Raw genomic sequence first — 288,358 nt, forward strand, 5'->3', positions numbered from 1 at the left:
ACACAAAGTGAAATCTCTTTACAGTTGACTGTGTGTGTGTGTCGCTGGATTGTCATGACGTCAGAAGTGTTTATGTCCAAGAACTCGGGTAACATCCAGCTGGCCTGGGGAATGACAGGTGAATGACCGGTGAATGACCGCGACGTCGCATTTTTCCATGATGGAGGTCAGGGTTGTTGGTTTTTTTCAGATTCCGACTGTAATGGATTGCAACATGATTCACTGTTTTGATTAACAATTTAATTTGTGTTTAAAATGACAATCAAAAATAAATCAATGTTCAAATCACACAATCAAACCTCATGCCGTTTCCTGACCATTTTAATGAGTAAATTATCAGGTGTGAGTGAATCATGGGCGTAAAAATGCGTATGGACGCGTCCATACCAATATTCAGCCGAGTTTAAAATGTCCATACCATTTTTGAATGGAGAAGCCGCGATGCGGGAAACGCTGAATAAAAACACCAAACGCGGCGTCGCTTCCAGCTGATTTTCAGTTGTGAACAGACCTCTCAAAGACGGCTGACTATTGGTGGGGACAGCAGGTAAAAAAGCTTTATGAAGCTTTGATTGGCCCACCTCCCGTTGCCGTGACGTTGCTATGGTTTTTGATTGGCCCACCTCCCGTTGCCTTGACGTTGCTATGGTTTTTGATTGGCCCACCTCCCGTTGCCTTGACGTTGCTATGGTTTTTGATTGGCCCACCTCCCGTTGCCTTGACGTTGCTATGGTTTTTGATTGGCCCACCTCCCGTTGCCTTGACGTTGCTATGGTTTTTGATTGGCCCACCTCCCGTTGCCTTGACGTTGCTATGGTTTTTGATTGGCCCACCTCCCGTTGCCTTGACGTTGCTATGGTTTTTTGTTGTCATTGGCTGTAAGCAGTAGCACGCGGTAAAATCAGCATCCAGCTCGCTGCTACAGCAAAACAGCACACAGGCAGTGATGTCGGGCAATAAAAGAAAACGTAAGGAGGACATAAGACATTATTTTACCCAGTCAACGGTAAGCTATTCAAAACAAAATAGCCTTGTTAGAGAACCTCTTCAGACAGTGACGCTCTCTCTCTCTCTCTCTCTCTCTCTCTCACACACACACACACACACACACTAATAAATGCTTGTAGGTAATGCTAAATGGTTACTTATATTTACTTTTTTCTTGCTCATTGTTTGCATGTATATGCGTATGTATGTAACCTCTGCAATAAAATGTGAAAATGTAAAAATGTGAAACAATTGTCACTTAACCCTTTCAACTTAATGAATAAACATTTTTGCAAAATGCACTACAACTACCAAAACTCTTCACACTTCTACCACCCATACCTACATTACTTCCAGATTCTGAAATTGCAGTAACTCAAAAGGAAGCACATGGTGTTTCAAATGTGTGAAAATAGTAAAAGTTGTGTGAAAATGAAGCAGCAGCACATAATTTTTGGGTAGGTCATCCACTACAGCGAAATTCACAGCAACTTCAATGTCCACTTTCTCTGTGTGATAATGTATTGCCCGTATACATGCAGATGTTAGCCTAAGTCTAAGTGTACCTGGTGCTAAAAATCAAAATAACACAAAGGAATGGACAACCAATCATTTGTACAGTGTAGGCCACATTTCGTGCGACAACCATGGCGCACTGGGGTGCTTGGCCAAATTATGTCCCCACCAATATCAACACCATTTTTACGCCCTTGGAGTGAATTAACGAGTTCCAACATCCTGATGACTCTGACATCCTGAAACGAGACAGAAAAAAAAGATTTTCAGTTAAAATGAAAGCAGGGTGTAAAGATTCTGATCCAGAATGAAACCCAGCTCTCGAGAAACAGTCAGAACCTGGTGCATAAAATTAAATTAGTTCACTACTTTCCACTAATGATAAAATCACTCTATTAGGGAGAATTTATAATGTAACGCTGCTCGATCTCGTCTCTTCTCCTTCAGTTTACGGCCCGTTGGTTCTCCGGCTCAGCAGAACCCACTGATCTCACACAGAATGTTCCGTGCTTTGAGTTTGTGATCAGGAGAAAATGAGTATTGACTTTCCATTCACACGAGAGCACTGGAGTGGGACTTCACCATTACACTCGAACACAGCGCTCGTTTCCCACCGCAGCTCACTCGGGTTCGAAGAGAACTGGGAGGATGGAGAGATTTACTTCTGCATCAGGAATTACAGGGACAGTCAGGAGGATGGGATGAACTTTCACGCACACCGTGTTTAATCTGTTTGAATCGAAACCTGGTGCGCTGAAATCCTTCTTGCATCAGACTGAAGTCTGGATTTAACTCGGGTGAAAACACAGCAGGTAATCTGATGCATAATTTGGATGAGGAAAAAAAAACCCTCACCCAGGAACACGTCCTGTGTAAATGTATTCGTGTCCTAATAAGAATGATCTCTATTCTGATGAGATGATGTGTGACAGAACTGTTGAGAAATGTCATTTAGACTGATAGACACTTTTCTTTTGCACCCAGACCTTATACCTTGCTCTACATCCTGAAAAGGGGCGGAGCTATCAAAAACCACTACGGTTTGAAAATCCTGAAAATAGCCGACAGACAGTACCAATCACAAACAGAGCGACACTGCAGGTGCAGATTAGGAGGAAACAAATCTGGAGGAGGATTTAACTTCATGCACAGATTAGAAGTTAGTCTGACATGTTTAATGATCAGTGGGCGTGGTCAGGGCACAACCAGAGGAAGTGTAAAGCAAGAAGGAGAAAAATGAGTCGATTCGTGCCACTGCTAAATTATCCAAAATGCTTCATGACGATCACATCAACATACACACTTTCTCCCAATATTTAGATCTGATTCCAGTCTAAACACGAATATGACACATTTAAATCATGAAAATATTAAATATATGCATTATTAAACATTAGTGAGTGAGCAGGGTAAAATAAGGATCTATTTCCATCAGGACTGTTTACTTTAAAGCCTGTACTGCTATAAAGAAGGAGACAACCTTGAGCGAGGGAACACAACACTGCTAAGAAGTGCACACTACTTTTATTCAACAGAATGCCCTTCTGGTTAAAGCTCAGAGCCGCGACACTCGAGTCCGTCCTTCAGCTTTACAGCACAGACACCGACCGACATGTTCTCACACACGACCCGGTGTATGAAGTCTGTCTTCCAGGCTGTGTTCCAATACGGTAGTTAACATTTCCATCGTCTTCATCATCGTCCCTTTCATTGAGTCGTCTTGCTCATTTGGACCCTTACAGCTGCAGTGAACAACCCTTTAGTGAACAACGTTATCAGAACACAACCACAGTGAACCAGAGTTATTCAAATGTAGCTGTAATGCTATCAAAACACAGCCACAGTGAAAAATGTTATCAGGACACAGCCATAGTGAACAGCTCTGTTGGAACACAGCCAAAGTGAACAGTGATTGTGTTTCACAGGTTTTCAGTGAAAGTGGTAACGTGTGAGTCATTAATTAACAGCCATCACTGAGCTCATTTTATCACTCATAAATCAGGTTCTAAATCAGCCCCTGTGTGTGTGTGTGTGTGTGTGTGTGTGTGTGTGTGTGTTGTTATGAGCCCTACGTGCACTCAGTTCAAATTAAAACAAGAGTGTAATTACTTTCGCACTCAGGAAGCTGAAATTGTTTTATTAACACAAAGTGACGTGAAGATGAAACGGAGATAAATTTCTCCCTGCGCTGGCGGAATGTGAGCTGCAGCATGTCGACTTCTTTATTTCAGTTTGTCTGACAGGGTCAGGGTTCGGATCAGAACCCAAACAGGTAACGACACCGACCCACTTCCACTAGAGCTCCATCAGAACTAACCAGGCTGAGCATATCAACATTTTCATCAGATCCTGGAAACATTTCCAAATTCTGAAAAATATTCCTGAGATTCTGGGCTCCTCCATGAGTTCCTCTGTTCCTGAGAAAGGTTCCTCAATTCCTGAAGGAGTTCCTATGATTCCAAAAGTATTTCTTGAGTTTCTAAAAAAGTTTCAAAGTAACTGAAAAGCTTTCTGAAGTTCCACTCAACGGTTCATGAGTTTCCTGAGTACATGAACAACTTCCTAAGTTTGTAAAAAGGAAGGAAAGAAATAAGAAGCTCCTTAGATCCTGAATAGTTTCCTAAGTTCTGGAAGAATTTCAGAATTTTTCAAAAAGGTTAATGAGCTCCCGAAAAAGGTGTTTGAGTTCCTAAGTTCCTGAAAAAGTTCCTAAGTCTCTAAAAAGGTTCTTTTTGGTGGAAACATTTAAAAATACTTTTAAAACATTAAAAAAGGAAACACAATATAGAGCTGTACCTGTAGGACTTCATGGAGGGAAAGTAAGAAAACAGGCAGTTCACTGAGATCCAGTCGAGGAACACATTTTAACCACACAAAGTCTTCATTTAAAGCTGTACTGCCTTTCAGATTCTTCAAGTGTAGGTCATAAAAAGGATTTTCCCAACACCCAATTATTTTTGTTTAGTGACTGAAAGCGCCTGAATTTGAATCACAGACTTCCAATTTTATTAGTTTTTTTTAAATAGAACAATTAATGAATTTATCTCCACATGGCTCTAAATTCCCCACTATTTTTTCCTGCTTCACCATGACCCAATTCAAGATACTACATCATGCATCACATGGTGGGCTTTCCCCGTTCACGCAAGGCATTGTGGGATACAAATTTGAAACAGGAGAGAAAAATGGAGGACGTGAGTGTGCGAATGAAATGTGAAAGACCGACTACGGTAACAGAAAGTGAGAAGAAAAGATGTTACATTATATACGAAGGAAAGGAAACGCAGGACCAAACTAATAAATATGGGCGCTCAGCGAGCACCTCGGTGTGATCAGCTGTTCGTTTAGCGACAGAATGATGGAACTGTCAGTGCACGCTCAAAGGGAAACCTGTAGATGGCAGTAATGCAACACTGTGGATGCCAGCTGCTGTAAAACACAAAAGAAGAAGAAGAAGGTAAATCTGCGCATGCGCACACGGACTTCCTCTGTCTGCTTGACTGCGCCAAGCGAGCGATTTCATGCACATTATTTGCTTTAATCCCCTCAAATTAAATAACTTCCCAGCCACAGAATGGCCTGATATTTTTGAGATATTACAGAAATAAACAGATATCACAATCACCACATTTCAGAGGGAACTAAGTTTCACCGATTTTATGAAATCAAAAGGCCGCCTCGCTTTAATAATTTGGATATAATCCATACAGAGCAAATGGACCTACCCAGAGTTTTCGCACCTCAGCCTGAAAAATAAATTCCCCTGTACGTATTAAAGACGTTAACAAGTTTTCTGCCACATGTGACTACATGATTATTTTAGTAAGAATGCCTAAGATACAAGAACCGAACTTCTGAATGTAATAAAAACATAACGTTTCTGAAAAGGTTCCTGAATTTCTGAAGAAGTTTCTGATCTTCTGAAAAGTTTCTTGGGTTCATGAATAATTTCATAGGTTCTTCATTCTGATGTTAGTAAACCCACTGAGAAAGAACAAACTACAAACATGGACACTCTGAACTACAGCTCCCAAGACACACAGCGCCCTCTGTCTCCAGCCTACTGAAACTCAGCTGTCTCTCATTTCCTTAATCACCTGTCCCTCTATTTAAGCTCCCCAAACAAACACACTAGTGTGAAATATTGTTCTGCCTGCTCAGTACATAACAAGCCTTGTTTCTTCTGACTGCTTCTTGTATTTCTGACCCTTTTGCTTTCTCTCTCATGTTTTCGCGCTTTGCCTTATCTTCCCTGTGTTGTTTGCCGATTGCCCAACCCTCGCTTGTTTACCGACTCTGATTCTAGTCTCTTGTCTTGGTTTTGTTGTCAGTCTGTATCCCGCTCTCCTCTGTGCATACATCTGTAAGTGCCTGTATTCTAACAGGATACTTCGCCGAACATGGATGTAGCGGAGGATACTAGGAAGACTGCTCTTTGCCAGAGACACCACTGCATGTAAAGGTTTTTTATTTCAATGTTCTATGTATTTCGCCACCATGCCGAATCTATCTGATGAGCACAAAATCACTAAGTTTCTATCTTTTCTCTCTGGCAAAGCGCTCCGCTGGGCGACTGCCATTTGGAACCAGGGCAGTGAGCAAACTAAGTCATATGAGCAGTTCCTCTCCCTATTCAGGAGAGTTTTTGACCATGAACCAGAGGGGATTGAGGTTGGGGAGAGTCTACTCGCCAGCTCTCAAGGTTCTTGAAGTGTTGCTGAGTATGCCTTGGACTTCAGGATGCTAGCAGCTGTCAGTGGATGGAACGATCCAGCCCTGAAAGCAGTCTTTCACCAAGGTTTACACCCTGAGATCATCAGTTAACTGGCCTGTAGAGATGAGAACCTCACTCTGGACTCCCTCATTGACTTAGCTATTCGTCTCGACCATCTGTTAAAGCACCGACCATCTGTCCACGAAAGTACCAGGTCTGTTCAGCTGTCAGAGGACAGCTCACCCATGGAGGTTTCACGCACTAGGTTAACCCGCGCTGAGTGTGCTAGACAATGCAAGGAGGGGTTATGCTTCTACGGTACTGCAGGAGCCCTGAACATAACATCTGGCACTGTGCGACCCCAGCAGAAACACAAGCAAGATCTATGAGTCTGGTGAGAGAATTCAATTCAAAATCCTTTAAGATACCAGTTTTACTAAGGGTGGCGTCCTCCACATACGTCCTCTCTCTGCTTTTGTTGATTCAGGGGCAGAGGGGAACTTTATCAGCAGTACCATCATGCAGAAGTTCAATCTGCCTACCACCCCTCTGCACAGTGAACTCAGCATTAGGACCATCAATGGAGGACCCATAGGTGACAGGCTTGTCACCACACGCACCCAACCAGTTCAGATTCAAGTAGGAGCATTGCACAAAGAACTCATTTCACTGTACATGACCACAACTGTTGATCATGACATTATCTTTGGATATCCCTGGCTACAGCTGCACGACCCTCTGATCTCATGGCAAAGTAAAGAAATTCTTCAATGGTCACCCACTTGCTTCCAGAGCTGTCTCTCTCGTCCTCAGGTCAAAGTATCTTCCACCTCAGTGGAAAGTCCTCAACCAGACTCCATGGACAACATTCCTGACTGTTATCGGGACCTTTTGGAGGCCTTCAGTAAGGGGAAGGCCTGCGGGCTACCACCACACCAGCCATATGACTGCGCAATTGACCTTGTAACAAACTCTGCTTGAGATGTCACCAACTTAACGTTATTGGTTCATAAAAACACACATTGATCAATATCAAGTGCTTAGGTTTATTCAAGTGCTGTTAGTGAGATGAAAAGAAGGGGATAGAGAGAGAAATAGAAGCCCACAGGCCAGTCTTTTAGTCCAAACACCGCGGAAGTGGCATAACCAAAACGCACCCCAACCAATGTGCTTCAGTCCATTGAATAATACAAAAAAACAAAAAAAAAAACCCCTCTGATCATTATCAAAATCTCAAAAAAACAGTAATCCACAGCACAAGTCCAAGAACAGGGCAAGACAGTCTTTCTAAAAAAACCTTCCGCAATCACAAAAAGGGGGGGGGGAGGGAGGCTTGAGCTCCCCTCCTTGGAACTTTGTTCAGCCCGCAAAATCTGCCAAAATTCCAACACTGGGCGTGATGAGTAAAGGATGATCCACAGTTCTTTGGGCGACCAGCAGAACAATAAATTGATCCGGAGATTGAAGAGATCAGGAGGATGTCAGGAAGTGCAGTACTGACACCATCTACCCTCATCCATTTATTCATTCATCCTTTTCCACATCCCATTTAAAAAGTAAACATGTGACTCTAAAGGGGCACAGTCATAGGACAGAGACAGAGAAGGTGTGTGCAGGTGACGGTGAGAAGGTGAGTGACAGTGAACGACCCTATTGTCTCCCTTGGCTCATACTACCCTGAATCAGTGACCTACGCCCATAATAATCAAGATAGATAGAGAATTAGAGATCTCAGTAATAATACCTGGCCAGGCTTTTTATAATAAATTGCATATAAAGTTATATCCAACTTCTTAAGTTATAAACTTCTTAAATAACACTATCTTTGATAATCTTGCATGTCCTGCTATAAATAATATTTATTTCATTAAACTAGCAGGAACATATGTGGCTGATGCTACAACCTACTGCCAGGTATGTCACCTCCACATGGTCGTATTTATCCTCTATCCCAGAAGGAACACATTGCCATGGAGGAGTATATTCAGGAGGCCCTCAAACAGGTATATATCTGCCCTTCCAAGGCTCCCACATCTGCTGGTTTCTTTTTTGTGAAAAAACAAGGAGGTGGACTAAGGCCATGCATCGATTAGAGGTTTAAACCAGGTCACTGTAAAATACCCTTATCCGCTTCCCCTTGTTCCAGCAGCTCTGGAGCAACTCAGATCCGCAAGGATCTTTTCTAAGCTTGAACTGTGCAGCGCATATAATCTGATCATTATAAAGAAGGGCGATGAATGGAAAACAGCCTTCAGCACTACCGCTGGACACTTTGAGTACCGGGTCATGCCTTATGGCCTTTCTTCGGCGCCCAGTGTGTTCCAATGTCTTATCCATGACGTGCTACGGAACATGCTGGGCAAATATGCCATCGCTTATATTGACGACATCCTGATATACTCCTCAGATGTCCAAAGTCACCAGGAACATGTCAGAGCAGTTCTCAAGCGTCTACTGGAGAACAATCTCTATGTAAAGGCTGAAAAATGTGAGTTTCATCAAAGTAAGATCTCGTTCCTTGGCTATATCATCAGCGCAGAAGGAGTAAGCATGGACTCATCTAAGGTATCAGCTATCACTTCCTGGCCAACACCCAAATCCATAAAGGATCTTCAACGGTTCTTCGGCTTTGTGAACTTCTACTGCCGGTTCATTCAAGGTTTCAGTACTCAGGCAGCTCCCTTAACCACATTGCTGAAGAAGGGTCCCAAATGCCGACAGTGGAACCCAGCGGCAGAAGAAGCCTTTAGTCAGCTCAAGCTTGCCTTCACTTCGGCCCCCATACTCCAGCATCCCGACCCTACTAAGCCGTTCATCGTAGAAGTAGATGCGTCGGACACTGGAGTAGGGGCCATCCTTTCCCAACATTTTGGGGAAAAACAAAAGCTACACCCAGTAGCTTTCTTTTCAAAGAAACTAACTTCAGCAGAAAGGAATTATGACGTGGAGAACAGAGAACTGCTCACCATTAAACTAGCCCTCGAGGAGTGGCAGCAATGGTTAGAGGGAGCTACTCACCCCTTCGTAATTCTCACAGATCACAAGAACCTAGAATATCTCAGGAAAGCCAAAAGGTTAAATCCACATCAGGCCAGGTGGGCATTATTCTTCACCCGATTCGACTTCACAATTTCGTTCTGTCCAGGTTCCAAAAATACCAAAGCAGATGCTCTATCCAGGGTTGTCCATCCCACCAAGACTCAGTTTCTCATCCTATCCTCCCACCACAGTGTTTCATACAATCCATCACCTGGGAACTGGGCAAGGAAATAAGAGTCACAGCCTCGAACCCATCCCATTCATCTCCCACCTGGTCTTCTCTATGTACCCAAGCATCTTCACAGCAGACTCGTCACCTGGGCGTACACATCTCCCGCCACTGGACATCCAGGCAGTTGACGCATACACCAAATGTTAAGGAACAAGTACTGTGGGAGAACATGCTCATGGAAATCAACCAGTTCATTGCTTCATGTTCTGAACGTGCTCAAGCGAAGGTTCCAAGAACCCCCGCCCCCGCAAATTATGCCCTCTACCAATTCCTTAAAGACCCTGGTCACACCTAGCAATTGACTTTATCACGGATCTCCCTCCCTCTCAAGGCAACACCACTATAATGGTAACCATCGACCAATTTTCAAAGGCATTGAAACTCATCCCGTTGCCAGGCCTCCCCACAGCCTCTCAGACCGCAGAGCTGTTATTTCAACAAATCTTCAGGTACTATGGCATCTCTGAGGATATAATTAGTGACCGGGGATCCCAATTCATTTCACATTTTTGGACAAGCTTCTTGGAGAGGTTGGAAGTATCCGTAAGTCTCACATCTAGCGATCACCCCTAGTCAAATCGCCAAGTAGAGAGAGCAAATCAGGAGATCAGGTGTTTCTTGAGGATCTACTGCATGCATAACCAGGGGGACTGGGCGCGCTTCCTTTCTTGGTCTGAGTATGCACAAAACACGCTTAAACACTCAGCTACCCAACTAACGCCGTTTTCAGTGCATACTTGGCTACCAACCGCCTTTGTTTCCCTGGGACGGCACACCCAGCCAGGTACAAGCCGTCGATGACTGACTGGTTCAGACGCGGTCAAACCATCTGGGAGGTGGTCCATCAACATCTAGAATCAGTCTGCGCCAAGTACAAAGAATATGCAGATAAGCATAGAGGAGAGACTCCTAACTTTTTCCCTGGCGACAGAGTATGGGTGGCCACGAAGAATCTGAGAGAACCCAACACCTGTAGAAAACTCCAGCCATGCTACGTTGGGCCATTTAAGGTTTTGCACCGTGTTAATGCAGTATCATACCGTCTTGAACTTCTCCCTCGCAGCCGAGTATCTCCTACATTCTATGTATCACACCTGAAACCTGCTATCCCAGGGCCCCTTGCCAGCAACACACCAGTCCAGGAACACCCTACACTCAATCTAGAGGGAGAGCCCATCTACCAAGTAAATAAGATCCTCGACTCAAGACGAAGAGGAGGCCAAGTCGAGTACTTGGTAGATTGGGAAGGATATGGACCCAAGGAACAAAGATGGGTCAAGTCCAGGGACATTCCTGACCCACTTCTGAAACAAAAGTTTCAGGCCCAATATCCTAACAAACCAGCACCCAGAGGTAGGGGTCATCCAAGAAATTATGTAGCTCCCAGAGGTAGCTGCTCGGGAGGTGGGTGGGTTCTGTCAGTAAACCCAGTGAGAAAGAACAAACTACAAACATGGACACTCTGAACTACAGCTCCCAAGACACACAATGCCCTCTGTCTCCAGCCTACTGAAACTCAGCAGTCTCTCATTTCCTTAATCACCTGTCCCTCTACAACCCCGATTCCAAAAAAGTTGGGACAAAGTACAAATTGTAAATAAAAACGGAATGCAATGATGTGGAAGTTTCAAAATTCCATATTTTATTCGGAATAGAACATAGATGACATATCAAATGTTTAAACTGAGAAAATGTTTCATTTAAAGAGAAAAATTAGGTGATTTTAAATTTCATGACCACACATCTCAAAGTTGGGACAAGGCCATGTTTACCACTGTGAGACATCCCCTTTTCTCTTTACAACAGTCTGTAAACGTCTGGGGACTGAGGAGACAAGTTGCTCAAGTTTAGGGATAGGAATGTTAACCCATTCTTGTCTAATGTAGGATTCGAGTTGCTCAACTGTCTCAGGTCTTTTTTGTCGTATCTTCTGTTTTATGATGCGCCAAATGTTTTCTATGGGTGAAAGATCTGGACTGCAGGCTGGCCAGTTCAGTACCCGGACCCTTCTTCTACGCAGCCATGATGCTGTAATTGATGCAGTATGTGGTTTGGCATTGTCATGTTGGAAAATGCAAGGTCTTCCCTGAAAGAGACGTCGTCTGGATGGGAGCATATGTTGCTCTAGAACCTGGATATACCTTTCAGCATTGATGGTGTCTTTCCAGATGTGTAAGCTGCCCATGCCACACGCACTAATGCAACCCCATACCATCAGAGATGCAGGCTTCTGAACTGAGCGCTGATAACAACTTGGGTCGTCCTTCTCCTCTTTAGTCCGAATGACACGGCGTCCCTGATTTCCATAAAGAACTTCAAATTTTGATTTGTCTGACCACAGAACAGTTTTCCACTTTGCCACAGTCCATTTTAAATGAGCCTTGGCCCAGAGAAGACGTCTGCGCTTCTGGATCATGTTTAGATACGGCTTCTTCTTTGAACTATAGAGTTTTAGCTGGCAACGGCGGATGGCACGGTGAATTGTGTTCACAGATAATGTTCTCTGGAAATATTCCTGAGCCCATTTTGTGATTTCCAGTACAGAAGCATGCCTGTATGTGATGCAGTGCCGTCTAAGGGCCCGAAGATCACGGGCACCCAGTATGGTTTTCCGGCCTTGACCCTTACGCACAGAGATTCTTCCAGATTCTCTGAATCTTTTGATGATATTATGCACTGTAGATGATGATATGTTCAAACTCTTTGCAATTTTACACTGTCGAACTCCTTTCTGATATTGCTCCACTATTTGTCGGTGCAGAATTAGGGGGATTGGTGATCCTCTTCCCATCTTTACTTCTGAGAGCCGCTGCCACTCCAAGATGCTCTTTTTATACCCAGTCATGTTAATGACCTATTGCCAATTGACCTAATGAGTTGCAATTTGGTCCTCCAGCTGTTCCTTTTTTGTACCTTTAACTTTTCCAGCCTCTTATTGCCCCTGTCCCAACTTTTTTGAGATGTGTTGCGCTCATGAAATTTCAAATGAGCCAATATTTGGCATGAAATTTCAAAATGTCTCACTTTTGACATTTGATATGTTGTCTATGTTCTATTGTGAATACAATATCAGTTTTTGAGATTTGTAAATTATTGCATTCCGTTTTTATTTACAATTTGTACTTTGTCCCAACTTTTTTGGAATCGGGGTTGTATTTAAGCTCCCCAAACACTCCAGTGTGAAGTATCGTTCTGCCTGCTCAGTACATACCAAGCCTTGTTTCTTCTGACTGCTTCTTGTATTTCTGACCCTTTCTCTTTCATGTTTTTGCTCTTTGCCTTATCTTCCCTGTGTTGTTCGCTGATCGCTCGACCCTCGCTTGTTTACCGACTCTGATTCTAGTCTCTTGTCTTGGCTTTGATTGTCAGTCTGCATCCTGCTCTCCTCTTTGCATGCATCTGTAAGTTCCTGCATTCTAACATCTGAAAAGTTCCCTGAGCAGCTGCGATGCTGTGTGCATCATACATTATGAAAGCATTACATCATGTTGTATGTTTACAGCTCATTAAAAATACACCCTTCCTAGAAAGCATTAATTAAACCATTATGATGTAAGAAAGTGTTTAAGTCTACAACACTGCTGTTGGTTCTTGATTCTCTCTCTCTCTCTCTCTCTCTCTCTCTCTCTCTCTCTCGTTCAGATTCTGATCGATGAAAAGCCTAAATTGCAACATCACACAATTAATCACAATCACACAAACTGCAGTAGAAGATAAAAACTATTTTGAGCAGCTGCTGTAATCAATGACCTCGGTGCGGGTCGTTTTGTTCTACACCTGTGGTTTTAATGATTTATCAATGCTCTGCTATTCATCTTCAACTCGTCCTTTTATTATTTATTACACTCCTAATAATAATCTCCCATCGGGAACCAGACATCACTGCCATCTTTCTGGCCTGAGAAAGAACACAGTTTGTATTTTTGTACCAAAATTCATACAAACCTGTAGTCCTGATGTTATGGTTCTGTAACACCACATGGTTGTGTTCAAATCCCAGGAGAGCCACAGGTTTTCCTTAAATTTCTGAAAAGTTTTCTGAGATCCTGAAGAAGTTCCTTAGTTTCTTGTTTCCTGTATATTAATGAGTTTATATTTTATTTTTTTATGTTAAAGTGGAGCCTTCTTTGTACACACCCCTGTGAATAGAACATTAATCAACACCTTCTGACCAATCAGAGTCCAGGATTTAGAATTAGCGCTCATATTTGTAAGCTGTTCTACAAATTAGTTACACCGCCACTTTATTCATGGATTCATACTTTATTCAGGAAATTATTCATGTGCAGATATATTACAGAGCATCATTTCCTCAGAGGTGTAAAGGTGTACGAGGAACATCTACATCACTGATGCCCTGTATGAGGAACAGCACCTACAGTACTGGTATGAGGAACAGGACCTTGTTCTCCATGTGAGGAACAGCAGATCGATTACTGGTCCTCTATGTGAAGAACAGCACCTACATTACTGGTGCCCCATGTTGATCCCATTGATGTGTCCTGGAGCTTGAAAGTTCTCAACAGGTTTTTAATATTCTATAGATTTCACCTTCGCTAACTTTGTTCCATGCCTTTACGCTCAATACTACAGGAACACAGTAAAACAGTCTATAGTTTGTAAAGCACTGAGGTTGAAATTGTCTATTATGGCATTTTGCACGTCGTCTTTCTCGGTCTTCTTTTCTTTTGATGTCAATCCTGTGACAGATGTTGAGGGTCAGAGCTCTCCACTTGCTGAGATCATTAACCACAGAACTCCAATCTGCCATCGCCCCCCCAAGGCCTGAGAGCACTTTTGCAAGTGCCTTTGTAACGAAGTAGTGGCCAACCAACTTTTCTTGTTCCATCAGCCAACGCACCGTGCAGTAAGGCCTGGGCTGGTCTCCCTTACAAAAAAGTTTATTCAAGTGTGCGTCTAGTAAACTTCTTTTAAACTAAAAATAAGAGATTATGTTTTCAGTTTACTTTTTATTTACTTATCAGAGATATACTTAATAAAGTTATACATAAGTATACTTGGCTTATACTGAAGAGTTTATAGAAAAGTCTAAGTATATTAAACTTAAACTTTTGATCAAGATATACTGAACAAAAGTGTAATAAAGTATTAAAATATTTGTGCCTTATGTTTAAGTACTCGCCCTGTAGTTGTGCTTCAGCATTGTTGACTCTGAGGTATGTCTGTGGTTTCATATAAGGTTTTTTTTTTTTTAAATTTCTCCTGAGTGGGATAATTAAAAATTTTTATTTATTTCTTTTTCTTTAGAGGTTGGATGTCAATTTCAGTTGTTGTTGCCATGTTTTTATACTTTGGCATTTAATACAATGTTGCTTTAAATTTTCATTTTTAAAGAAAATGAATATGTTCTTAATCCTGAGTATCTGTTATTTTGTGAATTCTTGCCTTTATAACTTCATTGTAATTTAAGGTACAAAACACTTAAGTTGTCTCCTGGTAGTGTGCATGAGGTAAGGGTTAGGGCTCCAAAACTAATAGTATACTGAGAAGGGTAATTGCAGTAAATTTCAAAACTAAAAAGTGGACTAGATGTATATAACCAGTAACTAACAGTATATTTCCAATATGCTATAAAGTATACTTTTATAAACTAAAAAGTGGACTAGAAGTATAAAACAAGTAAACTCATAGTATATTTCCAGTACACTATGAAGTATGCTTTTGTAAACTAGAGTGGACTATAAGTATGGAACTAGTAAACTATTAGTATTTAAGTTTACTTGTGGTATACTTGCAGTACAAAATAAAAAATACTTGTTGTATACTCAAAGTTTACTTCTCTTAGACTTAAAGTATACTTTTTATAAACTAAAAGTGGGCCAATTTAGTCCCAAGAAGTATTAGATTAGTTTACTTACAAGTATACTGTAAGTACATCGATATCAGTATACTTGGTACACAAAAGTATACTTAAAGCAGGTACGCAGAGCCATGGCCTCACTTTCGTTTATAAACGCCTTGAGACCTCAAGAATGGCACAGGAATAGTTTTAAGCATTAACAATAAATCTAATATAGTAATTTTTACGATTAAAGAGATTTATATAGGTAGCGGTCTGAGTGAATGATCTTGACGTCTGTAATGTCACAGCAGGAAGTCTATCGGTCTCATCGCCATTTCCGCTATACTAAAACACAGAGCTGACTGCAACTCCGATCCTCCATCTTGAGAATTTATCGCCATGCCACGCAGATGTGTTGCTGGCTGGTGCAGCAACACGACAGAAGGTGGATTTACGTTGCATTCATGGCCCAAGAATGTTCAAACTGCAAAGATTTGGACGCGTTTTGTGAGAAATTCATGGGCACGTTGGGCGCCTACGAAGTGGTCTCTCCTCTGCTCTGCACATTTTACTGAAGACTCGTATGACACCTCTGATCTATTGAGGAGTGTTGGCTATAAGCCTGTATTGAAAGAGGGTGCAGTACCAGCAATTAAATAAAACTACAAGAAAAGGAAATTATTTATTTTATTTTATTTTTTTAAAAGTGAGTTCAGTTGCACCAGTCCTCCTGGAGTGTGAGCCGAGGGTTGTTGGTAAAACCCGGGACGGAATGGGGCGGGACATATCACTCAGGCAGTGACCTTCCCGCGGTTGTTGCTAAAACCGGTGATGTCCCGGGTTTTAGTAATTGCCTGAACCGAGCAGTAATGGCGGAGTACTCAGTATGAAGAGAATGAGTGGAGCAGCCGTCTTATTTCTAAACTGGATATTGCTGCCATCTCACCCTTACGTGGAAGAAGCGAATGAACGGAGAACTGAACAAACAACTGAAAGTCATATTGTTTCAAAACGATCAGCCACAAGATTGGCCTTCAAGAAGCGAGAACAGACGGGTAAGCTCTGACTCTCATTTGGATAAAAACAACAACAACAAAAAAACATTGTTTCCCTGCATTTAGATTAATCCATGTAACTTGTATTGTGTGTTTAAGTTAGCGGTATAAGATTATTTAATTTGCTTCAGAATGTGATTGTCTCAGTTCATCTGATTATTTAATGAGCCTTTTACGTTTTATCAGTGAAAATGCATGCATGTACATGTATGTTGCATAAGTTATAGCACCCGTCCTGTTTTAATGAGATTCACATGAGACTGCCAGTTCAGTTCCATCCAATTCTCCAGACGGCTTTGTTCTCTGGCTTTATTTAGTAAGGCGGGGGCCTCTGTGGCCGATGTGTTACTATCGGATTCACGTTCCAATGGTTCAAACTGATACGGATCTACGTGTATAGCAGTAGCATGTACACACACTCCAATTTCAGGACTATCACAGTCAGATGTATTACTACCTGAGAAATCCGAAGAATCTCCAATAAATCTGAACGAAGAGGCCACTGCACCCGCCGAGTCTGGCTTTGGTCTATAGCACCGGTTCCCGCTGTGACGTCACGCGCTCAGGGCTGGCTGGCTCAGTGGGGCGGTTCCAATGCCAACTTTGAGGTCGATTTTAACTCTCAAAAAAAAAAAAATTTTTTATTGCCAATTATGCAGCGTACAAGAGTGAAGGATGGCGATACTATCCACTCAGAAATTCATTTAAAAATAAAGGTTTTGCGTATCTGCTTTAACTGCTTCACATGGTTTTGGTGAAGGGTCCATGTTTCGTTCCCATAAAAAATGGCCTTCTCACTGGGACATAAATCCATAATTGCAGGCAAACAAACGTGTGCATGATTCGAGTTTTACCGATCACCTTTTCAGTGATGTTGATTTACAGAAATAAATTCCATTTACACAGCAGTTTGTAAACAACTGCAAGTTTTAATACATTTGTAATCATTTTACAAGCCCAAGATCTTTATTTTAATGTCTTACAACTTCTCTTTCCAACATTTAAAAAAAAAAAAATTACAAGCTTAAATATTTGTTGCATTTACAATTTCAAATTCTATTCACAACCTCAAAATATTTTACAAGGTCAAATTCCTTTATTGTAATGATCACAGTCTTTAATCTGTTCACAAGGTCGAAACATTTTGGTAGAAAATAAAACATTGAACGCGTTCACGCTTGAACCTGTGAATTCTCCGTCATTCAGTCAAATCTATTGCAGTGTGAAATTAATGTTGTGTCTTTTATGAAGCTTTATGAGCTGTTTTTTTTTTTGTTATAGTTGGGTTTAATCTGAGATGATAAAAGTTGAACACAGGTGTGAATGTTTTGTCACAGATGAACACTTCAAGGCAGTAAATGTCTGTTTCGTTTATAACTTATTACATAATTATCACCTGAAACGATCTTTCAGCCACCACAGTACACTAACACACTGCTGTTTCATTTTCCTTTCCATAATCACTAATCGTGATGTGACAGCTCACAGACGTTCCGTCAGGATAATTTATCAATTCCCCGGGAATAGACCACGCAGCGTGCCCACCCTGTCACAGACCCACACCTACTGCAGGGTGGACACAGAGAGCAGGACACAGAAGGAATGACAAAATAAGAAAACGATTTAATTTATTTCGAGTGCTTTTGAGTTCACAGTATTGAAGAGGAAATAAAACCGTATACAGACACACCTACAGCTCGAACAAAAACGACATGTGGAGTCCGTCCTGTGACGGCGTCTCTACACCTTAACACTCGTGTGGCCGCATGAGTGCATGATGACGGCGTGGACGTGCTGGTGTAATGCCTGCGTCTCGCTTGGTGGTTGAAGGGGAGTTTACTTTAACGAGAACGTTTATGACTTTAATGTAGTGTTTATTTTCGACTGGATGATTCTGGTGCATCAGCAGGAGACCGATTTCTTGTCACGTCAGAGGGATGTTGTGATGTCACTAAGGAAGGCGGTGTTTTCTTAAACAATACCCAAGACCTTAATATTACGTGTTACCTTGGATAATGATGAAATGGTTTATATGATGAAATAGGCATGTAACGATACATCGTATGATAATAAATCACTTAACAAATTTATGACGATTTGAATCGTCAATGAAATAAAAAACGAATCATGATTATTACCAGGCTGCTGTAATTGTGTTGTTTAGACAGCAGAGGGCGCAATAGTGGGAATACACGTGACTTTACTGGAGGTGGAAGTAACACAGCTCTAATGCCATAAAAAACAGATGTAAAATGTGAAAGAGCTGCTGTGTGATTGACTAGAAATAGATTTAACAAGAAATCAGAGCTCTGTCTCTCTTTTTACAGACTGCTGAAAGATGAAAAAGACGATGCAAATGGCAGCAGAACAGGTTTATAAAAGTCTATTAAGAAAAAGAATATCTGTTATTAACATTTGTTGTTTTTAATAAAATTAATCTTTTAGGTAATAGGTGATTTTATTTTTTTCACAGTCCAAATCCTGCGCTCTGATTGGCTGGCGAGCGGGTCGGTATCCTACGATATGGACCCCAGTTACAGACCCCAGTTACAGACCTCTGGCGACTCAACAACAACAAACATAGAAGAATTTTTTGTCAACATATTTATCTTTTTTTACAAGATTTATTTATAAGATTATCAAAAATCTTATAAATGTTTGCCAGCATTTCTCAGGAGAATGGCATTAATTTTACAGCATGGATAGCGATAACGACAGTGTTCACAGCGAAAGCAAGTTTTACTACCCTGAGGAAGAAGAAATAAAAGAAAACATTTCAGGAGAAAGCTAAATGGCTGAATCCTAAATGACTCCTATTTGTATAAATAGGGGACGACATAGGCGGCAAAATGTAGTTTTTTTCCTGCCATGGAAGTGCACTTGTATACCGAGGAGGAAGCCATTTGCATTACAGCCATGAATGAGGATTCAAAATGGCGGCTCGGCTCGGTTTCCCCTTTCGGGCGCTCTCGTTTTCTGTTAGAATTTGGTAAAGAAAAAAATAAATATATTATTTATCAGCTTAAGGTCGGTCCGTATGGTGAAATACCGTGACCTCGGCCTTGAATACTGACCTCGGCCCAGAGGGGCTCGCTCAGTACTTTCAAGACCTCGGTCACGGTATTTCACCATACGGACCTCCCAGCTGGGAAATAATATATATATTTTACTCCAACCTTTACAGGTAAATTATTGTTGGTTCTTAAGAAAATGAACTGTAAGTTTTTTTTTTATTTAAAAAAAGGAATATTTAAGTTGATTAAAAAATAGGAAAGTAAGGTTTTTTGGTAATAAAGTTTTCTTCATTTAAATTTTTTTCAAAAATATTTTAGGAAAACTGAATCATGAATTGAGTGAATCGTTACATGCCTATGATGAAACGATCCATTAAAAACATTTAGAAGAATAATTTTAATGTCTGCCTGGACCACAAATGTAATCGATGGGACAAAACATTTCGGCTTCGTAGCTTGTGCTAGAGCTATATGGCTTTAGCTAGTAGCTAATGAGTAAGACATATAAGCCTCCAGTTTATCATGTTGCAAACCGCTCAGCTAATTCGCAGAGCAAAACTAACGACGCAAACAGAACCAGTCTGGCTGATTGACTGCATCTGGGTGAAGATATGAACAGATATGAATGAGAAGTGCATGAGAGAAGAGCAGACACACTCTTTAACCGTCCTCTCAAACAATGTAGAAAATATATCTCAAGGCCCGAGTGTAAATATAAACACAGCCCAAAGCGAGCAGGGTTTTGCTGATGAATGTGTAATTAAAATCATGACTCAGTGGCATACGAACCGGACACTTAAACGCCCTAAGAGTCCTAAACGTGTTCACAGGAAGCGAAACTAATCCCAGTGTTGATGGCAGGTGTAACGTGCTTTAGACTCGGCTGAGTTTTATTCCTTTTCCTCGTCAGATTTAAAAGGATTGAGGTGTAAAAAAACAAATCTTTGTGTTTCGTTTTTTTCTTCTTCTTCACATCTGTAGGTTCAGCTGGTGATAACGATGAAGCTGTTTACACTCTGATTGCTGTTACAGTGATGCAGTGTGTGTGTGTGTGTTAGACTGTTTACCGTGTGTTAATGTATGCTAGTGTTTCAGTGTTAGTGTGTGTTTGAGTATTCTCAGCCTTAAAAAGTTACACCAGCTTCAAAGACCTTCACATCTGGAAATCAGCACACAGTGTGAACGACCCTTAATGCTAGCGCTAATCACACTGAGGACAGTTTGACGCATGTGGGAAAGGAGTTGCCACTAATAATAAAAAAACCATCCACGGTAGATTAGTCATCTTTTCCATAATTCCAGCTACACTGATGAAGGATATCACTATGTTTCGTTTGTTTTATTAATGCAGGTAAACAGCTGGATTAGCGGGAATTTGCAGCAGGAGTGTTTGAGGTTGAGATAATTAGCACGGCACATCTGATGCCGACAGTATCTCACTCACTATGTAGTGTTCACTATACAGAACAGTGACTTGGCGATAAGGGCAGAGAGCTGCTGATACGTTTCAGACGCGATGCTGTTACACGATGTTATGCTGCTACATAATTATGCACCAGATATTCGTAATTATTATCTCTGTCGCATAAATAAACACCAGAACATGGACACCAACGCTGCTATTTTTGGGATAAGTACACAGTGTGATTGATATACAGTGCTGTGCAAAAGTCAGGCATATGTAAAGACCAAAAATAGCTTAAAAATAATGAAATGAAATGTTTCAACATTAAAAAATATTTTAAACAGTAATCAGTGAGCCATAATAAATTACACAGAGTCAGTATTTGGTGTGAGACGACGCTTTGCTTTAAAACAGTAGTCTGAGGTCCAGTGAGTGCAGGTTTATGCGGAAATGATCTGTAGGTTTTCCTGAGCATCTTACAGAACCAGCCGCAGTTCTTCTGCACACTTTGACTGTCACACTCACTTCTTCATTTTACACCAAAACCCAGCAGCCTTCATTATGCTTTCTTTTTTAATCTGAAAAGTGCTCTCTTATGGAATATGCTGCTCAGATACAGCCTTTTTTTTTGGTAACATTTAATTTTGTGCTGAAAAAAAAGTTTGGAACTCTGTATTGACTAATTCTGATAATACAGAAGTCATAAAATAGAAATCTCATCTCATCTCGTTATCTGTAGCTGCTTTATCCTGTTCTACAGGGTCGCAGGTGAGCTGGAGCCTATCCCAGCTGACTACGGGCGAAAGGCGGGGTTCACCCTGGACAAGTCGCCAGGTCATCACAGGGCGACACATAGACACAGACAACCATTCACACTCACATTCACACCTACGCTCAATTTAGAGTCACCAGTTAACCTAACCTGCATGTCTTTGGACTGTGGGGGAAACCGGAGCACCCGGAGGAAACCCACGCGGACACGGGGAGAACATGCAAACTCCGCACAGAAAGGCCCTCGCCGGCCACGGGGCTCGAACCTGGACCTTCTTGCTGTGAGGCGACAGCGCTAACCACTACACCACCGTGCCGCCCTAAATAGAAATCTATAAGTTTGTATTAAAAAAACAATAGGGGGCTAAGACCTTTGCACAGTACTGTATGTCTTCACAGCATTGAAATAAAACTGTTAATGAAACTTTACAACTCGTGAGACAGACGGCGCTGTAAGTTGATGGGTGTCGGCCGGGCATGGCTCCTGTACACTACATTTTGTTGTGCGTTGTGACGATTGTATCGTGCGCTATACAGTGAATTCGAACAGCACTGCGGAATGGCCAACATGCCGTATAGTGTTCGAGTGGGTGTTCCGAACACAGCGACAGTCTCACACACACACCACTCCACTTCATACGAAAGTGATAATCTTCTGTTAAAACAAAAGAAAAGAAATAAAAAGACCTTTCTCAGGGTGGTATGATAAAAAGTACATTTGCTCCTGATTCACAAATGGCAACTTTTTGTGGGCGTGGCCTACTGTTTTTTAGGCTCTGATATGAAACACAATAAGTTCATAAACATCAGCAGGTTTTGTTTGTTTGTTGAAAATGTCATTGATATCACAAACAAGTCCAGGAAAATACACGACTGTGGCTTTTCTGCTTTCGACTGACGAATGCTGCCGAGTTGGAGCTCAGCACAGATTCAGTTCAGTTTTATTTATATAGTGATTTCAACAACGGACACTCACAAAGCAGTTCTACACATACCGTACAGATAGAACTAAAGTGTAAAGAGTAGAAGTTTAGGAGGAAATCGGACACCCTGGGCAGGAGGATCAATCGCTCCTGTCTGACAGCCAATCACATGGACCTGTCACTTCACCACGTCGTGGCTAATGCTCATACAGTTTCTATACGACTGCCTCTGCGTGCGTAAATTAAATTGTTGCTCGTCGGCAGAATCATGGCTCTGGGTCACACACTTACACAAAACATGACTTTATTGCTTTGTCGCTTGCGAGTGTGAACGCAGGGTTACACTGAGAGTGAGTGTTAGCCCAGTTCTGCCTAGCGTTGGTGTGCTTTTGTGGTTTTTGTGTGTGTGTGTGTGTGTGTGTGTTAGCTGGTTAGCATGTGCGTTAGCTGGTTAGAGTGTGTGCTAGCTGGTGTTTGTATGTGATGGGACTCGATCCCTCACCAAACAGCTGATGAAGTCATGAAACGAGGTTGAAGGCGGCGAGGAGAAGTCGACACGTCGAGAACAGAACTGGAACGGTTTGAAAAGCGTTGCATTTTCATAATTACTTTAAAATGTTGTATGTGTGAGTTGATCAGTCTGTAACCGTGGTTACTCTGTCCGTAACTCCAGCAGCCGTCTGTCTGTGCAAACGGTGTGCGTCCCTCAGAGCTTCCTCTTCAAACATTAACTCCTCAAGATCACCGTTTTCACGTCTTCGCCATCTTGTCTAACAGCCTGCTGAGGAAAAAGTGTCTCCGGGCCGAGCGCACGTGTACACACACACACACACACACACACACACACAGACAGAGCGCCGTGAGCAGGCTGACCGTGGAGGCAGAGAGGAGGCAGTGTGGTGTTCCTCAGCTCCTCAGTGTTTGGGGTGTTTAATCCAGTTCCGAATCATCCACTTCTGACCCGAGCAGCGCTGCATCACCAACCGCAGCCCAAAACTCGCCTCCTTCGACATCTCCACCTCCAGACAGCGCCCAGTGTCTCTGTTTATAATCGGCCCATTCTGGAAAACCAGTGACGATAAACAGTGTGAAACATTTAGTTTATCTGATCGGTTTCTATTTTTCTATTTATTTGGCTGTCTGTGTTTTTTTCCGTCTTTCTCCCTGAGTTTCTGTCTGTGTGTCTGCATCCTGTTCTGTCTGCTTCTGTCGCTTTACATTTCTGTCTGTCTGGTTCGCTGTCTGTCTCTTTTTCTGTCCACACGCATCTGTCTGATTTTCTGTCTTTCTGCCTGTATCTGGGTCTGTCTGTCCACGACTTGGTCTGTCTGATTCTGTCTGTCACTTCCTGCTTTCTTGTATTTCTATCTGTCTGTCTGCATCTGTGTCGGTAGTTCTGTCTGTCTCTCTGCATCTGTCTGTCTGTGATTCTGTCTTTCTGTGTTCAATTCTGTCTGTCTGCATTCGTTTCTGTCTGTGTTATATTTTCTGGTAGTACATAAAATTGGACAATATGGAAACATATCAATATCACAGTATAATAATATCATGGTTCACTGGTGATAATGTGGTTATCGTCGGCTGTCCTGAAATTCATATCTAACACTGTAATCATTTAATTTTTGCTCATCATTAAATAATGATTCTTTGTAACTTTGTAAATGCTTTATAAATACAATATTTTAACAAGCTTTTCTGCATAATACTGCTCCACTAAATATTGCGATACATAATCACATAAACACGTATGAATGAAAATTATTCAGTGTGATATTTTTGCCGTATCACACACCCTTTACATTAAACCCAGCTGTAGACTGAACTGTGCAGGACATTAAAGGCTGTAAATAATTCACTGTACCTGTGTGAAATCCCAAAGTCTCTGCGAGGATCGCGACACTACGTCACATTTCTTTAAGCTGGGTATTCGACCCCGCCCATCATCAATCAGACATTTAGTGTCTGGTAAAAACGTGGTGGAGCCCAGGGGTCCTAACTGCAGCAGGCCCTCTGTGGAGTACCGAGCTAACTGAAAGAGAACATCAGAGAAAATCAAATGTATGAACTTCACACTGGTTAACAAAAGTAAAAAAACACCATGATTTGACCTGAGGCGATTTCTTTTACAAACAACCAAAGAAGAACAAAACAGCGTTCCACTGTGAAGCTCATGAAGCCACAACGCTCTGAGCTCTTCACATTCATTACTGAACTGAATAAACATTTATTTATCCCCAAGGAGGCAATTAGTGGCTGCACATATTGATTCTCATCATCTAAACAGCAGAATAGACGCAACATCCATCACATTAACAACCATCTAGTGGACACTTTATCCTGAGAAGTGCACAGAGAATCTGAAAGGTCCTGAATCAGTTCTTTTCCAAATCATCTTTTGGCCAATCAGGTCAGAGCTCAGGGGCAAGAGAAAATAACCAACACAGAGTGAAACATTACAGAACCCAATGCAACCTGCTGAGAGGTAAATGTTTCCATGGTGATAGAAACATGTTGCACAGATAACACACAACCTTTACACTCACTGGCCACTTTATTAGGAACACCCCTACATCCACCTGCTGTCAGTTTCCTGCAGTTCTGTAATCAGCCGATCCCTCCACAGCAGCTCGATGCATCAAATCCCACAGATACAAATCAAGAGCTTCAGTTAATGTTCACAATGTTCAAACATCAGAACGGGAAAAACTGTGATCTCACAGTGTGACTTTCTCTCACTGTGGTCTGGGTGTTGGTTTGAGCCAGATGGACTGGTTTGAGTGTTTCAGAAGCTGCTGATCTCCTGGGGTTTTCACACACAACAGTCTCTAGAGTTTACACAGAATGGTGCAGAAAACAAAAAACACTGAGTGAGTGAGCGACAGTTCTGTGGGTGGAAACAAACGCCTTGTTGATAAGAGAGGGTCAGAGGGAAATGGACAGATTGGTTCGAGGTTTTTAGCCAGGATGGATATAGTAACTCATATAATCACTCTTTACAACCGTGGTGAGCAGAAAAGCATCTCAGCATGAAACAGAAAACAGAAGAACACATTGGGTTCCACTCCTGCAGCCAAGAACAGGGATCTGAGAACCAACAACAAGTTCCTATTAAAGTGGCCGGGGAGTGTGTGTTCGGTGTTACTTACATTGAGTTTGTTGACTCAAATCAGATGATTTGTTAAGAATCATTCCCTGTGGCTGTCCAGCTGAATAAATTGCTTACCTGAGTCAGTGTAATTTAACCACGCCCCTCTCTATCACTACGCCATTTACATACCCTCTGATTCGAATAGCAGAGCAGTAGAAGTGAGACTGGTTCAGCTCTGATTAGTTTCTTGTAAAGCCTCTAGACTTATTGTACAATCTTGTTATTAAGCGCAAGCTGTTTTCCTTTTTTCCCCTCAAATTTCTTGTTTTCTAGTTCTGTGAACGTCCTGATTTAATCTCTCACCTGTTTTCCAGTGTTAGGGTTATGGATCACTCTGGGTTAATGTCGCCTGCCTGTGTTCTGACCCCTGCTATGGACTCTGAGAATGATTCCAAAATACACAACATGCTGATTGATTATTAGCTTGCACCACTCTTTTTTAAATTGCACCATCTGTTTCACATGTGAAACACAGACGTGGCCCGACTGTTTGTAAGAACATTTCTATTTTTATATATCCATTCATCCATCCATCCGTTATCTGTAGCCGCTTTATCCTTCTACAGGGTCGCAGGCGAGCTGGATCCTATCCCAGCTGACTACGGGCGAAAGGCGGGGTTCACCCTGGACAAGTCGCCAGGTCATCACAGGGCTGACACATAGACACAGACAACCATTCACACTCACATTCACACCTACGCTCAATTTAGAGTCACCAGTTAACCTAACCTGCATGTCTTTGGACTGTGGGGGAAACCGGAGCACCCGGAGGAAACCCACGCGGACACGGGGAGAACATGCAAACTCCACACAGAAAGGCCCTCGCCGGCCACGGGGCTCGAACCCAGGACCTTCTTGCTGTGGGGCAACAGCGCTAACCACTACACCACCGTGCATATATATATATATATATATAAAACTAGTCATCATTAATTCGCTTGACTGAACACTAGATTATCTTGAGGCTCACTCACAACCTGCCGTATGCGCTACTATGGGCGGTCTATGGTAAAAAATTTGGCAAACCCGTGCTTGAGACTGGCGCGACACTCGCGTGTGTTCAGTGCCATAGAAGGTCGCAGACTGGCTGTGCAGACTTTTGGTCCTGCACATGCAAATTCTACGGGTCTTGCGAAAAATCAAGAAAGCGTACACTACGTACGGGACCCGTACTCCTTTTGTACGCCTGAACCAAGTCAGCAGCGCGGCTAGTAGGGGCTTTGCGATGACAGTAAGACGCACGAGTGATGCACGGTCATTGTACGAGTGACGTGCCTCAGAAGTACTACACAAGTTTTCCACATTTGCTATTTGTGTGGCCCCCAAGACAGAAGTACATCTCACTTTCTACCCCTATGTATGGCGTGCATGCAGCGCATGCGACCCGCACGTGACATGAGGGGCAAGACTCTGGGTATGTATATTGGGGAGGAACCAAGGAACCGATCATGTAATGTGTAGCATTGTAGAAGGGAAGAAGATGGCTGTCGCCATCCTGCTGCAGCGACTGAGGGAGTTGGACCCTTATAGGCAGATGATAGAAGCTGAGGAGCAGCATGAAGCGATATTGTTCTTCAGCCAAAAGACAGATGCAGAATACTGCAGACACGCTGGTTTTATACCCACTCCTGGCTTGTGTCACACGCAAGTCATGAGTGATTGTCACGTGCTAATCACGTGCACCACACATGCTTCACAAGTGCGGCCCGTACTCCTAGCGCAGGAAACTGGTAAAATGCATGTCACACGCACTCCACACTCACGTGCGTCAGATATACGCTTTCCATGGGCTAATGGCACAATTCTTCCCACGCCTCGAGGAAGTCAGGCGTGCAACCTGTACTTGACAAGTACTTTGCCCGTACTCCTCCCCCAAACTTTCCCCCGGGTTCACCGCGACCCTGCGGCACGGCTGTGAGCTACTAAACCCTGCGACCTGTGCGTGTCCAAAACACTTACAGCGGGTTGTGAGTGTGGCATTACAAGAATCAGGAATTGGAAGAGATTTGGACACAGTGACAAGACAAAGCAAAATATAAAAAAGTGTTAAATAAAACACTCCAGTGCTCGCACTAAACTGAGCTGAGTGAAAATGAAGACACTAGCCAGACTCGAGTAACGTCTTTACATGTGACAAGAGAACAAAGCTCAGCGCTGAATGGTAGCCAAACACTTATCCTTTTTTTTATCAATGGTGCAAACACAATACTTCATCAACAGAGACATCACGGGAGACTGTCATAGTTTGGAACTGAACCGTGCAAGTTTCCTCTTTTTAACCACATTAATCAGACTTCTGTTTACGAATAACATGGGAATGCGGAAGCAGATTGGATCTTTGACCTTCTTGATGAGCTAGCTAATGAATTTATGATTCGTTCACGCTTGGATTAGCGAGTGCATTAAGTCACTGAGCTAACTTTAGTCTAGTTATGGAAAAATGTGTTTTATAAAAAAAAAGGAATATGATTTAGCACAACACTGATGGCCTTTCACACATCATACCTGCTCATATTTATTATATTATATGCATGATTGGCTTTGAATAAAAACAATTTAAAATAAATCATCACCAATGCGACATGTTTTTTTTTGTTATTAAACTTTTTATCGAAGAAAAGAAATGGAAAAAAACAGGTTATACATGTTGCTCTTGATTTTGTATACATATCATCATGTCTTATCATCAAACAGAATAAGAAGAGAGAAATAAATTAAAAAAAATAAGTAAAGGGAAAAAAGAGGAAAGGCTCACATCTTTACAAAAGCACCCTCCTCTCTATCACAGTAATCCTGGACTTCTATGAATTAGTCGGCAGTTTTGGGATTCAGATAGTGAGAAATAATAAATGATAACTTGAAAAACAAAAACAAATGAAAATAAAATAGATAAACATAAACAATAGCCGCTGAAATGTAAATGAATACAGTGGTGCTTGAAAGTTTGTGAACCCTTTAGAATTTTCTATATTTCTGCATAAATATGACCTAAAACATCATCAGATTTTCACACAAGTCCTAAAAGTAGATAAAGAGAACCCAGTTAAACAAATGAGACAAAAATATTATACTTGGTCATTTATTTATTGAGGAAAATGATCCAATATTGCATATCTGTGAGTGGCAAAAGTATGTGACCCTCTAGGATTCGCAGTTAATTTGAAGGTGAAATTAGAGTCAGGTGTTTTCAATCAATGGGATGACAATCAGGTGTGAGTGGGCACCCTGTTTTATTTAAAGAACAGGGATCTATCAAAGTCTGATCTTCACAACACATGTTTGTGGAAGTGTATCATGGCACGAACAAAGGAGATTTCTGAGGACCTCAGAAAAAGCGTTGTTGATGCTCATCAGGCTGGAAAAGGTTACAAAACCATCTCTAAAGAGTTTGGACTCCACCAATCCACAGTCAGACAGATTGTGTACAAATGGAGGAAATTCAGGGCCATTGTTACCCTCCCCAGGAGTGGTCGACCAACAAAGATCACTCCAAGAGTAAGGTGTGTAATAGTTAGCGAGGTTGCAAAGGACCCCAGGGTAACTTCTAAGCAACTGAAGGCCTCTCTCACATTGGCTAATGTTAATGTTCATGAGTCCACCATCAGGAGAACACTGAACAACAATGGTGTGCATGGCAGGGTTGCAAGGAGAAAGCCACTGCTCTCCAAAAAGAACATTGCTGCTCGTCTGCAGTTTGCTAAAGATCATGTGGACAAGCCAGAAGGCTATTGGAAAAATGCTTTGTGGACGGACGAGACCAAAATAGAACTTTTTGGTTTAAATGCGAAGCGTCACGTTTGGAGAAAGGAAAACACTGCATTCCAGGATAAGAACCTTATCCCATCTGTGAAACATGGTGGTGGTAGTATCATGGTTTGGGCCTGTTTTGCTGCATCTGGGCCAGGACGGCTTGCCATCATTGATGGAACAATGAATTCTGAATTATACCAGCGAATTCTAAAGGAAAATGTCAGGACATCTGTCCATGAACTGAATCTCAAGAGAAGGTGGGTCATGCAGCAAGACAACAACCCTAAGCACACAAGTCGTTCTACCAAAGAATGGTTAAAGAAGAATAAAGTGAATGTTTTGGAATGGCCAAGTCAAAGTCCTGACCTTAATCCAATGGAAATGTTGTGGAAGGACCTGAAGCAAGCAGTTCATGTGAGGAAACCCACCAACATCCCAGAGTTGAAGCTGTTCTGTATGGAGGAACGGGCTAAAATTCCTCCAAGCCGGTGTGCAGGGCTGATCAACAGTTACCGCAAACGTTTAGTTGCAGTTATTGCTGCACAAGGGGGTCACACCAGATACTGAAAGCAAAGGTTCACATACTTTTGCCACTCGTAATACTGGATCATTTTCCTCAATAAATAAATGACCAAGTATAATATTTTTGTCTCATTTGTTTAACTGGGTTCTCTTTATCTACTTTTAGGACTTGTGTGAAAATCTGATGATGTTTTAGGTCATATTTATACAGAAATATAGAAAATACTAAAGGGTTCACAAACTTTCAAGCACCACTGTATATAGTATTCATATATAGTATGACTATATAGAAGTAGAAATATCTTCACTATACCCAAATTAATCTGTCACATCTCTTCATTTCTCATTATTTTCTCTAAGTAATGTCTAAGTTGCAAAAATCTATAGAAATCCTGATTGGTTAAATCGAATCGATTTTTAAGATCTTGGAATTGTAGCAGTGTGCCCCCTCATAGAGGTCACTGTGTTTTGTTAACCCTTTATCGGCCCACTGTTTAAATCTTGCGTCCATTCTGTTTGGTAAGAAATCGGAGTCCTATCCTATCCATCTCATAATCCAATATGGTTCTTTGGCCTTGTTTTCACTGACTACCCTGTGCCAAATCCTAAGTGATATTTTTATCCACGGATTTGTGTCTTTTAGGCAAGTAACCAACCCACTGTCCCCTATAATTGCTTGTAATGGAATATCACTAGATATCTGACATTCTATCCCTTTCCACTTGGCTTTATAGGAAAGATTGCAAATGTTAACCAAAATTTTTATCCGCACCGCTTGGTAATAATTTTGAATATTCGGGAGGGAGAGGCCTCCTTTGCCTCTTGTTAGTTGAAGAGTCTTATAGCGGATGCTTGCCCTCGTCCCCTGCCAAATGAATTGTGATATTAATTTGTCTAATTCTTGAAATGTTCCCTTTGGAAGTTCTGTTGGTATATTTTGGAACAGATGTAATAGTCTGGGTAACACATTCATTTTTATTGCTTCCACCCTCTGTCCAATCCTAGAAAGGGCACTAGAGTCCATCTAGTCAAATCAGATTTAATTTTGGAAAGTAGGGGGTCGTAGTTCTCTGATTTAATCCTGCTCAGGTCTTTTGGAATATTCACACCTAAGTATTTAATTGATTTTGATTCCCAACTCACTTTAAATTCCTCTCTAATCAATTGGCTAGGAGAATAATTAAATGTCAGGATTTGGGATTTGTGGGTGTTTAGTTTGTAGCCTGATAATAGACTGTATTCCCTCAGGGTTGCGAGCCATTCTGGAAGAGAAGTGGATGTCCCAAGTATATCAAGATATCATCTGCGAACAGGGCAATTTTATGTTCTTCTTGTGACACCATGATCCCCTTTATCTTCTCATTCTGTCTTATCCACTGACTCAGAGGCTCTATAAAGATGGCGAATAAGAACGGAGAGACAGGACAGCCCTGTCGACATCCCCTTTCCAAATCAGAATTATTTGATGATCCTCCATTAATCCGAATTTTGGCTGTTGGTTTATAGTGTAAAGCTCATATTGTCCTAACGAAATCATCGTGGAACTGGAATCTCTCTAGTATCTTATATAAGAGAGACCAATCAACAGAGTCGAATGCCTTCTCTGCATCTAACCCTAACAAGACAGCCTCTAAATTGTTGTTGTTTATATGGTTAATTACATGCAATGTCCTAACGTTGTCCTGTGTTTGCCTGTCTAATGAAACCTGTTTGATCCAACTGTATAATATCTGGGAGTATTGTTTCTAAACGTTTTGCTAGAATTGATGTGAAGAGTTTGTAATCCTGATTCAACAGACTAACTGGGCGGTAATTGGAGCAATCTGCCCTATCTTTCCCCTCTTTTGGTATAACAGTTATGATCGTTTCTCTCCAAGATGGAGGGATCTCTCCTTTCTTAAGGACCCAGTTGAATGTTCTCAGTAACAATGGAGATAGAGAATCACTAAAAGTCTTATACCACTCTGCTGTAAATCCATCGGAACCTGGAGACTTATCAGGCTTGAGTCTACAGATCGCCTTTTGCAGTTCCCCTATAGTCACATTGGCCAATAGGACTTTATTCTGGTCTTCTGTAATTGTTGGGAGGTTACGGTAAGTGGTGCAAGCAGAGATTCAGGTGATTTGTCCCCCTTATGGGCCATCCGGGCATATAGGCTTTTGTAGTATCTTTCAAAACAACTATGAATGTCCTGAAAGTCATATTTCATTTGTTTAGTTACTGGGTGTGGCAGCGGGGGCGTGGTCAAGCGCCGGTCTGTGACAGGAGGGCGGAGTTGGGGAAGGTAAGTGGCAGAATCGCTACACCTGAGTGTGATTAACCTATGTTTTGTGGGTGTTCTCCCCAGTAAACCGCGCCCTACTTAAGGAGGGAGAGTGAGAGCGGAGGGGAGTGATTGAGAGGAGACTACAGTCTGCGTGTGCGCGAGTCAGTCTCCGAATGTTTAAGTTAAATGTTAGACTGAAAAGTTTGGCAATAAAAAGTCGTTTTGCATCCTGATCTCTGTCCTGCCGTCTTCTGTGCTCCACCCACACATTGAACTCGCTACACTGGGTTTTTAATTTTATGTACTACTCTCTCTGCTTGTTGTTTTCTTAATTTGTATGCCAAGATTTTAGCTGATTTACTGCCTACTTCATAATACCTTTGTTTCAAAAAGGTTAGTTTTTTCTGAATGTCTGCCTCATAAATTTCTTTTATCTGATTTTTAATTCCCCTAATTTTCTGAGTAATGTCCAACTGGGTATCTTTTTATGTTTTTTTCTAACTTTCCTAACTCTTTTTCTATCTAGTTTATCCATTTTTCCCTGTCTGAGCTTCTTTTGTAATGCCACTTTCGCAATGATTTTCCCTCTCAAAACAGCCTTGCCTGCATCCCATACCATAAGTGGGGACACGTCCCCATTATCGTTTTCTGACAGGTATAACTGAATTTCCTCTTGAAGTTCCTCCTTTGTTTTGCCCTTAAGTGCATTGAAGTTAAGCCTCCAGGAGAAAGTGTTTTTGCTATTTTTTAGATTTAAATCTAGGTAAACCGGACTGTGGTCCGACAAGTCCATTATTCCAATTTTGCATGACCTTACCAAACTGATATCTTTACTGTACATAAAAAATAATCAATCCTTGAGTAAGTTTTGTGCAGTGAGGAATAAAAAGTATAGTCTCTGTAGGATTGAACTCCCTCCATACATCACAAATACCCATCTCTCTTATCATCCTTCTCACCTTTTTGCCTACTGCGTTATTCTGAGTCTGGGTTAATCTTGACACATCCCACTTTGGATTCAGTCTCAGATTAAAGTCACCACCACAAATCACCATTCCCTGGGCTTCTGTAATCATTAGATCAAAAATGTGTCTATAGAACCCCCACGTCGCACCTGGAGGTGCATATACATTTAAGAGAGTGACTTCTGATCCTTCTACTTTTCCTACAACCATATTGTACCTTCCTTCCTTGTCCGTGATTTCTGTTATCTTTTCAAAAATGACCCTTGTTGATCTCAGTGTTGCCACCCCCTTCTGTGTCCCGTTTTATAGGATGCTGAATAAACCTGATTAATGCCCTGCCTTTTCAGTTTAGCATGCTCGGAGTCAGTTAAGTGGGTCTCTTGCAGAAATATTACATCTACCTTGTCTTTTTTCATTTTGCCCAGAATTTTACTTCTTTTTACCGGGTTAAGTACACCCTTCACATTATAAGAAGCCAACCTAAGTGGAACTTTATAGCTTTCCATTGTAGATCCAAGTGCTGCCTTTAATCCTAATGCCCCCCCTCCACTCAAACTCTGTAAAAACATAAACACAATAAAGAACAGGAATAGAACAGTCCCGTGAAAACGTGAACTTAGTACATTTTACCAATGTCTCAGGTTGAACTTCCTGTTTTGAGGTCTTGTTTGTAACCCTGAAGGAGCCGAGATCTTTTGCCGGCTCGGAGGGAAAGCCTTCATATATCCTTAGGTGTGGAGGGCCCTCCTTAAAGTTTTCAAAGTGATCCATGCTTTTAGCTTAGTCAGACCTTCCCCGATCAGACAAATTATATTATTAATGTCATTAACGTAGCCCGAACGCCTTCCGTAGTGGTGGTTTATTAATAGTTTGTTCCATAGTCATTACTATTATGCCTCCTTACCGTGGAGAATCCGCGCCAAGACAAAACAAGTTCACTGGTCAGCCCGTCTGAAAACGTCCAGTCTCCTTTTGAAACCATCCCGCTGCGCCTCTGGCTGCTGCTCTCCTCCTCTCGGGGACCGGATTTTGTGCCACATCAGATTCTTAATTCTGTCAGCCCAGCTTGTCGGTGGTTTGTATACCGTCACGGACAGACCTCTCTTCACCACGTCCTTGGTAGCCTCCTCTGCCGAGTTGTAGAGGCATGTCTCTCCCTCGTAAAACACTCTCATTCTGGCTGGGAAAGGAGTTTGGAACCGTATGTCTCAGCACCTTCTTCGCCTCCGCATATTCCCGGCGCTTCCTGAGGGTCTCTGGTGCGTAGTCGTGATCCACAAAAACTCTTCTCTCCTGATAGAAAACCCCTTTTTTCGCCATACCAGTTTCAGATTAGATTAGATAAAACTTTATTGAGCCCTTTTGGGGGGGCACGGTGGTGTAGTGGTTAGCGCTGTCGCCTCACAGCAAGAAGGTCCGGGTTCGAGCCCCGGGGCCGGCGAGGGCCTTTCTGTGCAGAGTTTGCATGTTCTCCCCGTGTCTGCGTGGGTTTCCTCCGGGTGCTCCGGTTTCCCCCACAGTCCAAAGACATGCAGGTTAGGTTAACTGGTGACTCTAAATTGAGCGTAGGTGTGAATGTGAGTGTGAATGGTTGTCTGTGTCTATGTGTCAGCCCTGTGATGACCTGGCGACTTGTCCAGGGTGAACCCCGCCTTTCACCCGTAGTCAGCTGGGATAGGCTCCAGCTCGCCTGCGACCCTGTAGAACAGGATAAAGCGGCTACAGATAATGAGATGAGATGAGATTGTCTGGAACCACATAATACCACACTGTACAAGAGAAACATGTTAACCCAGATAAAGCTGCTGCAATTTCTCTCATGTCCTATTGATATTTTATTGCTCCTCACTGCGACGCTCTTCTCTTACACCTTTCCACATCAAATATCACCGAGTACACCGAGTCCATTACTGTAAAGCCACTGTATTGTGCTCAATAATTCAGCTGAAAGATAATATTGCACTTGAGATGCTGAGATCAGGTGGCACGCCGTGGGAAATGTAGCTCATCCTATTGTGCGCTGTAGAGAAAGAAACAATCACTCAAAGCGAATCGACATAAACGCTGAAACAAAAAGCGTCTGTGGGGAATCGATTAGCTCTGAAACCCATCTGCTGGCACGTGCGTGGTATAACGAGGAGCCGCGACGGGATCAGCGGTCACTGTGCTTTCGTGACAAGATGTCATTATAACAATGGGAACGTATCAGGTGTGTAAAGGTATGGAGGGGATAACTGTAGTGGCTAATGGTTTATCATGACCTCCACATAATCCCCACTCATTACACTCCTAATTCCCAAACCAACATTAATCTGAGACCCGATACTGAGTTAAAATTATTTCATTTCACTCCTGATAACAAACTTTAGTGAAATAAAACACCCCCAGAATAACTACCATCACGAGGTAACTACACTTCAAAACTGGTTGTGTGATTTACGTGTTACGTCCTCGACTTCATACTTGCTTCATTCGCTGATTATATTAGAAAAGCAAGCTAACTGTAAAACGATGTCTACAGGCTTTTCATCATTTTTTTTTTTTTTGGTGGGAACTAACTGCAGGTAGGAACTAAAGTTGTGAGTAGGGAACTGAAGAAATGTCACACCACAGGAACTTACCAACACAATTTATAGGAGTTTTCCATAGAACCAAACAGTTCTAAGGACTCATTGAGAGGAACTACCTACTGGAGATCTCCCCTGAGAACAACACACCTTCAAGAACTTTTTTTCTGCTTGCACTCGCACCACCAGTAGGAACACTGAAGCGACGTAAGACGGTTTGCTAGCTAGTCTGGTTAACACCAGACCATATCACAAGTGAAATATGGTCTGGAATCCGCCTATTGAATTTCTCGTAGGGGAGGTGTGGTTTACGATTGTCAACGGCTGTTTATTGGACATTGTGAATGTCTATCATTTGGCGTATACGTAGCCCATGGCCAATCATGGCAGTTGTACCCGGTGACGTAGTTAGAGCAACGAAGAAGACGAAGAGGCGAAGAAGAGAAGGAAAGAGAAAGAGAAGGCAAAACAAAAATAGGAAAACAATGGCACTGAACGATTACTGCTGTTTGTGCAAGACAAATATGAGAGAAGCTGGTTTGGTTAGTTTGGTTCGTATCGCTCGCCGCCATGTTAAATGTGATCCGTAAACAGTCCCAAATAAACTACAAGCTTCCATTTGTCGAGTAGTACGCGTCACCGTCTTTCCACCCCTCCCCACTCTCTGATTGGCTCCCTAACTCAGGCGAGCCTTTAGACCATAGTTTCCATGCTGTCTTTTCAGATCGGAACGATTGTGCAAAGCAGCATGGGATTTCCCATGCTATTTGCTAGCACGGTATCAGCAAGAAAATGCTAGTGAAGATTTTTATATTTTGATTAGATGTGTCCAAATTGTGCTGTATCTCCTCCGTCATATATAATAAAGCCTGGACGTCACCGTCGGTCCGTTTGTCCGTGTTTTTTCCCCCCATTTTAAACACTAACATTAAGAGCTGCTGTTTACACGGCTAACGTTTTATGGGGATTATTGTGCTGGGAGAGAACCTATCCTGAAGTAGGAGCTAAAAACATCCCTCAAAATGGTGTTATAAGAACTTTGATAGTCCTCAGTTCCTGCAGTGCAGACACACGAAAAGGGAGGAACTTCCTCTAACAGTTCTAAGAACTATGAAAAAGTTCCTCCAGTCTGAAAGTTTCTTATATATGTTTTTTCTTAAATTTTTGTTTGTTTGTACGTACTGTATACACACACCACAGAGGACTGGAGGGTGTTAATGCCATCTACACTTTTTATGCTTCTACTCTCATTTGTTCAGCCGAGAGAGAGAGAGAGAGAGAGAAATGAAATGACGCTGTATCGTGTAACACAGGTCATTATTGTAATGTAATGTGCTGATACAAAGGGAATACACTTTAGCTGGAGTATTCCCCCCGGGGCAGGATTACACACTTCCATTACTGAGAGAGAGAGAGAGAGAGAGAGAGATTGACAGGCAGAGAGAAGGAGACAAACTGAGATAAAGACAGATGGAGAGAAAGGTGAAAAGAAAAGGACAGAGAGAGAAAGACAGCATGAGTGACAGACAGAGAGAAGGAAAGAGAAAAAGAGAGACAAACAAAGAGTTACAAAAAGAGATAGACAGGGACACAGACAGATATAAGAAGAGACGGACAAGAGGAAAAACAAACAGACAGATAGACAGACAAAACAAGAAAGACAATCTGACAGACAGAATGAGAGACGGGCAGACTGAGAAGGACACAGCGAAGCAGAAAGATGACAAGAGATATTTCTGTGCGTGTGTGTGTGTGTGTGTGTTCAGTGAATCGTGTCCCTAATGAATCAGCAGCAGTGTAAGAGCACAGTAAAGAGGAAATCAATGGTGCGAGTGCGACTCCAGCTCGTGTGCAGTGGAGTGATAAACACACTGAGGCCGTCTCATTCAGAGTAACGCTGACCTCAGACACACACTCAGCTCCGAGTCTCGGTTAGAGGTGTGTGTCGATACATCACTGGGACTACACAGCACTCTGAAACAGCGTAAACACAAACAAGTGTAAACTCCTTGGTCCTGAAGATGTCGCAAAACTTAAAGTTCCAGCTTCCCCTCTGACTGTTACACAGCGCTCACACTGACACTGGAGACTCCTTACAGAAACGTCACACACACATTTCTCCTTCACTGCAGAAAACTTCACACACATTTTTAATCCAGTTATTATCAGTAGAGCTTCTGCTGTACACGCCCCTGTGAATAAGCTGTTACTATAGAAACGATAACGTATCAGAATGAGCGTGTTAATGATATATAAACCTGCGCTACTGTCAGGGCTGCTGTTATAGAGAATTAATCAACACCTTCAACACTGACCAATCAGAGTCCAGAACTCTTACCTGAGACGACATGCCGTGACAGGGGTAAAGTATCGCTCTGTTATCATCCTCTGAGCCTTGATCCAGACAATAACCGCTCGCTTTACTGTTCCTCACCTGCACACACACACACACACACACACACACACGACGTACAGACAATCCATAATTCTCTTCTCCAAACTATAGAACTATAGCCATCATGAAAGTTTCTTCAAACATCACAGATGAAACTCCCTCATTGATCAAGGACTCATCAAACAATCATTCTGGAGCTAAAAATTATATTATTGTTTATAATTTTGTTTAAATTGTTCTGTGATTATTAAATTAACCAGCTAACATCATGATGCCACCTCACTTTTTTTTGTAAATTAAGCTCCACTTGCCAGAATTCATTGGCATGTGGAGGCCATATTGTTTACAAATCAACATGTTTTTGACGATTATTGACTCTGAGACTCTACTGAGTAATTTGACCACATTTATAAAAATTTGCTAATAATCTTTGAATTAGTTAAAAAATTAAGTTTAGCATATGATGCAAATCAGTCCAACATCTTCACATTGCAAATTAGTTTGCTACGAGCGTCTTAACTAGGAGAGTGTTCATTGTGCTGCTTGCTCTACCATTTAACGATGATCTCTGTGCTGATGCTTTTGGGAAACCCACCCCAGATTATTTTTTCTGTAGGACTCATAGTTCATGTGTGAGAGGTTAAAATGAAAAATGCTGCACAATAGTGCCACCATCAGACCAATTATATGGAATCAATTTTGTGCCAAAATGTTCATACGATACTTTTGAAATATCAAACAAAAACGACAAACCAAAATACAAAAAAAGAAAAAAAAGTCAATTTTTTTTAGACTGGCAAACAAATTATCCGTGTAATCGTGCAAAAATATCAGTCTATTACTCTTCAGAAACCTTTTATTTTTGTTCCGCGTCTTTCTCAGTTTTGTTTGACGTAATTTATTTTGGTTGCGATTCCAGCTTTCTCGTTTGCGCTCCCTGACTTTCTGCTGCAGTTTTGGCATAAACTTCACGTGTGGGCGGGCTGTCCAGGAATGCATTCCCATTGGCTAACTTGTGTTTGACTGACAGCTACGCTCAGCCATTCCCCCGGAGGCTGTTGCGGCCATTTGCTACTCGGATTCTGGCGGACTGTTTGACGAGTGGCCGATCCATTGACGGTAAACAAGGATGGAGTGGACTTCAGTGGCGACTATGATACTGAATTAATTCAACAAAGTGTAAATTCAATATCATAGTCGCCACTGAAGTCCACTCCATCCTTGTTTACCATCAATGGATCGCTCACTCATCAAACAGTCCGCCAGAATCCGAGTAGGGAATGGCTGAGCGTAGCTGTCAGTCAAACACAAGTTAGCCAATGGGAATGCATTCCTGGACAGCCCGCCCACACGGGAAGTTTGTGCCAAAACTGCGAGCAAAAAGTCAGGGAGCGCAAACGAGAAAGCTGGAATCGCAACCAAAATAAATTACAGCAAACAAAACTGAGAAAGACGCGGAACAAAAATAAAAGGTTTCTGAAGAGTAATAGACTGATATTTTGCATGATTACACGAATAATTTGTTTGCCAGTCTAAAAAAATTGACCTTTTTTTCTTTTTTTGTATTTTGATTTGTCGTTTTTGTTTGATATTTCAAAAGTATTGTATGAACATTTTGGCACAAAATTGATTCCATACAATTAGGCTCATCTCTCATACCTGAGTAGCAAGACGGGGGAGTAACTAAATCTTGTGTTTCTATGACTAAGTTTAGTTGAGAAGAAGAAGAAGCAGTTAATCTGATTGAAAACACTTAGCGTTTGGCCCCCTAATAATACTTATACATTATCTGTACCACATAACGCTGTTTTTCAGTCGCAGCAGTCATAATGTACATATATCAAAACAAACAAACAAACAAATAGAAAAGATGAGGCAAATACATGCAAATACTTCTTAGTGATTCTTACTAATACAAAGCTAGCAAAAAAATACTGTAAATGTCAAGTGGTTTCTGAGTACAGTATGGAGCGCATGCAATCAGACCTCTCTCTCACACACACACACACACACACACACACACACACACACACACACACGCTTTAAGTGAATAAGCGTGTCATTAAATGTGATTAGCGGGAAACTGGAGCAGACTGTGTTTCTATGGAAACCAGTGAGCTGTACTGTATGTTTCAGTGATGTACAGAAACAAAGCATCTGATACACTCAGTAATACACACACACACACACACACACACACACACACTGTGTGTGATGTGAATGCTAAACAGTATATACACAAATCATTCACGCAGATGGCTGTGGACAGGCGTTTATACCCTCGCGTATGAATAATGTTATTATGTTATTATAACGCAGGCATTAGACAGGCATCGGTGATCAGGTACACACTCTGCTCTGCTTCTAACTCATTTTTAAACCCTCACTTCTGTGATGGAGAGCAGCTGTGAGCCTGATCTCCCTCCACATCGCGGATATTGATTAAGAGTCAGAATGAAAGACAGCAGGGATTTGAGATAAATGTGATGGTTTATGTAAAGTGACAGTTTTTTTTCCACTCTCATTGTGCACAGTGTGGTGTGTTAACGCTCGCACCTCGCCGTACGTGATGGTGTTGTTGTAGATCCTCATCTCCGGGTAAACGTGCTGCAGGTACCAGCGGAAGCTCTTACACTTCAGTCTGTTCCTCAGTGCCACTCGCTCTGACACATCTCCGAAATCCACCCCGGGATTCTGTAGGACATGAAGAAGTCTACATCCTCACGCACTCTTTATAAACTCTGAAATCATGTGTGTTATTACTACAGAATTGTCTCTGTCACATTTTATACAAATATTACATTATAAAATATATTTTAATGATTTTTAATGGTACTTTCTCCAAGATGTCGTGGTTTTGCAAATGTCCATGCGACTGAAAATGTTTATTTCCGTCTGAGGCCACACCCCTTCACTGAAACTGACACTGATGGATACAGACAGCCAACCTCCTCCACTGAGACTGACAGAACAAAGGTCACGTCTCCTTCATTAGTAATGACACACAGAGGCCACACCTCCATCACTACAGCTCACGGGTATATAAAGGATATATAAAGAAGCCACACCCATATTCCTGGGACTGACAGAAACTACAACCCCAAATCAGAAAAAGTCGGGATGGTTTGTTGAAATTGAAATTAAAGCTGAAAACAGTGATTTGTAAATAATCTTTGCCCCGTATTACACTCACACCAATATAACAGCACATTATCTGATGTTTTACTTCATGAATTTTATTGTTTTTTTTCCATCCCAAAAATAAACCCTTATTTCAAAGTTGTTACACTAAAGCATTTCCCACTTTATAATGTGTATAATGTTCCCGTTCCTTCTCCCGACACTTAAAAGCTGTTTATGGACTGAAGACTCCGAGTGATGAAGTGTCTCAGGTGTTATTTTTGTCCCATTCTTCCTGTAAACAGGTCTGAAGGTGTGGAACAGTTCAGGGTCGTCACGGTCATATTTTTCATTTCTAAATTCTCCACACATTCTCTATTGGGGACAGAGGGGACACGCCCTCTTCTCCCACAGCCACGCCTTTGTAACGAGAGCAGAATGTGGTTTTGTGTCGTCTTGTTGAAATCTCCCTGGAAAAGACGTCGTCTTGAAGGCAGCAGATGTTGCTCCAAAATCTCAGTGGACTTTTCTGCATTAATGCTCCATCACAGAAGTGTAAGTTACCTTCACCAAGGGCACTGACCCAACGCCATACCATGACACACCCTGGCCTTTGGACTTGTTCCTGCTAACAGTCTGGATGGTCCTTTTTCTCTTTGGTCCAGAGCACACGGCGTCCATTTCTTCCAAAAAAGACCTGGAATACTGATTCGTCTGACCACAATACCCGTTCCCACTGTGTGATGGTCCATCCCAGGTGCGTCAGAGCCCAGAGAAGTCGACGGTGTTTCTGGACACAGTTAACATAAGGCTTCCTTTTTACACAGTAAAGTTTTAACTGGTGTTTGTGGATGTAACTCCGTATTGTAGCTTGATAAAGGTTTTCCAAAGTAATCCCGAGCCCATGTGGTTCTATCAGCTGTAGATGAATGACGGTTCTTGATGCCGTCTGAGGGATCGGAGATCACGGGGGTTCCGATTCGGCTTGAGCCCTTTACTCACCAAAATTCCTCCAGATTCCTTGAATTGTTTAATGATATTCTGCACCGTAGAAGGTGAAATATCCAAATCCCTTCCTCTCTTTCTTTGAGGAACATTGTTTTTAAACATTTCAATAATTTTCTCACACATTTGCTGATAAACTGGAGATCCTCGGCCCGTCTTTACTCTTCAAACACTCGGCCTTTCCTGGAGACTGATTTTGGACCAAATCATGATTACAGTCACGTGTTGACATCACCTGCTTCACATCATTATTTAATTGTTTTACTTCATCACTCGCCCTAAATTACCCCGTCACAACTTGTTTTGGAATGTGTTGCAGGTCTGAAATGCAGGAATGGATGGATATTAACAAATGAAATGAAGTCGACCAACAAACCATGAAATATCTCGGGTTCATTCTGTCTGCAATAAAATATAAGTCAAAGTACATTTAGTACATTCACTGCTTTCTTTAATTTGCTTTTTCCACACTGTCCCAACTTTTTCTGATTTGGGGTTGTAAATAGACCACAACTCCTTTATTGGGCTTGACAGGAAACATTAAGAGGCTCCACCCCTTCAATGTAACTGACAGTAAACATAAAGAGGCTCCACCCCTTCAATGTAACTGACAGTAAACATAAAGAGGCTCCACCCCTTCAATGTAACTGACAGTAAACATAAAGAGGCTCCACCCCTTCAATGTAACTGACAGTAAACATAAAGAGGCTCCACCCCTTCAGTGTAACTGACAGTAAACATAAAGAGGCTCCACCCCCTTCAATGTAACTGACAGTAAACATAAAGAGGCTCCACCCTTTCAATGTAACTGACAGTAAACATAAAGAGGCTCCACCCCTTCAATGTAACTGACAGTAAACATAAAGAGGCTCCACCCCCTTCAGTGTAACTGACAGTAAACATAAAGAGGCTCCACCCCCTTCAATGTGTAGGTACAACACAGTCCCTTTAAGAAACTACATTTCCCATCAGCCAACTTCCGCGTTGGCCTGGGCGGGGTCACCTACATCACGTCCTCCATGACGTCACTTCCTCCCTGAAGGCATAAGTAACGGAACAACGCTTCCATCTCTCGCTCTCTCGTCTTGGATGTCAAGCCATCTGGACACAAAGAGATACCCCGCACCAGAAAACCCAAGAAAAGACGTCTTTCTCCCGAGAATACGATTCAACACGTTTTTTGTTTACCCTTGGCCACGGTAGAACCACTTAAATCGTGCTATCTCTCTCTCGGTTGAGCTACAGCCGGTTTGTTTGTCTATTATAGTAACGTTATGAACTGCAGCCCGGAACAGTTCATTTAAAGTTTAGAAGCGACTGGATCCTTCTAATTAAAGCGCTGTGCACATTGTCTGATCAGAGAATTTCTTTTCATCACGAGCGACCATGCGTCGGACCAAGAAATCCTCTGCCTTCCACGGAAGTGACTCACGTGCTCCACAACGGTGAAACTCCAAAAGTCTCGGAACATCTTCTCATAATCTCGCGTAGAGACGAGATACTGAAATAAGACTTGGCATTTTGGGCATAAAACTAGTCTTAGGAATTAGCTTTATTGAAGTAGTGTGAATTTAAACTCAGGAACAGTTTAATTGTTTACACTGTAGACACGCAGCGTGTCGAATGAATGATTGTTCTATTTTGTTAATCTCTCAGTTGTTTTAATAGATAGGCTGTTGCATGCTTTCTTCTATTCCTTCCTAACACTCTTAATTTCATTCTTACACATATTTTGACCTCATCAAGGTTTCAGTGGATTTAGTAATGTTATAAGCTAGTGAAATTAGCCTACGGCTAATTCTTTTGTCTCATTAGCATCCAGGGCTAATTGTATTGTCTCAAGGGAACACGTGGCAGCCCTCCTCCACACTCACATACACACCTTTTGTCTTAACTCCACGAGGTAGGATTCTTGGGCCTTAGCTAGCCACTAGCAACCAAAGCTAACTCCCTTGTTTTACTTAGAAACACGTGGTCACAGGGCCTCACACCCACAAACACATCTTAATTAGCAACCAGAGCGAATTCCTTTGTTCTCCTCAAATCCCATGTGGTGACCCCTACACCACGTGGACACACACAAACATACCTAGCTAGCATCCCACGCTAGCCTTCTGCTTAAGCCATAAGGCCTCTCACACACACACACACCATGTCATATTTGTATATAATGATTCCAACTGCTATTATCCATTTTTATCTTTGTTATAATAAATTAAATTATTCTGTTAAACTGTGTCTGTTGTTCCGATATTTTTGAAGCCATCCAATCTCAAAGAATTCCAAGGTGCATATGAGTTGTGTAATACGGTAAGTGATCATAATAATTTGGAATATACCATAATTTAGCTGTTTGGTAATTTATTATTAAGCACCAAAATTAATGGTATTATTTAATGAAACTGATTCAATGAGACTGATTTAATGAGATTAATTAATGAGACTGATTTAACGATTTAATGAGACTGATTCAATGAGATTGATCACTTAATTACCAATTGCACCTACAAATGTAACTGACAGTAAACATAAAGAGGCTCCACCCCTTCAATGTAACTGACAGTAAACATAAAGAGGCTCCACCCCTTCAATGTAACTGACAGTAAACATAAAGAGACGAGTGTGTTGGATAAAAACACAAGCCACATCTCCTTTACTCTGTGTGTGTGTGTGTGTGTGTGTTGTCAGTCATCTGAGACCCTTCATTAGCCTTGATGCTCTGCAGCTCATCAGTAGTTTAATTACAGCTGTTCGCATCAGAAGACAGTGTTAGTGCAGTGGAGGATTATGGGATTGATGTGGAGTCACGACTGTGCTGTGCTGCTCTGTTTACTTCCCTGGACGTTATAAGTTTTTATTAATGAGCAGTCCTTGTTTATGATTTTTTTTTTTGGACACACAGCTCCTCTGCACCTGCCTGCAGGAAGTAAGGTTTTAAAAACATGCCTCCTTCACTGGGACTGACAGACACAGAGGCCACACCTCCTTCACTGGCACTGACAAAATATATGCATAGGCCACACCTCCTTCACTGGCACTGACAAAATATACGCATAGGCCACACCTCCTTCACTGGCACTGACAAAATATACGCATAGGCCACACCTCCTTCACTGGCACTGACAAAATATATGCATAAGCCACACCTCCTTCACTGGCACTGACAAAATATATGCATAGGCCACACCTCCTTCACTGGCACTGACAAAATATGCGCATAGGCCACACCTCCTTCACTGGGACTGACAAAATATACGCATAGGCCACACCTCCTTCACTGGGACTGACAAAATATATGCATAGGCCACACCTCCTTCACTGGGACTGACAAAATATATGCATAGGCCACACCTCCTTCACTGGGACTGACAAAATATACGCATAGGCCACACCTCCTTCACTGGCACTGACAAAATATATGCATAGGCCACACCTCCTTCACTGGCACTGACAAAATATATGCATAGGCCACACCTCCTTCACTGGGACTGACAAAATATACGCATAGGCCACACCTCCTTCACTGGGACTGACAAAATATACGCATAGGCCACACCTCCTTCACTGGGACTGATAGGACACACCCAGAAGCCACATCTCCTTTACTGGGAGAAACAGGTCACAACTCTGCACCATCCTACCTGGCTGATCTTTTAAAAATTCACACTCCCGCCAGAGCACTGAGGTCAGCTGACCAACTACTACTAGATGTGCCCCCCTCCAGACTAAAGAGTAGAGGGGACAGGGCCTTTGCTGTCATTGGCCCTAAACTCTGGAATGAGCTCCCTCTTCACATCCGCCTGGCCCCCTCCTTGTCTGATTTTAAAACCTACCTTAAAACACATTTCTATGCACAGGCTTTTAATTCTATAAGACCTTAGTCTCGTCTGTTTTAATATACCTAGGGCTTTTGAGGTTTTATTTTATCTATCTGTCTGAAATCCCGCTTTTAACCCATCTTTTTAACCCATCTTTGCCATCTTTTATTGGCAAAATTGTCATTTTGTTTTATTCTTTTAATATATTTATATTCCATCTACTGTAAATTGCCCCCCTCTTGTGCTGGTATTTTATTATTGTTCTCCTATGTGTTCTATGGTTGTTCTCAAGTCCTGTGTGTCCTTCAAGTCTTGCATGTTTAGGGCCTTTTGTCAGCACTTTGGTCAACTGCCCTGTTGTTGTTTTTTAAAGTGCTTTATAAATAAACTTTGACTTGACTTGACTTGACTCTTACAGTGGCACTACCTGATACAGAGGCCAGGCCTCCTTCAATAGGACTGACACAGAAGCCACGCCTCCTTCACTCCTCTTTACTGTTTCCCAGGTGTCCTTATTACCTTTGCCAAGGAGGTTATGTTTTCGGTAGCGTTGGTTTGTTTGTTTGTCTGTAAGCAGCATTACGGAAAACGTTATGAACGGATTGCTCTGAAATTTTTTCCATAGGTGTGACTGGGCACAAGTAACAATCCATTAAATTTTGGCGGTGATCCGGATCACCTTCTGGATCCTGGATTTTTTTAAAGGATTCTTGGCGGAGGTCTGCGCTCTCCGAGTGCTTTTCTAGTTTGCATTCTGGCTTCATCCTGCCTGTTCCCCTTAATCTCTTCATAATTCTTCTGCTTCTAGTTCTTCCAGTTTATTCAGATTTTGTTCTTGATGGTGGCTATTTCATGTTTGAGTCTCTTTATGGAGTGTATTCTCAGTGTGTGAGGGAGTGTGTGTATTACCCATAATGCAGTGCAAGTGGCATGTTGGTTTATAAATATGCATAATGCGTAGCTATACAGATGAGTGTGTAATGAAATAACAGTTAAATTAAAGTGGAACATAGAGCTGGAAGGCAGATGTGTGCAGTGTCTCTGAGTCCTCAGTCAGGATTGGGCTGCTTTGTGAAGAACACTAATCTCATATGCTAACTGCTAATTGACTAGCAGGATAGATTAGCACTGAGTTATAATATTCTATTATACTGAATTTCTCTGTTATCAGTGTACTAGCTGTACAAATAAAACTCTCAGTCAGGCAGAGAGAAAGCAAAGGAGACGTGTGTGTGTGTGTGTGTGTGTGTGTGTGTGTGTGTGTGTGTGTGTGTGTGTGTGTGTGTGCGTGTGTGTGTGCATGCATGTTGTCAGTCATCTGAGACCCTCACTGTTCCTTCATTAGACTTGATGATACACGACTCATCAGAAGTTTAATTACTGCCGTTAGTGTCAGTGGCTTTTGTTTGCGCAGTGGAGAATTATGGGCCTGATGCATAGAAATTCTAGTCACTGTGATGTTCTGATGAAGAAAAAAAAAGAACAACAGTGTATTATTATTATTATTATTATTAATAATAATAATAATAATAGGTGGCACAGTGGCGTAGTGGTTAGCGCTGTCGCCTCACAGCAAGAAGGTCCTGGGTTCGAGCCCCGGGGCCGGCGAGGGCCTTTCTGTGTGGAGTTTGCATGTTCTCCCCGTGTCCGCGTGGGTTTCCTCCGGGTGCTCCGGTTTCCCCCACAGTCCAAAGACATGCAGGTTAGGTTAACTGGTGACTCTAAATTGAGCGTAGGTGTGAATGTGAGTGTGAATGGTTGTCTGTGTCTATGTGTCAGCCCTGTGATGACCTGGCGACTTGTCCAGGGTGAACCCCGCCTTTCGCCCGTAGTCAGCTGGGATAGGCTCCAGCTTGCCTGCGACCCTGTAGAAGGATAAAGCGGCTACAGATAATGAGATGAGATAATAATAATAAGTATTGTACTCCTTATTCATACCATACTGCTTCTCCTCCTATTAGATTTTATCCATCATTGTTAGTATAGTTAGCAGAATGCTCATGATTAGCAGTGTTTGCAGCATTAGCATTGCCAGCAGGGTTCATATGGTAAGCATTAGCACTTACATTCATGGGGATGTTCCATGCCATGTAGACATGGGACCTGAACTCATCCATCCAGACTTCAGCAGCCCTCAGGGCATTCCGCTTGGCGTAGTAGTCAATGTCGTTGTTGTATGGTTTCTTAGTGCGTTCAATGTGAGCAACTCGGGCACAGGGCAAAACCTCCATACTGCCCCCACACTGCCACACCTACACAAAACACCATACATAGAAATTACATGCTTGAATTATTTCAGTCAGGATTTAGGTCCCATCATAGTACTGATACACCACTGGTTAAAGTAGTAAATGCCCAAATACAGGCCTCCGTTTAGAGTTGTGTCTCCTTGCTTGTGATGATCAATCTCAATGCGCCTTTTGATACCTTAGCTCATAATATTCTCTCAGACAGATTAGAACATTTAGTTGGAGTTAAGGGAACGGCTCTTTTCTGGCTCTGATCCTATCTGACTGATTGTTATCAGTTTGGAGATGTAAATGGAGCCGTTGCTATGCATACAAAAGTAAAGTATGGTGTTCCAAAATGCTCTGTTACAACACCTTGACACATACAGTACAGGTGTTAGGATGTTGAGGGTCAGAGCACAGAGTCAGCTGTGATACAGCAACATTCTTAAAGGTGCAGAGATGGTTAAAGGCCTTGCCCAAGAGCTTGACAGTAGGCAGGTTTCTATTAACCTGCTTAATGTTCAATTTGAAATTCTGAACTGAAAAATGAGCAATGGAAACACATGAATTTTGGGAAAAAATTGCAAAGAGTTTTATACACTCACATGAGGTAGTTTTTCAGATGATTCACAAAATTGAAATAGAAACACGTTGTTCGCATTCAATTAAACACTACCATGGGTACTGCAGTGGATACAATCAAAATCCCATGCCAAATATCAGGTCTTGGAGAGCCGATTGACCACTGAGAGAGGAGAAAACCCAGCTTTAATCGCATAACTTCACTCAGTAGAAACACAGACCATTCAAATTGTGTTTTGTCGACTTAAAAAAGCTTCTATTTTGCACTAAACTGCCATGGAAACCCACCTAGTGGCAGCTTGGTGATGCCAGGGCTTGGACCTTCAGATCAGTAGCCCAGAGTCAAAACCACTGAGCTACAGCTGCCCCTGTTCCAGGCCCACCGTTCTTTTCCCTATTTAGTTACTGGGTACAGTGATTCAGAAGAATGGTTTTATCTTTCACTGCAATGCTGATGACACACAGCTGTATTTTTCAGCAAAGTCAGTTGACAGACAACAACTGAAGTTGAGCAATATGTAAAGGACATTAGACACTGGATGCTGAGTAACCTCCTCCAACTTAATTCCAATAAGCAGAAGTATTTTAGCCACAACAGGGATGGGTTAGTACATTTGGGGTCCCTGAGCAGGAACCTAAGCAGGAACCCCCTCTCCGCCCTGCTACACATGAACCATTGCATGGAGCCCTGACCATATTGATAAACTCTCTCTCTGTCCGTTTATCATTCTGTCTCTCTCTTGCTCTCTCTCTCCCTTTTTACACAAATGTTCTGCAATATTACCTTAAAGAAGATCCCTCAATATTCCAGCTTTGGTTGTCAGCGTAAAGCCACACCAGTGTCTGTTTTATGCAGCATGCTGGCGTTCCGCAACCAGAGGTGTGACATGTGACACAGTGCTGTATCTACATCTAGGGTGACATATTACAAACTAAACATCAGAAATTCTAAAACCCTGAGCATACTGATGTTGCTTTCAAAACAATAACGCCAGGTGATCCGAGTGTTGAGGTGCTTTTGTTCGCCGTGCACATTTCTTCCACTCCTCAAACACAAGCAGAGTTGCTGTGTGATCAGAATTATGCTGGAGGAGAAAGTGAAGAGAAGTAGGAAGGGGTTTGATGCAGAAAGGCACATGGACGTTAGACGCTGTAGACGGAGACGTTTGAATTCATGCTGGTTTCGGAAGGAAGAATGTCAAAAACAAACGTCAATGTCAAAAACGTCATACGTCTGTCCTGTAATTCCACCTGTCCCTTTGACACAGACATGGATCCTGCCTGTGTTACTGTCAATCGTTCTGACTCAGAGGCGGAACAACACACCCCTCGGATATTTCACACAGAAAACGAGAAATAAAGGCATAAGATGAACAGGCTGTGTAAAAGGGGATTCTCTCTCTCTCGTTGGGTGTGTGCTATTTTAGCGTTAATTGAACGAGGCAGTTTTATGTGATGTACTCTGCAGATTAAACAGTAGTTAATTTAATTGGATTTTCTCCAATTTCACTGATCAGGTGCTAAAACTGATGATGTATAAGAGTTATAAAACCCATAACCACTAGTGTTCAAGAACAGAGAGAGAAAGAGAAATAGATACGGTCTTAACCACACCACCCAATTACACTGTTCCATTAACCTTTATCACTCTTCATCTACAACTGTTACACCACACACACACACACACACACACACACACACACGTTTGTCTCAGTATCATTGTGAGGACCTTCCACTGACATCATTATTATTGCAGTTAATTAATGCTGTGCTGCACCTAAACCCAACCCTAACCTCAGTAACGAAAAGGAAACTTTTTGGCTCTTTTATTCATTTTTTTTTATTTTTGTTTAAAAAACACAGCAACAGTAATTTCCTTGTGGGGACCATCCAAATGTCCCCACAAGGTCGAAATTGTCAGATTTTACTATCCTTGTGGGGACATTTGGTCCTCAGTAGTATATAAACACACACACACACACACACACACACACACACACACACACACACACACACACACACACACAGAACCAGGTCTCTGAGTACAGTGAGTCTTCTGCAAGGAATGAGTCATGATTGAGGTTCATTCTGCAGCACTCAGCTGTTTGTCTGTCTTTTTTCAGTGGGAATTATAACTTACTCATAAATAAACAACAGTGAGGTAAATGTAGTGAATCTCCATCTAATTACAGAAAAAAATATCAATATAATGTAAAGAAAGGTGCATCAACTCAAAAGTGCACTTGACCGTCTGCCAATAACATCCACTGTGTGTGTGTGTGTGTGTACTTGGTGGTATAAGTGGTAACACACAATGTTAAAGAGTTCATACAGCTAATTCACGTCACTAAAGAAATCCAGCAAGTAATTTGTTTAAAAGTGTTGATCAAGTCTGTGTGATCTGCTGAATTACATTTCTACTGAATTTCTGGTAATCATGTTTAAAATGTCAGTTTTCTAAAGACACCACACTTTACAACCGTGGTGAGCAGAAAAGCATCTCGGAATTGCCAAACCATGAGGCGACTTGGTGACAAAAGCCGAAGACGACACCAGAAACAGGAGTCTGAGGCTACAGCGGGCACAGACTGTTCCGCACACACAGCCGAAGACTGGAAAAATAACAGATAATATTTAAACAAACAAATAAAAAACAATTTTTTTGGAAATGTGGTGAACTGATGTTCAATATGTACTTATCTAATATTGTGGAACACACGGTGACAGATTTTATTTCACATTAATGAACTCAAAACATTCTCCATTTACCACGACAGAAAGCCACGATGCTGCATCAGCACGGGGGCGGCGGCTTCCAGGGTGTCAGTTAATATCAGAGAGTTCAAATCATTCAAATGCGTTCCTCCGTAAAGTGAATCATATCTCATCATTTGCACTATTCTATTGTATATTTATACAGAATTCTATACATCTCTATATTTCTATCCACTTGCTGCAGAAACTCAGTTTCCCACCAGAGATCTATAAAATCTTTTAATATTTTAACCACAGAATCAATTACTGATTCATTGCCTGTGCTGTGTGTTAGGATGTGGTTATTTATGAGGTTGAATAATTTATCAGCACTCGCTCTGACCCTGTGATGATGTGATTAGAGAGAAAAACACATGCATGGATCGATGGGATAAATACCTCCTGCTTCATTAAGCATGACTAATGGATTTATATGTCCAGTGAGAGACTCATGCTTCATCGGTATTGACTGAGTGTGTGTTGTCGGTTTTACAGGGTGAATAATGATGAAGGAAAAAAATACCAGAATGACAATGAGCTGGACTTGAAGACGTGCAGAGGCTGGGCTCGTGGTTTAGTGCTGCACCGTGATCCGTTCCATAATTCCACTTCCAGAAAGTGTTTTTATCATATTTCATGTAAGAACGCAGTGTGTAGTGTGATTTGAGACACACAGAGCCAGCGCTTCTGTTCAGTAATCATACACACAGGTTCGAAATGAGCAGCTAGAGTCACACCATCAAACAGCTCAGAGCTTTGATTTTGATTTTATTGGATTTTATTATCAAACACTACGGCTGGGCGGCACGGTGGTGTAGTGGTTAGCGCTGTCGCCTCACAGCAAGAAGGTCCGGGTTCGAGCCCCGGGGCCGGCGAGGGCCTTTCTGTGCGGAGTTTGCATGTTCTCCCCGTGTCCGCGTGGGTTTCCTCCGGGTGCTCCGGTTTCCCCCACAGTCCAAAGACATGCAGGTTAGGTTAACTGGTGACTCTAAATTGAGCGTAGGTGTGAATGTGAGTGTGAATGGTTGTCTGTGTCTATGTGTCAGCCCTGTGATGACCTGGCGACTTGTCCAGGGTGAACCCCGCCTTTCGCCCGTAGTCAGCTGGGATAGGCTCCAGCTTGCCTGCGACCCTGTAGAAGGATAAAGCGGCTACAGATAATGAGATGAGATGAGAACACTACGGCTGCTTTTACACTCGGTGTTTGTTCCTCAGGCTCCAGAGCACATGCAGTCCTACAGGGTGTGGCTCATCAAAACCTTTGCCACTGGTGCTTCTTCTTCACCCCAGAGCTTCCAAAAGGTGAAAAAGAGTTCAGTACATATTTCAGAAAAGCACAGAGTCATCCCAAGCACTTTTTTAAAATCTCCGTTTGTAAGACAAGGGGAAAAAACAAACACGCAGGTCCGAATGCAGGTAAAACAAATCTTATTAGTGAGTAATTAGAAGGATTTTAACGATCTGCTTCATTGGAGATGTTTAAACATTAATATTTTCATGTTGCAGTCTAACTACAGGGAATAAATGTGTTAGTTTTTGATGATGTTCTGAGGATCTGACATCATGGAGTGGTCTCAAATTAAGGCCTAAATGCTGTCTAGTGGCGGCACGGTGGTGTAGTGGTTAGCGCTGTCGCCTCACAGCAAGAAGGTCCGGGTTCGAGCCCCGTGGCCGGCGAGGGCCTTTCTGTGTGCAGTTTGCATGTTCTCCCCGTGTCCGCGTGGGTTTCCTCCGGGTGCTCCGGTTTCCCCCACAGTCCAAAGACATGCAGGTTAGGTTAACTGGTGACTCTAAATTGAGCGTAGGTGTGAATGTGAGTGTGAATGGTTGTCTGTGTCTATGTGTCAGCCCTGTGATGACCTGGCGACTTGTCCAGGGTGAACCCCGCCTTTCGCCCGTAGTCAGCTGGGATAGGCTCCAGCTCGCCCGCGACCCTGTAGAACAGGATAAAGCGGCTACAGGTAATGAGATGAGATGAGATGCTGTCTAGTCACGTCTGTGTGGCCAGCAAATGATAGTAAACAATTAACAGATAACAACAACAGCAACAATAAAATATTTTTGACAAAACACTGAATATACCTTCATGTGCATCATTAGATCCCAAAAAACATCCACTTAGATAAGATATACAGTGAATGAAAGAAGCAAGCTGTTAAATTAATTTCCTTTCTACATGAAGTGGCGTCATTGTGATGCGTGAACACACACACACACACACACACACTACAAATAAACCAGCGTCCTTGATGGATATATTCCTCGACAGGGAGAATGTTTAGCTGAAAGGCTCTTGGAGAGGATTCTGTCCCGTACAGAAGAATGCTAGATGCTGTAATGAATCTCCTGAGTGCAATAATAATAACATCTCTGTACAGAAACCTCTTCAACCTTCCTTTAGTTCAGCTCTGAGTCTGTGCAGTCATCAGGGTGTGGATCGTGTAAACTGGAGGAATCATGAGTTATATTCAGCACGTGCAGCAAAGGTTCAAAACTTTGAATATTCATGAGTATATTTCAGTCTGACTTAAAAATGTGATAAGTAATAAACACTGTGTGTGTGTGCTCCTTTTATACCACAGCGATTTGTCCAGTTACAATTTGTATTTATTAAAGAATGACATGTTGTACATTTTATCTGTCCATAGTTTCATTTATCTCCCTCATCAAAAAACTCCTGTGCAGGGATTGGCCAAGGACGGCTCCATCCATCCATCCATTATCCATAACCACTTATCCTGTACATGGTTGCGGGCGAGCTGGAGCCTATCCCAGCTGACTACGGGTGAAAGGCGGGGTTCACCCTGGACAAGTCGCCAGGTCATCACAGGGCTGACACATAGACACAGACAACCATTCACACTCACATTCACACCTACGCTCAATTTAGAGTCACCAGTTAACCTAACCTGCATGTCTTTGGACTGTGGGGGAAACCGGAGCACCCGGAGGAAACCCACGCGGACACGGGGAGAACATGCAAACTCCGCACAGAAAGGCCCTCGCCGGACCCGGGGCTCGAACCCGGACCTTCTTGCTGTGAGGCGACAGCACTAACCACTACACCACCGTGCCGCCCAAGGATGGCTTACATGACATAAAATAGTTCCACCATTGATTAAGCAAGTTATCTCATGACATCAAAAATAAAAAAATGGATTTGGTGCAAGTCAGTCATGATATATTCTGAATATACCATGAACTAATGTCACAATTTCAAGCCACACGGCCGACTCGAGTCACAGCTGTGGCTCCACAAGGATTTCTGTGTATGTAGATCTACGTATCATGCTCATGCCTAGCGAGACGATAGCATGGTACACTGCACATGCGCAGGTCAAAGGTCGCTCCAACATAAACAACAAACATGGCTGCCTCCAGTGAGTTTATGCCGAGATTCAATCTTAACACTTTTAGTTTGGAATTTTTTGATGAGGGATATAAATCTAATATACCATGCACTGAGAGGCTCCAGGAATTATGGATTCTCTTTGGTGACTGGTGTAGTACTGCGCCCCTCACAAAACAGTACTCTACCAGTCACCTAAGAGAATCCATCATTTCAACCGGACCCTCTCAGTGCATGGGATATTTGATATTTAATGTTACACTGAATAAATGTAATCTACTAATTATAGTTGATTTAACAAGTTAGTTCCTGTTGTCACTGATGTTATAGCAGCTGTAAAGAGTCGTTCCTTTACCAGACTCTTTTTTTTCTCTCTCAACATTAATAAGACAAAATAAAAACCAAACACAGCTTGTTCCATCACGTTACTGAGAAACCGTAAAGAAGCGTAAACTTCTCTGTCCTGAAGATGTCGGAAAACTCAAAGCTACAGCTTCACCTCTGACTGATACACAGCACTGACACTGGAGACTCCTTCCAGAAATGTTCATGGAAAATAAATGTCTCTTTACAGAAAATTTCACTGTATCAACATTTATTCAAATCCAGTTATGTGGAATGTTTGATGAACACATCACGTCCCTGTGAACGAGCTATAAAGATGAAAATAAAGATGCATGACTCTCTCTCTCTCTCTCTATATATATATATATATAAAGTCTCCATACACATTGAAATCTGCGTCATAGTAGTTATTTTGTGGTGTCATGATGATTACTTTAAGCAGTGATCATCAGGGTCCAAGCTCCACTTTCCATCCCAAGTGCCTGTAGTGTTATAATCATGTTACCCTGTCGAGTTATGTGTCCCCTGTTTCAGCATGATGTGTTGAACCATGAACCTCCAGCTCATAATTAATTTGTGTTTGCCTAAATAACGGGAAGTCGTTACTCCACCATTCCACCAAATCCGCTTCCAGGCCTTAACTGTCTCTTTTGCTCATACAATCATTTCAGCAGTGAACCCCCCCCACACACACACACAAAGTCATTACAGTTCTGGTACCATCTGCTTAAACCCCTAAAATAAGCCAGCGTGCAATCATTGTCGAAATTAAGCAAATGTTGTGGGAGTTTTAATCTCCCTCTCTGATATTTAACACAAATTAAACTTCACACATGCTGCCTGGTGAACTTTCTGTCTGTCATTTGTTTCCAATTAACATCCATCACCTTCTGTCTTTCCTGCCGTGTCAGTGCACGGCTCCATCCCACACGCTGGAGTTCACGTCAACTCAGCGCTCTTACAAGAAGGTCAGCTTTAAGAAGCCACACCAGAACATCCTCATTAGCAATCCATCCTTGTTAGATGTTAGTTGTATGATGTGTACTGTATTTGTATGACGTATTACCCACAATGCACCGAGTTTTTACACTGAGCTGCTTTAAACAAAACAATCAAACGAGCTATAAAATACCAAATGGTATTTTATGCTTAATGCAAATTTGGAAAACTCAATTTTATATCTATCTTTTAACTGATGGAACTGATTTACAACTAATTTAACACTGGGCCAGTGTTAAATTAGTTGCATTTACCAGAGGTGGGAAGTAATAAAGTACAAATACTTTGTTATTAACCCCGCCGACAGTAGTCGGAGGGGTTATTATTTTCACCTGCGTCAGTCTGTGTGTGTGTATCTGTCTGTCTGTCTGTCTGTGTGTCTGCAAGATATCTCAAGAACCAATGGATCGATTTGGACCAAATTTTGTACATGTGTTGCCAATCACCCAGGAAGGAAACCATTAAATTTTGGAGGTCAAAGGTCAAAGGTCAAGGTCATGGCAGAACTTCGAAATTTTCGCCCAATGTATTTTAATAGGGAAAAGGCAGGGTTTGCACTCGTTAGAGTGTCCCTGTCTAGTTGTACTTAAGACTAGAATTCTGGAGGGCTGCGACAACTTTCATCCCAAGCCAAAGGGGGTGTCCCTCCTCTTCCCCCCCCCCCCCCCCCCCCCCACACAAGTACACCCTTCCCTCTTCAGTGCAATTAACACTGATGCAACTTTTCATGGTTCTGCAAATTTTGAGTGCTTGTCAGTTTGAGCAAAGCAGCACCTGACAAAAAGAAATAAATAAAAACCGTGCATGCACGCGCATTTGATACACACATTAATGTAGAATGTGTAATGTTCAAGAGAGACAGTATGAGATGGTTTAAAAATGAGTGTGCATTTATGCAAGAATAAAACTGAATATAAAATTGATTGTGTTGCTGTGAATACATTCATTTTGCTCAACACCGATGTACGTGCTTTAGTTTGTTTAGTGTGGTGTGGATGACGGAAAATAAGACGAAAAATAAACATCCTAAAACGTCCATCAGTCCCGAACAAAATAAATGCATTCACAGCAACATTTGAATAAATTTTATATTCAGTTTTATTCTTGCATAAAAGCACACTCATTATTGTCAGTGTGGTGTGAGTTCACACTTAACAAGAGCGAGCTCAAAATAAACTTGTTGACGCTCAGAGTTCAGTCCCTAAAACCAACTAGTTCATGTTCATTTCTTCTGAATTTTTGAATGAGCTGCTCTGAAGCCAAAGTAAAATTTTTTGATCAGCAATTAAAATATCAAATTTCACCTCCCATTAGAAACCTCCTGGAGTTTACTAATATTAGCAAATCAGTAGTGTCATGAACAACACTGCTCAAGACAAGGAACGTGTAAGAAAATCGAAATGGTCGTGTAAAAATTTCCCACGCTTGATCCTGAGACATCTTAATACATAATATTTCATATCACAATATCAAAGTTAATTTTTTGCCTATTATCCCTGCTTCTGTTGAGTGAACATTGGTCACTCTCGCCTCCACTCACACTCACTAGCTCTAAACTGAGTCGTTCATTTCACCGCTCACCATAAATATAAGCATGTTCAGTGAACAGTGCTCATTTAGCATGTTCATGCACAACACTGCATATTTTCACACCGTCTGATACTGTCTCTCTTGAATGTTACACATTCGGTGCTAATGCATGTATCGTGTTTATGTCAAACGCACACATACACAGTTTCTTCTCCTTCTCACGTACTGCTTCACTCAACATTTAATGCATAACAATGTAAAGTTGCACACGTGATAACTGCACTGAAGAGGGAGGGGTGAGTGTGCGTGGGTTATTTCATAGTCTGTTAACCCAGTTTTCAGGAAGTTAAGACAAAAATAATAATTACAACCATTGGGATTCCTTTAGAACTCAGTGTTTGGTTTTGGAACGTGTTAACAGTTAGGCATCTGGGTCAGTTTTGCTCCTGCAATGTCAGTAGACAGAACAAAACCACTGACAATTCTTAACTGACAGGCAGAGGTGGACAGTAACGAAGTACATTTACTCGAGTACTGTACTTAAGTACACTTTTTGAGTACTTTACCTGAGTATTATTTTTTTTGGAAACTCATGACTTTAACTTCACTACACTTGAAAGACAAATATCGTACTTTTCACTCCACTACATTTCTATCAAGGTCCTCGTTACTATGAAGCAGCTTTGAAAATGGATGTTTTTTTCTTTTCTAAAACATAACTGTTTTTTTCACAGCCGATCAGTAATCACTATCGGAAGTCCTTTCAGAAATGTTTTAGCATAATCTTGCCAAATAAACAGAATGTAGAAATCTTTCTTTTCTAGTAACGTTGGCTACCCAATATGATTTTGAGTTTGAAAAGAGTTTGCTAGCATGTCAGGTGGAGTTTCACTGACTGGCTAGCTAATGTTAAACCACCATGATGCACAGCATGCGTTCATTTTTGTGAATTCACATTTCTCTCTTTGGCAACGTTAACATTGTAGCTTTAGTGACCTTGCATAATTACTATCGCTACTACGTATTTTTTACCATTATTTTTTGTTTCAATGTCAGATGATGGTCCTGCATTTTTTTTTTGTCTTGCCTAAAGCAGTGTTGCTGTTGGTCAGTTATTAAGCTCGATGTGCGTACCTAAGTTTAAAGCAGGTTGGATTGTCATTTTTATTTTCTGAGCAAGCTGCATTTACAGCTACTCCACTGTCTTCCTGATTAACATACACATACGGTACATGTGTGCACACACTGCCACAGCTGGCTCAGAACACAACCATGCTGCTTTGTGGGGGTGGGGCGGAGTGTTTAAAAAAGAAAATGACAATGGCTCTTTTTTGTCAATTCAGTTGTGTTTCCTTTTGTAACCTTCCACCAGGTGTTTATTCTACAAGCTCGTCAGTAAATCCAGTTGGTTGCTTCAGATGCATTAGGTTTTGTAAGTGTTGTGGCAATAATACAACAATCCGTTGGCAGAAAATGTACTTTTAAAACTTAAGTATTTTTAAAAGTAAGTACTTCAGTACTTAAGTAAAAATTTGACTGGACAACTTTCATTTGTATCGGAGTAACATTTGACCAGTGGGATCTGGACTTTGACTTAAGTGATGAAGTTGGGTACTTTGTCCACCTCTGCTGACAGGTGAGAGGTGAAGTGAACAGCAGAGAAAAATATCCCGAGATAAACTTCTCATTTTAATTTGTGTAATTTTTTTTGTATTTAAAATGTACTGTATTAGATTATTAATACATGCCTTGTAGCAAATACAGTCATTGCAAATAACTAAATACATTGACTTTGGGAGGTCCAGACCAAAGTCACGACCAGTTCTGATCGAGGGAGTCGAGGTGGAGGCTGTGGATTCCTACAAGTACCTCGGGCTGTGGCTGGACAGCAAGCTGGACTGGACTTGCAACACCAACCACTTATACAGGAAGGAACAGAGCAGGCTATACTTCCTGAGGAGGCTGCGGTCCTTTAACATCTGCAGGAAACTCCTGTGGATGTTCTATCAGTCTGTGGTCGCCAGTGTCCTGTTTTACAGCGTGGTGTGCTGGGGGGGGCAGCACATCCAAGAAGGACACATCCAGGCTGGACAAACTGATCAGACGGGCCGGCTCTGTGGTCGGCATGAAGCTGGACTCTCTGGTGACGGTGGCGGAGAAGAGGTCTATGGACAAACTATTGAACATCATGGATGATGCCAGTCACCCTCTCCACACCGTCATCAGCAACCAGAGGAGCCTGTTCAGTGACAGAATGCTCCTTCCCAAGTGCAGGACGAACAGACTCAAAAACTCCTTTGTCCCTCACGCCATCAGACTGTACAACTCCTCTCTGGGGGGAGGAGGGGGAACAGGAGGACAGAGGATGGGAAGGAGCAGTAGCCTAGCCTGACAATAAGCAATACCGGACAATGTGCAATATAATGTGCAATCTCTCTCCTGCTGGCCCCTCCCCCCTTCCCCATATCTTATTCTTTTTATATTTGTATATGTAAATACTTAATTTAATTTATCTAGAAGTTTTTTCTCTATTTTCTATTCTCTGTTTATCCTGTAATGTTGCTGCTGGAATCTTAATTTCCCTGAGGGAACCCACCCAAAGGGATCAATAAAGTTCTATCTATCTATCTATCTATCTATCTATCTATCTATCTATCTATCTATCTATCTATCTATCTATCTAGACAAATGCCATTGTCTAAATAAAATGTAATTAAAATCCCCTTTCTGGATGACACATAATCATGAAGATGCTGAATATAACAAAGTGGCCTGTGGGTAGTCATGATGAACCGGTCTTTGGGTCATTAAAATGTCTCATCATATTGGATTCTACACATAACCCACAAGTGTATGCTGGTTATATTCTGTCCTAGCACTGGGTTCGAGAATGTAAATATGCAGTCCTAGTCTAAATCTGCATCAGTATTGGTTTAGTGCTCCAAATGTCCAGATCTGTAGCTGTATTCATATTTAAACCCGGAGTGGGTGTGGCCTAAACTGGATGATAGATAATGAAATGTCAGCAGTGTCAGCATGGCGTGTTTCAGAGCATCAACCTCAGCTACATCACTCCAGTTCAGAACTGTTTTCTTTTAAATGTCACTCACGCAGTTGTTATAGTACCTGTCCACAATATTTTCCAACAAATTTAGTTGGTTCAGTTTCCCATAATACTGTATAAACAAAATAGTAGCCTAATTTAAAGCACTGTGACCCTGACCAGGCAGTTACTAAAGATGAATAAATGCTATAAATACATCACGCAGCACCGTGTGCTCATGTTCATATCAGCTTCATATCTGACTGCTTGCCCACATCAACATGTAGTAAAAACCTTTTATTCTTTGCTTCATCCAGTCCTGAAGCATAGTTCTAGTCTCACCTAGAAGTCCTGTGAACTTTTCTAGCAGGGTTTCTAAAAGAAATGTGTCTCTTCCTCATATCGGTTTATGTTCATTCTGAATAAGGTTCACATTAGGTTACAGCCACAGAGTGTATAATATCACATGGATCAGGACTTATGACATGAATTTGCTGCTCTCCAAATACTGTAAGATGAAACCAGGCTGAATCACAGTGAGTAGTGCAGCACAACTCATCATTTGAATTTCACGTGTGTGCTGTTTCATTAGCTCCACAGTTTACTGAGATCACAATGTTTCTTTTAAATGATGTTTCAGTCGGCATATCAGGTAAAAATTCAAATTCAATCCAGATTGTTTGAAACTGCTCTCATTGAATTCAAAACTGAATGCAGAACAGCAGACTTTTTACAGAATTAAAATATGTTTATCCGTTCTTGAGATATTACAAATCAAAGATTGAAACACGGCTTAATTTTTAGAAAACTGCTGTAATATTCTGTATGAGGATTACATGGTCCAAATGGGTCTCATTAACCAATGAAATAAAAAGGTTATTTTCTTAACAACTTTTATTTTTCAAGATATTTACATGTGGGCGGCACGGTGGTGTAGTGGTTAGCGCTGTCGCCTCACAGCAAGAAGGTTCTGGGTTCGAGCCCCGTGGCCGGCGAGGGCCTTTCTGTGCGGAGTTTGCATGTTCTCCCCGTGTCCGCGTGGGTTTCCTCCGGGTGCTCCGGTTTCCCCCACAGTCCAAAGACATGCAGGTTAGGTTAACTGGTGACTCTAAATTGAGCGTAGGTGTGAATGTGAGTGTGAATGGTTGTCTGTGTCTATGTGTCAGCCCTGTGATGACCTGGCGACTTGTCCAGGGTGAACCCCGCCTTTCGCCCATAGTCAGCTGGGATAGGATCCAGTTTGTCTGCAACCCTGCACAGGATAAGCAGCTACATCTAATGGATAGATATTTGTATGGAAATTGGCAGCACATAGATGGTTGTACACTGAATACAAAGTTTAAAAACTTAGTAAAAACAAATTATGCAAAATAGTATTTAATTAGTATTAATTATGCTAATTAGGTAAAATGCTGTAAATGGCTGTGTGATGTGTCTAGTGTGGAGGCTTCCAACCCTCACCGCTGGCTAGCGGACTACAGTGCCATGAAAAGAGAGCCGAGTGCGTAAGTCTCTCCTGCCAGTACATAGCCTCTCCACAGCAAATCCTATGCAGTGCCTCCTCGTGGCTACAGACGGAAACTGGGCACCACAAGGCCCCAGGCTAAACTGCAAGGAGCTCAGAGGAGATCTGACCCCCAGACATGTGGAATGCATGACCCACCGGTGTGTGGACACGCCCTGATGCCCATGAACCAGAACCCCAGCTATGGGTAAATAGCACGGGTAGATGGAGCTCGTTAGCCTTGGTAGGCAGTCCATCTAGGGGAAGAAAAAACCCCAAATCAAACCTGCAGCCAACCTGGTGCCAAATGTTGTGCACTGCACTCCTTTGGACCCCACCAGCAAGGCAAAGAGGGATGTCCTGACATACATTTGGGCAACCCAGGACCTCCATACCTTGTACCAACTGCTTCTGCCCAAGTCTGCACTCTGGAGAGGCCACTCCAGCCTCACCCCACACTGTGAGAAAACAACATGGAAGCTGGCAGTCTATGGGTGATAAGCCTATTCCCGATTGACATAGGGAACGGGTGCCATGGGTCAGCTTCGATGGTGGGAGGGCCATTGAGTCCCAATGGTCAGCTACTGCCCGCCTCAAGCCAGGTAGCCCCCGGCCAATAAGGTGCTGACCCGTCACAGTCTGCCTGCTTCAGTGGGTGCCTGGAGCTTACAGCACATTGCTTAACAAGCAGATTGTTAAATGTGTACCAGACAAGTAGCAAAAGAGTAAAACAAAGACACCAGCTCTTCGCATTGGCAGCTGGAACATGCAAACCATGCACACAGGATTGTCCGATGACCTCCAAGAAATAGACGATATCCGAAAAACTGCAGTGATTGATTGTGAGCTGCACAGATTTGACATTGACATAGAAGCCCTACAAGAAACCCGACTTCCAGACAGCGGATCTCTAAAGGAGGAGCACTACACCTTCTTCTGGCAGGGGAAAGGCACAGAGGAAACAAGGGAACATGGGGTTGGCTTCACTGTTAAAACATCCTGCTCGGCTCAATCGAACATCCATTGGGCAGCATGGACAGAATCCTCACCCTCCGGCTCTCTACATTGGAAGGCCCTGTAAACCTTGTGTGTATCCATGCACCAACACTACAAGCCACGCCAGAGGTGAAAGATTGGTTCTATGATCAACTTGATAGCATCGTCAACAAAGTTCCAACACGAGAGCATATTTACCTCCTGGAAGATTTTAATGCCAGGGTGGGCGGAGACAGAGAGTCTTGGCCAAGTGTGCTAGGTCACCATGGCATAGGAAAAATTAACGAGAACGGTCAGTGGCTCTTGGAGTTTTGCTGCTACCACAAGTTTTGCATGACAAACACCTACTTCCAGAACAAGGCATGCCACAAAGCATCCTGGAGACACCCAAGGTCAAAACATTGGCATCAGTTGGACTTGGTCATCACCAGACGTGACTCCCTGAACAACATGTGCAATACCAGAGCCTACCACAACGCGAACTGTGACACCGACCACTCCCTTATCGTCTCAAAGCTAAAGCTAAATGTCAACCAAGAATCAACATCAGCAAGACTACCAACCCAACCAAAAACCAAGAGTTTATAGAGCAATTGGAGGGGACACTGACTAGTAACCAAGCACAGTGTGCCGAGGACAGATGGAACTTCCTGCGAAATGCCATTTACAATCCCGCAGTTTGTACCTATGGAAAGAAAGAACGCAAGAATACAGACTGGTTTGAAGCCAACATCCCAGTGTTAGAGCCGGTCATTGATGCCAAACGTAGTGCGCTAATTAGCTACAAGTGTGACCCAAGCCAGCAAAACCTACAAGCACTGAAAGCCGCCCGCAGAAAGGCCCAACAAGCTGCCCATTGCTGCGCAAACGACTACTGGATCCAACTGTCAGCCAAAATTCAGCAGGCATCGGACACTGGAAACATCAGGAGCATGTACGAGGGCATAAAACAAGCAACAGGCAAACCAATAAAGAAGTCTATGCCATCAAAGTCTGGAGATCTGATACCAGACAAAGACAAGCAAATGGAGCGTTGGGTTAAGTACTACCTGGACCTTTACTCCAGAGAAAACGCCATCACTCAAGAAGCTCTGGACACCATCGAGGACTTACCTGTTCTGAAAGAACTGGACTTGGAACCCAGTGTGGAAGAGCTTGGTATAGCTATTGATGCCCTCAAATGCGCAAAAGCCCCCGGTGAGGACAACATCCCACCTGAGATTATCAAATGCGGAAAGCCAGCTCTGCTAAAACCACTTTTTGCACTCTTGTCTCTTTGCTGTAAAGAAGGCAAAGTACCTCAAGACATGCGCAACGCCAAGATAGTCACTTTATACAAAAACAAAGACGACCGTAGTGACTGTAACAACTACTGAGTGGTGTGGGCAAAGTCTTCGCTCGGGTGGTCCTAACTCAACTACAAGTCCTAGCTGACCGCATCTACCCAGAATCCCAGTGTGGATTCAGGTCCAAGAGGTCTACAGTTGCCATGATCTTCTTCATATGCCAGTTACAGGAGAAATGCCGCAAACAACAGATGCCACTATACATTGCCTTTATCGATCTTACCAAGGCTTTTGATCTCGTGAGCAGAAAAGGTCTGTTTCAACTGTTGAGGAAGATCGGCTGCCCCCCACTACTACTCAGCATCATCATCTCCTTCCACGAGGACATGCAGGGTGTGCTCAGCTATGATGGGGAAACCTTAGCTCCATTTCCAATCTGAAGCGGTGTGAAACAAGGATGTGTCCTTGCTCCAACTCTGTTTGGCATCTTTTTCTCACTACTGCTGAACCTTGCATTCAAACATTCCGCACAAGGCATACATCTGCACATGAGAAGTGACGGAAAGCTGTTCAACCTAGCTCGCCTGAGGGCCAAGACCAAGATCCTCACAGTTCTTATAAGAGAGCTACTGTTTGCTGATGACGCAGCCTTGACCTCTCACACTGAGCAGGGACTACAGCACCGTACCACCATCAACAATGAAGTGTTTGAAGTTGCCGATCAGTTTACCTACTTAGGCTCCACAGTCACCAGCAACCTGCAGCTGGACAAGGAAATTGACACTCCCATTGCCAAAGCCACCAGTGTGATGTCCAGATTGAGTAAAAGAGTGTGGGACAACAACAAGCTGACCTCGAACACCAAACTCAAGGTTTACCAGGCATGAGTCCTCAGTACCCTACTCTATGGCTGTGAATCCTGGACGACTTACACCAGGCAGGAAAACCATCTGGAAAGCTTCCATCTTCACTGCCTATGATGGATCCTTAACATTACATGGCAAGACAAAGTCACCAACACCACTGTTCTGGATCCTATGGGACTGACGGATGCCGAAGAAGAAGGTAAAATGTTAAATCGGTACACTCTCTGTTTCAAAGTTTCACCAAAAGGCTTTATTTGTGTGATATAAAGCTGATCTTAACTGTCATTTATACATCACAAAGAAGGAGAAATCAACTTTAATTATAAAATCTGCATAAATAAGCACTGTCATTCACATCTACCATTCTCTACCAAAATAAAAAAGTAATAAAAGATTATTTCTAATCCCCTCTTTATGCTCTGTAGACCTTTGTATTTCTCAGTAGGGTCTACTAGTGTTTATATGAAAGAATATAAATGACTATTTCGATTAATATTTACAGCTTTGAAGGCGAACCTCGAAAAAACTGTGAGAGCCACATCCAATAAACAATTCACATTAACTCAACTGAAATTGACACTCGCGTTTCTGACTTCCATTTTTTTTTAAATCTCATTCTGACCACTAAGATCTCAATATTTACATTAGATCAGATTAGATAGAACTTTATTGAGGGCGGCACAGTGGTGTAGTGGTTAGCGCTGTCGCCTCACAGCAAGAAGGTCCGGGTTCGAGCCCCGTGGCCGGCGAGGGCCTTTCTGTGCGGAGTTTGCATGTTCTCCCCGTAGGTTTCCTCCGGGTGCTCCGGTTTCCCCCACAGTCCAAAGACATGCAGGTTAGGTTAACTCATCTCATCTCATTATCTCTAGCCGCTTTATCCTGTTCTACAGGGTCGCAGGCAAGCTGGAGCCTATCCCAGCTGACTACGGGCGAAAGGCGGGGTACACCCTGGACAAGTCGCCAGGTCATCACAGGGCTGACACATAGACACAGATAACCATTCACACCCACATTCACACCTACGGTCAATTTAGAGTCACCAGTTAACCTAACCTGCATGTCTTTGGACTGTGGGGGAAACCGGAGCACCCGGAGGAAACCCACGCGGACACGGGGAGAACATGCAAACTCCGCACAGAAAGGCCCTCGCCGGCCACTGGGCTCGAACCCGGACCTTCTTGCTGTGAGGCGACAGCGCTAACCACTACACCACCGTGCCACCCCGGTTAGGTTAACTGGTGACTCTAAATTGACCGTAGGTATGAGTGTGAATGGTTGTCTGTGTCTATGTGTCAGCCCTGTGATGACCTGGCGACTTGTCCAGGGTGTACCCCGCCTTTCGCCCGTAGTTTACGGTGTTTACAGATCCCAGCGTGCTCGCGGGGCATGTGTGGGCATGTGAGGACACTCCTCCTCAATAATCAGTTCACAGGGGAGTGTCTCCTCACACCCCTAGCCTCACTCAGCTCGGTTTGGCTCGCTTCAGTCCCACTCCAAAACCGTGCGAGTTTTGGGGGCTGAGCAGGGCTGAAGCGAGCTGAGTCGTGCTGTTCTGAGGTAGTCGAAACGCGAGCCGTGTCGGGCTGAAGTGAGCTGAAGCGAGCTGAAGTGAGCTGAAAAAGGGTAGTGGAAAAGGGCCATAAGTGATTGGTGTTGCAAGTCCAGTCCAGCTTGCTGTCCAGCCACAGCCCAAGATACTTGTAGAAATCCACAGCCTCCATCTCGACTCCCTCGATCAGAACTGGTCGTGACCTTGGTCTGGACCTCCCAAAGTCCATGACCAGCTCCTTGGTCTTCAAGGTGTTGAGCTGCAGATGGTTCCTGTTGCACCACACAGCAAAGTCCCTCACCAGGCTCCTATACTCCTCCTCTCTGTCGTCACTGATACACCCAACGATGGCTGTGTCATCAGCGAACTTCTGAATGTGACTCAGCTCCGAGTTGTAGCAGAAGTCCATGGTGTACAGGGTGAAGAGAAGAGGGGCCAGCACCGTTTTTCATCTAAAACTCCAGTTATATTCTAAAATAGTTATTTATTTACAGGAATCAGTTTGATTTGAAAAAATAAGTGGGTAAAGCTCTGAAAACTCACTTCAAAGTCTCCCGTGAATCATAACATCAAAACTAGCAGAGGGAAAATTTTGCTGAATCCTTCATCAGAAACAGTGAGAGCGAGAGAACATCCCTATAAAAGTGATCTGATTGATATTCACGAGTGGGAAACCGATCAGAAGAGAGAGAGAGAGAGAGAGAGAGCCTGACCGCTTTCCCGTGACTCAAAAAGCACTGTCAGTTTCCCGACATCCCGCAAGCAGAGTTTTTACTCTGTTGTACCGACTTCAACCTGCCATTTCTCCCAAAGTACTGAACAGATCTTAACCAGATACATTTCATTGAAAAGCAGAGATTATAAGCTTTTTAATGATAGTATTCATGATCGAAAATATTCAAGAGTTAAGCAATGACAGGTTTGGAAACTCAGATGAGTGTCTGCATGCATAATTTTCACACCACGGCCAGCAAGCATCTGATACGACTAGTTTCAGTGTTTGTGCAGCAATAATGGCACCACACATTTGCAGTTATCCTTATTTGAATGATTTGAGAGAACCAGCCCTAAAATATCTTTAATACAATATAAAGAAGGAGAACGAATTACTTATTACCTACTAACACAATCCTGATTTTAAAAAAGTCTGTGTAAAATGTCAATAAAAACAGAATGTAATGATTTGCAAATCCTTTTCGACCTATATTCAATTGAAGACAATACAAAGACAAGATATTTAATATTCAAACTGATAAACTTTTTTTTGTAAATATACACTCATTCTGAATTTGATGCCTGCAACAGGTTCCAAAAAAGTTGGGACAGGGGCGTGTTTACCGTTGTGTTACATTGCATTTTCTTTTAACAACACTCAGTAAGCATTTGGGAACTGAGAACACTAATTGTTGAAGATTAGAACATGAAATTCTTTCCCATTCTTGCTTGATATATGAGTTCAGTTGCTCAACAGTCCAGGGTCTCTGCTTATTTTGCTTATTTTCATATTTTGGGTTTCATAATGCACCATCCATTTTCAATAAGAGGCAGGCAGAGCAATTTAGCCCCTGCACTCTTTTACTACAACACCACAGTATTGTAACACCAGGTTTATACAGTGTTCCAACTTTTTTGGAACTGGGGTTGTATATGTATATCCTGGCACAGTGATTGGTCAGAAAGTGTTGATTAATATTCTATATCAGCAGCTCTGACAGTAGTGCAGGTTTATATTAATGTGCTAATTCTGATACGTTATCGTTTCTATAGTAACAGCTCATTCACAGTGACTCATACTGTCATGCTCCGCCCCAGACATTTTATGTAACATTTATGGAAGGAGTCTCTAGTGTCAGCACTTTGTAACCATCAGAGGTAAAGCTGTAACTTTAAGTTTTCCGACATCTTCAGGACAGAGGAGTTTACACATTGCACCTGTCAGTCACAGTGAAGTGGGCGTGGCCTCCTATGTCCTAAAGCTCATTAGTAGAGTGCTGAATTACTCTGTGGCATTTTAAATATTTTATTAATTAGAAAAAAGAACAATCTTCCTGAAGCCTGCTACAAAGATATGACGTTTCTTTAAGTTCTTGCAGGTCAAATAAAAAAATGTTTTGCAGAGAAATTTTTGTAATGTGAAATCCCTCACAGCACGTAATGAGGTAAATTTGAGAGAAAAAAAACCCACAGGAGAATGTTAATATCCACCGACACAGGCCTGAATATTTATGTATGTACGTATTTCCATCCATCTATCCATTATCTGTAGCCACTTATCCTGTGCAGGGTCGCAGGTGGGCTGGAGCCTATCCCAGCTGACTATGAGCGAGAGGAGGGGTTCACCCTGGACAAGTCGCCAGGTCATCACAGGGCAACACACAGAGACAACCATTCACATTCACACCTACGGTCAATTTACAGTAGAGCCACCAATTATCCTAACCTGCATGTCTTTGGACTGTGGAGGAAACCGGAGCACCCAGAGGAAACCCACACGGACACGGGGAGAACATGCAAACTCCACAAAGAAAGGCCCTCGCCAGCCTGTGGTAAAACAGGCCAAATCGCCAGGTCCAGGTCCACAAAAAAAAACTGGCTCCGCCACAAATAGCACTTTAGTGCAAGGTGTTTTATTTACAGTGCACCCAACATACAGGCAAACATGCAAAAGTTGCCAAGAGCGGTGAAAAGGTATATTGTAGATTATGTAATACAAAAAAACTTAATAAATTACAAATAATAATAATAATAATAATTAAAGACGTAGGAGAAATAGCACTTTTACAGCCACAGTCTACATTACCCTTGCTGTCCCCTCTCACTCCCCCATACACTGAATGAGGATCCCCTTTTAGGCCCTAAGCCCCTCCCCTGGGCCATACCAACCCTGCACATTAATCAATTATTGTCACAAAAGGCATAATGGATTACATGTGCAGCAATAATCACACATTCATATAAACACTGCACATTACCATAAAAACTATTGCACTTTTGCCCATCTAGCATGTATAAATAACACATTCACTGAAACGGGGGGGTTCAGTGAATGTGTTATTTATACATGCTAGATGGGCAAAAGTGCAATAGTTTTTATGGTAATGTGCAGTGTTTATATGAATGTGTGATTAAACTTGGGGCTACTTTAGTAGCGTCTGGCCTGCGCAATGCATCGTGGGATTGGACTATACTACGGGAAAGGGGGGGGGGCTTTTCCCGTAGTATAGTCCAATCCCACGATGCACTGTGCAGGCCAGACGCTACTAAAGTAGCCCCAAGTTTGAACCGCTCGGTTTGGCTCTCATTTCCCTGCATTGGAATTACGCGGACCATTCAAACAACCCACCAAACACAGAAACGCCACCCACAAACACGCCCAACACAAAATACAAGACAGAGTGCTCAAAGATAAGTACAAACACAACATTCAACAATGACCATTTTATCGTGTGTGGCATAGCAAATTGCTTAAAAGTACGAATCACTAAAGATGAAGGCAATATGTGTGTGTGTGCATGCGTGTGTGCGTGTATGTTACTCTCTGCTACAAACTTTAGGTGTGCACCCCCGCTGTCGTAGCCGTAATATTATTGTTTAATGAAAGTAGCGTGTAAACGGGAAAACAACAAGCGTGCTTTACGTGCTTAATGAAACAATAGGCAGCACTACAGGTGCCGCTCGTGAACGGAGACAGAGGCCTCTGTCACATTACCTTCCCCCTCTCCTAGATTGCTGAGTGTCGGCAATCTGGATAGATAGTCAGCCAACAGATTGTGTTTACCTGATTTATGGCGGATGGTAAACCTGTAAGGCTGTAATGCAAGGTACCATCTCGTCACCCGGGCATTATGGTCCTTCATGGTCTGGATCCACGTCAGGGCATGATGGTCCGTATCAAGCTCAAACTCCCTCCCAAGCAGGTAGTACCGCAAGCTGTCCAGCGCCCATTTGATTGCTAGGCACTCCTTTTCTATTGTGGAGTACCTTTGCTCTCTGGGCAACAGTTTCCGACTCAGATACAGGACTGGTTGTTCTTCTCCCTGTTTCCCTTGGGAGAGCACGGCTCCAATGCCTACAGAGGAAGCATCCACCTGCACTAGGAACCGTTGTGTGAAGTCTGGGCTTTGGAGAACTGGGGATGAACACAGGCATTTTTTAAGAGTGGTAAATGCATACTCACATTCCTCTGTCCACACAACTGGGTTTCTGGCTGCTTTACTGGTGAGGTCAGTCAGAGGGGCCGCGATGGTGGAAAAGTTGGGAATAAACCGTTGATACCATCCAACAAGGCCCAAGAATGAACGGACTTGTTTCCTTGTGCGTGGATGAGCGCTACTGGATATAGCCTCCACCTTATCCACCTGTGGCCGGATCTCCCCGTTGCCAACCAGATATCCAAGGTACTTTGCTTCCTTTTTGGCCCACTCGCATTTCTGGACATTTAACGTCAGCCCTGCCTCTTGGATTTGGCACAGTACCCTCTGGAGATGCTGAAGCTGTTCAAACCAGGTCCGGCTGTAAATGACCACATCGTACAGGTATGCTGCACAGCAGTCATCGCAGCCTTGCAGGACGCGGTCCATCAGCCGCTGGAACGTTGCAGGGGCCCCATGGAGCCCAAACGGCATAACGGTGAACTGAAAGAGGTCGGCTGGCGTCCGGAAGGCTGTGTACTCTCTGGACCGCTTCTCCAGTGGCACTTGCCAGTAACCTTTACATAGGTCCAGGGTTGTGATGTAACATGCCTGGCCTATTCTCTCCAGCAAGTCATCGATGCGGGGCATAGGATAGGCGTCAAACCTGGACACTGCATTCAGCTTCCGAAAGTCTATGCATACTCTAAGGGAGCCTTTTTTTTCAGGACCACCACAATCGGGCTGTGCCACTCACTGGTGGAGGGCTCAATGACCCCCAGTCCATTCATGGTTTGGATCTCAGCCTTCAATCCTGACACCAGACACTCAGGCACCCGATATGGGTGCTGCCGAATTGGGGTGTCATCCTTGAGATGAATTTGGTGTTCCAGTACCCCTGTACGGCCAGGCCTGGGCTGAAACAAGAATGGGAAGTTGCCAAAGATCTCTAGGACCTGAGTCCTTTGCTCCACATTCAGATGTTCCAGGCTTACCCGCCCCTCATGCTGCCAGGTCTCCAAGTCATCTCCATTCTCCTCATCTATGTCCACTTTCCACACCATCATCACTTTAGCCTCTGAAACTCGATCCTCTTTCCACTCTTTTAATAGGTTCACATGATACACCTGGGTAGACTTTCCTTTTTCTGGGTGGTGAACTTCATATGTGACCGGGCCCATTTTCCTTGTAATGATATATGGGCCCTGCCACTTTGCTAGGAGCTTGCTGGTGCTTGAGGGGAGCAGCAGGAGAACCTTCTGACCAGGCTTGCACTCACGATGCCTGGCATACTGGTCATACCACAGCTTCTGGGCCTTCTCCAAATTCTCCGCAGCCTCCTCTCTGTACCTCTGCAGGCGGTCCCTCATCTGCAGGGCATACTGTACAATGCCCCCCTTGGGGGAGGTTGACTTTGGCCCCTCCCAGATCTTCTTTAAGAGGTCTAAGGGGCCCTGGACTTGCCACCCGTAGACCAACTCAAATGGGGAAAACCCGGTAGATGCCTGGGGCACCTCCCTGTAAGCGAATAGGAGAAAAGGCAGCCATTTGTCCCAGTCTTTTCCTGTGTCAGAGACGAACTTCCTCAGCATATTCTTGAGGGTCTGATTAAATCTCTCCACAAGCCCGTCTGTCTGTGGATGGCAGGGACTAGTCTGAATCACCTGGATGCCTAGTTGTCGCTGTAGTTGCCGCATCAGCCCTGATGTGAAGTTTGTGCCTTGGTCCGTCAACACCTCTTCTGGAAACCCTACCCTGGAAAACAGCTGGACCAGCGCACTGATGACCTTTGGGGTGGTGATCGAACGAAGTGGGAAGGCCTAAGGGTACCTAGTCGCATAATCACAGATGACTAGAATGTACTGGTAACCAGTGCCGCTCTTCTCCAAGGGGCCCACAATGTCCATGGCAATACGCTTGAAGGGCGTGGAGATCACAGGCAATGGATTCAGAGGCACTCTGTCACGCCTACGAACGGCACCTGTTTTCTGACAGACAGGACATGAAGCACAATAGGCACGTACATCTGTTTACATAGCGGGCCAATAAAATCTTGACGCTAACCTGAGGTAGGTCTTTTGCAGAGTCAGGTGTCCAGCCCAGGGAATGGTGTGTGCAAGGTGGAGAGCTAGAGGTCGGCATGTGGTAGGTAGCACTAAACGTTTCATTTTCTCATCCTCAACATATAAAAGGCCATTCTCTATCAACACCCTTTCCCCATCTGGCCCCTCAGACCTTCCTTCTGCTTCCTCCATTAATGCTTTTAGTGACACATCAGCATGTTGTAAGGCCCCCAAATTATCTGGAACCACCCAATCCCCAGCATCAAGCCCCGACACATCAGTTTTGACTACAGGAGAACAAGCATATTTTTCCAAATGCCGTTGTCGGCGTGTCTTTCTGGGGCCTTTAGTCCCACCCTGGCACAGACTACTACACAAGTCTGGTAGAGGCTGAAGATCAGCTTGTGTTTGGGCCCTTGTCATCACTGGACAGGAAATCTGGACATCAGACAGTTCTTCATTTTTCGTTACCCTTAAAAGATCAGACAACACTGGCAAATCCCTTCCTAAGACCATATCAGCAGGCAGATCCTCTACCACCCCAGCACTTATCAAATATCTTTGTCCACTCACCATTACTGTTACCTCCATTGTGGGGTACTCTTTCTTGTCACCATGCACACACTGTACAATAGTTTTTCTCTCATAGTTGACAGCATCAAAGGGGACAAGACATTTCTTTATGAGAGTCATGGAACTCCCAGTGTCAACTAATGCTTGGACTACTTGACCATTCACAACAATTTCACATTTCATTTCAGTAACATCTTCCTCCCCACAAGGACTGTCCCCCTCCCTTGGTATGTAGCAAAACCCATTGAACTTAGGTTTACGCACCAGACAAACAACAGCCTTATGACCTGGTTGCTGACAGTAAAAACAAACCAGCCCTTGACCAACATTATGGATACTGTCCCCTTTTACAGGCCCACTTCCAACAGAAGTACCTTTATTGTCCTGAAAGTCTTTGGGGTCTCTGACTGCAGTAGCCACTCTGTATGCTTGAGGACCAGTGGGTGGACGGTGTGCTTGAGATCATAGTTGGCCCCTCCGATGAGCATTCAGATACTGCATGGCAAGTTTTGCTGCTGCCAGTCCATTCTCTGGCTCGTGCTCCCTGACCCAGGTTCTGACGTCGTAAGGCAGTACTTGTAGCAGCTGCTCCAGGATAATCAGCTCACCGACCTCCTCCTTTGAGCGTTGCTCTGGCCGAAGCCACCGGCGGTAAAGACACTTCAAGCGATTGTAGGTCTCTGTAGGGGTCTCTCCCGGCGGTGCAGTGAGCTCCCTAAAGCGCTGTCGATATGTCTCTGGGGTAATGTCGAACTTCTCCAGCAACGCCTCCCTCAGGTCTTCATAGGTGTTAGACTTTTCCTTGTCCATGGCTGTATATGCCTCCAACGCCTTCCCTGTCAGCAATGGCACCAAGCGACACGCCCAAGTTTTGGCCATACGCTCGAACCTCAGCAGGTAGTTCTCTACGTCCTCACCATGCTGATACAGAGGCATCTTCGGCTCCTTCCGCCTCACTCTTTCCGGTGGGACAGGTGCAGGCATGGACTCAGCAATTGAGTCCGGCGAAGAATCTCTGGCAGTAGGACGCCGAGGAAGTGGTGTAGGAAGGCCCATCCGTGGATGCTCTGACACTGAAGTTACAGCCCCCGGGGTCATCTGTGGTTGTGGTTGTTGCTCAGGTTGCTCTTGGACGAGGTGTGTGGCCAAGCCTCGGATCGCCGCCAAAAACCGATCCTCTCTCTGTTGCTGGGTGGTGAGAAAGTCTTTTACAGTACCAGCCCCGCCAGATCTACTTCATGTAAGGCTGCTGCTCCTGCTGCTGCTGCAGGGCTCTGTGCCATAGAATGATGGTTCTCAGGAGTGCTGGCAGTGATCTTTCGGCGTACCACCGGCTGCTCTTCCTCTTCTTCCTCCTCAATGTAGTCCTCCTCAGACTTCATCTGGCCCAACTTCCCCCTCTGGGTGTCTTGCTCTCCGTGTGCACTGTCCATTGTGGCTGGCCAATCCCACTTCTGACACCACTTGTGGTAAAACAGACCAAATCGCCAGGTCCAGGTCCACAAAAAAAAAAACTGGCTCCGCCACAAATACCACTTTAGTGCAAGGTGTTTTATTTACAGTGCACCCAACATACAGGCAAACATGCAAAAGTTGCCAAGAGCGGTGAAAAGGTATATTGTAGGTTATATAATACTGTAGAAGTCAGAGTGGGTAGGTGGAGCACAGAAGTACGGCAGGCCAGAACTGAGTTCCAAAACTCTTTTATTTTAGCTTTTCAGCTTTAACTTCAAACTCTCCCAGTCGCTCGCGCACACACACACACACACACACACACAAGTCTTCTGGTGCGGGAGAGAGCTCCCTTCCTCTGCCCTCTCACTCCTTATATAGGGCGTGGTTGCTGGGAAGACACACAAACAGGTTAATTCACATCAGGTGTAGTGATTCTGCCACTTACCTTCCCTGACTCCGCCCTCCAGTCACAGACCGACGCTTGACCACGCCCCCACTGCCACATACCCCCACCGCCCGACTCAGGCCGGGCAGCCGTCCGGCCTGCAGCTGACTCCCCCCCCTTGACGGGAGAGAAAGTCCGCCACGACCATCTGCGCCCCCAGCCTGTGGACCACCTTGAAGTTAAAGGGTTGGAGTGCCAGATACTAACGGGTGATATGCCCGTTGGCATCCTTCATGCGGTGGAGCCACTGGAGGGGCACGTGGTCCGAACAGAGGGTGAAAGGGTGTCCCAGAAGGTAGTAACGGAGGGCGAGGACCGCCCACTTGATGGCCAGGCACTCCTTCTCTATGGTGCTGTAGCGCCCCTCACGCACTGACAGCTTCCAACTAATGTACAGCACTGGGCGATCCTCCACCTCCTGGGACAAAACAGCCCCCAGCCCTCTGTCCGACGCGTCCGTCTGCAATATAAAAGGGAGAGAAAAGTCAGGGGAGTGTAACAGTGGCCCCCCACACAGTGCAGCCTTTACCTCAGAAAAAGCCCGCTGGCATTGCTCCGTCCACTGGACCGGATCTGGTGCCCCCTTTTTAGTGAGATCAGTCAGCGGGCTGGTGACGTCTGAATAATTAGGTATAAACCTACGATAATAGCCAGCCAGTCCCAAGAACTGTCTCACCCCCTTTTTGGTCTTGGGCCTCGGGCAGGCCGCAATCGCTGCAGTCTTGTTAATTTGGGGATGCACCTGCCCATTGCCCAAGTGGAAGCCCAGATACCGTACTTCCACCCGCCCAATTGCACACTTCTTCGGGTTGGCTGTGAGACCCGCCCGCCTCAGCGACCTAAGGACGGCCCTCAGGTGTTGTAGGTGCTGCAGCCAGTCATTACTATAAATAATGATGTCGTCAAGGTACGCGGCAGCATAGGTGGCATGGGGGCGGAGGACCCTATCCATCAGCCGCTGAAACGTAGCGGGCGCCCCAAACAGCCCAAAAGGAAGTGTGACAAACTGGTGTAAGCCGAACGGTGTGGAAAAGGCCGTTTTTTCTCGGGATAATGGAGTCAAGGGGATCTGCCAATAACCCTTTGTCAAATCCAGTGTCGAGTAAAAGCGAGCCGTGCCTAGTCGATCGAGCAACTCATCAATACGAGGCATTGGGTACGCGTCAAATTTAGACACCGCGTTGACTTTTCTATAGTCTATACAGAACCGGACCAACCCGTCGGCCTTGGGTACCAAGACCACCGGGCTGCTCCAGTCGCTGTGGGACTCCTCGACGATGCCCATTTCGAGCATGGTCTCGAGTTCTTCCCGAACCACTTTTTTCTTGTGTTCGGGTAGCCTGTAGGGGCGGCTACACACTACCACCCCCAGGGGCGTCTCAATGTGGTGTTCTATGAGGTTGGTACGGCCGAGCAGGGGCGAGAAAATGTCCGAAAATTCGGTCTGCAACTGGGCAACCTCCACGAGTTGTGTCGGGGAGAGGTGGTCTCCACAGGGGACCGGAGAGGTACGCGATGCCAATACTCCCTTTTGAACCTCCGGCCCCAGCTCCGCCTTCTCCGGAACCACCGACACCAACGCTACGGAGACCTCCTCATTCCAGAATTTGAGTAGATTGAGGTGGTAAATCTGTAGCGCCCCACCCCTGTCCGTTCGCCTCACCTTGTAGTCGACGTCCCCGACTGGCTGTGTGACCTCAAAGGGTCCTTGCCACTTGGCAATTAATTTGGAGCTCGATGTGGGTAACAGTACGAGTACTTTATCTCCCGGTGCGAACTCCCTAAGGCGCGTACCCTTGTCATACAGGCGGGTTTGCCGTTCTTGGGCCTGCCGCAAATTCTCCTGGGTTAGGTGCGTGAGTGTGTGGAGTTTTGCGCACAGGTCAATAACGTATTGAATTTCATTTTTACTTGGTGAAGGTCCCTCCTCCCAATTTTCTCACAGCACGTCTAAAATGCCGCGCGGCTTACGCCCATATAACAATTCGAACGGGGAGAACCCCGTGGAGGCTTGTGGGACCTCTCGCACCGCAAACAAGGGTTAGAGCCATTTATCCCAATTACGTGCGTTCTCGCTTACGAATTTCTTAATTATATTTTTGAGGGTGCGATTGAATCGTTCAACTAAACCGTCCGTTTGTGGGTGATACACGCTGGTGCGGATCGGCTTAATACCTAATAACCCATACAGTTCGTTCAGTGTTCGTGACATAAACGAGGTGCCTTGATCAGTCAGAATCTCTTTCGGGATTCCAACTCGGGAGATGACGCGGAAGAGTGCTTCCGCAATACTGCGTGCTGAGATATTGCGAAGAGGCACTGCTTCCAGGTATCGCATTGCACAGTCCACCAGAACTAATATAAAGTGGTACCCTCGTGCTGACCGATCTAATGGCCCGACGAGATCCATCCCAATTCTTTCGAACAGGGTCTCGATTAACGGTAGAGGGCGCAAAGGCGCTTTTGGAATGGCTGCTGGATTTACTAACTGGCATTAGCGGCATGCCATACACCACCTACGGACATCGCCGCGAATTCCTGGCCAATAGAACCGGGCCATTATTCGGGCTAGTGTTTTATCCTGCCCTAAGTGTCCAGCCATGGGATTAAAGTGAGCCGCCTGGAATACCAATTCCCGGCGGCTTTTTGGAATCAAGAACTGCGTGATTTGTTCTTTAGTCTGAGTGTCCTGCGTCACTCGGTATAATCTATCCTTCATAATAGAAAAATAAGGGAAGGACTGGGTGGCGTTTGGCTGGAGCGTTTGACCATCGATTACTCTCACTTAGTCAAATGCATGCCACAGAGTCTCGTCTCGCGACTGCTCTAACGGGAAATCCGCGAGGGATTCCCTGAAAGAGGGAGGAGGAGCCGGTGGCTCCTCACTCTGACGTGGAGATGACGTAGACGGCTCTGTGACAGCTGCTCCCGCCAAAGCGACACTGGGACCTCCCCTAGCTGAACTACGGCAGGACCCACTCTTTACTAAATGACTCATTAATGCCCTGAATCCCGGCCAATCAGTCCCCAAAATTATCGAGTAGGTGAGGCGAGGATTAACCACCGCCTTTACTATAAATTTTTCCCCTCTGAAAAAAATGTGGACTGACACTAAAGGGTAGCTGTGAACATCCCCGTGCACACACAACACCTTCACCCCCTGTGCTCCCCCCAATGCCTCGTCTTGCACCAGGCTTTGGTGAATTGAGGTCTGATTGCAGCCAGAGTCCACCAAAGCCTGATATGTATCCCCTTGGATACTCACCGGTATGCGATACGCTCCGGCCCGATTGAGGGCGGCCCCTGGCGCGTCAGGGATCCGAACCACCGTGCCCACTTCCATCACTGAGCATTGCTGTTGGAGGTGGCCCGGCTCCCCGCAGCGCCAGCAAACCGGCCCGGGCTTTCTCTCTGCACCGGTACTCTGGGGCTCACTCACCTGAGGGGGGTGGGAGAGACAGACACGGAAGTGGGAAACGGGAGGACACCGTGGGTGCGGCGGACCGGCTGTGAGGGAGCTGGCCCCCACCTCCGCGGTGGGGGAACGGGGCGAGGACGAGACACAGAAGGGGCAGGGGAGAGAGGAGAGAAGCAAAGAAGGGATCTGTGATCCTGCTGCGGGAACAGCTGCCAAATGATCCTCCGCCAACTCGATGGCCCGATCCAGCGACGCCGGGCGATGGCACTGGACCCACTCCGCCGTTCCTTTGGGAAGTTGTGCGATGAACTGCTCCAGTGCCACCAGGTCGACGACTCCCTCGGCGTCGCGGTTGTCGGCCCTCAGCCACTGCCTGCAGGCGTCCCGGAGTTGCTGGCCAAACGCGAACGGGTGGCCGACCTCCTCTAGGCGCAGAGTGCGGAAGCGCTGACGATATTGTTCGGGGGTGCGCCCCACACGCTGGAGGATGGCCCAGCGCAGGTCCGCGTAGACCAGCCGGCTGTCGGCGGGGAGCTGTAGTGCGGCCAGCTGCGCCTCACCCGTTAGCAGGGAGAGGAGGCGCGCCGCGCCGCGCGCTGTTCCACCGGTCACCCCGAGGCTTCTGCTGCTTGTTTGAATAGCGTGAGGAAGGCCTCGGGGTCGTCGTGCGGGCCCATCTTCGTCGGGGTGAGGTGGAGTGGACCCGCAGCGGTGGAGATGGTGGCCCCCGCCGACGCGAGGAGGTGCCGGAACGCCTGATGATCTTCCTGTTGCGCCAGCACTAGGGCCTCGAACCGTTGTTCTTGCTCCTTTCGGAGGGCGAGCAGCGCCTGGTGCTGGCTCTGTTGGGCCGTGGATCAGGTCTGTGAAGGGGGAGGACTCCATGGGGCTGTTCTCTTCTGTGCTCGGTTCCAGGTTTCAGCACCACTGTAGAAGTCAGAGTGGGTGGGTGGAGCACAGAAGTACGACAGGCCAGAACTGAGTTCCAAAACTCTTTTATTTTAGCTTTTCAGCTTTAACTTCAAACTCTCCCAGTCGCTCGCGCACACACACACACACACACACACACACACACACACACAAGTCTTCTGGTGCGGGACAGAGCTCCCTTCCTCTGCCCTCCCACTCCTTATATAGGGCGTGGTTGCTGGGAAGACACACAAACAGGTTAATTCACATCAGGTGTAGTGATTCTGCCACTTACCTTCCCTGACTCCGCCCTCCGGTCACAGACCGATGCTTGACCACGCCCCCACCACCACAAATACAAAAAAACTTAATAAATTACAAATAATAATAATAATAATAATAATAAAAGACGTAGGAGAAATAGCACTTCCACAAAATATGGAACTTTTACAGCCACAGTCTACATTACCCTTGCTGTCCCCTCTCACTCTCCCATACACTGAATGAGGATCCCCTTTTAGGCCCTAAGCCCCTCCCCTGCCCTCCCCATACCAGCCTGCACATTAATCAATCATTGTCACAAAAGGCATAATGGATTACATGTGCAGCAATAATCACACATTCATATAAACACTGCACATTACCATAAAAACTATCGCACTTTTGCCCATCTAGCATGTATAAATAACACATTCACTGAACCCCCCCCCCCCTTTTCGCGTAGTATAGTCCAATCCCACGATGCATTGCGCAGGCCAGATGCTACTAAAGTAGCCCCAAGTTTGAACCGCTCGGTTTGGCTCTCATTTCCCTGCATTGGAATTACGCGGACCATTCAAACAACCCACCAAACATAGAAATGCCACCCACAAACACGCCCAACACAAAATACAAGACAGAGCGCTCAAAGATAAGTACAAACACAACATTCAACAATGACCATTTTATCGTGTGTGGCATAGCAAATTGTTTAAAAGTACGAACCACTAAAGATGAAGGCAATATGTGTAGTGTGTATGTTACTCTCTGCTACTAACTTTAGGTGTGCACCCCCGCTGTTGTAGCCGTAATATTATTGTTTAATGAAAGTAGCGTGTAAACAAGCAGTGTGCTTTACGTGCTTAATGAAACAACAGGCAGCGCTACAGGTGCCGCTCGTGAACGGAGACAGAGGCCTCTGTCACACAGCCGCTGGGCTCGAACCCTGAGCCTTCTTGCTGTGAGGCGACAGTGCTAACCACTACACCACCGTGCCGCCCTATGTACGCATTTATTTACTTAAAAATAAATATAATATTAATGAGGGCGGCACGGTGGTGTAGTGGTTAGCGCTGTCGCCTCACAGTAAGAAGGTCCGGGTTCGAGTCCCGTGGCCGGCGAGGGGCTTTCTGTGCGGAGTTTGCATGTTCTCCCCGTGTCCGCATGGGTTTCATCTGGGTGCTCCGGTTTCCCCCACAGTCCAAAGACATGCAGGTTAGGTTAACTGGTGACTCTAAATTGAGCGTAGGTGTGAATGTGAGTGTGAACGGTTGTCTGTGTCTATGTGTCAGCCCTGTGATGACCTGGCGACTTGTCCAGGGTGAACCCCGCCTTTCGCCTGTAGTCAGCTGGGATAGGCTCCAGTTTGCCTGCGACCCTGTAGAACAGGATAAAGCGGCTAGAGATGATGAGATGAGATGAGATAATATTAATGACACACTGGTCTACTGATCTACTGGTTCCATTCTGTACACCAAGCCCAAACTTTGTACATTAGCATTTGTGCAGTGTTCTGGATCTCATTTTAATTCCTCTGCAATCATTTTTTAACCAAGTCTATCACTCACCTCCTGCAGCCTTCATTACACTCCTGCAGCCTTCATTACACTCCTGCAGCAGTAATCAATATGAAATTTGAGAGAAAAATGAGTTTTGCAGTGTGTTATGTTGATGGATAATAAAACATACTTTAGGTGACATCTACTTACTTTGCACATCGCCATGTTCAGTAAGAGGAATTATTTATGACCCTGTGCTATAATGGCTAATTTCACATCACATCTGAGTATGTTTCTGTGTTTCTTTCTAATCAACAGCTCACTGGTGTCTCGTTGCTTAAAAAAAAAAGAATGAATATGCCGAGATGGGGCGGCACGGTGGTGTAGTGGTTAATGCTGTCACTTCACAGCAAGAAGGTCCGGGTTTGAGCCCCGTGGCTGGCGAGGGCCTTTCTGTGTGGAGTTTGCATGTTCTCCCCGTGTCCGTGTGGGTTTCCTCCGGGTGCTCCGGTTTCCCCCACAGTCCAAAGACATGCAGGTTAGGTTAACTGGTGACTCTAAATTGAGCGTAGGTGTGAATGTGAGTGTGAATGGTTGTCTGTGTCTATGTGTCAGCCCTGTGATGACCTGGCGACTTGTCCAGGGTGAACCCCGCCTTTCGCCCGTAGTCAGCTGGGATAGGATCCAGCTCGCCTGCGACCCTGTAGAACAGGATAAAGCGGCTACAGATAATGAGATGAGATGAGATGCCGAGATGGCATCGCAGCCCAGACTGAGTGGAGCTGAGTTTATGGATGTAAGGGTCAGTTATTGTAATAGTGAATGTCAGCAGCTACGTTTAAGGCTTTTATGAGTTCCAGCTGTGTCCTGTCTGAAAACCACATGCCAGTGGGCATGTCTTAGAGCAGGAGAGATGAGTGTGTCTCCATCCATCCACCAATTACATCCATCTGTTCATCCATCCATCCCTCCATCCATATGTCCATCCATGCATCCATACACTAATCACATCTATCCCTCCATCCATCCATACACCAATCGCATCCATCCATTGACCAATCACACCGGAGCTTTTTTATTTTATTTTCTCTCCTTTTTTATTTTTACTTTTTTTTCTTTGTGTTTGTGTAGTTTGATGTTTGAGTGTTTTTGTCTGCCGGTGGTGGTCTAGCTCCGGACCCAGTTTTGGGCGTCGGTTCCCTCCAGGCCTTGGTTCGCTGTGGGTGGTGCCTGTGCTCCCAGCTATGGACTGCAGTGAGCTCGTTGCTCATTTTAACATCATGGTTGTCCAGCACTCTGTGCTTTAATGCTTGGAGTGATGTTCCGAGCGATGTTGCTCGGTGGCGTCGTGGCGGCCGTGCAGGTGGTTTGGGACACACCAGCGCTCTGCGTGGCGGTGCTTCTGTGCTTGCTTTGTGGATCCATGGTGTGGTGTTCGAACGATGTTGCTGGCGGCGGCTGTGCTGGTGGTGTGGGACTTGTTTTCATGCGCCTTTTGGTGGGACTGTCGCTGCTACACCATTGGAATGACATCCTGACCCCTATTTGGTGGAATTTTTTCTTTTTTTTTCTTCTTTTTATTTATTTATTTTTTCTTCTGTCTATATTAAATTGTAAAGCGACCTTGGGATTTTAGAAAGGCGCTATATAAATTGAAATTATTATTATTATCTATCCCTCCATCCATCCATCCCTCCACCCATACACCAATCCATCCACCCCTTCAGCAAATAAATTCCATTCCTCCATCCATCCCTTCAGCAAATAAATTCCATCCATCTATCATATCCATCCACTGTCCTTCTATTTACCTGCGTCCAGCCATTTGTGCTTCTTTCATCCATCCATCCATCCATCCATCCATCCATCCATCCACCAAACACATCCATCTCTCCATCCATCCACCCATAACATCTACTGATATAGAGGGATTTTATTTTATTGGATGGATGGAGCTGTCCATCTATACTTTTACCCATTTATCTGTCCATCCATCCATGCATCCTCCTTCTATCCTTTCACCTATAAATCCATCACCATCATGTACATGCTCCATTTCACCCACATCTACAGAGCGTTTTCTTCGTCACACTGTGGCTACACCACACATTTCCTGATATGAATTTAGAAAACGTGTCGCCCCTCGAGGCAGCTTCAGATTTAAACCCCTGAAAAAAGACGAGTGCAGGAATGTGATTAAATATTTGGCTGAATATTGCATGTGTGTAGATTAAACAAATGGCAGTTTGATGCGAGCGAGGCCACGGTGTTGATTTGTAATTACAATGAGGATCATGTGTGCCAATGTGTCCCTGCTCTGCTCGGAGTGAATTTTAATTACAGGAATATATTTGACTATAAACCTCCAACAAGATTCACAGGTGAAGGAGCCGTACAAACTTTCTGTGTGTTATACTGGATATGTGACATGAAAAGGAACAGGTTATAAATTTGATAAGGGAAGTGAGCCTAACACCACTCACCCTCATCCCCAGTTCAATATTCTCTCCTCCATAAACCTCCATGCCTGGATCCAGGAGGCCGATTTCTCCAAAATACTCACGATCCACCACGAACGAGCAGCCAATCATGGCAGGAGTCCTAATTAACACAGAGAGAGAGAGAGAGAGAGAGAGAGAGAGAGAGATATTAATCAGCTTCTTTATCAAAGAGTGGCTGTTTGGAACACTGGGATGATAAAACTAAAATAAATTGGAGTCCCATCAAAAGAGAGGCAACTGGAAGAGAATCTCAACATCATCAGATCTCAAGCAGACAGAATGATCATCAAGAAAAACAAATAGAAACATGAAAAAAAGCAATAAAAACAATAACATGATGTCACACAGTTTTTGTCCCTGGGTAGTATTATTTTTGTCCATCAAATGTGCCTCTTTTCATTCACATAAAGTCAGAAAAAAACAACATATGAATCAAAATTAACATGTATTTATATTAAAGTTATATAAAAATGACCACAAAAGAATTAGAAGTGAGTAGTTTTCTGAGATTTAGGATTATGTTGTAAATAATTTCCATGAGCTGTCCCTAAATGTCGTCTCCCATTACGTTCTCGTTATATCGTCCTTGGTAGTGGCGCTGAAAGTCCAGTATATCCTGGTGAAGATAAGATAAGATAAGATAAGATAAGATAAGATAAGATAAGATAAGATAAGATAAGATAAGATAAGATAAGATAAGATAGCCTTTTATTATCCCACAAGGGGAAATTTACATTGTTACAGCAGCAAAATATATAAAGAGAAAAAGATAAGGCAGTGAAGGAGTAGTGCAAAAGTACTAGATTAGATTAGATTAGATTAGATTAGATTAGATTAGATTAGATTAGATTAGATTAGATTAGATTAGATTAGATTAGATAAAACTTCATTGAGCCCTTTGGGAGGGTTCCCTCAGGGAAATTAAAATTCCAGCAGCATCATTACAGATAAACAGAGAAAATAAATGAAGAAAACTTCTAGATAAATTAAAATAAATTATTTACATATACAAATATAAAAAGAATAAGATATGGGGAAGAGCGGAAGGGGGGAAGGTGGGGAGAAGGGGGGCGGCGGCAGGAGAGATATTGCACTTTATATTGCACATTGAAATGAAATGTATCTGGTTAAGATCTGTTCAGTACTTTGGGAGAAATGGCAGGTTGAAGTCGGTACAACAGAGTAAAAACTCTGCTTGCGGGATGTCGGGAAACTGACAGTGCTTTTTGAGTCACGGGAAAGCGGTCAGGCTCTCTCTCTCTCTCTCTCTCTCTTCTGATCGGTTTCCCACTCGTGAATATCAATCAGATCACTTTTATAGGGATGTTCTCTCGCTCTCACTGTTTCTGATGAAGGATTCAGCAAAATTTTCCCTCTGCTAGTTTTGATGTTATGATTCACGGGAGACTTTGAAGTGAGTTTTCAGAGCTTTACCCACTTATTTTTTCAAATCAAACTGATTCCTGTAAATAAATAACTATTTTAGAATATAACTGGAGTTTTAGATGAAAAACGGTGCTGGCCCCTCTTCTCTTCACCCTGTACACCATGGACTTCTGCTACAACTCGGAGCTGAGTCACATTCAGAAGTTCGCTGATGACACAGCCATCGTTGGGTGTATCAGTGACGACAGAGAGGAGGAGTATAGGAGCCTGGTGAGGGACTTTGCTGTGTGGTGCAACAGGAACCATCTGCAGCTCAACACCTTGAAGACCAAGGAGCTGGTCATGGACTTTGGGAGGTCCAGACCAAGGTCACGACCAGTTCTGATCGAGGGAGTCGAGATGGAGGCTGTGGATTTCTACAAGTATCTTGGGCTGTGGCTGGACAGCAAGCTGGACTGGACTTGCAACACCAATCACTTATGGCCCTTTTCCACTACCCTTTTTCAGCTCACTTCAGCTCGCTTCAGCTCACTTCAGCCCGACACGGCTCGCGTTTCGACTACCTCAGAACAGCACGACTCAGCTCGCTTCAGCCCTGCTCAGCCCCCAAAACTCGCACTTTGGACCTCCCAAAGTCAATGACCAGCTCCTTGGTCTTCGAGGTGTTGAGCTGCAGATGGTTCCTGTTGCACCACACAGCTCCTATACTCCTCCTCTCTGTCGTCACTGATACACCCAACGATGGCTGTGTCATCGGCAAACTTCTGAATGTGACACAGCTCAGAGTTGTAGCAGAAGTCCGCGGTGTACAGGGTGAAGAGAAGAGGGGCCAGCACCGTGCCCTGGGGTGCTCCGGTGCTGCTAAATCACAGTGTCAGACGTGATGACCTTCAGCCTGACGTACTGTGGCCTGTCGGTGAGGTAGCTGGAGATCCAGGTGACCAGGCCAGGGGTGGGTGTCACCTGGGACTCTTTTTTATTTATTTTTTATTCTAAGTATACAAAAAAGGATATATAAAAATAAATAAAGTACAAATTTAGAGATAAAAAATTAACAAATTTGCATAAATTCACAGGTTTGCAGATAAGTGTATTATACAGTTAACATAAGTGTATTACAAAAGTGGAATTGCACTTGTAAGTATTGCACAGGAAGTATTACCAGTATTACTCAGGTAGTATTGCACAAGTAAGTAGGTGTATTGCACAAGAGCCATTTTAACCATGTGTAGCTAGCAGTTCGCTGTAAAGTACTGATGCTGATAGTCAGTGCACACAGGATACGTTCAGAGGGGTTTCTATGGATGTAGAAGTGATCTGGACAGTATTGTTGATTATTATGAGGAGCGTCTGGTGCTGTGCTTGGTGAGGTGCCGGTTGTACAGTCTCACAGCAGTAAGGAGGAAGGAGCTGCTGTATCTCTCCTTAACACACTGCAGATGGAGGAGCCGGTCACTGAAGGAGCTGCCCAGTGCTGCTACTGTCTCCTGCAGTGGATGGGAGGTGTTCGCCATTAAGGATGACAACTTGGCCAACATCCTCCTCTCCCCCACTACGTCCACTGAGTCCAGTGCACAGCCCAGGACAGATCCTGCCTTCCTAATCAGCTTGTTAAGTTTTTTCCTCTCTGCTGTTGTGATTTGATGTTGTGTGTTGTAGGGATGTTAACCGATGACCGTTTGACCGGTGGTTGACCGAATCAACGTCAACCGGTTAATTTTTTTTGGTTGTCGGTGAAAAAAAAAAAAAAATCAATCGTTTTGAAGCTGCCGATTTTGGAGCGGAGAACCTGGAATTCTGTGTTTGTAAACGCTTGGGGCATGCCATGTGGTGTAAGGACGACAGCTGACAAATCAGAAACACCCATTCAGTCATGTCCCGCCCCCCCCGCCCCAGTTAAAGACAGCTGACAAATCAGAAACACCCATTCAGTCATGTCCCGCCCCCCCACCCCAGTTAAAGACAGCTGACAAATCAGAAACACCCATTCAGTCATGTCCCGCCCCAGTTGAAGACAGCTGCCACTCGGCGAGAGAAAAGTGTAGACACAGGCTTTTTAGCTTACAAATTACTATTCTGTTTTTTTTTTTTTAATTATTATTAGAAGGCACATGGAGTTTAGTCCTGCCTTGGCCAGTGCATTCTGAAAGTATGTTTCGGTCTGTAGCCAACAATGCATGTTATTGCAGATCATATCTCTCCACACAAACTAAAGGCGCAGATGCCGACTTTTTCACGGCTTTTTCATGGACTGTAACGGCATTTGCTTATGTAGTAATTTTAATACAGAATTTACTCTGATGAAATTATTCAGACACTCCAACGCCCCCCCTAAAAAAAAAAAATCGGATCTGCGCGAGCCGTGAAAAAGGCGCGCCGTTTGCATCCCTGTTTAAACTCATAGGTTAACCGACTTTAACCGGCTAATGAGGCTCGGTGGTCGGTCAAGATTTTTTTTAGTTTTTGCCATCCCTAGTGTGTTGTGGTGTGTGCTTCCCCAACAGACAACTCCATAGAATATGGCTGATGCCACCACAGAGTCATAAAAAGAGTCCAGAAGTGGACCCTGTACTCCAAAGGCCCTGAGCCTCCTCAGCAGGTGGAGTCTGCTCTGGCCTTTCTTGTACAGGGCGTGTGTGTGATCAGTCCAATCCAGTTTATTGTTCAGATGAACACCCAGGTACTTGTAGCTCCTAACGATCTCAATGTCCTTACCCTGAATGTTCACTGGGGTAGGTGAAGAGAACCTTGTCCTGCGGAAATCCACCACCAGTTCCTTGGTTTTACTTGTATTGATCTGGAGGGAGTTCCGTTGGCACCGGTCCACAAAGTTCCTTGTCAGTTCTTTGTACTCGCCATCCTTGTCATCTAAGATATAACCCACAATAGCAGAGTCATCAGAGAACTTCTGTAGATGATAGGTAGTTGTATTGTATCTAAAGTCCTCAGTGTAAAGTGTGAACAGAAATGGGGCCAGGACTGTCCCCTGTGGAGCCCCTGTGCTGCAAAGAATGGTGTCTGACACACAGTCCTTCAGTCTCACATACTGTGGTCTGTTTGTGAGATAGTCCATAGTCCATGAGGTAAGATGATGGTCCACCCCGCGCTCTCCATCTTACTCCTCAGAAGAGTCGGCTGGATGGTGCTGAAGGCACTGGATAGATCAAAGAACATGATTCTAACAGTGCTTCCTGCCTTTTCAAGATGAGAGAGCTCTATGAAGCAGGTAGATGACTGCATCTTCCACCCCGATGCCTGGCTGGTAGGCAAACTGCGGGGGATCCATAGTTGGCCCCACCAGTGTGCGGGGATATGCCAGAACAAGTCTTTCCAGAGCCTTCATCAGGTGAGAGGTCAGCGCCACTGGTCTATATCCGTTTAAATCAGTGGGGTGTGCAGTTTTTGGTATCGGAACTACACATGATGTCTTCCAAAGGACCGGCACTCTTTCCTGTTCCAGGCTCAAGTTGAAAATGTCCCGCGCTATTCCACACAGCTGGTCAGCACAATGCCTCAGGAGCCCAGGGTTGATGCCATCAGGACCTGCAGCCTTTCTTGCCTTCATCTTACTCAGTTCCCTCTTGACTTGTTCTCTGTCAAAGGACAAAGAAGAGCACAGCTGAGTGCTTGGTGTTACGCATGGAGGTGTGAAGCTCTGAGCTGGAGGTATGATAGTTGAGGGGTGCTGAGAGGGTGAGAAGGAGGTTTGTGAGCTGGGTGACGATGACCAGGAAGAGACAGTAGCAGTAACAGTGGGCTGATTTGGGGTGTGTGTGTATGTTGTGCCTGATCAAATCTGTTAAAGAAATTCTTCAGGTCATTTGCCCATTGCAACTCTCCACTAAGCTGCCTATTGGACTCCTTAAGCCCTGAGATGGTTTTAAGGCCCCTCCAGACTCCACTCACGTTGTTCTGCTGCAGCTGATCCTCCATCCTCCTGTAGCAGTCTTTGCCTTCCCTGATCTTTCTTCTCAGCTCCTTCTGTACCCTCCTCAATTCCTCTCTGTTTCCTGATCTGAATACTCTCTCCTTCTCATTCAGGAGAGCCTTCAGCTCAGGAGTGACCCAGGGTTTGTTGTTTGAGAAGCACCATACTGTTTTAGTGGGCACAGTGTTCTCCACACAGAAGTTTATGTAGTCCGTGATGCAGCTCGTGAGGCTGTCTATGTCCTCATGGGGCTCACGAAGAAGATCCCAGTCTGTGATGCCAAAGCAGTCCTTCAAAGCCTCATAAGCCTCATCAGTCCAGCTTCTCACCTGTTGTGTATTGACTGGATGTCTGTGAACAATAGGTCTGTAGACTGGCTGGAGATGCACCAAGTTGTGATCAGATTTGCCTGGGGGGGTGATGTACTATATGCTTCCTTGGCGTTGGCATAAAAAGCTCTTGCTTTCCTGCAGCCCACTGTGCTGTAGTTCTTTACCAGAATCTCAACCAGCTCCACTTGCCTTTCGGCTTTACTTTTTGATACCACTGTGACAAAGCTGTTCCAAGCCACTGTCTCGCTCCTAGTGAGCTTCTTAGGGAATTCCTTGCACTCCGGGATCTTCTTTCCGATGAAGACACTGGCTTTGACTTTTGCTTCAACCAACTTAGGAAAGAAGTCTTGAAGGTACTTGACCTTATCTAGAGCTGTAATAAACTGTTTCAGAAGACCCAATTTGATGAGCAGTGGTGACGACAGCACTTTCCGGGGGTCAACCAACGGATACGGTGAACTCGATCCACTGTGGTCAGTCCCACATTTAGTAGTGTGCCTTGATGCCCCTGCTGTCCCAAAGACAGAGACAGCAGGGAAACTCAGTAAAACCTCCTTGGAGACCCAGCAGGGTTGCCACCATTTTGAAGTCTCCAGTGACGTCTTTGAACTCAGAAAAAAACAACATATTTTGAAAATGAAAACTAACTCTAACTGTACAGAAGCTAGGCACATGTTGTTGAATTTGGGTCAGAGTGTGTGTTTGTGTGTTTTACTGATCAATTGTGGTGTGAATCTGTGGGAGACTTGAGATCTGAGCCCCTGCAGAGCCTCTGTACATTTCAGCTGCATTGCTACAGCCCAGCTTTCACTTCCTGTACTGCTGTGATCAAAACTAATCTACAGAGCAAGATGAGACACGGGAGTCACCCTGAGAAATGTTTCCCTGACTCTAACTCTGTCTCACTGACTTTAACTCTGTCTTACTGACTAACTCTGGCTTTAACTCTGTCTCCCTGACTCTAACTCTGTATCTCTGTCTCATTGACTGTATATTAGGGTTGGGCGGTATTACGGTAAGAAGGTATCCCGAGGTATCCAAAAGTACCAACGGTATCGGTCTCATTACCGTCATTTTAAAAAAATATATAATATCTAAATAAATATGGAGTACATGAGGTCATAATATAAAATAATAAATTGAAGATCATCCCGAATAACTGTGTGATCGTATTTTCACTAATTCTATCAATTTCCTAAAGAAGTTCTCATCGCGTGCAGGGTTGTTTATGTCGTTACCATGGCAACCCTGCGTGACATTTGGAGTCTGACAGAAAGCTTCGCAAGAGACTGAGACCAGGGGTGTCATGGCTCAGATGGCTAAGGCACCGTACCATAAATCCGGGGACCCGGGTTCGATTCCGACCCGAGGTTATTTCCCGATCCCGTCTCTCTCTCCCCCGCTCATTTCCTGTCTCTCTATACTGTCCTATCTAAAAAAAAAAAAAAGAGACTGAGACCGTGGTTGAAAGATGGCAAGTCAAGATAACGAGTTAGTGGCAAAAAAAAATACAACATCAGCAGTGTGGCAGTATCTTGGTTTCAAACCAAACGAAAAATCTAATATGTCCCCTAAGGCACACCATAGCCTGGGGTACTCCACTTCCACGAGATCTCTCCAATGAGTTGTGTTTTCAGTAGGTTACATGAGTAACAACAAGGTAAAATAATATAACGTATGACATTTGGGATGTGGGTAATAAACGTTTGAAATGTCATCTACTGAAGAAACGGAAGAAAACATCGTAGCGTAAACTGTTAGGTTTCTGGTGGGAATTAGCAATGCGCTTGCTATCTTTGTTGGGTGTGTTAAACCGTATGGATTTAAGTGGAATAATTGTAAGGAGTTATGTGATCAAGACAACGTTTTAAGCAAGGTAAGGCCATTTGATTATTAATTTCCCCGCCATGGCATGACGTGGGCCCATATGATTTTGCCTTGTGCAGCTATCACGCATTTGAATTAGGTTCGCCTCATTTGCGCTGAAGAATATGGTTTATCGCGCAGTCTAAACGGACTTGGGTGTTGGTTGATTCTTTTTCTTTTTTTTATTTCCCATGCTTGAAAGGGTATGATCCTGCTCATCGTGTACTTTTTTTTGATGGAGTAGGTGAAATAGTGCTGCAAATGGCGTTTCAACGCAGACATGTGTAAACGACAGTTGAATGCTATTTTCAAGATGAAGGAAGAGTTTTGAAATATCTCTTAATCCATTCATCAATGCACAAAATTTGCTTTGCTGCTTAATCCATACCACAATGCACACAATTCGCTATGCTGCTTTTAAATAGTACATTTGAGGCATAGGCGCACGTTACACAGTAGGCCGAAACAAAATATTATTTTTTTCTCGGTAATACCGTATACCCCGGGAAAACACAGAGACAGTTTAAAGGTATCAAAATTTGGATACCGCCCAACCCTACTGTATATCTGTCTTACGGACTCTAACTGTCTCTAACTCTGTCTCATTGGCTCTAACTCTGTCTCTATCTCTGTCTCAGTGACTAACTCCATCTTTAACTCTGTCTCCCTGACTCTAACTCTGTATTTCTGTCTCACTGACTCTCTAACGCTTTCTCATTGACTCTAGCTCTGTCTCTAACTATGTTTTACTGACTCTAACACTGTCTCTATCTCTATTTCACGGACTCTAACTCTGCTTCACTGACTCCAACTCTCTCTCTGACTTTAGCTCACTCTCTGGCATTTTATTTAAGACTGAGTCTCAGTCGATACTGACAGTGAGCTCAAACTGGTCTGTATTATTGATTAATCAGGGAAGTGATGGGACATTTTATTTGGCTCTATTTATGTTGGTTGCTGCTGTGCGCTGTTTGCACGCTTCTTTCCTCGTGCTGAGTTAAATGTTTAAGGTGTTATTTTGTTTCAAGAGTGTGTTTAAACAGAGTGAGATTGCGAAGACGGCTAACCGGAGAGCACAGTGCAGTGTCAACAAGTGTGTTCATTTAAAAAGCACTGTGAATTTCACCTCGACTCTTGAACAAAGTATAAAGGAAGTCCTCACATCTCAGTGCTCAGTATTCGCAGATGTGAACTGCTCTGATATGCTATAATCAGTTCACTGCTCACCTTGTGCTCATTTTTAATCTCATGCAAAGATGATATTAACAATCAGGAGAAAAGACGGAAGTGCATGGCTGTTTTTGACCTTTAGGTCAGGGTCACGGTGATGGGCGATGTTCTTAATAAAATAAGTGGTACATGAGTTCCTCTGTGGCTATGTTAATGATTTGATCTATCTACATACAGAGCAGAAATGTTTTTATTTATCCAAAAATACCTGTGTCCATCACTCTTCCACGTCAGCTAGGTATTTATGAAATTCGGCTATGAATTTACATTATAGGCAAACACGAGGGTGGAACTGACAAACCGCTGCTGCAAAATCAACTGCGCTGTAAAGTCCTGGGACTGAAAACTACAAAGTACACAGCATGCAATAAAAAGTGAGGAAGTGACGGATACACTCGAGGCATCGACCATCTCCAAACACACCACAACAACTGCATAACACACTTTAAGTCCAGCAGACACACACTGAGTGTGTAACAGCAGCAAGGAGGAAGCGGAGAAATAAATAAATAAATAAATGATAAAAATGCAATCAGCAGATTTAATGCCAAGGGAGTCAGAGACAAACAGGAACAACCAGTGGGACATCAAAACATTAGCCACATAATCACCAACATCATGCTCAAACCACACACACACACACACACACACACACACACACACTCCAAAAAGAGCTGTCATACAATTACAGTGTTTTCATAATCATGTACACAGAAATATTTTATTCATCAGTAAAAAAAAAAACAAGAAATCTGTGTTGACATTTCACACAATGTCTCTAAGAAACTTCAAAAATAATTTTAATACATGTGGATAATATCACTTTTAAATGTTTATTTATTTGATCAGTTTTAGTTCTTTAAACACACTGCATTTGATAGTGTAATAGTGAAAGTGATTTTTTTTCCATGGAGATGTTGTTTATGCAGTATAAACGAGCTCATTGGCGGGTTGGGTTTTACCTGATGGGGGCGGTCTCGTCTCCTTTATCCAGCCAATCCTGAGGAGGAATGATGTACATGCACCACAGGCCCCAGTTGTAGCCGTGAGCGGCGTTAGCGTACTGCTGCACCTCAAAGGTGTTGTATTTGATGTTATCTATCGCAGGCAGGATGATCCGAGTGTGCTCTTCTTTTATCCGGGACAGGATCGGCTCAGCCCTGAGGAAGAGCAGGGAAAAAACAAACATCACCTTCTCAAGAAGATTTCTGACTGTACATGTGTCTGAAATGAACACCTGTCTAAAGCTGAACACGTGTCTTTGCTACCTCTGTAAAGAGGTTACGTGTGTAAGAACGTATTGGGGCTGATACTGATGATCAGCTCTTACCTGTGAGGGAGCTACATTAGCCTTGTTTACATACAAGAGGGAGTCAAATGGACACCATCAACTCTTAGATTTGTATTTTTTAGTGCAAACAGGAACCATAAAACTAAAAAAGGGATTTATGGTCAAAGTAAAAGGAGCTAAGAAAGGAAGAAAGGAATGAATAAAGTAAATATTTTTATGTAAATGACATAAAAACAACCAATGGTGTTTGACTTTCACACTTAAATTCTTTCTACTACTATACACACACACACACACACACACACACACACACACACACACACACACATTATGTATGTCTCTATGTTGTCCTTGGGCTGTGAGTTAAATAACCCGGTGTGTGTGTGTGTGTGTGTTTCCCCCAGGAATTCTCAGCAGGTTATTAATAACTGAGTAAGGAGCTACAGGACAGTGTGTGTGTGTGTGTGTGTGTGTGTGTGTGTGTGTGTGTGTGATGTATGATGCTGCAATTATAAATACATTCATGTACACTGAGGTATAAGTGTATATAAAATAATCATACACTCACCCCACCCTCACCACCCTCACCCTCATCACCCTCACCCTCATCACCCTCACCTCACCCCTGTAGGTAACACAGTCCGTCTAAGAACTACAACACAGTCCCTTTAAGGACTACAACTCCCATCACCAGCTTCCGCGTTGACCTACGTCATGCCTGGGCGGGATGACCAACGTCACATCTTCCAGAAAGGCATAAGTAACCCGGAAACTCCTAGCTCCTCCTCTTTTGGCTCCGCGTGAACTCAGCACACGGACATAAGGAGGACCCTGCACCAGAAAACCCAAGAAAAGACGTCTTTCTTGCAAGATCTACGATTCAGCACGATTTCTTTGTTTACCCCTGGCCACGGTAAAAATCCAAAATCGCGCAATCTAACTCAGATGAGTTACAACCGGTTTGTTTGTCTATCAGTAACGTTACCAAACTGCTGCCCAAAACAGTTTAATTAAAAGTTAGGAGCGACCGGAATTCCTCCTAATTAAAGCGCTGTGCACATTATTTTGATCAGAGACTTTCTTTTCATCACAAGCGACCACGCGTCGGACCAAGAAATTCTCTGCGCTTCATAGAAGCGACTCACGTGCTCCACAACGGTGAAACTCCAAAAATCTCGGAACATCTCATAATCTCGCGTAGAGGCGAGATACTGAAGTAAGACTGGCATTTGGGCAAAACTAGCCTTAGGAATTAGTTTTATTGAAGTAGTGTGAATTTAAACTCAGGAACGGTTTAAATGTGTACACTGTAAACACGCAGCGTGTTGAATTGATGATTGTTCTCTTTTGTTTTAATCTCTCAATTGTTTAATAGATGGGCTTTGCATGCTCTCTCTCTATTCCTGGCTAACACTTTAATTTCATTATTTACACATATTTTGACCGCATCAAGATTTCAGTGGATTCAGTACTGTTATAAGCTAGTGATATTAGCCTACGGCTAATTCTTTTGTCTCATTAGCATCCAGGGCTAAGGGTATTACCTCAAGGGAACACGTGGTGGTCCTCCCCCACACTCACATACACACCTTTTGTTTTAACTCCACGAGGTAGGATCCTTGGGCCTTAGCTAGCCACATACGGCTAATTCTTTTGTCTTAGCAACCAAAGCTAATTCTTTTGTCTTAGCAACCAAAGCTAACTCCTTTGTTTTACTTAGAAACACGTGGTTAACCCCCCCCCCACACACACTTAGCTAGCAATCCAAGCTAACTCCTTTGTGGTAGGCCAGAAGGCCTTACACACACACTACATGTTTCATGTTTAATTTCCTTTTAATACACACACACAAACACACACACACACAAATACACACATATACATACCTCACTGTTTGCTGAAGATTTCAACCTTTTATGCTTACTTATATGTATATATCTGCTGACATTATTCATTTTTATCTTTGTTATAATAAATTCAATTATTATTGAAACTGTGTGTTTCATTTGTTGTTCCAACACTTTTGAAGTCGCCCAAATCTCAAAGAATTCCAAGGTGCATATGAGTTATGTAATATGGTAAGTGATCATAATAATTTGGAATATACCATAATTTAGCTGTTTGGTAATTTATTATTAAGCACCAAAATTAATGGTATGATTCAATGAGACTGATTCAATGAAAACGATTCAATGAGACTGATTCAATGAAAACGATTCAATGAGACTGATTCAATGAGAATGATTCAATTTAATTATTAACCTTCAGATTTAATGAGATTGATCACTCAATTACCAATTGCACCTACACCCCACCCTCACACTCATCACCCTCACCTCACACTCACCCCACCCTCACTCCGCCCTTACCCCACTCTCACCCCGCTCTCACTCCACCCTCACCCCGCCCTTACCCCACCCTCACTCCACTTTCACCCCATTCTCACTCCACCTTCACTCCACTTTCACCCCACCTTCACTCCACTCTCACTCCACTTTCACCCCACCCTCACTCCACTCTCACTCCACCTTCACTCCACTTTCACCCCACCCTCACTCCACTCTCACCCCTCACTTATTCACAGCATTTTCAATCCACCCTCACTCCATCCTCATCCCACACTCTTTCCACTCATTTTCAATCCACCCTCACTCCATCCTCATCCCACACTCTTTCCACTTTCACCCCACTCTCACTCCACCCTCATTCAACTTTCACCCCACCCTCACGCCACTCTCACTCCACCTTCACTCCACTTTCACCCCACCCTCACTCCACTCTCACTCCAACCTCACCCCACTCTCACTCCACCCTCACTCCACTTTCACCCCACCCTCACTCCACTCTCACTCCACTTTCACCCCACTCTCACTCCACCTTCACTCCACTTTCACCCCACCTTCACCCCACCCTCACTCCACTCCACTCTCACTCCACCTTCACTCCACCTTCACTCCACTTTCACCCCACCCTCACTCCACTTTCACCCCACCCTCACCCCACTCTCACTCCACCTTCACTCCACTCTCACCCCACCTTCACTCCACTTTCACCCCACTCTCACTCCACCTTCACTCCACTCTCACTCCACCTTCACTCCACTCTCACTCCACTTTCACCCCACTCTCACTCCACCTTCACTCCACTTTCACCCCACCTTCACCCCACCTTCACCCCACTCTCACTCCACTTTCACCCCACCCTCACTCCACTCTCACCCCACCTTCACTCCACTCTCACTCTACTTTCACCCCACTCTCACTCCACTTTCACCCCACCTTCACCCCACCCTCACTCCACTCCACTCTCACTCCACTTTCACTCCACTTTCACTCCACCTTCACCCCACCTTCACTCCACTTTCACCGCACCCTCACTCCACTTTCACCCCACCCTCACCCCACTCTCACTCCACCTTCACTCCACTCTCACCCCACCTTCACTCCACTTTCACCCCACTCTCACTCCACCTTCACTCCACTCTCACTCCACCTTCACTCCACTCTCACTCCACTTTCACCCCACTCTCACTCCACCTTCACTCCACTTTCACCCCACCTTCACCCCACTCTCACTCCACTTTCACCCCACCCTCACTCCACTCCACTCTCACTCCACTTTCACTCCACCTTCACTCCACTTTCACCGCACCCTCACTCCACTTTCACCCCACCCTCACCCCACTCTCACTCCACCTTCACTCCACTCTCACCCCACCTTCACTCCACTTTCACCCCACTCTCACTCCACCTTCACTCCACCTTCACTCCACTCTCACTCCACTTTCACCCCACTCTCACTCCACCTTCACTCCACTTTCACCCCACCTTCACCCCACTCTCACTCCACTTTCACCCCACCCTCACTCCACTCTCACCCCACCTTCACTCCACTCTCACTCCACTTTCACCCCACTCTCACTCCACTTTCACCCCACCCTCACTCCACTCTCACCCCACCTTCACTCCACTCTCACTCTACTTTCACCCCACTCTCACTCCACTTTCACCCCACCCTCACTCCACTCTCACTCCACCTTCACTCCACTTTCACCCCACCTTCACTCCATTCTCACTCCACTTTCACCCCACTCTCACTCCACCTTCACTCCACTTTCACCCCACCCTCACTCCACTTTCACCCCACCCTCACCCCACCTTCACTCCACTCTCACTCCACCTTCACTCCACTTTCACCCCACTCTCACTCCACCTTCACTCCACTTTCACCCCACCTTCACCCCACTCTCACTCCACTTTCACCCCACCCTCACTCCACTCTCACCCCACCTTCACTCCACTCTCACTCCACTTTCACCCCACTCTCACTCCACTTTCACCCCACCCTCACTCCACTTTCACCCCACCCTCACCCCACCTTCACTCCACTCTCACCCCACCTTCACTCCACTTTCACCCCACTCTCACTCCACCTTCAGTCCACTTTCACCCCACCTTCACTCCACTCTCACTCCACTTTCACCCCACCCTCACTCCACTCTCACCCCACCTTCACCCCACTCTCACTCCACCTTCACCCCACCCTCACTCCACTCTCATTCCACCTTCACCCCACCTTCATTCCACTTTCACCCCACCCTCACTCCACTCTCACTCCACCTTCACTCCACTTTCACCCCACCTTCACTCCACTCTCACTCCACTTTCACCCCACTCTCACTCCACCTTCACTCCACTTTCACCCCACCTTCACTCCACTCTCACTCCACTTTCACCCCACCCTCACTCCACTCTCACTCCACCTTCACTCCACTTTCACCCCACCCTCACTCCACTCTCACTCCACTCTCACCCCACCATCACTCCACTCTCACCCCTCACTCACTCCACCCTCACCCCACACTCATTCCATCCTTACCCCACACTAACTCTATGCTCCAGTGATGTAGCAGATGATGATGATATCATGTTATAGGTCACTGTCTTATTTTATGAAATTGCACTGTGATGTGCAGGAGTCGGACAGCGTGACGTTTTGATAGGGCTGATGTTTGGTGTTTCTTAACCTCTGTGTAAACCCTCAGTAGTAAAGTATGGAGCTCTCTGTTCTGCTAAGTAAACCCGAGATCTTTATCTCCCATTGCGCTCGACGTTATGTGTCATCCCCCCCCCATCTCCTCAAAGACTCTCCTCTGATGAAATTCCTGAATGACAGATCTACAATGATGAAACGTTCTTTCATACAGCTCTATCAGATAATAGGATCTTGCCTTTATTTACTCTTGGGGCTCTGAGGTGCTCCTGGACTCTCCCTGTTTTAAAAAAACGACAGGCTAAAATGAACATTCCGGCAAACTCTCTCTGCAGGAAGGACACATTCATCTGTTCTCCACTGTTTTCTTTCTTAAGTGCATTATAGATCACCAGAGCTGCTCTAACAACAGAGAGAGAGAGAAAGAGAGAGAGAGAGATTAATCACCTTTAGACATGTTATAGAGTGTGAGAGTAAAGCTGGAGCTCATCCTGTTAAACACCAGCCTCTCTGTGAGCGATAAACACTGAGGAAAGTTTTACTTTTCTATTAAATCTACACACGTTTATGTGGAGTGTCTGCTGTACACGCCCCTCTGAATGAGCCGTTACTATAGAAACGATAACTTATCAGAACGAGCACATTAATATAAACCTGCACTACTGTCAGAGCTGCTGTTATAGAACATTAATCAACACCTTCTGACCAATTAGAGTCCAGAACTCTACAGCGCTATGGTGTAAAACTTTAAACAGTGTTTTACTTGGAATCTTTAGATCATATTATAATTTAGAGACTATGTAATAAAGGACAGGAACGTTATAAACACGAGCACACGCAACACTCATGACATCATCACACAGTCTAAATTCATCACCAACATCAATAATCAGCATTAATGCAACTGTAATTACACATTAATAATCAGGAGAGCTTTTAAATGCACAGCTTGTAATGATAATTATGTTGTAAGAATATAAATATACTACAGTGGAGTTTTAAGCTGGACTGCTTCTAACAGTTAGATTATTATACATGTTATAACACATGTACTGACAGACTGTTGGTTTGAAAGAGGAGTTTAAAAAATCCAGAATAAAATGTGCTACTCCATATTACAGCTGTCCAATGAGGAAAAATCTAATTCCAAAACACAGATTTCCTACTTGGCAATTTGGGAAGGTGATGTTTTATGTTAACAATTACAAACATGCTAATATTGGGTACTTTTTAATGCACAAATTTTTACATTCGGAGTGAATTCATTCCAACTGGTGATTCCGAATACACGGTTTATACAACCCCGATTCCAAAAAAGTTGGGACAAAGTACAAATTATAAATAAAAACGGAATGCAATGATGTGGAAGTTTCAGAATTCCATATTTTATTCAGAATAGAACATAGATGACATATCAAATGTTTAAACTGAGAAAATGTATCATTTAAAGAGAAAAATTAGGTGATTTTAAATTTCATGACAACAACACATCTCAAAAAAGTTGGGACAAGGCCATGTTTCCCACTGTGAGACATCCCCTTTTCTCTTTACAACAGTCTGTAAACGTCTGGGGACTGAGGAGACAAGTTGCTCAAGTTTAGGGATAGGAATGTTAACCCATTCTTGTCTAATGTAGGATTCTAGTTGCTCAACTGTCTTAGGTCTTTTTTGTCGTATCTTCCGTTTTATGATGCGCCAAATGTTTTCTATGGGTGAAAGATCTGGACTGCAGGCTTGCCAGTTCAGTACCTGGACCCTTCTTCTACGCAGCCATGATGCTGTAATTGATGCAGTATGTGGTTTGGCATTGTCATGTTGGAAAATGCAAGGTCTTCCCTGAAAGAGACGTCGTCTGGATGGGAGCATATGTTGCTCTAGAACCTGGATATACCTTTCAGCATTGATGGTGTCTTTCCAGATGTGTAAGCTGCCCATGCCACACGCACTAATGCAACCCCATACCATCAGAGATGCAGGCTTCTGAACTGAGCGCCGATAACAACTCGGGTCGTCCTTCTCCTCTTTAGTCCGAATGACACGGCGTCCCTGATTTCCATAAAGAACTTCAAATTTTGATTCGTCTGACCACAGAACAGTTTTCCACTTTGCCACAGTCCATTTTAAATGAGCCTTGGCCCAGAGAAGACGTCTGCGCTTCTGGATCGTGTTTAGATACGGCTTCTTCTTTGAACTATAGAGTTTTAGCTGGCAACGGCGGATGGCACGGTGAATTGTGCTCACAGATAATGTTCTCTGGAAATATTCCTGAGCCCATTTTGTGATTTCCAATACAGAAGCATGCCTGTATGTGATGCAGTGCCGTCTAAGGGCCCGAAGATCACGGGCACCCAGTATGGTTTTCCGGCCTTGACCCTTACGCACAGAGATTCTTCCAGATTCTCTGAATCTTTTGATGATATTATGCACTGTAGATGATGATATGTTCAAACTCTTTGCAATTTTACACTGTCGAACTCCTTTCTGATATTGCTCCACTATTTGTCGGCGCAGAATTAGGGGGATTGGTGATCCTCTTCCCATCTTTACTTCTGAGAGCCGCTGCCACTCCAAGATGCTCTTTTTATACCCACACTGTAAACCCGAATAAGTTGAGTTTACTTAAAAAAATTGAGGAAAGTGGTTGCCTTAAAAAAAAAAATAATTATTAATGATTGAATTGAGTACCTTAAACTTACCAGAAGATTGTAAGTTTAAGGTACTCAATTCAATCATTAATAATTATTTATTTTTTTTAAGGCAACCACTTTCCTCAATTTTTTTAAGTAAACTCAACTTATTCGGGTTTACAGTGCAGTCATGTTAATGACCTATTGCCAATTGACCTAATGAGTTGCAATTTGGTCCTCTAGCTGTTCCTTTTTTGTACCTTTAACTTTTCCAGCCTCTTATTGCCCCTGTCCCAACTTTTTTGAGATGTGTTGCTGTCATGAAATTTCAAATGAGCCAATATTTGGCATGAAATTTCAAAATGTCTCACTTTCGACATTTGATATGTTGTCTATGTTCTATTGTGAATACAATATCAGTTTTTGAGATTTGTAAATTATTGCATTCCGTTTTTATTTACAATTTGTACTTTGTCCCAACTTTTTTGGAATCGGGGTTGTATGAAAATGAGCTGATAGATGCACATGTTTATATGTCCCAAGCATACAATTGGAATAGAATTCCTGACACGCACACAATCCTGCATAGCTAGCGTACTCTGCTCCGACGTCACAACATGAAAATATTACATTGATGTCGTTTAGCAGATGCTCTTATCCAGAACGACGTACAACAGACCCAGAGCAGCCTGGGGAGCAGTTGGGGGTTCGGTGCCTTGCTCAAGGGCACTTCAGCCATTCCTGCTGGTCCAGGGAATCAAACCAGCAACCTTATGGTCCCAAAGCTGCTTCTCTAACCTTTAGGCCATGGCTTCCTTTGCTTTATTTTTTTTTGTGGACTTGTTTGAAATTGTTTGTTTGTTATTTCTTACTTTTCTTCCGTCTAGTCATCTAATCATGTTAATTTCTTTCAGAGTTCATATTAAACACAAGCTCTCCACAGAGGTCCAGATGAGCTTGGAAGCCGCCATTTTGAGAAACGCACATCACTATGCATCAGATTAAATCATTTACATGGTACAATTTTTCTTTTGATCGGTTTATGAAATGGTTTAAACTGCCCCTTATGTATCCGATTGAAATTTCGAACAGTTTGTGCTTTTTTGTTCTGCCTGAGGTATTTGTTCTGTTTGGGCTTTTAACCCAATTATAATTGGAATATCAGGTTCCATGTAAACCCAGCCAGGTCTCTCTGTTAGCCCTTAAAAACAAACACTATATACAAAAACTGAGCGACAGCAGAGACTCACTAAGCTAGTTAGCAATGTACGAGGTGACAAGTTGCGATGGCTTTGATGGAGATCATATCGTGAAAGTTAAAGCTGTAGAAGCTGATCTGTTTGAGGAGAGTCTACAGATGAGGAAGTGAGACAGCTGGAGGAACGGAGAGCAGACAGAGATGAAGAGATGGATGAGGTAGAGGTGAAGCGAGAGTTAAATCCCACTGCACCACTCTACCATCAGCAAATGTAGGAAAGTGTTAACCAAAGTGAAAACAGACCAACGTGTCCATGAAAGAAGTTAAAGTAATACGGTGAAATGATTACAACATGGCTGTCGTTGAAGGTCATATATTAATTCTAAATATTTTTTTCCTTTAATGTCCCAGTAAGAACCGTGTTAGATAAGTGCACTAGATTCAAAAGTGTGACAAAAGAACTAAAATATCTCTCACAAATCCCCACAGAGTGATAAACGCCCAGGATGATTCAGCGTAGTGTGTGTGTGTGCTGTAAGCCACTCTTTCAGATCACTTTATAACCTGCTACCAAATATCATAAACCCTTTATCACAGCTGAGTCTTTATCTGATCTCTCACCACACACACCTCGCTTTCCTTTTATTACGCTTTAATCGCGCTTCTGTTCCTCATAAATATCACGGTTATCTGTGTTCCACCTTCACATACAGGAAGATGCTTTATAATTCAGTGCTTTATAATTGTCTATGTTTTACAATAAACAAACAAAATCAGACCTCAAAATGTCAAAATCTGGAAAGGAAAGGAATGAAACAGGTACAAAATCTCTAATATTAATGTTAACAAAGGATTCTCAGGAAATTCAGAAAGTTTTTTATTTAAGAATCCATTATTCAAAACCAAGACTGAAAATATAACCATGTGAGAAATCCTCAAGGTTCGTGTTTAAACGTGAAAAAACTTTGTTTGGGCAAAATATACAAATACAGGTTTATTTTATTGTTTTTCTGAACTGTCAAAACAACAAACCCCATTTTCAAAACCAAACTATCAACTGCCAAAACAACTTTATCGAATCAATCACACAGCTGGCAAAACTCTAAACACTGTTCATCTGGTCAAACACAATTCACAAATCTGAATCAGCCATTTTGCAAAACTCTAAACACAGTGAGCAGCGTGGTGCACTTTGACCCAGAATGACACACACAGGCCCCGAAGGTTAAACACAACTAACACCCTGCTGTCATCGTTAACGCACCACCACTCAGAACTGAGCACGCATGCGTCCCGTCAGTGATGTGAGGAAGCCAATCAGTAAACAGGAGATACAGGAAGCAGGTCAAATCCAAGTGGCACATGTGAGCTGGACTGTGATTTCAACAACAGAAGAGGAAGAGGAGTGTGTGTCAGAGGTGGTGGATGAGGAGGAAGAGGAGAAGGATGAGGAAGACCAAGAGCTGTAATTTCAGATGAAATTAGAGCAATGATCAGAGATCATATTCTGGTTCGTGGTATGACTGTGGAGAGCAGGACGACATGTGCAACCGAACTGAAGCAGGTTCTCAGTGTCCTCCACAGGCAGGACATTCAGAGCAGAAAACAGGGAAAATTACTGTGATTTCTGTTCCCTGAAAGTTACAGTCCAGTAAAAGTGTTCAGCAGGACGTCTCAGTAAATCATTCCACCAACAAAACTCCAGAAAGGGGACAGAGGGAAAAAAATCTTCCTCACAGAACTATAATGGTATCTGTCTTGCACAGTGTTATGGTGATGATACACGGGGCAACTTTTTGGGCAATGTTGCCGAGCAATGTTGCTGGGCAATTGCGTTTTGACTCTTTTCTATTGAGATTGGGCAACATTGTTTCTTTCTGAATGGTTTTGATAATCTCTGGCAACTTTTTGAGATAAGCCAATCAGAACGCGAGTATCGAGTCATGTGACCTCCGGTGAGGTTCGGATCAGAAATTTCAAACAAATATGGCAGCCGTTCAGTGTCAGTGGAGTGAAGAGATGGAGAGACTCCTCATCTGTTTTTACACCGGTAAGTTGTTATTTTAATATTCTATATGGAGGAATTTACCTCACCATAGCTCTAAAAAACAACAGACAGCTTGATTAAATGGTCACAGCAAAAATTAAGACATCGATTTTTTTTAGCTAACTGTAAACTGCCGTTGCTAACTGTTGTTGCCCATTGTTAGTTGCCCTGAAAAGTTGCCCTGTGTCTCACCTAGTTGCCCGTTGCCAGCAACATTGCTCGGCAACATTGCCCAAAAAGTTGCCCCGTGTATCATCACCATTAGGAGAAGCTCACCAATACAGTATTACAGCAGGGACAGCGCTAACACAGCGATCCTTCTGGAGAACTGAAAGACAGACACGTGACGGTGTAAGGACACACACTGTCGATTCTCACTACAACAGGAGACTCTCACTGCTCATGTGTTAGGGGTTGTGGAGGTGTGGTGAGATAAGGATCCACAAGCAGAACACAGACAGTAATCAAATCAATAGGGAGATTTAATCCAGGGAAAAGGGCGTGGCACAAGGGTAAACAAACAGGGAAAAAACAAAAACAAGAAAAAAAAAGCCCTTAGTGCAAAAACCATGAACTAGAAAAATGAGCTTGAGCAAAAATCCATGAAACATAACAGAGGCACAGAAACGGCTAGAAGCAAAGCGAGACGTTCTGGAAAAGTTGCTGTCTGAGAACGGCGTTTTTATAACAGCAGAGAAAACCAGGAAGTGAATGCAGGCATGAAGGAATTCCCGTTCTGGATTTGGATCGGCGCTGGCGTGAGAGATTCGTAATCTCCGGAGTGGATGTCCGGAGCGGAGCATGACAATATGGTCCTTCAAAATAATGCAGTCTGACTGTGTGAAATCCAACAGCGGAGTACTGAAGACACCGCGCCTTCTGAAGGAATAAACAGAGTGAGTCTTTCCACAGAGGACTGAGTCCTGGAACACGAACAGATAAGACAGGGATGAAACAAGCCTACAGAGTACCATCTGAGAGAAACTCAGAAAGAGTGAAACACACACACACACACACTCAATATATGCAAATAAACCGGGCTCTAACGAAACATGTGGCACAGAGCATGTTGATTTTCTTTATCTGAAATACAAAGAGAAGAGAAGAGAAGAGAAGAGAAGAGAAGAGAAAGAAACTGTGTTAACCCGATGAACTCCAGGCTATTTCCAGGGTAATTTCACCACCTTTATGTTTTAACTTGTGGTCATTATGAAGCCCGACATACTGTATGTTGCTTTTTCCAGAACAGTCTCAACCATCCAGGCAGAGGTGGAAAAACTGGATTGACAAAGTAAAAGTCCTGCTTAGGTTTTCCTTCTGCCTGTGCTCTCAACACAAGTGATTTCACCAATTAGCTCATCAACCTGGCTTAGGGGATGTGGTAATTAGGATCAGCTGGTTCATTGAATTGGCTGGAGCAAAAATGTGGCAGGGTTTTTACTTTCTGCACCCGGGTTTTTCCACCTCTGCATCCAGGTCTTACATCATTTGAGATGATAATATTTACACACTTTTATATTCACCTTTATACCAAGGAAAATAACACAGGGATCCCAGCAGTAATTGAAAAAAATAGAGGAATGTAAGAAACTATCAGCAGGGGTCAAGGGCGCTGCAAGCCCCCTGAAGCTGTTGAGATTTTAACATTTAAAGATGCTATAGAACACATTTTTTACATAGATTTAACATAGAAAAGCAACAGAATTTAACAATAATGTGTATCTATTTGATGCCATATTTTGTAATCAATGACATAAGTGGCAAAAAAAAATTGTTATTTATAAAAATTAGATGAAAATGTAGCTTTGAAGAATATACTTCTTCTAACCTGGACACTGTTCCGCTATCTCTTTTATGGACGATATCTTTTTTCCACGACATATTGAATTAAGTTCAACGCATTAGGCAGCTGGGCCATAGAAGGTTCACGCTGCACGCTGCACACTACACGCGTGTAAAGAAAAGTGGACAAACGTAGCATGACTTGCTCTGGGCCATAGAACGGCGTTCACGTTGCACGCTTCACGCGTGAAGCGAGAAATGAACATGCACACTTTTTTCTAGGCGTGAAGATGGAAATTCCAGTCAATGCATGCGGTCACCGCCGCGCCAGCCAATCAGAACGGGTCTAGGGAGATAACTCTATGCTTTCAGGGGAAAACTTCAGAAAAAATATAATTGAATGGTATAATTGAAAAATAGTTCTTCATCGGGATTGTCAAGCAGATTATAGAATGTTCGGTGAAATTCACCACGGGTTTCTCTCAGAAGGAAGTGTTCTCGGCTCCAAATTCTGTTCCTTTTTCCTCTTCCTCTGTCTCAGTAAAAGCAGAATGAGGCAATCGTCGTCATCCGAAGAGTCCGTATTGTTGGTTACTCGGTCAAAGTAGAACAGACGCAACACGTGAACATCCAAGCATGAAGTTTAATGGCCCAGGGTCCGGTTCTTCACGTGAACGTGCAGCGTGAACCTTCTATGGCCCAGCTGCCTTAGAAACAAAAGCACGAACGGAGTTAAAACACATTTTCTAGCAAATGGGCGCAGCCATATTGTTTTCTCGTTCTATCGCGTACAGTCTCGCGGTATTTACATCAATTTAACTTCCGAGTGTTCCCGAATGTCAACGAGAACAAACGAAGCTGACAAAAACATCGCTAAACAAGCAAACCAAATCAGAATGTATTCTGCTGGTCATTTTACTTAAACAAACATATTTTTAACGGATATACAAGAGATTTAAAAAAAAAAACCCACCACTGGCTAGAAAAATAGCGGAATTCCGCTAAACAGCGGACGTCTGGGATCCCTGATAACAGTCATGTCTTATGAAACTGATGTTTTTCCATGATTCTCACCACTAAATGCTGACAGTAGAGATTCTGTGCATAACGGTGTAGAGGAGATTATCTGGAGTCTGGAAGTATCAGAACCATGATGATGGGAAATTCTATGACTTAGAAATCTGTAAAAATATGTGTTTAATATGTGTTTAGAGCCAAATGGAAATAAATATTATTGTTTTATTTGCTGTGAATTAAAATCCAGATTCCTGGACACTGCTTTGTGATACGGACTTTGTGATGTGTTCCGTGGAGGAGCAGGAGAGTGAAAATGGACACAGAGATGAACGCAGATCGTAACGATGATTACATTTGATGTAAACTCGATATGATTTTTCTCTCTAACACTTAATCTCACAGACAAGTAGCTCGCCTCGTCGGAAAGGTCATGATGTGATCCACCTCACTGTGATAAAGAGTTCATGAACAATTTAAATGGAAAGGATGCAGTTTGCATCAGTCGGGTTCTAAGGGTGAAGAAATGAAGGTAAACAGGAAGAGAAGAAACAGGAAAAAGAAATGAAATCAGAGACAAAAAAGAACACATTTAAAAATAGAGAAAACAGAGAAATAAGATAAACTAGAATTGAGAAAGAACAATATTTAATGTGTCACGCACACAGACACACACACAGCTGGGATAAAAGGGCACCATGGAGAGATGAATTGACTACATTACGCAGGCGTCATCCTCTCTCTCTATAAAAATCACTCAATCACACACACTGCTGCTCAGAAAAGGTCAAACGTGATAAATATCACACACACACAGATATTTATGTTTATTCTGATATTAGATCGAACCCCTGTCAGTTTCACATTAACACTCATTAACACCACAGTGTTCTCTTCTGGATGCTGATTGGTTAAAAATAAAGCTGTGTACTCGCTGATATTTTTTCTGTAACTAGCATTTATGGAAGGAGTCTCCAGTGTCAGTGTTCGCTTGGCTCTATGGCTATCATCATGTGGCCTTATATAAACACACACACACACACACACACACACACACAGTATCCATGCTCCACACCCTGACTGACAGGATCACAGCTATAACAGGTTGTGATGTTGTGTGTGTAGCGTGTTGTTAGTGATCACCGACGACACTCACTGAGTCATTCTGTAGCCTCGAGTCTCACCCCAAACACTCTATATGTTCCTCCTGTGTGTATTTATTATTTGTGAAAATCTGAGATTTTTGCAAGTATGCTGATCTGTCTGTTTGCCTGTTGGTGCTCTAGCGTCATCATTTCTTGACCAATCTTCACCAAAATGCACAGGACAACTCACTAGGGTCACACAAAGACATCATTAGTTTTTGATGGGTCAAGATCAAAGGTCAAGGTCACCAAGGTCAAATCTTGTAAAAACACCTAATCGGCCATAACTTCCATTTCTTTGTGATTTTTGCAAGTATCGTGCTCTGCACGACCTTTCATTTATTTGTTTATTTATTCACTCTCTCTACACCTCCTTTCCGTGCTCATTGATCTCCTGTCCTGTAGGTGTGGGCTGATATTCACCACAATAACATGTTGTGATATTTATAATGATATCTCACTCCCTCTCTCAGAACGTGGCGTGACTCCGAGCACCATTTCATGAGAACTGATGCCATATCATGGTGTGTGCTTGTCTGTATCTACACACTGCTATGTGATCATTTTTGTTACTAAGTCTTATGGTGCATTCGCAGTCCGAGTTTTGTTTTCAACGGTTCTGTATTTCCTGGATTCGACCCTCACGCTGCTGACTGTGTACTGGTACAACTGTTAGAGTAACAACACTACATCGAATGGACGCATCCTGTACGGTGCTGTTACTGACAAACACAACTGAAAAAGGGAAATGACTCACCAGGCTGTGTTAAATTCCACGTGAGCGTCGAAGAAGCCGACTACAGGAGCCGTAGCGGCGTTCCAGCCGTGAATCCGAGCACGGATCAGTCCTTCCCTCTTTGAGTTCCTCACGATCTTCACTAATCCTGGATAACGTTTATTGACGTACTGATCCAGATTATACTTCAGCTCCACTGAGAGAGAACACAAAACGCAAAGAGGAGGAGTCACACATCAAACACAGACAGGAGGAGTCACACGTCAAAGACAGACAGGAGGAGTCACACATCAAACACAGACAGGAGGAGTTACACATCAAACACAGAGAGGAGGAGTCACACGCCAAACACAGACAGGAGGAGTCACACGTCAAACACAGACAGGAGGAGTCATACGCCAAACACAGACAGGAGGAGTCACAAGCCAAACACAGACAGGAGGAGTCACACTCCAAACACAGACAGGAGGAGTCACACTCCAAACACAGACAGGAGGAGTCACACGCCAGACACAGACAGGAGGATTCACACGCCAGACACAGACAGGAGGAGTCACACACCAAACACAGACAGGAGGAGTCACACGCCAGATACAGACAGGAGGATTCACACGCCAGACACAGACAGGAGGATTCACACGCCAGACACAGACAGGAGGAGTCACACGCCAAACACAGACAGGAGGAGTCACACGCCAGACACAGACAGGAAGAGTCACACGCCAGACACAGACAGGAGGAGTCACACGCCAGACACAGACAGGAGGATTCACACGCCAGACACAGACAGGAGGAGTCACACACCAAACACAGACAGGAGGAGTCACATACCAAACACAGACAGGAGGAGTCACACTCCAAACACAGACAGGAGGAGTCACACACCAAACACAGACAGGAGGAGTCACACACCAAACACAGACAGGAGGAGTCACATTCCAAACACAGACAGGAGGAGTCACATACCAAACACAGACAGGAGGAGTCACACTCCAAACACAGACAGGAGGAGTCACACACCAAACACAGACAGGAGGAGTCACACTCCAAACACAGGAGTCACACGCCAAACACAGACAGGAGGAGTCACATGTCAAACACAGGAGGAGTCACACACCAAACACAGACAGGAGTCACACGTCAAAGACAGACAGGAGGAGTCAGACGTCAAACACAGACAGGAGTCACACGCCAAACACAGAGAGGAGGAGTCACACGCCAAACACAGACAGGAGGAGTCACACGTCAAACACAGACAGGAGGAGTCACACGCCAAACACAGACAGGAGGAATCAGACGTCAAACACAGACAGGAGGAGTCACATGCCAAACACAGACAGGAGGAATCAGACGTCAAACACAGACAGGAGTCACATGCCAAACACAGACAGGAGGAGTCACACGCCAAACACAGACAGGAGGAGTCACACGCCAAACACAGACAGGAGGAATCAGACGTCAAACACAGACAGGAGGAGTCACATGCCAAACACAGACAGGAGGAGTCACACGTCAAACACAGACAGGAGGAGTCACACGCCAAACACAGACAGGAGGAGTCACACGTCAAACACATACAGGAGGAGTCACACGTCAAACACAGACAGGAGTCACACGCCAAACACAGACAGGAGGAGTCACACGCCAAACACAGACAGGAGGAGTCACACGCCAAACACAGACAGGAGGAGTCACACGCCAAACACAGGAGGAGTCACACGTCAAACACAGACAGGAGGATTCACACGCCAAACACAGGCGGAGTCACACACCAAACACAGACAGGAGGAGTCACACGTCAAAGACAGACAGGAGGAGTCACACGCCAAACACAGACAGGAGGAGTCACACGCCAAACACAGGAGGAGTCACACACCAAACACAGACAGGAGGAGTCACACATCAAAGACAGACAGGAGGAGTCACACGCCAAACACAGACAGGAGGAGTCACACACCAAACACAGGAGGAGTCACACACCAAACACAGACAGGAGGAGTCACACGCCAAACACAGACAGGAGGAGTCACATGTCAAAGACAGACAGGAGGAGTCACACGTCAAAGACAGACAGGAGGAGTCACACAATTTACATTACACAAGTTAAATAATTTTTATCCATTTATAGTTCCACTTAATGCTGTGGAACATCAGTGAGACAGTACAGCAGCAGTTGTTCCCTCTCCAGCCTCTCTTTAAATTAATAAGATCAGAAACATGGTTTGTCATTTTACTGAGAAACTGCAGAGTGTAAACTCTGACTGTTACAAAGTGCTGACACTGAAGACTCCTTCCATCAACATTAAATCCACAAAAACTGACCACCACAACAATCTTTTAAATCCATTTATGATCAGTGGAGCGTCTGCTGGACACGCCCCTGCGAATGAGCTGTTACTGCGGAAACGATAACGCATCAGAACGAGCATGTTAATTATATATAAACCTGCACTACTGTCAGTGCTGCTGTTACAGAGAAGTAATCAACACCTTCTGACCAATCAGAGTCCAGAACTCAAAGTGGACTTAAAAAAGGAAATGTACAAATGGGCACATTACTTTTAGACATAAATACCCCGCTGTGGGGTAAAATCAGCTCTTTCTGACACAGAACTGCCCCAGTCTTGAGATTTCTCTACTTTTTAACTGAGAGTTTACAAAAAACAAACAAACAAAAAACCCAGAAAGCTTTTAGTTCACCTACTGAGCCGACAAATAGGACGCGGTGTGAGTATTTGGGACGCGACCTATTTCTCCACCGTGTAAAAAGAAAATCTAGTTAATACATAACCCCAACCTGGAACAGATGTAGTGTTGTGTAAAAAAAACGTTATTACACTCCGTCTGAGCTGGAGGAGGAGGGAGAGGAGGAAGAATAAGGAGTGCTGAATACAGCTACAGAAAAATTTATACCAGTGTGAGTGAAATTATTATTATTATTATTTTATTATATTGCTCCATATCAGTTGCCAATCTCCATTTATGCACAAATTTACGCAAGCAGCTCGTGACATACAGGGCCCTATTTTAATGATCTAAGAGCCCGGTATGAAGCATGCGGCACAGGTACATTTGGGGCGTGTCCAAATCCACTTCTGCGTGTGCAAGAGTGGAAAAATGGTCACCACAGCAGGCACATGGTTCAAAATGGTTGTACTTAGCCTCTTAATTAATCATGGGTGTCTTTTGGGCGTATCATGCAATAAACCAATCACAGCTCGTCTCCCATTCCTTTTAAAACCTCGGCGGATTGTTATTACAACAACAGATTTGCCAAGCAGTAGGAAAGAACTGCAGAGTAAACATGTCTGCTCGTGTGCTTTTACTTCGACCACCTACACAACAGCAGGATTCCACCGAAGCTCCCGAAGGTGACGCGGGCGTGGGAGCAGGTAGCGATGACTAATAATAAATATTACAACTAACCATTATGACATATCTATTTTGATGGACACAATAATATCTTTTCACATTGTAATCATTTTATTTTTAATTTTTTAAAAGTAAAATTACTGTCATGATAATGTACCCTTAAAATATCAGTGGATTCCTACACCACTGACTTCAGGTCAGGTTTTCGTTGGTCCAGAATGCAATCACTTTCCGCTGCCTCATGATAGCGACGCGCCAACAGTGCACCTGACCACACCTCATTTTAAGACCAACACGCCCACGGGCGCTCAGATAGGTGAAGGTGAATTTGCTATTTAAATAACGTGGGCACTGGATGGACCGGGTGTAAGTTTGGGCCCTTATTGTCAGGGTTGCCATAGCAACTGGAAGTGTCTCATTCATCTCATCTCATTATCTCTAGCCGCTTTATCCTGTTCTACAGGGTCGCAGGCGAGCTGGATCCTATCCCAGCTGACTACGGGCGAAAGGCGGGGTACACCCTGGACAAGTCGCCAGGTCATCACAGGGCTGACACATAGACACAGACAACCATTCACACTCACATTCACACCTACGCTCAATTTAGAGTCACCAGTTAACCTAACCTGCATGTCTTTGGACTGTGGGGGAAACCGGAGCACCCGGAGGAAACCCACGCGGACACGGGGAGAACATGCAAACTCCGCACAGAAAGGCCCTCGCCGGCCCCGGGGCTCGAACCCGGACCTTCTTGCTGTGAGGCGACAGCGCTAACCACTACACCACCGTGCCGCCCCACCTGGAAGTGTGTATATCTGAAATGATGTCCATCTCAGTAAAACAGAGAGAAGAAGAAATTACATTCTGCATCTTTTTATTTCAAAATAGTTCACTTTCATGGTCACCTTCATCTGACATCACGATTATTTTTACATTTTATCTGTAACATGATCACATCTGATCGATACACATGCATAATTATATTATTATTGATTATGTAAATAATCTATGTAATATTTTTAGTTCTTTTTAAATTCATGATTTTTAAAAATAAAATATTTAAATGTTGACTAAGTTACTGATTTAATTATTTTAGAAGTTATTTTATTTTTAATTATTTATTTAGTTTAATTATTAATCAGAAATCAAAAATGTACTTAACAATTAACATTATTCACGTTTTAATTAAATATTAAATTACATAATAATTGATTTAATAATTATTTATTTATTTTTTTCCATGAATTTAATGTTACATAATAATATACAACACATTTATAATTCATAAATAAGAATTTATTTATTCTTTTTCTGTTTATTTTTACATATATATCAATAAAATTTATCTCAGTTTTTCAAATTTATGTTTTATTATCAGATTGTGCATAAACATTACTCCTGTTTCAGATGCTCCAGTCTGACCTGAAGGCCTGGGTGGAGTATGTTTGGGCGGGGCAGGGTGTTGGTACTCTGTACTCTCAGGGGGCTGAGCGTCAGAGTGAAAAGAATAAAGAATTATGAGGCAGAAATAATTCATGCAGCCTCAACAATGCGTAACAGGGAAGAAAGCAAACATCCATCCATCACACCGCGACTACAGCGGCTCCGAGCGCTCGGGTACAGACAAACGGAGCAGCGGTGTGGCTGAGGATCACACTGGGGATTGTGGGAATATTTGAGATGCTGATTGTGATTGATGAGTGACTGAAGGAGAAACCCGGTGTGTGTTTCGTTTAAAGTGTTGAATTTAACACCTGCAGTATTACAATAACTGCGCTGAAAACATGCTTAATGCCTGTGTGTGATTTTTAATGTTATATTAACTCTGGATATATTTAGTCAAGTTAGCCTATATTCTTTACTAACACCAGGTTCGACTCACACCGATTCCTGTCGCGAACATAAATTGTGAGGCAGTGAGGTGAATTCTAGCTCAGGGTAAAAATCAAGTGATCAGATAAAATTGTCATCGCTTTAAAACAAATCTCAAGCAGTTTAAAATAAATAAAAGCTTCTTTTCAGATTAAACCATGACATTAAACTAAACCCATCAGTTAGTTAATAGTCGAGTACATTTAAAGGTGCAATACTGTTTTTTTTATTCCTTACTTCTATAAATAACCTGGAAGATACGTAGAACATGATGAAAAACAATGTGCCATTAACAAAACTGTATGAAGTGGCTGAGAAACTGCATTTGTTAAAAATAAATTTCCAGACCGGAATGTTTGTTTTTGTCAGTCAGTTTATAGCCAATGTGCTCTGTACTATACTCAGGCCACTGTAGATCTTGGAGGCGGAGCTTTGAGAAAATGGGCGGGAATGAGCTCATTGAGTTAAAAAAAATTGAATCTACCTACATAGACTGGTACCAAAATTCAAAAAAGTGCTTATTTAAGGAGTTAAAGGCATTTTTGAGACAAAGTCGGCAAACAGTCTTATTTTGTCAATTTGGGTGTGCCGAATTCAAATCTGCAATATGCCGAGCTCTATCTGACCTCTGTTGACCTCTAGAGGTCATTGAACTTTGGGCCTGTAAACGTCTCAGCTGAACCCAGTTTCTCAGCTTTCTAAGGAATGAAATGTACTAAAATGATTAATGAAGTTAGCAAATGGCCTTGTTTGTTAAATGTTTGGGTGCTGAATTCATTTTTCATTTGTAAAACGACATATGACCTCTGATAACCTCAAGGTCATTAAACTTGGCCTATAGGCCTATGCATTTAACGGCATTTTTAAACTGACTTTACTCCCCCAAAAGAATATGAACAGACAAAAAACAAATAGAAAGGAACAAATACAACATTAAATGCCAGTCCATGTACATGTGACTTACTTTTCACAATGAGAATGCCTCGGCGATCACCTTACATAACATTGCATTACATTTAGCGGTTATTGTTTATACAAAGCTACTGAAAAAAGGACAGATTCAGCAGCATACAAAATGTGGGGGCATACAGGGTATACAGGTTCATCAGGGTTAGTATAGATGAGAGTTTTTTTCTTTGTTGTTTGTTTTTTGTAAAGGCTTTACCCCGTTTAAAACAAAACAAAACAAAAAACAAACAACAAAGAAAAAAACTCTCATCTATACTAACCCTGATGAACCTGTATACCCTGTTTGCCCCCACATTTTGTATGCTGCTGAATCTGTCCTTTTTTCAGTAGCTTTGTATAAACAATAACCGCTAAATGTAATGCAATGTTATGTAAGGTGATCGCCGAGGCATTCTCATTGTGAAAAGTAAGTCACATGTACATGGACTGGCATTTAATGTTGTATTTGTTCCTTTCTATTTGTTTTTTGTCTGTTCATATTCTTTTTGGGGGAGTAAAGTCAGTTTAAAAATGCCGTTAAATGCATAGGCCTATAGGCCAAGTTTAATGACCTTGAGGTTATCAGAGGTCATATGTCGTTTTACAAATGAAAAATGAATTCAGCACCCAAACATTTAACAAACAAGGCCATTTGCTAACTTCATTAATCATTTTAGTACATTTCATTCCTTAGAAAGCTGAGAAACTGGGTTCAGCTGAGACGTTTACAGGCCCAAAGTTCAATGACCTCTAGAGGTCAACAGAGGTCAGATAGAGCTCAGCATATTGCAGATTTGAATTCGGCACACCCAAATTGACAAAATAAGACTGTTTGCCGACTTTGTCTCAAAAATGCCTTTGGGCGTCACAATTCTGGATTTTGGTACCAGTCTAACACATTAGAGAACTTTAAAAACAAACAAACAAACAAACAAATACATGTAAATCTTACCGAACGCATCTTTAAAATTAGCAACGTTTTTACTTCCATGAGTGCATTTTTTTTTAAACAAAGATTTTGGTTCATTATCTGTACGTTCAGTTGAGTATAAATAAATCATCAGCACTGCGTCCAGGCCTGAGTACATGTAAATGAGCATGGTGTCAGTTCTGATGAAGTAAAACTACTTAAGAATTAATCTGAGTGATCTTAAAACGAGGACATGAAGAGTGAAGAGTGAAGAGACGTTGCAGCTGCGGCAGCTGCTAGGAGGAACAAAACCACGTCTCAGAGTCAGGAGAATTTACATTTTGATAAACAAGTTATTTCAGTATGAGGAATGAAGAGAGATGATCTGTTGGACGGAGGTAACGGTTTCCGTATGTGTACATCTGCAGCTGAAACGTGATCTACGACGCTTCAAAAACAGCCCTGAAGGCAACATATGGCCCTGTAATAGCAACTGATGCAACTGCTGAGTGCCTGTGTCCTCAAGGGTGCGTGTGCGTGCGGGCGCACGCGCGTGTGTGTGCATGTGTTTCAGAAAAGATGAAAACCAGAGTCCTTCCTCTAATCTCATTACAACCTCCTGTTCCTGCTCGGTTACAGAGTGGTTCTTCGCTTTACGCCTGGAAAACTTTACAGATAAACTCCAGGCCGTAATTCGCCTCTTCATCTGATTCCAAATCTATTATCATCTTTTACAGCCGCTGTTCCTCATATCAATTCCATTTCAAGGACATGTATTATTCAGACAAACCAAGTAAGATGCTCTTCACTGCGCACTGTGTGTGTGTGTGTGTGTGTGTGTGTGTGTGTGTGTGTGTGTGTGTGTGTGTGTGTGTGTGTGCCTCTTTAAAGCAATCAAATGCCCCCATAATGACACAAATACGTGAGAATTTTGACCTTGCTGTGCTTAATCTCTGTGAGGAAACAGAAACATGGTGCAGATCTTATTAAAAAAAAAAGTGTATATTTTTGGTTACTGTGGTTGGGGTGTAGACACACTGTACAGACCCTTATTAAGCCTCAGTTACACACACACACACACACACACACACACACACACACACACACACACACACACACACACACACATCTCTGAGAAGCACCACAGAGCTGAGTCTGTATTTTGAGCACAGCTTTACCTCTGATTACTGACTGACTTTCTGATCTGACTTGTAAAAACGATGAAGGAAAAAAGTACAAAAAGAAAGAAAGAAAAGCAGTTGGTATGCATTCTTAGAATTTATTTCGATTAGCAATCTCTGAGTCATTTCACGGAAGCTGGATGGGTCAAATCTCAGCACAAAGAAAATGTCAAGCCAGCAAGGCTGAATATGAACAGCGATGTGGAGCCGAAACATCCGTCAGCAGAAACTGAAATCTCTCAGGAGGCTGGGGCGCGTGCCAACGTGCCGATGTGTCCCAGACTACGTAAATATTCCAAAAGTTGAGTCGTAAATTTTAGTAATGAGTTTTAATTTTTTTTATTTTTGTTTTCTAAAACGTCATGTTGTTCTGCTGAGTGTCGGAATTGTAAAAGTGTTCATGAACACGTCGGATTCTAACTGCACGCTGTCGAATCGGACACCTTTCCTATCTGATAGAAGACGGTTGTGGATAATTCTGATCTGAGGAGCTCTGATATTCCGTGTGGCGTCTGTTTCATCTCAGCTACTGCATCAGTGAACTCACTAGGAATTTAACATCCTTTATTTTATCACTTATCTAAAATCTGCATCAAGAAACTAGCTCGCTAATGCTCGGTAGATATTCATGTCACGTTCTTACTGAGGAGTCAATAACTTTATTCGGATTATAAATGAGTCTGTTTGTAGCACCTCGACTTTCAGCGGCACGGCAACATCCTCTGTGTTGTAATCATAAAGCACTGAAACATCCAGAACGTTTCTAAACAACAAATGTTTTTATTATCTTCTTAAAATTATATAATATACTGTTATTTGTAACAGTCAGTGTTTGCACTTTCTTGGTAACGATGAGGTTTTATTTTTGTTGTCTGATTAATTCTGAGAGAGAGAATAAAGAGAGGTGGTGAGGGAACGACTGTTTATAGCTGCTATAATGTAAGTGACAACTGTAAGTAACTGGTTTCACTGAAAAGTAAACGGATAAAAATGATAAGGTGTTGTTCTTTAATAAATATAAAACAATTGTTGACAAACTGCTGTGGTGTAGGAGTGATCGTGGGTGGAGGTGTTTGAGTCGAGCGCTGTGTTAGTGCTGTAGTGTGCGTGAGGGTGAGTGAGAGGCCGTGGTGTACACTAAACACAAACTGTGATTCTCTGCATGACAAAAGACTGACCTGTTTTATTTTTTGCCTTGTTTTTTAATGTTTTGGTGCATTAGTGTTGGAGGGTTCTGCCCTATGGGTTTGCATTTTCTCTTCCGCACTACTCTCTCTCTCTCTCTCTCTCTCTCTCTCTCTCTCTCTCCACTGTGAGGATATACAGTAAAGTGCTGATGTGGATGTGTTATTGTGTAGATAAATGTGTGAGGTGTGGTTTAAAGCTCTAAGTTTCTAATACAGTAATAAGACGCCTCGGGGCTCCGACTGCACATCAGCAAAAACAACACTGCATTTATCTGCATTCATTACAGGAACGGCCGCAGGGGGGATAACGGATTTATACAACGCAGTCAGAGGAGGGTCTCGGGTGCGCACTTGAAACTGGTTTATCTGGGAAAATCCAGGGGTTTTTAATCACAGGCTGGCAAAAGGAGAGCATTAAAAAAAAAAATAAACAATCAGAAAATAAACAGGCTGGCCAAGGTCAGGGAGGACACAAACACACCAGGAACTAAAGGAACTGGGACTAACGAGGAGCTTAACACTGCAGGAGCAGGAACACCACTTATAAAAATTACAAATAAATATGTAGACATCAAATAAAGTACAGTGATTGAGCTGATGAAGTTGATGATGATGATGATGAAGGTGATTAATGTGATGAGGGTAATGAAGATGATTAAGATGAAGGTGTTGAAGGTGATTAAGGTGATTATGGTTATGAAGGTGATTAATGTGACGAGGATAATAAGGGTGAAGAAGGTGATGAAGATGAAGGTGTTGAAGGTGATGAAGATGATTAAGGTGATGATGAAGGTATTGAAGGTGATTAATGTGACTAGGGTAATGAGGATGATTAAAGTGATGATGATTAAGGTGATGATGGTGATGAAGGTGATAAATGTGATGATGGTGATTAAGATGATGAACATGTTAAGATGAGGTTGATGAAGATGATTAAAGTGATGAAGGTGATGAGGGTCATGATTGTGATTAAGATGAAGGTGTTGAAGGTGATTAAGGTGATGAGGGTGAAAGGGTGATTAAGATGAAGGTGTCGAAGGTGATTAAGGTGATGAATGTGTCGAAGGTAATGAGGGTGATGAAGGTGATGATGGTGATGAAGGTCATGAGGCTGATTAAGGTGTTGAAGGTGATTAAGGTGATGAGGGTGAAAAGGGTGATTAAGATGAAGGTGTCGAAGGTGATTAAGGTGTTGAGGGTAATGGGGGTGATGCAGGTGAAGAAATCCATGAGTGTTTGACGTGTTTACAGTGAATTATGATTTTAACAACAGAAACTTAGCGATCAAACTAACATGGCTCATGAATTCTAGGAGACGGGGCTTCATGTGCATGGGGGCATAGATGGAAAGTGAGGTCATAAAGTAAACACATTTTTCCTAAAAACAGCTCTAGACCCACGCTAACATTGCTGACTGGAGCTCATGGTTTGAGCAGAAGGCTGTGGTGGCATCTCACCGCTGTCGCTGTTGTCGTCCACCAGGATGATCTCCTTGAGCAGGTGAGCTGGAGTGTGATTGACCACGCTGTGTACAGAGCGCAGGATCACCGACAGAGCTTCATTCACAAAGATAAACACCACTGAGATCTGTGGCAGGTCGTTAGGATATGTCAGCTGTTTACACCTGCATGCACACACACACAATTATTCATTCACACTGAGCAGTGAAACAGTAGAGGAACATACAGCATGAGAGAGAGAGAGAGAGAGAGAGAGAGAGAGAGAGATTCAATTAACTATTTATTTTTATCACAGATATCTGTTTACAGTGGCATGCAAAAGTTTGAGCACCCTTACTGAAAATGTCTGTTACTGTGAATAGTTAAGTGAGCAGAAGATGAACTGATCACCAAAAGGCATAAAGGTAAAGATGAGACATTTCTCTTCAGTGTTTTCTGCAAGATTTGTTTTGTACAACTGGAGAGTGAAAAAAGAAAAGGAACACCATGTGAAAGTTTGGGCACCCCAATACATTTGAGTTCTCAGGTAACTTTTCCCAAGGTTCCAGACCTTAATTAGCTTATTGAGCTGTGGCTTGTTCAAATTCTTCGTCAGGAAAGGTCAGATGATGCAGATTTCAAAGCTGTATAAATTCTCTGACTCCTCAAACTTGTCCCTAAAATCAACAGCCATGGGCTCCTCTAAGCAACTCCCTCGCATTCTGAATAATAAAATAATTGATGCTCACAAAGCAGGAGAAGGCTACAAGAACATAGCAAAGTGTTTTCAGGTAGCTGTTTCCTCAGATCGTAATGTTACTAAGAAATGGCAGTTAACAGAAACAGTGGAGATCAAGGTGAGGTCTGGAAGATGAAGAAAACTTTCTGAAAGAACTGCTCGTTGGATTGCTAGAAAGGCAAATAAAAACCCTGTTTGACTGCAAAAGACCTTCAGAAAGATTTAGCAGACCCTAGAGTGGTGGTGCACTGTTCTACTATGCAGCGACACCTGAACAAATATGACCTTCATGGGAGAGTCATCAGAAGAAAACCGTTCCTGCGTCCTAGCCACAACATTTGCAAACTTCAGACGCTGAATTAACATCTAAATAAGCCTGATGCATTTTGGAAATGAGTCCTGTGGACTGATGAAATCAAAATAGAACTTTTTGGCCACAATGTGCAAAGGTATGTTTGGAGAAAAAAGGGTGCCAAATTCCAGGAAAGAACACCTCTCCAACTCTGAAGCATGGGTGTGGATCGATCATGCTTTGGGGTTGTGTTGCAGCCAGTGGCACAGGGCACATTTCACTGGTCGAGGGAAGCATGGATTCGAATAAATACCAGCAAATTCTGGAAGCAAACATCACATCATCTGTAAAAAAGTTGAAGTTATAAAGAGGACGGGTCCTACAATAAGACGATGATCCAAAACACACCTCAAAATCTACAATGGAATACCTCAAGAGACGCAAGCTGAAGGTTTTGCCCGGGCCCTCACAGTCCCCTGACCTAAACATCATTGAAAATCTGTGGATAGATCTCAAAAGAGCAGTGCATGCAAGACCGCCCAAGAAACTTGTAGAACTGGAAGCTTTTTGCAAGGACGAATGTGTGAAAATCCCCCAGGTAAGAACTGAAAGATTATTAGCCGGCTACAAAAAGTGTTTACAAGCTGTGATACTTGCCAAAGGGGGTGTTACTAGGTACTAACCATGCAGGGTGCCCAAACTTTTGCTTCGGGTCCTTTTCCTTTTTTGCCATTTTGAAAATGTAAAAGATGAAAATAAAAAATGTTTTTGCTTAAAATATAAAGGGAATGAGTCGTCTTTAACTTTATGCCTTTTGGAGATCATTTCATCTTCAACTTGCTGAACTGTTCACAGTAACAGCAATTTTGACCAGGGGTGCCCAAACTTTTGTACCACTGTACATCTGAACCAGAGAATAAATTGATTTATGATGCACATTTAAAGCACATTAATAAAGTCAAAGTCTTCAACAAATACACAAGAAGCAGAAGTCTGAATAATCAGTACATTAATATATTTAATTAAGAGATAAAAACAAAATATAAATATAGATTAAATTAACTGCCATTTTAAAAGTCCCTGTAGTTTAGCTTTTTGTGGGAAAATAAGAAACTCTAGGTAAGAAGTGAAGCAATAGGTGTAGCGGGGTTGATTGTGGTTCCCTAAATTTCCCCACTAAAGAAGGTTTTTCCGCCCCCAAATCTGTTTTTTTTTTAATTTATTTATTTAAATTTTCCCATGCCTCTGGTGTGCAGAGTAGAGGGCAGGGGGTGTGGCACAGGTCCACCCCCATGGTGGACCTCCTTAAGTTGTGTGATTGCCCCCCCCCAACTCTGTCTCTTTTACTACTGGCCAGCGTTAGAGGTATGTGGTGTCTTATTTAGTGTTATATTCACATTCTTTTATCCTCACTCTTGCAGTTGTCGTGTTGTGCATTTTTAAGTGTCATCTTGGATTATGCATATGCTGCAAGAGCCATTTGATTTGTTAAATGATATTGATGTACATTAAAGTTAATTTGTGCACATTGGTAATCCCACGCGGCAACCTGTGGCATGCTAGCTATACGTGTGTGGTACATGTAGGTCACCAATACACTGGTGGTTGTCTGTACATTAACTGAATCCATGTTGAATACAATCAATATTGTTTGAAGCAAGAAAACTGTTACAGTATTATGAAGGGGTTTACTTGTTTTATTTGGCAGGAGCTGTAACGCAGCTTGCTCGCGCCGTCTGATTTTGTGTTTTGTTTTCTTTAACATATCAGAGAGGAATAAAGTACAACAGACCCAGACTGGTTGTGGCGTTTCTGTACGTCACACAATGCATAGAGAGAGGGAGAAGAGCGGAGTGAACCTAAACCGTTACATAAGTAAATAGAGAAATGTTTATTGGAAATAATTTGTACTTCATTAGAAAAGGTGTCAAGATCCTGATCACTCTAATTACAGTTTAGTCTCCAAGTGCACCTGTGTTTAATAAAGCATCAATTAGATCACTTTCACATTTATTATTCTGTTTGTTGAGTCCAAATCAGAGCGAAATTTATAGTTTGGGTTCATTTGCACTTGGTCTGGTTTCACACTGCAGATAATTAAACAAACTACAAATCAAAAAATATCATCTGAGGTATGTTTTGGACTGAAAGTGCACTCTAAAATAAAACTCTTATTCAATGATCAGAAATACGACAACACAAAAATCTATAAACTTTTACCAAGTGTGTACAGAACTATTAAAAATCACCCGAACACAGAGAACACAGAGCCGGTGCTAAATCTCCAGAGCACATGACGTTTTTCTGAGGTGCCACAGCTCTGTGCTTTGGGGCTTAGTTTAGCAGCACACATCTACCAAAAAATGTCATCCACAGCTCAAAACTCAGGGCATGTCTGATTCACATACTGGAGTTGAGTCAATTCAGAGATGAATCACTTTCTTACTGCAAGTCGATTCAGAAACAAAAAGCTTTGTCACTGCAAACAAGATGATTCAGAGTCAAATCGCTTTCTCACTGGAATACATTTGATTCAAAGCCAAATGGTTTTCTTACTGCAATCATGTTGATTCAGAGTCAAATGGCTTTCTCATGGGAATCATGTTGATTCAGAATCAAATGGCTTTCTCACTGCAATCATTTTGATTCAGAGTCAAATGGCTTTTTACTCCAATCATTTTGATTCAGAGCCAAATGGCTTTCTCATGGGAATCATGTTGATTCAGAATCAAATGGCTTTCTCACTGTAATAATTTTGATTCAGAGCCAAATGGCTTTCTTAATGCAATCATTTTGATTCAGAGTCAAATGGCTTTCTCACTGGAATCGATTTGATTCAGAGCAAATGGCTTTCTTACTGTACTCATTTTGATTCAGAGTCAAATGGCTTTCTCACTGCAATCGATTTGATTCAGAGCCCAATGACTTTCTTACTGCAATCTTTTTGATTCAGAGTCAAATGGCTTTCTCATGGGAATCATGTTGATTCAAAGCCAAATGGCTTTCTGACTGCAATCAATTTGATTCAAAGCCAAATGGCTTTCTCACTGGAATCATGTTGATTCAGAATCAAATGGCTTTCTTACTGCAATCATGTTGATTCAGAGTCAAATGGCTTTCTCACTGGAATCGATTTGATTCAGAGTCAAATGGCTTTCTGACTGCAATCAATTTGATTCAAAGCCAAATGGCTTTCTCACTGGAATCATGTTGATTCAGAATCAAATGGCTTTCTTACTGCAATCATGTTAATTCAGAGTCAAATGGCTTTCTCACTGGAATCAACTTGATTCAAAGCCAAATGGCTTTCTTACTGCAATCATGTTGATTCAGAGTCAAATGGCTCTCACTGGAATCAATTTGATTCAAAGCCAAATGGCTTTCTCACTGGAATCGATTTGATTCAGAGCCAAATGGCTTTCTTACTGCAATCATTTTGATTCAGAGCCAAATGGCTTTCTTACTGCAATCATTTTGATTCAGAGTCAAATGTCTTTCTCACTGGAATCGATTTGATTCAAAGCCAAATGGCTTTCTCACTGGAATCAATTTGATTCAAAGCCAAATGGCTTTCTCACTGGAATCGATTTGATTCAAAGCCAAATGGCTTTCTTACTGCAATCATTTTGATTCAGAGTCAAATGGCTTTCTCACTGGAATCGATTTGATTCAAAGCCAAATGGCTTTCTCACTGGAATCGATTTGATTCAAAGCCAAATGGCTTTCTTACTGCAATCATTTTGATTCAGAGTCAAATGGCTTTCTCACTGGAATCAATCTGATTCAAAGCCAAATGACTTTCTCACTGGAATCGATTTGATTCAGAGCCAAATGGCTTTCTTACTGCAATCATTTTGATTCAGAGTCAAATGGCTTTCTCACTGGAATCGATTTGATTCAGAGCCAAATGCATGGGTGCAAGTATAAAATTTTCAAAAACCTGAAAAGTCTAACAAAGTCAGACGTGCATGGCGCAGCCATGCAGGGGGGGTTACAAAGGGGGGTGAGCCCCTCTTTGGGCTTGAAAAAAATTTAAATTGCAATCATGTTGATTCAGAGTCAAATCGCTTTCTCACTGGAATACATTTGATTCAAAGCCAAATGGTTTTCTTACTGCAATCATGTTGATTCAGAGTCAAATGGCTTTCTCATGGGAATCATGTTGATTCAGAATCAAATGGCTTTCTCACTGCAATCATTTTGATTCAGAGTCAAATGGCTTTTTACTCCAATCATTTTGATTCAGAGCCAAATGGCTTTCTCATGGGAATCATGTTGATTCAGAATCAAATGGCTTTCTCACTGTAATAATTTTGATTCAGAGCCAAATGGCTTTCTTAATGCAATCATTTTGATTCAGAGTCAAATGGCTTTCTCACTGGAATCGATTTGATTCAGAGCAAATGGCTTTCTTACTGTACTCATTTTGATTCAGAGTCAAATGGCTTTCTCACTGCAATCGATTTGATTCAGAGCCCAATGACTTTCTTACTGCAATCTTTTTGATTCAGAGTCAAATGGCTTTCTCATGGGAATCATGTTGATTCAAAGCCAAATGGCTTTCTGACTGCAATCAATTTGATTCAAAGCCAAATGGCTTTCTCACTGGAATCATGTTGATTCAGAATCAAATGGCTTTCTTACTGCAATCATGTTGATTCAGAGTCAAATGGCTTTCTCACTGGAATCGATTTGATTCAGAGTCAAATGGCTTTCTGACTGCAATCAATTTGATTCAAAGCCAAATGGCTTTCTCACTGGAATCATGTTGATTCAGAATCAAATGGCTTTCTTACTGCAATCATGTTAATTCAGAGTCAAATGGCTTTCTCACTGGAATCAACTTGATTCAAAGCCAAATGGCTTTCTTACTGCAATCATGTTGATTCAGAGTCAAATGGCTCTCACTGGAATCAATTTGATTCAAAGCCAAATGGCTTTCTCACTGGAATCGATTTGATTCAGAGCCAAATGGCTTTCTTACTGCAATCATTTTGATTCAGAGCCAAATGGCTTTCTTACTGCAATCATTTTGATTCAGAGTCAAATGTCTTTCTCACTGGAATCGATTTGATTCAAAGCCAAATGGCTTTCTCACTGGAATCAATTTGATTCAAAGCCAAATGGCTTTCTCACTGGAATCGATTTGATTCAAAGCCAAATGGCTTTCTTACTGCAATCATTTTGATTCAGAGTCAAATGGCTTTCTCACTGGAATCGATTTGATTCAAAGCCAAATGGCTTTCTCACTGGAATCGATTTGATTCAAAGCCAAATGGCTTTCTTACTGCAATCATTTTGATTCAGAGTCAAATGGCTTTCTCACTGGAATCAATCTGATTCAAAGCCAAATGACTTTCTCACTGGAATCGATTTGATTCAGAGCCAAATGGCTTTCTTACTGCAATCATTTTGATTCAGAGTCAAATGGCTTTCTCACTGGAATCGATTTGATTCAGAGCCAAATGCATGGGTGCAAGTATAAAATTTTCAAAAACCTGAAAAGTCTAACAAAGTCAGACGTGCATGGCGCAGCCATGCAGGGGGGGTTACAAAGGGGGGTGAGCCCCTCTTTGGGCTTGAAAAAAATTTAAATTACAATCATGTTGATTCAGAGTCAAATGGCTTTCTCATGGGAATCATGTTGATTCAGAATCAAATGGCTTTCTCACTGCAATCATTTTGATTCAGAGTCAAATGGCTTTTTACTCCAATCATTTTGATTCAGAGCCAAATGGCTTTCTCATGGGAATCATGTTGATTCAGAATCAAATGGCTTTCTCACTGTAATAATTTTGATTCAGAGCCAAATGGCTTTCTTAATGCAATCATTTTGATTCAGAGTCAAATGGCTTTCTCACTGGAATCGATTTGATTCAGAGCAAATGGCTTTCTTACTGTACTCATTTTGATTCAGAGTCAAATGGCTTTCTCACTGGAATCAATTTGATTCAAAGCCAAATGGCTTTCTCACTGGAATCGATTTGATTCAAAGCCAAATGGCTTTCTTACTGCAATCATTTTGATTCAGAGTCAAATGGCTTTCTCACTGGAATCGATTTGATTCAAAGCCAAATGGCTTTCTCACTGGAATCGATTTGATTCAAAGCCAAATGGCTTTCTTACTGCAATCATTTTGATTCAGAGTCAAATGGCTTTCTCACTGGAATCAATCTGATTCAAAGCCAAATGACTTTCTCACTGGAATCGATTTGATTCAGAGCCAAATGGCTTTCTTACTGCAATCATTTTGATTCAGAGTCAAATGGCTTTCTCACTGGAATCGATTTGATTCAGAGCCAAATGCATGGGTGCAAGTATAAAATTTTCAAAAACCTGAAAAGTCTAACAAAGTCAGACGTGCATGGCGCAGCCATGCAGGGGGGGTTACAAAGGGGGGTGAGCCCCTCTTTGGGCTTGAAAAAAATTTAAATTACAATCATGTTGATTCAGAGTCAAATGGCTTTCTCATGGGAATCATGTTGATTCAGAATCAAATGGCTTTCTCACTGCAATCATTTTGATTCAGAGTCAAATGGCTTTTTACTGCAATCATTTTGATTCAGAGCCAAATGGCTTTCTCATGGGAATCATGTTGATTCAGAATCAAATGGCTTTCTCACTGTAATAATTTTGATTCGGAGCCAAATGGCTTTCTTAATGCAATCATTTTGATTCAGAGTCAAATGGCTTTCTCACTGGAATCGATTTGATTCAGAGCAAATGGCTTTCTTACTGTACTCATTTTGATTCAGAGTCAAATGGCTTTCTCACTGCAATCGATTTGATTCAGAGCCCAATGACTTTCTTACTGCAATCTTTTTGATTCAGAGTCAAATGGCTTTCTCATGGGAATCATGTTGATTCAAAGCCAAATGGCTTTCTGACTGCAATCAATTTGATTCAAAGCCAAATGGCTTTCTCACTGGAATCATGTTGATTCAGAATCAAATGGCTTTCTGACTGTAATCATGTTGATTCAGAGTCAAATGGCTTTCTCACTGGAATCGATTTGATTCAGAGTCAAATGGCTTTCTGACTGCAATCATGTTGATTCAGAGTCAAATGGCTCTCACTGGAATCGATTTGATTCAGAGTCAAATGGCTTTCTGACTGTAATCATGTTGATTCAGAGTCAAATGGCTTTCTCACTGGAATCGATTTGATTCAGAGCCAAATGACTTTCTCACTGCAATCATTTTGATTCAGAGTCAAATGGCTTTCTCACTGGAATCGATTTGATTCAGAGTCAAATGGCTTTCTGACTGTAATCATGTTGATTCAGAGTCAAATGGCTTTCTCACTGGAATCAATTTGATTCAGAGCCAAATGGCTTTCTTACTGCAATCATTTTGATTCAGAGTCAAATGGATTTGTGACTGGATTCGAGACGATTCAGAGTCAAATTGCGTTCTCGCTGGAATCAATTTGATTCAAAGCCAAATGGCTTTCTTACTGCAATCATTTTGATTCAGAGTCAAATGGCTTTCTCACTGGAATCAATCTGATTCAAAGCCAAATGACTTTCTCACTGGAATCGATTTGATTCAGAGCCAAATGGCTTTCTTACTGCAATCATTTTGATTCAGAGTCAAATGGCTTTCTCACTGGAATCGATTTGATTCAGAGCCAAATGCATGGGTGCAAGTATAAAATTTTCAAAAACCTGAAAAGTCTAACAAAGTCAGACGTGCATGGTGCAGCCATGCAGGGGGGGTTACAAAGGGGGGTGAGCCCCTCTTTGGGCTTGAAAAAAAATTTAAATTACAATTTAAAATGGTTGTCTCTCATGCAATCTCATGCAAACATTTATAATATTAATAGTTACATGATTTGCATATTCACATCAAATGTTTAATACATTTCATCAATTCATCTGAAATAACAATATTTCAAGTACAAGGGATATTTCAAAACATCTAGCAACTACTAATTTAAATGTTAAAACAACCATTTTTAATATGCTTTTGCTGTGATACCTTTTTTACAATATATACACAGCTTGAGTTAAAATAAGGGGCCACATGTCTTGATGTCCTCAGAAACTCCTGGATTTTAGCAAATAACAAGATTCAGCTTTTTCCATATCCAAAAATATCTATATTTTATAATCCATTACTGACTACAAATGAGTTTTCAACCCAACAACCACATTAGAAAAGATGAAAGGTAATCAAATTTAAAAAAATGTTTATAAAAGCAGATACTTGTGATGAATAATTTTAAATTCCAGAAGAAAGCACATTGCATTTGCACATCACACAATATCAGATGACAATTTAAATCACCAACAAATGTTTTGAATTCACTTATTACTACATAGCACAAAAATCAGAATAGTGCACGGCCAATATCATTAATTTCAAAATTCTTTCCTTAGGAGCAATACTTGCAGAAAACACCTGGGCCAAAATTATCCATGACTTTGCATTGTGACCATGCGAAAGTTAGTTATTTTGTTTTGATACGTTTCCACTGATGGGAATTGCCAGCAGAGCTCTCACTCTTTCTCTTCTGGTTTTTACTGTTGCCTTTCTCTAAAATTCTCTTTTTCAGCCTCATCAACTTTGCAGCTCTCTTTGCCTTCTTTTAAGTCCCTTCTTCCCGCTGGAGCTGTACTTGATAGTCTTTGAACAGCAGTCACAATACGCAACTCCCGGGACGTCCGGTTTTCTCGGCCATATTCCCCATTTGTCACCGTTTTTGTCACACTCGCTTAACCATTCCCATCTCCATTTATTTCTAGACGTTTTTTCTAATTCTTCTGTATTGGAGCCTTCTGATAAAAACTTTATTTTGACATATTTTGATTAGCAACCAGAGGCAAAGCACGTGAATCTGTCGCAAGGGAGGGAAGCAAAATAAGGCTTATTATAAAAGCTGAAGTTTCATTGGACGACAGTTAACAGTGAGCCAATCAAAAGCACCGTTCTAACTTGCACCAAAAGAAACGGCGACTCATGGGAATAGCTGTGTTGATTTGGTCGAACAACGTGCTACATGTGTGAAACATGATATCACACATGTATAACACCGTGAAACAACGGGCTAGTCAGGACCGCTCGTCGGTGAGCAGCGTATAAATTGAATGAGGTTTGTGGCGAAGACGAGATGAAAAGATTTGTCTCGTGCAGAGACTGTACCGCGGTAACCCGGTAATACGCTGACAATGAGAGGGCCACCCCCGGAAATCTTAATGGATTTACACGATTTGGAAAAATGACTTTTTCAGAACCGAAAAAACCGGAGCGTCCGGCACATGCCGGAAAACTTGCGCCCATGCAAATGACTTTCTGATTGTAGTCATGTTGATTCAGAGTCAAATGGCTTTCTTACTGCAATCATTTTGATTCAGAGTCAAATGGCTTTCTCACGGGAATCGATTTGATTCAGAGTCAAATGGCTTCAAGACGATTCAGAGTTGAATCACTCTGAAGCCGACAGGGACCTCCTCGTTCAGTTGCTTTCTGAACCACACCGAGGAGGAGAGCACATCAGGGTTCTGTTCAAACCCACTAAACACTGTTTATGTGAATAAACAGCTCATCCTCAGAAACACATGAAGTCATTAAACAGATTTGTTGAATTTTTATGGTTTAATATTCTTCCTCATTTTGTCACCCTTTTGTCTGTTGTGCAATAATGATTCCCCTGAGATAAAAAAAAACAACTCTACATATCAAAAATGGATTCATTCAGACAAATCCACTGCCAGTCAAAAGCTTTTGCACCCCTGCAGTTTCTTCTGTTTTATACAGTTTAATCACTAGTATTTTTCACAGCCCCACAAAATGATACAGAATATTATTAATTAAAACAAATAATTTAAATCTGTAGGGAACTTATTAACAGCTTGCTCTCAGACTCTGATGCAACTCTGAAGGAGTGTTTTATTAATGGCAGGCACATTCAGAGCATAAAGTTGTTAAGGCTGTGGATAAAAGACTTTTACAGAGACATAGATAAAAGAAATGCTCGTATTAAGTGTAAAACAGAAATATATGGTGTGTGTGATGTGTTTAAAAAATTTAGGAAGATTTTGACCTTACTTCACTGCAAAAAAATGATATCTGAGCAAGTTAGAATATCTTGAATATAGTTGAAACAATCTAGCATTTCCTATTAGAAGAAAAAAAGACACCAACTGAGATTATTAAAACTAGTTCTAGATTGAAACCAACTTATTCCAAGATGTCTTGTCAAGTAAAATGATCTGTCCATGCAGCAAGATAATTTCACTAGTATTAAGTAATTTTCTTCTCAAATTCAGTTTTCAATCTTTTAGCACTTAGATTACTTGCTTTAGATTAGACCTAGAATGTTCCAGTTAGATAAAGTGATTTCTAACATTCCTCAGTTAAAAGTTCTTGAACTACGTCACATTAATGCACTCTTTCTAATCCGTTATTGTTTCTATCGTAACAGCTCGTTCACAGGGACGTGTACAGTGGCAGTGAAGTACTGAAGTCTTCTGTAATTTATGTACCGTTCCTGGAAGGAGTCTCCAGTGTCAGCGCTTTGTAACAATCAGAGGTGAAGCTGTAACTAAGTTTTCTGACATCTTCAGGACAGGGGAGTTTACACTCATTTGCGTTTTCTCTGTAACAACGACGTCAAGCTGCAATTTTTTTGTCTTTTTAACTTCAAACACAACAAAAAAGAGTGACTGGTGAGGGAACGACTGTTTATAGCTGCTATAACATTGTAAGACATTCCACAAAAGTAAATGTAAATATAAATGTATAAAAAGTATGATGAGTTGTTCTTTAACTGGATGAACCCCAGGCTATTTTCAGGGTAATTTCACAGCCTTTACTTTTTAGCTCTTGGTCATTATAAGGCTCTACACAGAACAGTCTAGACTTTCCAGATCTTACATCATTTGAGATGATAATATTTACACACTTTTATATTCACCTTTATACCAAGGAAAATAACAGTCATGTCTTATGAAACTGATGTTTTTCCATGATTCTCATCACTAAATGCTGACAGTAGAGATTCTGTGCATAACGGTGTAGAGGAGATTATCTGGAGTCTGGAAATATCAGAACCGTGATGATGGGAAATTCTATGACTTAGAAATCTGTAAAAATTGTTTAATATGTGTTTAGAGCCAAATAGAAATAAATATTATTGTTTTACTTGCTGTGAATTCAAAACCAGGTTACCTGACACACAGATGAAGGTGATGTCACACATTTAAACATCTAGTGTCACTGAAAAGAGTAAGTTCTGCTGTTTATTTTGATATGTGGTTCATTGTGATGCAACAGGCAGGGCCGTCGACAGGGGGGGACAACCGGGTATTTTGTCCCGGGCCCAGGCATGAGGGGGGGCCCAGAACTGGTCCCTCATGAAGATGCCATTAATCATTCTGTTTCATTTCAAAATGTGTTGATTTGGGGGAGAAAAATGTGCTATATTTGCATTCAATGAATGATTTCTGGTTCTTTTGCCTTTATTGTCTTCGAAAATAGATTCAAGAACCCACGTACCACCCCTAATGCAGAAATGGTTTGGTCTTTGATTAAGGCGACAAATAACACGGCACTATAGAGATCTTGCAGTCACGTGACCGGAAAGTACACAACCGCCATCTTGTCGGTCAAAAACACCGCTGAATACTGCTGCACTCGTGTACAGAATGGATCAATTTCAACCGACGGACTACACGGCTCATTTTTCTAATGAACAGATAACTAGATATATGTCTAAAATAAACGATCTACAGATTTGTGACCCTTATGGCTTACCGGGCGGAGTTTTCACGACCGGATTTTGAACTGCCAGCGGAATACCCGGACGTGTATAATTACCTCATTAACTTTCCCTCGCTGTTCAGTGGTGAAGCACTGCGTGCTTATAAATCTCTGCACAGTTATCTTTACAGAAATTCAGGATTTGTCAGCGACTCAGATGTGGCATCTTGTAAACAAAATAATCCTCACTGGATGGGTAAGTCACTTAAGTATTGAGTACAGCACTGACCAGCCGATTATAGAATAGAATAAGGTAATTCCAAATCGTCCGTGTTGTTTACATGGATCTGGCGTTGGCGAGGTAGAGGCTTGGCAGTGGAGGTTTGAGTGGCTGTTTGTATGTGTATATGTATGTGGCAATCATATCCAAATGTTTTAGGCATGCTTGCTGAGCTGCGCTGAGCTGGACTCCGGTTAGCTGAAAGCCCGTGGAACGCTGCCTCTTGTTAATTAAACCTTATTTTGTTGGAAATCATCCCGCGTAGATACGACGGCATGTGAAATTGCCAGCTAGATAGAGTTTAATGTAACGAATGGGCTATAAATGGGGTGTTTTGAGGTTAGTCTGTTGCAAAACATTAAACTTTCGCTTACACTGGATACTCTTCAAACAATTCCCTTGCTCAAGTGAAAAATGATAGGCCTGTATGAAAAGCGCAATTAATGAAAGTAGCCTAATAAGCCCTAAATGAATAAAACAACCTCTGTTTTATTGTTGTTGCTTACACGTTAAGATTTTGAAATCTTCTCGGTCCAGTTCTATATCCAGGGAACGTTGTAATCCTTTTGGTTTATCCGTAATAAACGTGTCAGCCCCCAGGTCAGATAGGCTAATGTTACGTGGTTGGGAGGGTGTCAATTTTTTTTGTAACAGTCTAAATCGAGTACGGAAAGGACGTTTATGAAAAACAAGACAAAAAAATACACTGAAAAACTCACTGTACACATCACTAGTGGTGATGCTTCTATGTTCAGATTTTGGGAAAGCCATAACTCCGTTCTCATTGAGGCCCAGTTCCATCCCGTAAACAATCATTTTGGTTTATCAACTACCTGCGCTCAAACATGTCACAGGAGAGGCTCAATGGGCTGGCTATGCTCTCTAAAGAGCGCGAACTTGCAAAGAAGCTGGACTTCAATGACCTTATTGACGACTTTGCCACAGCAAAAGTCCGGCGCATTGCATTTCGCACCTGAATAGTTGCAGACTAAGGAAATGTTCAAACTGTAAATATGTTGAAATGCTGAAATAAAATGGTTGACTGTTATAATGGGCTTGGAATACCTGTTATTTAAGGGTTGGAGTGAATGGAGACTGTGAAAAGAGGGGTTGGGTGTGGGTGGTTGCTGTGTGGCGATGTGCGTGCGCGCGTATGTGTGTGTGTGTGGGGGGGGGGGGGGGGGGCACTCAGATTATTTGGGGGGGGCCCACTCAGATTATTTTGTCCCGGGCCCAGCCAAAGCTGTCAACGGCCCTGGCAACAGGGACTTTGCACAAACGTGACTCACATCATTACAAAGCTCCAGTTCTGATCTTTCTTGTGCTGTGCGTTTCATATCTACGCAGTGACGAGTTCATGAGGAATTCAAACAAGAGCAGTGTGTGTGGAGATGGACGCAGAGATGAATGTAGATTGTAACTATGATTATATTTGATGTAAATTCAATATTGTTTTTCTCGCTAACACTTCATCACACAGACAAGCAGCTCGCCTCATCGGACAGGTCACGGTGTGATCCACCTCGCTGGGATAAAGAATTCATGAGTAATTCAAATGGAAAGAAGGGATGTGTGTATATGGGTGGAATATGCATCAACAAACAAAATATATATTGTAATTATTGGTAAATTGCTGTGGTGTAAGAGGAATAAAACACTCAGGGACATGCTGTTAGAGGAAACTAATCAACTTCAATATGGTAGCAGTAACTGCTTCATCACACCACCTGTGGTTGATTATTTTCCTGTAACAGCACAACACACTCAGAACACACTCATCTGGATATATTGAGAAATAATATTTTTGAGAAATGAAATTCAGGATTAAAAGTGTTTGATTTGTGGACTCCGATGCTTTTGATCCCGAATCTTTATTTTTCTCTAACTTCTGATGGTCAGTAAACAAATTAATTTTTTTACAGTAATTGAAGCTGTGGATCATGTTTGTGTTTTGCTAATTAAAGGAATAAACTGGAGGCAGTATTTCAGTTTGGAGAGAGTTTCAGAAATACAGTGAATACAGCCAAACAGAGTGATGCTGATAAGCCTGGTGATGAATGAGGCTTCTTTATCTCAGTCCCACACTAACTTTAATTGATCAGCAGCAGTGTGAAAAGCCAGAGGACCATAGAATAACCGTGTAAAAATGAAATGGTAAATAAACGTCCTGTTGTGTTCCTATTGTCTGCTGCTTTAGAGTAATGTACAATATAATGTCCTCACGCTGGAATTACGCCAATTACAGGACTCTCAGGTTCCAATCAGATTTGGAAAGGAGTCATTTATATGGCAGATAAATTTGTGTGATATTGATTTTTTCCCCCACTCAGGATTTACTATTTTAACAAGAGCGCTCTGAGAGCACAATATCCCCCGCTGGCAACTCGGCCATAATTCTGGTAAAATGCGACTGAATCAGGGATGAGAGTGGGTGGTCACCAAAAAAGCAGAAAACAAGATGGCGCCCAAAGCCGGGGGTCTGGGAGGGATACCCCCCCAGGAAAATTTTGAAAAATAAGGCCTTACAAACCACTTTTCCTGCAATCTGAGCTGTAGTAGATAAAAAATCTGTTGTCTTTTTTATATATTTACATGAAAATATGTTTCAAATCAATAGGAGTATTGTTTGAATTCAAAATAAAATCACATTCTACATTCAAGGGTATGGTTATAATTTATGATCAACAAAAATGACAAACTAAATTCACATTAAACGTAAGTTTTATTAATTAACAAAATGTTCATATATTAAATAAAATGTCTTAGGGAGAAAAGGTCAGTCTCCCTATGTCCTCATTAGTTGCATATGATTTCAAAGTCTTTTGAAATATTTAAGTTTTCAAAACTGTCAGCATTAATTCAGATTTACTGACCATCATATACATGTTCAATGTATTAAATCAAACGAATGCTAAGTTTATGGGATAATGTGTATGTACACTTTATACAATTATTTATAGTTCACGGTCACTTCTCATTTTCATTTAATCATTTCGACTTCTTCTTCAGCTTTTTGGCCAAAGACAAGAGCTTGTCAGTCCTCTCTCTGTTTTTTATACCAGCATCGATTTCACGCACCTTCGCTTCGTCTCGCTTGTCAATTGTATTCGGCATTTTGAGTAAAAAAGCCGATACGAAAGAGAAACGTATTTTTGAAGCGCAGCGACGATGAACATGTGCAAGTTTCGATAAAATAGAACAGATGCGGGTACTTTTGTAAGAACTGTTATGATTGGCTTTTGTTCTCTCCCACACTCTTGTAAGAACTGTTATGATTGGCTATCATGCTCTCGCCAGCGATGTTTTGGCCAATTACATTGTAGATAACACATATTCTACCGCGAGACTTAGCGAGACTAAAGATGGCGAAAATGTAAACATGTAACATCGTCGTACGCTTGAGTATCACGAAGGAACATACCCCAACCCCCCCCTCAATGAAAAAAACATCTCAACGGATTTGGCATAATAACGATTTTCGCTCAGAAAAAGCGGAAATCCGCCGAAAAGCGGAAAACTCTCATCCCTGTGAATTGAACGAAATTGCAATATGCGCATTACTGACATATAACAAAGAATCCTGCCAAGTTTCATGAAGTTCCTCCAAAAATTGTGAGAGGAGTTGATTTCAGAAGGTGAGCACCCTTCCTGGGATGGATGGATGGATGGATGGACGGATGGACATCGCCACGGTATCATCCCCCTTCGGGCCTTTTGGCCAGTGGGGGATAAAAACCTTTTGCCAAATTACATGAAATTCCTCCAAAAATTGTGAGGGAAGTTGAGTTCAGAAAGCAAGCACACCTTGAAGAAACTGCCAAAGTACAAGTTTGTTAATAATCAATGGCATAACTCTGGTAAAATTTGCCCAAATTAAACGAAATTTCAATATGCATATAACTGTCATATAACAAAGCCTACTGCCAAGTTTGGTGAAATTCCTCCACAAATTGTGATCTATCTATCTATCTATCTATCTATCTATCTATCTATCTATCTATCTATCTATCTATCTATCTATCTATCTGGCATTAGACACACGTAAAGCTAACATCATGTAGTTGTAGTTACAGTTCGTCAAAAATGAAACAACCCTACAAAATAAAGTTAACTGATGTTAAATATCTGCAGTGTGTAGTACGCGTCTAATGTTAGCAAAGTCGAGCACACGCTGATGTATTTTATTTCATGTTATACCACAGTGTGGTTTATATATATACTTCATAGTCTTTAATGCTTTTAGGAACAGCATTTTCTTTTATCTTGTGTAATTCTTCCTCACTTACGGTGACGAAGTGATTAGCTGCCATTTTGTGGCGTCGCTTGAGGTGATTATTGAGAAACAGTCCGAATCGCTTGACCAATCTGCGTGTGTGATTTTCTATAATCACCTCTGTATTTATACTAAAACACAAACAATTTAAGTTAAAATAAATATTTCCTGTTTAATACGTATTAAACTTGTTTACTAGAAAACTAATAAACATGTTTCAGGCTGCTTTTTCACTGCACAGCTCTGTCTTCTGATAAAGTTCAGAGACACTCGAGGCATTCTAATATACCGTAACACACAATAACGCACAGCATTACCCACAGCTCTCATACGACACACTCGGCTCTAAAACATCCCATTTTTCAGGATTTTCTAGATAATATGATGATACTGCTGTGCAGTCGAGTGTGCACAACAGTAATTACACGTGATATGCAGTAAAAAGAGCAGAAGAGAGAGAGAGAGAGAAAGAATTTATTCATGCTCATTCGATTCATTATGAGCCGTCATCGCTTGGCTGAATTATTTTGTGCAGAACAATACCAGGAGCTGATTGCATCCAAATTGCAGGCAGTCAACGCACTTACACATCCTCTGACCTTTTTATTATTACTGTCCAAAACAGTGTGTTCTTCCTGACTGACAGCAATGAGGAGCAGGAATAATGATACATCTGCTCCTGTGGATCATCATCTGCTCATCTTCAGTTCTCGTACAGCACTGATGGCTTACCGTAGGGTTATGGGATTGTTGCTTTATGACGACGACATGACGCACCTTCAGTCTCATCTGAAACAGGGATCTGTTTGTTCAGCTACAGTTTTTCATGATGAACACGGAACGATTCCTGTATTCCAGTTAGAGTCTGAATTTAAAGAAATAAACCCAAACTAACATGATGCAGATCATGACAACAATCATGACAATGGTGGAAGAGAAAAGCTATGACAGCTCATCCATGTCTGACATCTTCATGTTGTAGTGTCCCAGGATAGTTCACATGAAATCACTCAACATTTTACCTACGGTGGAAGCCTATGGTGACAGGGATGTTTCTGCTTGGACCTGCCCTCCACTAAGGGTGGATGTGACTGCAGGTCCCGCCTACCAGCCAGCTCTCTCCTACCATAAGACAGCTACAACAGTGAACAAGTGCTTCCTCTGAATCACGTAAACCACATCCTTTCCTCAAACTGCAAACTGATTGGCAAGTGTAAAACAAAATGACTGACAGGGTAGTCAGCGTAGCCCCTCCCATCCAGAGAGAACAGACTATTTTGCTCTCTATCTCTGGGAGATACTTCATCATCTTGGCCTCCAACACTGATAAAATAATTCATGAATCAACATCTTTCAATTAAGGGCAGAATTTCAACGTAATTATAATATGTAGATTTACATATCAATATAATGTCCATGTTACTACAGTTAATTAAGCTTGCAAGTGTACATATTTCTATTTAATGAGTTTAACGTAAACATGCCATTATCTACTTTTTTTGCTTTTTTGAACTTAAGGTCTCACACAGCTGGAATCACTTCATGGTATCTGCTGGAAGATGATTTTGAGCCGCCCAGAGGTCAACCGTCACGCGTTTTGGGCCCTTCCGTCGGAATGCATGAGAGCCAGGGAACTACCTTAACAACCGGGAGGGCGTGGCTTCCATCCCCGGAAAATTTTGTCGTGTTGAAAATTGCCGTGGGTCAAGTGCTGGATGAATTCATCCGTCGCAACCGTGAAGGTATCCGTGAACATCCTTGAGGCTTACGTGGGCTACCGGGGATTACTGTAGCATTCCACCACAACCATCAAGCTCAAACTGTTCACAGAGCAACATTCTGCAGAAATCAAAAGTTTGCCTAAGGACATGGATTAGTTCATCTTGTCGTGGTTATGCCGTACTGCAGTCATGAAAACCGTACACACTGCTGTCATTACCATACGTCACTACACGTCACTGCCGCCATTGGTTTTACCAATGTCTTCCGTTGCAGCTGCCGTGGCTTCATTTCCATATTTACTCTGCCCACATTTATGAGATGGATCACCTCCAAAATCTGCCAGGATGGCCCCGTTCGCCCCAGCCACGGTTCTCAAGGATCAACCGGCTATGTGTGACCTTAGCATAACATATTTTACATAAGAAATGGAAATTTTGCCCTTAATTTAAATACAATATATTGTTCCAAGATTTTTTAATGAATTGAAGAACAGCAAGTAAAATGTTGATTCAAGAGCTAGCACTGCATTCACACTAGCGAGTGACAAAGTGTCCAGAGGTCTAGAGACCAACATAAATTAGGTATGACGCTAAAGAAGTGACAAATTCAATCAACGGGATCAAATGATTCTTCAGTTCCTCACTCACAACACACATTTAGTTAAACATCTTTTCGTGTCATATACAGCCTTTCGTTAAATGCATAGAGACATTACGAAGAAAAATAAAGCTTATAAGGATGTGTCAGAGATCGCTGGTGCATCTGGTGAGTGCACGTACAGTGGTGCTTGAAAGTTTGTGAACCCTTTAGAATTTTCTATATTTCTGCATAAATATGACCTACAACATCATCAGATTTTCACACAAGTCCTAAAAGTAGATAAAGAGAACCCAGTTAAACAAGTGAGATAAAAATATTATACTTGGTCATTTATTTATTGAGGAAAATGATCCAATATCACATATCTGTGAGTGGCAAAAGTATGTGAACCTCTAGGATTAGCAGTTAATTTGAAGGTGAAATTAGAGTCAGGTGTTTTCAATCAATGGGATGACAATCAGGTGTGAGTGGGCACCCTGTTTTATTTAAAGAACAGGGATCTGTCAAAGTCTGATCTTCACAACACGTTTGTGGAAGTGTGTCATGGCACGAACAAAGGAGATTTCTGAGGACCTCAGAAAAAGCGTTGCTGATGCTCATCAGGCTGGAAAAGGTTACAAAACCATCTCTAAAGAGTTTGGACTCCACCAATCCACAGTCAGACAGATTGTGTACAAATGGAGGAAATTCAAGACCATTGTTACCCTCCCCAGGAGTGGTCGACCAGCAAAGATCACTCCAAGAGCAAGGCGTGTAATAGTCGGCAAGGTCACAAAGGACCCCAGGGTAACTTCTAAACAACTGAAGGCCTCTCTCACATTGGCTAATGTTAATGTTCATGAGTCCACTGTCAGGAGAACACTGAACAACAATGGTGTGCATGGCAGGGTTGCAAGGAGAAAGCCACTGCTCTCCAAAAAGAACATTGCTGCTCATCTGCAGTTTGCGAAAGATCACGTGGACAAGCCAGAAGCCTATTGGACAAATGTTTTGTGGATGGATGAGACCAAAATAGAACTTTTTGGTTTAAATGAGAAGCGTTATGTTTGGAGAAAGGAAAACACTGCATTCCAGCATAAGAACCTTATCCCATCTGTGAAACATGGTGGTGGTAGTATCATGGTTTGGGCCTGTTTTGCTGCATCTGGGCCAGGACGGCTTGCCATCATTGATGGAACAATGAATTCTGAATTATACCAGCGAATTCTAAAGGAAAATGTCAGGACATCTGTCCATGAACTGAATCTCAAGAGAAGGTGGGTCATGCAGCAAGACAACGACCCTAAGCACACAAGTCGTTCTACCAAAGAATGGTTAAAGAAGAATAAAGTTAATGTTTTGGAATGGCCAAGTCAAAGTCCTGACCTTAATCCAATGGAAATGTTGTGGAAGGACCTGAAGTGAGCAGTTCATGTGAGGAAACCCACCAACATCCCAGAGTTGAAGCTGTTCTGTACGGAGGAACGGGCTAAAATTCCTCCAAGCCGGTGTGCAGGACTGATCAACAGTTACCGCAAACGTTTAGTTGCAGTTATTGCTGCACAAGGGGGTCACACCAGATACTGAAAGCAAAGGTTCACATACTTTTGCCACTCACAGATATGTAATATTGGATCATTTTCCTCAATAAATAAATGACCAAATATGATATTTTTGTCTCATTTGTTTAACTGGGTTCTCTTTATCTACTTTTAGGACTTGTGTGAAAATCTGATGATGTTTTAGGCCATATTTATGCAGAAATATAGAAAATTCTAAAGGGTTCACAAACTTTCAAGCACCACTGTAGCTAGCAGTATGTAGCTCGCTTTGCTAATCTTCTAATTGGATTAATCTGCTTATTTGCATTGTTGGATAGCGCACATTCAGATGGGTGAACAACAACAAGTGACATGAGTGGCTTGTGTGAACGCAGAGTGTTGTCTTTATTTTACCAGTTCATGACATTCACTAAGTTTCTTTGGTTGTCACAGTAACGAGTCATTTTATAGCTTTATTCAGTATTTTATAAACAGCTTTAAAGCTCACATGTAGCTCTCAATAACTGCAATGGGCTTTGATGTGCTTTTGGACTTTAATACTATTTGTGTAGGAATGCAGCAGATTAACTGACCCCCACCACACACACACACACACACACACACACACACACACACACACACACACAGCATCAGGATGCCGTTGGTGTGAAATAGAAATAGCGCCAGAAGAGCTAAAGTCGGTAAGAATCCATGCTGTGTACCATCTGCTGTGTGTGTGTCTGAGAGAGACAGAGAGAGAGAGAAAGGGGGAGAGAGAGAGAGAGAGAGAGAGAGAGAGCGAGAGAGTATATATAGCGGAGGTGGCTGACAGTGAAAAGGCAGTGAGTGAAGGACGGTACTAATCATAGGAGCACAAGAACACACTCAGCACTCCATCAGTTGAAGCTAGTGTGTGTGTGTGTGTGTGTGTGTTCAGATAACAGCACATTCACCACCAATACTGTCATATACACACATCAGATCCATTATGATCTTAAGACGCGATGGTGAAGTGTAAACGTGGATATGAAGCAGTGTAGATGGGTGTGGCCATGATGTCATGTGATGTTCTCATCTAAAACAAGGAATACAAGAAGCACCAGGGGAATGAGAGAGAAACGAGAGACGACAGGAGGGTAAAGACAAGGTCGTTCTGCAGGGCTACAGCAACTCCACTGATATCACAAGAAGAAAGAAGAAGGGATTTAATACGATAAAATACAAATACTTGCAGTGAATTGAAAACACTTCTAATTATCTTCTAAAGAAATTCATCAGAAGTGATCACAAGTTCCTCTTTTAGGCAAATGATCAAAAAAATTATGGAAGATTAATGTACCATGGTGCAATAATAATAATAATAATAATAATAATAATAATAATAATAAACCTGATCTAAGTAGGAGCTCAAAGTTAAAACAGAGGAAGGAAAAAATATCAGCAAACAAAATATATTACTAACCAAAAAAAATATTAACAATATAAAATATATATCATAAAAATGTGTAAGGACTACAGTATATCTTTATATAACACTAAAGTGTGCACTGTATATTTATGATATATTTTACTCTCCACAAAGCAAAAACTCCGTCCTTAAGATGCTTAATGTTAAACATCTTCAAGAAAATAGCTGAATCAGCTGTTGCTATAGAAACAATAACATATCAGAATGAGTGCATTCATATAATCAATTAATCAACACCTTCTGACCAATCAGGATCCAGAGTTCAACAGCACTGTGGTGTACAATGTCAATATGGTTAATAATCGGTGAATAAATATTAAAGTCAGAGTTGCACTGCAGAGCACTATGTATTATTATTAATGTTGTTGTTGTTAATAAATATTAAAGGTCATCATGATTCACTACACCACATGGCATTACAATGAACTGTGCTGCTTTCATTACAGTATAATTAATATGAAGTCGAGGAGGAATTAGTGTGCTGTGGCGGAGCTTTATGAGGAATGAGTGAGTGTTAGATACGGGTAGTTGTGTCTCTACATTACCTGAACCGCTCACATGTGAGGATTTATAATGATTCATGAATATTAAAGCTGCTTTAAGCTCATTATGAGACCATCAGAACAGGAGTGAAGAAGCATGTGGCAGAAAGATCACATTTTTAATAAATATTTAAAGAGCTTTAAGATCATCTTCAGGCCGTTGAAAGCTTTATAAATATTACGATCATTAATAAATATTATAATCATTATGAGTGACAGCAGGAGAGCAGTACACCTCTTGAATATTTCTCATCTCATCTCATTATCTGTAGCCGCTTTATCCTGTTCTACAGGGTCGCAGGCGAGCTGGATCCTATCCCAGCTGACTACGGGTGAAAGGCGGGGTTCACCCTGGACAAGTCGCCAGGTCATCACAGGGCTGACACATAGACACAGACAACCATTCACACTCACATTCACACCTACGCTCAATTTAGAGTCACCAGTTAACCTAACCTGCATGTCTTTGGACTGTGGGGGAAACCGGAGCACCCGGAGGAAACCCACGCGGACACGGGGAGAACATGCAAACTCCGCACAGAAAGGCCCTCGCCGGCCACGGGGCTCGATCCCGGACCTTCTTGCTGTGAAGTGACAGTGATAACCACTACACCACTGTGCCGCCCTCTTGAACATTTATTAAATAATTATCATAAAAGTGCAGGGAATTATGTTCAACAGTCACACTGTGCTATAACACATTTATTATATAAAATATTGCATGCTGATTGGTCAGCAGATGTTGATTAATTCTCTATAACAGCAGCTCTGACAGTAGCACAGGTTTATATTAAAGTGCTCATTCTGATACATTAGAGTTTCTATAGTGACAGTATGGCGAACAGACTGCGTTCAGCTAAACCTCACAATAATTTCTCAAATTTTCTACTACGACCTCCGACGAGGAAAAACCCGAAAAATGCCTCCTCAACTCAGAAACCCTACTTCAGAACACAGCAAGCGACAGTTCAGCTAGTGACATCAGATCAACATGGCGGCTCACAGCATCAGAGCATCATTAAATACGGTCAGGGCTCGAAATTCGTGGTGGTCCGGTCGCCCAAGGCGACTTAATTTGTCATTTGGCGGGTAATTCCTGTCCCTAGGCAGCCCGGCTGGCTAGTTGAAAATAAAAAATATATATGAAGCGAAGATTCAGACACACCGTCAACTAAAGCCGCCACATATTAAGCGCGTGCCATGTCTGTGTTAATCGATGTGTTTATCGGCAGGACGGAAAATACCGAAGAATTCCGAATCATATCGTGTACGAGTCAGACTGTCGGTTTTTCACTACTGCGCATGCATATAACGCAGCTCGTTGAATATCGTGGTAATCACGTGTAGTATTGGACCAGGTGGGTGGAGCATAGAAGCACGGCAGGCCAGAACTGAGTTCTCAATGAACAATTTATTGCTAGCTTTTCACCCTTTTATCACTTCCCAGCCGCGCGCGCACACACACACACACACACACACACACACACACACACACACACACACACACACACACACACACGTGTTCTGGTTGGGGAGAGAGAGCTCCCTTTCTCTGCTCTCCTCTCCTTTTAAAGGGCGCGGTCACTGGGGAAGACACACAAACACAGGTCAATCCCCATCAGGTGCAATGATTCCACCACTTACCTTCCCTGACTCCGCCCTCCATTCACAGACCGACGCTTGGCCACGCCCCCGCTGCCACATCACGTTATCAAATTCAATAGCTGTGGCCACATTATCGCCCATTTAAAGACGTGTGTTTTTTTGTTGTTTACATCTACATCTGCCAAAGCTACGCTGCGATGTGGAATTTTCTGAAAGGTGTACAGAAACCGCCAGAGACGGGGACAAAGCGACCTCGGTCTGAAGAAGAGAAAAAGGCCGCCGATAAAGCGTACGAGAAGGAGAAACGACAAAGGACTTATAAGCAAACGTGGGAGCAGGGTAGGCCTTGGCTGCGATACGATTTTTATGGAATAATTAATTTTTTTCAAGTTGATTCCTAGTCAGTATGAAGCTCCTCATGCTTTCTCTCTCATAAATGGTGAAATACAGAAAGCATGTTGGACATATTTTGGGTGCTATAGTCATGATAGTCAGTATATTTGTTTTCAATACTCATACACCAAGTTGCCAAGTTTTCCAATATATTATTATTTGTTGATATTATATTATGGTGCTCTGTGTTGTTCTCATTTATGTATTTAACAGCAGTATCAAAATACTCGGGTCTTGAAATAAATGCACATTAGTCATGAACAATGGTAACGACTCTCTTTTGCGTTATTTTTGACAGAAGTAAAATTCAGACATGAACAAATTTTGGCGAGTTGATTTTCTGTTTGGTGAGTTACTTTGGAAGGGAACTAGTCCGGCTGGCTGGTGAAGAAAATATATGAATTTCTAGGCCTGACGGTACAGTGTACTGTATGTAGAGAAGGATGAGAGCAACGAGGTCATATAACATCATGAAACATGACTAATTTAGCTTTTATTCATGTTTTGTGTGGGGGGGGAGGCTGAAAGAAAGAAACAGACAGAATGAAAGAAAGAGCGAAAGAGGGAGAGAGAGACAGAGGGGGCAGAGAGAGACGGGGCAGAGAGAGAGAGATGGAGCAGAGAGGGGGAGGGGCAGAGGGGGCAGAGAGAGAGAGAGGGGGCAGAGAGAGACAGAGGGGGCAGAGAGAGAGAGAGGGGCAGAGAGGGGGAGGGGCAGAAAGGGGCAGAGAGAGACGGGGCAGAGAGAGAGAGAGAGAGAGAGAGAGAGAGAGAGAGGGGCAGTGAGACAGAGAGAGGGCAGAGAGAGAGGGCAGAGAGAGAGAGAGAGAGAGGGGGCAGAGAGAGACGGGGGCAGAGAGAGAGAGAGAGAGAGAGAGAGAGAGGGGCTGAGAGCCAGAAAGAAAGAAACAGACAGAATGAAAGAGAGAGACAGACAGAGACAGAGACACAGGGAGAGACAGAGACAGACAGAACGAGAGCGAGACAGAAAAAGACAGAGACAGAGAGAGGCACAGAGGTCATAAGGTGCTTTTATACGTTTAAATTGAACTAAACTCATTAAGTAATAAACACTATTCAGACCCAGAGGATCGTGTGTGTGTGTGTGTGTGTGTGTGTGTGTGTGTGAGAGAGAGAGACGTACTGTATTTTCTGGCAAAAAAAGTACTGCTTGTATTCCAGATAAACACATAATTGTTTACGTCTCTGTGCACAAACATACGCTCCTCAAGATCTCACCTTTTTATTCCAAATTATTTCACAAGTGATTTCTCTCTCATTCTTTCCCTGCCTCTCTCTCTCTCTGTCTCTTTTTCTCTCTCTCTCATTCTCTCTCATTCTTTCCCTGCCTCTCTCTCTCTGTCTCTTTTTCTCTCTCTCTCATTCTCTCTCTTTCTTTCCCTGCCTCTCTCTCTGTCTCTTTTTCTCTCTCTCTCATTCTCTCTCTTTCTTTCCCTGCCTCTCTCTCTCTCTCTGTCTCTTTTTCTCTCTCTCTCATTCTCTCTCTCTCTCTTTCCCTGCCTCTTTCTCTCTCTCTCTCTCTCTCTCTCTCTCTCTTTCACTGCCTCTACCCCCCCGCCCCGCTGTGAGTACTGATAATGAGTATCCATGAGCCCATCTGGATCTGCCAGAACTGAGAGAAGACGGAGAAAGAAGAAAAAGAACACAAAGAAAGTAAAAACCAGAGAGAGAATTTGAGATGAATGATGAGGTTCTGTCAGTATTCAGCTAGTGTTCAGAAATAATTTATAACTGTCTCGAGTTTGAAGTTTTGTGTGTCGCTGGTACGTTCCTGACGTAACCGTGGTAACCCTCAGTGTAACACAATAACTGTCACTGATAGATAAGAGACAGAATTTCTTTATCTCACATATCGCCATGGGGCAGAAAACTGGTGGGACGAATTTACTGCTCATATCGTGTATCACAATATTTGTGCTTCACACTCATTATGAAATTAACTCTTCTAACACATGAGATGGCAGCAGCAGAATTTGACAGAACATATTAATAATGTCAAACGTTACCATTTTACATTTTTAAAGAATTAAAACTTTACAAAAAAGTTTTTTTTAAATAAACATTTTTTCCACTTTGCAAGAGTCAAAGATTTCCGAAACTTTTATTTAAAAGGCAATTTTTAAAAATAATTTTCTATTTTTAAAATTCAAAATTTTCCAAAACTATAAGTTTGCAATTCTATATTTTAAAGATTCAAAATGTTACCAAATGTAAAAAACAAATAATTAATTTTAAAGACTGCAGTGTCTCCTGTGTGTTGGTGTGCTGATGAAATATTTAACAGCCGGACATCACCAGTCACACAGTGAGTGTGTGTGCTCTCATACCCCTTTTCCACCAAATCAGTTCCAGGGCTGGTTCAGGGCCAGTGCCAGTGCTGGTTCACAACTCGTTCAACTTGCGAGCCAGCTGAGAACCAGTTTGCTTTTCCATAGCTCGCGGTGCTAAGGGAAGCCACGTCATTACGTCGCTGTATACGTCATTACGTCACTGTATACGTCAGTTACGTCGCTGTATACGTCATTACGTCGCTGTATACGTCAGTTACGTTGCTGCGTTTGCATAAACCTTGGCGCGAATATCGAAGCAACAACAACACGGAGAAGAAGAAGCAGCAACAACAACAACACCAACAATAATGGATGACTTCGCGTTTGTACAGCTGCGGCTTCTCGGCGCTTAAAAATGGCGACCTTTCGCGGTCTTGCGATTGTTGTTGGTCTTAACAAACCCCCCACACGTAAGCGATTCTTTCCTCTGGCCCAGCAAAGAGCTGGTGCTAGCCTGGAACCGGTTTTTCTGGCCCCAGAGCCAGTTCTTTGTCAGTGGAAACAGAAAACCCAGTTCCAAACTAAGCACTGGCCGCGAACCAGCCCTGGAACTGATTTGGTGGAAAAGGGGCATCAGAGGCGTGGTGTCGAGGCTGATAATCTCAGAACTGCTGCAGTTCTAACGTAGGCCTGTAACCCAGCGTGAAGAAGGGACAAAGATAAAACACTCACTTCTTAGGCCTGTAGTCGGGAATGTTCCTGTCGAGGGAGATGCGCTCGCTCAGCTGGGCGTTGTAGCCGTACTCTTCATATTTGCCCCCGCCTTCTGGACTTTCACCCCCAAGTGTGGCTGCAGCTCCTCCCTGACCGAGACCTCCAGGACCCTCCAACAGCCCCATCGCCTTCGACACTCCTGCAGCCAGAAAACAACACACATCACACTCAGGGCCAATGTTCTTCACCCTCTCACATCACAGTGCTGATGAGTTCTCGACTCTTGATTGGTCAGAAAGTGTGGATTAATGTTCTCTAACAGCAGCTCTGACAGCAGTGCAGGTTTATATTAAAGGCCTCATTCTAATACATTATCATTTCTGTAGCAACAGCTCATTCACAGGGACTCGTAAGAGTTTTTAAATATCGTTGAGATGATGACATTTTCTGAAATTTATGTAACGTTTCTGGAAGGAGTCTCCAGTGTCAGTGCTGTGTAAGAGTCAGAAGTGAAGATGTAACTAAGTTTTCCGACATCTTTAGGACAGAGGAGTTTACACTTCTTTGTGGTAACATGACAAGCTGCGTTTTTTAATTAATTCTGATTTACCGGTAATTATAATTATAATTCTCATTCTGACAGTTCTTATTTTGACAAGTCTGAGTCTAACTGTGATTATTATGATTCAGAATTTGATGATTTTTATTTGTGATTCTGATTCTTGTTGATTCTTATTTTAATGATTCTGATTGTGACTGATTCTTACTGTGATGATTCTGATTCTGTGGCTTGTTACTTCAGCTCTGTATTTATATCTTCATGATGAATTCAGCGTGATTTCTGCACTATGATGAGTCCTTCAGCTTCACATTCACACCGCTGCAGCATTTCTGTCTCTTCTGTAATTAGGATTTGATTAAAGGAAAATGAGTTTCAGCCACCAGACAGGACAGTTTCACACAAATCTGAGAGTTTCATGAGTACCGGGTTTAGTTATGGCTTGAATCTGGGCATTTGAAAGAAAAATGTAATAAAAAAACAAATAATAATAATAAAGATGATAGGAGAACAAAAGGAATAAAGAAGAAAGCACAAACACAAAAACTCAATTAAATAAATTAGTGTTTAAATTAGATTCTTAGTATTCTATTTTTTATACATTCATACTTCTATTACACTGCAATTTTGTATTTCTTGTAAACATTTCTATTATTATTATTATTATTATTATTATTATTACTTCTTGAGCATCTGTTTTTTTGAAGTGAGCTGAGCCATGACAGATTCTCTTTTATTTTGTCATGTAAATCACAAAGTCTTATTCTCACACAGGCTTATTACAGATGGAGGATAAAAACATTATCACTCGCTATGCAAAATACGGTAACAGTGATAAGGAGAACCGGCTTCAGACGAGTCATTTTTCTGATTAAAAGTGTTCTACATTTTGTGCATCATCACTCTGCCTCATTTTCACACTCAGGGTAATGGCTGGAGCTCGTTCAGGATTCATGTAAGATTACATCCTTACCTTATACACTTATTATTATTATTAATAAACAATCCAATGTTGCAGAACTTAACCACAAAACCCTCATATTGCTTCAGGTTTCTGTTTTACTGTTTAAACATGATGATCTGTTTGACATAAAATGATTCATTTTAATAGTTTTGCTGAAAGCGTGTTACAGTAGAATACTGAGAGACGGGTGGTGTGATGTTGCTACTCAGAGAAAACGTAATGGTTCTGATACCGACCACTCAAATTCTGATGGTTCTCACAAACCTCATTCTGACTATTCTGGTAATTCTGATTCTGAACAGTCTGATTCACACGCTCATTCTGACGATTCTGATTCAGATTCATTCGGACTACGATGATTCTTCTCATATCATTATCTCTAGCCACTTTATCCCACAATTTTGATTCAGGATTCTGACGACTCTGATTCAGATCCTCATCTCATCTCATTATCTGTAGCCGCTTTATCCTGTTCTACAGGGTCGCAGGCAAGCTGGAGCCTATCCCAGCTGACTACGGACGAAAGGCGGGGTTCACCCTGGACAAGTCGCCAGGTCATCACAGGGCTGACACATAGACACAGACAACCATTCACACTCACATTCACACCTACGCTCAATTTAGAGTCACCAGTTAACCTAACCTGCATGTCTTTGGACTGTGGGGGAAACCGGAGCACCCGGAGGAAACCCACGCGGACACGGGGAGAACATGCAAACTCCACACAGAAAGGCCCTCGCCGGCCACGGGGCTCGAACCCGGACCTTCTTGCTGTGAGGCAACAGCGCTAACCACTACACCACCGTGCCGCCCTGATTCAGATCCTGATGAATCCAATTCAAGATCCTGACGATTCTGATTCAGATCCTGACAATTCTGATTCAGATACTGATGATTCTGATTCAGGATTATGACGATTCTGATTCAGATCCTGACGATTCTTTTTATGACCATCCCAATTCTAATTCTTCTTCTTCTGATTCTTCCCCTACATGCCATTCACTTGTCCATTTTCTAAGCCATTTATTTATTTATTTTCATTTTGTCTTTTGCTTGTTTACAGTTATTTTCGCTACTCACCTGTTTACTGACCTTTGCTTGTTTGTATCACGGTATGGTTTTGCCTGAGGCAGCCTGATTATGTGTGTTATAGCCATGACGTTGTCTTGCTGGAATGTGGCTGAGGTAAAACCTCGCTCCATCTGTATTGCTGTGAAATGTACAGAGACAGCCCGAGTCTACAGCACACAGCATCACTAAGCAGTGAAGACCTGAAGACTGCAGCAGCAGGGATTAAGAAACCCTGGCAGACTGAAAGGGGCTGAAAGGTGAGTGGTGCATTGCGAAAGCACACAGAATTCTGGCCTCATCTCGATTCTCAAGACACACAGCAGCAAATCTGCAGGAAACATTCCACAGCCGTCACTCAGTCCACATGAGATAGCCTTCAGCTTCCTGCGTGTTTCTTAAACAGCAACAAATCAGATGTTTCTCATCTCATCACAACGAAGTGAAATTTCATATTTGCTCTAAATCGACACAGCTTAGCCGTTTCTGGATTATCTGTACCATCAGTGTGTATTTCATTATGTGTCCACTCACGTCCTATTCACAACACAGTGCACCGTTCTTTGACATTAAATGTAACTATAAATGGATAAAAAAGTATGATATGATGTGCCATTCTTTAACAAATGAAATATTGTAATTGTTAGAAAGTTGCTGTGGTGTAAGAGGAATAAAACACTCAGGGACACGCTGTTATTGGAAAAATAACACTGGAAAATGAATTAGTTTCCATATAAACTGCATAATAGCTGTTAGAACAGTAAAACTTCTCATCATTTTATCTGTAATGGCCTCTAAAGTGATTATGAATCATAATTTACTGAACAGTTCTCTCAGTGATATTGTACACTTCCACACTTAAGAGTTGTTTCACCGTCTGTAATATTTTCTCATAAAGTAATAAAATAATCTCCTTTCTCCACATATAACTGAGTTTTGCATAAACAGCCATTCATTTCTGCAACCGCATCCATTCAATTAACGTGTCTGAAATGATTATTCCTAAAGCCACGCTGATCACGTCTCCATAGCGATGCGTATAGTTGTAGGCTCAGCGAAACGAAATGACCCATACGCCTCTGCGTTGTGCTGAATCAGCCACTTTTCACCATCCAGAGGAAAATGAGTTTGTTTTAGTGTTGACTAATAAACTTACTGCAAGGGAAATTCTGCTCGATACTCCAGAGTCACTGGTCATGAAGCTCGAAGCTGCTGATTCACCTATTTGTTTCCATTTGTGTGTGTGTGTGTGTGTGTGTGTGTGTGTGTGTGTGTGTGTGTGTGTGTTTTAATTTGCATTTATAGCTGAAAAAAGAGAACACACTGCAGGACATCTTTAAAATCGACAGGCTGAAAAAACGAGAATTTGTTTCTGTTATTAATTCAGTTTATTAATCAGCGCTTTAAATATATTTAAGAGCTTCCTGCTCCTCGGACCTGCCTGATCCATCCTGATGCCCTATTTCCAGCTGAGGTTCTCATCACATCATTCCTGTGGAGGATGGCCCCACATGGACAGTCTAAAGACACACTTAGAAGACGCTCTGGACACTTACAGTGTTGCTCCGATGTTCAGGACGACAATCGCCATGATAACTTTAGGACTGCAGGTGTCATGAACAGTTTTACACTCAAGTCTCCATCAGTGAACACTCGATAACTTCAACAAAGCAGACTTCCTGTTAAACTATAATGAGTTTCCTGGTTCCACAGTTGTACTCTGTGACTCTATAGGACACCATTATAGAAGTGAGTTATTTATAATCACGTTGTCTGTTATCACCCAGATGAGGATGGGTTCCCTTTAGAGTCTGGTTCCTCTCAAGGTTTCTTCCTCGTGTCATCTGAGGGAGTTTTTCCTCAACACTGTCACCTCAAAGTTGATCGTCAGGGGGCAGCCATGCTAACAGCGCCTGGGAAGCAGTTGGGAATTAGGGGCCTCGCTCAAGGGCACCTCAGCCCGAGACTGTCCCATATTAACCTAACCTGCATGTCTTTGGACTGTGGGGGAAACCGGAGCACCCGGAGGAAACCCACGCGGACACGGGGAGAACATGCAAACTCCGCACAGAATGGCCCTCGCCGGCCACGGGGCTCGAACCCGGACCTTCTTGCTGTGAGGCGACAGCGCTAACCACTACACCACTGTGCCGCCCAATATAATTGGGCATTAATAAATAATGTTAAAGGTCCCATGGCATGGTGGTTTGTTGATGCTTTAAATGGGCTCGTGGAGGCTTCCGGATGTTACCGTATATCTGCAGCCTTTCTCGAAATGAACCCTCGGCACGTAAATATAGCCTCCTGGGAGAAAGCCCCGTTTCAGTGCTTTTCCCAGTGAGTCGTTTTGCTAACGAGAAGCAGGAGGCGGGGAAGGGTAGAGGGTGGGGGCGGGCCATGGGGGGAGGGGGAGGGGCTTGACCAAGCTGTGGCCATGCTAGCTGTGTGTGAACAGTAGCAATGGCAGGTCAAGCAACAGTCCAAGCTTTCGCTTTTGACCCGGAGTCCGACTTCACAAGTCTAAATAAGGGAGTGGGAAAATGTGTGTACAACACTAGTAGTATAGTATAGTAGTATAGTGTTTGCGTGCACACACATACTCGCTGCTATCAGCGCCTGTAGCCACGCTGCTAAGACAAAACCCCGTTCTCCCTCGGACTCCTTTCGTAAACTCAACGTGACACAGAGAACAGAGAGTGAGAGTGATCGGAGTGGTAGTTTACGAACGTATAATACCCTAGGCTTGAACACGCACTCCATAACCAAAGAGGATAGAAGCAGCAACTACAGCAACATATCGCTTATCCAACAGAAGACATGCATTGCGGAGCAATAGTCAAACATAAGCTCATAAGTTACAGTCAATTTCCAGACTAAACTCAGTTTAACAGAGCATGCTGCATGCTCTTTAGTTTTGTAGCGCAGATTACCTGGCTAACTGCAGGAAGCAATTAGCTGCACAGCTAATGTAGCCATTGCTAGGCTAACGCACCGATTTTAAAACACGGCAAAACGACCAGTTATACACTTACTTGTTCGGTGTTTGTGGCTGATGCGGCAGGGATGCTTGGTACGGACCCAGGCTTCAGTGACAGTTGATGTGCAAAACCTGCCCTGTACTGTCCCAAGTTGTGGAAACATTCATCAGGAAAATGCTTCCGACAAACATACATCGTCTTAGGTAGACTCGACGGCGTATTATTGAAGTAAATAAAATTAAGCCACTGCGTCTTCAGGGGCTCTCCCGTCGGCAGTAAAAACAGACTCTTTTCTGTGTTGTCACATCCATGTACAGCGCAATTTCCATGTTTCGCTCGCTTAGGTGATGCCATGTTGTTGTGTCCTCTATGGTCTCCTCACTACAACTGGGCGGGCAATCCATACAGTGGGTGGGAATCCAGAGGGGGGGCATGGGGATCATCTCCCTTGCTGACGTAGTAAAGGGAAGAGCTTATCAACGCGCCATTTTGACGCGCCATTCTCAAATGTTGGGCATAGTTTGGTTTACACATTATGAAATTTCTAGCCACTGGGGTGCCTTAAGAAGGTCAGAGGAACTCATTTTAACGTTAAAAAACCTCAGAAAGTGAAAATTTCATGCCATGGGACCTTTAATTATTTACAAGATTAATAAATAATGTTTATTATTTACAACCCCGATTCCAAAAAAGTTGGGACAAAGTACAAATTGTAAATAAAAACGGAATGCAATAATGTGGAAGTTTCAAAATTCCATATTTTATTCAGAATAGAACATAGATGACATATCAAATGTTTAAACTGAGAAAATGTATCATTTAAAGAGAAAAATTAGGTGATTTTAAATTTCATGACAACAACACATCTCAGAAAAGTTGGGACAAGGCCATGTTTCCCACTGTGAGACATCCCCTTTTCTCTTTACAACAGTCTGTAAACGTCTGGGGACTGAGGAGACAAGTTGCTCAAGTTTAGGGATAGGAATGTTAACCCATTCTTGTCTAATGTAGGATTCTAGTTGCTCAACTGTCTTAGGTCTTTTTTATTGTATCTTCCGTTTTATGATGCGCCAAATGTTTTCTATGGGTGAAAGATCTGGACTGCAGGCTGGCCAGTTCAGTACCCGGACCCTTCTTCTACGCAGCCATGATGCTGTAATTGATGCAGTATGTGGTTTGGCATTGTCATGTTGGAAAATGCAAGGTCTTCCCTGAAAGAGACGTCGTCTGGATGGGAGCATATGTTGCTCTAGAACCTGGATATACCTTTCAGCATTGATGGTGTCTTTCCAGATGTGTAAGCTGCCCGTGCCACACGCACTAATGCAACCCCATACCATCAGAGATGCAGGCTTCTGAACTGAGCACCGATAACAACTCGGGTCGTCCTTCTCCTCTTTAGTCCGAATGACACGGCGTCCCTGATTTCCATAAAGAACTTCAAATTTTGATTCGTCTGACCACAGAACAGTTTTCCACTTTGCCACAGTCCATTTTAAATGAGCCTTGGCCCAGAGAAGACGTCTGCGCTTCTGGATCATGTTTAGATACGGCTTCTTCTTTGAACTATAGAGTTTTAGCTGGCAACGGCGGATGGCACGGTGAATTGTGTTCACAGATAATGTTCTCTGGAAATATTCCTGAGCCCATTTTGTGATTTCCAATACAGAAGCATGCCTGTATGTGATGCAGTGCCGTCTAAGGGCCCAAAGATCACAGGTACCCAGTATGGTTTTCTGGCCTTGACCCTTACGCACAGAGATTCTTCCAGATTCTCTGAATCTTTTGATGATATTATGCACTGTAGATGATGATATGTTCAAACTCTTTGCAATTTTACACTGTCGAACTCCTTTCTGATATTGCTCCACTATTTGCCGGCGCAGAATTAGGGGGATTGGTGATCCTCTTCCCATCTTTACTTCTGAGAGCCGCTGCCACTCCAAGATGCTCTTTTTATACCCAGTCATGTTAATGACCTATTGACAATTGACCTAATGAGTTGCAATTTGGTCCTCCAGCTGTTCCTTTTTTGTACCTTTAACTTTTCCAGCCTCTTATTGCCCCTGTCCCAACTTTTTTGAGATGTGTTGCTGTCATGAAATTTCAAATGAGCCAATATTTGGCATGAAATTTCAAAATGTCTCACTTTCGACATTTGATATGTTGTCTGTGTTCTATTGTGAATACTATATCAGTTTTTGAGATTTGTAAATTATTGGATTCCGTTTTTATTTACAATTTGTACTTTGTCCCAACTTTTTTGGAATCGGGGTTGTATTAATAATACATCAAAATAACAGTGAACAAATTAAATATACAATATAGGCAAATTTATCTATTATTTTTTCTTACAGTGTCTTGCAAAAGTATTCACCCCCCTTGGTGTTTGTCCTGTTTTGTCGCATTACAAGCTGGAATTAAAACGGATTTTTGGGGGGTTAGCACCATTTAATTTACGCAACATGCCGACCACTTTAAAGGTGAAAATTGCTGTTTTATTGTGACACAAACAATAATTAAGATGAAAAAAAAAAAACAACTCTGGAGTGTGCATAAGTATTCACCCCCTTTCGTATGAAACCCCTAAATAAGAGCTGCTCCAACCAATTCACTTCATAAGTCACATAATTAGTTGATTAAGATCCATTTGTGTGCAATCAAAGTGTCACATGATCTGTCACATGATGTCTGTATAAATCAACCTGTTCTGGAAGGACCCTGACTCTGCAACACTACTAAACAAGCAACATGAAAACCAAGGAGTAGGGCTGGGCGAGAAAACGATAACGATAGCTATCAAGGAATAACTTTTCCTCGATAGAGATATAAAACATGGTCGATATACTTTTCGATAGATTACATTCGTCCATCTTTTGACAGACAATACGAATAGCCAATGACAACGAGAGTTGCGCCACGCTGAACCAATCACGTGGCTGGAATAGAGCCGTGGCAGCAGCTAGTCGTGGCGTGCTTGTTTGTGCTGCTGCAGCCGTATAAAAAAAGAAAATGAGTGCTCCCTTGGAAGAAACGATGAAAGACACAGCCCAAGGCGTAAGGGATGACATTGTTGATAAGAAGGGCCCGAAAAGTTCGGTGGTGTGGAGGTATTTTGGTTTTTTGAAGTCCGACACGAAACAGAATAGTGTGCACTGCAAATTATGTCGAGCACATGTTCCGACAAAGACAGGGAATACCACTAATGTTTTTCATCACCTGAAGCAGCGCTACCCGTTTGAGCACGGAGAATGCAAACTTTTACAAACACAGACCAGAACAAGTGCTAATCTTCCCCCAATAACAACGCCTGTGCAGCAGCAACAGAAGACCATAGAGTCTGCTTTATCCAGCGCCATGCCGTACGACAAAAAATCTAAGAGACACCGTGATATTACGCAGTAGCTTATTGTATTGCAAAAGACATGCTACCAATAAGCACAGTGGAAAATAAGGGGTTCAAGTGGATGCTAAAAGTTATGGACCCTCATTACAAACTGCCTGGGCGTAAACATTTCTCCCAGACTGCACTCCCACAGATGTATAATGAGTGTAGAGAGAGAGTCGAGAAAGAACTGCAAAATGTAGCACACTTTGCTACCACGTCAGATATATGGTCCAGTCGCACATCTGAGCCATACATGAGCCTCACTGCCCACTTCACAGACAAAGACTGGAATCTGATAAGCAAATGCCTTCAAACGGTGTACTTTCTGGAAGACCATACAGGTAAAATAATTGCTGCAGGACTGTCAGAAGCACTTGCATCCTGGGGCTTGAGTGAAGACAAACAAGTCTGCATCACAACAGACAGCGGGACGAATATAGTCAAGGCCACATCCCTCAACAACTGGACTCGGCTGCAATGCTTTGGGCATCGACTTCACTCAGCTGTTGGTAAGCCCCCCCTCTGCTGTATATATCCCTGCTTCTGCTGAAATAATTTGTATCCCTGGTGAGGACAAAATTTATCTCCCCCTCAGAGATTAATGAAGTTTGAAGTACAGCTATGCAGGTTTATGATTTCGTCAATATCATATAAAAAGTGTTTTTAAAATGTATGTACAGTGTTGCAATATGCAAACAATAACAAAATCTGGACAGGGTGATTAAATTCTGGCATGTTAAATTAGCATTTAACTTACTGTACTGTTGGATGTTTTCACATTACTTATTTGTCCGCCAAGAGTGAAAAAATACCGCCCGAGAGGGTATTTAGCATAGGGGGTAATATTGTGACCTGCAACTGGGCAGCTTTAAAACCGGAAGCAGTGTATAGACTTGTCTTCCTCACCCACAATCTAGTGTAGACTTATGTCTGTCTGACCCAAAACATTGAGAGCACTGAGAGACAGTACTGCACTAATTGGGATTTCTTGTGCCTTTTTTCTGAGCATAAGCTGATAACAGTTGAGCCAATGTCTATTTTATTTATGTTGTCTTTGAAAGCTGCTTGAAACTGCACTGACATGGGTGCAAGTATACAATTTTCAAAAACCTGAAAAGTCTAACAAAGTCAGACGTGCATGGCACAGCCATGCAGGGGGGGTTACAAAGGGAGGTGAACCCCCCTTATGGCTCGAAAAAAATTTAAATTACAAGTTAAAATGGTTGTCTCTCATGCAAACATTTATAATAATATTAATAGTTATATGATTTGCATATTCACATCAAATGTTTAATACATTTCATCAATTCATCTGAAATAATATTTCAAGTACAAGGCTTGATATTTCAAAACATCTAGCAACTACTAATTTAAATGGTGAAACAACCATTTTTAATATGCTTTTGCTGTGATACCTTTTTTACAATATATACACTGGAATAGCTGTGTTGATTTGGTCGAACAACGTGCTACGTGCGTGAAACATGATATCACACGTATAACACCGTGAAACAACGGGCTAGTCAGGACCGCTCGTCGGTGAGCAGCGTATAAATTGAATGAGGTTTGTGGCGAAGACGAGATGAAAAGATTTGTCTCGTGCAGAGACTGTACCGCGGTAACCCGGTAATACGCTGAGAGTAGAGCCAATGATTTTCCGTTTCAAAATCTGTCTTTTTCCGTTTCGGACAATGAAAAATTCCGTTTCACAATTTCAGTTCAAAATTGTTCTGTTTGGATCCAATTTAGTAATTCTGGCTGGCATAATTTTACTTGGGTTTCAAAGTATTGCATCTCTAGACACAAATGGTCCTTTGCATGATGAAGTCATTCATGAAAAAATATATAATAAAACAATTACACCGACAGTAAGCTGATAAATTGCATTAATAAAAAAAATTAAAGTGGGATCACAGATTGAGACAACTCAAAATATTTTACTTGACATACTGATAACAGATAAATCAAGAAACTAGGATCACTGTTAACTAAAAACCCATCTCATATATAATATATGCAATATAATAGCATATATAATATCTCAATATAATATTGAGAGTACTGATAAATTAATAGGGATAAATTAATATTCAGTAATACTTACTGAGCCTGTAATGACAATACTCATAACTGACTGTTTAAAAATATTACTCTATATACATCTTTTTTAGTCCACCACAAACTCATGAAACAATGTTTCCTAACAAAACACAGAACGCACTCTCAAACAGACGAGAATAGTTTAACTTTGATTGTAATGACAGTCCTGAATATTCCTTGCAGATCAATCACTGCACGCTCTCAGAGTTCCTAGAAACGCTGCTCGATATCACCATTATGATCAAGCATCATAAGTTGTTTAGCGTTGGTCTCCGTGAGACTGAATCTTCTGTCATTTAGAAGAGGTTTATACATGGAAAAGGAGCGCTCAACGTCCACACTCACCACTGGAAACCATATGGCGTCCTTGGCCACCAGAGCATTTGTTTCTTTTAAGCGGTCGCCATTCTGGTTGCGACGCGGGGAGCGAATCTGTAAAGAAGCAGCTCATTGGCTGGCTGGGTGTGCCACAAGCCAATCACAATCACCGACAAAGCTACCTTGACCGGAAAGGCATGTCTGCTTGGGCGTTAGCGGCAGTTACGCAGAAGCCTTCTGCGGCAGTTACACTTTGACATGCGAGCAATGTTTCACTATAAAAATTCCATAATTTCCGTCCGTTTTCTGCGATCGTGGAAAATCATTGGCCCTATGAGAGTGAGACTGTGAGAGGGCCACCCCTATACCCCCCCAAAAAAAAAATCTTAACGGATTTACATGATTTGGAAAAATGACTTTTTCAGAACCGAAAAAAACGGAGCTTCCGGCACATGCCGGAAAACTTGCACCCATGCACTGAGAGTATAGCACATTTTTTTGGCTATTTATTGTTCTATTTTATTCTTTGTTCTTAAAAAAAAACAATATTTAAAACAATCTATACGAAGTAGAGATTTTGAAAATTTAATTATATTTTGATACTATTTTAATCATTTGACATTGACAAAATAATGTCTGTTTTGTTTATGTTCTCCTGTTAAACTTGAAAGCTTTAAGATTTAAGTTTTAGAATTTTTTATTTATTTGGAGTTGACCAACAAATTTAATTGTCTGTTTTGTTTGTGTTCTCCTGTTAAACTTGAAAGCTTTAAAATTTAAGTTTTAGAACGTTTTATTTATTTGGAGTTGACCGGTCAGATATAAGATTTTAATTTAAAATACCTGTTCTGTATTTATCTGAAACAGTTGTATAGTGTTACATGTCATGTTCAACTTTGACACAAAATAAATATTTAATTAAAAATTAACCTTCTGATATCTTCAAATCTCAATTAAGAGTAAAAGGGAACATTTAAAATTCACAAAATAGTGATTTGTTTTATATTGTGATATATATCGATATCGACTGATATAAAAAAAAATATCGTGATATGACTTTTTCCCATATCGCCCAGCCCTACCAAGGAGCCTCCAAACAGGTCAGAGACAAAGTTGTGGAGAAGTATAGATCAGGGTTGGGTTATAAAAAATATCCCAAACTTTGAATATCCCACGGAGCTCCATTAAATCCATTATAGCAAAATGGAAAGAATATGGCACCACTACAAACCTGACAAGGCCCCGCCCACCAAAACTCACAGACCGGGCAAGGAGGGCATTAATCAGAGCTGCAACAAAGACACCAAAGATAATACTGAAGGAGCTGCAAAGATCCACAGTGGAGATGGGAGTATCTGTCCATAGGACCACTTTAAGCCATACACTCCACAGAATGGGCGGGGCTTTATGGAAGAATGGCCAGAAAAAAGTCATTGTTTAAGAAAACGCGTTTGGAGTTTGCCCAACAGCATGTGGCAGACTCCCCAAACACATGGAAGAAGATTCTCTGGTCAAATGAGACTAAAATTGATCTTTTTGGCCATCATGGTTAACGCCATGTGTGGCGCAAACCCAACACCCTGAGAACACCATTCCTACAGTAAAGCATGGTGGTGGCAGCATCATGCTGTGGGGATGTTTTTCATCTGCAGGGACAGGAAAGCTGGTCAGGACTGAAGGAAAGATGGATGGCACTAAATACAGGGCAATTCTGGAGGAAAACCTGTTTGAGTTGGCCAGAGGTTTGAGACTGGGATGGAGGTTCACGGTTCAGCAGGACAATGACCCTAAACATACTGCTAAAGCTACACTGGAGTGGTTTTAAAGGAAACATTTAAATGTCTTGGAATGGCCTAATCAAAGCCCAGACCCCAATCTAATTGAGAATCTGTGGCATAACTTGAAGATTGCTGTACACCAACGCAACCCATCTAACTTGAAGGAGTTGGAGCAGTTTTGCCTTGAGGAATGGGCAAAAATCCCAGTGGCTAGATGTGCTAAGCTAATAGAGACATACCCCAAGAGACTTGCAGCTGTAAGTGCAGCAAAAGGTGACTCTACAAAGTATTGACTTGGGGGGTGAATACCTCTGCACACTCCAGATTTCTGGGTTTTTTTTTTTCATTTTAATTATTGTTTGTGTCACAATAAAACAACAATTTTCGCCTTTACAGTGGTAGGCATGTTGTGTAAATCAAATGGTGCTAACCCTCCAAAAATCCATTTTAATTGCAACTTGTAATGCGACAAAACAAGACAAACACTAAGGGGGATGAATACTTTTGCAAGGCACTGTATGTGTTCCTCTGAGAGAGAGAGAGAGAGAGAGAGAGAGAGAGATGGGGAGAGAGAAAGACAGTAGGACAGAGCAAGAGAGAGAGAAAGAAAGACAGAGAGAGTGAAAATAGGACAGAGAGACAAATACAGAGACTAGGAGAGAGAGACAGAGAGAGACAGAGAGAGAGAGAAAGCAAGAGAGACAGGAGAGAGAAAGACAGTAGGACAGAGCAAGAGAGAGTGGGACAGAGAGAGAGAGAGAGAGAGAGAATAAATAAAGAAGTGATTTATAGGTGACAGTGTGATGTGTGTATAAAGCCACAGTAACTCACTGACCGATTATACAAGGTGAAGTGGATCAGCGGAGGTTCGCATTACTGATTCTCTTTATACACACATTTACACAAATTCAATGTGGCATATGAATGATTTTTTCACTAACTGGATTTTCATGAACATATTTCCTGTGTAAATGCTCCTATAAACCATTTATGAATAAATGTGTTTATATCGGCTGTGATAAATCAGTTCCCATATCTCATCTCATCTCATTATCTCTAACCGCTTTATCCTTCTACAGGGTCGCAGGCAAGCTGGAGCCTATCCCAGCTGACTACGGGCGAAGGCGGGGTACACCCTGGACAAGTCGCCAGGTCATCACAGGGCTGACACATAGACACAGACAACCATTCACACTCACATTCACACCTACGGTCAATTTAGAGTCACCAGTTAACCTAACCTGCATGTCTTTGGACTGTGGGGGAAACCGGAGCACCCGGAGGAAACCCACGCGGACACGGGGAGAACATGCAAACTCCACACAGAAAGGCCCTCGCCGGCCCCGGGGCTCGAACCCAGGACCTTCTTGCTGTGAGGCGACAGCGCTAACCACTACACCACCGTGCCGCCCCCAGTTCCCATATAGTTATCATAAACACTTTAATTCTGCAGCACAATAAACAATATCAAGTGAAAATATCTGCATTATAGTGAAATATTATGTAATAATCCTCATTATGAGCTTATCATATACATTTACACAGCATTTATATCCATAACAAAGCAAAACAAGACTTTTTAAAACTTTCTACAAAGAGGCCTAATCATTTTCAGTTTGTTTTATCATAATTTCATAATGGAGAATATTCCGTCATTTCTATGACACTCGAGATACTCGGGATGATGTTTTTCCCCCAGGGGCCGTTTGGGAGTCGGTATAAAGAAATCGTGTCTGCATCTCATTGATTTAGATGTGCACGAGCCTACTGTATGTTAAAATCCTTACAGTGATAACAGAGAGAGGAAATTTCTGTGCTGTTTCTGTGAATTTACGCGATGCCATATTTATACCTCAATCAAACCATCTGCTGTATTCACTCAATATTTCACATGAGCGCTGCCCTAAATGACATGCCAAGCATCTGCGCTGCATTTATTTTGCCTCTGGACTGAGATATACCCTTGCTGATAAAGATTTAAAACCATAATTAAAACACACACACACACACACAGTTCAGCTGCTTCAGCTAACATCATGCACTCTGACCTATCAGTGCACTCTGGGCATGTCATAAATCTTTCTGACCCTGTTCACTATCAACAGTGCACTGTGGACATGTCACAAATCACACCAACCCTGTTCACTATCATCAGCCCACTGTGGGCGTGTCCCAAATCACGCCGACACTGTTCACTATCACCAGCCGACTGTGGGCATGTCACAAATCTCTCTGACCCTGTTCACTATCACCAGCCGACTGTGGGCATGTCACAAATCTCTCTGACCCTCTTCACTATCACCAGCCCACTGTGGATGTGTCCCAAATCACTGTGGCCCTGTTCACTGTAATCAGTCCACTGTTGCTGTGTCCCAAATCACTGTGACCCTGTTTACTGCACAGCTCAGAATCAGCAATACACAGAGGGCATGTCTCAAACCACACACAGTATTTACTATATCACCATTCGTCCTATGGACATGTCACCAACCACACAGCCTGTTCACTATTATCAGTCCATAGTGGGAGTGTTCAAAACCACACATTTCGTTCACTCTTCACTATACACGGAGTGCAGAATTATTAGGCAAGTTGTATTTTTGAGGATTAGTTTTATTATTGAACAACAACTATGTTCTCAATCAAACAAAAAGACTCATAAATATCAAAGCTGAATATGTATGGAAGTTAGAGTGGGGTGTTTTTAGTTTTGGCCATTTTAGGAGAATATGTATGTGTTCAGGTAACTTTCACTGTGCAGAATTATTAGGCAACTTAATAAAAACCAAATATGTAGCCATTTCACTTATTTATTTTCACCAGGTACACTGATATGACAACTCCAGATTTGCAAATAAACATATCTGACATTCAAACACAAAACAAAAACAAATCAGTGACCAATATAGCCACCCTTCTTCATGAGGACACTCAAAAGCCTTCCATCCATAGATTCTGTCAATTTCTTCATCTGTTCACGACCAACATTGTGTGCAGCAGCAACCACAGCCTCCCAGACGCTGTTCAGAGAGGTGTACTGTTTTCCCTCTTTGTAGACCTCACGTTTTATAATGGACCACAGGTTCTCTATGGGGTTTAGGTCAGGTGAACAAGGGGGCCATGTCATTATTTTTTTCGCCTTTCAGACCTTTACTGGCTAGCCACGCAGTGGAGTATTTGGACGCATGAGATGGAGCGTTATCCTGCATGAAAATCATGTTCTTCTTGAAAGATGCTGACTTTTTCCTATACCACTGCTTGAAGAAGGTTTCTTCCAGGAACTGGCAGTAGGTCTGGGAGTTGAGTTTGAGTCCATCCTCAACTCGAAAAGGTCCAACAAGCTCGTCTTTGATGATACCAGCCCATAGCAGTACTCCACCTCCACCTTGCTGGTGTCTGAGTCGGAGTGGAGCTCTGTGCCCATTACTGATCCAGCCACAGGCCCATCCATCTGGCCCATCAAGAGTCACTCTCATCTCATCAGACCACAGCACCTTAGAAAAATCAGTCTTAAGATATTTCTTGGCCCAGTCTTGACGTTTTATCTTGTGTGCCTTACTCAGTGGTGGTTGTTTTTCAGCCTTCCTTACCTTGGCCATGTCCCTCAGTATTGCACACCTTTTACTCTTTGACACTCCAGGAATGTTGCAACTCTGGAATATGGCAGAACTGGATGCTAATGGCTGCTTGTTAGCTTCACGCTTGATTTTCCGCAGATCATGTGCAGTTATTTTGCGCCTTTTTTTTCCCCACATGCTTCTTTCGACCCTGTTGACTATTTGCAATGAAACGCTTGATTGTTCGGTGATCACGTTTCAACATCTTCGCAATTTCAAGAGTGCTGCATCCGTCTGCAAGACATCTCACAATTTTATACTTTTCAAAGTCTGTCAGATCTCTCTTCTGACCCATTTTGCCAGAGGAAAAGAGGTTGCCTAATAATTATGCACACCTGATATAGGGTGTTGATGTCATTAGACCACACCCCCTCTCATTACACAGATGCACAGCACCTGATATACTTAATTGGTAGTAGGCTTTCAAGCCTAAACAGCTTGGAGTGGGACAACATGCATTAAAAGGATGTTGTGGTCAAAATACTCACTTGCCTAATAATTCTGCACTCAGTGTATAGACCACACCTATATAGTGACATCATCAGTTCACCACATCCGCTTGACCTATAGTGACCCTCTTAGAGAGCACATTCTAGGGAAATTCATAGAATTGATATCCCCAACAGAGGTATTCGACCCCAGAGAGCCACTTCTTCAGGAGCTGCAGCATGTGGTGAAAAAATCCACTGTTCCTTTATGAGGTTTCCATCTCCACCACTGCAGAACTTGAGAGGAGATTCAGTCGCTTCTTGAGGAAATGGCTGGGTTTGCCAAGGAGCTTGAGTAGCATTGCCCTCTATGGAAACACCAGTAAGCTAAGACTCCCTTTGAAGTCCATCAAGGAGGACTTTAAAGGGGCTTTTCCACTACCAACGCGGCTGAGTTGGGCTGAGCCGTGCAGTGCTGAGCTGGGCTGAGTCGAGCTGAGTGGGGCTGTTGGAGTTGCATTTCGACTACAACCGCGCTGAACCATGCTGGCTGGAAGTGGGCGGACACATTGGGTGGAGTTAGTGAAAGTGGGTGGACGTCACGTGATGTCATTAGGCGGCGCAAACAGTGACATCAGTGACCTTTTAAGCGGTAGTCTCACGACCCAGATAGTAAACAATAAACATGGAGGACATGGAGTCGTTAGTGTTGCTGGTCTTGGTGCTGTGGCTTGTCGTCACCGACAACGCCAACAGATACTGGCAAGAGCGTATAGATGAGGCGAGGCGCATAAGGCTTCAGAAAGAGAATTCTTCTTCTTCCGGGTTTACGGTGTTTACAGATCCCAGCGTGCTCGCGGGGCGTGTGTGGGCATGTGAGGACACTCCTCCTCACCAATCAGTGCACAGGAGAGTGTCTCCTCAAGCCCCTAGCCCCACTCGGCTCGGTTGGGCTCGCTTCAGCCCCACTCCAAAACCGTGCGAGTTTTGGGTGCTGAGTAAGGCTGAAGTGAGCTCAGTTGTGCTGCTCTGAGGTAGTCGAAACGCGAGCCGTGTTGGGCTGAAGTGAGCTGAAATGAGCTGAAAAAGGGTAGTGGAAAAGGCCCATAAAGTAATGAGAGAAGGGAGGTGTTACAGTACCAAGACTTGAGTGACTTTAATGTTTCTGAGGCAGGAGTAAAGACTGGCAGAAAGTGGAGAGCAGAGATGGCTGTTTCACGAGCAGAGTGAAGACTGCGCTATAGGGACCACTTGAGAACAGTAAGAGCTGGGCCAGGAACCAGCCAAACTCTGTGTTATGACAAGGTCCATGGGAAGGAACATCAGCAGCTAGTTCAGTTTAGGATGATATCAGGTTTCAATGAATGATCAAAATTATTAGGCTGTAGATTTCAGAAGGTGCTGTGGTAATGATAGAAATCAGTCAAAATAAAACGAACATGTTCCAGAGTTTCAATAACTGTGCATGACTGTTAGTAATCAATTTTTTAAAAATGTCAAAATGTACCAATTTTGCTAATGGCGTGATGTTTTCACTCTGTTGCAGTAATGAGATTTTTAAGGACTTGTTTTGGAAAATATGCTCAAAAAAGTGTTAAATTGTCAGTTTTTTCATTAATGCTCAAACACTTCAGAGTCTGTTATTAATTGTGGCTGATAGATAACCATCTGAAGAGAACGATCACGCTCTAAACACACTGCATGATGTTCAAACTTGGAGGATTTCCCCAGAGAAACCTTTATAATTACACACAAATTACAAAAACACAACAACAGGCTGCAGGTTTATAAAAACACCCGCTGTTCATGGTTACATTTTAATTATTGTTTGTGGAAGATTTAAAAGGTTGGAGGTGATTGTGGTTCACAGCATCACATCTGGAGTAGAACAGGAAATAAATCTCTCTGAAGAAAACAAATCTAGCACAATCTAAATGCAAAGTCATTTAACACTGAGATGAGAATAATGCCGTATTTAATAACTGAGCAATAAACACTGTGTGTGTGTTACAGTAATACACTGAGCAACGGGAAAAGTGTGATCAAGCGGAGTTACTGTAACAACCATGAATTGATTGTTTTCCTATAACAGCACATCCACAAGTGTTTTATTCCTCTCACACCTCAACAATTTAACTTTTTTATTCATTAAAGATGAAGACCAAATCTATTTATTTAGAGCAGCATTTAATATTCTGTGAAATGAGTTCCTGTTGGGCGGCACGGTGGTGTAGTGGTTAGCGCTGTCGCCTCACAGCAAGAAGGTCCGGGTTCGAGCCCCGTGGCCGGCGAGGGCCTTTCTGTGTGGAGTTTGCATGTTCTCCCCGTGTCCGCGTGGGTTTCCTCCGGGTGCTCCGGTTTCCCCCACAGTCCAAAGACATGCAGGTTAGGTTAACTGGTGACTCTAAATTGAGCGTAGGTGTGAATGTGAGTGTGAATGGTTGTCTGTGTCTATGTGTCAGCCCTGTGATGACCTGGCGACTTGTCCAGGGTGTACCCCGCCTTTCGCCCGTAGTCAGCTGGGATAGGCTCCAGCTTGCCTGCGACCCTGTAGAACAGGATAAAGCGGCTAGAGATAATGAGATGAGATGAGTTCCTGTTGTCACTGATGTTATAGCAGCTATAAACAGTCATTCCCTCACTGCCTCTCTTTTTTGTGTCTTCAAGTTAATAAGGCAAAAAAATAAAACGCAGCTCAACAAATTACTGAGAAACCACAAAAAAGCGTAAACTCCTCTGTCCTGAAGATGTCGGAAAACAGTGTTTACCTCTGACACTGGAGACTCCTTCCAAAAATGTTAAACAAACGTCTCCTTACAGAAAACCTCACCCTTGTTATTAGCAGATAATACGGCCAGACACGTCCCTGTGAATGAGCGCATTAATTAATATAAACCTGCGCTACTGTCAGAGCTGCTGTTATAGAACATTAATCCACACCTTCTGACCAATCAGAGTCCAGAACTCAACAGTACTGCATTTGTTATAGAAACGAATACAATATCATTCAGGGTGTCTGAAGAGTCAGGAACCAATATGTTGAGCAAAATCTGCAAAAGCATGACACAGCAGCTGAGAAAATGCGTAATGATGAACATGTAGAGAACGTACTGTAAACAATAAACACTAAATGAAGTATATCTCACTATTATAGAATTTAGCACAAAATTCATGGCATAAAGGTGTAATATTATCGCAGGGATATGATTATGGGGACATTTCAAGGATCAGATGTGTAAAGTGTTGCCTTTTTGGCTCTCCTTCAATTTCAGAAGGGATAATTCAGAGTGACAGAGTGACCGCCTTCATACACACTCGATACCACTGCGGAATAACAATAAGCTCGAATGGAAGCTTTCCAAACGACTGCAGCGAGGAGATTTTTAGCACACTGTGCTCATAATTATAAGTTAGAAGGGGAGGGCTGAGAGACGGATGAATCAGAAATAAAAATCTGACCGAGACAGCTTTCGAGTACTGAAATAAAACATCTGAACAGTTTAAAGCTGAACTTTTACCAAACATGAGACGTACGCAATGCAATGTCCTGAGCGTTCAGTGAGTGAATTTTACTCACTTTCTTTTGTGCAAGACTAATAAAGCAAACAATATAGCTGGAAGCTTATGGCCTCATCAGTAAATAAACAGAACTGGTAGAATCCTAACCAATTTGCATAATATTAAAAGATTGAAATTGGTGCCAATGTGCTTGTTTGAACACAGAGGATAAGCGTTAAGCTTCGTCGGTAGAGTAGCATTGTTTCAAAGTTTAATACAAGTTTTTCTGTCCTGTAACAGTGTACACAGAACAGCATCACACTCTCAGAAATAAAAGTACCCAACTGTTGTGGCACCTATCGCTAATGTGGTAAAATCAGGTGTAGGGCTGTGCGATATGATAGATATCATCACGTGATAACAGAAAAATGTCTATAGTTTCATATTATACTTCATCATTTATTTAGTTGTGTCGTAAATCACACGCTTTACAATATTTTTCATCATCTGGATGTTTTATCTGGGATGAGGCTGCCTCTTCTGAATGACAGGCTGCTAGGAGCTGCTAAGGCCTCGTTAACGTGGTCCCGGTTATTAACTCCGGGTTAGAGGTCGACTTTTCCCCAGCCGAATTACAGGAAAACATGTTTATTAAGAGAGTAATATTATCATTAAGGTCAGGATATGTGTGTGAAATATGTCAAGTCAAGCTAATTTGTATATCACTTTTAACAATAGATATTGTCACAAAGAAGATTTACAGAAAAATATACATTTTAAACATGTTTATTTATCCCTAATGAGCAAACCGGAGACAACGGCGGCAAGGAAAAACTCCCCGAAACAACATGAGGAAGAAACTTTCAATGCATATGATTCAAATTCTTACATTCTTACATTATTATAATATTAATTTATCAACTTGTTTCAATTAGTTTGAATACTTTGTTTTTAATTTTTCACAATCTTGTAACATGTAATTAGTTTTTACAGGATCTTCTTGAAAATCACTTTGGTGAAGAAGCATCCGGTTAAAATATAATAATAATAAAAAAAACCTTGAGAGAAATAAGGACTCTTGTTATTAGTATTTGGATCAAAATATACTTTGTTTTGGTAACTAGTTGTTTTTTCAAATGCTGGACAGCTAATGCTAATGATTTTAGCATCATTATTATCAACAACCTTATCAAAATATGAACTTATAGATAACCAGGTTTACACTTTATTTCATTATTATTATTATTATTATTATTATTATTATTATTATTATTTAACTATTTTCCAATGATTCTGATAATCTGAAAATGCTACATTCCTGGTTTTTAATTAATAAAATATGTATTTATTTATTTATTGCATTTCCACAAAATGTGCTCTATCATGATATGTATCATTATCTGGATATGAAATGACATAAATCGAGATATGAGATTTCAGTCGTATCACACAGCCCTAATGAAGGGTCACTGTTTTGTTGTGTTATAATGCAGCCGTTATCTGGGAAGAGTGTGTGGTGGCACTTAGAGCGGTTTTAGAGTAATGCATTAAGAGTTGATGGCATCACAGCATCAACAAGGAAAAGTGCAGCGTGCTGCCTTTATTACTGAGAATGTTTTAAATTACCAGTGTTCATTTGTGTAGTGTACAGCACCAGTCAAAAGTTTGTACACCCCTACTCTACTCTACTCATTCATAGGTGTTTCTGTATTGTGACTATCCTCTACACTGTAGAACAAAACTGAAGACCTGAACACTATGAAATAACATCTGGAACATCTATGGAATTATGTGGTAAACAAAAAAAAAAGTGTTAAAAAACAAAATCTGTTTGATATTTTAGGTTCTTCAGCGTATCCAGTGTTTCCCTTGATGATGCTTTGCACGCTATTAGCATTATCTTAACCAGCTTCACGAGGGAGTCACCTGGAATGCTTTTCAATTAACAGGTGTGTCTCGTCAAAAGGTAATTAGTGGACGAGTTTCTTACCTTCTTAATGCGTTTGAGATCAAACAATAACAGTGCTTACAATAAGTCACGGCCGATCGGCCCCAGCCGCCATATCGGCCACGACACCACATTGTCGGGGCCTTATAATCGGCCGCGACGATTTCAATGTCCAATTTTCAGAAAATCGGCAAGAATTTTAATATAAATAACTATCTATTCGGTGAAAAGGGCCGTCACAACTATTTTCGTTCAATTCCGTATGTAATTTTATGAGTGATGACGTCATTTCCTCTGCCGGGCTAACTGGTGGTGCTCGAAAAAAAACGACCGGCAGTTCGAGGTGCGCATTGATTTTGGGTAGATTTTGCAGAATTTCATGGGGTTTACATATGTGCGATTCATCTTAAGACTGACACATTCCCCGAGAAGCATAAATCGAACAAAAGTTTGGAAATTCAGGAACAGTCAACCACCAAATAGCCGGTCATTTTTTCTAGGCACCACTTGTACATAGCGGAAATGAAATCTCAGGTAACGAAAATGAAACTAAAATAAACATGTCCAAATTCGACAGTTCAAAGACAATCACGCTCGCTACATTCAAAAAGTTCACGTTTTCCGACAACTTTGATGTTGATTCTATCCTACCATTGACATTGTTCAGAGATGAGAACTAGTCTTTTTTTCTGAAAAAGTTTATTTTTACAAATTTCTTATACAGTCTTTTAGTTTGCCTTGATGTTGATCCTATCTTGCCATTGACTTAGTTCAGGGATGAGAACTAGTTTTATTTTCAAAAAAATTTATTTTTACCATGTGTTTATATATTTTAGTTTATGTTTATTGTTGAGACATTCCAATAAATATTCGTTATAAATATAGAGTCATTATTGTCAGGTCTACCTACCATCAAAGGTCTCAGTCTCAGCCAAATCACAGACAATACAGAATTCAATTTCTGAATATTGAGCAGAGATTACGTCAAGCATACTCTGGCTGGCATGTTCTCAGGGGACCAGAAATCCAGCAGAATATGTTGTGTTGACCAAAGTATGCTTGTATATAATCTAAGCATGGCATTTGTAAGAATTGCATGTTAGCATGGTCATCTATTTCGCCAGGCCACAAATAGGCCACGATCCTCAAAACTCAGGGCCTTTTAATCAGCCACAAGCAGTCCTCGACCTTCAAAAGTGGAGGCCTTTTTTTAGGCCACGATAATTTTTCTTACTGTAAGCACTGCAATAAATAGTAAAAAAAAAAAAAAAAGAATACAGTAAATAGCCCTATTCCACACCACAACTGCAGTAATCCATACATTTTATGTCAGGAACTAAACACCCAAGTAAAGAGAAACGGCATCCATCATTATTTTAAGACAGGAAGTGACTTTTAATTAATACAAATAAAGAAAAAACACTGAATTAGAAGGGGTGTCCAAACTTCAGAGTGGTACTGTGTGTATTAGCGAAGCTCCATACTTAAGAGAGGTAATACAGCGACCTGATTTTTGATGGCTTTTGCGTTCCTATGAATGACATCTGTGTACCACCACAGGAAACCTGATCGTAAGTGGAAGGCAACGCATCTTGTAAACACTTGACCAACGGACAATGAAATTTGTATCTTTATTTACATAAAATAGATTGTTTTTTAATCCAGCGCTTATTTTTAATTTGCTTTTTAAAAAAATAATGTAGGATTTTTTACGAATATATTTTATGGAAAATATTGATGAAAAAAATTTTTTTTCACAGCAGGCAACGTATCTTTGCATTGCCTGCTTTTTTGCTTGAATGATTTCTTGCACACTCATGTAAACATAATTATTGTAGAGTTCAATGGCAATTATGAGCCTCTTTCCTTAGTTGTAGATCATCTAAACCTACCACAGATCAATATCGATTAGTTCTTAGCTGGGTGGCACGGTGGTGTGGCTAGCACTGTTGCCTCAACAGTAAGAAGGTTCTGGGTTCAAGCCCAGAAGCTTAACTATCTATAAATATGTCTGTAAAAGCATTTCACTAATATTTATCATGGATGCCACGCAAATATCTCACCTGCAAATAGTCAAAAAAACAAACAAACAGCATTTTTGATTTTCAGCATGAAATTAAACTTGGAAGATAGAAACATGAAACAGATCTACAATGCTGTGGAAAACTGAGCACTTCACAAATAACACTGATGGTAAATATGATTAGACAGTGATTTAACGCCCTGTTTGCTTTTCTCTCCTGCGATGGTCAGAAACCATAAACGGTTTTAGGACGGACATTAGAGCATTAAACACTTTGTAAAAAGGATTCTCTCAAAAATGTAGTAATGTGTAAAAATACGGTAATCAGCCTCCACGCTTAATAACTGGGTATAATGTGAAGAGGATTTTTTTTTTTGGTCGGGGTTAATTATTGCTCTTTTTCTTCCTTTTCCTTTACTGTATTGCTATTGCTATTATCACATTGTTTTATATTCTGAAATGTCTGTATCTGTGACCTTGATAAATAAAATTATTATTATTATTATTATTGAACTCTGCCTGATCTCTTGCTCATGCAAATGTGTCTGAAATGACACAGAAGTTAATTACAACATCCATCAAATCATTCAGATATGTTACACACCTGTTTATTTCTTTTTTAGAACTTTAGCCCTAAACTCTCAGAAATAAAGGTATAAACTGTACTTTACCCTGCCTGCGGGACGATCTCATCAAGTAGGCATGCTTTATACTTTTACTCTCTATCTCTTACCAGAAAACGTGAATATAGTGTCACTTTAATAAACTAATTGAAAGTAAATCCAGTGCTTGTTCGTTAAATGAGACCTCCACCCTGAAACAGGTTACACACTGTAGTGTATGCAGGTATGCAGCTTACTGAAAGTGTGTGATGTGTTGAGAGATTCTGGTGCTGCTCGATTTCTGGGAGAAGTTAGCGGTCTTGTCTCGAGCTGATGTGAAGAGCAAGCGCAGTTACAGTGACATTTAATAGGAGAAAAAAATCAACGTCTTTTCTGTCTCATGGTTCTCCAGCATCACGTTAATGAGAACCCCAGCACAGAATCAGTGAGGATGTTGTAGCAAACGCTAGGCGCATTGTCCCAGAATGCACTGTAGCTCTACAACACCGTGTGACAGCAGAAACCCGATTCAGCTAGTTATACGGCAGTGACGGTGGTGGTGGAGTGAAATCTGAAGCTGATCTGTTCAAGCAGAGTGGCTAGTGAAAGTGTTTTAACTAAAAAAAAGTCAATTCTATTCCAAAATAAATCTCAGACGCAGTTAAAGATCATGTATTAATTATAAAGATTAATATTCACGCTGGTCTGGGTGGGTGGAGCTTTAAGGCTTTGATCTAGATGCCAAGCACCTTACAAGGTAAAAGACACATGCCCTGTGTCTGAAATCACTCACTTGTTCCCTACTCCCTATATAGGGAATTACTATATAGAGGACTATATAGTGAGCTCATTACTGAAATGAAAAAAATCTTTCGGACACTAGTCCGTCACACTGGTATTTACGTCGTTACTGTCGCACAATTAAAATGTGCCCGATCAGTTGGCTGATGGGTTTCAAAATAATAAATACATGCCTGTGATTTTGTGATAAATCCATATTATACTGAGCTTATTTCCCACGTTAATCAATACAGAGTACGTTGTGTCTGCTGCAGCTTTCAGTTCTTTTAAATCAAGGCTGAATACTTTCTTCTTTGCCGCTGCCTTTTATTAAATCACATTTGAGACTTTTACTTAGATTTCTTTCAGCGCGACCGCAATGCATGATGGGATATATTGTTTTGGTTAGTGATCATCGGTTGTACACTACTTTTCGTGATGCATTGTGGGATACTTTGAGTGCACTATATAGGGTGTAATAATCCTCACTATCGTTTCGGACAGCACTACAAAATGGCGTCCTCACTATACAGTGCCCTTTATAGTGAGTGGGGAGCGATTTCAGACACACGGTTAGGCTACTAAAGGTACCACATTACACCATACTAAAGGTTCTTAATGGTACCAAACCACACCTGAGGTACGGAATGGTGCACTATGGTACCTTTATTTCTGAAATTGTACCTACTGTGGACTTGTGGATCTTAAACCTTCAACCTACAACACAGCCACTGGTTGCACCAGCAGAGCGCAAGTTCAATCTTCACCTAGCTTGAATGTAAATTGGCATTACATTCAAATTCACAAATAATTAAAAGTTATATCATTGCAACAAATCACGTAGACCTAAGTTATATCTTAAAACTTACACCTGACACTAAGTAGGTGCAATGTCTGCTATAAAGAAAAAAAAAGTCAGTATGGCTTTTCGGTTTGAGTGAGTAATTTTTCTTGGTGTAAGTTCACCAAACATGGTCACGCTTGTAATATTAATAATAATAACATCATGGTCCATTTTATATTGTACGAAAAACGAAGCATACGCTATGTAACAGGGCTAATGCTAGGTAACAGTTGACAGGCTAGCATAACAGGTTGGTTATTGCTAACTTGAATGTTACACTAAAGATTATGGTAATTAGTTGGCTCAAGGTAAACATTAAAAACTTTTATGTTACTATTGTTATAACGTTAACTTACCGTGAATTGTTTCTTCATTATTGTGTAGTTTTTGTATGTTGAAACAATAGAAACTTAATTGAAAGCAAAAATATTTTGATTCAGACTTTTCGCTTTAGCGCTGTCGTCTCACAGCAAGAAGGTCTGGGTTCGAGCCCCGTGGCCGGCGAGGGCCTTTCTGTGTGGAGTTTGCATGTTCTCCCCGTGTCCGCGGGGGTTTCCTCCGGGTGCTCCGGTTTCCCCCACAGTCCAAAGACATGCAGGTTAGGTTAACTGGTGACTCTAAATTGAGCGTAGGTGTGAATGTGAGTGTGAATGGTTGTCTGTGTCTATGTGTCAGCCCTGTGATGACCTGGCGACTTGTCCAGGGTGAACCCCGCCTTTCACCCGTAGTCAGCTGGGATAGGCTCCAGCTCGCCTGCGACCCTGTAGAACAGGATAAAGCGGCTACAGATAATGAGATGAGATGCGACTTTTCGCTTTACTGATAGTTACATTCAGTGTGGCGCTAGTTTGAAACTACAGTAGCTACTCCGAACGTAAGGTTAAGATACAGCTGAACTTACGATCGAACGTACACTACCGTTCAAAAGTTTGGGGTCACTTTGAAATGTCCTTATTTTTGAAAGAAAAGCACTGTTCTTTTCAATGAAGATCACTTTAAACTAATCAGAAATCCACTCTATACATTGCTAATGTGGTAAATGACTATTCTAGCTGCAAATGTCTGGTTTTTGGTGCAATATCTCCATAGGTGTATAGAGGCCCATTTCCAGCAACTATCACTCCAGTGTTTTAATGGTACAATGTGTTTGCTCATTGCCTCAGAAGGCTAATGGATGATTAGAAAACCCTTGTACAATCATGTTAGCACAGCTGAAAACAGTTGAGCTCTTTAGAGAAGCTATAAAACTGACCTTCCTTTGAGCAGATTGAGTTTCTGGAGCATCACATTTGTGGGGTCGATTAAATGCTCAAAATGGCCAGAAAAATGTCTTGACTATATTTTCTATTCATTTTACAACTTATGGTGGTAAATAAAAGTGTGACTTTTCATGGAAAACACAAAATTGTCTGGGTGACCCCAAACTTTTGAACGGTAGTGTACGTTCTGCTGGTGCAGGATTCCCAGTCCAATCCCAAGCTTGGGTTACTGGCTCTGTAGAGACACGTTCGCATGTTCTCCACCAAGGGCGGCTGGTGCATAAGGGCGATTGGGCGACGCACTGCCAAAACGAAAAAAAAAGTTTTTCTTCTTTTTTTAAAACAAACTTTCACCAGCGCTGCTCGAGGCCGTTTTAATCTGTCTCTGGGTATCATTGTCCAATCAGGGTGGGCTTGCTTCTAGAGTACCGCCCCTTTTGGGGCGATTTCAGTCACGCTGAAAATCGCCCAAGAGTTCACTGATAGAGTCCCATGTTAATATATTTTTTTTCTCCTGACTGACACTTCAATGCAATCTCTATGGGTTCCGGGAGGGCGTGCCCTAACGTGCTTACGTCACTGCAAAGCGCGGCAAAGTTGCGTTCAATCCGCTCAGTTTCTGAGGTGAGATGGATGCGGAAAGCAATTCAGTGCGGTCCTTAAAAGAAGTTCCATTTAGTCAGCGATCAAATCGAGCTAAATTGGCAACAAAACAAGCTGAACCCCCTCGACCAAATCTAAACATAAAACAAATTTCGACAAGGGGGGGGAATCATATACTCGAGGTTTTACTTCAACATGGTCCCAGCGCAAATCCTGGCAAGCTGGCTGCGAGGACGCCTCAGCGGTTTTCTGCTCCCCCTGCTTACTTTTCCACCCTGGAGGTGGCTCCACGGACAACACTGCTTGGACGGTCACTGGAGTTTCGGACATGCATCGTTTGTCGGAGAAAATAAAAAAACATGAGTCATCAAAGATTCACATGGGCAGCTGCCTGAAATTTTCGGCTTTTGGGAGAGTGAACATCGCTACACAACTGGATGAGGGCTACAGGCTAGCAGTTCACCGCCACAACGATGAGGTGAACAAGAACAGGCACATATTAAACCGGCTCATCCAACGCGTGAAATTTTGTGGAGTGTTCGAGTTAGCTCTACGAGGCAAAGACGAAACTGAGGGCTCCAGTCACCGTGGTGTTTTTCTGGGTTTGGTTGACTTCGTGACTCGCACACACACACACACACAGTCACAGAATCTGTTCACTTTTGATGTTTTCAATGTGCATTTTTATATTTGCCACACTTTGCTCTGAGAGTTAGCACTTTGGTAATATCCTTGGTAAATACCAGTAATTGCAAGATCTAAAGATCCACTCATCTATTTATTCAACTGCTATTGTTATGTTAGCCAACTATTTACAATGTTTTGTTACAGTAAGTGCACTTTCCTGTTTGTCCTTAAGTTGCACAGTCTGTAAAATTCTTGCTGGTCATGGAGTTTGAAGCACAAAATCTATTTACAGAACATTCTGTAGAACAGTTGACTTGCTACCTAGGTCAATTTACTTCAGTCCTGTGGACATTTATGGTCCGTGTAGACATAACGGGGGAAAATTGCCCCCCCTGAAAAAAAAATCAGGAGCCGCCACTGTTCTCCACATATCCCTGTGGGTTTCATCAGGGTTTTCTAGTTTCCTCCCACCTCACAAAAACATGTCAGAAGATGAACTTGCTAGGTTAAACTACTCCTAGGTGTGAATGTGTGATAGATTGATGCCCCATCAGAGATGTCTTCCAGAAGAGACAGAACAGTGCACTGCACACAAGAACAGTGTGGGGTTGTTTGTTTGTTTGTTTGTGATGTGATATGAATGCACGCGCATACCGTTGAGCTGGTTGTACACCACATCCTCCAGCCTCTCCAGTCTCTGCAGGATGGACTGCCGGTCCGTGTCGGTAACTTTGCCGTGTCGGGTCCGTGCACGCACCTCCGCCGACCTCCCGAGCTGCACGAACTCCTCAGACCGGTCCTGGATCCGGCAGTACACCGAGAACAACACGATGCCAACGAACACCAGGATGTTCACCGTCAGCAAAGTTTTGATTTTCCGTGCCGCAGCCATTTAAAATAAATTAATAAATAAAAACAAATGTTCCACAGATCAGATCAGATCAGATCCGGTCCGATTTCAGGCTTCCTGCCTTTAGAGGTGTAGATGATGAGGATGATGGTGAGAGGTCATTTCTGTAGCCTATTTTATGAAACAACGTGTGACCACGTCAGGAGATAAAAATGTAAGAAATGTGAGGAAAGTCATTATTATTGCTGTTTGTTGCTTTTTTACCTCAGGATTTTCCTCTCAGCCTCCATTGCGCCTTAAACACCACAGCTGCATCATCTCATCTCCGCGCTTATCCACTACCTCAGAGCTTTACACTACCACAAACACCACAAAAACACACACTCTGGAATATTTATATATCTCCTCTACCACCGTCAGGAAGACATTTTATCAACAAATCAGACAAATGGCGATTTCTGATGTCCAGTCGCAGCTTTACCGTTAGCCTCAGCAGCAGCAGCAGCAGCAGCATCCTTCTTTACCGTTACATCCCTCCTTTCTCGGTCGAAGAAAACGGTGCTGTGTTCATCACTTCACAAGAAGCTCATTTAGTAAATAAATATCAGGAATGAATCACAATAAAAACATCGTATCTTCCAGAAATTGTGTTTTTTTGTGTTGTTGTTGTTTACCTCAGGAGGCTGAGGAGAAGAAGGCGGGAAAAGCCCTACCCTGAGGCGCTCGACACAGCTCGCGCACTGACAGCAACGCAGCTCGCGCTCTCTCTCTACTCGCGCGAGCTCTCTCTCTCTCTCTCTCTCTCTCCTCTTCCCGCCCTGATCCCTTCTCCAGCACGCGGCGTGACGTCACCGAACATACATATGCAAAACAGAGGTCATAAATATTAAAACGTGAGCATGGAACATGTGGATTGTGATCAGTGACCCGGACAGCTTCATGTTTCCGGTTCATATGGAGTTTATCATGAGCCTGATGTTTAGTTATGAATTTTAATTTTAAAACTGAAATAATTTCAGAAATCATATGATACGATAATGTTATTAACATGATCATTTTCTTTGGACGAAAATCCAAAATTTTTAAAGGCAAACGTTAAACATGTAACAGTAACTAAATCTAAATCTTCTTCTGGCATTTATTTGTTTTTGTTTGTTTGCTTTTTGTTTTTATCTGCTGTCTTGAAAACCTTTCATATTTAGCCTTCATATTTTTTTAATTGACTCCGAGTTGTGTTCAGAGTTGTGAGAGTGTTGATGTGAGGAAAGTTCCTGGTGTTCAGAGTCGAGTTACGCAGCTGATGAAGTGGATTCTCTGAGCTCCACATTCAGATTATTAACATCACTGTGTTTAGTCCACACCTCTGAGGCAGCTGGGCCATAGAAGGTTCACGCTGCACGCTGCATGCTGCACGCTACACGCTACACGCGTGTAAAGAAAAGTGGACAAACGTAGCATGACTTGCTCTGGGCCATAGAACGGCGTTCACGTTGCACGCTGCACGCTGCACACTTCACGCGTGAAGCGAGAAATGAACATGCACACTTTTTTCTAGGCGTGAAGATGGAAATTCCAGTCAATGCATGCGGTCACCGCCGCGCCAGCCAATCAGAACGGGTCTAGGGAGATAACTCTATGCTTTCAGGGGAAAACTTCAGAAAAAATATAATTGAATGGTATAATTGAAAAATAGTTCTTCATCGGGATTGTCAAGCAGATTATAGAATGTTCGGTGAAATTCACCACGGGTTTCTCTCAGAAGGAAGTGTTCTCGGCTCCAAATTCTGTTCCTTTTTCTCTTCCTCTGTCTCAGTAAAAGCAGAATGAGGCAATCGTCGTCATCCGAAGAGTCCATATTGTTGGTTACTCGGTCAAAGTAGAACAGACGCAACACGTGAACATCCAAGCATGAAGTTTAATGGCCCAGGGTCCGGTTCTTCACGTGAACGTGTAGCGTGTAGCGTGCAGCATGCAGCGTGCAGCGTGAACCTTCTATGGCCCAGCTGCCTGAGAGCGTCTAGACCACAGTAAGACAAACCTGAAAAAATCTGGGATAGAAAATGCGGACTGGAGAAGGAAATCGAATTTAAAAACTGAAAAATAAAAGACTAATATGACCATGTGTCAAAGCATTTTTTAAGGATTTTCCACTAGGAGACCAACTGGTCTGGGCAATACAATCACAGGCCCCAGAGTCCATGCGGCTGCACCGCTGCGGTATATTCTGTGATGCAAATTGCCGCATTACGAATACTCGTTTCAGCCAACATAATATCAACATAGTTAATGCAGTACCAAGTTACCATAACTTCATCATAAGTATGGTAAAATACTAAAATTACACTATGAGTTTAAGTTATTGTTTTATCAACTTTCATAATACTATGTATTTTAAGAAACAGTGAAAAATAAGAAATAAGAAAATCTTCAATTTTATTGCTTAATGTGAAACATAGTATCAAATAACTGTATATTTAGTCTATAATTTGGAAATTGGAACAGTCTTGACAACCCAACTTCAATACTTCTTAAACATTCCAATCCAAAGAAAGCAGTCTTGTGAATTTGGACCAGCAATTCAAGCATCTCCCATAATCCCATTTCAGTTTTACCTTTCAGCATCAATCTAACATAACTTGGTTTAAAATTTGGTCTCCCAGTGAAGCTGGTTTGGCATTGACGAGGAGACCAAGTCTGGCCACTGGGAGACCATTTGGTCTCCCAGTAACTATGCTAAAAAATGCTCTGCATGTGTGACTGTTGAAATAAATCTAATAAAAGTCTGGTATATCACCAATACATCACTGCATGAATGGTCCTCACTGTAATGATCACATTAATCACTGGGGGAATCGAACTAAACAGCTTCCACACTCATTATTCAGCAGCACAGAGAATAGCACCTGATCCAGCGCACACTGGGATTTTAGTGTTTATATCACGCTCCCATAGAAAGTCACTCGAGCTCAACTTCATGAAGCTGTGAGACTAAATGGAGGTGATGATGTACATAATTTTATCGGACTTTTAATCATCTATAATGACATTGTTTGGATTAAAAAAAGCCTCCAGTATCAGTGAATTTACAGTTAATTTCCACTAGTATTAAGAGTTAAACTGTCCGTGCATCTGGATAAAAAGTGAATAAAGTAGAGTTTAGTTGAAACCTAGCCTACCTGAAATGCGTTTATAAACAGGGTTAATTCACTGATTGATATTTACTCAAAAATACAACTATTACATAACTATTATCGAGATAGTAGTTCAATATTAGATATTAGACAATTGATAATATGAGGACATTAATTTCTAAAAATATATTTTTAATGTAAAGTGCATTAACATACAAACAAAAAACATGCCAATTCTATATAATTCTTTAGTATAAATATGGAGGTGATCATAGGAAATCACATGTGCTGATTGGTCGAGCGATTCTGATTATTTATTTCTCGATAATCACCTCGAGCGACTCAGCAAAATGGCGACCAATCGCTTCGTCACTGTAAGTGAGGAAGAATTACAAATGATGAAAAAAAAACCGCTGTTCCTAAAAGCACTAAAGATGCTCTGAAGTTTGGTCTAAAACTATTCAAAGGGAAGGTGAGATTGGGATTTATTTTATCGATTTCAAAACAAAGGCTTTTATGTGACTCGGCGTAGATCAGTGACACAAGTCTGTGCTGCACTGTTATTACATTTACAGAGAAGATTTTGAAATTTGAAATAAATGATCAGTTATTATTAACTGATATTCACTGAGCCTGAGGCGAAAAATTGCTAAATAACATACTAATACCCAACTCTTATTCTAACACATAGTGTGTGATGATTTATACAAAAACAACAACAAAAAAGGAAACAAATAGTGTAGTTTTATCCCTATTTTATCCCTACGTTCTACATGTGCCTGTGTTTTGGTTCTAGTTTTGTCTGATTATCTTATTGTGTTCAACTGTACCATGTTTCACCATGTTTGGTTGATTTTAGTGCTTACCCAGTGTTTCTCTTTCTTGTTGTGAAGTCTTGCTGACTTTACCACACATGTATTTTCGTTGTTTCCAGTTCTCTGACTTGTCTGCATTATTGTTTTTGTTTATGGATTTCATGTGCATGTGTACGTGTATTCTGACCTCTGCTATGGACACAACACATTTCAGAGATTTTATATTATAGTTTCCTAAATACGATCTAAATAATCTTGTGTTGACAGTAAATACAGTAAGTATAGTAGTATATAGTATATACTTGATTTTTTTCTTGATCTTCTAAAAGGCATACTGCATACACCACACACACACACACACACACACACACACACAGAGCTACTTCTTGCATCATGCTATGTAATTGTTTCTTTTTATTGAAACCTTTATTCGTCACATGCACACTTCAAGCACAGTGAAATTCATCCTCTGCATTTAACCCATCCGAAGCAGTGAACACACACACACAGAGCAGTGGGCAGCCCAGAGCGCCCGGGGAGCAGTCAGGGGTTCGGTACCTCGCTCAAGGGCACCTCAGCCCAAGGCCACCCCACGTCAACCTAACTGCATGTCTTTGGACTGTGGGGGAAACCGGAGCACCCGGAGGAAACCCACGCAGACAAGGGGAGAACATGCAAACTCCACACAGAAAGGCCCTCGCCAGCCATGGGGCTCGAACCCAGAACCTTCTTGCTGTGAGGTGAACGTGCTAACCATTACACCACTGTGCCACCTGGTGGTGTAGTGGTTAGCATGGTCGCCTCACAGCAAGAAGATTCCGGGTTCGAACCCAGCAGCCGCCGAGGACCTTTCTGTGTGGCAAACTGCATACCCCCCCCACACACAGAGCTACTTCTTGCATCATGCTATGTAATTATTTCTAAAAGGCATACTGCATAAACCACACACACAGAGCTACTTCTTGCATCATGCCATGTAATTGTGTACCATGGGATCTGCCTGTACACTGTTTAATCTAACAAACAAATCCTGTAAGTTACTGCCGAAGATCAGGAGAGAGAGAGCTTTCATTTGATTAGTAAAGTGAAATGCTGAAGTATTTTTCATTTCCATAAACACACAGATCCACTGAGTGCTGCTTCACTGCAGCTGCTGCGACAGAAAAATAAATCACTTCCAAATGCACCGACATCCATCAGATGGAAAATAACAGTTTATTGTTTTACAGAAATCAGATTATATCGACACCCATATTATGTCTAAGTCTTCACTTAAAACCTTTAAGGTAACTTTGGTTGTCCTCCAAGTGCCGAGATGTTTAACTATTAAATTCCTGACAGGTTCTTGGTGTTAAGAAGAACATAATGAGCAATAATGTGGCGTTTGTACTGCACACTCACCCTGTTAATACACATACTTTCTTTGGGGAAAAAAGGTTCCTCAAGGGTTCTTTAAGGGTTCAACAGATCATCAAGTTTTCTTCAAATTATCTTTCAAACCAGGTTTTACTTGGACCCCTTTCTGACAGGAAAACACTTTGTTATGGGGTTCCAAAGGGCTACAGGGGCAACTGAAGTGTTCTAGTTTTTAAGAATGTTTTTTCATGGGTTCTTTAGATAGTTCTGCACTATTATATTTCTAAAGTTTTACTTGAAATGATTTCTAACAAGAAAATACTCAGGTGCATACTCCTAGAAAATCTGAAACTCTTAAGGTTTCTTTGTTTGTCCTTCTGAACCCTTAAAGGTACGATGTAGAACCAAAGGGTCCATGTAGAATGGTTTTTTTTGAGGCTAAGAACCCTTAACATATCCCAATGTACTTTAATCCAATGTCCTTCTAAAGAACCCTTGAAGAACCTTTTTTTTCTCAGAGTCGACCAAATACCAAGAAGCTAAATGTTAACAGGTTCTCAAAGTTAAGAATAAAATAATAAGCAATCGTTTGGAGTTATTCACTTAATACGCACACTCTTTAAAAATAAAAGGCTTTAAGTTTCAGGCTTTAGCTTCCAAACAGGTTTATAACAGGAAAATGTTTTGATGTAGGTTCTACCTTTAAGGGCTCCAACCCAAAGGTACAACCATAACCTAATCAATCTAAACAAAGCTAATCTAGCAAGGAAAAGATAATGTAGTGAGTGAAAGCAGACTTAGTGAGACATCTTTCTGTAGTGCCATACCTCTGTAGGGTGCCCTTGGGTTGTTGAAATGTGCTATATAAATTACACTTCTTCTTCTTCTTGTTATCCAATTTAGTGAGTAAAAGCTAATCTAAGCAATAAAGGCTAACCTAGCATCTGAAAGCTAACCCAGAGAGGGAAAGCTAATGTAGTGAGTGTAGATACTGCACAGCTTGATAACTGTGTGGTTGCTACATGGAGGCTGAATCCCTGATTTTCATCACAGGTTGAGTCTTAGGCAAAGTTCTGTCTATCAGACATACTGATTAGAATATTAAGTCACACCCATTAGTTCAGCTTCCAATCAGTGTAATCAGAGCTTCAGCTCCTGTGGTCAGATTTACGTCTCTTTTTTTGTTTAAATACACTCAGGTTTGATGTTATATAAAGATAAATAAAAATCCTCACTGATTTTTTCTTTTGTCATCTGTTTTCTAAAGTTCAGTACAGATTTGTTATAATTGTTTTATTTCAGTACAATTTCATTAGTTTTCCTAAAGAACTGGAATGAAATAACAGAAGACACTGATTAGTTTCCTCACCACATCTGCTGAGACAGATGGGATCTGGGATGAGATCACATCACACACGTTCTAAAATAAATGACAACAATGTGTTTTCTATCTCTGGACCAGCTTCAGCACTGCTGTGAAGAACTCCTGAGAGGAGAAAGACAGAAGGAGAGATCAGAGAGAAAGCAAGAGAGACGTCCATGAGACAGAGTGAGGGTGAAAAGAAGCGAGAGGAAAATGAGATAAAGATGAAGTTTGATAGAGGGAGAAAAAAGAAAAGAGGAAAGATGACAGAAATGGACATAAAAGAAGAAAAAGGTGTTGATATATATATATATATATATATATATATATATATATATATATATATATATATAGATAGAGAGAGAGAGAGAGAGAGAGAGAGAGAGAGAGAGAGAGAGAGAATGAAACAGAGACAGAATGCGAGAAAGAAGGAGAAAAATGGAAAAAGAGGGGAAAATGTTAAAGGGAAGAGAAAGAGGGAGAGAGTGTTTACAAAGTGTCTGTATTTGGAGTCCGTATTTAAAGTGCTTGAGTGTAATGTGGAACAGGTGTGCATGATGTGAGAGTGGAGCGCTACCATAGGAACTGTAGTCCATGGCGGCCATGTTCGTAGGCTGTAGTGTGTTCTGGGAAATGGAGTCTGGAATGGACTCTGGCACAGATGTGAAAGAGAGAGAGAGAGAGGCAGGAGAAAGACAAATACACAGAGATGGATAGACAGAAACAAAGAAAATGAAGAGAAACAGATGAAAAAAGAGACAAGGACAAGCATACAAAAAATGAGAAAGAAAGGAAATAATGTCTGTGAAAGAGAGAGACAGTGAGAAAGAAAGAGAAAATGGTCAGTGAGAAGCAGTGCTTAATTTGTGAAGTGGGAGGTCCCGGAACGCAGGAGGTGGGTGGGTCTGGCAACTCAAAAAAAAAAAAAAAAGGCGGGGGGCGGTTTACTATAACTTTACGCACACACGCCTATTGCATGACATGTATTGCAACAGCACCAGTTATCAAATCCTGGACAACAATGGACAACGCTCAGAATGTTCTCCAAACAGGCACTCAAGTTCACTCTCGCTCTCCACACATACGTTAAGGCAGGGGTCAGGAACCTTTTTGGCTGAGAGAGCCATGAAAGCCACATAATACATTTTCGTGAGAGCCATATATAAAAAGTGACGCTGAATACAACTAAAATGCATTTTTACGTATGACCAACAATTTGAGTGTAATATATTCTTTTTCATAATGAAGAGGCTCTTGACATGCCGTCTTCCTCCTGTCCCCTGCTGAATATTTTGACGCAAACGTAGCTTGGCGTGTTTCGAAGTGCCGCTTTATTTCATTGTTTCATCGATGCAATCTTGTCATTGTACGTATAGGCCTATTGGACACAAAGCAGAACCCTCTCACCCCACAAAGGCGAATTCCTCTGTCCATTCCTGTTGAAATGTACGGTAGCCTACCAGTCACCTTTTTTCCCTTTTCGCCATGTTCTTTGTTAAAAGGCTTTGCTTTTCTGACGGTTGCAGTTGGTGCGCTAACACTTCTAGCTTCACCGCCATCATCATTCTTCTCGTCTTCTTTTTGATCGTTCCCACGGACTGGTACACTTGCAGCAGGTGCTGGTGCAGCGTCACTGTGTCCAACGTCGTCCATTTTAGGTTGTTTAGGATCCGGCTGTCCTGGGACTTTGAAAAATTTTAGTAAGCTTTCTTGTTTTTTTGCCATTTTTTCCACAGCGCAAGCTAACGGCTACAAAAAACCCGGTGTTCTATTGAGCGGAAGTATGCACCCCATGTCCCCCCCCTTCCCCTTTCGCATAGATTTTGTGGATGTCATAGGAGAGAAATCAACAACAGATATCAAAATCAAAACCGAACACTAAACACATTTTTATTTACTTATTTATTTAATTTATTGTTTGATTTTTTTTTCCCTTTGTGATGGTCACGGAGGTGATCTGATCCATTTAAATAGCTGCCGGAACACCGAATTAAATGAAAATAGCTGCCGGATCCGACGACGGAGGTTCCGGATCTTGTTCCGTCATGTTCTGGCTCAAATTAAGCCCTGGTGAGAAGAGCAGAAGAGAAAGAATGAGACAGAGGGTTGTGTGATAGTGATTCTCTGAAGGTCACGAAGGTGAAATTCGTGACCTTCAGTGGACATGGACCAAAACCTGACTGGTGAGTGCTGGAGAACAGCTAGAACATGTTACACTGCAATGCCATGAGAACCCTGAGTAAGTACTGAGCAGGTTATAAGACGGTTAGAGCATATGGAGTTCCAAAAGTAATGTTCTTGCAATATTTTAATGGTTGGCTTCACAGTGTTTGTACAGATGATGTTCTGAAACACTCTCAGAATATCCAGAAACCTCACAGAATGTACTTCAAAGGTATATTTCCAAAACCACAATGTTCATAAAATGTTATGCGAACATTCCCTTACTTAGCTGGGCAGATATTAATACTGGTGGACTTATAAAACATAACACTCGCTGTACAGATAATGCACAAGACACTCATTAGACTTTCCTGTTTATTTATTTCCACAGTTTTCAGTATAATAGCTAGCAAGTTGTAGGATATTAACCTGCTCATGGTTTAGGACAGCTTTGGGACCAAAAGGTTGCTGGTTCAATTCCCTGGACCAGCAGGAATGGCTGAAGTGCCCTTGAGCAAGGCACCGAACCCCTGGCTGCTCCCCAGGCTGCTCTGGGTCTGTTGTACATCACTCTGGATAAGAGCATCTGCTAAACACCATTACTATAATGTAATATTAGCAGATAGCTAGTGTCATAAATTTAAAAAGTAGTTTATACTCATTATCTGAAGCAGGGGTTGCAGGTTCTAAGGCTTGTTAACGTTAGTTAATATTACTGTAGTTAGACAGAAGTTCCAGCTGTAACCTGAACGACAGGTTTACTAGTATATTAATGTGTTCGTTCTAATACATTATAGTTTCTATATCAACAGCTACTTTACATGGATGTGTACAGCACCAGAGGTGTCAAAAGTATTCACATTCATTACTCAGGTAGAAGTATAGATACTAAGATTTAAAAAGACTTCTGTAGAAGTTGAAGTATCAACTCAAGCTTTTTACACAAGTAAAAGTACAAAAGTACTGATTTCAAAACTACTTAAAGTATAAAAGTAAAAGTAACACATGAAAAAAAAAGTCATTATGGACAAAGGCTTAAGCTGCGCCACAGGGGCCTATGGTGCCCTACCCCCCCCCCCCCCCCCCCCAAATTTTTTTCTAAAGGCTATAATGACTGTTATATTAAAATGTTAATGTTGAAAACTTTGGGATGCAGGAGGCTACCCGTTTCAGCTGCATATATGCCCAGTAATGAACGCATTTTAGTACAATACAAAATATATCATAGAACCATATGTGTGTACTACTGAACATTAACATGCATTTCATGGAGCAGAGATATGATGACAAATTGCCTATAAGTATTGTTATGGTGCAAAGAGTTAAACTTGTGAGACATGTTAAATATCAATGACTTTTATTGGAAAGTAAATGTACATCCAAGCTGAGCTGCCGGAATCTGAGGGCAACAGATGCGAGAAAACTTGACAAGAAAATTGGTGTACCCAGGGCAGGCTTAATACCAATTACCCTTGTATAGTTATCTATATACAGTAGACATTAGTGCTGTCAAAATGATTAGGCCTAATCCAAGAGATTAATCAAAAATAAAAATACAACTCAAATGATACCTTCCTGGTATGTATTATGCTCAATTCTATAGCTAATGTCAACAATGTCAAATTTAACTAGAAGATGTAACAAACACTTTCTAAATCAGGATCTACTGTATATCAGTCAAGCACAAAGCATGCAACAAAGAGTTACCAATAGGCTTTGTTCAGCCGCAAAACCAATTGTATATGTTTATACTTCTCATCCAACCACAGTCAAATTCACTCCATGTGGATGGCGCGAATTATCAGTGGTCATTGTTTTTTTTTTTTTGAACTATGACAAGCTGGAATGAAAACAAGCCAAAATGAAATGAGTAACAAGGCTATTTTTAAAATGTAAGGAGTAGAAAGTACAGATAATTGCGTAAAAATGTAAGGAGTAGAAGTAAAAAGTCGACTGAAAAATAATTACTCCACTAAAGTATAGATAACCAAAATTTCTACTTAAGTAAGGTAACGAAGTATTTGTACTTCATTACTTGACACCTCTGTACAGCACATGCTCCAAATAAAAATATTTTTTTAAAATTACTCATACGGTGAAGCTTTCTGTCAGGAGAAATCCGTTTATGGAAAATTTCTGGAAGGAGTCTCCAGTGTCAGTGCTCTGTAACAGTCAGAGGTGAAGCTGTACCTAACTTTAAAGGAACAGTCCACCGTACTTCCATAATGAAATATGCTTTTATCTGAATTGAGACTAGCTGCTCCGTACCTCTCCGAGCTTTGCGCGACCTCCCAGTCAGTTAGACGCAGTCAGACGCGCTGTCACTCCTGTTAGCAATGTAGCTAGGCTCAGCATGGCCAATGGTATTTTTTGGGGATGTAGTTAGATGCGACCAAACTCTTCCGCGTTTTTCCTGTTTACATAGGTTTATATGACCAGTGATATGAAACAAGTTCAGTTACACAAATTGAAACGTAGCGATTTTCTATGCTATGGAAAGTGCGCACTATAATGACAGGCGTACTAACACCTTCTGCGTGCTTCGGCAGCGCATTGATATCTGAGCTCCGTATCAATGCGCTGCCGAAGCACGCAGAAGGTGTTAGTACGCCTGTCATTATAGTGCGCACTTTCCATAGCATAGAAAATCGCCACGTTTCAATTTGTGTAACTGAACTTGTTTCATATCACTGGTCATATAAACCTACGTAAACAGGAAAAACGTGGAAGAGTTTGGTCGCATCTAACTACAGCCCCAAAAAATACCATTGGCCATGCTGAGCCTAGCTACATTGCTAACAGGAGTGACAGCGCGTCTGACTGCGTCTGACTGACTGGGAGGTCGCGCAAAGCTCGGAGAGGTACGGAGCAGCTCGTCTCAATTCAGATAAGAGCATATTTCATTATGGAAGTACGGTGGACTGTTCCTTTAAGTTTTCAGACATCTTCAGGACAGAGGAGTTTACACTTCTTTGAAGTTTTTCTGATTAACTTTAAGAAAGAGAACGAAGAGAGATTTTATTCTGAGGGAACGATTGTTTATCGCTGCTATAATGTAAATGAGAACAGGAACAAACTTGCTCTGAAGACGTTCCACAAAAATAAATGTAGCTATAAATGGATAAAGTGTGCAATGTGTCATTCCTTATTAAATTAAACAGTACATTATGAAACAAACTCCAGACCGTGCTGTTACAGAGAAAAATAATACACTCCGCTCAGTGTAGAGCCGTATCACACCACCCCAGCATGGATTATTTACACATAACCTACATATGAAGTCAGTGTTCTGTAAAAATATTAATTTTTATTTCTATCTGACACCATGATAAAGAGAGATTTATTACATGTATCATGATTAATAAATGTGTGTGTGTGTGTATGTGAGATCAGTCATCTACACACCAGTTACTAATGTTTCCCCACTGAGCCACTTCACACACACAATGTGTGTTTGGAGGGTGATTGGAAATGGATACACATCCCAATACACACACACACACACACACACACACACACACACACACACACACACACACACACAGAAATCCTCTCATGCACTCGATCAACTAAATGAGCAGTTGGGTCCCAGCGCTGTGGATTCTGCTGCACAGATGGCTGAGCTGAAAGCAGCATTGAACACACAAATCTAAAACACACACACACACACACCATACCACCGGGGCGTCAGCTCAAGAGGAAAAGCCCATTCAATCCATCTAAATGAGGAAAAAATGTGCTGAACTCAGAGGCTGAGATCCACGCTGTTCCAGCTGCAGTTCCACTTTTATTTATACAATATTGCACTTTATATTTCTCTTTTTGGACTGCAACTTATATCATATATACGCTGTAGATGCATGTAATATACTCTCACCGGCCACTTTATTAGGAACCCCCATATATCCACCTGCAGTTTGATGCAGTTCTCTAATCAGCCAATCACTCGACAGCGTAAAATCACAATGCATCAAATCACACAGATACAAATCAAGAGCTTCAGTTAATGTTCACAATGTTCAAACATCAGAATGGGAAAAACTGTGATCTCACAGTGTGACTTTCTCTCACTGTGGTATGGGTGTTGGTTTGATCCAGATGGACTGGTTTGAGTATTTCAGAAACTGCTGATCTCCTGGGGTTTTCACACACAACAGTCTCTAGAGTTTACACAGAATGGTGCAGAAAACAAAAAAACACTGAGTGAGTGAGTGACAAAATTATTAGAATAGATAGTCTTTATAATTCACCCCCTCCCTATTCATGACATGGTGCAGTCTTGTGTAGGCAGAGCCAGAGCGTGACGCCGCGTTAGGTGTGTTGCTTTCCAATCCAACACTAACGTTAGCTGCACACAGTAGAAGCAGAATTGATGGTGAACCATCAGTAGATTGGCACCATGATGAAGAAGTCGGGTTACCAGAAACGTAAAGAGAGGCAGCAGAAAGCTGTGAGAAAGAAAAAGTAAATATTTTAAATATAAATAATACTAGGGCGGCACGGTGGTGTAGTGGTTAGCGGTGTCGCCTCACAGCAAGAAGGTCCGGGTTCGAGCCCCGTGGCCGGCGAGGGCCTTTCTGTGTGGAGTTTGCATGTTCTCCCCGTGTCCACGTGGGTTTCCTCCGGGTGCTCTGGTTTCCCCCACAGTCCAAAGACATGCAGGTTAGGTTAACTGGTGACTCTAAATTGAGCGTAGGTGTGAATGTGAGTGCGAATGGTTGTCTGTGTCTATGTGTCAGCCCTGTGATGACCTGGCGACTTGTCCAGGGTGAACCCCGCCTTTCGCCCGTAGTCAGCTGGGATAGGCTCCAGCTTGCCTGCGACCCTGTAGAACAGGATAAAGCGGCTAGAGATAATGAGATGAGATAAATAATACTAAATATTTGAGATTGAGGGATTTATTCTCTGCCATTTGACCTCTTTGTATGTTTAGATGTTTTGCCGTTCACATTTATATTTGTTGTTATTGTTCAGGTCTTTATTTAATAAGTTGATGAATGTTGAGTTTTTCTCACTGCATTGCTGATTACTGTATTTACTGTGTTTTCTATTAAATTGGCAGAGCCAAAAAAAGAAAGAAAAAAGCACTTAGTGGATTTCTTGCAGCACACCATGTAATCATCTTTTATCAATTAAATAGTGATTCATCAACCTGGAAATTTAACTGCATATAATGAGTCGGTACATGAAGGAGACATCAGGATGAATTTGGAAGTGTGTTTGCGAGAGCAAAGCCAGCCGACACTCAGTTTATATTGATCTACTAGGTTATCTACTAGCTACAGCCTGGGTAGGTCTCTAACTAAATACTGACACCTAGTGGTGAACCACAGTGCCACCCCAATCAAAAATTATGCAGTTGAGATTCCTGTATTTGAGGAATTTGCAAAGGTCAGTGCAGCCTGAGTGCAATGGCTGGGCCTCACTTTGGGCAAACCACCTTCTTGACTGAATGTCCTTTTCAAAATGGTGGCACGCGTGAGTGCAGCGGCTCTTCGCTCTCCTAGTTGGTACTTGTTTGTGTGTTTTTGGCTGTTGTTACTGATCGACCTATATCAGTCAACGCAGCAGTATAGTCGGCAGGAATTGATAGACTTTGGAGTTGCCCATAGTAGGGCAATAATGACGTCATTCCAGCGGACTTACAGTATCCCTGCCACTATCGCTAGAGCTCCGGGCTCCCCATGGATTACCATCCCGGAAAAGCGATGCAGATGCCGGAGAGAGAGGAAGCAGAAGCGGGGCTGCAGGGCGGGCATCCGTGCTAGGCTACGGAAAGACCCGCATAAACCATCAATTCCCAGCCTCTTTCTCTCAAACACCAGGTCCATCACCCACAAGATCGGTGAACTGGAGCTTCTTCTAGCCGCTAATAACACCTTACGGAATATAAATGCCATGATCTTTACAGAGACATGGCTCAACTCTTCCATCCCGGACACTGCCGTTGAGCTAGCCAACAGGACGCTACACAGACAGGACAGATCCAGTGACACCGGTAAGAGCAGAGGAGGGGGGCTAAGTGTGTATGTGAATAATAACTGGTGTACACAGAGCCGTATTATTGACTGTCACTGCTCCCGGGATCTGGAGTCTCTGTCAGTGTTGTGCAGGCCCTTTTACCTGCTGAGAGAGATAAGTGTTGTCATTCTGACTGCTGTTTACATCACCCCTGATGCTCATGCTAGCGCTGGACTTGCCCACCTTCACCAGCTCATCAGCAAGCAGCAGAAACAGCACCCTGAGGGGGTCCATGTGATTGCAGGGGACTTTAATCAGGCGAGCTTAAATTCAGTACTCCCTAAATTCACTCAATATGTGAATTGTGCTACCAGGGGAAACAATATTCTTGACCATGTTTATTGCAACTTAAAGCATGCCTACAGAACAGTGGTTCTCCCCCATCTGGGCCTCTCAGATCATCTCTCTCTGCTCCTCCTCCCTGCTTACACCTCTCTTAGGAGGACAGCTAAGCCCTGCATTAAAACCATCACAACATGGCCCGACAATGCACTCGCACAACTCCAAGACTGTTTCTCAAATATTGAATGGTCCTTGTTTGAAAATCTGGATCTTCAGGAGTACACAGAAACTGTCCTTTTCTATATTAACACATGCATTGACAATGTAACTGTAAATAAACGAATCCGGGTATTTCCAAATCAAAAACCATGGATGACGTCGCAAGTCCACCAATTCCTCACAGCACGGGACAGAGCCTTCAGATCAGGGGACAGAGCACTTTACACCATTGCTAAGGCTGATTTGAGGAGGGGGATTAGAAGGGCCAAGCTTGCATATAAAGATAAGATTGAAGATCTGGTCGCGGATAACTATCCGAGGAGAGTATGGCAGGGGCTACAACATCTTACTAACTACAGAGGCAGCCATACAGCAGCTACAGCAGCAGACGGAGCCCTGCTGGCAGAGGAGCTAAATAACTTTGCCCGCTTCAAGACCAGAAGCTCCTCCTCCACAACACCCCTGGACACCACAACACCTGCCTTCACCGTTGAACAGCATGAGGTGAGGCAGGTCTTTAAAATGGTGAACTCCAGGAAGGCTGCTGGCCCTGACAGGGTACCGGGGAAGGTACTCAAAGCATGCTGCAATGAACTCGCTCCTGTCTTCACCAACATCTTCAATCTATCTCTCTCCCAGGCTACCGTCCCCCCTTCTCTAAAGTCAGCAATAATCATCCCTGTTCCGAAGAAATCATCTGCAAACAGTTTAGCAGACTACAGACTGGTGGCCCTTACCCCTCTCATAATGAAGTATTTTGAAAGACTGGTGCTAAAATACATTAAAATAGAACAATAGAAAGCATCCTGACATACTGCATCTCTGTGTGGTTCGCGGGGTGCTCTGCTGCCGATAAGAAAGCTCTGGAGAGAATCATAAAGACAGCAGAGAAAATCATCGGCTGCCCCCTTCCCTCTCTGTCAGACATCGCACACTCCCGTATTCTCTCCAGAGCACAAACTATTATCAAGGACAATTCTCACCCAGGTCACTATCTGTTTGAACTGTTGCCCTCTGGCAGGCGTTATAGGTCCATCAAATCCAGAACCACGAGATTCATAAACAGTTTCTTCCCATATGCCATAACATACCAAAACAAACAGAAATGACAACTGCCTAAGCCACCCTTTCACTTATGAACTCTTTACGTTGTACTTTTTATTCTTGATTGCATTTGTATAGATGTTGTTGTTTTTCATTGTTTTATCGTTCTATTTATTTTATTATTTTACTATTTATTGATGGTATTGAGTACCGAGTTGGAGTAGCAGCATAATTTCGTTGTACTTGACGTATAATGACAATAAAGACATTGAATTGAAATTGAATTGAATTGATCATGGTATTGCTCCTGCCAGGTAAGTAACATATTAACTGTTAGCATGCTAACATGCTGAGGCTAATATGCTAACAGCTAATATGCTAATATGCAAATGGGTAACATGCTAGCAGCCAGCATGTAAACAGGCTAATGGCTAATATGTGGTGTGTGTTTTTGCGCGTGCGCAAGTATTCCTAATAAAGTGGTCATTGAGTTGAAGTTGATTTGTTGTCAAAGTCTCAGATGAGCAGATCCTTGCCAAATGCATCATCACCTATGGAGGGATGGGGGGATGACTCTGTCAAGCTTCCAATAATTAGCTGCAATGTGGAGGAAAAATGGACGGATGAAAGGCGAGACAAAGATGAGTGCGGGTCAGAGCTGATCTCCTGTGTGTGATGGGTGAGTCGGTCTGAGGTGCCGTATGAAGTTTGGTGGATGTGTGGTGAAGTGTTCCTGAGCAAAACTCCATTCATTTGAATGGGGCTAAAAATCAATGGAAGTGAATGGGGGAAAAACAGATAAGCGAAAAGAAAGGAAAAGACAAGTGCGGGTCAGAACCAATTGCATGTATGTGTTGGGGGCGTTGGCCTGAGGTATCACATGAGGTTTGGTGCACCTGCGATGGAGCGTGTCCGAGCAGGACAATTGTATTCGTGAGCCCCATTCATTCTCTATGGGGAAAAAAACGACAGAAAAACAACAAGAACAAGAGAATGGGTGTGTCGATCCAAAAGCTGTATACACAGCAAAATCCCCAGTGTTGAATTAACACCCAGAGTGTTTATATATGTCCAATTGGTCACAAATTAACTCTGAAAGTGTTAATTCAACACTGGGGAATTTGCTGTGTACAAGCACACTACACTGGTTCAGGACAGATGTTTCTGAGTTGGAACGGTGCCACTATCTCAAAAGCTGTAGAAGGAGTAGCGGCTCCAAAAATGAGTGAAGAGGAATAATAGAAAAGTAAACTGAAGGTGAACAATAGTGTGCCAGCAAACACACTAAAAACACACGGTCACACTCAGACTGTCTGTCAAAGTACATGAACAGCCACCCAGATATGTTCTGTTCTATTAAAAATGAAATATTTTATTATTGAAGCCTTGAGACAAAGCCAGAGCCACTGTTTTCAACTGGAGTGTTAAAGGAACACACTTTGAGAGAAGGTGGTGGTGGTGGTGGTGGGGGGAACGGAATTCAAATTCAGGAATCCTGAAAAGATACATAGACACACCCTCCATTCCACACTCCACACTTCAATCTTCACATCTCTCACCTGATGCTTCACATCTCTCTCTTCAAACTTCACTTTTAATGCTCCACTTTTCACACTTTACACCATCCTCTACCAAAAATGGTAAGCTGTAACCAGATCCCTTTCTGAACAGGGACGTTTCTAGCTACTGAAAAGACCAGGGAATGAGTCAGGCTTTCCTGGGGCTTATATTTTTAAGGGAGATTGGCATTGATAGATTGGCGAGGTTCTCTAACTGGACAAGAAATCTCATCGCCCACAGATTAAAAGGTTATGACCTCTTTATTACTGATTTCTGCACTGCTGCTCTTTTTACATTTATGGAGTTCACTTCAGTTTCCATCTCCTTATCATCATCATCACTATCATCACCATCATCATCATCACCATCACCACCACTACCATCATCATCATCATCATCATCATCATCATCATCACCACTATCATCACAATCACCACCATCATCATCATCATCATCACCACCACCACCACCATCATCATCATCACCACCACCACCATCATCATCATCACCATCATCATCACCACCACCACCATCATCATCATCACCACCATCATCACAATCACCACCATCATCATCATCATCACCATTATCATCACCACCATCACCATCATCGTCATCTCCACCATCATCATCATCATCACCACCCATCAGGTCTCAGGAAACTGAAGCATGTGCCAATTGACTATTAAACATCACTAGTAAAATTAATCATCAGTTTGATAGAAATATATAATTTCTTACTCACATCTCTCTCCTTTAGGACCACAAAGACAAATTCTAAGCTGCGTGATTATATTACAACATTCACAATCCCAGAGGACATCCCATCTCACAAGACTATGATCAGTCTTCCAAGTTTCTCTCTCTCTCTCACACACACACACACACACACACACACACACACACACACACACACACACACACACACACACAGAAATGCCATTTTCTCCAACACATCCAGGCTCAGTGGACTAGAGCAGCTCATGTGTAGGATCTGAACAACACATTTATGTTGACATTAATATTGTGTGGCAAAACAATAAAACTGTTTTATCCCTATCTGTGACTAATATGCCAAAGGCTGGCTATGGGACGGTCGGCTGGCTGCTTCTGCGTAGGCTACGTGTAGCATTAAAACATAGGATTAAATGATGTCAGGGCAACTATTGGTGTCTATATGAATACAAATTGTTCTTGATCTGTTCAATAAACTCATTCGTGGCAAATAGACCCCCGCTGTAGATACAGTTAATCTCGTTTCGTCTCGTCTCATCTTCTTCCGCTTTATCCGGGACCGGGTCGCAGAGGCAGCAGTCTAAGCAGGGAAGCCCAAACTTCCCTTTCCCCAGACACCTCGGCCAGCTCCTCGGGAAGAACACCGAGGCGTTCCCAGGCCAGCCGAGAGACATAGTCCCTCCAGCGTGTCCTGGGTCTTCCCCGGGGCCTTCTCCCAGGGGGACATGCCTGGAACACCTCCCCAGGGAGGCGTCCAGGAGGCATCCAAAAAAGATGCCCGAGCCACCTCAGCTGATTCCTCTCGATGTGGAGGAGCAGCGGCTCTACTCCGAGCTCCTCCCGAGTGACTGTGCTTCTCACCCTATCTCTAAGGGAGCGCCCAGCCACCCTGCGAAGGAAACTCATTTTGGCCGCTTGTATCCGCGATCTTGTTCTTTCGGTCATTACCCAAAGCTCATGACCATAGGTGAGAGTCGGAACGTAGATCGACCGGTAAATTGAGAGCTTCGCCTTTTGGCTCAGCTCCTTCTTCACCACAACGGACCGGTAAAGCGACCACATCACTGCGGAGGCTGCACCGATCCACCTGTCGATCTCGCGCTCCATCCTTCCCTCACTCGTGAACAAGATCCCAAGATACTTAAACTCCTCCACTTGAGGCAGGACTTCTCCACCAACCTGGAGAGGACAAGCCACCCTTTTCTGGTCAAGAACCATGGCCTCGGACTTGGAGGTGCTGATTCTCATCCCAGCCGCTTCACACTCGACTGCAAACCGCCCCAGTGCATGCTGAAGGTCCTGGTTTGAAGAAGCCAACAGGACAACATCATCTGCAAAAAGCAGAGATGAAATCCTGTGGTTCCCAAACAGGATTCCTTCCGGCCCCTGGCTGCGCCTAGAAATTCTGTCCATAAAAATTATGAACAGAACCGGTGACAAAGGGCAGCCCTGCCGGAGTCCAACATGCACTGGGAACAGGTCTGACTTACTGCCGGCAATGCGAACCAGACTCCTGCTCCATTCGTACAGGGACCGGACAGCCCTTAGCAAAGAGCCCCGAACCCCATACTCCCGAAGCACCCCCCACAGAATACCACGGGGGACACGGTCGAATGCCTTCTCCAGATCCACAAAGCACATGTGGACTGGTTGGGCAAACTCCCATGAACCCTCGAGCACCCTATGAAGGGTATAGAGCTGGTCCAGTGTTCCGCGACCAGGACGAAAACTGCATTGTTCCTCCTGGATCCGAGGTTCGACTATTGGTCGAATTCTCCTCTCCAGTACCCTGGAGTAAACCTTCCCTGGGAGGCTGAGAACTGTGATTCCCCTATAATTGGAGCACACTCTCCGGTCCCCTTTCTTAAAAAGAGGGACCACCACCCCAGTCTGCCACTCCAGAGGCACTGTCCCCGACCGCCACATGATGTTGCAGAGGTGTGTCAGCCAAGACAGCCCCACAACATCCAGAGACTTGAGATACTCAGGGCGGATCTCATCCACCCCCGGTGCCTTGCCACCGAGGAGCTTGCAAACCACCTCAGTGACTTCGGCTTGTGTAATGGACGAGTCCACCTCTGAGTCATCAGCCTCAGTCTCCTCAGTGGAAGACATGACGGTGGGATTGAGGAGGTCCTCAAAGTATTCCTTCCACCGCCCAACAATGTCCCCAGTCGAGGTCAACAGCTCCCCACCTGCACTGTAAACAGTGTTGGCAGAGTACTGCTTCCCCCTCCTGAGGTGCCGGACGGTTTGCCAGAATTTCTTCGAGGCCGACCGATAGTCCTTCTCCATGGCCTCCCCGAACTCCTCCCAGTTCGGAGTGTTTGCCTCCGCAACTGCCTGAGCTGCAGCACGCCTGGCCTGCTGATACCCGTCAGCTGCCTCAGGAGTCCTGGAGGTCAACATGGCCCGATAGGACTCCTTCTTCAGCTTGACGGCATCCCTTACTTCTGGTGTCCACCACCGGGTTCGGGGATTGCCGCCACGACAGGCACCGGAGACCTTGCGGCCACAGCTCCGAACAGCTGCGTCCACAATGGAGGTAGAGAACATGGTCCACTCAGACTCAATGTCCCCCGCCTCCCTCAGAAGCTGGGAAAAGCTCTCCCGGAGGTGGGAGTTAAAGACCTCCCCAACAGAGTGCTCGGCCAGACGTTCCCAGCAGACCCTCACCATACGTTTGGGCCTGCCAGGTCTGTCCAGCTTCCTCCTCCACCAGCGGATCCAACTCACCACCAGGTGGTGATCAGTTGACAGCTCAGCCCCTCTCTTCACCCGAGTGTCCAAGACATAGGGCCGGAGATCAGATGAAACTACTACAAAGTTTAACATCGACCTCCGACCTAAGGTGACCTGGTGCCACATGCACTTATGGACACCCCTATGCTCGAACATGGTGTTCGTTATGGACAAACCGTGACTAGCACAGAAGTCCAATAACAAAACACCACTCGGGTTCAGATCGGGGAGGCCATTCCTCCCAACCACGCCCCTCCAGGTGTCACTGTCATCGCCCACGTGAGCATTGAAGTCCCCCAGTAGCACAATGGAGTCCCCAGTCTGAGCACCCCTCAGTACCTCTCCCAGGGACTCTAAGAAGGCTGGATACTCTATACTGCTATTTGGGCCGTAGGCACAAACAACAGCAAGAGCCCTCTCCCCAATCCGAAGGCGCAGAGAGGCGACCCTCTCATTCACTGGGGTAAACTCCAACACATGGCGGCTGAGCTGGGGAGCTATAAGCAAGCCCACACCAGCCCGCCGCCGCTCACCACGGGCGACTCCAGAGAAGTGGAGAGTCCAGCCCCTCTCGAGGACCTGGGTTCCAGAGCCCAAGCTGTGCATGGAGGTGAGCCCGACTATCTCTAGCTGGTACCTCTCAACCTCCCGCACAAGCTCAGGCTCTTTCCCCCCCAGCGAAGTGACATTCCTTGTCCTAACAGCCAGCCGCTGTATCCGGGGATCAGGTCGTCGAGGCCCCTGCCTTCGACTGCCACCCAATCCACACTGCACCAGTCCCCTACTGCTACCTCTGTGGGTGGTGAACCCACAGGAGGTCGGGCCCACGTCACCTCTTTGGGCTAAGCCCGGCCGGGCCCCATGGGCAAAGGCCCGGCCACCAAGTGCTCGCATACGAGCCCCAACCCCGGGCCTGGCTCCAGGGTGGGGCCCCGGCTGCGTCATACCGGGCGACATCACGATCCTCGTTTTTTTCTCCGTAGGGGTTTTGGTGAACTGCTCTTGGTCTGACCTGTCACCTAGGACCTGTCTGCCTTGGGAAACCCTGACAGGGGCATAATGCCCCCGACAACATAGCTCCTAGGATCATTCAAGCACACAAACCCCTCCACCACAATAAGGTGGCAGTTCTAGGAGGGGAGATACAGTTAGGTCCATATATATTTGGACACTGACAGAAATTTTGTTTTTTTTTTACCTGTTTACTGAAACATATTCAAGTTATAGTTATATAATGGACATGGACATAAAGTCCAGACTTTCAGCTTTCATTTGAGGGTATCCACATTAAAATTGGATGAAGGGTTTAGGAGTTTCAGCTCCTTAGCATGTGCCACCCTGTTTTTAAAGGGACCAAAAGTAATTGGACAGTTGACTCAAAGGCTATTTCATGGGCAGGTGTGGGCAATTCCTTCATTATGTCATTCTCAATTAAGCAGATAAAAGGCCTGGAGTTGATTTGAGGTGTGGTGCTTGCATTTGGAAGATTTTGCTGTGAAGAAAACATGCGGTCAAAGGAGCTCTCCATGCAGGTGAAACAAGCCATCCTTAAACTGCGAAAACAGAAAAAACCCATCCGAGAAATTGCTACAATATTAGGAGTGGCAAAATCTACAGTTTGGTACATCCTGAGAAAGAAAGAAAGCACTGGTGAACTCATCAATGCAAAAAGACCTGGACACCCACAGAAGACAACAGTGGTGGATGATCGCAGAATAATTTCCATGGTGAAGAGAAACCCCTTCACAACAGCCAACCAAGTGAACAACACTCTCCAGGAGGTAGGTGTATCAATATCCAAATCTACCATAAAGAGAAGACTGTATGGAAGTAAATACAGAGGGTTCACTGCACGGTGCAAGCCACTCATAAGCCTCAAGAATAAAAAGGCTAGATTGGACTTTGTTAAAAAACATCTAAAAAAGCCAGCACAGTTCTGGAAGAACATTCTTTGGACAGATGAAACCAAGATCAACCTCTACCAGAATGATGGAAAGAAAAAAGTATGGCAAAGGTGTGGTACAGCTCATGATCCAAAGCATACCACATCATCTGTAAAACACGGCGGAGGCAGTGTGATGGCTTGGGCATGCATGGCTGCCGGTGGCACTGGGTCACTAGTGTTTATTGATGATGTGACACAGGACAGAAGCAGCCGGATGAATTCTGAGGTATTCAGAGACATACTGTGTGCTCAAATCCAGCCAAATGCAGCCAAACTGATTGGTTGACGTTTCATAATACAGATGGACAATGACCCAGAACACAAAGCCAAAGCAACCCAGGAGTTTATTAAAGCAAAGAAGTGGAATATTCTTGAATGGCCAAGTCAGTCACCTGATCTCAACCCATACGAGCATGCATTTCACTTGTTAAAGACTAAACTTCAGACAGAAAGGCCCACAAACAAACAGCAACTGAAAATCGCTGCAGTAAAGGCCTGGCAGAGCATTAAAAAGGAGGAAACACAGTGTCTGGTGATGTCCATGAGTTCAAGACTTCAGGCAGTCATTGCCAACAAAGGGTTTTCAACCAAGTATTAGAAATGAACATTTTATTTACAATTATTTAATTTGTCCAATTACTTTTGAGCCCCTGAAATGAAGGGATTGTGTTTAAAAATGCTTTAGTTCCTCACATTTTTATGCAATCATTTTGTTCAACCCACTGAATTAAAGCTGAAAGTCTGAACTTCAACTGCATCTGAATTGTTTTGTTCAAAATTCATTGTGGTAATGTACAGAACCAAAATTAGAAAAATGTTGTCTCTGTCCAAATATTTATGGACCTAACTCTATTCATTAACCCACTTGAAGTTTTGAGGTCACCTGGCTCACTAATCATACAGATCTGACGCTGTAAACTCAACAGAACGAGCTACACGGAGCAGTTTCTGTGCATCAACATAATTTGACAGGTTACACTGTTGAAACCGTCTATACACACCCACGGTCGATGATTTACCATCTGTTTTCATGTCAAAAAATCCAAAAATAATGAATTGTTTTTTTGTTTTTTTTCAAAGTCGTCTTCTGACCAGTTCTGAATGTTCTTCTCCTGTTGGCAGTTACGAACATTTTGAACGTGCACTGTGCAGCGCTCAGTTATGTTGCCCCTCTGTCTTTGGACGCTGCAAGTCAAGTTCCAATCTGTTTCAGTCAGTTGTTTTCTAATAATCTCTCACTTATTTTGAGGGTGAAAATACCCAGGGTGAGGCTCAAAATACCCGGGGCTATAGCCCTGAGCGATAGGGTCTAATGACGCCACTGCTTCTGAACAGGACCATGTTGATGAGTAAATTTGATCATCAGGGTTCATATGACAGAACCACTGGGATTTTGGAGTTGTAATATTCAGTAAGACAAGTAGCCTATTGTGTGCTCGGGAGCACTAAAGCCTCGGACACTATGATTTAACACAGAAGAAGAAGATACAGTACAATCAGTAATATATCCAGACCGGTTTATTCAGAAAAATGTAATTATTTCCATCAGTAGGCCTCAGTATGGACCTGTTCATTTCTTTTTGTACTTCGTTGTTGAAGAAATAATTTGTTTCTCTAAAATCCAACTCTTTTTTTCTTCAGTTCCAGTCTCAGGCACCTCAGTTCAACCCCCCATTTTACCCCATCCTACCACCGCAATTCTATCCCCCGATCTACACCATCATGCCAGTCCATTTATACCCCCTGTACCATCCCGTTCCGACAACCAACTAGTACTACCCTCCACCCTCAGTGATGAGGATGAACAAACACCACATCCCATCTGTCCAGGAGGAGATTCTGGAAGGAAATGCCACATCTCCTATGACACCACCTGAAGGTGGACGTGTTCCCAATGGTTGTATGAACACTCTTCAGGCTCATACCACTGACGTGCTCACACCCAGTAAACAAGATTAAAATATATCTCAGTTTTCTGCTGTTGATTCTTCTGCACATTCTTTAATGCTGTAATGTTTTTTCAGTCTTAAACTTACATTTTATCTCCTTGTCCTGGATTTTGTCCAGATCAACATGTGGCACCAGAACCATCAGCAGCAGCTGAGACAGAGCCTGAGCCTCAACCCACCTGCAATCTGCCACTTGAAATTGTGGGCATTGAGGAGCCTTTGTCCTCCAGACCCCCAAGTCCAACAGCACTGACATCGAGAGAAATAAAGGATGTTGTTGACCCACTATTGTCCAGATCCCCAACTCCAACATTACTGCCTTAAGGAGAAAACCTGGACGTTGAGGATTCTGAGCTGTCCACATCCCCAAATCTTGCATCACTCAATTGGGAAGAAATGATGGACATTGTCGACCTGCTTCCATCCAAACCCCCAACTCCCACATTACTCCCTTGTGGAGAAAACATCGATATTGAGGGTTCTGAGCGGTCCACATCCCCAAATCTCACATCACTTAGTTGGGGAGAAACAATGGACATTGTCGACCTGCTTCTGTCCAGACCCACAATTCCCACATTACTCCTTTGTGGAGAAAACCTGGACAGTGAGGGCTTTGAGCTGTCCTTACCCCCAAGTCTCGCATCACTTAGTTGGGGAGAAATAATGGACATTGTCGACCCACTCCCGTCCAGACCGCCAGCTTCCATACTACTCCCTTGGGGAGACCTAATGGAAGAATGAGATGCTCAGCTGGAGGACTTCCAGAAGGATGAGGGGCAGATGGGCAACATCCTGGAGGAAAAGGAGCAGGTTAAGGAAAAGGTGAAGGGTATCGCTGTCAGGGAGCAGAAAAAGAAGCTTGAACAGTTCAAGGAGCCAAAGAAACAGGCTGACCAGAACACCAACAAGCTCCCAAGCTCCGACAATGAGAACACCAAGGTACAGCAGTCAAGTCTTTCTGCCAATCAAAGCCCTGAGAGGATGTGCCTTTGTGTCCATATATGGGCATGGAGGTGTGTCTCTGAGTTTGCACATCTCTGAGTTTACATTTTTTGCTTTTTGATTGGTTTAATGGACACACTGGATGCTGACTTTGCCCTCTGTTTTGTAGGGAGTCAAACTGTACATAAGGGGCATTGATTCCAGCATGGACTCCAGGCGATTGTTCAATGAATTCCTCCCGTTTGGAAACGCCATCAAAGCAAAGGTCAGTGACTAATCCTGACATTTTCTTCCTTTCCCAATAACCTGTGTTCACCTCCCCTGAGGTCAAAACCCGCGTGCACTTACAGCACAAGGACATGAGTGTGTAGTACACTGTTTACTTTATATCGTGTATTTTGTAGAGCTGATGCCTGAAATTACATTTAACACAGAAGACATACATATAGACAATGGGGAGGTGCAGTACCAGGACCCTGACACAAACACAACGTAGCTGTTGTGTTTATATTTTAGTGAGCGTGTAATGCTTATTCTTTGCCCTCTGTACCTCTTCGCTGTTCCCTACAGGTGGTGATGGAGAATGGGTGCTCCAGAGGGTTTGGGTACATCATGTACCAGACCATGACAGAAGCCACGACAACGATCAGGGAGATGAACAGCAAGATGTTGGGGTGGAAGTCGTTGTTTGTGGCTCTGTCAAAGAGTAAAGAGGAGTGCCAGTCTTGTTCCGGCCGGAGAGAGCAGAAGACCAGGAGCGGCTTTCCATTCAAGCCTTGGCTGAGTCAGAACACGGAGAAACAGAGGGTCCAGCCTAAGAGTGAGTCACGGTCATGTTTGTAACGTCTTACAAAATGGGTCTTGTTGTTCATCACCTCGGGAGCTCGCTACTAAACAAGGTCAAGTCAAGTCAACTTTATTGTCAAATATGCTATACATGCTCGACATACAGCACAGATGAAATTTCAGTCCTCTCTGACCCACGGTGCAAACAGACAATGCAATAAATAAAAATAGAATAATTGAAATAAACAATATAAACAGTATAAACACTCTAGATAAGAACTAGACATAGACTAAACACTCATACACACACACACACACACACACACACACACACACACACACACACACAAACAGCCATGGCCCTCATGCCCTCTCAATTTGGCCTTGTGCCCTTGGAAAAAATATCTGCCGTAAGGCCACAGTGGCCTTGATGCCCTGCGGTTTTGCAGTTTTGTAGTCTGCCTCATGACTGCTAATAGGCTTTAACATCACCTGTGTCTATTGAGAAAAAAATACATCTTTTGATGACATTCTGGATTCTTATTGGGCAACTCATCAGTGGTGGATCGGACTCGAGCCTGGCATGAACTGCTCCGACGTGCTATAATGACACTAATCTATCACCAGCCAACCAGGAGACTTAATCAAACACATTCCCCGCCCACCAATCTATCACCAGCCCATCAGGAGACTTAATCAAACGCATCCCCGCCCACCAATCTATCACCAGCCAATCAGGAGACTTAATCAAACGCATCCCCCGCCCACTTGTGTCCGCATCCGAGACGTTGAATTTTCACAGAAGGAGGGAAGAAGTTGACTGAGGTAAGACTGTGTGATAAATTAATGAACGAATAAGAGAGGAATTTCAACATATAGGGCTTAAGTTTGTTACCGTTAAATAAGCATTGCTTGTACAGTAACGTTATGTCGTTACAATGTTGACCCACTTTTAATGTGCCGAGTACCGACTGTAGCCGCTAACAAATGCTAATTAGCTTGCTGTCAAGTTTTTCCTTTGTCGAGCTTTAAGTGTAAGGTCATGGATGTTACTACTGCTTGTTCCTGCCGTAATATGATACGTGATATGTGCTGTTGTCTGTTCATAGCCACTTTTTTAATTTATGCAGTTAGCATTGTTTTGTTACTAGTATTGTATGTTTCTTTTTGCTGTTTAACCGAAGTGTAACTGCTGCCATCTTGACGAGACCACCGCAAGAGATTTTCACTCATTGTTTTTGGCGTCATTACAACATTAACATTTACTTTTATTCATTTTCATATACATTCTAGTATATGTTCCATTTACAGTCAAACATTTTGATGAACTCCAGGCTCAATTTTGATGAATCAAAAATCTGCGTAGTAGTACAGGCTGAAGATGCTCTTGCACATTCGGTGTCAATTGAACAAAAATTATGGGAGGATATAGGTTTAATAAGTTTTACAATTTTTGAAGTGAGTGATGAATCGATAAGTTTAGATGTGTTCAATATTTTCTTATCTTCAGACATAATAGTGTAGGAGATGTTTCTTTACCTGCTTGATAGTTTCGACTGAGACTCCAATCTTCCTCAGAAGAGTCATTAGTCCTTAAATTAAATTCATTATAGACGTGAACTTAAAATCATTGTTTTATTTTATGGCCTTGGTGCCCTGGCTTTTGGCCTTCGTGCCCTCAAAAAATTGACAGCACAAAAGGCCAAGTGGCCCCGCCCCTAAAATGATGAAATTCCAGGCTGGCTGTTTTCACTGACATAATCAACAAGTCACTGAAGGAGGCCATAGTTCCCATAGTGTGTGTGTGTATATATATATATATATATATATATATATATATATATATATATATATATATAATTTATTGATATGCTGCTGTGATCTGAGCCCTCAAACAGTGTTTCATTGTATAGTAATGTGCAATGAAATAAAGAATCAATCAGTTAACTACTCAGAGACCACAGCAGGCTCAGGGGGAAGAACACGTGAGATTTTAAAGCAAGTGTGTGTGTGTGCTGCATCAACCATCTCACATCTGACTCGTAAATCCACCATGTCAGAACCTGAGCCTCCAGACTGGTGAAGACCACACTCACAGGATATGACATCATTAAACTACTGTAGTAGGAGAATAATGGATGATGATGTCATGGGGGACTGGTCCAGACACAGACTTGAACCCCAGTCGCAGCTCCTAAAGAAAGGAGCATGACCCACTGCTCCAGGAACTGAGAATGGGGACGTGAACCCAAGTGCAGAACCAACTAAACACTGATGCACAAGGTGCTGACCAGGGGATCAGGCCAAGAGAAGCCTTGGAAAGCAAAGTGAGGGATGAACACCTCCAAAGAGGAGGAAAAAACAGAGGGTGACCCCACACTAGACTGGAACCTGGGGCCCAAAGACTGAGAGACCAACATGCAGCCCAGTGAGCTACCAAGCCAGTAAAAATAAAGCACTGGGAGCAGCCCTCACTCAATTAGGCAGGGATTCTGGGTGTCCGATTCCAGAACATTTAGGAGTTTTTCATTGCATTTCCTAAAATTCTATACAATCAGAGGTAGGTAGAGTAAACAAAAACTGTACTTGGGTCAAAGTATTGTGACTTAATAATAATAATAATAATAATAATAATAATAATAATAAAGTAGAATGTGGAAAAATAATCGTATAAAATGACGACTCGAGTCATTAGTCACTTCATATGATGATTTATTCCATCTATAATGTATTATATTCAAATGTATCAGAATATCAGTTCTGACTAAAATAAAAATGTAAAATGCTTATCCAATAAACACATCATAAAATCTGCTCATAAAGTCAGTACTATATCATATTCCTCATGAAAAAATAACAATAAACTCAGTAGAGACTGTGACTAAAGTCACAATAATTTATGCTAGCTGTTACAAAGCAGGGCATCTGGTCACCGTACCTGTCAGGGATGGGTGGAGATGAATGTATATGCAGAAGATATTTATTAAGAAAAGTGCAATCAGGCAAACAGTCCAAATCGGCAGGCATAAATCAGAAAAGATAAAGAAGCAGTAGGTCGGGCGAGGTGCAAACAGAATATCGTAAACACAGACAAAGGCGGAATCAAAGGACGAGGAACAGGACCTAGGAATTCAGAAACCAGGAAATCAAAACAACGCATGGCTTGGTAATGTGTCTAAACAACTCAATACTTCACAACCTGAGTTAGTCTTTGACATCCTTATGTATGTGTGTTGATTGCACCTTAATCCATTAGCTGTGCACACACATGAATCAGTTCGCAGCATGCGCTCTGAGTCAGTGAACACATGCAGGTGTGACAATACCCTAAACCAGGGGTTCTCAACCTTTTCTACTTTAAGACCCACCTATTCATACTTGTACCAAGTTGGGGCCCATTAAAAAAGATCCCCAATTATTTTGGCTCATCTATTCTATTAGAATCTAATAATCTATTGTAAAATGTATTAAAGGGATGCAACATCACTCCCTGTTACAGATGGGAGCCCAGGAATTAAATAAATGCAACAAACTGTATTTAATTGTAGATATTATATTTAAAACTGTAAGGATGTGTCAGAAGCCAACATAAAACCCATGCATGCAGGTTGTTCTCAGCCAAAAGGGATTAATGATCCAAGAGTGGAGTCTGGTCCATTAACACAAGAACGTCCTGCCATGTTTGTGTTCAGCAAACAAGGACGTTATTAAAACCAATAATTATACTCAGAAGAAGTGGATATAGAAATCACTCAATGGGATTAGATCCTTACATGCAAACAAATTATCCATCTATTGAGTTCCCTGACATCTCAGACTACGTGGTGCTGCAGACATCGTTCTACGTGGACACACAGATGGAAATCAGGAAGAGCCTGGAGGAGAACAACTTTTTATATGTGGCTGGGTTAAAGATCTGGGGATCAGGACACTATAAGATAGATGGCAATAGATGGATCTAAGTGCAAGAAGAGTGTTTATTAGCAGGTGTGATATTTGCAAAAAACGAAAGCAGAATCAGAAAGCAGAATATTTAAACAGCGTTATAAACATGGCTAGAAACAACCTAACAGTGATGATGATAATGCTTCGCAAAAGCCTCTGTGAAAACAGCGTCCATATCTGTGCATGCTGATTGCGCTCAAATCAGTATCGGGTGTTTCCCATAACGACCGGGTCCCAAGCGCACACACAACACACTCCGTGAGAGAGCGTGGCTGCTCAAGCTGTGCCAGACTTAAGTGCGCAAAGGTGTGACAGTCAAGTGTTCGCCTGCTGTGTGACTACAACTTTTAGCTCATGTGTATATTGCCATGCATTGCCACTAAAACACCTCTTTTTCATCGATAACCCATCACAAAGCATCGCAAGCTGTAGTGTGACCATAGCTTAATGAGGCAGATGTGACATCAGCTGTAACCCAGAAATTGTACCCTACTACGAGTAAAAATTAGCTTGTGTTCCACAAGATGGTGCTGGTTCAGAAACACTGCCCTATAGATCTGGAACGGTAAGATATAGAGAATGATGCTTAGTGAGGAAAAGTTTGCGGCATGCCGCCCTGAACAATATAAAATAAAATAAAAACTGATTGAAAAAATCATGAAAATTGACAGTTATAAGTAATTGATAAAAGCCTGTTTTTCTTGGATCATTCCAGTTCGGTAATCCAGATTAGCACCAAAAGTCATTGCAGCTTAATTCAGCCCAGAGGTATTCTTCATGTGAAATTTGGTGATGGTTGGTTGAAAACTGAGGGAGAAATAGCGTCCTAAAAACATTAGGATGATAATAATAATAATAATAATAATAATAATAATAATAATAATAGAGTAAAAAAGAATCGTATAAAATGATGACTTACTGTAAGTCATGAGTCACTTCATATGATGATTTATTCCATCTATAATGTGATGTGTTATTTCATCTTTGTGTAGCAAACACACTAATAACACACAGAACCAGGGCTTGGTAACGACTGAAAACATAGACCTGTATACTTCTCAACAAACACAAGCGCTTAAATCCGCAGAACAATCAGGGAAACAGGAAACAGGTGTGAGTGATCATGGCACATGAGGACTGACAACTAATGACGAGACGAGGGAGGAGACAAGATACAAACCAAAACAAACACACGTGGCTCCATAAACAAGATGCTAAGCAACGCAGAAGCTGAGAGTCACAATATTCGGAGCTCAGCACGAGAAGGATTTACACGATAGAGTTCAACGTCTCAAAATGTTTTACATTTCTCATAAAGCACATTAATGCATCAGTGTACAATAAACCACAAGTAAATTAAATCCATGAGAATGACTACAAATGATGAAACGTTTAATTGTTTAACACAATAAATCTGAATTAAACAAGTATGTTTTAAATCAGGATTTAATAGTTACAGAGATACAGTGCCTTGCATAAATATTCACCCCCTTTGATTGTGTCCACATTTTGCAACCAAGCTCTGATTTCCAGAACTTTGACCCAGATGTGTTTTGGTCGCTCCTTGGTCTTCAGCTCATCTTGGTATGTTCTCTAAAAAACTACAGGTTCTTCCAGGAACCAGGAGGTGCATTTATAGAGATCATGCAACACTTTAACTGAACACAGATCGACTCCATTCAAATAAATATCTGACTTCTGATAGCAGCTGATTAGACTCAATCTCATTTTGGGGTTCCATAATAACAGGATGAGGGTCAGGATGAACACTTCAGAAAATACACTTGTATGTTTTTTATTTGTAAAATTTTTTTGCTAAGAATATAGTTTTTACCTAATGGGGAACACGTGCATCTAATATTGAGAGTTTTATCTGATCTAAAGTGTGGTTTAGTGAATCTCCTATGGGTTTTAATCAAGAAAAGGCAAATATAGTAAAACAAAAATTTTCTGTTAGCTGGGCTGTGACAATACTGCTTCAGCTGGGTGAAGTGCTCGTGACAGGTTATAGAGCTTCAGAAGATCAGTAAGAGTTTTAAACATCACACGCAAGGACCTTGTAGTTCATTTGGAAAATAATAGCCAATATAACCTGAATAAAGCCAAAGTAATAAGTTATATCAGGATAACAGAATACTGCAGTTGGAGGTGAGTATGTATTGTTCAGTGGTGTGTGTGTGTGTGTGTGTGTGTGTGTGTGTGTGTGTGTGTGTGTGTGTGTGATGGAGGTGATGGAGGGGGAACCGGGTCTGGGGGTATTGTTAATCAGAGACCCCGCTGTGGGGCAGGAGGTGTTCTGATGGTATGTGGTGTTCACTCTGATTGAGCTGCATCTCTCTCCTGAGGGGATGGTGTGGAACAGATGGGTTCTGGGCTGTGAGGGATCAGTGCAGATCCTTTTCAGCTCTGTTCCTCACCCTGCTGTCAGCCGACTCTTTGATCGAGAGCTTGATCAGACACCCTGCTACACAGACGCTTAATACTCTCGCTCCTCACTGCAGGGATAAAGCACACCATGACGGAGGAGGTGATAACAAGTCATTCTCTCTGCCAGACAGACGGATGGACATATATCGAGGTCTCAGGAAGGGAGAGAGGACGGAAAGATGTGTATCTCATATTCACAGTTTCATCTGATCGAAAGTGTGCTTCAGTGCATCTCCTACCATCTGTAGGATAGATAGATAGATAGATAGATAGATAGATAGATAGATAGATAGATAGATAGATAGATAGATAGATAGATAGATAGATGTGTCATTCCTTAATAAATAAAAACCTCAATTGTTGATAGTGTTGTGGTGTAAGTCGAATAAAACCCATTGGGACGTGCTGTTAGAGGAAAATAATCAGCTTGAGTGTGATAACAGTATCTCTGCTTTGCGTCGTTGATTAATTTCCTACAACAGCACTCCCCCAAGTGTTTTATTCCTTCATTGCAGTTCTGAGAGAATGTAATTGTTTGTAATCGGAGGTAGTTTGAGAGCTACACACACGAACAGATGGATTGGTTGTGTCTGAACAGCAGAATACACACTTGGCTTTGTGAATGCACCAAGAGGGAGATGTCGATTGGAAGAAAATCACACAGCTGTTCTGTTCTTTCATCTGAGTGCTAATCGAGGTGATTATTTCCTCACTTCACTTTGGGAAATGTCGTCTCTCTTTCCTTCAGCACCTGCGGCACAAACATCCTGATGAGAAACGCTGAGTCCAGCCTCATTTTCAGCAACATACCCAGGAATTAAAAACACACAACCTCACCACAGTGTACAAATACAGTTTCTGTTAAATACACACACACACACACACACACACACACACGTTTGTCCACATGAATTATTATTTTCCACATAATGTATATAAATGAACCATGAAACGTCTGAGGGAGTTTTTCCTTGCCACCGTCGCCACAGGCTTCATCATTGGGGATAGATTAGGGATAAAATTAGCTCATGTTTTAAGTCGTTCAAATTCTGTAAAGCTGCTTTGCGACAATGTTTATTGTTAAAAGCGCTGTACAAATAAACTTGATTTGATTTGATTTGATTTGATTTGATGAAACGTCTCTTTCATTAATTATACACACAGACAGACAGGATGGAAAGAAAGATTAAATTTACACACCGAATGTAATCCTTTAGTTGTTGCACCAAAATTCCAAAGCTAATGTAGCTAACAGAGAAAGTTAGCTGATAACCAGCAGATGAACAGTCTGGAGTTGTTCACAGACTTGCTGACTCTATATGACACACTGTTAACTATAAACTAATCATCACTTACTTCCTCCATACCTTCAGCACCAGGACACTATAAGATCTCTTCTGTTTGAGTTTAATTACAACTCAGTAATTCTGTTCAGCATAAAAACTATAGACGTGCTTCCTTTTTATTTTTTACTTTTGAGGAGTTTAATTATTACTTTATTTGTGAAATATTTCTTTGGTATGTGATCACTGGACTGAAATTCATTATTTGTAACACAATACACACAGGACCAGTCCAAAGTTTGGACACACCTTCTAATTCAATGTTTTTTTCTTTATTTTTATGAATTCAAAGTCACTTCATGTTTTAAAGTAATGATGGATGTCATTTCTCTTTACTTAGTTGTTCGGTTCTTGACATAATCCAGTATGGATCACTACAGTTGTGGAATATGGCTATTTATTTAGTATTGTTATTATTTACTATTTACTGTTTGATCTCAAACTCATGAAGAAGGTAAGAAACTCATTCACGAATTACCTTTTGACAAGATGCAGCTGTTAATTGAAAAGCATTCCAGGTGACTCACTCATGAAGTTGGTTAAGAGAATGACAATAGTGTACAAAGAGTCATTGAGGGAAAAACTACAGTAGATACGCTGAAGATTCTAAAATATCAAACAGATTATGTTTTTATGTTAAAAAACTGTTTGTTTTTAACACTTTTTTTGTTTACCACATAATTCCATATATGTTCCAGATGTTATTTCATAGTTGTGATGTCTTCAGTATTGTAGAAAATAATCAAAATATAGAAACACCTATGAATGAGTAGAGTAGGGGTGTACAAACTTTTGACTGGTGCTGGATATAAACATAGAGATAAACATTGAACAAATTACAAATAGCCATTTTTTTTTTTTTTACTCTGAAATGTCCAACTGAGATTATTGGCACAAAATACAGTATTTAAAACATTTTAGCATTAATGTTACACTTTATTTTGTCATGAATGAAATTAAGCTTTTATCCATGTTGTTATCTTTCCAAACATGTAAAATAGAAATAAAGTAGAAATATAAAAGATAGATTATTGAGTCACCACTTTATCGTAAAATACAGTTTTGGATTTTGTTAAAATTTGATAGGTCGACCTCGATAATCACTTCTATGAGTCTCAGTTGTGGATGTAGTACTTCCTGTTTATATCAAAGCAGGTTTGTGATTGGCTGATGAGTGTCAGACGTCAATTTATGCAAAAACATTTCAGTATTGCACATTTTATTAAGCACAATTTATGCAAATGTCTGTGGTGCAGCATCATTAAATTTAAACTCCTCTCGATGTAGAGATTACGACCAAATTTACACCCTGATTCAGGATTAAATTTACATTCAACTGATTGCAGCATCAGACTTCAGGAGGAGGCGTGGCCTAAATATTGAAGTCAGAGCTTTCATTTAATTGTACAAATCTAATGTTAATTTAATGAGAATTGTCTGTGTATAAATTGTGTTTGAGTCAAATAATTTTATGCATGTTAGTTAAACTTTAATGCCTGACATTTACAGAAGCAAAGAAACATAAATCAGTGACTTTTTGCTCGTTTTCTTTAACTGAACTTCAGGAAACCCTGATTAAAACATTGTCAAATAACCATTTAGAAAGATAAAGAGAAGCAAAAATACCAGGATGAAAAAAATTAATAGTAGTGAATAAGAATGAAGACGCCTCGAGGAGTTTCGAATCTACATGGATGATCGTTGAGGTTTTTTGTTTGGTTGTTTTTTTTTGCATGTTGGCCCTTTTATCGTTTCACCTTGTTCACATCTTGTTATAAGAGAAAATTTAAAAAAGAAAAGGAAAGTGCAGGTCTGTTTTTTAAATGAGCAGAGCTTATGATGGGTTTTTTCTTGCCATGAACAGATAAGACCATGAGACAGAAGCTGTTGAATTATGTATTCTCAGATGCTTGGCTCTCTGCTTTGGTTTTGTTGTTCTTGTTTGAAAACAACGAGAGCTGCAGTGTAATTTGCATGATGCGTGTTGTGTGTGTTGTTTCACATTTCAGCTGCCAGAACACAGTTCCAAATTAGAAAATAATCTCGTGCATGTCCTCACAACTGCACTTTTAATAAAGTGTCTCATTGTTGTCGTCTTCGTCATGAACAAACAGAATACGTGCGGGAACAAGAACTGTTTTTATTTCATCACTCATCAAAACATAATGATTCTACTTGAAAGAAAAATCATCCATAATACATATACAAACCAGTTTATTCTTTTTCTTTATTTTTTTAACATAAATGCAATATGCTACAATATCTCGTCTCATCTTCTTCCGCTTATCCGGGGCCGGGTCGCGGAGGCAGCAGTCTGAGCATGGAAGCCCAAACTTCCCTTTCCCCAGACACCTCGGCCAGCTCCTCGGGAAGAACACTGAGGCGTTCCCAGGCCAGCCGAGAGACATAGTCCCTCCAGCGTGTCCTGGGTCTTCCCCAGGGCCTCCTCCCAGGGGGACATGCCTGGAACACCTCCCCAGGGAGGCGTCCAGGAGGCAAAGAGATGCCCGAGCCACCTCAGCTGATTCCTCTCGATGTGGAGGAGCAGTGGCTCTACTCCAAGCTCCTCCCGAGTGACTGTGCTTCTCACCCTATCTCTAAGGGAGCGCCCAGCCACCCTGCGAAGGAAACTCATTTCGGCCGCTTGTATCCGCGATCTTGTTCTTTCGGTCATTACCCAAAGCTCACGACCATAGGTGAGAGTCAGAACATAGATCGACCAGTAAATTGAGGGCTTCGCCTTTTGGCTCAGCTCCTTCTTCACCATGACGGACCGGTAAAGTGACCGCATCACGGCGGAGGCCGCACCGATCTGCCTGTCAATCTCACGCTCTATCCTTCCCTCACTCGTGAACAAGATCCCGAGATACTTAAACTCCTCCACTTGAGGCAGGACTTCTCCACCAACCTGGAGAGGGCAAGCCACCCTTTTCTGGTCGAGAACCATGGCCTCGGACTTGGAGGTGCTGATTCTCATCCCAGCCACTTCACACTCGACTGCAAACCACCCCAGTGCATGCTGAAGGTCCTGGTTTGAAGCACCCCCCACAGTATACCACGAGGGACACAGTCGAATGCCTTCTCCAGATCCACAAAGCACATGTGGACTGGTTGGGTAAACTCCCATGAACCCTTGAGCACCCTATGAAGGGTATAGAGCTGGTCCAGTGTTCCGCGACCAAGACGAAAACCGCATTGTTCCTCCTGGAGCCGAGGTTCGACTATTGGCCGAATTCTCCTCTCCAGTACCCTGGAGTAAACCTTCCCTGGGAGGCTGAGAAATGTGATTCCCCTATAATTGGAGCAAACTCTCCGGTCCCCTTTCTTAAAAAGAGGGACCACCACCCCAGTCTGCCACTCCAGAGGCACTGTCCCTGACCACCATGCGATGTTGCAGAGGCGTGTCAGCCAAGACAGCCCCACAACATCCAGAGACTTGAGATACTCGGGGCGGATCTCATCCACCCCCGGTGCCTTGCCGCCAAGGAGCTTGCTAACCACCTCAGTGACTTCGGCTTGTGTAATGGATGAGTCCACCACTGAGTCATCAGCCTCCACTTCCTCAATGGAAGACGTGACGGTGGGATTGAGGAGATCCTTGAAGCATACCTTCCACCGCCCGACAATGTCCCCAGTCGAGGTCAACAGCTCCCCACCTGCACTGTAAACAGTGTTGGCAGAGTACTGCTTCCCCCTCCTGAGGCGCCGGACGGTTTGCCAGAATTTCTTCGAGGCCGACCGATAGTCCTCCTCCATGGCATCACCGAACTCCTCCCAGTTCTGAGTTTTTGCCTCTGCAACTGCCCGAGCTGCAGCACACCTGGCCTGCTGATACCCCTCAGCTGCCTCAGGAGTCCTGGAGGCCGACATGGCCCGATAGGACTCCTTCTTCAGCTTGATGGCATCCCTTACTTCCGGTGTCCACCACCGGGTTTGGGGATTGCTGCCACGACAGGCACCGGAGACCTTGCGGTCACAGCTCCGAACAGCCACATCGACAATGGAGGCAGAGAACATGGTCAACTCAGACTCAATGTCCCCTGCCTCCCTCGGAAGCTGGGAGAAGCTCTCCCGGAGGTGGGAGTTAAAGACCTCCCCGACAGAGTGCTCAGCCAGACATTCCCAGCAGACCTTCACCATACAGTACATTTGGGCCTGCCAGGTCTGTCTGGCTTCCTTCTCCACCAGCGGATCCAACTCGCCACCAGGTGGTGATCAGTTGACAGCTCAGCCCCTCTCTTCACCCGAGTGTCCAAGACATAGGGCCAGAGATCTGATGAAATGGCAACAAAGTCGATCATCAACCTCCGACCTAAGGTATCCTGGTGCCACGTGCACTTATGGACACCCCTATGCTCGAACATGGTGTTTGTTATGGACAAACCATGACTAGCACAGAAGTCCAATAACAAAACACCACTCGGGTTCAGATCGGGGAGGCCGTTCCTCCCAATCACGCCCCTCCAGGTATCACTGTCATCGCCCATGTGAGCATTGAAGTCCCCCAGTAGAACAATGGAGTCCCCAGTCTGAGCACCGCTCAGTACCCCTCCCAGGGACTCCAAGAAGGCTGGATACTCTATACTGCTATTCGGCCCGTAGGCACAAACAACAGCAAGAGCCCTCTCCCCGATCCGAAGGCGCAGAGAGGCGATCCTCTCGTTCACTGGGGTAAACTCCAACACATGGTGGCTGAGCTGGGGAGCTATAAGCAAGCCCACACCAGCCCACCGCCATTCACCATGGGCGACTCCAGAGAAGTGGAGAGTCCAGCCCCTCTCGAGGAGCTGGGTTCCAGAGCCCAAGCTGTGCGTGGAGGTGAGCCCAACTATCTCTAGCCGGTACCTCTCAACCTCCCACACAAGCTCAGGCTCTTTCTCCCCCAGCGAAGTGACATTCCATGTCCCAACAGCTAGCCGCTGTGTTCGGGGATCAGGTCGTCGAGACCCCTGCCTTCGACTGCCGCCCAATCCATACTGCACCAATCCCCTACGGCTATCTCTGTGGGTGGTGAACCCACAGGAGGTCGGGCCCACTTCACCGCTTCGGGCTGAGCCCAGCCGGGCCCCATAGGCAAAGGCCCGGCCACCAAGTGCTCGCATACGAGCCCCAACCCCGGGCCTGGCTCCAGGGTGGGGCCCTGGCTGTGCCATACCGGGCGACGTCATGGTCCTTGATCGATTGTTATCCATAAGGGGTTTTGGTGAACTGCTCTTAGTCTGGCCTGTCACCTAGGACCTGTCTGCCTTGGGAGACCCTAACAGGGGCGTAATGACCCCGACAACATAGCTCCTAGGATCATTCAAGCACACAAACCCCTCCACCACAATAAGGTGGCAGTTCTAGGAGGGGACACTACAATATATTCAGTATATTCACCCATTTCATCTATTATATGAAATGTTCTTGTGACCAAAAAAAAAAAGAAATTTCTCTTTTATTAAAGAATACACTCACTTGAGTATTTCAGAAACTACTGATCTCCTCCTGGGGTTTTCACACACAACAGTCTCTTGAACACAGAATGGAAAAACAAAAAAACACTGAGTGAGTGAGCGACAATTCTGTGGGTGGAAACAAACACCTTGTTGATAAGAGAAGGTCAGAGGGAAATGGACAGATTGGTTGGAGCTTTTTTGCCAGGAAGGATATAGTAACTCATATAATCACTCTTTACAACCGTGGTGAGCAGAAAAGCATCTCAGCATGGAACAGCAGAAGAACACATTGGGTTCTTAGAACCAACAACAAGTTCCTATTAAAGTGGCTGGTGAGTGTATATTAGTGATGTTTGTCTTTGCTTCCTGAATAATGAATAATGCCAGAGTAAATTTAATCATCTGTCAGTGTTTATGATAAGATTAAATTCCACTCACGACTTCCAATATCAAAATTCTCCAACAGCTTTGAGTTAATGCTAAATACAATTACAGAACCATTTTAGTTATTCAGAGTCATTTCTTATTAATTTACCACCAGATCTGAGGCAAATGTTGACGTTCCAGATGGTTTGATGTTATTTGTTGCTGCTTCTGTATAAAGGACCTAAGAGCTACATGCTAGCTAAATAAATCATAATTTTACCCATACTGTGTCTTTTTTATTTTTATTTTTTATTAATTTACCAACACATCTGAAGTAAATGTTGACATTCCGGATGGTTCTATGTCATTTCCACTGTTGTTTTTTCTAAGAATTACAAGCTAGCTAGATAAATCATTATTTTACCCATACTGTGTCTTTTTTTTTTAACCAACATATCTGAGGTAAATGAAACAGGAGGTTGAGCTGGGTTTGGAGAGATGGAGGGATGCATTGGAATGAAGAGGAATGAAGGTGAGCAGTAGCAAGACAGAATACATGTGCATCAGTGAGAATGGGGATGAGAGTGTAGTGAAGATGCAAGGAGCAGACGTAAAGAAAGTTGGTGAATTCAAGTACCTGGGGTCAACTGTGCAGGAAAACGGGGGCTGCGATAGTGAGGTGAGAAAGAGAGTGCAGGCAGGGTGGAGCAGTTGGAGAAGGATTTCGGGAGTCATTTGTGATCGGAAAGTCCCAGCAAAAGTGAAAGGTAAGATGTATAAGACAGTAGTGAGACCAGCTGTGATGTATGGATTGGAGACCGTACCCTGAACGAAGAGACAGGAGGCAAAGTTGGAGGTGGTGGAGTTGAGGATGTTAAGGTTTGTGATGGGAGTGACGAGGTTGGACAGGTTAAGGAACGAGCACATCAGAGGGACAGCAAACACATGTGGAGAGCTTGGGAATTAAGCTAAGAGAGAGGACACTGAGATGGTATGGGCACATCCTGAGAAGAGATGCAGAGCATGTTGGAAGGAGAATGTTGAGGATGGAGCTGCCAGGCACATGAAAATGAGGAAGGCCAAAGAGGCCTTCACATGGATGTGGTGAGAGAGGACATGAAGGTGTGGTAGAGAAGGATGCGGAAGACAGGGAGCAATGGAGACGAAAGATCCGCTGTGGCAACCCCTAATCGGGAGCAGCCAAAAGAAGAAGATATCTGAGGTAAATGTTTTTTTTAAAGATTTTTTTGGGCTTTTTTCACCTTTATTGGATAGGACAGTGTAGAGACAGGAAATGAGCAGGAGAAAGACAGGGAGAGATCAGGAAATGACCTCGGGTCAGAATCGAACGCGGGTCCCCAGATTTATGGTGTGGCGCCTTATCCAACTGAGCCACGATGCCCCCATATCTGAGGTAAATGTTGATGTTCTGGATGTTTCTGTGTCATTTCCACTCTCACTGGATCTGTATAAACGACAACAACAATGTGCTAGCTAGATATACCGGTACTATTAGCCTTAGACATTAGCTTGCTTATGCCCAATGTCCCAATCACTTAGCAACTGTATTGGCCCAGATTACTTCATTTAAAAGTGTAGAGTTTTATTTGAACATTTATTTTACACGTTTATCAATTAATTACAACTTTCTAGAACAGCTTAGACTGGCATTGTATTCTCAGTATGGAAGAAGGCATATAAATTTGATTAGCAATCAACAGTGTGAATTTAGTGGTTCTGAGTCTTTTCTTCGTAATTTACCAACACATCGGAGGTCAATGTTGATGTCCCAGATGGTTTCATCTTATTTCCACTTTCACTGTGTCTGTATAAATAACTTATCTGCATATGCTAGCTTCATATATTGTTAGCCTCAGTATTTAACTTCAGTGTCAGGGTTGCCTAGCAACAATGTGCTCACAACTTGGAGAGATTTATATGAATATTAATACAATAGTTTTATTAGTAAATACATTTGAACTTCCTAGAAGAATTGAGATTTGCACTGCGTTCTCATAAGTGCACTTAAGTTTGATTAGTGGTGATGCTACTGTAAGTGTAATCAAAGTGTAATTTTAGTCCTTGTGAGTTTTTAATTCATAATTTACCAACACATCAGAGGTAAATGTTGATGTTCTGTGTCATTTTCACTCTCAATGTGTCTAGAAAAACACTTAACAGCTACAAGCTAGCTAGATATATTGTTATCCTCAGTTATTAGCATGCTTATGTTCGGTGTCTCAGTGTCCTCAGTAAAAATGCAAACCTACGGTTCTAGAATGCAGAATTGTGAATGTTACAGAACAGGTACTTAAAGAATAGGTACTTATAGAATAGCTGAAACTCACAGTGCTTTCTCATTACGGTGGCACGTGTTAGTTGTGTTAAGCAGTCGATGCTAAGAGTAATTGTAGTTATTCTGAACCTTTTCTTAGTAATTTTCCAACATATCTGAGGTAAATGTTGACGTTCCCATTCTGTCTATGTTCTTTCTCTCCCTCATTCTCTCTTTTTTCCTCTCTTTCCCTTCAAGTCTCTCACATTCTTTCCTTCCCTATTGCTATGCTCTCCGCTTCTCTTTGTATTTTATTATTTTCTGTTCTTTTTAAGTATCTCATTCTCTGTCTCCCTCATTCCCTCTTTCTAATTATTTTAATTCTCTCTTTTTTAAATTAATTTCTCTTTTGTTCTCTGCACCAGCCTTTTCATTTCAGTTTCTTTTTCCCTCAGTTCTCTCTCTATCACTTACATTTACTTTCTATTTTCTCTCTCTCTCTTTCCCTCACTTTTTCATTTTCTCTCGTTCATTTTGCAGCCTGCTGTTGTTATTCTCTCTCTCTCTCTCGTTTTCTGTATTTCACATCTACTATTTATCTTTTTCCTTTCTTCCTCTCATTCTTTCTTTCATTCTTTTTCCTAACTCTTTCTCAGTGCATTTCTCATCGCTTCTCACTACTCATTCCCTCTCTCCCCATTTCCTGTCTTTCTCTATTTTTCTCCTTCACTCCACCAGTCATTCTCTCCCTCCATCCATCATTCCCTGTCCTTGTTTCTATTTCTTTTGCTCTCTTTTCCTGTCTATCCCAGCCTTTCATTTTCCTCTCTCTCTCTCTCTCTCTCTCTCTCTCTCTCTCTCAGTATTAGCCGTCTTTAATCTTGCACTGAGCCTCTCAGCCTGATTAACTCCTCATGTCAACACTGCTGTTATGAGTTAATAATCTGATTACCCACAATGCACTGGGACACTGTATGAAACGCCAACACATTGTGGAACCAGATTAAAGCAGATACTCGTATGCTGTTGTTTACATGGAAAAGGTAATAAATGGTGATAAATGAATCAGTGAGGAAGTGGGATGAAATTTTACCCCACAGACATGCGGGAGTTTAAACTTGAATAGGAGTGATGCTTAACTGCTTAAGCAATAAAAAGAGCTTCTGATGTCCAATATTCACACAAAACACATCACACTCACACTCGGACTAACCCACAGTGATAACAGAATCTTGTGTGTCCCATCCCAGCACTGTTCCCGCCACAATATTCCCAGGATAGACTCTGGATCCAACGCCACTCGGATCAGGAAAAAGCACTTCCTGAAGATGAGTGAATAAACAAAAGAATGAATAAATGATGGATCAAATGACTGAATGGATGAACAAATGAACAACTTAATGAACAAACAAGTGTGAATAAATAAATGACTGAGCAAGGAAATGAAGGAGCAAATGAATGAATGACCTAATGAATGAACAGATGAATAAAGGGAAAATGAATGAATGAATGAATGAATGAATGAATGAACAAATAAATGAATGAAGGGACAAATTAATGAATGAATGGTTGAAGAAATTAATGAATGAACAAAGAAATCAATGAATAAATTAACAAACAATTGAATAAATTAACAAATGATTAATCAAATGAATAAATTAATGAACAAAGAAATGAATGAATAATTAACTAATGAGTAAATGAATGAATGAAATAGTGCACAATCGAACAGATGAAGGAATGAACAAGGCAATGAATGGATGAATTAATTAAATAACAAACAGATGAATGAAAATATTAACTGATAATTGAATGAATGAGTGAACAAATGAATGAATGAATGAATGAATGAACAGTGATGCTTCAAATTTTGTGAACCCTTTAGAATTTTCTATATTTCTGCATAAATATGACCTAAAACATCATCAGATTTTCACACAAGTCCTAAAAGTAGATAAAGAGAACCCAGTTAAACAAATGAGACAAAAATATTATACTTGGTCATTTATTTATTGAGGAAAATGATCCAATATTACATATCTGTGAGTGGCAAAAGTATGTGAACCTCTAGGATTAGCAATTAATTTGAAGGTGAAATTAGAGTCAGGTGTTTTCAATCAATGGGATGACAATCAGGTGTGAGTGGGCACCCTGTTTTATTTAAAGAACAGGGATCTATCAAAGTCTGATCTTCACAACACATGTTTGTGGAAATGTATCATGGCACGAACAAAGGAGATTTCTGAGGACCTCAGAAAAAGTGTTGTTGATGCTCATCAGGCTGGAAAAGGTTACAAAACCATCTCTAAAGAGTTTGGACTCCACCAATCCATGGTCAGACAGATTGTGTACAAATGGAGGAAATTCAAGACCATTGTTACCCTCCCCAGGAGTGGTCGACCAACAAAGATCACTCCAAGAGCAAGGCATATAATAGTCGGCGAGGTCACAAAGGACCCCAGGGTAACTTCTAAGCAACTGAAGGCCTCTCTCACATTGGCTAATGTTAATGTTCATGAGTCCACCATCAGGAGAACACTGAACAACAGTGGTGTGCATGGCAGGGTTGCAAGGAGAAAGCTGCTGCTCTCCAAAAAGAACATTGCTGCTCGTCTGCAGTTTGCTAAAGATTGCATGGACAAGCCAGAAGGCTATTGGAAAAATGTTTTGTGGATGGATGATATCAAAATAGAACTTTTTGGTTTAAATGAGAAGTGTTATGTTTGGAGAAAGGAAAACACTGCATTCCAGCATAAGAACCTTATCCCATCTGTGAAACATGGTGGTGATGGTAGTATCATGGTTTGGGCCTGTTTTGCTGCATCTGGGCCAGGACGGCTTGCCATCATTGATGGAGCAATGAATCCTGAATTATACCAGTGAATTCTAAAGGAAAATATCAGGACATCTGTCCATGAACTGAATCTCAAGAGAAGGTGGGTCATGCAGCAAGACAACGACCCTAAGCACACAAGTCATTCTACCAAAGAATGGTTAAAGAAGAATAAAGTGAATGTTTTGGAATGGCCAAGTCAAAGTCCTGACCTTAATCCAATGGAAATGTTGTGGAAGGACCTGAAGCGAGCAGTTCATGTGAGGAAACCCACCAACATCCCAGAGTTGAAGCTGTTCTGTACGGAGGAACGGGCTAAAATTCCTCCAAGCCGGTGTGCAGGACTGATCAACAGTTACCGCAAACGTTTAGTTGCAGTTATTGCTGCACAAGGGGGTCACACCAGATACTGAAAGCAAAGGTTCACATACTTTTGCCACTCGTAATATTGGATCATTTTCCTCAATAAATAAATGACCAAGTATAATATTTTTGTCTCATTTGTTTAACTGGGTTCTCTTTATCTACTTTTAGGACTTGTGTTTAAATCTGATGATGTTTTAGGTCATATTTATGCAGAAATATAGAAAATTCTAAAGGGTTCACAAACTTTCAAGCACCAATGTACAATCAAACAAATGAATGAATGAACAAGGCAATTAATTAATTAATTAATTAATTAATTAATTAATTAATTAATAAACAAACAAATAAATGAATAATTAAACTTTTGAATGAATGAATGAATGAATGAATGAATGAGTAAACAATTGAATGAGTAAATTAACTATTGAATGAATGAATGAATGAATGAATGAATGTTAGCTGTACAGTCCACAGCTTTATATTAAACAGTGAAGCAGGAATAAAAAAAATCTTGTCTTCTCTTTTATTGGAAATTTCACCTTGTTCAACCCCCACTAGCTTCAAGTGCAGCAAATCAAAATACCTTCATCACACACACACACACACACACACACACACACACACATTGATTTGGCCCTGAAGCGCTGCGACACATACAGATCTCATACTCGGCGTTTGTTCAGTGCTGCAGTCAATCAGGAGCGCTCGCTCTAAACCGTATCGATTAACACAGGATTCTTTTCTTCTTAAGAGCTCTGAATGAGGACCAGATTAAAGACCATGACATTAAAAACACACAAAAGAAGCTTTTTAGCAAACTTCTCTTTTCACATACGACAAAAACTGCAGTTAAACAGATGTTGTGGATATCACTGGGGGAGTAACGGCTCACGCTCTTCACTGTGTTCTGTGGGAAAAATCACAATAAAAGTGACAAATATAGATTTTATTTATTTAAAAAAAAAAGCTTTGTGACCTTCAAACAGAGCTGGACAAAGTACCCAACTTCATTACTTAAGTCAAAGTCCAGATCCCACTGATTAAATGTTACTCCGATACAAGTGAAAGTTGGACAGTCAAATTTTTACTTAAGTTAAAGTACTGAAGTATTTGCTTTTAAAAATACTTAAGTATTAAAAGTACATTTTCTGTCAATGCATTGTTGTATTATTGCCACAACACTTACAAAACCTAACACCGTTACCAAAGACAGAAATGTGAATTCACAAAATGAACACATGCTGTGCATCATGGTGGTTTACCGTTAAGCTAGCTAGTCAGTGAAACTCCACCTGACACTAGCAAACTCTTTTCAAACTCAAAATCATATTGGGTAGCTAACGCTACTAGAAAAGAAAAATTTTTACATTCTGTTTATTTGGCAAGATTATGCTAAAACATATTTCTGAAAGGACTTCAGATAAGTCAGCGTTATTCATGTGAACATAACTCCATTTTTACATGCTAACTAATAGTGTCCAAGTTAACTAGCTGTGTTAATGTTAGTTGTGGACAAGGCTACGGTAACTTGGTGGGCAAATCCATAGAAAGTCATTTGACTAACCGGACTGCACAGCTATTGCAACATTATCACTAGCTCTAAAAGCACAGACAGCTTCATTGCAAGCTTTCTCTTTGAATAAAACATTTACATCCCTCAATATGCTTCTGCAGATTGGACGGCGAGTTTTTGTAGGCCGTGATGTGGTTTGTTTTCAGTAAACAAAGCAAACATTTAAAACAAATCTTTAACCTTTCAGAAAACCAAAACATGGGTTCTAGGTAAAGCCATGGGTGCGTGTGTTCCCCAGAAGTACCGCCTCCTTCCATTCTGCCATCAACTGATCATGTTCAAATAATGCTGTGGAGAAATCATTGAACTTGATTTTATACAGTCTATGGACATGATGTGACCCAAGTGATTACTGATCGGCTCTCAGTGTCACCTGCGAAAAAAACAATCACGTTTTAGAAAAGAAAAGAAAAAACATTCACTTTCAAAGCTGCTTCATAGTAACAAGTAACGAGGACCTTGACAGAAATGTAGTGGAGTGAAAAGTATGATATTTGCCTTTCAAATGTAGTGACATTAGTCATAAGTTTAAAAAAATAATACTCAAGTAAAGTACAGATACTCAAAAAGTGTACTTAAGTACAGTACTCAAGAAAATGTACTTCGTTACTGTCCACCTCTGCTCTCAAAATGGAAAACACTATTGTTGAAAAATCAGTCATAATGGCATTTATACTCATCCATCTCACTGCGTACGTTTAATGTTTAATAACAACTTTGGTCCAATCACAGTTTAATATGCAAATTATTATACAGTTAAATAATATTGACTGGTGTTGAGTGGTCTATCAGATATATTCCATTCAGCGAGCATGACACTGAATGAGTTGAAGACGAGTAGCTGAATGGAATACATCTGATAGACCATGAAAAAAAGCCATTATCTCATTCATCCTCATTATCTGTAGCCGCTTTATCCTGTTCTACAGGGTCGCAGGCAAGCTGGAGCCTATCCCAGCTGACTACGGGCGAAAGGCGGGGTTCACCCTGGACAAGTCGCCAAGTCATCACAGGGCTGACACATAGACACAGACAACCATTCACACTCACATTCACACCTACGCTCAATTTAGAGTCACCAGTTAACCTAACCTGCATGTCTTTGGACTGTGGGGGAAACCGGAGCACCCGGAGGAAACCCACGCGGACACGGGGAGAACATGCAAACTCCACACAGAAAGGCCCTTGCTGGCCACGGGGCTCGAACCCGGACCTTCTTGCTGTGAGGCGACAGCGCTAACCACTACACCACCGTGCCGCCAATAAAGCCATTATTATTATTATCTCATCTCATCTCATCATCTCTAGCCGCTTTATCCTTCTACAGGGTCGCAGGCAAGCTGGAGCCTATCCCAGCTGACTACGGGCGAAAGGCGGGGTACACCCTGGACAAGTCGCCAGGTCATCACAGGGCTGACACATAAACACAGACAACCATTCACACTCACATTCACACCTACGCTCAATTTAGAGTCACCAGTTAACCTAACCTGCATGTCTTTGGACTGTGGGGGAAACCGGAGCACCCGGAGGAAACCCACGCGGACACGGGGAGAACATGCAAACTCCACACAGAAAGGCCCTTGCTGGCCACGGGGCTCGAACCCGGACCTTCTTGCTGTGAGGCGACAGCGCTAACCACTACACCACCGTGCCGCCAATAAAGCCATTATTATTATTATTATTATTATTATTATTATAATACATACACACTCTCTTCATATCAGCATATCAGCATTCTCAAAGGCCAACGCTAGCTCACGCATGAGTTAGTGCTGTAAGTGCGGCAGTGAAGTCAGCTTCCATCTAGTGTAGCGTTCATCAGTTGTGTTAGTAAATGCTAATAAAGCAGTGCTATCAAGAGCTAGTAGCACAGGCTAATGACCAAGAAACTAAGATTTCTGTCTCCAGACTCTTCTTCCATGCTGCACACTCGCCATATTATTCTTCACTCAGACTTAAGGATTCCTTTCCTTGTGTAATTTACTGAGTTACTTTTAAAATCAACATCGACAGCTACACACAACGGAGCGATCTGACAGCCAAAATTCTCTCAAAATCTTCTGTATTTAACAGATCAGATCAGAACAGATCAGAACAGATCAGAAACACTTTTATTGCCAGGTACTGTATGTGAACACACACAAGGAATTTGACTCCGGTTCCACTTAGCTTTCATAGTACAAAACAGATAAAAGCGTATACACAGAACAAACAAACAAACAAACAAACAAACAAACAAACAAAGGAATGGTGCAACTGGTGCATAGGGAATAGGGAATAATAGTGCAACTGGTGCATAGGGAATAGGGAATACAGAGAGAGTCTAACTGCAGTGATCTTCAGGGGGAGATTGTTTTCCCAGCAACGACCTTGACCAAGGCAGTGCTGGCTGGGAGAGCCGAAGATATGATTGGAATTTGTTTAGACTTGAGATGGGTAGACGTGTCCATTTTCTGACTACTCCGCTTGTCCATTCTGGCCACCAAAATGATCCATTTCTCTCTGCAAAGCCATCAACTTCTCCAAGATGGAATCCACAGTGCGGTTCAAGTTCTGAATAGCCACAGTCTGAGTGCCGACAGCTCTGCCCACCGCTTCAATCATGTCGGGCAGCTTTATGGGGCTTTGAACAGCTGTCACCGTTTTCTGATTTCCTCGATACACCAGGGCAATGCCTAATCCAATCAGCAAAAGTCCTGTTATCATGGTTCCGAATAGGTAAATGTGACGTCACAAATATCCTCAATGTCCTCCACAGAAAGAACCGCCAGGCACACAACACGCCACCTCTCCCAAGTGTCCGTCGTATATCCAGCTGCGAACGTTCCGGCAGGACAGGCTGGTTCCCCTGAATTCAGGCTTCTAGTCAAGAAGATTGTGTCAATTGCGTGAAGAGACCAGTTTATCAAATCCATGAATTTTGATTTGAAGAGCAATCCAGAAAGGGTCTCTCAGACAAGATGAGTCAGCAGAAGCAGAAGCAGGAAAGATTAGGGGAGGGAGAGGCAGAGAAATGAGAGATGAGAGGAAAAAACCACCCCCACATTATGCTCCTATCAGGAGCACAATGTGGAAACATTAAAAAACCTCAGTGCAACCACCTTCCATGAAAGCATGGAAAAGAATTAACACAACAATTACACAAAACATAGAAAGTACGAGAGAGCGAAGTACTGAGGCAGCTGTCCGCGGCGCCATCTTGGTGGAAAGCAAGCACCAAGCGATGAAGCAAACCTGGTGGCCATGTTTGTTTACAAATTGTCACAGTCACTTGCTAGTGCGGAAGTTTTACGTAACGTGCCTCTTTTCCAGTTTTTCGATGTCCGTTGGTATGTTTTTCTCTTGTAGATACGCATGAAGAATATCTAATGAAGTTTTGGTAGCCTTTGAGGTGTTCAGCATGTCTTTCTCTTACCTGGTGGACAAAGAAATGCTTCTGCAGCAGAAAAGTTTTGTCACTGGATATTCGCATCAGCTCTGATGTGTGACGTCATGTTGTCTTGGCAACGTGCAATATTGTAATAATATTGCACTCTCATTCTCCATTAGGTAGAGTGGCATAATACACATAGGATAAGCAATATGCTAACTAGAACTAGAAAATATGACCACATCACGCCTGTCTTATCCACACTGCATTGGCTCCCAATCAAATTTCGTATTGATTATAAAATACTACTATTGACCTTTAAAGCACTAAATGGTCTCGCACCACAGTACCTGAGTGAACTTCTGCTCCTCTATGACCCGCCACGCCTACTTAGATCAAAAGGTGCAGGCTATCTGCTGGTACCTCGTATAGTGAAGGCTACATCAGGGGGCAGAGCCTTTTCTTACAAAGCCCCACTGTTATGGAACAGCCTTCCAAGTAATGTTCGGGAATCAGACACAGTCTCAGCATTTAAGTCTAGGCTGAAAACATATCTGTTTAGTCAAGCCTTTTGTTAATGGTGTTTATGAGGTAAAGGAGTAGATCTGGAGGGTCCTCAGACATAGAGTGTTTTGGTAAACTGGGATGTATGGATGCTGTCAGTCCCCACTCGCTTGCTCACTCGAGTTTGTTGACGGTGCAGTGGCTGGCTGCTTTATGTCCCGGGGCTCCCTCATGCCTGTGTTACCTTCTGGCTCTCTCCTTTTAGTTATGCTGTCATAGTTAGTTGCCGGAGTCCCCGCTTGTACTCGGTGCAATATGTATACTGTTCCTACTTATTCAGGTGACATTGGGCATACCTAACCACCTGTGTTTTCTTTCTCCCCCCCCCCCAAATCTGTCCCTCTGAGTTACATGGAGTCAACAGGAAATCTTTTGGTGGAGACGGTGGGGACCTCGACTGGCTATTGTAGCCTGCAGGGAATCGGCCGTCAGACATTCTGTCGCATGTCCCAGACCCGGTGAAATGTAACTGAATTGTCTTGGCCAGGCCTAAGGGTCCCATCTGCATCTCATCATTGCTGAGGAGTGTGCTCCCATCACCCAATCAAGCATCCAGCCAGAGCAGGTCATGATATATTTTTTACCATATTAACATGCCATTGTGCGTCATGCCTCATGTAAAGACTCTCGTCTCTGCGAGCCTACCACACAGATTTAATACTTGTCATTTTTAGGGCATACCTAACAACGTGTTTTCTCTCTCTCTCTCTCTCTCCCCCCCCCCCCCCCATCTGTCCCTCTGAGTTACATGTTTATCCTGGGATTGAGATGCTGGCCTCTTCTGCCCCTCGGACCTGCTTGATCCATCCTGGTGCCCTGTGTCTGGTCGGAGTTTTATCGCCCCACTCCTGTGAAGGACGGCCCCATGAGGACAGTTGAGGGTTATACCTGTTAAAACTGTTAATATTATAGTCAGGCTGTCTGTTGTTGCCCAAATGAGGATGGGTTCCCTTTTGAGTCTGGTTCCTCTCGAGGTTTCTTCCTCATGTCGTCTGAGGGAGTTTTTCCTTGCCACCGTCGCCACAGGCTTGCTCATTGGGGATAGATTAGGGATAAAATTAGCTCATGTTTTAAGTCGTTCAAATTCTGTAAAGCTGCTTTGCGACAATGTTTATTGTTAAAAGCGCTGTACAAATAAACTTGATTTGATTTGATTTGATTTGCTAACAATATTGCATGCTATCAAACCAAAGGAATGAAACCCTCTAAAAGGGAATAGAACACATGTTTTTATTCCATGGAAAAAGTGTCCTGTATGTATAATAATACATTATATTATATTATTAGTATAAGGAGATATTTTCATGAGGAAAGTTCCTGGTATTCAGAGTTGCGTTCCATATTCAGATTATTAAAATCACCTGTGTGTAGTTCAAACCTCCGAGGTTAGCAGGTTTCTCTCGAGTAGATGCTTCTGAGACGGTTTTTCAAAGCATCTAGCCCACCACTTTTAAGCACAAGCACTCACCTTTAAATAAGAATGAACCAGGGATAGAAAAAGCATTTATCAGGCAAGAAAAATACACTTTGGTTTCAGGTCAGAATAATGTAGACATGCCTCTTAGACAAACTCTGCCCCAACGTATGTAATTTCAGAGTTAAATCTGGCCCTTAATATTCCTTAACTTGATGATAAGCTGTTTAACTGGTAGCTACTAGTTAGTTTTACTGACTTTTCCACTCATGACCAAGGGCGGCTGGTGCATAAGGGCGATTGGGCAACGCACTGCCAAAACGAAAAAAAAAAAAAGGTTTTTTTTCTTTTTTTAAAACAAACTTTCACCAGCGCTGCTTGAGGCCATTTTAATCTGTCTCTGGGTATCATTGTCCAATCAGGGTGGTCTTGCTTCTAGAGTACCGCCCCTTTTGGGGCGATTTCAGTCACGCTGAAAATCGCCCAAGAGTTCACTGATAGAGTCCCATGTAAATATATTTTTTTTCTCCTGACTGACACTTCAATGCAATCTCTATGGGTTCCGGGGGGGCGTGCCCTAACATGCTTACGTCACTGCGAAGCGCGGCAAAGTTGCGTTCAATCCGCTCAGTTTCTGAGGTGAGATGGATGTGGAAAGCAATTCAGTGCGGTCCTTAAAAGAAGTTCCATTTAGTCAGCGATCAAATCGAGCTAAATTGGCAACAAAACAAGCTGAACCCCCTCGACCAAATCTAAACATAAAACAAATTTCGACAAGGGGGGGAATCATATACTCGAGGTTTTACTTCAACATGGTCCCAGCGCAAATCCTGGCGAGCTGGCTGCGAGGACGCCTCAGTGATTTTCTGCTCCCCCTGCTTACTTTTCCACCCTGGAGGTGGCTCCACGGACAACACTGCTTGGACGGCCACTGGAGTTTCGGACATGCATCGTTTGTCGGAGAAAATAAAAAAAACATGAGTCATCAAAGATTCACATGGGCAGCTGCCTGAAATTTTCGGCTTTTGGGAGAGTGAACATCGCTACACAACTGGATGAGGGCTACAGGCTAGCAGTTCACCGCCACAACGATGAGGTGAGCAAGAACAGGCACATATTAAAACCATAGACATATAAACATAGACGCCGCCTTCTGCGTAGAATCATACGTCATCCTCGCCGCCATATGGGATGTGGCAAAGTGGAGATTCTTCAACCGTCTCTGGTATAGCGTCTAGACAGTAGCCGAGAATAAAGATGCCTCATTCATGTGCTGCGTTTAACTGTACCAACAGGTTTACCGTCCAAACGAGATCACATGGGATTACCTTTCACAAGTGAGACTGGAAAAATACTTTTCATTGTATTTGGTCATTATAACGTAATTTTACAAACAGATTTTTCTGACTTTGTGGCTAATATGAAGGATTTGGACAGAACAGGTGAGACAGTCATGATCAGAGAGGGAGCTGTTCCTTCAGTCTTCAGTTTCCCAGCTCATCTCCACCGGGGAGGTGTAGAGTTATAAGCAGTGAGAATTAGAGAATACAGTGCCACACTATGATGAACGTTTTTGAACGTATGATGAATGTTTTTAACCTTTCTGAATGTGAAGGAATCAGTGATGTATTTTGTTTTGGTATGACGTTAGAACCTGGCCGAACTCAGTTTGGCGCTCATTCAGCTCACTTTATTCAGTGAGAGCAGGTCTGTGTGGTGACTCAATAAATAAAACAGTACATTTTTATTTTCATTCACTATTTCCAGTTTTTCCACCATTTCCATCATTTATCATATTCAGTCTTGTAGGTTGGTTATTGTGGCCTCAGGTTTTGGTAGCTTGCTACGGTATGCTGACTGATTAGCTTACCTGAGCTATCTATCGCGTATCTGTCGCTAGTTTGCAGTGTACAGGGTATTTCACACACTATTTATAACCATCACATTAAAAGTTATATGTGTTGTTTTGATGCCTGATTGTTTCCCAAATATATACGTGTGTGTCTTAATGGGTGAATAAAAGGCATCGAGTTAAATATTATTGTAGAAAGGGGCTTTATGAAGTTCAGTCCATTTACTTGCATTGGTTTACGGGGAAGATTTGCCACATCCAATATGGCGGACGCTCTGACGTATCCCAGCAACGGGCCACCAGCTCAATGCGGCGTCTATGTTTATATGTCTATGATTAAACCGGCTCACTCAATGAGTGAAATTTTGTGGAGTGTTCGAGTTAGCTTTACGAGGCAAAGACGAAACTGAGGGCTCCAGTCACCGTGGTGTTTTTCTGGGTTTGGTTGACTATTGACTTGGTACCTAGGTCAATTTACTTCAGTCCTGGGGACATTTATGGTCCATGTAGACATAACGGGGGAAAATTGCCCCCCCTGAAAAAAAATTCAGGAGCCGCCACTGCTCATGACTTGGTGACTAGTGCAGGGAAGGGTGATAATAAACAACATTGAGAAATTGACAATATGTTTCCAACTACATATTGGCACACATAAAATTTTTAATTAAGAAAAATTAGGATAATGTGGGGGCGGCACGGTGGTGTAGTGGTTAGCGCTGTCGCCTCACAGCAAGAAGGTCCGGGTTCGAGCCCCGTGGCCGGCGAGGGCCTTTCTGTGTGGAGTTTGCATGTTCTCCCTGTGTCCGCGTGGGTTTCCTCCGGGTGCTCCGGTTTCCCCCACAGTCCAAAGACATGCAGGTTAGGTTAACTGGTGACTCTAAATTGAGCGTAGGTGTGAATGTGAGTGTGAATGGTTGTCTGTGTCTATGTGTCAGCCCTGTGGTGAACCCCGCCTTTCGCCCGTAGTCAGCTGGGATAGGCTCCAGCTCGCCTGCGACCCTGTAGAACAGGATAAAGCGGCTACAGATAATGAGATGAGATGAGATGAGGATAATGTGGACGTTTTGAGACGATCTTTAATTTCGCCACAAACACATTTTTTTTCTCTTCTGAGCCTGTAAAAGTAAAGCATTAGAATGTGCTTTAATATAATGGTGTGAATTTGAGAAGCTGGCACAGTGTTGATCTCTCAGCGTGGTGCCTCTGCATGCTGCCGATTGACTGAAGTGAACATTTTGGGATGACAGGAAGTGCATCAGCAAGGGATACACAATTAGGAATGCCAGCAAGAGCGTGTGGTGTGTGTGCTTTGGAATTTCTGAAGTGTTTCTTGCCATGTCTGTGCAGTAATAATAAAGCTGTAGGCATCGTTCAGCTGACTTTAATGCATTTCCCTGTGGATTAAAATGCTGGCTGAGTGGACATGCTGCTCTCTGCACGCCTCTAAATGAGCTCGTTAGCATAATGAGGTTCATATTTGTTTGTAAAGTGTGATATTCTACCATGGAAACTGATTAGCATTGTATCATATTATGATGCATTTAATAAATGCTAACGGATGTGAAAACTGAGCTGTCATAATGTTACAGAAATGTTGCAGCACTTTTTATTTCTCGTCTGTAATGGTTGCATTAGCTGTGACATGAAACAGTGAACTACTCATGAAATAAGTGTAAAATATTCTGAAAGTGTGTGTGTGTGTGTGTGTGTGTGTGTGTGTAAGATGTGTGTAATCTTTCTGAATGAAAATCATATCTACGGTATAAGAAGAAGAAGCCTTTATTTGTCACATGCACACTTAAGCACAGTGAAATTCATCCTCCGCATTTAACCCATCTGAAGCAGTGAACACACTCACGCACACACAAGTGAGCAATGAGCACATACACACACCCAGAGCAGTGGGCAGCTATGCTACAGCACCCAGGGAGCAGTTGGGGGTTCTGTGCCTCGCTCAAGGGCTCTTCAGCCCAAGGCCGCCCCATGTTAACCTAACCACATGTCTTTGGACTGTGGGGGAAACCGGAGCACCCGGAGGAAACCCACACAGACACGGGGAGAACATGCAAACTCCACACAGAAAGAGCCTCGCCGGCCACGGGGCTCAAACCCAGAACCTTCTTGCTGTGAGGCAACAGTGCTAACCACTACACCACCGTGCCGCCGCAATATAATAATAATGTGTCTATGTTGTACGAAAGTCCCCACAAACCCCTGTGTCCCCATAATGACATAGAGAATCTGTGTGTGTGTGTAAATTATATTTTTATATAAATCAGGTTTTATATAAATCACATGCACTAAAGTCCCCAAAAAGCCAGTGTGTGATGTGTGTTCCCATTATGTCATATTTCCAGAGAATCTGTGTGTGTCATCTCATCTCATTATCTGTAGCCGCTTTATCCTGTTCTACAGGGTCGCAGGCGAGCTGGATCCTATCCCAGCTGACTACGGGCGAAAGGCGGGGTTCACCCTGGACAAGTCGCCAGGTCATCACAGGGCTGACACATAGACACAGACAACCATTCACACTCACATTCACACCTACGCTCAATTTAGAGTCACCAGATAACCTAACCTGCATGTCTTTGGACTGTGGGGGAAACCGGAGCACCCGGAGGAAACCCACGCGGACACGGGGAGAACATTCAAACTCCGCACAGAAAGGCCCTCGCCGGCCACGGGGCTCGATCCCGGACCTTCTTGCTGTGAGGTGACAGCGCTAACCACTACACCACCGTGCCGCCCGTGTGTGTGTGTGTGTGTGTGTGTGTGTGTGTGTGTGTGTAAAAAATTAACCACATTTCTGCATCTGTATTTTCTGTACTGCTCTCAGCCAATCAGAACACACTGTACTGCTCTCAGTGTACCAGTATGTGGTGGTGGTTTAAAGTTAAGTGCACTAAGAAAACCTTTAGCTCTGTAATGTTGCTGCTGTAAGAATTTATGACTACATTATAGCTCAGAATAAATCATTAATAAAGCCTGCATGTGATGGTTATAAGCTGTAGGTCAGTGCAGTGTGTAACTGTAAAATATGACCAAACTATTTTTACTGAAACATTTAACATTTTTAGAACGTGAGATTTATGGAGGCCATGGAGAGAGTTGGTGCTTTTAGGTGAGTTAGAGCTGAGTGCTATGAGAGTTTATAACCTCGGTACTGCACACGGTGTTTCTGCAGGTTTTATGGCGTTAATTTCCTGCTGCTGTAAAACCTGCTGCATCTCACTAAAGGTTACAGAAGAGAAGGTTTACTGCAGACCCAGAACTCACATGTCAAACACCATAAACACAGTAAACATAGTAAACACCATAAACACAGTAAACGCCATAAACACAGTAAACACTGCTGTCTGTTTATTTGCCTTGAGAATCACAGTCCAGATGTGTGCTAATGAAAACACTCCTGCCTGGCTGTTAAACACGCCGGAGTATAACAGCAGAATGGTACGTCCCCAAATGTTTTATTTCTCTTACACCACTGCAACTTGTAAGTCATTATTATCTCATCCGGCCGACAGGTGATGAGTTTACGCCATCATGTGTTGTCTATCGTCCATCCGGCATCATCCACATTTCACAAAAATCGCTTCTTCTCTCTCAATTCCTCACCAATTTTTATTCTTTTTGGCAGGAAGGTAGGTCTGCCTGGGGTAGATATAACTTCTACCCAAATTTGCATAATTGCACTTAATATTGAAGATATGGAGTAATTAAGCCTTAATGAGCAGTTTCCACACATCACTTCGTCTCTCTCAATTCTTCACCTATTTTGATTCTTTCTGCCATGAAGGTAGGGGAACCTAGGGTGCATATAACTTCTACCCAGATTTGCTTCATTACAATTATTAACAAAGTTATGGACTAATTAAGCCTTAATGAGCAGTTACTTAATAAGCAACTGCCTGTGCATTGTCTGATTTATTTGTTAACATCGTTACTGTGATTGGATGTCAAACTTCCTGCTTCAAATGCGACCAATAATGTGACTGATTGTGAATTTTAAACGTTCGTTACTGTTAATGGCTGTCACCCCACCCCTCCCCGCCCCCTTCACACACATTGGTCTGGTCCTGGCCTTGACTCAATCTCATCCTTCCTTGGTCTTTGTCTTGACTTGATCTCAATTCCTTAAAGTCTTGGTCTTCTCTTGATCTTGATACATTTTGGTCTTGGTCGTGACTTGGTCTTGGTTTAGGTGGTTTTCACTACAACACTAACATTAACACCTGTTTACTTACCAGTCTAAAAGAAATGTTGTGAGATAGAATAGAATGCCTTTATTGTCACTATACACTAAAGGCATTTCAGCATCAAACTTCATCCATTTACTCACCAAGAGCTCCAGCGATGGAAATCAATGCTCATGTTAACTCTTGTTTTGCTTCTATTTCCATTACTTTTTTCTTTTCTTTTTTTTTTTTTGCTGCTGAATGTGATTTCTTCCTGGGAGTGGGTCATGGTACTGGTGATAATTGTTGCTTGCTAAGAGCTTCAGCTAGTGTTGGATTTACTGCTCCATTCACTGACCACCTATCCTTCATAACCAGGGGCAGAACCTTCAACATGTTTGACAAGAGGTTAGCACACACCCACAGAGCAGCACTACTTCTTCATCCTCTGATGTTGGACTGAGGGAAGACTGGGTGACTCACTACCCCTTTTTGAGGTACACAGTGGTGTTACGAGACAGACAACCCATCCTGACTCAGGGCTAGCTGGTTAGGATGCTAACTTCAGTAGAGATCTCTGTAACATGATACGTCAACATCTTTGACATAACATCAAAACTGTTGTTTCTTCACATTTTGTTGATAATTGTTGTTAGTTTTTGAATGTTTTAAACTCATATTCTTACATATGGCACCTTTAAACAACATCATACATTTTTATCCATTTATAGTTACATTCAGTGTTCTGGGAAATTAGTTCATTCCTCTTGTCACTTATGTTATAGCAGCTATAAACAGTCATTTCCTCACCAGCCTCTGTCTTTTCTCTCTATTGAAGTTAATAAGACAAAAAAATGCAACTAAAAGTGTAAACTCCTCTGTCCTGAACATGTCAGAAAACTTAGTTACAAAAGTTCCAGTTTCACCTCTGACTGTTCCACAGTGCTGACACTGGAGACTCCTTCCAGAGACAATACAGAAACACATTTCATCCTAACAGAAAACTTCACCGTTTCATTTTTCAGTTGTTCTTTTTACATGATCTTCTTTTTTATGATAGAAACATTCATTCATTCATTATCTCTAGCCGCTTTATCCTTCTACAGGTTCGCAGGCAAGCTGGAGCCTATCCCAGCTGACTATGGGTGAAAGGCGGGGTTCACCCTGGACAAGTCGCCAGGTCATCACAGGGCTGACACATAGACACAGACAACCATTCACACTCACATTCACACCTACGCTCAATTTAGAGTCACCAGTTAACCTAACCTGCATGTCTTTGGACTGTGGGGGAAACCGGAGCACCCGGAGGAAACCCACGCGGACACGGGGAGAACATGCAAACTCCGCACAGAAGGGCCCTCGCCGGCCCCGGGGCTCGAACCCAGGACCTTCTTGCTGTGAGGCGACAGCGCTAACCACTACACCACCGTGCCTCCCCATGATAGAAACAATAATGTATTAAAACAAGCACATTAGTTAGTTAGTTAGTTAGTTAGTTAGTTAGTTAGTTAGTTAGTTAGTTAGTTAGTTAGTTAGTTAGTTAGTTAGTTGGCATCCGTCAGTCAGTGATGACTATGGGGTTGCGCTTTAGGAGGTACAACCTCTACTGTGGCTGTAGAGGCCGATCCTTGATCGGCACTGTCGATTGCAGCGAGGACATATGAATGTTGCATTGTTGATGGGCTGCTGTTGGAATTGCCTGTCCTTTCTTCTTTGGCGTTGTTCCACTGCCTTGGCTCTCATGTTCCCCTCACTTTCGGTCAATCCGTGGCGCACCAAAGACCTCCAGACTGACCTGTCTGTCGCACGGGTCTCCCAGTTGTTGGTGTCGATGCCACATGCCTTCATGTCGCATTTGCAGACGTCTGAGAAGCGAAGGAAGGGCCGGCCTGCCTTGTGCTTACCACTTGACAATTCCCCGTATAACAGGTCTTTGGGGATTCGCCCATCGTCCATCCTGTGAACGTGGCCCAACCAGCGAAGACGTCACTTGCGAAGCAAGGTGTACATGCTTGGTATGTCTGCTTTAGCTAGCACTTCGTTGTTGGTTACTTTGTCTTTCCAAGTGATGCCGAGAAGCCTACGCAGACATCTCATGTGAAAAACATGAAGTTTCTTTTTGTGCCGTGCATAAGTGGTCCAGGACTTGCTGCCGTAGAGCAGAGTGCTTATGATGCAAGCTTGATAGACTTTGCTTTTGGTGGAGACAGTGAGGTGTTTGTTTTCCCAGACATGCTTTGATAATTTAGCCATCGTTGTTGAAGCTTTTCCAATAACATTTGTTGATTTCAATGTCCAACGAGAGTGTGTCGGTTATAGTAGACCCAAGATATTGGAATTGGTGGATGACTTCTAAGTTTTCCCCATGAACTGTGATATTTGGTGGCACTGGTGTTGCTTGGCCCATGATCTGCGTTTTCTTCTGGCTGATTCGTAGACTGAACAGGTCACATGCACTACAGAAATCATCCATTAGCCTCTGAAGACCTTCTTGAGAGTGAGAGACGATGGCAGCATCATTGGCAAACAACATGTCTCTGATAGTGACTTTTCACACCTTTGACTTGGCGCGCAAATGAGCAATGTTGTAGAGTTGGCCGTCTGATCTTGTGTGGAGAAAAACGCCATTGTTTGATGTACTGAAAGCATGTTTCAACAGAAGAGCAAAGAAAATACCAAAGAGGGTTGGTGCTAGTACGCATCCTTGTTTCACCCCGCTTCTTACCCCAAACTCTTTGGAGATGCTGCCGTCGAACTGCACGGTACTCATCATGCCATCATGGAAGGATCAAATAAGACTGAGAAGTCTAGGCGGACATCCAATAAGATGCAGCATCTTGAACAGGTCGTCTCTACTCACTAGGTCAAAGGCCTTGGTCAGATCAATGAAGGCCAGATAGAGGGGTTGATTCTGCTCTCTACATTTTTCTTGGAGTTGACGTAGGGAAAAGATCATATCAACAGTAGATCTATTTGAGCGAAAACCACACTGTGACTCGGGATATATTCTCTCCGCTAAGACTTGAAGTCTCACCAGAATGGCGCGTGCGAACAATTTACCAACAATACTCAGAAGTGAGATGCCTCTATAGTTGTTGCAGTCACTGCGGTCACCTTTGTTTTTGTAGAGTGTGATGATGTTGGCATCCCTCATATCTTGGGGAACAGCACCTTCCTCCCAGCATTTAAGTAGTAGTTTGTGTAGCGGTTCTAGGAGGCAAGCTTTGCCGCTTTTGATGACTTCTCCAGGTATGCAGTCTTTGCCAGGAGCCTTGCCCGATGGGAGTTTATCTATTGCTTTGGAGACATCTTCTAACGATGGAAGTTCGTCTAGTTCAGTCAATGTAGGTAAGCGTTCTATGGCGTCAAGGGCCGTTTGACTAACTGTGTTTTCTGCCAAATAAAGTTCTGAGTAGTGGTCGACCCATCTTTCGAGTTGCTTTGTTTTGTTGGAAATCGCTTCACCTGATTTAGTTTTAAGGAGAGCTGTTTTGGCTATGGTGGGACCGATTGCTTTTTTAATTCCATCGTACATCGCTTTTATATTTCCTGTGTCTGACGCTTGTTGAACTGTTCTACTAAGGTTGATCCAGAACTCATTCGCGCATTTTCTCACTGTGTGTTTAACGGTGTTCCTAGCTGATCTTAAAGATGCTAGTGTTGCTTGACTTGGATGATCTTTATAAGATTGCAGGGCATTACGTTTTGCTACAATGAAGGGTTCGAGTTTTCCTGAATTTTCCTCATACCAGTCGTTTGTTTGCCTACTTTTTTTCTTTCCATAAGCTGTGATAGCTGCGGAGTATGTAGCTGTCTTAAGATGTGAATAATAACTGGTGTACACAGAGCCGTATTATTGACTGTCACTGCTCCCGGGATCTGGAGTCTCTGTCAGTGTTGTGCAGGCCCTTTTACCTGCCGAGAGAGATAAGTGTTGTCATTCTGACTGCTGTTTACATCACCCCTGATGCTCATGCTAGCGCTGGACTTGCCCACCTTCACCAGCTCATCAGCAAGCAGCAGAAACAGCACCCTGAGGGGGTCCATGTGATTGCAGGGGACTTTAATCAGGCGAGCTTAAAGTCAGTACTCCCTAAATTCACTCAATATGTGAATTGTGCTACCAGGGGAATCAATATTCTTGACCATGTTTATTGCAACTTAAAGCATGCCTACAGAACAGTGGTTCTCCCCCATCTGGGCCTCTCAGATCATCTCTCTCTGCTCCTCCTCCCTGCTTACACCTCTCTTAGGAGGACAGCTAAGCCCTGCATTAAAACCATCACAACATGGCCCGACAATGCACTCGCACAACTCCAAGACTGTTTCTCAAATATTGAATGGTCCTTGTTTGAAAATCTGGATCTTCAGGAGTACACAGAAACTGTCCTTTTCTATATTAACACATGCATTGACAATGTAACTGTAAATAAACGAATCCGGGTATTTCCAAATCAAAAACCATGGATGACGTCGCAAGTCCATCAATTCCTCAGAGCACGGGACAGAGCCTTCAGATCAGGGGACAGAGCACTTTACACCATTGCTAGGGCTGGTTTGAGGAGGGGGATTAGGATGGCCAAGCTTGCATATAAAGATAAGATTGAAGATCTGGTCGCGGATAACAATCCGAGGAGAGTATGGCAGGGCTACAACATCTCACTAACTACAAAGGCAGCCATACAGCAGCTACAGCAGCAGACGGAGCCCTGCTGGCAGAGGAGCTATGGTAAATAACTTCTTTGCCCGCTTCGAGACCAGAAGCTCCTCCTCCACAACACCCCTGGACACCACAACACCTGCCTTCACCGTTGAACAGCATGAGGTGAGGCAGGTCTTTAAAATGGTGAACTCCAGGAAGGCTGCTGGCCCTGACAGGGTACCGGGGAAGGTACTCAAAGCATGCTGCAATGAACTCGCTCCTGTCTTCACCAATATCTTCAATCTATCTCTCTCCCAGGCTACCGTCCCCCCTTCTCTAAAGTCAGCAATAATCATCCCTGTTCCGAAGAAATAATCTGCAAACAGTTTAGCAGACTACAGCCCGGTGGCCCTTACCCCTCTCATAATGAAGTGTTTTGAAAGACTGGTGCTAAAACACATTAAAACCTGCTTCCCTTCATCCCTGGACCCATATCAGTTTGCTTACAGAACTAACCGGTCCACAGATGATGCCATTTCCATTATTCTCCATACTGCCTTGGAACACCTGGAACACAAGAACAGTTACATCAGGATGCTTTTTGTGGATTACTCTTACGCTTTTAACACCATCATCCCAGACATCCTGATTCGTAAACTGCTGATCCTTGGCCTCCCTCCATCCATCTGTAGCTGGATCAAAGACTTTCTGACTAACCGTCCCCAGTCCGTCAGAGTCGGCCCTCACATCTCATCTTCAATTGCACTCAGTACCGGCTCACCTCAGGGCTGTGTGCTGAGTCCCCTCCTCTATTCACTATACACATATGACTGTACATCTTCATCTCCCTCCATTTCTGTCTTTAAATTTGCAGATGACACTACTGTGGTTGGACTCATTACAGGCAGCGATGAGTCCGCCTACAGGCAAGAAGTCCTGTGCCTGTCCGAGTGGTGCTCTGCAAACAACCTCATCCTCAATGCCACAAAAACAAAAGAACTGATAATAGACTTCAGGAAACACAACATAAACTATCAGCCTCTCCTCATTAATAACGTGTGTGTGGAAACAGTGAACTCATTCAAACTTCTGGGCATCCACATCACAGACAACACAACATGGTCACTAAACACACAGGCAACTGTAAAGAAAGCTCAACAAAGTCTTCACTTCCTGAGAATACTCAGGAAAAACGATCTGTGTCAGAAGCTGTTGGTGTCTTTCTACAGGTCAACAATAGAAAGCATCCTGACATACTGCATCTCTGCGTGGTTCGCGGGGCTCTGCTGCCGATAAGAAAGCTCTGGAGAGAATCATAAAGACAGCAGAGAAAATCATCGGCTGCCCCCTTCCCTCTCTGTCAGACATCGCACACTCCCATATTCTCTCCAGAGCACAAACTATTATCAAGGACAATTCTCACCCAAGTCACCATCTGTTTGAACTGCTGCCCTCTGGCAGGCGTTATAGGTCCATCAAATCCAGAACCACTAGATTCATAAACAGTTTCTTCCCATATGCCATAACATACCTAAACAAACAGAAATGACAACTGCCTAAGCCACCCTCTCACTTATGAACTCTTTACGTTGTACTCTTTATTCTTGATTGCATTCTGTATAGATGTTGTTGTTTTTCATTGTTTTACTGTTTTATTTATTTTATTATTTTACTATTTATTGGTGGTATTGAGTACCGAGTTGGAGTAGCAGCATAATTTCGTTGTACTTGACGTATAATGACAATAAAGGCATTGAATTGAAATTGAATTGAATTGAATTGAATTGAATTGAATTGAATTGAATTGAATTGTTCCACAATGGATCTGAGGTCTGGTTGTCTGTGTTCTTGAATAGAGAGGTAAAGGTGGAAGTGAATTCTGCGACTTTGTCTGGATTTCCAGTTTTACTAACATCGACTTTTGATTTCCCTGGTTGCTTGGTACGATAAAATTTCTTCAGTCGAAGTTTGACTTTGCAGCACACTAGTGAATGATCTGTGTCGCAGTCGGCGCCATGGTACGTTCTGGTGATGGTGAAGCTGGGGAGGAAGTTTCTCCTAGTGAGGATAAGGTCTAGCTGGTGCCAGTGTTTCGATCTTGGGTGTCTCCACGACACATGATGGTGATATTTTGTACAGAAGAAGGTGTTTGTTATGCATAGATCGTGGAAGGTGCACAGTTCTAATAGCCGTTGTCCGTTGTCATTACATTTACCTATTCCAAATTGACCAAGGCAGTTTGGCCAAGCTTCGTTGTCGTTGCCTACCCGAGCATTAAAATCACCTAAAATGATGAGATTTTCTTGTCTTCTGATGCCCTGGATGAATGATTCTAAGTCGCTATAGAATGTATCTTTTGTTTCGTCGGATGCTGTAAGTGTCGGTGCATATACGCATAGGAGATTGATTGGGCCATCGGTAGTGTTTAAGATTATAGACATGAGGCGGTCTGTCGCTGAATGACCCAGCTGTACTTTGTCGAGTAGAGTGTTGCGCATGGCAAAACCTACACCATGCTGTCTTGGTTCATCTTCTTTTTTACCCTGCCAGAAGAAAGTGTAGTCGGACTCTTTAAGGCTACTTGAGTCCGCTAAACGGGTCTCTTGTAGTGCTGCTATATCTATTCCTTGACGTGAGAGCTCGCTGTTGATAACGGCGGTTTTTCGTAAGTCCGATACAGCTTGAACGTTGTCTGAAAGGCCTGTCAGCATTGTCCTGACATTCCAACATCCTAGCTTGAGTGTTGGTTTCTTTGAGTTGATAGTTCTGTCACTTGGTGCAAATGTTACTGACCACTTTTCGGGGGAAACCTAAGTCCTACGCACCCAGTAAGACAAGTGACCAGTGGCGGGACAACACCCTATTGGCTGAGGGCTGCTCAGCTTAAGGTGGGCGGTAGCTGTCCAATGAAGTTGAATAACCTCTCCCACCATCGGAATCGACCCCTGGCGCCTAGCTCTACGCCAGTTGACTGTGACTTAAAACCGGTAACTGCCGTTCCCCGCTTTGATTCTACAGTGTAGTTGTAGCTAAAGTTGGCCTCTCCAGGGCGCAAGCCTGGGCAAAATTGTGGAGAAACTGAGTTGCCCAAGCAGCAGAATCCCCCTCTCGGTCTCGCTGGTAGGAACTAGAGGAATGGACAGTCCAATACGTCTGGGACCAGGTTGGCTGCAGCAGATGCCAGAACAAGACTGAGTTCAGCTCTTGACTGCCTGTGGGACTGCACTCCAGATTTTCTTACGGGGTTGACTCCCTTAGGTCAGTTTCCTTTACTGGGATGAAGAGCCTGGCCTGCCCTTATGTTTTCTGTCGGGGTTGTCTCCCTTAGCCTTTGGCTCAAAAGCCTACCCGCAAGGCAGTGGACCCGGGGTTGGTGAGTAGCAGGGCTTGTCCATACGCCTATGGGCCTTACATACTGCACCTCTGGGGTCCCCGAGTACACCGAGATCCCTCACTGACTAGCCTGGGGCTGCAGGGCACCCAGTTACCGTGTGTCACAACAAGGAGGTCCAGTGAGAGTCTTGATGTTGGAGAGGCTATGTACTGGCAGGGAAGACTTACGCACTCGGCTTCCTTTTTGGCTTAGGACCAAACCGAGCCAGCGGCGAGGACAGGTATGAACAGTACAAGACATACACATATGCTCAGTACACTCACACTTGCGCATCACAACACCCTGTGGCATAAGCCACTCAACACACAACAAACAAGCACGTTAAAATTGTTAAAAATATGCATTCACACTTTCTGATTTAAAAATTCAGTAATATTGTTGTATAATTAACAGTTATTCCACTCAATTTGATAAATAAAACTTTATACAAAACGTCCGACAAAATAATTTCTGCTGAGGCAGACTTCTTAAAAACCTATTGATAGCTGCATGAATTAACTTTAGTGCTGTTTTTTTTTGTAGAAAGTGCCGTCTTGCTATCTTGCTGAGGACTAGAATAGCTTTAGACATTTATTTAATTCTTCCTTGGATATTTCAGTTCTGTAATTTTTAAATTTCTTCAAGCTTTTGAACCAGTCTAAAAAAAAATCAACAAATTTTAATGCTTAAAGATGAAGAATGTAAAAAAACCTGGCCAAATGAGAGGAGCAATTTGTGAAGAATGTGATAATAATAATAATAATAATTCTTGAAAAAAAATAAAGGTACGTTCTGACCATCAAATACATTACAGGCGTTTAGCAGACGCTCTTATCCAGAGCGATGTACCTGTACAACAGACCCAGAGTAGCCTGGGGAGCAGTTGGGGGTTCGGTGCCTTGCTCAAGGGCATGTCAGCCATTCCTGCTGGTTTAGAGAATCAAACCAGCGACCTTTTGGTCCCAAAGCTGCTTCGCTAGCCTTTAGGCCATGGCTTCCCCCATGATACTTTTATTCCCCACAAAATACTTTTATTCCATATTTCGCTGCTTTTTTTGTATTTTTTGGGGTTTTGTTTTTGAGTAGAGTTTTTATTTCATCCTCGGTTGGTTCAGCAACACGCTCCACCATTTTGTTTTTCTCTACTCACGGTATATGAGCTGATATCCTAGTAGTAGAGTAGCCAATCAGAGCGCATGATTACTCATATCCAGTGAATGTCAATAGAATAATTCCTTTTATCCCACAATGTTGCTGAATTCTGGATTCTTATTGGACAGAAGGTGTTGATTCATTTTCTATAAAAGCTGCTCTGACAGTTCTTACACGTTATCATTTCTATATTAAAAAGTAAATTGTAATTGCTGACGGATTGCTGTGGTGTAAGAGGAACAAAACATATGTGGACATGCTGTTATAGGAAAATAATCACACCACGCCGTCACTCAGTACTGTAGGTTATACATAATATTTATGCACGTCATATGAGGAGGAAACTTTTTTTGTATGAGAAATGTAATGAATATTTTGGGTGTGTGTTGGTGACAGTCATGAAAGCGGTGTGTATAAAGCAGATGAAACAGTGGCGTTTGGGGTACTTTAGTATTTGGTTCACTCTTTGTGATTGCTGCTGTGAGTTATAGCAGGTCGTGCTCACTAAACCACTCGCTGTAAGTACTGTATATAAGTGCATTATGGGGATTTTGAAATAAATCAACGCAGACCTCAGCACTGAAAAGAAACAAATACATTATAAGGGGACTGAGGGTGAAATAGAGTCCCCTCCTCAACAGAGTCCTTCATCAGCATTCAGCCTCTGTTACTTTCTGTGGAGGTGCTTTTTCCCTCCGTCTCTCACTTTATCTGACATTTTTTATGTCGGGCTTTGAGTGTGTGTGTGTGTGTGTGTGTGTGTGTGTGTGTGTGTGTGTGTGTGTGTGTGTGTGTGTGTGCCTATTTCTCTTCATCCTCTCGGAGTTCGGTTTAAGTCAGTGGAGCATGTCTGACACACGGCCGCCGTCTCCTCATCCTCCACAAATCTGCTGCTCACAGAGACACAGACAGAGAGGGGAGAGAAAGAAAAATACACAGAGGGTGAGAAAAAATGAGAGAAGGACACGGAGAGATGGAAGTGCAATTTAAAAAATAAAGAGCCATACAGAGGAAGGAGAAAAACAAAGTGACTGAATTTGATAACGTTTCATAATTACAGTCTACATCTGGGATCAGCTCTTATATTCGTGTCGTGTCGTCTTGTGTTTTTCACCTCAGTAAATCACTGCATTGTCTTGTGACAGTCAGACCAATAATGAGAGACGCATCGCAGTTACGATACATATTTATTCCTTTCTTTGACGCCGCATGCCATGCACCAGAAACAACACCAGCACATTTATTATGGTGTGACTCTGCTGGGTGCCTGGGGGACAGCAGTGAACAGCGCTTTCACTTTACACCACTACTGTAGAGTTACCATCCAATATCACACTCCATACGCCACACAGCTGTCTGGTTTCATCTCTCACATCCATACACAGCACCATTAGGACTAACCCCCATGCACCTGTTCCTAATTAGAGCTCAATCACAGCGCAGACATTTATATAAGGACTCTGAGTAACACACAGACTTTGTGAAGTATATGCTCTGTACCCTGTGTCTGATGTTACCAAGCCTTGTATTTTGTATCGCTACAAAAGCGATAGTGAAGTAAGAATTCTAGGATGTTGACTTGACTCTGAGCTGAGTTGAAGCTCCCACACAACTAAACTCTGTCAGACTGCATTCTACCATATATATAACGTTAGAAGAATAAGAAAATTCTTAAGCCAAGATGGTGCAAAGATCCTATTGAATGCATTGGTAACCAGTCGTTTAGACTGTTGTAATAGTTTACTCTACAGACTACCCATGACTCAGCTACAAAAGCTGCAAAGGGCTCAAAATATGGCGGCTAGGCTTATTGGTAACATTTCACATCTTTCTTCCAAAATAAATGTGTATTATTGCAAATTCAGCCCATATATGATAGCACTGATGTTTAAAGTTAGATGGCCTTTCAATTTCATAAAATCAGTGAAATTTAGTTCCGTCTGAAATGTGGTGATTGTGATATCTGTTTATTTCTGTGATATTTCACAAAATATCAGGCCATTCTGTGGCTGGGAAGTTATTTAATTTGAGGGGATTAAAGCAAATAACATGCATGAAATCGCTCGCTTCACGCCGTCAAGCAGACAGAGGAAGTCCGTGTGCGCATGCACAGGTTTACCTTCTTCTTTTGGGTTTTATGGTAGCTGGCATCCACAGTGTTGCATTACTGCCATCTACAGGTTTCCCTTTGAGCGTGCGCTGACAGTTCCATCATTCTGTCACTAAACGAACAGCTGATCACACCGAGGTGCTCGCTGAGCGCCCATATTTATTAGTTTGGTCCTGCGTTTCCTTTCCTTTGTATAGAACATAACGTCTTTTCTTCTCGCTTTGCGTTAGTGTAGTCGGTCTTTCATGTTTCATTCGCACACTCGCCCTCCATTTGGCTCTCCTGTTTCAAATTTGTATCCCACAATGCCTTGCGTGAACGGGGAAAGCCCACCACATGATGCATGACGTAGTATCTTGAATTGGGTCATGGTGAAGCAGGAAAAATAGCAGAGAATTTAGGAGCATGTGGAGATAAATTCATTAATTGTTCTATTAAAAAATGCCTAATAAAATTGGTGATTCGAATTCAGTAGCTTTCAGTCACTAAACAAAAATAATTGGGTGTCAGGAAAAATTATTTTTATGACCGACACATGAAAAATCTGAAAGGCAGTACAGCTTTAAAGGGAACTATATAGAGAATTAGGGTTAACCCTATTAGAGAACACAGACATCTGAAATATCTGGCAGCACTGAAGGATCAGCAGCGGATCCCAAGTCAATGATAACACTAATGTAACTAGCGCTGAATGTTCAGATCATGAAAATGAAGAGCTGATAGAGAGCCACATGAGCAGCTGAGAGAAAGAATCCTGTAATAATGGAGGTACAGTGTGGAAGTAAACGGAGGATGTGGAAGAAGTAAAAGCAAAAGATGTAATACATGTGTAAATTGGAATTTAATACAAGTACCAGATGTTGTTAAATTTGTCATAAAAGTTAGCTTAGCATAAGCAGCTCAGTGGTCACAGTGGGGGATTTCCAGCATTTCCAGATACAGTTAAAAATAATAATTACAAAAAGCCCAATCAGTTTAATTTCCAGGATGATGAATGAGTTGATATTTCTCTGGTGTGTGCCAAGTTTGCTGTGATTAGAGTAGATTAGATATAAAAAGCTGAAAGTAGGCCAGGTGTTGTGGGAGAGCGTCCGGCTAACACATAGTGCCACACGGCTCAGCCTGAAGTCCCTGCTGGAAAAAAAAAAGCAGACGTTTACTGCCTCGTGATGCAAACCTTAGATTATATATCTACTGTATATACTGTACATGGCCCATTCTATAACTGCAGATACATTTCAAGTGTTGACTCTGTTAGTGGGGCATCACGGTGGTGTAGTGGTTAGCACTATTACCTCACAGCAAGAAGGTTCCGGGTTCGAGCCCAGCGGCCAGCGAGGGCCTTTCTGTGCGGAGTTTGCATGTTCTCCCCGTGTCCGCGTGGGTTTCCTCCGGGTGCTCCGGTTTCCCCCACAGTCCAAAGACATGCAGGTTAGGTTAACTGGTGACTCTAAATTGACCGTAGGTGTGAATGTGAGTGTGAATGGTTGTCTGTGTCTATGTGTGTCGCCCTGTGATGACCTGGTGACTTGTCCAGGATGAACCCCGCCTTTCGCCCGTAGTCAGCTGGGATAGGATCCAGCTCGCCTGCAACCCTGCACAGGATAAGTGGCTACAGATAATGGATGGATGGATGGATGGACTCTGTTAGTCATCGTCAACTCTGTTATTGTTAAACTGGGTAATCCATTAACAGAACTGATGATAACAGAGTTGACATTCTCCACCATTTTGTGTCTTAACTCCACATACTAACCTCAAACTAGCTGCCACATGGCAAGTATAAAAACAGAATTTTATGGATTTTAATAATATTATTGCTTTTAAAAAATGAGTGAGTGATTCACTCCAATATCACGATAACAGAGTTGATGAATAATTAATCTCCTGTTGGTGTAAAATCGTCAACATTTTGTTCAAATTAATGAGAGAAGAAACAGAACATACCTCACTGTGTTTCTGAAGTTTCCCGCCAGAGGAAGTGACATCACTCGGTGCAGGTGTCATGTGTGTTATTAAAAGTCTTTGTGGAGTTTATGCTGTTTTATAACAGAGTTAACAGAGTTGACAAGAACATTGGGATGGATAAAAAATATATATTTTTATGACTGAAATTTCACATAATACATAAAATAGACTTTCTATGTAATTGATTTTATAACAGTTAATAGAATTAGCCCCCAAAAACAGATTGTTAGACTGAATCACTTCCTGTTTATTGGAGTCGAATGGATGAATCAGGAGTCAAAGGGGTGAGGGGTGGGAGTCATTTAGTTAAAGTTTTATGGATAAATTGGGTCTAAAATATACATTGAGCATTGCTATTGGTGAAAGTTTGTCATAATTTGCATTATTGTTCAAAACTGATTCAAGAAAGATTTCTTTTGTGGAAAATAACTAAAGGTTTGTCTCAGAGACCCGAAATGTACCCCAAATTCTAGAATGACCCGTATGTACCAGTCACTCCACTTCATCACGCCATGCTTTCCGCCCCACGGACAGAGTTTTATTCTTTCCCTATCATTGCTCATGATTTATTCATGTGATGTGAGTTTATTACAGTATACAGATATATTTCTGTTCACATAAATTCCTGAAGACGGCACACTCGTGGTGGAAATGTGATAAATTTAGTTATTATATCGATATAGTGATTTAACAGCACTGAGGTGCTCAGAAAGTGTTTTCACCCAGGCGTGACCCTGCAGTGCGTCTTCTCTCTTATTCACTCTGGCATGTGACACAGGTGAATCAGGTGAATCAGGTTAGAGAATCAATTTGTCTTTGGGTTTAGGACAGAATTTGATTTCCACTCTCAAGGGTACTCTCTCTCTCTCTCTCTCTCTCTCTCTCTCGGCTATCTCCTGTTTCTATTACCCAGAATGCATCAGCATGTCATTACAGTGGCTGGCCAAAGAGAGAGAGAGAGAGAGAGAGAGAGATTGTAAATCTGCTCACAGAAAGAAAATTCCTCATTGGTGTCTGATCTGATCTGAGGTTTTTCTTCACCCTTAAGCTGGGGCTCAGATTTAAAAGAAGCTTTCACCTGAAATCTCAGAGGATGCTCTGAGTGTGTGTGTGTGTGTGTGTGTGTGTGTGTGTGTGTGTGTGTGTGTGTGTGTGTGTGTGTTTTATCTGCCCTTCATGGCTTTATGCACTGTTTGAGGTGTCACTGTCAAAGCCGCATGTCCTGGGCATCATTGTGAAAGGTTCCAGAAGGTCAGGGAAAGGTCATCAGACTTCCTCGAGGGTGAGAGCGGAATTATAATCATCATTTAAAAGGGAAAAAACCAAAATAGCCCTTTAATCAAAGTCCTGTTCCGTCTCTGATGGATCCTGGAGGTATTTGATATAAACTGGGTGTTGTTTAAGAGGATGGGCCCGTGTGTGTGTGTGTGTGTGTGTGTGTGTGTGTGTGTGTGTGTGTGTGTGTGGTGAGGAATGGTGAGATGGAGGGATGATGAACAGCCCCCAGGTTCTTTTCTTTTCTGTCATAAAAATAAAACCTTTAAATCACTGAGTCTGAGTTCAAGATCCATAACTCTTTTATGTAGCACAGTCTAGGCAGGAGTGTGTTTAAGGTCATAACCATGGAGACACACACACACACACACACACACAAAACACCATCATTTATTTCACTCCTACTTTATCACATTGCATTGTTTGGTTCAGCAGCTCCTGGCTCTCTTCAGGTGTTCTTTCCACACACTTTCCTCATATATTGGGACACACACACACACACACACACACACACACAGAGTGCTTATTACATACAGAAGCCACCAGGGGCCATTAAAAACAACTCTTTCTGCAGAGAAGCTAGCAAAAGGGAAATTAACTGAATCAATGAGCTGATTGATTCACAACTGATTCACTTGTTGAACTGAACATCATGGCTTTCACCCATGTTTGACTCCGAACCCAGACTCTACTAGTAAATTAATCAATCTCAAGGTTCACTCCCGTGGTTGATGATAAACTTCTTGATGATCGAGCAGCATCATTTAACTCACTCACTGAATCGTGACTCAGTTACTGCGTTGTGTTCAATTCAGAATCTCCTGCTGATTCCCATGAACCACCGCGGTGTTCAGTTAGTGTGTGAGTTTGTTCTATGCTAGTAATGTTTATTCGTGTAGGACAAATATAACAAATATATACATGCACTCTTTCACAAACTTTTATTGGCGTCTTAGATTCATCAGTGTGGATGAAATTGGGAAACTCGATTCTGTCAATAACGATACACCATAAATTTGAATAAGGTTTAGGAATTTTACACATTTTACAGAAAAGTAGACATTCTGAAGGCAGGATATCAGAGTTCACATGCAGGTCTACGACAGTGGATTGGGCCCATTGTAGGAAAAGAAAGAAGGAAAGAAAAAGGAAAGAGCTATGGAGCTGGGGTTAATATTTCAAGAATAAAACTCACAATTTCCAAGATTAAACATGTACGTTTACAAGAAAAACCTCAGATATTCTAAGAGATTAAAAAAGTTACAAATTTACAAGAAAATAAAAACTCAGAAAAATAGTGGTGTTTTTTTTAAACGTCTCTTCAGTTTTCCAGGTCGGATCAACCTGCAGCTACAGGAAACGCAGTCTTTGCTTCTCAAACACTTAATATATAAGAATAAAGCACTACAAGATTTTCAACTACATTTCCCAGAATGCACTGCAGCAGGGAAACACGTGATTGTTGTCTCAGAGAATATCTGAGTTTTTTTTCTCATAAATCTGTGACTTTTTATATGGAATTTCAGTCCTTTCTCACAAATTTATGACTTGATAATCTCAGACAATATCAGAGTTTTGTTTTTTTCTTAGTGAATTTATGACTTTAATCTCTCAAACTAAGAGTTTTATCTCAGAATATTACCCACATCCTTCAGCTCCATTTTCATTCATTAATTCATTCTCCAGTGGCCCTAATATGCTGTTGTACAGTTCAGATGGTGCAGTTTGCAAGTTTAATTGGCCTCCAAGGGAAACTGATTCAGTCGATTCACTGAAATTGAGCTGAATTTTTAATCACAGCAATAAAATCTGTAATTTCTGCATCACTGCAGATCTGATGGTCATTAAATACAAGACTGATGGAGGTGTGATGGAAAATCACATGAACAGGTTCAGAGGTGGGAATGTGAGCATATGCTGCCCTCTGGTGTACAGGACACACACACACACACACACACACACACACACTCCATCCATCCATTATCTGTAGCCGCTTTATCCTGTTCTACAGGGTCACAGGCGAGCTGGATCCTATCCCAGCTGACTACGGGCGAAAGGCGGGGTTCACCCTGGACAAGTCGCCAGGTCATCACAGGGCTGACACATAGACACAGACAACCATTCACACTCACATTCACACCTACGCTCAATTTAGAGTCACCAGTTAACCTAACCTGCATGTCTTTGGACTGTGGGGGAAACCGGAGCACCCGGAGGAAACCCACGTGGACACGGGGAGAACATGCAAACTCCACACAGAAAGGCCCTCGCCGGCCACGGGGCTCGAACCCGGACCTTCTTGCTGTGAGGCAACAGCGCTAACTACTACACCACCGTTCCACCCCACACACAGAATTATAAACAGAACTAATTCATGGAGTGAATCTTATTCATTTAATAACTGACAGATTCATTAATGTGTGTGTGTGTGTGTGTGTGTGTGTGTGTATGTGTGTGTGTGTGTGTGTGAGAATCTTCATTTTCCTTAACCATTAAACTAATTAGATATTATAAAAGTTCTAATACAGCTCCAAATCAGAAAAAGTTGGGATGGTTTGTTGAAATTGAAATTAAAGCTGAAAACAGTGATTTGTAAATAATCTTTGCCCCGTATTACACTCACACCAATACAACAGCACATTATCTGATGTTTTACTTCATGAATTTTATTGTTTTTCAAAATAATCACATTTCAATTCTGATTCTTGCAACACATTTCAAAAAAAGTTGTTACAGTAAATCATTCCCCATTTTATAATGTGTATAATGTTCCCGTTCCTTCTCCCGACACTTAAAAGCTGTTTATGGACTGAAGACTCCGAGTGATGAAGTGTCTCAGGTGTTATTTTTGTCCCGTTCTTCCTGTAAACAGGTCTGAAGGCGTGGAACAGTTCGGGGTCGTCACAGTCATATTTTTCATTTTTAAATTCTTCACACATTCTCTATTGGGGACAGAGAGGACACGCCCTCTTCTCCCACAGCCACGCCTTTGTAACGTGAGCAGAATGTGGTTTTGTGTCGTCTTGTTGAAATCTCCCTGGAAAAGACGTCGTCTTGAAGGCAGCAGATGTTGCTCCAAAATCTCAGTGGACTTTTCTGCATTAATGCTCCATCACAGAAGTGCAAGTTACCTTCGCCAAGGGCACTGACCCAACGCCATACCATGACACACCCTGGCTTTTGGACTTGTTCCTGCTAACAGTCTGGATGGTTCTTTTCCTCTTTGGTCCAGAGCACACAGCGTCCATTTCTTCCAAAAAAGACCTGGAATACTGATTCATCTGACCACAATACCCATTCCCACTGTGTGATGGTCCATCCCAGGTGCGTCAGAGCCCAGAGAAGTCGACGGTGTTTCTGGACACAGTTAACATAAGGCTTCCTTTTTACACAGTAAAGTTTTAACTGGTGTTTGTGGATGTAACTCTGTATTGTAGCTTGATAAAGGTTTTCCAAAGTAATCCCGAGCCCATGTGGTTCTATCAGCTGTAGATGAATGACGGTTCTTGATGCCGTCTGAGGGATCGGAGATCATGGGGTTCAGATTCGGCTTGAGCCCTTTACTCACCAAAATTCCTCCAGATTCCTTGAATTGTTTAATGATATTCTGCACCGTAGAGGGTGAAATATCCAAATCCCTTCCTCTCTTTCTTTGAGGAACATTGTTTTTAAACATTTCAATAATTTTCTCACACATTTGCTGATAAACTGGAGATCCTCGACCCGTCTTCACTCCTCAAACACTCGGCCTTTCCTGGAGACTGATTTTGGACCAAATCATGATTACAGTCACGTGTTGACATCACCTGCTTCACATCATTATTTAATTGTTTTACTTCATCACTCGCCCTAAATTACCCCGTCACAACTTGTTTTGGAATGTGTTGCAGGTCTGAAATGCAGGAATGGATGGATATTAACAAATGAAATGAAGTCGACCAACAAACCATGAAATATCTCGGGTTCATTCTGTCTGCAATAAAATATAAGTCAAAGTACATTTAGTACATTCACTGCTTTCTTTAATTTGCTTTTTCCACACTGTCCCAACTTTTTCTGATTTGGGGTTGTAGAAAGTCATTTCTGAAATCAATCACTGCTTAACTGAAACTGTAAAATGCATTAATGAGACAAGAATATGCAAATATATGTGAGAGGGAGCAAATTCACTTCAACAAACTGGTTTTATTTCATCAGTAATTATGTGTGCAGCATTTTAAAATTATTATTATACTTTTTGTAAAATCCATTTATAAATTTGAGGCAAGTTCCTACAACCCCGATTCCAAAAAAGTTGGGACAAAGTACAAATTGTAAATAAAAATGGAATGCAATAATTTACAAATCTCAAAAAACTGATATTGTATTCACAATAGAACATAGACAACATATCAAATGTCGAAAGTGAGACATTTTGAAATTTCATGCCAAATATTGGCTCATTTGAAATTTCATGACAGCAACACATCTCAAAAAAGTTGGGACAGGGGCAATAAGAGGCTGGAAAAGTTAAAGGTACAAAAGAGGAACAGCTGGAGGACCAAATTGCAACTCATTAGGTCAATTGGCAATAGGTCATTAACATGACTGGGTATAAAAAGAGCATCTTGGAGTGGCAGCGACTCTCAGAAGTAAAGATGGGAAGAGGATCACCAATCCCCCTAATTCTGCGCCGACAAATAGTGGAGCAATATCAGAAAGGAGTTCGACAGTGTAAAACTGCAAAGAGTTTGAACATATCATCATCTACAGTGCATAATATCATCAAAAGATTCAGAGAATCTGGAAGAATCTCTGTGCGTAAGGGTCAAGGCCGGAAAACCATACCGGGTGCCCGTGATCTTCGGGCCCTTAGACGGCACTGCATCACATACAGGCATGCTTCTGTATTGGAAATCACAAAATGGGCTCAGGAATATTTCCAGAGAACATTATCTGTGAACACAATTCACCGTGCCATCCGCCGTTGCCAGCTAAAACTCTATAGTTCAAAGAAGAAGCCGTATCTAAACATGATCCAGAAGCGCAGACGTCTTCTCTGGGCCAAGGCTCATTTAAAATGGACTGTGGCAAAGTGGAAAACTGTTCTGTGGTCAGACGAATCAAAATGTAAAATTCTTTATGGAAATCAGGGACGCCGTGTCATTCGGACTAAAGAGGAGAAGGACGACCCGAGTTGTTATCAGCGCTCAGTTCAGAAGCCTGCATCTCTGATGGTATGGGGTTGGCATTAGGGCATGTGGCATGGGCAGCTTACACATCTGGAAAGACACCATCAATGCTGAAAGGTATATCCAGGTTCTAGAGCAACATATGCTCCCATCCAGACGACGTCTCTTTCAGGGAAGACCTTGCATTTTCCAACATTACAATGCCAAACCACATACTGCATCAATTACAGCATCATGGCTGCGTAGAAGAAGGGTTCGGGTACTGAACTGGCCAGCCTGCAGTCCAGATCTTTCACCCATAGAAAACATTTGGCGCATCATAAAACAGAAGATATGACAAAAAAGACCTAAGACAGTTGAGCAACTAGAATCCTACATTAGACAAGAATGGGTTAACATTCCTATCCCTAAACTTGAGCAACTTGTCTCCTCAGTCCCCAGACGTTTACAGACTGTTGTAAAGAGAAAAGGGGATGTCTCACAGTGGGAAACATGGCCTTGTCCCAACTTTTTTGAGATGTGTTGTTGTCATGAAATTTAAAATCACCTAATTTTTCTCTTTAAATGATACATTTTCTCAGTTTAAACATTTGATATGTCATCTATGTTCTATTCTGAATAAAATATGGAATTTTGAAACTTCCACATCATTGCATTCCGTTTTTATTTACAATTTGTACTTTGTCCCAACTTTTTTGGAATCGGGGTTGTAGTTTAGTTTATGAAATTGAAGTCTACTTGTGACGCACAGCGTTAATGGTCCTGTTCTGGTGGTCAATCACATGACCACAGTGTCTCAGTGGGACGTCGTCCCAAATCCTTCAAATTACAAACTGCATTGTTCAAATCCATTTATTGGTGTTATGAGTTATAACACTTCATAGGTGTATACACAGATAAGATAAGATTACTGATCCTGAAGGAAATATTTTGTAGATTTTGTATTGCTTTTCATTTGTGACATGTGGAAAACGTTCTGCACTGAAAAGCAAAACCTTTCCTGCATTCCTCATCTTTCCTTATTCTTCAACAATGGGAGATGAAAAGCAGCTTGTTCTCTGAATTTACTCATTTATTACCTTGGCAGTATTTTTTTTCTATGTTATTGATATTGGTCTCTATACTGAATTATTTCCCAAAGAAATGCTCCGCCTCCATTAAAAAAAAAAAAAGCATACAGCCATCGCCTTTGTTCTCCATCTGTGAAACGGTCTACAGAATTAAAAGGCTCCTGCAGTCTGTTATAAACAAATCAGTCTTCTAATCACATTATAAGTTGAGAGATATCTGATCCTTTGCATGATTTATTTTCCTGTGCTAAAAAGTTTTGGCACCACTTCATATCTCCATGAAATGGCACAGTGGTGTAGTGGTTAGCGCTGTCACCTCACAGCAAGAAGGTTCTGGGTTCGAGCCCTGTGGCCGGCGAGGGCCTTTCTGTGTGGAGTTTGCATGTTCTCCCCGTGTCTGCGTGGGTTTCCTCCGGGTGCTCCGGTTTCCCCCACAGTCCAAAGACATGCAGGTTAGGTTAACTGGTGACTCTAAATTGAGCGTAGGTGTGAGTGTGAATGGTTGTCTGTGTCTATGTGTCAGCCCTGTGATGACCTGGCGACTTGTCCAGGGTGAACCCCGCCTTTCACCCGTAGTCAGCTGGGATAGGATCCAGCCCGCCCACAACCCTGTACAGGAGAAGCGGCTACAGATGATGGATGGATGGATGGATGGACTGGAATGCCTGTTTTATATGAAACAATGCATGATTGTTTTGTGGAAAATAAAGTGTGGAAGGAAAATCTGTTAAATAAAAATCTGTGGTTTTATTTTTAAAGTTAGATGCTGAATTTGGTCAGAAGAGAATGTAGTTTTACTTTCATCACTCTGTTGCAGTCATGTTGACTGAAAGGTAATCACTGTCCAATCACAGGCCTGAGATACACTGATGTAATCGCAGAACTTTTACCTTATCCACTTTACTACCTAGCGTAGTTAAGGTATGAGTGTGGCTAGCCTTAGCTAAATTCTTACACATGATTGGTGAGTGAGCCAGGTTTTTCTTTTTTTTCTGATTTCATTTCATTTTCAACTACATTACATTCCAGGTGTTTAGCAGCGCTCTTATCCAGAGCACTGTACAACACACCCAGAGCAGCCGGGGGAGCAGTCGGGGCTCAAGGCACTTTAGCCATTCCTGATGGTCCAGGGAATTTGGTATTTGGAATTTGCTTCTCTATCCTTTAGAAACCTTTTTATTATTTGTCACATGCACACTTCAAGCACAGTGAAATTCATCCTCTGCATTTAACCCATCTGAAGCAGTGAACACACACACACACACACCCAGAGCAGTGGGCAGCCCAGAGAGCAGTCAGGGGTTTGGTGCCTCGCTCAAGGGCACCTCAGCCCAAGGCTGCCTCACATCAACCTAACTGCATGTCTTTGGACTGTGGGGGAAACCGGAGCACCCGGAGGAAACCCACGCAGACACAGGGAGAACATGCAAACTCCACACAGAAAGGCCCTCGCCGGCCACGGGGCTCGAACCCGGACCTTCTTGCTGTGAGGCAACCATGCTAACCACTACACCACCGTGCTGTCCATGGTTTTAGGCCATGGCTTCCCCCAACTAAAACTAAACTAAACTAAACTAGCTGGCAATAGAGATAACATATCCTTCAATTAGCCACTTATTAATCTTTTTTATTGTTTATTTATTTTATTTTAATTTTTAAACTTTTAATTTAAATTCTAGTTAAATGTTGGTGTTCAGTGACAGATAAAGCAAACACATTACAGAAAAAAGTACAATCCACACAGTGTACAGTGTCATGGTCAGGTTATTACTTTGATTTTAGATTTGCAGATTTTAAGTTCTCCAGGTCACATGTTCTCATCTTTTCATATGTTCCTTATTCTGATCTGTTCAGTCATTTCTTTCTTTAACTGATCCATGAGAGAGAGAGAGAGAGAGAGAGAGAGAGAGAGAGAGAGAGAATCCAACACTGATATGGTCACATCTTATTTTCTAATCCAAGGAGGAAATAAAGTCTAGTCCTGGGTGTTAGTGAAGGATGAAATGTTTTTATAAACCGCATTACAAACTGAAGAAACTCGTCCTGCAGTCTCTTGTCCTCAGGTTTCAGCCGTGTTCCTAAACAAACACTTGTTCTTCTTCTTCAGATATCTTTACAAACCTTTAAGGACGTATGAAAGATCACCCAGTCTGACATTTCAGTATTTCAGCACTTCAGTGGAAAATCCTTGGGGAAGGCAGAATCGATGGCCTGAGACAGATATAGATTTATTTTTTTCTTTGCCCTTGCAGTGGGGTTTTAGAGCAAATAGGATTTAAAGCAGGATTAAAGCTAATGGTGTTTGACGCCGGCCGCCCTGCTGCGCTCGGCTTTAACACACTGACATTTCTAAAGGTTGTTCGATTCAAGGGAACGATGGAGGAAAGGCCATGGAGAAAATGGCTTTCTGAAAGAGCCAGGAACAATAACACACACTCGAGCAAGGACGGATTTCTTAAGGCCATTCAGAGGACAGTAAATCTGTGAGAAAGGAGCGCTGGGAAACACACACTGTTCGTTTATTTCACTGGGCTTCCACATTGTCCTGCTCTTAACACTTTCTTATTTCACTGACACTGTGAGCAACTGACAAGATAAATTCCTCCTAAAGCCAGTGAGCACTAAACGACTTCTCAGAGACGTCCATGAGTCTCGGCTGATTGGACGAGCAGATCGGATTTCACCATAAAAGCCCTTTGGTCTGTAGAATGAGTTGTTTTTAATGGCCCCTGATGGTTTCTGTGTATAAGAAACACTGTGTGTGTGTGTGTGTCTGTGTGTGTGTGTGTGTGTGTGTGTGTGTGTGTGTGTGTGTGTGTGTGTGTGTGTGTGATTACTGTTAGCACTCAGAAGTTGATTATTTCCCTGTAACAGCACATCCCTGAGTAAAACACTAAGCATTTCTTATTTATAAAATAATGACACATTGTTGTTTTTTATTCATTTATAGTTTGGTGTACTCTCAGGCCCTGTCCACACGGCAACAGATTCAGGTGAATCCGATACAATTGTTTATCGTTTCGGCCTGGTGTCCACACGGCACCGGCGTTTTGGGTGCCCCAAAACGAAATCTTTTGAGAACGGGTTCCAGAGTGGAAAGATCTGGCAACGGAGCCGTTGCGAAGTCGTCTGGATGAGTAGAACGGATTTGTTTACGATGACGTCACAACCACATGTGCTTCACGCCAGGTAGAAGTGTAACGAACTCGATGCGAGTTGTCAACAAATCCTATAACTTGGTTCATGAAACGCGCTTACAAAATATTTTCACTGTAAATATTTACAGTGGTGCTTGAAAGTTTGTGAACCCTTTAGAATTTTCTATATTTCTGCATAAATATGGTCTAAAACATCATCAGATTTTCACACAAGTCCTAAAAGTAGATAAAGAGAACCCAGTTAAACAAATGAGACAAAAATATTATACTTGGTCATTTATTTATTGAGGAAAATGATCCAATATTACATACCTGTGAGTGGCAAAAGTATGTGAACCTCCAGGATTAGCAGTTAATTTGAAGGTGAAATTAGAGTCAGGTGTTTTCAATCAATGGGATGACAATCAGGTGTGAGCGGGCACCCTGTTTTATTTAAAGAACAGGGATCTATCAAAGTCTGATCTTCACAACACATGTTTGTGGAAGTGTATCATGGCACGAAGAGAGGAGATTTCTGAGGACCTCAGAAAAAGCGTTATTGATGCTCATCAGGCTGGAAAAGGTTACAAAACCATCTCTAAAGAGTTTGTACTCCACCAATCCACAGTCAGACAGATTGTGCACAAATGGAGGAAATTCAAGACCATTGTTACCCTCCCCAGGAGTGGTCGACCAACAAAGATCACTCCAAGAGCAAGGCGTGTAATAGTCAGCGAGGTCACAAAGGACCCCAGCGTAACTTCTAAGCAACTGAAGGCCTCTCTCACATTGGCTAATGTTAATGTTCATGAGTCCACCATCAGGAGAACACTGAACAATAATGGTGTGCATGGCAGGGTTGCAAGGAGAAAGCCACTGCTCTCCAAAAAGAACATTGCTGCTCGTCTGCAGTTTGCTAAAGATCATGAGGACAAGCCAGAAGGCTATTGGAAAAATATTTTGTGGACGGATGAGACCAAAATAGAACTTTTTGGTTTAAATGAGAAGTGTTATGTTTGGAGAAAGGAAAACACTGCATTCCAGCATAAGAACCTTATCCCATCTGTGAAACATGGTGGTGGTAGTATCATGGTTTGGGCCTGTTTTGCTGCATCTGGGCCAGGACGGCTTACCATCATTGATGGAACAATAAATTCTGAATTATACCAGTGAATTCTAAAGGAAAAGGTCAGGACATCTGTCCATGAACTGAATCTCAAGAGAAGGTGGGTCATGCAGCAAGACAACAACCCTAAGCACACAAGTCGTTCTACCAAAGAATGGTTAAAGAAGAATAAAGTTAATGTTTTGGAATGGCCAAGTCAAAGTCCTGACCTTAATCCAATGGAAATGTTGTGGAAGGACCTGAAGCGAGCAGTTCATGTGAGGAAACCCACCAACATCCCAGAGTTGAAGCTGTTCTGTACGGAGGAACGGGCTAAAATTCCTCCAAGCCGGTGTGCAGGACTGATCAACAGTTACCACAAACGTTTAGTTGCAGTTATTGCTGCACAAGGGGGTCACACCAGATACTGAAAGCAAAGGTTCACATACTTTTGCCACTCACAGATATGTAATATTGGATCATTTCCCTCAATAAATAAATGACCAAGTATAATATTTTTTGTCTCATTTGTTTAACTGGGTTCTCTTTATCTACTTTTAGGACTTGTGTGAAAATCTGATGATGTTTTAAGTCATAGAGCAGAAATATAGAAAATTCTAAAGGGTTCACAAACTTTCAAGCACCACTGTATTGTGTAATGGTGCAAAGTGAGAGAGAGAGAGAGAGAGAGAGAGAGAGAGAGAGAGAGAGAGAGAGAGAGAGAGAATAGCTTTTAGGGCAGAGTCAATCCCGCCAGCAAAAATAGGGAAAAAAAGGAGCGATCTCACCTCTTCAGATGTTGGTTTAAGTCCTACAATACATTCCTCAAAAAGGGCATAGAAGAACAAATTAATCCATCAACATGTAGCATTCAATTTATTCCGGACCATTAAAGACGCCGCCTTCCGCATAGAATCATACGTCATCCTCGCCGCCATATTGGATGGGTCAAATTGGAGAATAAAGATGCCTCATTCATGTGCTGCGTTTAACTGTACCAACAGGTTTGCCGTCCAAACGAGATCACATGGGATTACCTTTCACAGGTGAGACTGGAAAAATACTTTTCATTGTATTTGGTCATTATAATGTAATTTTACGAACAGATTTTTCTGACTTTGTGGCTAATATGAAGTCTCGTGCATAATAGTTTATGCGCATGTGTTCTTACTACTTCTATTGTTCTGGTGTCTCCGAAGGGACCGTCTTACAGCGCCCCTAGAGATGTGGCATGTGTATTGCATCGTTTTCAGCAAGCGTTGCGTTGCCATATATACCTGATATTTTACTGATCCGTTGCCCATGTGGACGCGATATTTTTTTGAATAACATCTCGTTGCCGTTGTCGTGTGGATGTAGCCTTAGTCAGGGCAGGTTTCCTTGGAAATGGCATTAAGAGGTTGATTGTTCAGATACAAAAGCATCACAGCACTCTATGAGGGCTTTAGAATCACTATTAAAATGAAACATAACACCATGCGGGACCATTAGAGCCCTGTAGGACATCCATCCATCCATCCATTATCTCTAGCTGCTTATCCTGTTCCACAGGGTCGCAGGCGAGCTGGATCCTATCCCAGCTGACTACGGGCGAAAGGTGGGGTTCACCCTGGACAAGTCGCCAGGTCATCACAGGGCTGACACATAGACACAGACAACCATTCACACTCACATTCACACCTACGCTCAATTTAGAGTCACCAGTTAACCTAACCTGCATGTCTTTGGACTGTGGGGGAAACCGGAGCACCCGCAGGAAACCCACATGGACACGGGGAGAACATGCAAACTCCACACAGAAAGGCCCTCGCCGGCCACAGGGCTCGAAACCGGACCTTCTTGCTGTGAGGCGACAGCGCTAACCATTACACCACCGTGCCACCTCCTGTAGGACATTTTGAGGAAAACTAAATAAATCTGCATCTTTGCTCAGTGACAGATGACAGATTAAACATTAAGACCCTTTACACTGTGATTAGAAACCATAACCGTCAGGACTTGACAGAAACATATAAAGATTTGGGGTTTGGGGGCATCTTTACTACCACCTCAATAATAACACTAAACTCCACAAACACCTCAGAATCAGGGCCAATTAAAGAAATGATGTATTTTGAAAATACACTCACCGGCCACTTTAATAGGAACTTGTTGTTGAGTCTAAGATCGCTGTTCTTGGCTGCAGGAGTGGAACCCAATGTGTTCTTCTGTTTTCTGTTTCATGCTGAGATGCTTTTCTGCTCACCACGGTTGTAAAGAGTGATTATATGAGTTACTATATCCTTCCTGGCAAAAAAGCTTGAACCAATCTGTCCATTTCCCTCTGACCCTCTCTTATCAACAAGGCGTTTGTTTCCACCCACAGAACTGTCGCTCACTCACTCAGTGTTTTTTGTTTTCTGCACCATTCTGTGTAAACTCTAGAGACTGTTGTGTGTGAAAACCCCAGGAGATCAGCAGCTTCTGAAATACTCAAACCGGTCCATCTGGATCAAACCAACACCCAGACCACAGTGAGAGAAAGTCACACTGTGAGATCACAGTTTTTCCCGTTCTGATGTTTGAACATTGTGAACATTAACTGAAGCTCCTGATTTGTATCTGTGTGATTTGATGCATCGTGCTGCTGGCGAGGGATCGGCTGATTACAGAACTGCAGAGAACACACAGCAGGTGGATGTAGGGGTGTTCCTAATAAAGTGGTTCGTGAGTGTATAAATTCCATGTCAAATCATTTTACCTAAATGTAAACATCCTAAAGAGGAGCCACAGGATGTCATTAAAAGAACTTTAAAGTGTGTAGTGCCACCACCAGGCTACCAGTGAGACGGGAATCTGTTTATAGGTTCAGTATTGGAATGGACATTTTTGTAAATTATTGCAAAAATGATTCGATCTGAGCTGCTTTTCCCTTCCAAATTTGGTCCAATCACGATCAACTCATCAAATTAAATGATCTTGAAACATGATCTCACAAACATCACTGAAGGATCATTAATATTTCCCAATGATGCTCTAATGAATTTGATGGTGAAGATGACAAACAGGAAGTGAGCCTGTATCTCAGGAAGGCTTTGACATATTGGCACCAAATTTGGTGGGTGGGTTTAAAAGCATGCTGTAAAAGCCCCTGAGAAGTGTTGTGTCATTGCATGAATGCACTGAACTTAAACACTCATAACATTTGAACCACTTGACATAAAATCATGATTATTAAGTCCATTATACAGGAATACAAGCATTCTGCTGTATCTCAGCAGACCTTTGGCATCTTGACACCAAACTTGGTGGAGTTTTAGACCATGCCCTGAAAATCCCCAAGATGTTCTGCGTCATTCCAACATTAGGTGGCGCTATAATAAAAGAATGAACTAAAACGCTCATGAAACCTTTTCCTGAACAAAATGAAAATGTCCATAACATGAAACAGTCATATTCTTATTATTCTTATTTTGATGGAATGAAAAGTGTTCAGATGCCTTAATCACTGCTCACGGTGATATTCCCAACAGGAACATGCTTCTGTTTATCTGCTTATTGTTAAGGATGCAATGCAACGTCAATTCAAAGATCAAACACTCTACAAATCATGAGGGACAACAAACATCAATCCTGCGTTTGCATTTTCCACCCAGAGTTCACTCGAGGTGTCTGACGCATCTGATAGCGCCGGCGTTCGTGTGCTTAACTGATGAATCTCAGAATAATGCAGTGGTGGAATGAAACCTGAGCATATGATGTGTTTTGAATATAAAGTGTGGTAAATGAAGCAACCGGGACTCGGCGATGTTTCCTCCTGCCGTGTTATTATCGTTTGGAGGAAGCGAGAGCGTCTCCTCAGACGGTCTTTCATTTCACACAGAGCAGCAGGGCCTGATTGCACCGACAATAAATTGTTCCCAGTAATAACCACCTCCTCAAACTCATCACCAACGAGAGCCTGATTTGATTTTGTGCCGTCGTAATCTTGACATCAAACCTGCATTTGCATTTTTCATTAAAAACCTGATTGACATCACGTGTAGCAGAGAAAATGAGTGGGAATAAAGTTTCTGTTTCTGTATCAGTGTAAACTGGATGCACACATTCATGTTAAATTAATGAGCAGAATGACGACGGATTAAAGTAAAACGACAGACTGTGTATAAGGTGGCCAGCACGGTGATAATGTATTGTTTCTGAGTCAATAAAGTGTCAATTTCAGTTGAGTTAATGTGAATTGTTTATTGGATGTGGATCAGACAGTTTTTTCAAGGTTCGCCTTGAAAGCTGTGAATTTTAATCGAAATAATAATTTATATTCTTTCATATAAACACTAGTAGGCCCTACTGAGAAATGCAAAGGTCTACAGAGCACAAAGAGGGGATTAGAAATATTCTTTTATTACTTTTTTATTGAGTGTACCAATTTAATGGTTTTACCAAATTTGCATAATTAGTACTAATTAAATACTAATTTGCATAATTTGTTTCTACTAATTTTTAAACTTTGTATTCAGTATACAACCATCTATGTTCCTGCCAATTTCCATGTAAATATCTTGAAAAATATAAGGATATTAAGAAAAAAAAAAGATCTCATTGCTTAATGAGGCCCATTTTGGACCATGTGATCCTCATCCAGAATATTACGGCAGTTTTCTAAAAATTAAGCCATTTTTTTCCATCTTTGATTTGTAATATCTCAAGAACAGATAAACATATTTTAATTCTGTAAAAAGTCTGTTGTTCTGTATTCAGTGCTGAATTCAGTGAGAGCAGTTTCAAGCAATCTGGATTGAATTTGAATTTTCACCTGATATGCCGACTGTAAGCAGTCACTCCCTCACCAGCCTCAATTTTTTTCTCTCATAAAGTTAATTACAGAAGTTAATAACAGCTTGTCATGTTATCAAGAAAAAAAGTGTAAAACGTGTCCAGAAAACTTACAGCTTTACCTCTGAACTTCATCACTAATATACCCTCACCGGCCACTTTAATAGGAACTTCTTGTTGAGTCTTAGGCCCTGTCCACACGGCAACGGATTCAGGTGAATCCGATACAGTTGTTTATCGTTTAGGCCTGGCGTCCACACGGCACCGGCGTTTTGGGTGCCCCAAAACGAAATCTTTTGAGAACGGGTCCCAGAGTGGAAAGATCTGGCAACGTTGCCGTTGCGAAGTCGTCTGGATGAGTAGAACGGATTTGTTTACGATGACGTCACAACCACATGACTGTCAGTGCTTCACGCCGGGTAGAAGTGTAACGAACTCGATGCGAGTTGTCAACAAATCCTATAACTTGGTTCATGAAACGCGCTTACAAAATATTTTCACTGTGAATATTTATTGTGTAATGGTGCAAAGTGAGAGAGAGAGAGAGAGTGAGAGAGAGAGAAAATAGCCCTTAGGGCAGAGTCAATCCCGCCAGCAAAATTAGGGAAAAAAAGGAGCGATCTCACCTCTTCAGATGTTGGTTTAAGTCCTACAATACATTCCTCAAAAAGGGCGTAGAAGAACAAATTAATCCATCAACATGTAGCATTCAATTTATTCCGGACCATTAAAGACGCCGCCTTCCGCGTAGAATCATACGTCATCCTCGCCGCCATATTGGATGGGTCAAAGTGGAGAATAAAGATGCCTCATTCATGTGCTGCGTTTAACTGTACCAACAGGTTTACCGTCCAAACAAGATCGCATGGGATTACCTTTCACAGGTGAGACTGGAAAAATACTTTTCACTGTATTTGGTCATTATAACGTAATTTTACGAACAGATTTTCCTGACTTTGTGGCTAATATGAAGTCTCGCGCATAATAGTTTATGCACATGCGTCGTTACTTCTTCTATTGTTCTGGTGTCTCCGAAGGGACCGTCTTACAGCGCCCCTATAGGTGTGGCATGTGTATTGCATCGTTTTCAGCAAGCGGTGCGTTGCCATATGGACCTGATATCTTACTGATCGTTGCCCATGTGGACACGATATTTTTTAAAATAACATCTCATTGCCGTTGTCGTGTGGATGTAGCCTAAGATCGCTGTTCTTGGCTGCAGGAGTGGAACCCAATGTGTTCTTCTGTTCTGCTGTTTCATGCTGAGATGCTTTTCTGCTCACCACGGTTGTAAAGAGTGATTATATGAGTTACTATATCCTTCCTGGCAAAAAAGCTCGAACCAATCTGTCCATTCCCCTCTGACCCTCTCTTATCAACAAGGCGTTTGTTTCCACCCACAGAACTGTCGCTCACTCACTCAGTGTTTTTTGTTTTCGGCACCATTCTGTGTAAACTCTAGAGACTGTTGTGTGTGAAAACTCCAGGAGATCAGCAGCTTCTGAAATACTCAAACCAGTCCATCTGGATCAAACCAACACCCAGACCACAGTGAGAGAAAGTCACACTGTGAGATCACAGTTTTAATTATTTATAAACCTGCACGCATCTCCCATAACCTGGTACGAAACAGAACGGGACGGAACAGTACCATCATGTATTTTAATGTGGTGTCACGTATTTTCTTATATTTGCCTTCCGGGTTTTTATGTGCTGTTCTGTCCAATGTATAACAAGTGTTCCATCCCGCAGTATGTACCATTTTTGTGACATTTATTTACATAATGTATAATCTTACCTTTTTTGTTTCAGTTTCACAGAGATATCCGTCATGTCCACCATTTTATTAATTGGTACTTACATTAATCATCCTACCTTTATAGATGAACCCGTTTCGTCATGTATGATAAATAAAAAGTTAGAAGAAAAACAAAATATATTGTTTAGTTTTATTTTCAAAACATATAACTACTATTTATTCATCTATTTTACAATTTCTTGCCTCTTGCCCTACTTCTACCTTTTTGTTTCTTCAGTTGACATTGTATACATTTCAAGTTCTTATCTTTTTTGATCTGTGCTTCTGTTTTATGACTCACATTTTCACAATCAGTGTGAAACCACATTTTACATTCATCGCACATAAAATACAAATCTGAATCTTCTGGTAACTTACAACTACAGTAAAGCCTTTCTACATGAATGGTTCTCTATCTATCAGTTTTCTCAACAATTTTATGTGGGAACATGGTAAAGAGTTTATTTTGCATACAAGTATGTAACGCTACGTTCACACTGCAAGGCTTAATGCTCAATTCCGATTTTTTTGTGAGGTCGTTCACATTAACAAATATATGCGACTTGTATGTGATCCTCAGTATGAACGAAAAGCGACCTAAAAGTGTTCCGCATGCGCACTGCAGGATACGACGACGTCACACGCAGTGAGCATGGCCAGTGTTTACGGAAGTAAAACCGCCCGGTTGCGGTATGACTCATCCAATGTAGCTTGAATAGCTGCATCCCCCCAAATGGAAATCAGCTCCCTAACCTCTGCGTCCTTCCATTGAGAAGATTCAGAACCTTCACAGCCTGAAGCGTCCCTCGCATTGATGTCATGCGCAGGGGCGCAGATACGTTTTTTGAACTGGGGGGGACAAAGCTGCCAGCAAACCAACCCCAACCCCGATATGCCTGTCAAACTTGTTGTTAGTAACCATAGCAACCAAGCTCGAGTTCGCAACCTGTGCAGTCTGCGCAGCTCAACCAACCGAATATCAGTCTTTGTTTTGTTTTATGTGAGTTGTTGCAACTATATGTATACACTGCTGTGCACCTCAATAAACCGAATGGTAATTAGTCTTTTGATTTTTCCGTGAGGTTTGCCTTATGCAAAGAAAGACAGCATAGACGTTTTTTCCTCCCTATAAGTGGGGGGGACCGAACGAGGTGAATTTAAATATGACTCGTCCCACCCTCTATCTGCGCCCGTGATTATGCGCCATGTTGTTGTAACTTTTTTGAGAGACCCGCCGCCTACTTCAGCGCAGAATAGTGACGTTTGTGGCTTGTTGATGACGTGTAAGTCGGATGAATGCGACCTGGCGGTTCAGACTGAAGTCGCATATGAAAAGAGCGGATAGGAATCGGAATTAGCACCACATATCCAAACGGCCTGGGTCGGATTTGAAAAAATCGGATCTGTGTCGTTCATATTGTCAATAAAAGATCGGATACAGGTCACATATGGGCGAAAAGATCGGATTTGAGTCACTTCAGCCTGCAGTGTGAACGTAGCCTAAGTGCTCTCTCATGACCCTAACATCATACTCGACAGTACACGGGTCAATGCCATGTAAAAGACTGACACAGTTTGCTACGGCAAATACACCACAGGAATTAATATCAGGTTGGGATTGAGTATCTACAAATTTCAAAACTAGTGGCATTGATGACACTGGTCTTGCAAACCGAGCCACACTTCTTAAACATGTTAAGCTGAGATAGTCGCCTCCTCCACTGTCTAACACATCAACATCTCCATCATGACTGTTAAACGTGGAGACAACTATCCAGTGAGAACCCATCCCAACAGGATGGCACTCGTTCCGCCACACAGGATTTCTTTGTGACGTCATGCCAAGGTATATTCCGTAACTGGAGTTCCAGGCTTTTAGATCAATTTCGATTGAAAATATTGTGAATATAACATTAATACAATGTGACGGGATATAATAATACTGGATAATCAAAGAATACATGACAGTGATACGTGTGAGTACAAGATGTTAAGTATGGAACCCATGAATCTTTAGATAATGCAACGTTATTGTAATGTACCGTCCCGTTCCGGTTCATACTTTCTGTACCCGGTTATGGGAGACACTAATTTATGCAAATTTGTTAATTTTTTATCTCTAAATTTGTAGTTTATTTCTTTTATATACTTAGTACTTTTGCACTACTCTTTCACTGCCTTATCTTTTTCTCTTTATATATTTTGCTGCTGTAACAATGTAAATTTCCCCTTGTGGGATAATAAAAGGCTGTCTTATCTTATCTTATCTTATCTTATCTTATCTTATCTTATCTTAACCCGCACTACTGTCAGAGCTGCTGTTATAGAGAACTAGTCAACACCTAACCGATCAGAACGTTTCAACTGGATTTAAAAATATGTTTACTGTAAAGATAGATTTTCATGTGAATGGATTTAAACTCTGCACTCTGTGTTAAAGCCGAGGATTATGAGACGTCCATCTTTATCAATCAGCTCCCGTAAAAAGGCCGAGCATAAATCTGCGTAATTAAATCCGCATCCCGCTGTCTGTTTGGCTTTTTAAATTAACTGCTGTAAACACTCGACACCAGAATCATCGCTCCAGCACTAAACGCTTTGTTATCCCGAGACAGGAAATGAGATGAGAGTGTAAACTGTGTGTAATCACTGAGGCCTGATGAAACACTCCTGCCAGCTGGGTTTAGTCTGCGGCGTGATTGATGCCTCTGAGCAGATTAGTGCACATGATTGAGCCACTATTTAAGGAAATGAGCTAGTTATGCTACATTTCCCTATGAAGGGCTCATGGGACCGAGGTGCATTGTGGGTAATCCAGCAGTGATGCAGTTATTAATCTGCCAGGAAGGAAATTAATCACGAAGAAAAAGACGAAACTCAGAGGAAGAGCTGACTTACATTTTACTACGAATATTCCAGGTATTTATTCTGTATGATACCTGTATAAACACACACACACACACACACACACACTGAGCCTTAGTCATGCATATTTTGACCTTTTCTCATTTAACAGGATTTACAACTGGAGGCAAAAGGCAGTTCTCTACTATTTTTTTAAAAACTTTTTTCTTTCTTTTTTCCTTTTCCAAGGTGATTTATCTTGTTGTGTTCGAGCTGTGTGTTTGTCTCTCCTGTAGGACAGTTTTTGAGAGACTTTGTTTTATTAAAACTCACTATTCAATATTTATATTCCGTGCATTGATCTATCATTTCTCTTTCACCTCATTTTTGCTTTCCTTTTATTCTTTCATCCCACATCACATCAATCTCTGATCTTATTTACACCTTAAATAGCAGAATTACACCTGGATTATATCTTTCAATACATGACATCATAACTAGAGCTCCTCCCAAACCATTACATCATCACCAAATCTCCTCCCAAATCATTACATCATAACTGAAACTCCTCCCAAACCATTACATCATCACCAAAACTCCTCTCAAACCATTACATCATAACCAAAACTCCTCCCAAAATATTACATCATAACTGAAACTCCTCCCAAACCATTACATCATCACCAAAACTCCTCCCAAATCATTACATCATAACTGAAACTCCTCCCAAACCATTACATCATCACCAAAACTCCTCTCAAACCATTACATCATAACCAAAACTCCTCCCAAAATATTACATCATAACTGAAACTCCTCCCAAACCATTACATCATCACCAAAACTCCTCCCAAATCATTGCATCATAACTGAAACTCCTCCCACACCATTACATCATCACCAAAACTCCTCTCAAACCATTACATCATAACCAAAACTCCTCCCAAAATATTACATCGTAACCAAAACGCCTCCTAAACCATTATATCATAATGGAAACTCCTCAGAAACCACACACACATTATAATGCACTTTTTTTTATACCAGTAAATATTTCTGTTTACTTCCCTCAGGACCTCCCAGTGCCTGAGAGAACTCCTGGGTTACTGTCACTGCTGTAACTCAGTGTTTATGTAACAGTGCACTGCTGCTCTCTGACTCCAGATGGCGCTGTGAGACTTCTACAGGAGTGTGGCCTTCCATCACACTCTTCTTTTCCATCTCTCTCTCTTATAATGTCTATAATTTCTTTCTTTCTTTTGTTCTTTCTTCACATTCTTGGTTGTGCTTTGCTTAAAATTAGTTGATGGTAAATCTTTAAATGTTATGGTTGTTATAATTGAACAGACAAAACAGGAAGGTCACACATTTATGTGCTGTTCTGAATAGAAATTCACTAAAAATAACCAGTGTATAAATCTGTGTGTGTTGGAGCAGAAACCTTCTGACTGATTGCAGTGATGTAGAGGGGGTGGGAACTGTGGTCTGATTGGATACAGTGGTCAAGGGGCGGGAACTGTGGTCTGATTGGATACAGTGGTAAAGGGGCGGGAACTGTGGTCTGATTGGATACAGTGGTAAAGGGGTGGGAACTGTGGTCTGATTAGATACAGTGGTAAAGGGGCGGGAACTGTGGTCTGATTGGATACAGTGGTAAAGGGGCGGGAACTGTGGTAAGATTGGATGCAGTGGTAAAGGGGTGGGAACTGTGGTCTGATTGGATGCAGTGGTAAAGGGGGCTGGAACTATGGTCTGATTGGATACAATGGTAAAGGGGCGGGAACTGTGGGCTGATTGGATACAGTGGTAAAGGGGCGGGAACTGTGGGCTGATTGGATACAGTGGTAAAGGGGCGGAACTGTTGTCTGATTGGATAAAGTAGTAAAGGGGTGGGAACTGTGGTCTGATTGGATACAGTAGTAAAGGGGCGGGAACTGTGGTCTGATTGGATACAGTGGTAAAGGGGTGGGAACTGTGGTCTGATTGGATACAGTGGTAAAGGGGCGGGAACTGTGGTCTGATTGGATACAGTGGTAAAGGGGCGGGAACTGTGGTAAGATTGGATGCAGTGGTAAAGGGGTGGGAACTGTGGTCTGATTGGATGCAGTGGTAAAGGGGGCTGGAACTATGGTCTGATTGGATACAATGGTAAAGGGGCGGGAACTGTGGGCTGATTGGATACAGTGGTAAAGGGGCGGGAACTGTGGGCTGATTGGATACAGTGGTAAAGGGGCGGAACTGTTGTCTGATTGGATAAAGTAGTAAAGGGGTGGGAACTGTGGTCTGATTGGATACAGTAGTAAAGGGGCGGGAACTGTGGTCTGATTGGATACAGTGGTAAAGGGGTGGGAACTGTGGTCTGATTGGATACAGTGGTAAAGGGGCGGGAACTGTGGTCTGATTGGATACAGTGGTAAAGGGGCGGGAACTGTGGTAAGATTGGATGCAGTGGTAAAGGGGTGGGAACTGTGGTCTGATTGGATACAGTGGTCAAGGGGCGGGAACTGTGGTCTGATTGGATACAGTGGTAAAGGGGCGGGAACTGTGGTCTGATTGGATACAGTGGTAAAGGGGTGGGAACTGTGGGCTGATTGGATGCAGTGGTAAAGGGGGCTGGAACTATGGTCTGATTGGATACAATGGTAAAGGGGCGGGAACTGTGGGCTGATTGGATACAGTGGTAAAGGGGCGGGAACTGTGGGCTGATTGGATACAGTGGTAAAGGGGCGGAACTGTTGTCTGATTGGATAAAGTAGTAAAGGGGTGGGAACTGTGGTCTGATTGGATACAGTAGTAAAGGGGCGGGAACTGTGGTCTGATTGGATACAGTGGTAAAGGGGCGGGAACTGTGGTCTGATTGGATACAGTGGTAAAGGGGCGGGAACTGTGGTCTGATTGGATACAGTGGTAAAGGGGCGGGAACTGTGGTAAGATTGGATGCAGTGGTAAAGGGGTGGGAACTGTGGTCTGATTGGATGCAGTGGTAAAGGGGGCTGGAACTATGGTCTGATTGGATACAATGGTAAAGGGGCGGGAACTGTGGGCTGATTGGATACAGTGGTAAAGGGGCGGGAACTGTGGGCTGATTGGATACAGTGGTAAAGGGGCGGAACTGTTGTCTGATTGGATAAAGTAGTAAAGGGGTGGGAACTGTGGTCTGATTCAATACAGTAGTAAAGGGGCGGGAACTGTGGTCTGATTGGATACAGTAAAGGGGCGTGAACTGTGGTCTGATTGGATACAGTGGTAAAGGGGTGGGAACTGTGGTCTGATTCGATACAGTAGTAAAGGGGCGGGAACTGTGGTCTGATTGGATACAGTAAAGGGGCGGGAACTGTGGTCTGATTGGATACAGTAGTAAAGGGGCGGGAACTGTGGTCTGATTGGATACAGTGGTAAAGGGGCGGGAACTGTGGTCTGATTGGATACAGTGGTAAAGGGGCGGGAACTGTGGTCTGATTGGATGCAGTAGTAAAGGGGCGGGAACTGTGGTCTCGATACAGTAGTAAAGGGGCAGGAACTGTGGTCTGATTGGATGCAGTAAGTAGTAAAGGGGTGGGAGCTGTGGTCTGATTGGATGCAGTAGTAAAGGGGCGGGAACTGTGGTCTGATTGGATAAATTCTCTTGATAAATTCCTCAAGTGCATTCTTTCGTCACAATCAGCTGAATGAAGCTGAGCTGAGGAGCATGGATTTGTGTGTGTTATTAATATGAGCTCTTGTTAGTGTTCATATTTCACCTGTCAGACTGATAGAGGAAGAATAAACTCCCCCCCAACAGTAAATATTTCCTGACAGTTTTGTTGGTTTTGATTTGCTGCAGTGTTTCGGCTCCTTTTTCACGTCTCAGCTGTCACGTTAAACAACCTGTCCACAAGCTGATGGCTTTACACCCTACATCTCTCTCTCTCTCTCTCTCTCTCTCACTGTAGTAAAGCATCTGTGTGTGTGTGTGTGTGTGTGTGTGTGTGTGTGTGTGTGTGTGTGTGTTTGTTCTGGCTTCAGCAGACTGAACGCTGGCTTTTTATTGTCCTCACAGTTTTAACACTGACTCCTCTGAGGCGAATTCACACACAGAAACGGAGCGTCAGAGGAAGCTGCTGATGGTTTTGGAGTAAAACGGCACTGTGGAGATTTAAAACAAGGCCATGAAGAGCCACAGGCCAGATGGAATCATCAGCTTCTGTTATTTCTGTTTCCTGTGTGGAAATTCTGCATTTTGAGAAGTTTCTTATTTCAGACGTCATGCAAAACCCACATCAGAGGCTGTTGACTTATCTATCTATCTATCTATCTGTAAACCCAGATGAATAAAACATTTGTATTTTGTATTTATATTAACACTAATATATTTATTATCAGGTAATAAGTGTGACATTTATCTTACTTTTTGACCTTAAACCAGCTGACCCTTGATGTTCATCATTTCCAGGACACGAAACTATTGATGTCTTTTTATCTGTGTTTAAAACTCGCTGTGTAATAAACATGTGCTTGCCCAGATACCCTGAATAAACCTCCACGCTCTGGACCTCATTAGCTTCTGTTTACATTTTTCTGGCCCAGAAATAACTTTAGCTCCACCCCCACCCTCCGCAAGTCACATGGCACAGATTGATTCTATCTCATCTTCCAAGCAGGAAAATTGAGTTGATCTGAGAGCACCACCCGACCACCTGATTCATTACTGATGTGAAAAACCGGGAAGGGGCGGGGCTTCCTGAGTGTCAGTTAAAGGAGACTATTTTGGTGTATTTTTGAATCGCGTTGTGGCGTTAAAATGCAGAATTTCTCAGTAAATAAACCTGCATAAAGAAACTTATCTTGAACTGTAGCGTGCTAATCCATCCTCAAAACCATCAAAACATCGTCTGTGAAATTAGTGTCACATCATGGTAACATGTGAACATTAGCACAGCTTGTAAGCATCATGTATTAAACTTTCCCACATGTCTCCGTCTCCTGCCCTCGTTTCTCTTTATCCCTCATTCCTGTGTAAGTTGTTCACTGTTAGCAATCTGAGCTAATAATTTAAAGAGCCACTAAATCTCCATTCCATACATCAGCATGATGGACAGATTAGACACATGTTTATCTCCACCCCACAGCACACAGAGGCCTCGTGTGATTGAACAGGGTCTGTAATCAATAAAGAGCATTACCGCAGGACAGATGAGTCTTTTACAGGATATTCATCCTGCTCATAAATATCATTATATTATATTAAACAGATTTATTCCTGGCGGCATGGTGGTGTAGTGGTTAGCGCTGTCGCCTCACAGCGAGAAGGTCCGGGTTCGAGCCCCGTGGCCGGCGAGGGCCTTTCTGTGTGGAGTTTGCATGTTCTCCCCGTGTCCGCGTGGGTTTCCTCCGGGTGCTCCGGTTTCCCCCACAGTCCAAAGACATGCAGGTTAGGTTAACTGGTGACTCTAAATTGAGCGTAGGTGTGAATGTGAGTGTGAATGGTTGTCTGTGTCTATGTGTCAGCCCTGTGATGACCTGGCGACTTGTCCAGGGTGAACCCCGCCTTTCACCCGTAGTCAGCTAGGATAGGCTCCAGCTCGCCTGCGACCCTGCACAGGATGCGCGGCTACAGATAATGGATGGATGGATAATAATTAGTTCAATTTATATAGTGCCCTTCTCACACCCAAGGTCACGTTACAATTAGGGGAAAAAAAAAGTCCACCAAAAGAGGGTCAGGATGTCATTCTAATGGTGTAGCTGAACACAGTCCCACCAAAAGGTGCACGAAGATAAATCCGACACCACCTGCACAACCGTCACGACCCTGCCAGACAACATTGCTTGGAACACTGCATCATGGATCCACAAAACGAGCACAGAAGCACTGCCACACAGAGCGTTGGACAACCTAGATGTTAAAAGAGCAACAAGCTCACTGCAGTCCATAGCGAGGAGCACAGGCATCACCTACGGTAAACCAAGGTCCGGAGGGAACTAACGCCCAAACCTGGGTCCAGAGCTACACCACAACTAGCAGACAAAACACTCAAACAAAAAAGAAACATCAAACTACACAAACACAAAAAGAAAAAGAAAAGGAAAACGCTCAGGTGACAAGCAGTAGCCAGAATGCACACAACATACTCTCAACCAGAAATGGAAATAATAAAAATAGCATAAACTCTTATGAATGATGAATTTCACAGACTCCCACTCCAGGGCGGAGCCTGCCCACCTCTGGTTAGAGGGCGTTAACTTTTTTTATTTATTTAAAGCTTAATAATGTAGAGAAATACCAAACGGCCAACTCTACATCAGCATCGGCCTTGCAAGATGATTTTTTTCAGGATGATTTTAACCAGTAGATGGAGTTTTGAGATGTTTTCAACTCATAAAAAAACATAAAATTATCATTTTGTTGATATTCAGGCCAGCAGTGGTGTTTCATCACAGTACAAGAATATCATTTAGTTTACAGCTAAAAAAAAACCCAGATCTAAGTATGTGGTGCTTCTTTAAACAGTGGATTTTTCATGCCTGAGCTGAATTACAGTGTTGTACTGCAGTCACACTAATAATAAAACCACCACACTTTAAATTACATTTAGAGAGAGAGAGAGAGAGAGCAGAAACTTCCCCTCTCTCTCTCTCTCTCTGCGTCAGTCCTGTGAGAGTGAGACAGCAGGATCAATACGATGTTGTTCTCTTCACAGTGAGAATAAATGGAAACAGGCGTGTTCAGATGAATGAATAAATAAAGAGCATTGCTCTTTTCCACATTACAAACAGACTGAGATGTAACAGCAGTGCTTTCACTCTCAGCAGGGTGTGTGTGTGTGTGTGTGTGTGTGTGAAGGGATTTGTGTGAATAAGAGCGAAATAAAAGAAAAAAGCAGCCCTCAGTGTGAACAGATCAGAGCTGGAAGACAGTGAGGCAGGAAACTCTCTCTGTTAGAAGATCAGTTAAAGCTCGAACGGATTTAATATTTCACACCTGAAAAACTCACACATTTGGCGTATTTCTTATTGAAGAAAAACATCACTCTTCTAGCTTCCCAATAAAATAGCAGATGATCCAGTTGACATGTGAATCTGGAGTGTTTGACAGCTGTTCAGGTGTTTTAATCTCCCTGATATCACCTGACATCCTGGAAGCCCCGCCCACTTCCCCCATCTCACCCATTATTTTCTGGTCTTGATTTTCTTTCTTGAAAAACTCTCTTTCTGTCACGGTTACTGGAACATGTTTTGAGTTCATCATGTAATTCGAAACGGGTCTTTTTTAACTGGAAAAGAAAAAAGAAACAACACAGCAATATTTTTATATTATTCATCACTTTTGGTGCAATTCAATATTTTAGAGGATCCTATGATCAAATATCAAATAGTTTTTGGTGAACAGGGCAGTTTGTGTGCAAATCACCTCTGAAGCCCTGATACAGCACGAATACACACTCAGCCACGCCCTGCTTCACTTGATGTCTATGGCAGATTCAGATACACTGTTTTAATTGGAGGAAAAATTAACACTCTTTTAATAAAACAACCATTAAGTGCATCTCTGGGAGTGAATGGGGTGTAGGGTTTGAGGGTTTACAAAGAAAAATATCTCAACATTTATCTTGGCCTGTCTCACCTGGATGCACTGCTTCTCTTTATGATGACTGGGAGATCTCTCAAAGGGGTGGAACCTCGTAACCAACTGCCAATCACTGAGATGGTAATGAACATGACTGACATGTTAAACTTAAACATATCAGTGCTGGTCATCATCACGCTGATCTACAGTCAGTCAGCAGCCTAAACAAATCCATTACACAGCAAGTACAGACTGTGATTTTATATCTGTGACTGATAAATATTGTAAATAAATTGTTTCATGTAAGTATATTTTTAGGCTAATTTTGAGATACAGACAAAGCACTGAGTGATTCCCGGAAAAAAACACTCACCTCTGAACTTCCGTTAATGGTTTTTAAGTCGGGTCTCTTTTTAGGAGACCCACCCCAGGACCGCATCAAAACAAAATAGCAGCTCCGATTAAAATAACTGTGAAAGGACTTTCTTTGTTTGAAAAACAAACTTCTGATTGGTTGCCCAATATGGGGCTTCTCATTGGCTAAAGCATATTTCCCACTATTTTTCAAAAGAAACAGACATACTAGCATTTACCATGAAGCATTCTAAGGGTTTTACTACTTAATGACGAGTCTGTGTTTGTCAAGTGAAATACTTTCACGTAAGTCTAAAGTTGCTTTTGGTTATTTGCATTTATTTTGTTTGTTTGTTTTATTGTTCTAGCTCTCACTACAATGAACAGTTGATAACTTTATCAAAGCAGACTTCCTGTTAAACTATAATGAGTTTCCTGGTTCCACAGTTGTACTTTGTGACTCTATAGGACACCATTATAGAAGTGAGTTATTTATAATCACATTGTCTGTTATCACCCAGATGAGGATGGGTTCCCTCTAGAGTCTGGTTCCTCTCAAGGTTTCTTCCTCATGTTGTCTGATGGAGTTTTTCCTCAACACCGTCACCTCAGGGTTGATCATCAGGGATAAATTTATGAGTTCAGTATGTTTAAAATTTATATTGAGAATTTGCATTTTTCAGTAAAGCTGCTTTGTGACAATGTCCAGTGTTAAAAGTGTGATACAAATAAAAATTGAATTGAATTGAACTACGTTCATATTTTAGCATTACATATCTGTGTGGCAGCGGGGGTGTGGCCGAGTGTCAGTTTGTGAATGGAGGGCGGGGCTGGGGAAGGTGAGTGGCTAAGTCATTACACCTGGTGTCAATTAATGTGTGTGTTTGTTGCAGGGATGGTGGAGCATAAAAGGAGGGGGAGAGCAGAGAAGAGGTTGCTCCTGACCAGAACATGTGCGTGTGTGTGACATGTGTGAATGTGTTTGAGCAGCAAGTGATGAAAGCTGAAAAGCAAAGAGAAATCACTAAAATAGTGTGTGTGAAGTCAACTCCCGCCTGCCGTGTTTCTGTGCTCCACCCACATCAGGGAACTGTTACAGTGGTGCCAAAACCCAGGGAATACAGAAGGGAACCACCCCATGGAGTCCTCCTCATTCAAAGAGCTCGTCCATGCCCTCGCTACTGCCCAGCAGAACCAGCATCAAGCGCTGATCGCCCTCTGGAAGAAGCGAGACCAACACTTTGAAGCCTTGATGCTGGCCCAGCAGGAAGATTGGCAGGCATTCCAGCATCTGCTTGCATCGGCAGGGGCTTCAACTGTCACTGCAACAGGCACCATCATGAAGATGGGCCCGCAGGACAATCCGGAAGTGTTCCTCACCCTCTTTGAGCAAGTGGCCAAAACGTGGGGGTGGCCGCTTGAGCAGCGCTCAGCGTGCCTCCTCCCACTTCTAACTGGTGAGGCGCAGCTCACAGCATAGCAGCTCCCTGCTGACAGCCGACTGATGTATGCCAACTTGAAGAAAGCCATCCTGCAGCATGTGGGCCACTCCCCGGAACAACATCGCCAGTGATTCCGGATGCTGGCATTGGAGGAGGTCGGCCGGCTGTTCACATTTGGCCAGCAACTTCGGGATGCCTGCCAGCGGTGGCTGAGGGAGGAAGACCGCGACGCTGACAGGATCATCAGTCTGGTGACACTGGAACAGTTCATCTCTCGACTTCCAGAAGGAAGGTCCAGTGTCATCGCCTGGCGTCGCTAGAACGAGCCATCGAGTTGGCGAAGGACCATCTGGAGGTGGTTCTGAAGGCAGGCAGATGAGGCGCCTCTCCTCACTTTTTCTCTCTCTCTCCTTTTCCTCTCTCTGTCTCTCTTTCCCTTCCCCACCCCATTCCCCCACCACGGAGGCAGCGGCCGGCTCCTCCCCAGCCGGTCCATCACACCTGTGGTGTCCTCCTGTCTCCCTCTTCCATGTCTGAGTCGTCTCCTCCTCAAGTGAGTGACACCCATAATGCTGGTCCAGAGGGAAAGCCTGGGCCGGTGGGCTGGCGTAGTGGGGAGTCGGAGCATCTCCAGAGTCAGAGCCCTGCAAGGGAGGTGGGGAGCTGTGATTCAGATCCCCGATGCACCAGAGACCACCCCCGATCGGGCCGGAACATATCGCATACCGGTAAGTGTTCAAGGTGATACATATCATGTGTTGGTGGATTCCGGTTGTAATCAGACCTCAATTCACCAAAGCCTGGTGCAAGGTGAGGCATTGGGGAGAGCACAAGCGGTGAAGGTGTTGTGTGCACAGGGACGTTCACAATTACCCTCTAGTGTCTGTCCATATTATATTCCGGGGTCAAACGCATAGAATTAAGGCGGCCGTTAATCCTCGTCTCACCCACTCACTAATTTTGGGAACTGATTGGCCAGGGTTTAAAGAATTGATGGAACACATAATGCAAGGTGGGTCCTGCATAAATACATCATGGGAAGATCCCAGTGTGGCATTGACTGGGGAAGCTGTCACGGAGCTGTCTATGTCAGCACTGCATCAGGGCGATATGAGGAGTGAGGAGCCACTCACCCCTCCTCCCTGTCTCGGGGATTCCCTTGAGGATTTCCCATTAGAGCAGTCGCGAGACGAGACTCTGCAGCATGCTTTTGATCAAGTGAGAGTAATCAATGGTCAAACTCTCCAGCTGAGCATGACATCGGCTTTCCCCTATTTAGTGATTATTAAGGATAGGTTGTACCGAGTGACACAGGACACTCAAACTGGTGAACAGATAACCCAGTTGTTGATACCAAAGAGCCGTAGGGAATTCATATTCCATGCAGCTCACTTTAATCCCATGGCCGAACACTTAGGGCAAGATAAAACACTAGCCCAAATAATAGCCCAATTCTATTGGCCAGGGTTTCACGGGGATGTCCATCGGGGGTGTGCGGCGTGCCACCAATGCCAATTAGTAAATCCCGCGGCCACTCCAAGAGCGCTGTTGCGCCCTCTCCCTTTAATCAAGACCCCTTTTGAGAGACTTGGCATGGATCTCGTTGGGCCATTAGATCGGTCAGCATGGGGATATTGCTTTATTTTAGTTCTGGTGGACTATGCAATGCAATATCCGGAAACGGTGCCTCTCTGCAATATTTCTGCATGTAGTATTGCCGAAGCGCTCTTCCATATTATCTCCCGGGTCGAGATTCTGAAAGAAATCCTGACAGACCAAGGCACTACATTTATGTCATGCACATTGTGCGAACTGTATGGGTTATTGGGGATTAAGTCAATCCGCACCAGTATCTATCACCCTCAAACGGATGGCTTAGTGGAGCGTTTTAATCAAACACTCAAAAACATAATTCAGAAATTCATAATTGAGGATGCATATAATTGGGATAAATGGCTCGAGGGGGGTCCCCATGGCATTGGCATCGGTAGTCCCAGAGAAGGCGGAGCTGGGGCCGGAGGTAAAAAAAAGTAACATCTCGAACCACTCTGGTCCCTTGTGGAGACCACCTCTCACTGGCCCAACTCACGGAGGTGGCCAAGTTGCAACAGGAATTTTCCAACGTGTTCTCGCCCCTTTGCGGTCACACCCACCTCATAGAACACCCCATTGAGATGCCCCTGGGGGTGGTAGTGTGTAGCCGCCCTTACACAAAAAAAGGTGGTTTGGGATGAACTCAAGGCCATGCTCGAAATGGACATAATCGAGGAGTCCCACAGTGACTGGAGCAGCCCAGTGGTCCTTGTTCCCAAGACCGATGGGTCAGTCCTGTTCTGTGTGGACTATAGAAAAGTCAATGTGGTGTCTAAATTTGACACGTACCCAATGCCTTGCATTGATGAGTTGCTCGATCAGTTAGGTGCTGCTCGCTTTAATTCAACACTGGATCTAACGAAGGGATATTGGCAGATCTCCTCGACTCCTCTATCCCAAGAGAAAATGGCCTTTTCCACACCGTTTGGATTACACCAATTTGTCACTCTCCCTTTTGGGTTATTTGGGGCACCCGCTACGTTCCAGCGGCTCATGGACAAGATCCTCCGCCTGCACGCTGCCTACGTGGCTGCATACGTAGATGACATAATCATTTATAGTAATGATTGGCTGCGGTATCTGGAACACCTTAGGGCCGTCCTAGAGTTGCTGAGGCATGCAGGTCTCACAGCTAACCCAAAAAAGTGTGCAATTGGGTGGATGGAAGTATGGTATCTGGGTTTTCACTTGGGTCATGGGTAGGTGTGGCCCCAAATTAACAAGACTGCAGCAATTGCAGCCTGCCCGAGACCCAAAATCAAAAAAGGGGGTGAGACAGTTCCTGGGGCTGGCTGGCTACTATCGTAGTTTCATACCTAATTATTCAGACGTCACCAGCCTGCTGACTGATCTCACTAAAAAGTGAGCACCAGATCTGGTCCAGTGGATGGAGCAGTGCCAACAGGCTTTCACCAAGGTAAAGGATGCACTGTGTGGGGGGCCACTTTTACACTCCCCTGACTTCTCTCTCCCCTTTATTTTACAGACAGATGCATCAGACAGAGGGCTGGGGGCTGTTCTGTTCCAGAAGGTGGAGGGCAAGAAGCATCCCATGCTGTACATCAGCCGCAAGCTCTCAATGTGTGAAAGCAAGTACAGCACCATTGAAAAGGAGTGCCTGGCCATCAAGTGGGCAGTCCTTGCCCTCTGAACCTACCTGCTGGGGTGCTCTTTCACCCTCTGTTCGGACCACGTGCCACTGGAGGTTTTTGTGGGTTATTGCAGCATTAGAGCTGTGACACCTCTGCATACAGTGAAGTCACATGTATTCCCACTATTGTATGTTGAATAACATGCTCCTCTGCTGTTTAAACAACACAATTACAGCTGGGAAAAACTAAGAGACTATGCAGCCTGATAATAATCATGATTCTATAGAAACTAAACTTTTGTTCAAACACATAAGGACTCGAACTTACCCGAATTTTTGACTGGCTTACTCCAGTCCTTGTCAAGGAATGACCCTCTGCTTCTGGCACATGACTTTACGTGATTGGAGCAGAGGATCAAAGGTCGTTGAGAACTGGAACCTCCCCCCATCTTTGTTTAGAGTAGGTTGAAGGGCCCTGATGTAGATGGCTTCTTTCACTCCTCTACCGACAAAATCCGGTTCACTGTCTAGTATTTCCACTGTGTCGAGCATGACTGTATGTTCCAGTGATTCTAAATGAATGTGTTGTGATACCTCTGACGTTGTCGAGCTGGGTCGTTTGTGTTCTGAGAACCTAGTTTTCAATGAGCATTCTGTTTCTCCTATGTAACTTTCTCTACACTGGCCTTTGGAAGTTTTTCCCTGGCAAGGAATCTAGTATACAATCCCGCACTTTTCCTCCTTGGGAGTTCTATCCTTGGGGGCAACAAGAAGACTTCTCAGGGTGGAGGTGGGTTTTATGCAAGTTTTTATCCCATGGGATCTGAAGATCCTCTGGAGCGCTTCAGATTGTCCTCTGATGGAGGGAAGGATGAAAAGGCCTCTGTTTAGATTAGATTAGATTAGATTAGATTAGATTAGATTAGATTAGATTAGATTAGATTAGATTAGATTAGATTAGATTAGATTAGATTAGATTAGATTAGATAGAACTTTATTGATCCCTTTGGGAGGGTTCCCTGAGGGAAATTAAAATTCGAGTAGCATCATTACAGGATAAACAGAGAATAGAAAATAGAGAAAACTTCTAGATAAATTAAGTATTTACATATACAAAAAAAAAGTCCAGCAGGAGAGGTATTGCACATTATATTGCACATTTATATTGCACATTGTCCAGTATTGCTTTTTGTCAGACTATGCCACTGCTCCTTCCCATCCTCTGTCCTTCTGTTACCCCTCCTCACCCTCCAGAGAGGAGTTGTATAATCTGATGGCATGAGGGACAAAGGAGTTTTTAAGTCTGTTAGTCCTGCACTTGGGAAGGAGCATTCTGTCACTGAACAGGCTCCTCTGGTTGCTGATGATGGTGTGCAGAAGGTGACTGGCATCATCCATGATGTTCAGTAGTTTGTCCATAGTCCTCTTCTCTGCTACCATCATCAGAGAGTCCAGCTTCATGCCGACCACAGAGCCGGCCCACCTGATCAGTTTGTCCAGCCTGGATGTGTCCTTCTTGGATGTGCTGCACCCCCAGCACACCATGGTGTAAAACAGAACACTGGCAACCACGGACTGATAGAACATCCACAGGAGTTTCCTACAGATGTTAAAGGACCACAGCCTCCTCAGGAAGTACAGCCTGTTCTGTACCTTCCTGTACAGGTGGTTGGTGTTGCAAGTCCGGTCCAGCTTGCTGTCCAGCCCCAGCCTGAGGTACTTGTAGGAATCCACAGCCTTCACCTCGACTCCCTCAATCAGAACTGGTCATGACCTTGGTCTGGACCTCCCAAAGTCAATGACCAGCTCCTTGGTCTTCAAGGTGTTGAACTGTAGATGGTTCCTGTTGCACCAAATGGCAAAGTCCCTCACCAGGCTCCTATACTCCTCCTCTCTGTCATCCCTGATTCACCCCATTATGGCTGTGTCATCGGTGAACTTCTGAATGTGACTCAGCTCCGAGCTGTAGCAGAAGTCCGCGGTGTACAGGGTGAAGAGAAGAGGGGCCAGCACCATGCCCTGGGGTGCTCCAGTGCTGCTAATCACAGTGTCAGACCTGATGTCCTTCAGCCTGATGTACTGCGGCCTGTCGGTGAGGTAGCTGGAGATCCAGGTGACCAGGCAGGGGTCCACTCGCATCCTGTTCAGTTTGTCCTGAAGCATAAGGGGCTGGATGGTGTTGAAGGCACTTGAGAAGTCCAAGAAGAGGATCCTCACTGTGCTATTTCCCTTATCCAGATGTGAGTGGGCTCGGTGTAGCAGGTAGAGGATGGCGTCTTCCACACCAACACCTGCCCGGTACGCAAACTGCAGACAGTCCTGGGCGTGTTGCACCTGGGGTCTGAGGAGGCTGAGGAAGAGCTGCTCCGATGTCTTCATCAGATGTGAAGTGAGTGCCACCGGTCGGAAGTCGTTCAGCTCTCTGGGACGGTTCTTCTTGGGAACTGGAACGATGCATGATGTCTTCAAGAGGGTGGGCACTCTACCCAGCTGCAGGCTGAGGCTACATTGGAGTGGTTCACCCAGTTCAGCAGCACAGGTCTTCAGTAGTCAGGGACACACCTTGTCCGGGCCTGCTGCTTTCCTGGGGTGACGCTTCCTCAGTTGACCTCTGACCTGGTCTGCAGTGATGCATGGAGGAGTCTGTGTTGAGGTGGGGGAGGAGGGGGCTGCTGTGATGACTAGGGGGAGGTGTGTTGAGGGAAGAAGGAGAGATGGCTGCAGTGAGGGGGAGGGTGGGGGAGACGTGGACTGGTTGAACCAGTTGAAGAAGTCATTCAGCTCGTTTGCCCTCTCCACTGCCCCCCATGACTCTGGTCTTTGTGTTGTGACCTGTGATGGTTTTCACACCTTCCCAGACCTCCCTCATGCTGTTCTCCTTCAGCTTCTGCTCCACCTTTCTCCTGTAGCTGTCCTTAGCTTCCTTCACGCAGCGTTTCACCTCCTGCTGTGCTGCTTTCATTGCCTCCCTATCCCTGCTCCTAAAGGTGGCCTTCTTCCTGTTGAGGACAGCTTTGACTTCCTGTGTTACCCATGGCTTGTTATTAGGGTAACACCGTACAGTCTTAGCGGGGGAGACCACATCTGCACAGAAGTTGAGGTAATCCGTCAGACAGTGTATCAGCCCCTCTATGTCCTCACAGTGTGGGCTAAGCAGCACATCCCAGTCCGTGGTGTCATAACAGTCTCTGAGGGCATCTTCCATTTCAGGGGAC

General features: G+C 42.7%; 1 protein-coding gene across 1 annotated transcript; it reads right to left on the reverse strand.

The window, feature by feature from the left end:
• Positions 1-22,850: 22,850 nt before the first annotated feature.
• On the reverse strand, positions 22,851-179,199 carry galnt9 (polypeptide N-acetylgalactosaminyltransferase 9). The gene is made up of 11 exons (XM_060906832.1): positions 178,962-179,199; positions 148,944-149,124; positions 120,803-120,969; positions 109,897-110,071; positions 94,006-94,203; positions 84,284-84,401; positions 48,083-48,268; positions 40,630-40,767; positions 38,017-38,112; positions 24,321-24,488; positions 22,851-23,520 (listed from the first exon to the last, which is right to left on the reverse strand). Exons 1-11 carry the CDS (start codon positions 179,197-179,199, stop codon positions 23,374-23,376), a joined length of 1,812 nt encoding a protein of 603 aa, XP_060762815.1. The 3' UTR covers positions 22,851-23,373.
• Between the last annotated feature and the right edge of the window lie 109,159 nt (positions 179,200-288,358).

Source organism: Neoarius graeffei, chromosome 24 (assembly GCF_027579695.1).
Source record: "Neoarius graeffei isolate fNeoGra1 chromosome 24, fNeoGra1.pri, whole genome shotgun sequence".
NCBI classification, from domain to species: Eukaryota; Metazoa; Chordata; class Actinopteri; order Siluriformes; family Ariidae; genus Neoarius; species Neoarius graeffei.

Bases quoted from the DNA above. Each gene is read 5' to 3' on its own strand.
- galnt9 (XM_060906832.1), bottom strand. From the start codon at position 179,199: ATGGCTGCGGCACGGAAAATCAAAACTTTGCTGACGGTGAACATCCTG. The intron at 48,269-84,283 runs GTGAGTGGTGTT...TGTTTTGTGTAG, and splicing joins ATATTGAACTGGGGATGAGG to GTGTGGCAGTGTGGGGGCAG. The intron at 23,521-24,320 runs GTACAGTGAATT...CTGGTTTTCCAG, and splicing joins GACTTTGGGATTTCACACAG to AATGGGCCGATTATAAACAG.